This window comes from Capra hircus, chromosome 12, assembly GCF_001704415.2.
Source record: "Capra hircus breed San Clemente chromosome 12, ASM170441v1, whole genome shotgun sequence".
Taxonomy (NCBI): Eukaryota; Metazoa; Chordata; class Mammalia; order Artiodactyla; family Bovidae; genus Capra; species Capra hircus.
The window spans coordinates 61,841,173-62,129,530 of NC_030819.1; the positions used below are offsets into that span (position 1 = coordinate 61,841,173).

At 40.1% G+C, this 288,358-nt stretch overlaps 5 protein-coding genes across 19 annotated transcripts; 2 read left to right on the forward strand and 3 right to left on the reverse strand.

The window, feature by feature from the left end:
- On the forward strand, window positions 28,428-54,896 carry RFXAP (regulatory factor X associated protein). Its single transcript, XM_013968267.2, has 4 exons — window positions 28,428-28,564; window positions 45,897-46,902; window positions 50,966-51,073; window positions 53,402-54,896. Exons 1-4 carry the CDS (start codon window positions 28,428-28,430, stop codon window positions 53,510-53,512), a joined length of 1,362 nt encoding a protein of 453 aa, XP_013823721.2. The 3' UTR covers window positions 53,513-54,896.
- On the reverse strand, window positions 62,158-125,096 carry SMAD9 (SMAD family member 9). 2 transcript variants are annotated; one of them, XM_018056661.1, is made up of 6 exons: window positions 124,992-125,096; window positions 88,041-88,677; window positions 81,616-81,873; window positions 78,371-78,592; window positions 68,025-68,281; window positions 62,158-65,663 (listed from the first exon to the last, which is right to left on the reverse strand). In XM_018056661.1, the coding sequence occupies exons 2-6, from the start codon at window positions 88,450-88,452 to the stop codon at window positions 65,520-65,522; spliced, it is 1,293 nt and encodes a 430-aa protein (XP_017912150.1). In that variant the 5' UTR covers window positions 88,453-88,677; window positions 124,992-125,096; the 3' UTR covers window positions 62,158-65,519. The 2 variants fall into 2 exon arrangements, with proteins under 2 accessions (XP_017912150.1, XP_005687562.1); XM_005687505.3 differs by lacking the exon at window positions 124,992-125,096 and adding an exon at window positions 95,683-95,718.
- ALG5 (ALG5, dolichyl-phosphate beta-glucosyltransferase) lies at window positions 133,723-161,058 on the reverse strand. Of its 2 annotated transcripts, XM_005687612.3 has the most exons (10): window positions 160,923-161,058; window positions 156,813-156,984; window positions 156,367-156,413; window positions 155,963-156,031; window positions 155,329-155,421; window positions 153,652-153,765; window positions 148,378-148,437; window positions 143,104-143,255; window positions 136,045-136,130; window positions 133,723-133,992 (listed from the first exon to the last, which is right to left on the reverse strand). In XM_005687612.3, the coding sequence occupies exons 1-10, from the start codon at window positions 160,986-160,988 to the stop codon at window positions 133,877-133,879; spliced, it is 975 nt and encodes a 324-aa protein (XP_005687669.2). In that variant the 5' UTR covers window positions 160,989-161,058; the 3' UTR covers window positions 133,723-133,876. The 2 variants fall into 2 exon arrangements, with proteins under 2 accessions (XP_005687669.2, XP_017912151.1); XM_018056662.1 differs by lacking the exon at window positions 153,652-153,765 and having other exon boundaries at window positions 133,794-133,992; window positions 160,923-161,040.
- Window positions 162,368-170,190, forward strand: EXOSC8 (exosome component 8). Its single transcript, XM_005687498.3, has 11 exons — window positions 162,368-162,403; window positions 163,692-163,728; window positions 163,956-164,019; window positions 165,007-165,080; window positions 166,855-166,900; window positions 167,601-167,706; window positions 167,793-167,838; window positions 168,596-168,692; window positions 169,271-169,391; window positions 169,599-169,705; window positions 169,977-170,190. Exons 1-11 carry the CDS (start codon window positions 162,387-162,389, stop codon window positions 170,090-170,092), a joined length of 831 nt encoding a protein of 276 aa, XP_005687555.1. The 5' UTR covers window positions 162,368-162,386; the 3' UTR covers window positions 170,093-170,190.
- On the reverse strand, window positions 170,102-206,128 carry SUPT20H (SPT20 homolog, SAGA complex component). Of its 13 annotated transcripts, none has more exons than XM_018056673.1 (26): window positions 206,002-206,128; window positions 203,085-203,181; window positions 199,851-199,886; window positions 199,150-199,208; window positions 198,633-198,699; window positions 196,070-196,196; window positions 194,958-195,061; window positions 193,514-193,630; window positions 193,344-193,397; window positions 191,772-191,911; window positions 190,158-190,314; window positions 190,008-190,064; window positions 188,146-188,217; window positions 187,689-187,846; window positions 185,851-185,877; window positions 185,304-185,336; window positions 184,625-184,742; window positions 183,889-183,991; window positions 183,559-183,717; window positions 181,567-181,636; window positions 180,946-181,100; window positions 178,767-178,822; window positions 176,750-176,878; window positions 172,805-172,910; window positions 171,366-171,469; window positions 170,102-170,612 (listed from the first exon to the last, which is right to left on the reverse strand). In XM_018056673.1, the coding sequence occupies exons 2-26, from the start codon at window positions 203,085-203,087 to the stop codon at window positions 170,475-170,477; spliced, it is 2,349 nt and encodes a 782-aa protein (XP_017912162.1). In that variant the 5' UTR covers window positions 203,088-203,181; window positions 206,002-206,128; the 3' UTR covers window positions 170,102-170,474. The 13 variants fall into 13 exon arrangements, with proteins under 13 accessions (XP_017912162.1, XP_017912155.1, XP_017912156.1 ...); XM_018056666.1 differs by having other exon boundaries at window positions 181,567-181,873; XM_018056667.1 differs by having other exon boundaries at window positions 181,567-181,873; window positions 183,889-183,988; window positions 196,070-196,199.

The window sequence follows — 288,358 nt, forward strand, 5'->3', positions numbered from 1 at the left end:
CCCTCTCCACACACCCTCTGATAGACGACTTTGAAGCGTGGTTTTTTGGGTCAGCCTATTTGGGGGTGTTTCATGTGGCTAAGAAACTGGCCGTCTCTTCATGAAGCAACAGTCGGCACCATAATATCAGACCTTGTGCGACCTCCCATCCGCCTGTGACTCATTTCACTGTCTCTCAGTCCCACTCCCTGAGATTACCCTTCCCAGGATCACATCAGCACTTAATCCTTGCACTGGGTTCTGTATGGAAAAGAACCTGGACTAAGTCCCATTGTACAGCTTTACTCTACCTAAAGAAAACCTCAGGTCCGGCTCCTGCTGACACTTTCTGTCCATTACCTGATGTCCCCTACTCTCATCCCTTGGTAAACCAGCAGAATAACTGACAAGTTTCTGAGCTGCTCCTTTTTTCACAGCATCGTCTGACTACATCTGCTCTTTCCTCTGCCTGAACAGTGCTCCCCTAGCCACTCCCTCTGTGAACTTCCAATCATGCCATGAGTCGAGTCAGATAACAGTCAGTTCAGTACTTCACATAATAACATCAATACAATGAATGAAAATACTTAGAAGCCTCTTTTGAGTACACCTGCTTAATATTGAAAGATGAAAAAGACAGAAAACCATACATGATTGGATAAATACTTACTTCTCCTATCATGGTAAAAATACTTGAAAAACAAGGAAACAAATGTGGAGAGAATCCAAACCACATTCATTTATCAGTAAATATCACTGAAAGATTCTCAACAAACATTGTTGAAAATGTAAAGAAATAAAAAATTAAATCGTACAGTACAGGAAGTTTTTCGTATAGATACAAAACAGTAAAGATATTCTTGACATGTCAATGTATGAGACTTCTAGTCTGGTTCAAAAAAAAATACACAAATAACTCATTTTCTTATGAACAAATAAAGAAAAACATGTACTAAAGAAGATATATTCTCAACAGTAATTTCTTTAATAAAAACAATGATTTATGGAAAAATATGCTTAATGGAATAGCTACTTTAATGGAATAAAAAATATTCTGGGATAAAGTCACAGAGACATTTCCGCATATGAAATTCTGCACTGCTTCATTCATAGTCAAGATGTTACAGCAAAGAAGCTGAAGCCAGAAGTGCGTCAAGTGCTAGAGATGTCAAAAATGTAACTACTTTCTATGAAGACAAGACCTCTAAAATAGAGTAGACTCCCAGTACTTTGCAGTGATGTGGGGAATAACCATGGTCACCTTTTAAATGACACAGAGTTTTAGGGAGCTATTTGTGGCAAAAGACATAAAAGACTTGTTGACTATAAAGGTATTATATTATACATCTCTATTATACAAAACACCATGCTACAGACCTGCTGTCTTTCTCTGGGATGATGAATGCCTATCAGGATATATGCTGTTTGGAAGATATTTTCAAAGACATAAACACCCTTAATCACTCCCTTCAAGGCAGAGCTGCCATTTTGATAATTTCTATTTCAGTGATGAGTGAGAAAATAACTGGTTCTTGAAAGACACATACTCTGCAGAGGATATTTTGAAAAATGGATGTTTGAAATGATTTCACATCATTCATTACATGATAAGACAACTGAAAACACTATGTGCTGCCTATAGCAATTCTCTTATGTGCTCACTTTTAAAAAGTTGAAATAAGTATTTCAAACCTACTTTTAAAAGCATCCACATGTGAGAGTTCAGTGAACCTACACCTGTTTATAAAAATGCAAAATTCAGAAACTTTTGATGACTTTGAACAAAAACCCGACTAATATCAGGGAAAATGGACACCTGGTGGGGGATTTTCAACTAAAATCTTTGCATAATCTGTGAATGGAATTGAGAAACGAGCATAACGACCTAGAAGGCACAACCAACAATGAACATCTCCAATTTGGACATATGTATCTTTGTAAGGTAACTTTTTCACTAGGACCACCATTAGAAGCAACTATGGAAAGAAAATGAATTTAAAACCAGAAGTTAAAACCGTGTTTCTCAGAAACAATGTAGCATATTCAATCACAGGGATATGCAGTGAAAATCATCTAACGTAACTGCTTTTTTCATCTTTGTCTCATCCTTCCAAAATTTCAATTTTCTCCTGTTTGGTACATAAGTCATGTATATAATGAATAAATATACATGACCATTAGGCAACAATTTCTCGGATGTGACACCAAAAGCACAGGAAACAAAAGGAAAAAAAAGAGATAAACTGGACTTTACCAAATAACAAACTTCTGTGCATCAAAAGACAATATCAAGGGAGTGCCCTGGTGGTTCAGTGGTTAAGACTCAGTGCTTTCACTGCCATGGGTCTCGGTTCAATCCCTGGTCAGGGAACTAAAATTTCCCAGGATAGGCAGCATGGCCGAAAAAAAAAAAGACTATATCAAAAGAGTGAAGAGGCAATCTATGGAATGAGAAAGAATATTTGCAAATCATATACAAGGAATGAAGAGCCAGAATATGTTTTTTTAACTCCCGCAACTCAACAACAACAAAAAAAACAAAGAATGCAATTTAAAAATGGGTAAAATATGTGGATAAATATTTCTCCAAAGAAAACATGCAAATGGCCAATAAGCGCATGAAAAGATGCTCAACAGCCCTAGTCATTAGGTAAATCACAACCACAGTGAGATACCACTTCATATCCATTAAGATGATTATTATTAGAAAAAAACAAATAAACAGAAAATAACAGGTGTTTTTGAGAATATAGAGAAACTGGAACCCTCATACATTGTGGATGGGAATGCAAAATAGCACAACCACTGCAAAAAACAGTATGGAAGTTCCTCAGAAAGTTAAATACAGAATTATCATATGACCCAGTAATTCCATTCCTAGATATATACCCAGAGAAGTTGAAAACAGGGACTTGAGCAATACCTGTACACCAATATCCATGGCAGCATTATTCACAATAGCCAAAAGGGAGAAATAACCCAAATGTCCATTGATCGATGAAGAGATAAATATGATATATACAAACAATGTAATATTATTCAGGCTTCAAATAGATATTCTGAGACATGATACAATATGAATGAACCTTGAGGACATTATGCAAAGTGAAATAAGTCAGACACAGAAGCACAAATACTGATGATTCCACTTATCTCAGGTACCTAGAGCAGTCAGATTTATACAGACAGAAAGAAGAACAGTGGTTGTCCAGAGCTGAGGTAGGAGAGAAGGGGAAGTTACTGTTTCAGTTCAGCTTGGAAAGAGTTGGCTGAACAACAGAAACGCTCTTAAAGTCACTGAACTGTACACTTAAAATGATACCTTTTATGCTATTAAAAAAAAAAAAGAGTCCAGAACCAAAATGTATGTACATCTGAAAGACAGACAGACAGTAAGGGTAAATAATGGAGACTACTTCATCCTCAGCACAACACCTGTTCAATTAGTTCTTTTGGAAGGAAGACAGGAGAGAGAGAAGTCTAGCTTGGAAAAAAGACATGGAGGTTTATTTCTTGTGTGTGTCTTTGAAAGAAACGACTACTGGGCGCCCTGGGCGATACCAGTCATATACTCTCCTAGTACATGGAGACTTCTCCATCTATCCTGCCCTTCTCCTCCTTGCCAAATGCTGTCCCCACAGTGTTTTCAACTTCACAGCGGCTGTCAAATTTGCAAATGCTAAGTGGAACTTCTGATAACTGATAAGCACGCAGCAGTGAATGTGGTAGGAGAAATCTGTGCCATCTTTCCTAAGCACACAAAAGGAGCTACATTCAGATAAAAGTCTCCCATGGAACTCATATGTAAAAGAAAAGTCTATCCATGTGCCTAACTGCGTCACAACGACCATCAGGCTCAATGAAGTAAGTCTGCTGAACCAAGACCCAGAGCCTGGCTATGATGAAATACCATGAGCAAATTTGGCTTGCTCAGTTTTCGTCCCCCAAAGCCTATGTTTGGGACTTTCAGTTCAGTTCAGTCGCTCAGTAGTGTCTGACTCTTTGTGATCCCATGGACTGCAACACACCAGGCTTCCTTGTCCATTACCAACTCCCGGAGTTTACTCAAACTTATGTCCATTGAGTCGGTGATGCCATCCAACTATCTCATCCTCTGTCATCCCCTTTTCCCACCTTCAATCTTTCCCAGCATCAGGGTCTTTTCAAATCAGTTAGTTCTTCGCATCAGGTGGCCAAAGTATTGGAGTTTCAGTTTCAACATCAGTCCTTCCAGTGAACACTCAGGACTGATTTCCTTTAGGATGGACTAGTTGGATCTCCTTGCTGTCCAAGGGACTCTCAAGAGTCTTCTCCAACATTACAGTTCAAAAGCATCAATTCTTCGGTACTCAGCTTTTTTTATAGTCCAACTCTCACATCCATACATGACTACTGGAAAAACCAAAGCTTTGACTAGACAGACCTTTGTTTGCAAAGTAATGTCTCTGCTTTTTAACATGCTGTCTAGGTCGGTCATAACTTTTCTTCCAAGGAGCAAGCGTCTTTTAATTTCATGGCTGCAGTCACCATCTGCAGTGATTTTTGGAGCCTCCCCAAAATAAAGTCTGTCACTGTTTCCCCATCTATTTGCAATGAAGTGATGAGACCAGATGCCATGATCTTAGTTTTCTGAATGTTGAGTTTTAAGCCATTTTTTTCTCTCTCCTCTTTCACTTTCATCAAGAGGCTCTTTAGTTCTTCTTCACTTCTGCCATAAGTGTGGTGTCATCTGCATATCTGAGGTTACTGGTATTTCTCCTGGCAATTTTGATTCCAGCCTGTGCTTCATCCAATCCAGCATTTCTCATGATGTACTCTGCATATAAGTTAAATAAGCAGGGTGACAGAATACAGCCTTGATGTACTCCTTTCCTGATTTGGAACCAGTCTGTTGTTCCATGTTCAGTTCTAATTGTTGCTTCTTGACCTGCATACAGATTTCTCAGGAGGCAGGTCAGGTGGTCTGGTATTCCCATCTCTTTAAGAACTTTCCACAGTTTGTTGTGATCCACACAGCCAAGGCGCTGGAGCGAATGTGAGGAGATACCCCATATCTAAGGGCAGAGAAACCCCAGCAAGACAGTAGGAGGGGAAAACTCATGTTTAGAAGCATACCCCATACTCACCAGAGACATTCAGAGGGTTCAAACATATCTTGTGTGTACCAGGACCCAGAGACTCCACCAAGACTGAGACAGAACTCTGTTTGGGTGTCTCCTAAGGAGATATGAGTCAGCAGTGGATTGCTGCAGGGGCAGGGGCTCTGGGTGCAGCAGGCCTGGGTATGGCATAAGCCCTCTTGGAGGAGGTTGCCATTAACTCCACCATAGAGCCACCAGAACTTACACAAGACTGGGAAACAGACTCTGGGAGGGCACAAACAGAACCTTGTGCACACCAGGACCAGGAGAAAGGAGCAATGACCCCACAAGAGACTGACCCAGACTTGCCCGTGAGTGTCCAGGAGTCTCCGGCAGAGATGTGAGTTGGCGGTGGCCTGCTGCAGGGCTGGGGGCACTAAGTGTAGCAGTGAGTGCATGGGACCTTTTGAAGAAAGTCACTATTATCTTCATTACCTCCATCATGGTTTGGCCTCAGGTCAAATAACGGAGGGAACACAGCCCCTGACCATCAAAAGAAAACTGGATTAAAGATATACTGAGCATGGCTCCGCCCATCAGAACAAGACCCAGTTTCCCCCTCAGTCAGTCTCTCCCATCAGGAAGCTTCCATAAGCCTCTTATCCTTCTCCATCAGAGGGCAGACAGACTGAAAACCACAATCACAGGAAACTAACCAGTCTGATTACATGGACCACAGCCTTGTCTAACTCGATGAAACTATGAGCCATGTAGGGCCACCCAAGATGGATGGGTCATGGTGGAGAGTTCTGACAAAATGTGGTCCACTGGAGAAGGGAATGGCAAACCACTTCAGTACTCTTGCCTTGAGAACCCCATGAACAGTTTGGGAACTTACTTTAATGGAAATATTTGGAATTAAATGTTACTAACAGTGTCATATACAATATGGGGTAATTCTTCTACTTTCAGCTTAAAATATCATTCTATGCCTAGGGTAAGAGTCAAAGACAACAGTCTCTTTTTATTAAAGATCATTCAGAACATAGGTAATATTTAGTATGTGTGATGGTAAATCTACCAAAAAAAAAAAAAAAATCAAAAGGCTGCTGTTAGAATCTGTGGTATCCCAGTGTTTAAACACTGAGAAACCAATAAAACATCATTCATCAAAACAGCAAGCTAATCTCCAGATATAGAAGTTAGTAGAATCTTCCTTTTTAAAAAAGGATATCATAACAGTACATTCTTATATAAATATTAATGCCTTTTATTTTACAAAAAAAAAACTGATGTCAGCAGCTCTGCTAGCTAGGATACAAAATTTAATTGCACAGGGAGAAAATAAAATGTCACGGGAATATGGGGTTGAAAAATCCTTGTTTTACCATTATTTTAAAGTTCTCTCATTAGAAAGTAATTCCACAGGGCAGGGATTCTATCATTTTTGCTCATTTCCATATCCTTAGAACCTTTCAACAATGCCTGGCACATGATAGGTGTTCCATCATTATTGTTAAGTGGATAAATAAAAGAACAAAGTTAGGCATCCATTAACTGCATTTCAAAGGAAAATTGCCAAAATAGGCTGCAAAGTTGTTTAGCTGCAGAACTGAAACTTCATCTCACTAGAAGGACACGCTTGGACCATGACTAGTTAGCAGCAGTCTAAACTTAGACTAGTCTCTGCATTCCTCTCCCCTGAAATTGGTGCTAAAGTCACTTAATGAGGGCCAAGTGCAGCCTGATCCTTTATACTGTGACATCAAGCTCTTCAGTAGCAACTGCCCAGCAGCTGAGATAGAAAACTGGAAAGTGGAGGCCCCAGATCTCCTCTCCCACTAGGAAGAATGAAAAAGGGAAAACTTAACAGAAGAGGCAGCAGATCCTGAAACAGCAAGGAAAAAGACGAGGTGGGTACAGGGAGATATCCTTATCTGATCTGGGGATTCACCACCTATTTCACAATTTGTGGTCCCTTTTAGTACTAACTTTTAATACCAAAGAACTGAATATAATCCTAAGTATTTTTTACTGTATCAAATGCATACCATATTATTGAGCCTTAAGCACATGCACTGCTATACACCAAGCCAAAAATAATGCTTCATAAAATTAGGATTTGTCTTCCAATTACAGTTTTTTTTGGTAACATTCTAAGGCTTTCTAAAAAGACTAACCAACTTTTACTTTGTTGCAAAAGAATCAGACATGACTGACCACACACAGACACACACACATACACACACAGACACACACACACACACACAAAGTTTTACTTTACTGAACAGAAAAAAATAAGTTTCCAAAGTTGCTCAAAAACATGGAAGAGGGGGAAAAAACAATTCTAAAACACAAATAAAACTTGGATCCAGAAAAGAGGAAGAATGTGTTTTTAAGTGAATTATAAAAAGCGATGATCTAGTTAGAAAGCTCTGGTAGGTGTACATGGTAGGAAACCTATCTCCGTTCTGCCATCTCTTCAGTGTTTATAGAGCTAATGTTGAGAATTTCAGCAACAGATGGCGAGCTCAGTCACTTAGTCGTGTCCAACTCTTTGTGACACCATAGACTGTAACCCGCCAGGCTCCTCTGTCCATGGAATTTTCCAGTCAAGAATACTGGAGTGGGTTGCTCTTTCCTTCTGCAGGGGATCTTCCAGACCCAGGAACTGAACCCGTGTCTCCTGCAGCTCCTGGATTGCAGGCAGATTCTTTATCATTGAGTCATCTGGGATGCAAGATTTGCCAATTCAGTCATGAAAATAAGCACAGAGTTCAGGCATGAGGAAAGAATACAATGGTACTTTTCTTTTCTTTTATATTGCAAATATTTAGTCTTCACAGTAATCTTTATGCAGGTAGGGAGGGTTGTTAGTGAAAATGAGAACTGATCCCAAGGAAACAAGGGCCTTGCAGCCTATTCGATACAAGATGGGGTGCCCTCCTCCCAACATACACTCAACAAGTGCATTTTGTTATTTTCCTCACCAGGGGTATTTTGTTCAGATTCTCTTTCTATACAGCAGAGGCTGTGGTGCTGGCTGATCCTTCTCAAAGTCTATCTAACAAAGAATGTTAATAGGTACTACAAGCAAAACAAAATCTGTAATTATAAAGTGTGAAAGACCCTGGCTGAAAGAAAATTAGAATGGTTTCTTTGACACCAGTTTTTCAGACTTCCTTAATGTGCTAATGTAAATAGAGAATCTCCACGAAGGGGATCTAAAAAGAAGTGTTTTCCAAAATTTGGGGCATCTTTTCATTTCAAAGTACCATGGGAAGGGGATGTGGGGATGTACTTCCCTCTCCACCTGTGTCAGAAAAGGCAACTCAAGCCCTTCTTAGCTCTAACTCCTTAGTGGAAGGGCCTCCCAGGTGGCTCAGTGGTAAAGAATCCACCCGCCAAAGCAGAAGATGCAGGTTCAATCCCTGGGTGGGGAAGATCCCCTGGAGAAGGAAATGGCAACCTACTCCAGTATTCTTGCCTGGAGAATCCCATGGACAGAGAAGCCTGGAGGCTACAGTCCATAGGGTTGCACAAGAGTGGGACTTAGCAACTAGACAAGAATCACCTTAGTGGAAATCAATTATCATATTACTTCCCTAATCAAAATCTGTCAGAAGTTTTAAAATATTTTAGGGTATTTTAAGGACACAACACCAAATTCTGACTTGGGCTTGTAAAGATGGTTCCTGCCTAAATCTGCAGTTTCTTCCCTTACTTCCCTGGAATTAAGCCCCTAGAAAGTGCCTAGCTCGCACTCTGTGCCTTCACAGTCAAGCATCTGCGGCAGAGCCACTGGCCGGCCTGGGAAAGGGCCCTCTGGGCGCCCTGGCCTGGGTGACGTCACTGCCTGCCCTGGGGTCTGGGTCCTTGGTACTTGTGCTTTGGTGCTTCAGCTCTTCCCACACTTCACTTCTGTCTTTCACAAGGCTTTCTGCATAGTTGGTACCCTATAAATATTTGTTGAAGAAACTGATGGGTGAATGAACAGTTTTCACCTAGCAGAAGCGATACAGAGTGGGAAGGGAGGAGTTTAATGTCAACAAGATGTTAAAGAATACTGCTAATCAACACCTGGTTTTCTATATGATATTTGAATCACCCAGGAACTGGCCAAAACCCTACCCATTTAAGGTACAGAGAAAATTTCACTTTTATTTTTAACTCTATTAGACATATAAACATCACACAGTATGAAATCTACACGCATATTCTTCCACCCACTGGTGAGTCACTCTTTTATGATTCTACTTCTCTATTGCTACTAGATTCTCTTTCTTGACCCTTGAAGACTAATTAGGGGGAAGCTGATGTTTTTTCCAGTATTATTTTTTTAGGGAAAGAAAAAAAATATTGATTTTTAAATAAGTATCAGACCATTGTAGAGTCGGACATACAGATCCAAATGAGTATTCGGGGTTAAGGACTTAGCAGCTGTGATATTGTTCTATGTAAATGAGCTAATATCACCAATGATCAGTGACTCCTCACTCGGCTCTCTCATTGCCCTCAGGCAGCCTCAGAGTGGCGGTCTCACCAGGCTGCTAATACCACTGCAGAACTGCTAACGGCTTTGCCCGCTTCTCTGCTCAAGTACAAAGGAGAGACTAGGCACTAAAACTTCCAATTAGTTAGAGGGAAGGGAAAAAATAAAAGGCACATTAATTTTCTGAAATCATAAACTAAGAGGTTTTCTTCTCACTTTCTCATCCTGTTTTGGTTTCCTTCTTCAGTTTAATATAGTCTCAGAGTCAAATTTAAGACATGTCTTTCTATTTATATGAATTGTGGTCATCAGAAGCAGGGCTGCATTCATGCCTAAAGTAATCATCTATTTATTCAGACCACCTATGGGGTATGCTTCCCTTCTCAAAAGTAATACCACTACCACCTGTTTTGAAAGCCTGAAAAATTGAGAGCTAGAGTCTAAGATAAAGTTTGTCTTTCTGAAGAAGTCTGTCAGTGTGGTCTTATGTAATATAATGCTTTATATTAAAATAACATTTGACTCATATATTTGCCCACTCTGAAGGCACTAAATACCTAAAGGGTCAAACTGTTTTGGAAAAATGAATCTACACCCACAAATACTTTATTTCATAGTTTTGTTTAACATACATAATTCATTTTTGTCTGCCTATTTAATCTTTCATAAATCTAAGCACTCTATAAGTGTTTGTCAAATTGAATAAATCAATATCCTTGACAGTGATAAGAATTAATTTTTTAAAAAACAAAATAAAGCAAAATCAGAACAGCTTTCTGCAAAAGATAGAATTAATTGGTAATAAATGTGTCAGAAATTTTGATTTACTGTGGCTTAGAAAGATGGTTCCAGAGTAATGAGATGAATGTGTCCTGATCCTGCAATGATGCAGACAAACTGCACTGAAAGAAGCAGGCTGGGTTTGAGTCTGCTCTGAACATACAGACAGTACTTGACTTCGTTTATCTGACATCATGTGAAAAGTGAAAGTGTTAGTTGTTTAGTCATGTCCAATTCTTTGGGAACCCATGAACTGTAGCCTGCCAGGCTCCCCTGTCCACGGAATTCTCCAGGCAAGAATACTGGAGTGCATGGCCATTTCCTTCTCCAGGGGATCTTCCCAACCCAGGGATCAAACCCAGGTCTCCTGCATTACAGGCAGATTCTTTACCATCTGAGCCACCAGGGAAGCCCTGTCTGACATCATATCTCTAAATTGTAATAGTTACTGAACAGATCATTGATTAGGTATGGCTTTTGCTTTGTATACGTTGACTTAACACTAGTTCTGTCTATATTACCAATCCTGAGGCAAACCAAAATATTTCTAATTGAAAACACCACTCATGGCTCTTAAGATGATTTCCTCAAAGATGTTACTGGTAGGTTGAAAAATGACTTCCTAAAAGAGATGTTCAAGTCCTCATCCCTAGAATTTATGAAAGTTATCTTATTTAGGAACAAAAGGCCTTTGCAGATGTGATTAAGTTAAGAACTTGGGAAATAGGGAGGTTATCCTGGATTATGTTGTTGGGCACTAACTGATATCACATCCCAGCAAGACTTAAATGTATCCTTAAGAGAGAGAGATTAGAGACAGACACTTGGAGAGAAAAGTAATGTAAAGATGGAGCAGAGACTGGAGTGATGCAGCCATGAGCCAAGGAATGCTGGCTGCTGCTAGAAAAGGCGAGAGAGGGTTCTTCTCTAGTCTCCAGAGGGAGCAGGGCCTTGCCAACACTACGATTTCAGACCTCTAGCCTCCAGAACTTTGAGAGAATAGTAAATTTCTATTGTTTTAAGTCACCAAGTTTGCGGTCATTTGTCACAGCAGCCACAGAAACCCAGAATATAGTTTTCTCTCAAAGAAATTACAGACTTCTAAGAAAGGCAATAAAACAGGTTCTTAAAGGATAGTCCCTGGGGACTATCACAGAATTACTCAGAAGGATTTTCCAAAGATATGGCTTTGTGATTCATTATGCACTGATGCAACCCTTGGGTGTGTGGAAGAGAAACAAGGCAGAGAGGAAATGGTATAGATCCAGCTTTCCAACCAGCATCCCACAGCACTGTGCCTTCAATGGGCTGCAGGTCTGTTGTGAGAAACTGATCCTGCAAGCTTCAGTATGACTGGAAGGCTCTTGAGTGGTCCGAGTTTCTCAGTCACCTCCAGCCATGGGCAGCTTCAGTCTGAAGCTCTAAAGTGAAGTGAGATCTGATGAAGTTCCCTGTAGAACCTGCACTGTTCCATGGTGGCCACCAAGAATTTGAAGAGACTGCCATTTTAAAGTCTTGACTAGGAATTGAATGCAAGCCACTCAAGCATTAAACCTGTTCTAAAGAAGTTATATTCACAGAAGCAAACTCCAGTTTCTCAAAAAAAGTTTCTTAAAAATATTTTTGGAGGTTTTCATTCTATTTTTCTTATCAGACTCATATAATAAAAAGAAATGGTTACGGTTTTTTCCACCAAACCTCCCTTGTGCTTGTCAATGAAAAACTTACCTGCCATAGTATGAGATATAAAGATGCAATAAGAGGCAGTGATTGGGTCCTTAAAGGTGTCATTGCCTCCAAAGCAAATTATTACTAATAAAAAGTCATCCTTCCAGGGTCAAGGTCAGCTGTCAGGGGAAAAGCTTTGAAATTTATATTTGAAGGGAAAATATGGGACCAATTTCTAGTATGATTATTCAAACTCTTTAGTGTCAAACTTGGACTGCAAAGATCAAGACCTTTGAACAACTAACAGCTATTTCCCATTTTGAAAAATCTGAGGAAAGAATGAACCATAAATTTAGGGGTCTTACTAAGCAGAAAGAACTGTTATTGCTTTGAATACTGTGGGTACATTTTGAGTCTGTCTTGTGGGATGTTTAGCACAACATATGAGATGGAAAGTTGTGACTGCACATGTCATATTTTTTGAGACAAAATAGAACTGCCAAGTCCTGAGATAAAGGAACGGAAAATATAAGCACACATAATGAAGACTAGAAATTTGACATAAAAAAGTATTATGTTGTCTGATACATTGTCTCATCAACATGTTCATTATAATGCATTCTGTGTTCTATCCTACTCAGAATTTCTAGCTGTCTGTTTGTGCATTGATTTTACACCTCCCACCACAAAGCTTGGAAACACTGATGAGCATCTTCCCATACTTTAAAACCTTGCAGTATGTGGAGGAGGACATTTCTATTGATGCAGTCTCTATAGATATGCTCACATGGTTCATTTGTTCAGTTCCAAGTCTTTGGTATCTTGTCACTCCTTTTGAATATACTGAATACACTTGTCACTCCTTTTGAATATACATCTAGCCTGAGTTCCCTTTCCCAAAAGGGATCCTTAGTATAGCTTGGATTAGATTGCAAGTGCTACCAGATAAGTTTTGAAGAAGAGGTATGTGTGAAGGAGTATGGACCATGAATCTAGAGGTGTGTCTGTATCATTACAATACACCATTATCAAGACCAAATTACCCACAATCAGTAACTAATTCTCCATTGTGGTAAATTAGTTTGTGGTCACTTACTTTCTCCCCTCATCCCAAAGTCTCTGCTTCTATGTTTAGCATCTCCAAGTTTCTAAATAAAAGCCCAGATTAAAAGCTAGACCCCTTGCTTCGTATGATTCCCAAGCTTCACAGGAATAGACAAGATGAAGTGAAACAAATGGAAGGAGTTAGGACTGGTTCTGGTCTCTGAGCAAGTAGGTGCTGAAGTAATGCAGTAGATGATGAGTGAGAGCTCAGCTGCTGAACAGAGCAGGCGAAGCAGATAGAAGGCAGCTATGGACCAAAAACTGCGCCGTGGGTTAAGGGAAAGATGGCAAGTGCAGGGAACATGTAGGCTGGGGTTGGGGCAATAGAGGTATAGTAGAGACAGTGCAGAGAATTAATGAAAAGGAAGAGAATTAAAGAAAAGAATAGAGAAATATATGAAGAAGTAATACAGTATGGCTTTCTGATTCATTGTTTACAGGAGTGAGATGGAAAGAAAACGGAACAGAGTAATGATTTCCAGGTTTTTAGTTCCATGGATGAGGTATCTGCCAATAACTGAGATACAGAATAAAGAGCAGAAGTGAGTTTGCACGAGAAGATGAAAAATTTAGTTTGGGATATGATTGAGTGGCTGTGGGATATTCATGGAAGGATGTAGATCTGACAGTAGGGTGTATGAGTTTGATATGTGAAGAAAAGGTCTTCCCCAGTGTTCACTGGAGCATTATTTTCAATGGCCAGGACATGGAAGCAACCTAAATGTCCATCAACAGATGAGTGGATAAAGAAGATGTGGTCCATACATACCATGGAATACTACTCATCCATAAAAATGAATGAAATAATGCCATTAGCAGCAACATGGATGGGCCTAGAGATTGTCATACTGAGTGAAATAACCCAAGACAGAGAAAGACAAATATCGTATGATATCACTTATACGTGGAATCTAAAAAACTGGTACAAATGAACTTATTTACAAAGCAGAAATGGAGTCACAGATGTAGAAAACATACTTACAGTTACCAAGGGGAAGGGAGGAGAGGGATAAGCTGGGATATCGAGACTGGCATACATACACACTACTAAACATAAAATAGATAACTAATAAGGACCTGCTCAATAAGGACCTGTACTCAATACTCTGTAATGGCCTACATGAGACAAGAATCTAAAAAAGAGTAGATATACATATATGTTATAACTGATCCATTTTGCTGTATAGGAGAAACAAATACAACACTGTAAATGAAATATACTCCAATGAAAATTAATTTTAAAAATGGTCTAGCTGAGTTGAAGGTATTTGGAGTCACCAGCATCCAAGTGTATACTAGACCTATGAGAGCAGAAAACAGCAACCAGAGAGTATGGACACGAGACAAGAAGAAGGTCATGGGCAGAATTCTGGGGAAGACCATGGAAAGGCCCACAACAGAAATGATAAAGGAGGCCAGAGACATTAGCAAACCAACTAAGTGGTATGAGGGAAAACAGAATTTCAAGAAGAAGAAATTCACATTCCACAGAGAGGACGGATAAGCAGAGGACTTAAAAGAATCCTTTGAACTCAGCAATTAAGAAGTCCTTGGGAAACCAACCCAGGACAGATTGATAGACTGTGTGGAAAGTTAGAACTTAAGATATTTGAAATAGAAAATTCCAATGATGATAAAACCCAGTGGAGAGAGGGTCATGCCTAAGGAGTAGGGTGCTAAAACAGAAAGTCAAGATCAATAGAGTTAAGGTCACAGAACATAAAACTAAATGTGTGGTTGTAATATTCCAGGATAGGTAGTTCCCTGGTGGTTGAGTGGCTAAGACTCTGAGCTCCCAATGCTGGGGTCCTTGGTTCCATCCCTGGTCTGGGAACTAGATCTCACATGCCGCAATTAAATATTCCATGTGCTGCAACTAAAAAACAAAACAAAACAAAAACCTATATGCTGCACCTAAGACCTAGCACAGCCAAATAAATAAACCTATAAATAAACGTAAAAAAAGAAATATCCCCGGATGGCTGTTTATGTCAGTGGGAATCACTGAATGAAGTATCAAAATCTCCAGGGGATGTTGCAGATGCCTGGCCCACCTGTTAATAGTTAGGAGGGAGGGGGACTCCCCTGAGTGGTTAGGACTTTGAGATTCCACTGCAGGGGCAGGGGTCCATCCCTGGTCAGCAAACTAAGATCCCCCATGCCCTGCAGCATGGCCAAAAAAAAAAAAAAAGGAGTTGGGAGAGAGGCATAGAAGGTGGTGTGGTAACATTTTCTAAGCCTTAAAAGAGGACAGCCACTGACTTGAGGGGATGGGTAAGCAAGTGGGGAGCCTGGTTGATGCTGAACAATCCCACTCCCCACCACCAGCAGCAGACCTGAAATACTGGGTGTGGGAGAACAAATCCCCCCAGTTGGAAAGGGCTGAAAGAGATATGGCGTCTGTAGGAAAGTAGGGTGAAGTGAATGCTCTATGAAGGTGTTAAAGCAAAAGAGGGGGTTCCTTAAAATACATTATGATTCCCTAGTACAAAGTCACAAGGACTGTGGGTCAAAAAAGTGTAAGAGTCAGAGGGAAGACACTGAGCTGAAGAATAGAGGGCACCCATGGAGGAGACTCTAGGTGGTGGGGATGAGAGGTAGAGGGCTCAGAGATGGAACTGACTGACCTCAATACCCAGACTCAGGCACAGGCTGTTTGGGTGTCTGAATGGACCTGGCATTCTGGGACCTGGATGCAGTGGGAGGGACGGGCTGTACTCATAGCTTCCTGGCTGAGTGTCTTTGCTTGTTCAGAGAAAATGGTTAGAAGTGAGATTTGGTAATTGAGAGAATTTTGTCCTTAGGACATGATAACTAAAAAATGCTGCTTGCCATCTTGCTCTATAGGGACTGAGTTATAAGACACTGCAGCCACTGACCTTCAATACATCCTGAAAGGAGTTCACGGTGAGGATCAGAATGAGATACTCTGTGCTCTGGGAAAACTGGCAGAACAGAGCTTCAGATAGTTGGATATTTTCAGGAGAATTTTTTTTTTATGAACCTATATGCTTGCATCTCTCCATTTTTAGAAAAGCATTAAAATCATTAACAAAGATCATTGTTCCTCAGTGACTAGCAGCAACCTTCTATTGAGACCTGTAGTTGGGTTGCATGTACCTCCTTCACCAAAATCATATATGTGTGTATACACACACACACACACACATTGACTTCCTTGTTTACCTGCTGAAACAGTTCCTCAGAGTTCTCTCAGAGGCTGCCTCTCAGGCTACAGTCCTTAATCTGACACTGAGTAAACTGGACACATGGCTTTTACATCATGCATGTTTTTAAGTCAACAGATGGTTAGATGAAGAATTCATAGGAGTCCATCTCAGCACTTGCACATCCTTTCTGTCCCCTCAGGGTTACTTTTTCCCTTTCAATCACTATCACGGCTCCTGTTTCATAAAACCAACTTGCCTTTGCCAACTTGGCTTCTTTGAAGATAGATCAAGAGTCCCATCTTGATGCCCCAGAAGCCAAGGAACGGTAATTGATAGGGATGGGGAGAAGAGGAGGTCAGTGGATGCCTAAGAGGGCAGCTTACATGGGGAGGTGTCATCATTAGAGGAGGTGCTTGCTTTTTTCCTTCGTTTCAGTTTCAAAAATTTGCAACAGTGCAACAAGGGTCAAGAAAGAGATCTTACTACTCTTGGTGTCCCATTTGCTCTTTCTTACCAGTCACCTTCTTCCAGAACCATCAAAAGTCTCCTCCACTATCTCCCTTCCTTCATGCACCACTTTCATATTCACTGAGTATATGTGCTTGAGCAAAGCCCTGAGTTTCATGCCAAGGAAGCATATCAAAATGTCGTTCGTGTAAAGGGACAAAGACAGCTGAGGGCAAAGGGGAAAGGGAGCCCTGGAGATGGAGTAAGAAGGCCTGGGTGCGAACCCTAGCTATGCCATTCAGCAATTTTGTGATTTTGGACAATATACCCAACCTGATCACCTATCTAATGGAGATAATAATACCTACTTCAAAAACATTTTATGAAAATTAAACAAGATATGTCAAAGTGCCTTTGAAATGATAAGACTCCATATGATGGAATGTGGTAAGTGGAGCGAGAAAGGTCCCAATAGAGTGGTTTGGATATTCATAGGCAAGAGTACACCCCACCTCATGTTATAGCTGAGACTTTCCTTATGCTTTTACTATTTATAACAGATATAAATCACAGTTCCATGTAAACAGTCCCAGAATTTCTTCTCAGGTAAAGTAGGCCAACAGTCTGCTTGGTGGTATTTTCTAAGCTAAAATTGTAAGTCACAAATGTTGTTGTTGTTGTTGTTCAGCTGCCAAAGTGTCCAACTCTTTGTGACCCATGGACTGCAGCATACCAGGACTCTGTCCCTCACCATCTTTTGGAGTTTGCCCAAGTTCATGTCCATTGAATTGGTGATGCAATCCAGCCATCTTATCCTCTGTTGCTCTCTTCTCCTACTATCTTCAATCTTTCCCAGCACCAGGGTATTTTGCAATGAGTTGGCTATTTACATCAGATGGCCAAAGTATTGGAGCTTCAGTCACAAATATTTATTCCTTATTCTTAGTAAACAGCTTAAACAGGCAAGATTCAAATAATTTATGTATAGAATCATGGGATAGATAAACAGAAAACTTCCCACAGAGATAGGAGAACCTTGTCTATCTTTATCCTCCAAGAACTTTTGATGGTGACCATATAAATGTCATTGTGAGAGCTGAACTTTTTTTCATGTGTTGCTATCTTAAAACCCTCTATACCATTCCTTCCAACCCCCAAATGTGAATACATGAATAATTTTTATTTTTGAATTGCAGCAAGTTTTCACACTTGCCAGCAAAAGCCAACTCCATTACTGTTTTATAAGCTGAACTTTTGTTTCAATTTTTTTTTTATAAAGGAATGCCGATTCCAGTCCAAGAAAGGCATTTTCTCTGAATTGCTTAAGCACTCCTATTCATACTTGTGAATCATGGGTGCAAAAATGCAGGCACAAATCTGTCAGAAAATGTGAATGTCTTTAAAAACACCTTTATGTGAGAAATCATTAACATAAGATGGTGAGATATGAAGTAAAATGAATTGCATCGATAACAGCATAAGCAGACACTACTATTAACTTATGAAGGATCTGCATTTATTTAAAGAAGAAAAATGACTGCTAACATGTATTGAATATTAGCTTTATAGTATGAACAGTGGTTGCCATTATACCCTTTTAATTAATTTAATCCTCACAACAACCCTATGTGTTTGAGGAACCACAATACTGTTTTCCACAGCAACTGCACCATTAAAACAAAACAAAAACAGAAAACTTCCTGTTAATTGAAAGGTCAGGGCAAGGTTGGGCGTGTTGAGGCATGCCTGGGCATGCCCGGGCATGTCGGGACATGTCCCGGCAGAGAGCCGCAGACAAGCCCCGGAGGCGGGCCGACATCCAAGCCGTCCAATCAGGAGCCGACACGGAGCCCTCGCTGTTCAATCAGGAGCCGACACGGAGCCCTTGGACACCAATCACCGCTGAGCCCGCGTTTTCTTCCTTATACGGGAGCCCGGCCCGGGCTATAAAACCCTTCCCCATCCCTCATACCTCGCAGACTCCCTTTGCTTCGCAGACCCCCTTCGCTTCCTTGCTCACCCGCCCCGGGAGTTCTGCCCGAGAGCAACCGCCCAATAAAAGGCCCTGATCAACGGTCCATAGGGGTGGCTCTTTCTTCCCGTGGCGTTTCTTACATTAATGTGTTCAATTTGAATTGTTTATATAATGCATTTTGATATTACAGCATTAACATAGTAGTGCTTGATTAAAGATCAGCACATCTTTGTCATAACACATTAAGTTAAAAAATTACCTCAGAAGGTAAATATGAAATTGCCTAAATTCTAGAAGCAGGCAGTAGAATGGTGGTAGCCAGAGGCTGGAGAAGGGGGAAGGTACTGGATGATAGTAGTCGCAGGCCACAAAGTTCAAGTACCTATAGTTAACCTTAGTGTACTGTATACTGAAAAATGGGCTGACAGGGTAGATTTTATGTTGCTTTCTTATCATGCACATATTAAAACAGTAATAATAAACAAAAGGAGACAGGAGGAACTTTCTGGAGGAGATTGATGTGTTTATGGTGTAGGTTATAGTGCTGGTTTCACGGGTGAATACTTATCTCCAAGCTCCTCAAGCTTATATATCAAATATGTACAGCTTTTTGTGTGTCAGTCATACCTCATTACCATCCCCATGGAAAAGAAATGCAAAAAAGCAAAATGGCTGTCTGGGGAGGCCTTACAAATAGCTGTGAAAAGAAGAGAGGCAAAAAGCAAAGGAGAAAAGGAAAGATATAAGCATCTGAATGCAGAGTTCCAAAGAATAGCAAGAAGAGATAAGAAAGCCTTCTTCAATGCAAAGAAATAGAGGAAAACAACAGAATGGGAAGGACTAGAGATCTCTTCAAGAAAATTAGAGATACCAAGCGAACATTTCATGCAAAGATGGGCTCGATAAAGGACAGAAATGGGATGGACCTAACAGAAGCAGAAGATATTAAGAAGAGGTGGCAAGAATACACAGAAAAACTGTACAAAAAAGATTTTCACGACCCAGATAATCATGATGATGTGATCACTAATCTAGAGCCAGACATCTTGGAATGTGAAGTCAAGTGGGCCTTAGAAAGCATCACTACGAACAAAGCTAGTGGAGGTGATGGAATTCCAGTTGAGCTATTTCAAATCCTGAAAGATGATGCTGTGAAAGTGTTGCACTCAATATGCCAACAAATTTGGAAAACTCAGCAGTGGCCACAGGACTGGAAAAGGCCAGTTTTCATTCCAGTCCCAAAGAAAGGCAACGCCAAAGAATGCTCAAACTACCGCACAATTGCACTCATCTCACATGCTAGTAAAGTAATGCTCAAAATTCTCCAAGCCAGGCTTCAGCAATACGTGAACTGTGAACTCCCTGATGTTCAAGCTGGTTTTAGAAAAGGCCAAGGAAACAGAGATCAAATTGCCAACATCTGCTGGATCATGGAAAAAGCAAGAGAGTTCCAGAAAAACATCTATTTCTGCTTTATTGACTGTGTGGATCACAATAAAGCCTTTGACTGTGTGGATCACAATAAACTGTGGAACATTCTGAAAGAGATGGGAATACCAGACCACCTAACCTGCCTCTTGAGAAATCTGTATGCAGGTCAGGAAGCAACACTTAGAACTGGACATGGAACAACAGACTGGTTCCAAATAGGAAAAGGAGTACGTCAAGGCTGTATACTGTCACCCTGCTTATTTAACTTCTATGCAGAGTACATCATGAGAAACGCTGGACTGGAAGAAACACAAGCTGGAATCAAGATTGCCGGGAGAAATATCAGTAACCTCAGATATGCAGATGACACCACCCTTATGGCAGAAAGTGAAGAGGAACTAAAAAGCCTCTTGATGAAAGTGAAAGAGAGTGAAAAAGTTGGCGTAAAGCTCAACATGCAGAAAACGAAGATCATGGCATCTGGTCCCATCACTTCATGGGAAATAGATGGGGAAACAGTGGAAACAGTGTCAGACTTTATTTTGGGGGGCTCCAAAATCACTGCAGATGGTGACTGCAGCAATGAAATTAAAAGACACTTACTCCTTGGAAGAAAAGTTATGACCAACCTAGACAGTATACTCAAAAGCAGAGACATTACTTTGCCGACTAAGGTCCGTCTAGTCAAGGCTATGGTTTTTCCTCTGGTCATGTATGGATGTGAGAGTTGGACTGTGAAGAAGGCTGAGCGCTGAAGAATTGATGCTTTTGAACTGCGGTGTTGGAGAAGACTCTTGAGAGTCCCTTGGACTGCAAGGAGATCCAACCAGTCCATTCTGAAGGAGATCAGCCCTGGGATTTCTTTGGAAGGACTGATGCTAAAGCTGAAGCTCCAGTACTTTGGCCACCTCATGCGAAGAGTTGACTCATTGGAAAAGACTCTGATGCTGGGAGGGATTGGGGGCAGGAGAAGGGGACGACAGAGGATGAGATGGCTGGATGGCATCACTGACTCGATGGACGCGAGTCTGAGTGAACTCCAGGAGATGGTGATGGACAGGGAGGCCTGGCGTGCTGCAGTTCACGGGGTCGCAAAGAGTCGGACACGACTGAGCGACTGAACTGAACTGAACTGAACTGAACTGTCATACCTCATTATTTTTTTAAAGCAGTTTGTGGGATGATGTTTTGGGACTATGAATATCTTGTTTTCCAACAACTTTTCTCCTGATAGTTTTAGCCTCAAATGATTATTCTTATCTATATCAATTCCAACAATAGTGATTGGAGCAAGGTGATTTTTCAGTTCTGTAATTCTCAATACATCTCAATTTTTAATGTTCAGCAATATACCTGACTTTCAAAAGTAAGAACTCCCTAAGGGCAAGTGGAGGCTTCTCGGTGTGCTGAAAGTATAAATCTCCTAAATCTAATGTCACTCACAGACATGTCTGAATGCTCCACAAGAGAAGGAAGAACCACCTTGTTGTATTCTAGAATAAACATATATGGATAGAAGTTGTTGAGAGACTGTGGCCTTAGTCTGCTATTATAAAAGTTCAAAAGTCTGATGATCTGGCCATTAATATGGATGCTTCTGCCTCTGGAGAAGGTGATCAGAAAACATAATTTTAAAAAAAGGGATATTCATGCTGCTGCAGTTATAAATCATACATTTGCAATCAGGCAGTTCTCTTCTAGACATTTAATTTTGCTTTAGCCTTTTCTTCTCTGCCACATGCGGATCATATTCTAGATGAATTAAAATCTGCTGCAAATGGGTGTGGCATACACAAAGCCCTGTGACTCTTGGGGGATGAACCCTTGGTATGATGTGGGAGCCCGCATCATCCTCCGCTTATACCGTTTTTGTTTTGATGTGTATCATCAAACAGAGATGACTGTTTAATGTTCTTGGGCTTTCTGGTGTTGTACCTCTTGGAGAAAGATTATCACTACAGCGAATAGCCTGAATTTTCAAGCCAGCTCCTTCCCCAACAATAGGTCGCTGCTCTGGAACTTCAGCACCTGAGATGAAAGGAACTGCACTCAGCACATTTCAGCTCTCCCACCTGCAGTTGCCTTGCTCGTTTCTGGAATTTCTATCACAGCCCCCACAGCAGTCGTGCACACCTGACTCAGGTTATAAGGAGGCCCTCAGACTCTTGAAAGTCTAATCTTATTTCTCCTCTAACAGATGTTCTCCTGGAAGGACCAATCAAGCTGTGAAATAAAATGAATTGTTAGGAAACTAGAAGCATCTCTACCCTTCAAAAAAATAAAGCTTGCATAATGCAACTTCCTGACTTTTTTCTAGTTATTTCATATTTTGAATATTTAAATACCTGAAATTATTGTGGTTATTTGCTTCCTGTGGTGCAAACTCATGTTTTAAATACTTTATATTTATAAAAAATAAAAATTAAGACATATCATACTTATATTTTGATATCTTCAACATTTGACCCATTAACTTTTTTAAAAACGGTAATTTTTTTTAAAAGATCTAGTTAAAATGATATAAGTATTAACATGGAGAATTAACCTAAAGAGTGAAGATGGCCTTCCCCTTACAGACAGGTATTGCTGTCACATAGTGTGGGCTTAGGAAATTGAGAAACCTTAGGAAATTGTCAAAGAAATGGAAAAGCCCCCACCAGCTATATTCCCAATTCCCAGGCCCCTGTGTGCATACCATGGGCCTTCACTGAAAAAGACACAATTGACATTAGATAAGAAGTCACGCTATGCATTTGTCAGGATTCCATTGGCATTAACCTAACATACCAGATTTAAAAAAATCAACTTCATTGGCTCACAAAAGTGAAAAGTCAAGAGGCACATGTGGCAGGTTGAAGTCAGAAGTTCAAACAATATTATCTAGACTCTCTCTTTCCTTCCTCAGCCCTGCTTTCCTCTGTGTGTAGCTTCACCCTCAGACAGGCTTTTCTCCAGCACCAAGAATGGTCACCACCTACTCTCCACCTACCTAGTCCTTAGAGGCAGAGATTTCAAAGTAAAAAAAAAAAAAAAACACAAGCTGCTCTCACCTGGCATCTATACTGTTAGTGAAAACAAGTTTTTATACATGATAAACTATAATTTAAAAGGAAACTAAAACAGTCTGCTCATCAACTATTTGTATTTATATTTGCTAACAGGAGAAGACTTTTGAGGAGGTGGCAGTTGATGGCAGAGGGGAGCAAGAAAGGCACACTTTGTTTCATTTTACTTTTTGTCACACCACGCAGCCTGCTGGATCTTGTTCTCCAACCAGAGGCTGAACATGCATGCTGGTGGAGTCTTAACCACTGGACTGCCAGGGAAGTTCCTAAGAAAGGTACACTTTGGATGGTGCATTATTCTCTCTACATTATCTTCACCTTTTGGAGAGTTTGTGATTATCTTGTACTGAATATAGCACAGAAAAATCTCTTTAGTGCAAAATTATGGGTAAACTTAGTAGTGCTTCAAAATGCAAAAATAGTGCACATGTAAAGCAAGATCCTTCCACCTCAATTCTCTTACAGAGAACAGTTTTGAATTCACCAAAAGTGTGAAGTTCACACTTGTTCTTTTGATATCCTCCGACTATGAACTGTTGTGTCAATTGATGAATATGTTTTTGCCTGAAATGGATATAAAATATAACTGTATTTAGTGTGCAATTGGGTAAAAACACATAAGTCAGGAAAAAAAGGGAGTAACTGTCCAAAAAGTGGTAGAATCTTTCAAGATTTATTAACTGAGCAGAAAAATTATGTGGAGTAAGTATATATTTGAAGCATTTATGACTGAGATTCTTCCAGTTGATGGAAGATGTAAATCCTTAGGTTCTAGAAGCACAAAGATCCTTAGGCAAGACAAATCAAGGAAATGCATACTCAGACATTTCACAGGGAAACTGCAGAACACCAAAGACAAGCAGAAAGTTTTAAAAGCAGCCGGAGAGAGAAGACAAACAATTTACAAAAGGACAACAGTTAGGCTGACAACTGACTTCTCAACAGCAATGACAGAATCCAGAAACAGTGGAATAATACCCTCAGAGTTCTGAGAGAAAATAACTGCCAATCTAAAACATATACCCAACTAAATCATACTTTAAGAATGAGAATGAAACAAGAACAGTTGAAACAAACAACTGAGAATGTTTTCAATCTACTCTCACTAAAAAAATACTTTTTTAAAGGGTAAACTTCAAAAAGAGAGAATGCAAGATTCAAGAAGAAGCTATTTGAGGAATACCTGAATTTTAAAATTTACTTGTGCATTTCTTATAAATCAATTAGTACAGTATTTGCCCTCCTTGTTATGCTGTTAGTAACCTATACATGCCCATCTTTCCTTTGCCTTGTTTACTCCACATTAAAGCCTGGCAGTATTTCCTCAGCAGCATAAAAAACTAGTTCACCAGCACTTTTCAGGTTTATGATTGTGTCATGTTTGCTACTGTTTCATTGGAGAGAGCAAGTTGCACAGACGTCAGAGCCCATGTGAGAGAAGACTATCTGAGGGTGTGGACAGAGGGAATCATGAACAATGTGAGGGTCACTGCTGCAACATTCTCCTACCTTGTGCAACACGGACCCCATGATCTTGGCTCAGGTATCTGAGGTTCTACAGGATTTGGACCAAAGACCTTGGTACACAGCTGTATCTAATGTTTTTTCTTTCTTCATTCTAGAAGGATGGAGCCAGCCCACAATACTGAAAACATTTCAGTCTCTACACAGTAGACCCTCACATAGTAATGCCAGAGCCAGTGAGTAGAGGGACTGTGTGTTAAGTCTTCTGAAGCCCTTAAAAAACTGCAAACTGCGTCAGACCTTTGGCACACAGCTTCTCAAACCACTTGTAATTGGGAGTGGAGAGGGCAGAAAGATACATCTCCTAATGTGTGTATGCTAAGTCGTTCTTTGCGGCCCCAAGAACTGTAGCCCACCAGGCTCCTCTGCCCACGGAATTTTCCACGCAAGAATACTGGAGTGGATTGCCATTTCCTCGTCCATGGGATCTCCAGGGATGGAACCCGGGTCTCTTGTGTCTCCTATATTGGCAGGAAGATTCTTTACCTCTAGCACCACCTGGGAAAGTCGATATCACCTAGTAACAACGCTAATTAAATAAAAGTGTTGACCTTTTGAAGACAAGACAGTACAGTGGATGGGTATGCTGGAGATTTTATTCCCTACATTCTCTTCCCTGCCTTGTTCTATGTCAGCACAGGCAACAAGGGACACTTTGCTTGAGATTCACAAGGCAGAAGTGAAGCAGGGGCCATCTTTTTATGCTCAAAAGGTTGGGGCAGAGCACAGGACACTCAAGCACATCATCTCACCTGGCTGATGGGGGCCAGAGTGGGGCCCACAACATTCAGCGCCCATAGGATCCTTCCTCAGCTTCTCCAACTTTCAAGCCAGGTGCAGGTTTTTCCTCCTTGACAAAGGACACCATCACCTCCTACAGGACAGCCTCGTCCTGGGTGGAGGCTTGGAGGCAGGAAGTGACCAATATGCATCCTAGCCCTTCCCTGGGGGCTTCAGTTGAGCCTTGCATGTTTCAGTTCACATCCATCTTCCCTTTCCGGCCCCCTACCCCCTGCTCCCTGCATGCCATGCTCTAGCACCAGGTACAGAAACATCGACTTAGACTTTCTAGTTAGCTACGACAATGATATAAGGGCAATGTATTTGTTATCTATGGCTGAACAACAAACTACCTCAAAACAATAGAAACACTTACAGTTTCACACAGTTTTGGTGGACCAGCAATCTGGCAGTGGTTTAGTTGGTGCTTCTGTCCCATGAGGCTGCAGTTAAAATGGCAGCAGTGGTCTGCAATCTTTTCCTCTGAAGGCCAGGTAACAAATATTGTCAATTTTGTGGGCCGCAGAGTCTGTGTTGCAACTACTCAACTCTGCTGTGAAGGGGCAAGAGCAGCCATGGATAATACATGTACAAATGGTTGTGGCTGTACCCCAGGATAGCTTTATTTACAAAAATAGGTAGCAGGCTGGTTGGTGTGTGAAGTCAGTAGGCCAATGCCTGATCCAAAGGTTTAACTGTGGCAGAGGTATCTGCTCCTAGAATGGTTCATTTGGCAATCTGTTGCTGGCCTCTGGCAGGAGACAGTCCCTCATCTCTCCTGCTCAAATGTCCCCACAAAAGCCTGCTTCCCCCAGTGAGAGACCCAAGAGAATAGGCAGAAGCAGCCATGTCCTTCTGGCCTTGAAAGTCACATGTTATCACTTCCACTACATTCTGTTGCTCATATGGACCAAGATTAGTAGATTGTGGGAGTGGTTTACACAAGGGCACAAATACCAGAGATCATTGAGTGGGCTACCTTGAAGTCTGGCTACTATATAACCAATTCCCTAAGATAAATAATACCCACACTGGTTTTGTTTCTCTGGTCTTATCTCAACTGATATGAGCTATATAACAGTATAAACTTTAGATGCTAACAACAACAACAACAACAACAACAGAACAGTCAATATGAAAACTGACTCATAACAGTCCAAGTGAATTTGAAATTAATTCTAAATGCCTGTACATAGACATGCTTTGTAAAAAAAAATTAATTAATATAAAATCCCGCAAATATCCAAGTAGAAAGCAGGAAAAGCAGCTTTACTTAAAGGAATCAAAATTTAGATGCTTGCCCCAGACTTCCCTGCAACACTGAGTTCCTAAAGATAATGGTGAATTTGTGAAGATTTGGGCTTCCCTAATAGAAAAACATCTATTTCTGCTTTATTGACTATGCCAAAGCCTTTGACTGTGGGGATCAAAATAAACTGGAAAATTCTGAAAGACATGGGAATACCAGACCACTCGACCTGCCTCTTGAGAAACTTATATGCAGGTCAGGAAGCAACAGTTAGAACTGGACATGGAACAACAGACTGGTTCCAAATAGGAAAAGGAGTATGTCAAGGCTGTATATTGTCACCCTGCTTATTTAACTTCTATGCAGAGTACCTCATGAGAAACGCTGGGCTGAAAGAAGCACAAGCTGGAATCAAGATTACTGGGAGAAATATCAATAACCTGAGATATGCAGATGACACCATCCTTATGGCAGAAAGTGAAGAGGAACTAAAAAGTCTCTTGATGAAAGTGAAAGAGGAGAGTGGAAAAGTTGGCTTAAAGCTCAACATGCAGAAAGCTAAGTTCATGGCATCTGGTCCAATCATTTCATGGAAATAGATGGGGAAACAGTGTAAACCGTGTCAGACTTTATTTTTTGGGGCTCCAAAATCACTGCAGATGGTGACTGCAGCCATGAAATTAAAAGACACTTACTCCTTGGAAGGAAAGTTATGACCAACCTAGATAGCATATTAAAAAGCAGAGATATTACTTTGAAAACAAAGGTCCATCTAGTCAAGGCTATGGTTTTTCCAGTGGTCATATATGGATGTGAGAGTTGGACTGTGAAGAAAGCTGAGCGCCGAAGAATTGATGTTTTTGAACTGTGGTGTTGGAGAAGACTCTTGAGAGTCCCTTGGACTGCAAGGAGATCCAACCAGTCTATCCTAAAGAAGAACAGTCCTGGGTGTTCATTGGAAGGACTGATGCTAAAGCTGAAACTCCAATACTTTGGCCACCTCATGCAAAGAGTTGACTCATTGGAAAAGACCCTGATGCTGGGAGGGATTGGGGGCAGGAGGAGAAGGGGATGACAGAGGATGAGATGGCTGGATGGCATGACTGACTCGATGGACATGAGTTTGAGTGAACTCTAGGAGTTGGTGATGGACAGGGAGGCCTGGCGTGCTGCCATTCATGAGGTCGCAAAGAGTCAGACACGACTGAGCGACTGAACTGAACTGAACTGAGTTGCTCAGTGGGTAAAGAATCCACCTGTAGTGCAAGAGACACAGGAGGCTCAGGTTCCATCCGTAGGTTGGAAGATCCCCTGGAGATGGAAATACTGACAACCCACTCCAGTATTCCTGCCTTAAAAATCCCATGGACAGAGAAGCCAGGCAGGCTACAGTCCAAAAGGTTGCCAAGAGTCAGATACTACTAAGCACGATCATGATTGTAACTAAGAATTCTGTTCCTAGCCCAACTGGGAACTAAAGAATAGGAAAACCAAAATCAGTTCTGTACTGGGACTCAGGCATGAATAACTGCTGTAAATATAACCGTGAAACTCATTACAAAAACAAAACTGGTGAAAATAAGGAAACAGTAGGTTAGCAGATGAGTAAGATGAGTCCATTCCTCTGATTAATGATACGAAGCCTGGGGAGTAGGAGAAGAAAAGAATGGAAACAAAGGTGAATGAAGTTCTGCCTCTTGCACGAGGAAGGAACAAACACTGACATCAACACAGAGACCTTGAAAGAAAAGCTGGAGTTGGCCAGAAGAACGGTGGCTGTTCTGGTGGCCACAGCAGAAGGGCACCTACTCGAGCAGAGGTAAACAACGGTTTATGGGAAGGATGTCAGGATTTCACCGAAGCAGTGGAAGGGCAGGAGGGCCAGATTCAGAAAGTGAAACACGCAACCCTGGAGGCTGGTCACCAAGGTCATCCCTGCTGGTGATAGAGCACTGCCCCCGGATGCAGGCGTTCTAATGGGTGTCCACCCTTGTGTCCTTTTGCCCTGGACTCAAGGTCTCCAAGGAGAGAGCCTGCTGCTGGCTGGAGGAAGGCAGGATGTTCCTTGATGGCCCTGAAGAGACAGCTCACCAGCCAGGGGTCTGAAGGCTCAACAGGAAGAGGGAGGATGGCAGCGCTTCCTAAACCATAATTGTTTCCTCCCAAGGGAATGATGCGACCTGAGCTGGTGAGAGGAGTGGAAGCCAGATCACATAGGGCCTCATAAGACATACTGAGCAGTGTGTACATTTTCCAGAGTAAAATGGGTAATCATTAGTTTGGAGCAGGAGAGTAACAAATTCCCAATTCCACTTTAGAAACATGGCTCTGGATGCTGAGAACATGCAAACTCGTGCACGGAACTCTAGCACGGTTTCCAGGAGCCTAAGGTCCACTTTTGAAACAGCCTGGAGTTTTTGCCTAGAAAAGGTCCAGGTTACCAAAAGAACTTAGCCTTTGTTCCAGCCAACAGCTGAGAAAGGTCCTTGACCTCTCTTTAAAGAGAGCATTTATTTAAAAAGCTTATAATTGTGAATCCTTCTTCTGTCCTACAGAAGATTGTCTGTATTTCCTATAGCCCCAAAGTGTTTTTTTTTTGAAGGATCTCCAAGCTGTTCCTCTAAAGTGTAACCCTAAGGACAGGGCCTGGCTCCCACCCTCTGTGGAGGGAGACTAACTTCAGTAGATGTGTTAGCAGGCTCCAGTGGCCTAATCACCAGAACAGGAACCACTCACCTGCTTTTTGTAATTTTTCTTGTTCCTGACTCTGCTCCAGCCCCTACTCACTCCCTCTTCCTTGTTCGCCCTTTAAAACACCCAGTGACCTCAGCAGAGATCAGAGTGGAACTCAGGATATCCTGGGGTCTCCCCTTTATTGCAATAAAATCCATCTTTATCATCTCTGTCTAGCACTGGTTTTGTTGATCTTTGACACGGAGATTTAGAGACAGAACTGGATGAAGGCAGTGATCCCTGCTTAACAGGAGTGGCCCAACCAAGGTACCAGCTATGAGTTTCAGAGAAGCTCAGGAGGGCTCCAGAGAAGAAATCGATTTAGGATGAATGGATTTTGTAACAGACTTTGGGGGACTATCCAAAACAGCCCCCAAAAAATTTATGCTACAAAAACTGTGTTCCCCACCCCTCCAAATAACTGACACGCTCTATGCTATCCCTTAATTAGAAGTGTGTTATTAGCCTCCACTTAAATCTCATTCATAGCAATAATGTGGACTCCTGTCATTTGTGGTTTCCTTGCCCATGATTCTGACCTTTACCATCTTTATATATATACGTATATATATGTATGTATATATACGTATATATATGTATGTGTGTGTATATATATATGTATGTATATATATGGTAAGGTTTCTAAAATACCTTAAAATGACAAAATAACCAAACAAAAACTCATCAGCCCAATACCCTCAACCAAAACCACTCTCCCCTCTTCCTCCCTTACTAGTAGTTCCATCCTTTCTCCCACAAGCAGCTTTCAGATCTCATCAACTAGCAGTGACTCTCCCCTGCCACTTCTCCTAAGTTGCTCATAATCAAATTATCTACACATGAAGAATTTTTTAAGTCAGTTAGTTCCCTACTTTTCATTCACACTTGCTATGAGTTTAATCTTTTCCTCTTGCTTAAAAATTCCATCAGCCTTCTGACCAGTTTCTTCACATCTTCTGACTCTGTATCATTTCCATACTAAATCCTGATTAGTTTTACTTTCCTGCTGTAAAACTCTAATGATGCACCAGAGCTAATAAATTAAGCTCAAACCATTCTAGTGTTAAAGATTTCCTCTCAGAATATTATACTATGAAAAAGTTTTGAACATAGAATCTCCCAAATTGAGTGCATATATGAGTCGGGGGTGAGGGTCTACTTTGCTTCATATTACTTCCCAGGTCACAGATACCCCTGGCTTCTCACTCATGGAGTGAGAGGAGCAGTGAATAATCCAAGTGGTAGATTTGGGAGCTGGAGCTCAGCCTCTTTTCCCCCCAGCCCTCTCCTGGGTCTGCCTGCCTGCTGAAAACATGCACTCCGGGCCTCTCTTAGCCTTGGCATAAGCTTGTTTTAGAGGCCTTGTGCCCGGGGAAGGTAAGAGAAAAGTAGAGTGCTGGGGCTATTCAGGATGGGCAAGCCCAGATCTAGCCCCAGGGTTTGGTATCAGGAATTCTATTGTTGCCACACACCTGAATCAATTTGAAGACCAAAACTAAAACATGTGGAAAGTGAGGCTTCTAAAGGCTGGAGGAATTGATTGGGATAATTTCAGTTTTGAGAGGACTATACCAAGCTCAGGACCTGTGGGGGTTTTAAATCATTGAAAAGTTTTTTCACAGCTAATACTTGGTGCTTAGTTTTTCATGAAGTTGGTTCTTAGTTACTTCAGCCTGTGTGAGTGAGATTAAGCCTCAGCTGCATAAAGATCTTGATCTGGTGACTTTGTATACAGGCAAGGGGCTCTCTCTATATTGCCTGACCTGCAGGTACGGATCACTTCAGGTGATCTTGGTGGCCTATAACATTACCCATATAGGTCTTAACAAGCAAACCTGGGTTGAGGTAAAATTTACTCTCTGGGCAGCTACAGATGACCTTGAACAACACAAGTCCAGGAAGGTCTGTGACCAAAGATAGGGCTTATATGGGGATTAAACCATCAAGAGAGAGCCTTGACTCTTCAAGGCAAGGTGAAGTTTATGCCTTGAAAGAGCCAGTTTCAGCAGCATATTTTCCTGCATCTACTGTGGTTTTCATCCAGGTCAGCAAAGATGTTAATTTCCTCATGAGTCATTGAGCAATAGCATGTAAGATTCTAGCTTTAAATTGTTAACATTAAGCTCAGGTAGGTAGTATCAGATTTTATTGCCCAAATTCTATTCTTTAATCAGAGCAAGAGGGATTAATCTTAAATTCATGTGACATGTCAACAGTCTTGAGTCACCTTCAACTGTGCAAACTCAAGTTGGCTTGAATTTGTTAATTCCATTAATTCAAATCAAGGCTTTAGATTTCAGACTAAAATCATAGATTCAACCATAAAAGGCTGGTAGATTTACAACAAGAATAAATGAGTATCTGTAGTGAAAAAAAAAATCCATCTTCTTAGTTTACACTAGTGAAATAGCTGAAATAAACTATTGCTAACCCAAGGCAAATAAAAAGGCTGATTATTTAAAAATACTGTGTCTAGGGAACAAAACTGCATTGGTCTGCATTTGTAGCTCTATAATCACAGTGATTCTAAGTAAATGTACAGATTTCCTCATTTAGCCCTTCTTTCAAAATGTCAAATATAAATTTTAAATGTCGGCAAATATTCAGTTAAATATTTGAAGCTGGGTTTTACAGGTTTTTGTACAAATGAACAGTCACCAGTGTGCTGACTCTGCCAATGCACTTTTTCTAATTAAGCCAATGAAAACATCAAGATTAAGTGAACATTTTACAAAGGAACATGTTGATCAAATTGGAAATGATACATATATATATTTCCAATATTTAAAGAATACTAAAAACTGCAATACTGTCACTTGACAGTTTGACAGTGTTCTATGCAGAAGGAGATGAGTCTCATTGTTTTGTACAGAACAACATTAATGATCATGAAATATGGCATGCCACACAGTACTCAAGAAAAATGTCTTAGCTATAAAAACGATAACTACAAAAAGGATGAAAAAATCAAATTAAATCATTTCCTTTATTCCATTGTAATGTTGGTTTAAAAACAATACAAAAGACATTGAAATCAACTGCATAATGTAAACAAGTAGATGAAAGCATCTATGATAAAGAAGCTTTACTATTTGCATATAGAAAATTTCCAAGGCCAGAAAAAATAGTAGAAAAAAATGTTATTTTTGAAATGACTGACAATGAATACAAAAGAATTTTCAATATTTGAAATCCTCACCATTGCTTATTTAACAGATGAAGCATCAGTAATGTTAGTTCAGAGCTAATTTAAAAAAGAAGCACCAAATGTTTTTAAAGTCATTTCATTATTCATCAACAATACTTACAATACCAAGAATCTAAGAGAGAGACACCATAGATCAATGAATGTTTAAAAGTAATACCTTCAATGATAGATTACCCATAATTTACCAAATGTCAATGAAGAGTTTGAATGTCTTGTCCAAATAAAATGGTTCAAGATTTTGTTTTGTAAAGATTTGGCTCACATTATGGACTTTTGTGGAATTTTTTATATAATCAATGAAAAAATAAATATCAAATTTGAAATACTGTAAAACAGGTTTATCTTTTAAGCTAAAGAAGATCTTTCTCTTTATTCAATTAATAAATATTTTATATTTTGTATATTACTATGCATATTTTGGGCTTCCCAGGTGGCTCTATGGTAAAGAATCCATCTGCCAAGCAGGAGATGTGAGTTCAATCCCTGGGTCAGAAAGATCTCCTGGAATAGGAAATGGCACTCCAGTATTCTTTCCTGGGAAATCTGATGGACAGCACTAAGAAACTCTCAGTCGTGTCCGACTCTTTGTGACCCTATGGACTGTAGCCTACCAGGCTTCTCTGTTCATGGGATTCTCCAGGCAAGAATACTGAGCCACTGGGGAAGTCCCAGATTAATAGGTCCCTCTTAAAAGAAAGGGAATCAATCTTATTACAGTGCAGGGAATTATCTTGACTTTTTCAACAAGTCAAATATTTTAAAATAACCGTGTTCACTAAGGATTTTAATAGTTTCCAGCTTTGCACCATAGTCAATCTAACATGAAGAGAGATGAAAGGATACTGACTCAGAAATACATTGCTCTCATGTCGAAGCTATGATGATTAAAGATCAGTTAACATTTTACAACACCAGATGGGGTGGTTTTAAGCAGATGTGGAACATGTTAACCAGAATTTTCAAGAAAAATTAATTGAGCTTCAAAAGAACCTTGAGGACAAAGCATGATTTCATCAGTCTAATTAAAAACGTTTGGGATCCAGCTAAGACTTTCACACCCACTTGTTGGAAAAGAATCAAAGTTATGGCAGCATTTCCTACCATATATATAGTTGAGAATGGTTTCAGCCTGTGCACTTATTGTAAAAATCTACAGGACGTTTTAAACTAATAGTACAAAATGATAAAACATAGACATAGGAAACAGACACATCATTGTATTTCAATGAAAGATATTTTTTCAAATATTTCATTTTTTATATAACAAAAAATTTCTAAGTACTTTGATATTTATGTTATGAAACTTACATTTTGAAGCTGTGCATTTATTTTTTGGTTACTTGGTTTTTTTTCCATATATTTCTGATACTCAAGACTCCCCAGAGATCTAGCACAATCTCTCCATAGCCTTTTGATGGCTGTTTCTTTTTCCTATTTTTTATTCTTTGTTACTTATTAGAGGATGGTCTTTCACATTTTTAAATTCTAGAGGCTAGATGCAGCACCCGATAAATTGTAGGATTTTTAGACAGAAGAAATGTAATCTGAGATAATCTTATCAGTATCCTATGTCATAATATAAAAAAATATTTTGCCTTTCATTTATAAATAATGTCCAACTTATTCTTCATTGCTTCCTTCCTTTGGCAGTCCATAATTTGTCTTTGAGTATTTTCCCTACTTCAATTAAATGTTTTCCCCTCTTTCTTATCATATGAAATGATCTGTTTTAACTTATCCTAAATTATTTCTATTCTGGTGTCCTCCAATGCCTCTGCTCTTTCTTTGTCCTGTACCCTTTGAAACAAAAGACTTCTAATGTTCTTTCTCATTTTTAACAAATGAAGACATCTGACTAGATCATTTTATTTTCCAGCCTAACTGCCTGAAAACTAATCTGTTAGATATACACATAATTTGATTATAAACAACCTTTTATGTTTCCTTTATATTACCTTTAGGGCAATGTTGATTTTTTTTTCAAAAAATGTGCTAAAATACACATAAGAAACTTCCACCTTACCCATTTAAAAATATGGCATTGCCCTATCTAAATGTACAGGTTCGGTTCAGTTCAGTTCAGTCGCTCAGTCGTGTCCAACTCTTTGTGACCCCATGGACTGCAGCACACCAGATCTCCCTGTCCACCACCGACTCCTAGAGGTTACTCAAACTCATGTCCATCGAGTCGGTGATGCCATCCAACCATCTCATCCTCTGTTGTCCCCTTCGCCTCCTGCCGTCAATCTTTCCCAGCATCAGGGTCTTTTCCAATGAGTCAGTTCTTTGGATCAGGTGGCCAAAATACTGGAGTTTCAGCTTCAGCATCAGTCCTGCCAATGAATCTCAGGACTGATTTCCTTTAGGATTGACTGGTTTGATTTCCTTGCAGTCCAAGGGACTCTCAAGAGTCTTCTCCAACACCACAGTTCAAAAGCATCAATTCTTTGGTGCTCAGCTTTCTTTATAGTCCAACTCTCACATTCATAGATGACTACTAGAAAAACCATAGCCTTGACTAGATGGAACTTTGCTGACAAAATAATATCTCTGCTTTTTAATATGCTGTCTAGGTTGGTCATAACTTTCCTTCCTAGGAGGAAGTGACTTTTAATTTCATGGCTGCAGTCACCATCTGCAGTGATTTTGGAGCCCCCCAAAATTAAGTCTGTCACACTTTCCACTGTTTCCCCATCTACTTGCCATGAAGTGATGGGACCAGATGCCATGATCTTAGTTTTCTGAATGCTGAGTTTTAAGTCAACTTTTTCAGTCTCCTCTTTCACTTTCATCAAGAGGCTTTTAGCTCCTCTTCACTTTCTGCCATAAGGGTGTTTTCATCTGTATATCTGAGGTTATGGATATTTCTCCTGGCAATCTTGATTCCAGCTTGTGCTTCATCCAGCCCAGTATTTCTCACGATGTATTCTGCATATAAGTTAAATAAGCAGGTTGACAATATACAGCCTTTACGTACTCTTTTCCCAATTTGGAACCAGTCTGTTGTTTCATGTTCAGTTATAACTGTTGCTTCCTGACCTGCATACAGATTTCTCAAGAGGCAGGTCAGGTGGTCTGGTATTCCCATCTCTTCAAGAATTTTCCACAGTTTGTGGTGATCCACACAATCAAAGGCTTTGGCATAGTCAATAAAGCAGAAATAGATGTTTTTCTGGAACTCTCTTGCTTTTTCGATAATCCAACAGATGTTGGCAATTTGATCTCTAGTTCCTCTGCCTTTTCTAAAACCAGCTTGAACATCTGGAAGTTCACAGTTCACGTACTGTTGAAGCCTGCCTTGGAGAATTTTGAACATTACTAGCGTGTGAGATGAGTGCAATTGTGCAGTAGTTTGAGCATTCTTTGGCATTGCCGTTCTTTTGGATTGGGATGAAAACTGACCTTTTCCAGTCCTGTGGCCACTGCTAAGTGTTCAAGATTTGCTGGCATATTGAGTGCAGCACTCTCAAAGCATCATCTTTTAGGATTTGAAATAGCTCAATTGGAATTCCATCACCTCCACTAGCTTTGTTCATAGTGATGTTTCCTAAGGCACACTTGACTTTGCATTCCAGGATATCTGGCTCTAGGTTAGTGATCATACCATCATGATTATCTGGGTCATGAAGATCTTTTTTTATAATTCTTCTGTGTATCCTTGCCACCTCTACTTACTATCTTCTGCTTCTGTTAGGTCCATACCGTTTCTGTCCTTTATTGAGCCCATCTTTACATGAAATGTTCCCTTGCTATCTCCGATTTTCTTGAAGAGATCTCTAGTCTTTTCCATTGTATTATTTTCCTCTATTTCTTTGCACTGATCATTGAGGAAGGCTTTCTTATCTCTCCTTGCTATTCTTTTCAAGTCTGCATTCAAATGGATACATCTTTGCTTTTTGCTTCTCTTCTTTTCACAGCTATTTGTAAGGCCTCCTCAGACAGCCATTTTGCTTTTTTGCATTTTTTTCCCTTGGGGTCATCTTTATCCCTGCCTCCCGTACAATGTCAAGAACCTCCATCCATGATTCTTCAGGCACTCTGTCTAGCAGATCTAACCCCTTGAATCTATTTCTCACTTCTACCGTATAATCCTAAGGGTTTGATTTCGGTCATACCTGAATTGTCTACTGGTTTTCCCTACTTTCTTCAATTTAAGTCTGAATTTGGCAATAAGGAGTTCATGATCTGAGCCACAGTCAGCTCCTGGTCTTGTTTTTGCTGACTGTATAGAGCTTCTCCATCTTTGGCTGCAAAGAATACAATCAATCTGATTTCGGTATTGACCATCGGTTTTAGTAGTGTTAAATACATTCACATTGTTGTCCAACCAATTTCCTGAACATTTCTATCTTCCAAAATTAAAAGTCCATACTCATTAAGCAACAATTCCCCATTCCTCCCTGTCCCCAGCTTCTCAGGACAATGTTGATTCTTAAATTATGTGCATCAGTATATTATATTAAATGTGAACTTCATTTTTGGATAAGGAATTTTATTAAATATTTGATAAAATACATGGGACCTTTGGATCTAACAGGTGATAATTATTTTTATGTGTTAACTGAACTGGGCTAAGAGATGCCCAGATAGTTGGAAAAACATTGTTTCTGGATGTGTCTGTGAGAACGTTTCTGGACGAAATCAGCATTTAAATCAACTGACTAAAGAAGACTGCTTTCACTGATGTGGGTGGGCATCACACCATCTATTGTGGGACTAAATAGCATAGAAAGACTGAGAGAGAGCGAATTTGTCCTCTGCTCAAGCTGGGACATCCATCTTCTTCTGCTCTAGATCAGCGCTCTTGGTTCTCAGGCCTCTGGGTTTGGACTGAATATACCACCTGAATTCTCGACTTTGCAGATGATCATGGGACTTCTCAGCCTCCACAACTGGATGAGCCAATTTCTATAATAAATCTCCTTATATGTATATAAAGTCAACTTATATAGTTATATATATATATATATATATATATATATATATAGTTGACTTAAAGAAGAATGCACACCAGGAGACTTGTGCCTTCAAGTTTTATTCAGGGGCTCAGTGAAGACTCTAACTTGGGAGACAGTTCTCAGGAGCTGCTCCCCAGAGGTGGGGGAGGAGCCAGCATATATCTGAATTGTTTAGCTGGGAAATACGTATAGTCAAACACAGAAGTTGGTAAAAATTATTGCTGATGACAAAGAACAAATATCTCAAGTTAATAATTTCAGTGCTTTTCTGTGTATGAGGAGGGGCAAGAATATGAGGTCACTGAAATTCTTCCTAAGATACATATATATAATTATTCCAAGCACAGAATGCCTCATCCTTTTTATCATCCTGAATTCCCCTCAGGGTGCAGTGTTGGTGGGCAGCAACAGTGGATTGTGACTTACTATTATAGAAATGGATAACGAGTGACACTCTTTATTCTTTTTTGTTCTCACTATATATATATATATATATATATATATATCCCATTAGTTCTGTTTCTCTGGAGAATCCTGACTTAATAACAGTGTCAAGGACCACTTGAAAGAAGAGTGTTTTATTTATTTTGATATTTCCAGGGCCTATAGCACTATGTAATAATAGAAGCTAAACAAATGTTTATTGAAAAAAATGAATGACTAATATGCTAAATGAAATGGATTGGAGAGGAAAAACTCAGAAAAGAACGCATATTTTATGATACTATTTAATGAAATGTCAAAAATATGCAAATGAGTGGACACAGAAAATAGTGGTTGCCAAGGGCTGGGGGAGGGAAAACAAAGAATGGGGGATGATTGTTAATAAGTGTAAGGCTTCTTTTTGAGTTGAATATGCTCTAAAATTATATAATTGTGATGGGTGCACAACTCCATAGATATATTTTAAAACTCTGAATTGTATACTTTAAGTAGGTGAACTTTATGATATGGAACTATCTCAGTTTAGTTCAGTTCAGTCGCTCATTTGTGTACGACTTTTCGAGACCCCATGAACCACAGCATGCCAGGCCTCCCTATCCATCACCAACTCCCGGAGTCCACCCAAACCCATGTCCATTGAGTCGGTGATGCCATCCAACCATCTCATCCTCTGTCGTCCCCTTCTCTTCCTGCCTTCAATCTTTTCCAGCATCTGGGTCTTTTCAAATGAATCAGCTCTTGGCATCAGGTGGCCAAAGTATCGGAATTTCAGCTTCAACATCAGTCCCTCCAGTGAACACCTGGGACTGATCTCCTTTAGGATGGACTGGTTGGATCTCCTTGCAGTCCAAGGGACTCTCAAGAGTCCAACACCACAGTGCAAAAGCATCAATTCTTCAGTGCTCAGCTTTCTTTATAGTCCAACTCTCACATCCATACATGAACTATCTCAATACAGTCAAAAAAAAAAAAAAAGAATGATGGATCGATTGAATAAATCTTCAAACTCACAGTTCCCATCCTTGACAAATCATAGGCCTTTATCAAATGTTCAGCCAATTTTGATTTTATACTTTCCTTTGAAATGCTAGGTATTTTCAGAATATCAGATATACAAATGCATTTTATATCCAAAACAAAATATAAGTTACCATTTTATTTTATTTAACCATCAGGACAAATTTTATTCAAGACACCAACTCAGCTTTGTTATTGTTTGGTTGCTAAATCGTGTCCCACTCTTTGCAACCCCAGGGACTGTGGCCCACCAGGCTCCAAATCAGCAGCATAGTGTAAATTCAAGAGAAGGGAAATACTGACTTATTTCTTCCTATATTGGCAACTCACGTTAAGCTCAATTAAACAAGAAAATGATATCTTAGAGGTAAGGGATAACTTGTCCAAGGTGGATCCCTTGCAGGCAGAGCTTCATATGTCAGCCAACTATATAAGGAATAAACTCTGATCAGTATCAAGGATTGGACCCTGGCACGTGATCTCACCTGGGATATAGCTAGTGCTTCCCTAGCTGAGCTGGCAGATTAGGGCTGCAGTCAAGGTTCTGCTTTTGGATCTTAGTTCCTTACCATGCCAGGGGAGGGGCTGATGCTACCCTATGCTTGCAGTTTAAAGCTCCATAGCCCAAGGGCCTTGGTTGGATTCCTCTCCCAGAACCTAACATTTGATCCTCAGAAGGCAGTAGACAACAGAGGGATGACAGAAATACTGTTGCAACCCATGCCCAGCTCATCACTGTTCTAGAAGGCTTGCTGCCTTTCAAGCTTGGTCCTTTGCTATACTGACATACCATTAGTATACTCTTTATTTGTCCTATACGTATTTCTAAGGCTGGAAGGGGAAAAGATTTTAAATACTGTTCAGTTTTTTAAATCACAGTATTGTGTTAGTTTCAGGTATACAGCAAAATGATCCAGTTATATACATATTTTCAGATTATTTTCCTATTAAGATTATTACAAGATATTATAGTTCCCTGTGCTATACAGTAAATCCTTGTTGGGTATCTATTTTATGTATAGTATTTTGTATATTCAGATAGTTTTTAATATTTAGTTACTTTGTTAAAGAAAAGAAATATCCAAGATAGTCTCTTACTATATTGAGTAAATACAGATGTACTGAGTGTTACGAATGCACTTAGTATGAATGTATGTAGTGTTAAACATCACCTTGGAGTTACTGCTCAGCTAGAGGTTACCTGACAATTACTTTCCCTTTTTTGTTTCCTTTTGGAAATAAACACTTCTGTTATTAATACTTGGTGAATAGGCTTGGCACTTTGACTTAATTTTTCTGCTGAATTTCACTAGCACTTAAAGTTGTATTCTCAACTCAAAAGTATTTTTATTGCTCTCCCAGAGGATACAGCCTTGAATTTAGTATAGTTTTTGTCTTCTAATCTTAAAATGTGACAGAGCAGTTCATTAAAAGCAGTGGTGAGTATACATAATACAGATGGTGTGATATCTAGCTCTTTTTTTTTTTTTACCTTATTTGAAAAAGCACTTCTATCAACAATTCTCCTTGTATTTTTTAACTGTATTTGCATGACTCCTGAATTGATTCAACCTGTTTTTTTTTTTTTTTAAAGATGTCGTGTTCCCTGGGGCTACATTACGAACAGGTCTAGATGGCCCTCCTGAGATAGAAGCTAAGTTAGCCACACAGAAGGGGATACCTATAGAATAAGTAGATTTTCACTGACCATAAATGTCAATCTGGCTCAGACTAGCAAACCTAAAAGAGCCTCATGCAGATAAAACCTTTTTGGCTAGGAATAGAACTAGTGTTCCAAAGTTTAAGAAAAAGTATATTCATAAGTTGTACACTACAGCTTTAGAAATTATTTAAGCACACTGATCTTCAAAGTGTCCATAAAGCACTGGTGATTCTGTTCTAGAAGAAATGGACTACTGTTCTCTGTGTACTGCATTCTGAGCACTTTAAAGGACAAAGTCAGCCCGTAAGATGGGCTGAGGGCACAGATAAGGAGTTGCTGGACATCAAAGAGCCTCTCGCAGTCTGTCAAGGCTCCTGGGATGACCCAGACTTGCCATGTGATGAGTCATTCGCACGCGAAATAGGTGGTTCGTGGGATCACCCGTCACAGCAGTGAGACTGAGGGGTGCCAAAACACACTTTAAGGACAAACACCAAAGACTGCAGGACATGCTTCTGGTCATTGCCATGATCCTCAAATCACTTCTATAAAGTGGGAAACTTCATTTAAATATTTGCTAACAATGATGACATGTTGCACTCTTTCCAACCTTCGTTGGAGCTGTTTGTTCCCAGCTCCCTGACATATTTCTGTAATTGCTCTTCAATCACTTTAGTCTATACAATATTATCCTCTCACACTCAGGTCTCCTGGGAGTCTTCTGAATATTGTATTTCAAACTTTCCTGTGGTTCATGTCTACCTCTATATGCAATCAATTATTTTTAGGCAGTAGGTCCCTGTTCCCAGTTTAACTTGTTCAAACTATGTCTCCAATCCAGCTTCATAGGCTCAGCTTCCCTCTTGGAATCTTCATGTTCACTACCTTCTATGTCTCAGCAGATCTTCCTAACAGGCAGTATATTCCCTCTCAGTGTGAATCCCCTTTAACAGGCAGCCAAAAAGCCCATATATACCAAACACCATGAAAGAAAACCTTCACTTCTTCATCTCAGTTTCCCATTTAAAGGAACTCTCTTGATCACAGATAAGCATTGTTTTCAAAAACACAGAAGAAAGAATGTACATGGTTATGGAGAAACAGTAAAGCAAGCAATAGAGGAAATGAAAAAGCCCCTCAGAATTTATACAATGCCTTGTCTTTAGTAGTAAGTTTTTCAAAGAAGATAAATGGATAGAAATATTGTTAAAATTTTACTTTGACTATAATCTGAGTTTCTACCATTTTAAAAGTACTATATATGCAAAATCTTATTGGTTAGTGACAAATATACTGTTAATGAATCTCATAGCAAGGATATCTGTTTGCATACATAAATCTACTAGATTACATTTTAGCTTTAGCAGATAAATCAGTGGTTCTCACTCTTGACTACTTATTAGAATTACTAGAGAGCTTTCTAAAAGTATACATGCCCAGTCCCACACCAGACCAATAGAATCAGGATCCCAAGCAGTGGGCTTAAGCACTGACCATTACAGTATATTATAATCTAAACTCAGGACACAGCTTACAGATCATTTAGACCAACTTGATCATTTTATAGCTGAGAAACGAAAGCCCAGAGACCCAGAGCCCAGAAAGCCCAGGTCCCCACCTGGTCAGTCGCACTAACACTTAGGGACAGAGCCAGGCCTAGAGCCCAAAAGTCTTGTGTCCATCCAGGTTCCTTCTTTCACCTTGACTCATTCACTTGTTAATATATTCATTCAGGAAATAGTTTGAGAGCCCATTCTAGGCTAAATCTTAGATAAAAAACTTGTTGCTATTATAGAACATTGCTGGAAAGAATCCAAATGTCCTCCAATGGTGAACAGACAAACAAGACAATGAAATAACATTCTGCAATAAAAAGAAACAAACTACTGATACAATTAACAAAGTAGATGAATTTTAAAAACATTTATGCTAAGTCAAAGAAGCCAGGTAGAAAAGACCATGTATTATATGATTAACTTCAGTTCAGTTCAGTCGTTCAGTCATGTCCGACTCTTTGCAACCCCATGAACCGCAGCACACCAGGCCTCCCTGTCCATCACCAACTCCTGGAGTCCACCCAAACCCATGTCCATTGTGTCAGTGATGCCATCCAACCATCTCATCCTCTGTCGTCCCCTTCTCCTCTCGCTCTCAATTTTTCCCAGCATCAGGGTCTTTTCAAACAAGTCAGCTCTCTGCATCAGGTGGCCAAAATATTGGAGTTTCAGCTTCAAAATCAGTCCCTCCAATGAACACCCTGGACTGATCTCCTGTAGGATGGACTGGTTGGATCTCCTTGCAGTCCAAGGGACTCTCAAGAGTCTTTCTTCACCACAGTTCAAAAGCATCAATTCTTCAGCACTCAGCTTTTTTTTATAGTCCAACTCTCTCATCCATACGTGATTACTGGAAAAACCATAGCCTTGACTAGACGGAACTTTGTTGGCAAAGTAATGTCTCTGTTTTTCAACATGCTATTTAGGTTGGTCATAACTTTCCTTCCAAGGAGCAAGCGTCTTTTAATTTCATGGCTGCAATCACCATCCGCAGTGGTTTTGGAGCCCAGAAAAATAAAGTCAGCCACTGTTTCCCCATCTATGTGCCATGAAGTGATGGGACCAGATGCCATGATCTTCGTTTTCTGAATGTTGAGCTTTAAGCCAACTTTTTCACTCTCCTCTTTCACTTATATAAAATGCCCACAAAAGGCAAATCTGTAGTGATGTGAAGTAGATTAATGGCTTCCTGGGGCTGGGAGAAGGAGCAGGGGTTGACAGAGCCTGGACAGGAGGATCTTATACAGGTGATGAAAATGTTCTAAAACTAGAGTGTGGTGATGGTTTCACAACTCTATAAGTTCACCAAAAACCATTAAGTTATTCACTTACAATAGGTTCTTTAATGGTGTGTAAATTATGTCTCAATAAAACTTAAAAAAAAACCAATCTGCTGTCGTTTATTGAATATTATATAAAGGAATTTGAACTAGGATTTAAATAGTACTTCCCTCAGTGATGTGCTAGTATTTTTTTAAATCAGTTAACTGATATAAAGAATGCTTATACATTTTACAATGTAAATGTAAGCATTTACATTGTGTAAATGCTTACACAATTTACAATCAATAATACAATACATGACTCTTAATTGTAAACTCCAAACACTTATACTTCGGTGTGACTTGCCATTTCTTGCAAAATCCACTATCAGTTTTTTTCCCTAACAATAGTGTCACAAATTCAAACAATAAATAAATGCTTGATATCTGGCTAATACAGTAAAGAAGCTGTGCACATTACTGACCAAGAGTGTAGTTCTGACAAGAATGTTGGCTTATATTTTTATTTACTTTCAGGACAAAAGTGAAACAATGAAGATGTATGCCAGAACTTGACATGTTCTTCACTGAGGTACGCAGCTTCTTTGCTGAAATCAATTATGACAGTTGTCAAAGAATGAAAGAATATTTCCTCAATTATGGATGGGTGGTATTGACTATATGACAGCCACAGACATGAAACATTTTAACTTTAATCTTCATTAACATTTTTGCTATCACTTTCTTAAATCTAGAGACAACCAACAATAAATTCAAGCCCTCCTTTGTAGCATTTGACAATTTCCATGGTGTTAATACTCCCACAATGGCTGGTTTCAAGCTACCAACACATCTCTTAATGCAGAGCTGAGAAAAGATAGGCAGTATCACACCAATAAACAGTATTTCCACAGACAGATACAACCAACATAATTTATCTTATCAGCGTGGCTAAGAGTAAAACAATTATGAAGAGATGAGTTTTGAGTTTTGTGATCTTTGTTTTTAACATAAATTAACTGTAAATTTATGTAATTTAATATATTAAATATAATTATGTAATTTAATGTAACAATTAATAGTATAAAGTATAACAACGAACTTCCATCCACTGGCTCTAACATACAACCAACTGCCCATTTTACCAGCAAGAAAACTGAAGCTCACAGAGATTGTCACTAGCCCTGGTCACACAGGACAGTGCCACCCAGGCTGGTCTATTCCAAACCTTCTTCTTCTCCTTAAAATGTAGCTGGTTTTAGCAACTACTACAGGAACTGACCAGTAGCCATCAACACTGGGGCAAGACCTTCCACCAGCCGGCTTTCATCAACTAGCTCTAGTCACATGAAAAGACTAAATTGCTGAAGGCTCAGATGATGGTTAATAATTTTTTTTAGAAATAAAGTGTTAAAAAAAAGTTTTTATTGTAGTTACGACCAAGACATAGCAACATCCAAACACTCTGCTGTGAACATTTGTTGGGTAACCATCGCTTTCCTTTCCAATGGGTGGAATGGGAACTCTGACTAGAGAAGGAGGAAGAAAAAAAAAGGAGAGAGCACATCTACCTGAAAGTTTTGCTCAGGACATGGCAGGATCCGACTTGACTGAGTCCAGATTCAGTGACCAGCAACTGCATAACTCGTAGGAATGACAGATCATTGTCTTTTTAACGTTTGCCATTCGTTAATCCTATTCACACATCCCCGTCACTATAGTTCGTGAAAACTGAAGACTTACCTTAGAGGTCATAGCAAAGGCCATGAGCTGTGCGTCCTCAGTCACCAACGACTCTTTGCGACCCCCTGGACTGTAGCCCATCAGGCTCCTCTGTTCCCTGGATCTTCCAGGCAAGAATACTGGAGTGGGTTGCCATTTCCTCCTCCAGAGGATCTTCCCAACTCAAGTCTCCTTTGTCACCTGCATTGGCAGGCGGATTCTTTACCACCGAGCCGCCTGGGAAACCCAAAGGCCACGTATGATCAACCAATTTCCAAGAAAGAAAAAGGTTTCAAGAGTAAACCATTTAGTTCTCCACCGAAATACATCCCGGCCCGGGTCCGGTTCACTCCTTCTCCTCCATGGTACCATTTTCACATCGGCCGCCTCTGCCTTCACTGACTGCTATCTAGTGGGGCCTGGCCGTGACACGGCCACAGCTCAGCCTCTCAGCTCCCATTCCTGTCAGGGTGGGGTGAAATATTATAATGCGGGTCCTGATGCCGCATAAGAAGGCTCATGAACAATGTGAATTTACACTGTAGAGTTTCAGTTAAAAAAAAAAAAAAAGTGCTTCAAACATTTTAGGCAGAGTCGGTTCCAGTCAAAAAGCTCCGCCAAGCCCAGCTCCTCAAAACCTCAAGGGCACGCATTACCAGACGCGAGACCGCGCGCGCGACGCGGCAATCTCCCGCCACCGCTAAGCGCACATGCGCAGTCAGCACCTCGGGCGACCGCTCAGCCCCACCCTTCAGAGACGCCGGGTTCCCTGAAGGCCACAGAGCGTAGAGACGCTCACGCGCCGGCGGCAGACGCGCAGGCGCAGTGGGGCGCCGTCGCGGAGCCCTGTCGGGTTTTCCTCGCGGTCCGGGGAAGCTGGTTTGCTAGGTGCAGTTGGGCCCGCCAGGTGCTGAAAGACCGGGATCGTGGATCCCCAACACCTAAGTCTCAGCAGTACGGAGGTGCAGGGTGTCACCGAAGGCGCGGGGCCGGGCGCCGTCAGCGGCGCGCTCTGCCCCGGGGCCCCCGCCCCTGCCCGGGCCAGGCCCTGGCTCCAGCCCCCGTCCCGGGCGCCGCGGGCTCGCAGTTCGCGCTGCTGGTGATGCACTCCTGTGGAGGGCAGGACGAAGCCGCGGCCGAGGGCGTTCTGCGGCAGGCTCCGGTCCTGGGGGGCAGCGGCGGGCCCGGTAAGGCCGTTCGGTACCTGTGCGAAGTGGCGGGGGATGGCGAGGAGGAGGCGGGGGAGGACGAGGCCGACCTGTTGGACACCTCGGACCCCCCGGGAGGAGGCGAGAGCACAGCCAGTTTGGAGGATCTGGAGGACGAGGAGACCCACTCGGGGGGCGAGGGCGGCGGCGGGGGAGCCCGGAGACGGGGCAGCGGTGGCGGCGGCGGCGGCGGCCTGAGCAAGACATGCACGTACGAGGGCTGCAGCGAGACCACGAGCCAGGTGGCCAAGCAGCGCAAGCCGTGGATGTGCAAGAAACACCGCAACAAGATGTACAAAGACAAGTACAAGAAGAAGAAAAGCGACCAGGCCCTGAACTGCGGTGGGGCCGCCACGGCTGGCAGCTCAGGAAACGTCAAACTGGAGGTATGGCCTGGGGTCTGGGGGAGTGGGAGGTGGAAAAAGAGACCCAATTCCTGCCGCAGATCGCAGCTCCAGCGCCTGCCCACCGGCTCCCAAAGGGGCCAGGTTTCCGTGGCTGGATTTGTGGCTGAAAGTTAGCGAGGGCTTGCCTTCAACTTTATGCAAACGTAGACAAAGCCTGAACAGTTTTGGTACACCCTTGTAGAGATGAGTAAATCTCAATGAAAATGGTGTGACATGGTAGCAAAGCTGTAATTGCAAAGATCTGGGATATGGGCTGGAAGGTCAGGTAGTAAATTGAGCTGATTCATCACTGGAGGAGCAGGCAAAGAGACTTAGGAACCCAACTGAAATCGGTCCTTTAGAGAAGGTAATATCTTCCTTTTTTCACTACCCTATTCTCGGTATCCTTTTCTTAAATATACCTAATCTGAGTACCCTGTTGGCAGCACCTTTCCACTAAAGTGGAAAAAAGAGTACTTTTGTTAGTATTCTTTGTGTTATATTCTTAATCTTATCTCAGTAGTCTGTTCTTATTAATAGTGCTTAGTTCTGTTCTCAGTGTCTTTCTCTCAGTTAACTTTATTCTTAATACTCCAGTTCTCAGTAAATAAGCATCTCCCTTATTCAAGAATGAAAGTAAGGGTAGTCGTTTGACCCTCTGTTTGTTCCAAAGGTACTCATTCACCTCAGAATTCTTTACAGAATGAGATGATACACTTCTTTTCAGGAAGGAAATGTTTTACCTGTAACCACTTTCTTTTTCTTTTTTTTTAATTGTCAAGCATTTACACCTACAGTTTGCGGAAAATACATAAAAGGCAAGTAGATACCTGAATTAGAATCTCTCCCTTCACCCCCTACAAGAAGAAACTTAAATTTTTTCCTATTCTGAAATAACTTGCATGATTTCTTAGGAAAGAGAACTGCTATACACAACGAATAATAGCCATTTACTTAAAGGATACTATCAGTTTGAGGAATCGGGAGCTCTAAGTCTTTGTTGAACTGAGTGTAAAGAAAAGAACTAACGGGAACAGTCAGGATACAATAAGGGCCAACTATAAGTGCTGCTTTCTTTAGTAGTGGAGAGGATAGATCACTGTAGGCTGAGATATTCTAGAAAGGCTTTGCAGAGAAAATACAACTCAGTATAAGCTAGAATGGATGGCTAATAGTTTGTGTTTAATCAGCTAAGTTTCTTAGATGCCAGGCACAGTGCTCAGCTATAAATGGAGTCTCACCCCTTCAGCAGTGAGATAGATACTTTACTTTCCATAAGTGGAAACTGAGGCAAAGAGAGGTTAAGTAACTTGGCCCAGATCATGCAGCCAGCAGGTACTCAAACCCAAGCAGTCTGGTTCTAGAACCTAAAGTCTTATCCGCATGCTATCCCGCTTCCCTAGAATTTTGGTGGTAAAAAGAAAGAGAAGCACGTCTTAGTAAAGGAAGGAGAAGTGGGAATACAGGAGCTACTTTTCGGAAGACAACAAGGGGACCTTTCTAGCTAAAGTGGAGTATCTGTGTGGAAAATTGACAAAAGATAAATTTGGAAAGAGTTTGAAGCCAGTTTTTTTAATGATACTGAATGCCAGGCAGTGGGATTTGAATTTGGAGGCTTCAAAAGAAAGTTCCTAGTTAGGCAGTAAGAAGGGCTCCTATTGTAATGGTGTGGGTTAAAGTCAAGGGCCTCTAGATGAAGAGATTTTTAGGAGATAGCTATAGAAGGACTGGTAGATGGTGACGGAGTGTGCTGCCATAGTATGAGCAGCAAGATTAGAAATTAAGGTATTTAAAAATCAGTATTCCTTAAAAAAAAAAAAAATCCGTGTTCCTGATACAAATCAAGGTTAAATGAGGAACAGATGTATATAATGTTTAGTCCATGTATCTAAAAATGGTGCTGTGTGAATGACACAGAAAGGAGCCAGGGATTAAAGCAGTGACCTGTGGGATTGAGCATTATCATAAAATGTCTAAGAAGGCTATCATTTGGAAGAAGCAGTAGAGATATTTTGCATAGTTCTGAAGTAACCAGGACTCAGGTGAGTTACAGGGGTTGTGTGTTTCAGCCCAACCTAAGGAAATGCCACCTAAGTGTTAATTACGCAAAACCAAATCAGTTCAGTTCAGTTGCTCAGTCGTGTCTGACTCTGCGACCCCCATGAACTGCAGCACGCCAGGCCTCCCTGTCCATCACCAACTTCCGGAGTTTACTCAAACTCATGTCCATTGAGTCGGTGATGCCATCCAACCATCTCATCCTCTGTTGTTCCCTTCTCCTCCCATCTTCAGTCTTTCCCAGCATCAGGGGCTTTTCCAATGAGTCAGTTCTTTGCATCAGGTGGCCAAAGTATTGGAGTTTCAGCTTCAGCATCAGTCCTTCCAATGAATATTCAGGATGGGTAGCCTCAAAAGATGGTAACTCCTTAGAACAAAAAGTGTTGAAGATTTCTATAATTCCAGCACTTGCAGAAGTTAGGACTGGATGACTGAAGGTTATTTTCACTACAAGCTTCTATGATTTTATGTTACTGACATTCTGAATGTGTTAATGCACAGTGATGTGTGTGAGGTGGTGAGAATAAGGGAACTCCACTGTCAATTTCAGCATCCCATTTCTAGTGTACATAAGGATGAATTAGTCCCATAAGTAGTTAATCTTATGGCGAGAGAGAAAGAAATTATTTTTGTTTTCTCTGAGTATCAGAGTCTTCTTTTTACAGGTGTGTGGGTTTGGTTTTTTTTTTTTTTTTTTGGTGAGGCTTAAAATGTTTATGGATTGAATGTTTTTTAACATTAGATTGATAAACTCATAGTGAAAGAGATAAGGTGAATATTCTAATAAATAACTCAGAAGCCAGTAGAAAGAAAGTCAAAGGACTTCCCTGGTGGTGCAGTGGTTAAGACTCTGCACTCCCAATGCAGGGAGCATGGATTTGATCCCTGGCTGGGGAACTAAGATCCCACATGGCATGGCCAAAAATAAACAAAATTGGAAATGTAAAAAAAAAAAAAAAAGGTCAAGAGAAAAAACAGCTTAACATCTAAATGCTCTTTAGATGAAGAGCAGAATAAGGATAAATTTATAGAAGGCATGGCTTATGTGACTTTATATTTGTCAGAACTTTTGTATGTGGCCAGCGTTTTATAGGAGTCAGAATGTTTCAGTAAACTTAACATTTTGTTGGCCAGGAAAATTGTAAGTATTTAAGGTCCTACCAATGGCACCCCACTCCAGTACTCGTGCCTGGAAAATCCCATGGACGGGGGACCCTGGTGGGCTGCAGTCCATGGGGTCGCTGAGGGTCGGACACTACTGAGCGACTTCACTTCACTTCACCAGGTAACTGGGGGAACATAGTTGGTAGTAAGTGCTGCTGATTTTGAGTAAGGATGCCTCAGGGTATGTTGTGATTTCAGGACTACCTGTTTTGTTTATACCAGTGGCAGGAAATTACTTACACCAGTGCTTCCAAGTCTTTTCAAAGCCAGTTTGTCATTTTTCTCCTGGTGACTTCCAGATTTTGAAATCTTTGCGTATCAGTTGCTTTTCTTTAAGTAATATTTTACTGCCCACCCCATTTTTTTGGTTGGTGGTGTTTGTTGTTTTGTTGGGCAAAAAAAGCAGTAAAGAATGTTTCATTAGCACTACGTAAATGGCCTTTGAGTTCACCTATTCCATCCAAAGGCAGGCAGATGGTTTGACCTGGATAGCTGTATCTAAAGAAAGTGTTCCTTTTCTACTTGGCATTGTTTTGTAATATTGAAAATCGCTCACAGCTATTAAAATAGGTCCCCTTCCTCTACCCGTGCTCCTCTGTTGATTTTTGAGAACTTCTGGAGACTGAAGATCCCAGGTTGGAAATCCTGGAGGGTGAGGGAGTGAGCCGTGTTATATAAAATTAACTGTCAACACGTGGCCTAGTGACTTAAAGAGGGACTTTCCCAAAGGCTCCCAGAAACTGGGCAAGAAGGAAGAGAAGCAAAGCATCATTGAAATGCCTGTCATCATGAATTATTATATCAACTCTTAATCCTATTTGCATTTTATCTTTTATCCCAGGAAAGTGCAGACAACATACTCTCCATTGTAAAACAAAAAACGGGATCTTTTGGAGATCGACCTGCAAGACCTACTCTTTTAGAACAAGTGTTAAATCAAAAAAGACTGGTAAATATCTGTTTGTACAGTAGTTCCAAACCTAACACATTTGTTTGTTATAAATGGAACTGTTCAACTTTTGAGATTTTTAAACTGGTTATCAGTTTAAAATTGTGATTTTAAACTGGTTGTCAGTTTATAATTGTGATACTGTGTTAAACTGGTCCCGAACAGAACTGAGCCGCTGCCAGTATACACTGGAATCTCACAAAGACAAAATTACAGAGAAAATATAATTTCAGTTCAGTTCGTTCAGTTGCTCAGTAGTGTCTGACTCTTTGTGACCCATGAACCGCAGCACACGGTTCATCCCTCCCTGTCCATCACCGACTCCTGGAGTCCACCCAAACCCATGTCCATCGAGTTGGTGATGCCATCCAACCATCTCATCCTCTGTTGTCCCCTTCTCCTCCTGCCCTCAATCTTTCCCAGCATCAGGGTCTTTTCAAATGATTCAGCTCTTCTCATCAGGTGGCCAAACTATTGGAGTTTCAGCTTCAACATCAGTCCTTCCAATGAACACCCAGGACTGCTTTAGGATGTACTGGTTGGATCTCCTTGCAGTCTGTGGGACTCTCAAGAGTTTTCTCCAGCACCACATTTCAAAAGCATCAATTCTTTGGTGCTCAGCCTTTATAGTCCAATTCTCATATCCACACATGACTTTTAGCTACATAAAAATGAATACTGTAGTAAAAAAAACGGCAGCATAAAAATAAAAATGCAAACCTGAAAATAACAGGAAAAAGACTTGCAACAAATATATAAAAAATGATGTTTGATAAGGTTGACATTTTTGTCACACAGATTGATGAAGAAAAATTTTGGCCTCAATACATTGCAAAAAAAATATAAACAGAAAAAAGCAGAAATGCTTCCCTTACATGATACAGAAATGTATTTCATATCAGTAAAAAATCACATAATAAACAGTTCAATAAGTGAAAATTATTTAAATGAAAACACACAGTGATGTTGAGGACTCCCATGAAAGGGACTCTCATTCTGATGGCATCTTACATTAGTACAACATTAATATAATATTATAATATTAATCAAAGAAAGCAGTTGGACATTCTGTATCAAGAGTCCTTAAAATAGTCATTCCTTCACTCAGAAATCATTTTACTGTGAAGACATACGCAGGAATTGAATCCTAAATAGAGATAAAGTTAAGCGTAAGGACATTGCCAGAAATGTATTTATCACAAATAGTAAAATAGTAATTTAAACAAGTTCATGGTTCAGTAGCCTCATAACAGCTAAGTAGACTGTTGTACATTTACTTAATAAAGGTTGGGCAGTCTTTACAAGAGTTGGACACGACTGAAGTGACTTAGTGGGCACGCATGCATTGGAGAAGGAAATGGCAACCCACTCCAGTATTGCTTGGAGAATCCCAGAGACAGAGGAGCCTGGTGGGTCGTCTGTGGGGTCGCACAGCGTCAGACACGACTGAAGCAACTTAGCAGCAGCAGCAGCAGTCTTTACAAATAAATTTTAAACAAAAGCATTTAGTAAGTAGGAAATATACTATGCTGTAATGTTAAATTTTAAAGTCAGTATTTAATGATGGTACTTCCATCTTATTTGGTTTATCTTGTTCAGTATATTAGGCTCAAGGTTTTTCTTCCTTATCAATTTATATAGATACTTTAATAAAAACATATTAGTCTTACATTTGTCATGTGAATATAACTATATTTAGAAATGGTCACTGTATAAAACGTATTAGTTGTTTTAGAGCAGTTGTATTTCTTTTCTGAAGTTTTGGTAGTGTGCTAATATTAGTTTTATTATACCTGTATTTACACACACATACCTATACACACAATCATACATCATTTTTAATTTCTTCCAAATGACTTAGTGAGCTAGTGGGAGGAACTTGAGCTCCAGTACTTGTCAAAAATGTATATGTTTCTAAAGTGGAATTTAACTGCCATATTTACATGGGGTATCTTTTCATGTCTTTTTTTTTTTTTGCCCTTGCTGTAATCTTGGGCCAGCGCTTTTCTTGGCCCTTAGGTTTTATAAAGAGTATACATGCTGGCATATCATAAAAGCATTTCCTTTGTGTGCAAAGTCACCAATAAAATCAGGCTTCCTGCATGAGTTTTAGATTTTAGTATTTGATGCATGATACCAGATTTTATTATTATTAATTTGAAGTTTAACTGCAGTGCATCAAATGAAGAAATGAATTCAGTTCAGGAATTCTTTTTGTAAGTATATTGTATCAGGTATAAGGATATAGCAGAGTAATTTTATAGGATGAATACAATCTCATAAGAATACTGCTACTAATAAACATATTTTCTCTTTTTCCTTTTTAAGTCATTACTAAGAAGTCCAGAAGTGGTGCAGTTTTTACAGAAACAGCAGCAGCTATTAAATCAGCAAGTTTTGGAACAAAGACAACAGCAATTTCCAGGAACATCAGTGTGAGGAAATTTATTAAGAAGATCTACATGTTTTTTATCTTATTGTAGTAGATGGACATATTTTTATACTACAGATAAATGGGGTAAGACATGCCAGCAGATGGTAAACAGTCATTTTCCTGTGAATGTGTGTGTGTATTTGGAGGCAAATAAGCATTGCACATTGTGCATCTAGCCCTTTCAGATCACCGTGGATTGAAGAAATCAGCTTATCTTTCCAGAGTAGCATTTAAATATAAGGTTTTTTTTTTAAAAAAAAACCAAAGTGTTTCTCTTCAGTTATTGTTACTGAGGATAATGCAGTAGTTGCTTTCTGTGGAAGTCATGAAGTTAGTAGATATTAATCTTGGGTCATCTAACTCAGTGGTTCTCATCAAGGGGTAATCCATGGCAGTCCAAGGGCCAACCAGCCATCCAGTTGGAAATGGATGGGTATGTTTTGTCACAGTGACCTTGAAAACTTGCTGTTTTTTACTGAGTGGGCCAGGAATGCTAAGTGTCTGGAATGGTTCCCCACAATTCAGAATTATCTTACACTCAGTGGCAACAACCCTCCTCTTAAGAAACACTGAGAGCTATTTGTGTTGATAAAATGTAGTTAGGGCACCTAGAGTTGGGTTCTCATAATAACCTTTTCTTTCCCTTTAAGACTGGAGCTGTCAAGGTGGTAAGGGTATTTTTTATGTGTAAAGAAAAGGATCATTATTAAATATCTGAGAGAATAGGATGTGCACCTCTTCTCAAAGATGTGCTGGTAAAACCCAGGGGGGATTAACTAAGTACCCTGGAATGAGTGCGCCTCCTAGAGTCGGCCTCTCTGCTTCTATCAGTGTTCTGTTTTAAAGCAAACAACTCTTGTGTACTGAATTTGTGAACAGTACAAACGTATGTCCTCTTACCAGTGTCAGAACAAAACTTTTTTATACTCATTTCTTCTTCAAAAACAGATCCCCAAAATAACACTCCAGAATTTTTGTCAGTGGTTTTCAAAATTGAGCTATTTTAAGATTGTGTTATTCCTAGATAATGTTCAAGAGTGATGGACAATCTGGATAGATACTTTTTTCTTGTACTTTCTCCTAGTAAAACTTTTAAAAGGCAAAGCTTACCAATAAGAGTACCAAATCAAATGTCAAGAAAATATTTCCAATGTCAGAATAATAAGTGCATGTGCCTCAAAGTTAAAACTGTGCAGAAAGTTGTTAAAATCTCTTGAGTTTTAAGCTCTGAAATATATATCAAGTTAAATTTAGTCATGGATGTTCTAAGATGTCCTTAAGGAGAGAAGGAATCTTTTTGTTCACTTTTTATATCTGTTTTTATACCTGCATATCTGTGCAGAAATGCTTTTACCAGAATTACTCATTAAAGTCATAATTGACCATTGAGTTGTCTGATTCACTAATTCTGTTGTTCAGTTGCTCTACACCAGATGCAGAGGAATTCATTTACATTTGTTATCCACTGTTAGCTTGTTTTCTTACTTGTGGAGCTGGGAGCTTTTCTGAACCCCTAGAGTATAAGTTAACTTCTGTAGTTAAAAAGCAGCTTATCCTTCTTCAAGTGAAACGGGAGGATGAGGAAATGATAAAGTAATAGGTCAGTAAGAACTGAATTAAAAGAAAGGAACTTAATATATATCATTAAAAACAATAAGGTTTTTACTTATTTGGGGTAGGTTTATTGCAGTTTGCCCCCAACTTTGTTTTACCCCTCCATGTATGTGTAACTTTTGTAACGTGGCTTCACTGTTCCTCCCACTGAGAGGTTGAGTTTATTTATCCTTTAAATCTGGAGAACTGGCCTTGTGTGTGTATCCTTGGATGGCCTCAGGGAGCAGAGACACCATCCTAGCCTGGGACCCCCTGTTTTGGACTACTGTGTGAAAGAAAGGCAGACTTTCTTGTATCTGCCATGGTTATTCAGGTGTTCTGTGACATGCAGCCAAACCAATATCCTCAATAATCTTAGTATTATCCTCAGTAATACTGTATGTAAGAGGGTTGATGAGCAGCATTAAAGATTTGGTCTGGAAACCGGGAACCAATAATGGCAATCTGCAATCAGGTGACAGTTTCATAGGGCTCCAACAGACATAGAGGAAGAAAGATAAATTGCAAGCTTGAGCTCAACTTCATATAGTGGAAGAAGTGGAGGAAGTTAGGTTGCTTTTGTGAGAGTACTCAGTAATAGAAGCTAGAGTTCTTGCTGAACAGAGAAGAAATGAGGCCAACTGGAGTTCACTATGATATTGAAGAGCAAGTGTAGGAAGAATCCGAGAGCACAAGGTTATTTCATCTAGGAAACTAGCAGTACTCGTTACAATGAGTTAGCAGCTGCCCCAGTCTTTATAACACTCTGTAACAGTGAGTATGTCAATAACTCAAGCTTCTTAATGCCTTGGTTTTAAGACCATTCCTAGACTTCCACTTGAAGAGTGGGATTTGGAGGGATTGAATAAACAAGTCCGTAGGATTTAGTGGCAAGTAAATAACTCGGATGGCTCTCAACTCGGAGAAACCCAGAGGGATTTGCTTCAGCTCATCAACCAGCAGCTCTAGTGCACTGCCAAAACTTGCTGAAAAGCAATCAGAAAAGGAAAGGGAAAGAAAGAAAATGATGAAACAGATGTTTTGCATCAGAAGTAGTTAATCCAAACAAGATGGTCTTCAAAAGAGGTGTCCATCAAAGATTATATTAGCGAAAAATTGTGAGGGGACTACAGTTAATTTTGAATAGGCAAGTACAAAGGATCATAAATAATGTTACCAAAATTATATGTCAGTGTATAATTATATGCTCATGCAAGCTCATATGCAAAATTGGAAGTAGCAAAGGAAAATTGGGGCACTGGTGTCATGGGGTAGAAGAATGGGGGTGTTCAGTGGTTGGGAGATCTTTTATCAAAATAATCCTTTGAATACTTAAATTTTTACCACACACAGATTTCCAAAATGTTTTTGTTTTGACTACAAACTGAAGTCCTATTACAAATTGAAAACAGTAGATAGGCTGTGCTTTTTTCTTGGCTTTCTAGTTCCGTTTATAGAGATATGTTTTTACTGCCGAATCTTTATTTCTGAATACGTAGCACTTATTTATTATGAGAGTCCCCTCTAAGAGTTTCTTAACATCTGTGTGAGATCTTAGTTTCCTGATCAGGGATTGAACTCTGGCCCCCTGCATTGGGAGCATGGAGTCTTACCCAGGGAAGTCCCTGGGAGAATTTATTTTCCTCTCATTTCTACCAGCAATAGGAATTGCTGTTCTTTTTTTTTACCTCTTGCCTTTCTGATAGCCATATTATTACTGACCGTTGGATTTACTAGCGTTTCCATGAATGCTGGTAAATTTGAGAACCTTTTCCTATGCTTGTTGGCTACTTAGATTTGGCTCTTCTCTGAATTAGCTAGTCCTATCTTTTGTCTCTTTGTCTATTTTTTCCATTAGCCTCCTTTTTTCCTAAAATGTGCAAAAAGTCTGGTGACTGTTACAAAAATGAATCCTGTGTCATTTTTATTTCTCTTTTTCATGTCTAACATTGGTTTATTTACCTTTTTATGGTATCTCTTGCCCATGCAAGCTTTCAAGTTTTGAATATTTGGACATATCTGACACTTCTTTTATGGCTTTTGGTTTAAAAGGTCTCAGTTTGGGATCTTTGACATGATTGTTGATTTAAAACTTGTTTTTTTTCCTAGAATTAGAAAATATAATTAGTATGGCTATTGGCACATAGTCCTGAATTCCTTTGTGTAACTAATGAACATGGAAATTTTAGTATTCCTGTCATCATTACCCCCTCAGTTTCTAACTTTATGTAGCTATGAAAATGAGTATTATAATCATGATTACAGATGCTGTTGAATGGTGCATACATAAGACCTGCGTTCAGATAGTCTAGCTTATGATTTGGAGATGGGCTGAACTCTCATTTGTTGAGCAGACTTGTTTCACTATAGGAAAAATTTATGATTAAAATACTAATTAAAATGCTGCTTTTACTGAGTTTAAGCTTAATATTTTCAGAACTTTTTAGTGAAAATACTTGACATGTTTAATAATTAGGTGACTTGATCTCATCTTCTAATCAGGACATGGACTACATTCCCTGTTCTCCTTATGATATATTGCTCCACCCTCCAAATAATCGTTTGTATTATTCTAATGCAGCAAAGGTAAGCTTTTATTATTATAAACTGCAGCAAATTAAATGATGCTTTCTATTCATAGCTTGACTCTGCTGCTGCTGCTAAGTCGCTTCAGTCGTGTCCGACTTTGTGTGACTCCATAGACGGCAGCTCACCAGGCTCCCCCATCCCTGGGATTCTCCAGGCAAGAACACTGGAGTGGGTTGCCATTTCCTTCTCCAATGCGTGAAAGTGAAGTCGCTCAGTCGTGTCCGACTCTTTGCGACCCCATGGACTGCAGCCCGCCAGGCTCCTCCATCCATGGGATTTTCCAGGCAAGAGGACTGGAGTCGGGTGCCATCGCCTTCTCCGAGCTTTACCCTAGTGATATAGAGATATATGCAGCCTTTCTTACAATGTATTCATTGAGCACAGATACTAATTTTCATGAGCTGTTTGTAGTTTGGGCTTAAAAGGGCCCAAGAGTATATTCAGCAGGAAAGCAAAATCAGAGAACTAAGGAAAACAAGCATAAAAGAAGTTACAACTAGTGAGATTTTCTATCTGTTTTCCTCTCTTAAAATTGAAGTCTGGGTCGTTTACTATCTTTGGTTGGAGATCACTGTCCACTGTTAAGATTTTATAGCAGTTGCCTTTGAAAATCTGAGGAGCAGGGTATATTAACATCAGATATTTGCACAAAATTATATATCATATTAAATAAAATACATGTAGTTAGGTGTACTTCACCGTCATGTTGATTAGGATCATCTTTGTGGGTGGCAGGTGATGGTAATTGTGACAGCATTATTTCCTTTCAGAAAATGAGTCTTCAAGAAAGCAGTATTTTTCTAAGATCACCCAAAGTTGTCTGCCAGTATGGAAGCTCCAAGTCGTACTCAGGGACCTTGTTTCCAGGCTCCTGTGATGCTTGGCTTTTTCTTCCTAAAAGACCCTTCAGGGCTCGGACACCCTGCTTTTTGTGCCAGTGAGTGGACCCTCCTGGGGTCAGGGGTCTGCCAGTGTGAGAAAAGCCAAGCCTCCCTCCCTTATCCAGGTACCCTTCTCTCTTCATGCCCAAGTGCCACATGGCCATGTTTCCTGTGTCTTTTCTTTTTCCTGTTCACCCCTTTAGCACCAGCAACCATCAGAATTGCCCTTTGCTCCCTAGTCGCAGACATTCACTATCTTTAAATGGTGTATAAAGTCCATCAAAGACCTTGAACATTTCCTGCTTTGTTAGCAATTGGCAAAATGACCACAGCCCCTGCCCAGGCCAGGCACTGCCTATTCTGAAGGGCAATGAGAATTTAAAACCGAGACTCACCGAGTAACTCACAGGTACCCAGTTTGGAGAGGAGGGCTGGGTGTTTTGGGGCCAGCAGAGCACTGGGCTCTTGCCTCTTTCCAGCCGCAAGATGAAGCCTGGGATCACTGTGGTGCTCCCTACCACGTGGGTCCTCAGAGGCCAGTGCTGCCTAACTGCCTGCACTGTGCCCTCACTAGGCAATGCCAGGGCTCACCTCTGGTGTTAGTAACAGGAGGCAGGAATTGAATGCTTAACCCCTAGCAACCAAACTGGCAAGCCTTCCCACAGAGCCTGAAAAAGAGGAGTATTTTGAACACAGATCTCTTTAAACAGCTGTTGCACGGGCAGAGCAGATGGAGCCAGGGTAGTGTTCAGAACCAAAATAGCAATTGTATCACAAATTACAGGTGCTTCCAAACAGGCTTGCCTGCACTTTGTGACAAGAAGCCACTCCTCCCACCTGAGGGTTCAGGACGAACCAGAGACAGAGCTGCATGAGCATTCCACACATTGATGGCGACTGGGTCAGTTACCTAGCACACCACCCCGAAGCATAGTGGCTTACAATAATCGCCTCCCCCCGCAATAGTGTTAAGCATTAGCTGAGCTTACCAGAGGGCTTCTGGTGGTCAGGCTTAAGGGTATCTCCTTGAGGAGGCATTCAGATGAGAGCACAGCTGTGGTTGGTAACATTCAAGACGCCTTATCCTCAGGTCTCAGCAAACTGGGAGCCCACTCCAGGTGAGATCCAACCCACAGTTCGTTTCTGTACTGCCACAGGCTAAGAATAGTTTTTACATTTTTAAACGGAAAACCAAAAGAAAAATCATCTCATGACATGTGAAAATTACATGAAATTCAGATTTTGACATCTGTAAGATTTCATTGGCACAGAGCCACCCCTGGCCACATACACAGTTTATGGCGGCTTTTGCACTGTGGTGGCAGAATTATGTAGTTACAACAGACATGAAGGTCATATGGCCTGCAAAGCTGAACATTTTTACTGTCTGGCCCTGGATAGAAAGTCTTCTGACCCCTACTCCTAAGCATCTCTCTACAGACAACTTCATTAACCATCAGTGGGTTATTTTGAGAATGTTTAGGTTTTTTTCTTTCTAAATGATGAGGCCAGAGAGAATCCAGCCTGTCACTTGCAAGCATTATCTCCAAATAACATACTGCATGCAGGTGTGAGTAATTTGGGGCTTAAAACAACCGTGAATATAATTTTCATTATATTTACTCCATTTTAACGTCATCTTTCAGATTACTGGAGTAAATCTGAAGCCGCAGTTAACATTTTTATCAGATGTATGCAAATAATAGAACCATCTATGATGATCATAAACGTCCAGAACTATTATCTTCTTTATACTCCATGTCGACTTGTTCTATGAAAATTCTTAATGCTTCTTTACTCAGATCCACATTCTGAAATAAATGCTTAGAACAGAAATGATTTTAACAGTTGTAACTGTCAAAGCTGCCTTTCCTTGCTACTACTGTGCAGCTGAGTATTTGCAAACTAAGTCTTAAGCATGCTTCTCTCTTCCCCAGCAGCTGCAGCATGGTCACCAGACATGCAGTTGGAAACTTGCAATTATTTTTGGGAAGAAATTAAATAATTGCTGATTTTAAAAAAGGAGAATCGGAAACAAATACCATTTCTGCCTTCATAATGGGAACCCCAAATGCCTTTCTAAACAAACAACAGCTGGAAAATGCTGAACACAGATAGATCGAATCCTTGCCTTTAAAAAGTTCCCAGCCTTGTAGAGATGGATAGACAAGAAGACAGTATGGTATAGGGATTGATAGTGGATCGTTGATGAGCACAAATTATGATGTGGGCATAGAGATTAGGCACGTAAGCTGGTCTAGAAATGTCTGGGATCCTTGCTAATGGGAACCAGTGGGAAGGAAGGCAAGGTGGATCAGCCCAGAAACCATCCGGGGTACACACCCAGGCCTGGTGGAGATCTCATTGCTAGGCCCTCCAGCAGCCTGTTGCAGCTGACAGCACACTGACCTTTATCAGTTTACTTGTTCATCTTCCTCCACAGACTTGGAAGTTTCTTTAAGGCAGAAACTGTCATCTGTCATTGTTATCTACAGTGCCTGCCTGGTAGTAGCTGATGCTCAAGAATCATCTAATAAGTGAGTATGTGCAAGTTTCTAGGCTAATGAAAATATTCTGTCTCTTAGATAGGCTAATGTTTAAAGAAAATATTTTATGTCTATACAATGGTATATTTAAAAATATGTACTAGTTTGTGGTTGAAGTGCCAGTACCAAGTTTTGGATGCAAGAACAGGGTCAGGAAAAATAGGAGATGCAAAGACAAGCAAGAAACAATCACTGCTCTCCATAAACTTCCAGCTTAAGTAAGATGAGATGGTTGGATGGCATCATTGACTTGATGGACATGAGTGTGAGCAAGCTCCAGGAGTTGGTGATTGATAGCGATGCCTGGCTTGCTTCAGTCCATGGGGTCACAGAGTCGGACATGTCTAGGCGACTAAACTGACCGAACCCTCCTCTGTGTGGAACCAGAATAGCTTGTCTTTCATCTGTTTACATTGTGGAATTCCACAAAATATTTCTTTTGAATAAAGGGAACTTAGTTAATAAAAGACCAAGTTTTCTCAAAATACTTACATATTCTACCTCCCCCCACCCCCACCCCCCCATTTAGACTGGAAGGAAATTTAATGGCGAGAACAGAAAATTTTCATTTTTAGATATTTTCATATTCCTCCTGGATTCCATCTTCATTTTTCCTGAGTTGCCTTTAACACTTTTCTAACAGGTACTATATAGCAGTGCACAGATGTTTACAGTAATTGTTCATTCCCATATACTGTAATATCACTTAATATTTGCTAATACACAGGAAAAAAAGCTTCTATGCATATCCTTTCTAAAATTACTGCAAAATATCTTCACGGTTCTATATTTTTTTCTACTTTATATACAGTAGTGTGTATGTGTTAATCCCAACCTCCTAATTTATCCCTCCCCCTCCAAGGTTCTATATTTAATACCAGTTATTCTAAGATGTTTAGTTCAAAACTATTACCTAATTTCTCTATAGGATGTTGGATTTCAAAAAATCCCATTTTCAAAACAGGATTGTATAAGATCATCTTAAGGACTCATACAACGAATCCTTCTATGAGGTTTGCAGGGAATAATGGGCCAAAGACATTTAGGTACAGTATTCTTTATTATAAACAATCAGATAACAGTGTAAGTGTGCATTTGAAGGATAATTCAGGCCTAGCTATAATAAAAAACATGACTTAAATAGAAAGAGTTTCTTTTTTGTTAGTTTTACATTAATTTGAACTTAACATATGCCAAGATCATGTAATTTGTCATATAGTTCAGCCATTAAATCCTTAACAAGAGCAGACAAAATTTGGAATGCGTGTAACATTTTATTTGTTGACTATGTATACCAAGTATTCAGGACATACTCAAAGTTAAGCCGGTGCTTGAAGTCTAACAAGCAATACCTAAAATTTGTTTTTGTTCCTGTGACGGGGTATTCACTTCCTAAGCAGACAATGAAAAGGAGATTCTAAATGCTAGGTGGTTGTCCAACTTTTTCTGAATTAAACTGAATGTTAAAAAAAAAATAACATAAAGTAAATGTATTGAAAATTGACATCTTAATAGTTCCAAAGCACTGGTAGGTATTAAAATATCATCTAACTAAAAATTTTTACATCTCAAATTTTTAACAGGAGAAAAAACAAAACCCAGACTTGAACAGCACTATAAATGTTCTGAGTCTTGTCAGCAGGCCAGATGTTACTGTTCTCTATTGCCTTGTCTACGGCAACCTTAAACGTGTTTGGCAATTGCTGATGCAGTTAATGGCTCGGCATGTCCACTTTGCTCATGATCCTATAAAAGAATGTAAAGACATCGTTTGGACTGTCTACCTCAAGGATTGAATGTTAAATAAGCACATTTAGAAGTCAGAAATCAAATCCTGCATTACAATTTTTAACAGTGCTTACAGAAAAAAATTTAAAAGCCTGATCTAAAATGTGACTGTGTTACAATGACTTAAGGGTTAACTTCCCATCACTTCTAAATTCTCTGAATTTCACAGCATTTTGATAAAGGCTTTTGGTGAGATAGACCTGGTAGTGATGCATACGTACCACTTAAATCGTTTATTTTTTGAAGATACAATTCTGATTCACTGGAACCTTCTGTCCTGGTTTCCCAAAGCTGAGTGGAAAGCCAGTGTATTTTTTCATATCATTTATAAGCAACTAGTACCGATCAGTTCTGTAAAGGTGTAAGATTACCAGAGGAGGAGTCTGACCACTGACGGATAAAGCGGTTTGATCCCTGGAGCCCAAACCACGTGTACCTCATGCTGTTTTGTGCAGCAGCACTCGTTTGAGGAAGACTTCACCATACTAACGCCTTTTCCAAGGAAAGGGGACATGACATGGGGAATTACTGGAAAATAGGGAAGAGGAGAAAAATCCAACATTGAGACAAAGAAGAAAAGCCTTATTTATCCAAGGATGTCTTCATCCATGACTTGATTGCTTAGAAGAGAAAGAAAATCAGTTTCAAAATAGAGATAATTAGGAAATCAATTATATTTTTTTCAAGCATAAGAGTGCGTTTTGTTTTAATAGTTCTTGAAACATGAGGATGATTCTACAGATTTCCATGTAGACTCTCAGCTCCAGAGGGCTGGGACGGTTTCTCGTGTACATTGACTCCACAGTACCTAACACTGTGCTGGGCACATACATAGTTGGTGAACCAATAAACTACAGAGTTCTCTAAACACTAAATGGACCACCTAGCTTTAATGTAAAATGTGTTATTTTCTATTGTATATATGAAAGCTTCTACTAGGTAACACTAGTCATTACAAGAGGGGACGGCAGTAGCTCACGCATATATTGTTTTCATATGATCATTCCTACCTTGAATACAATTTAATGAGAAACAGCTACTATACACTAATGCTAGAAAGAGTTGAGACAGAATGTATAAATGAAACCTGGATCACTGAAGTACCGTCTGTTAACAAGCATAATTACCTTCTTAAATTATACATTTTAAAGAGGGTGTGAAATAATTTTCCAAGCAATGCAGTGTTTAGTGGGTGGGAATTATATATATATATGAAAGTACCTAGAAATTTGATAAATGGCCCTCTTTATCATCCAGGGGTAAGTAACAGGTTTTGGTATGTTGTATACATTTTTAAAAAATGTCCTGTTATTCAAGACCACTGTTCTCAGAAATGATAGGGATTATGGAATTACTATCTTATTTGGGAACTTATTTCCAGGTATGAGGCTTTAGTTTTGTAAGAGGCTACCGCCTATGACCAGCAGGTCACTTAATCAGTAGAGACACTTAAGTTAAAGAACTCACATGGATCACAGCAACGTGTCTAGGTTTTCTCAAAGGCTTCAGTGAACACTGTTTGAGCGATCTGTGAAGAGTTAGTATTTACCAGCGTGTGAGGAACATGCAGCAAAAAGTGCCCTCGCCTAGAGGCTGAATGTGGGAATGTGAGGAGGAATAAGTAAACACAGGGTGTTTTTGTCCGATGCTCTTTCTTTACTGCTGCCCCCCCCACCCCACCCCCCCCCCCCCACACACACGGGACTTAAACACAAGGCCAGCAAGCATGCCGTGCAGACTAAGATCTGCAGAGCTGCCTGCCCTGCATCACCAGGAGAACTTACGTGGAACTTCACGTGATTTCCTACGTGGAAGGCAGGCATCTCTGTGGGTGAGGCATGGATTAAGAAAGTGCTGGTCTTATTTTGCAGTTGGGGGATATAGCTCATTTCATGCTATTTTCATATTTATAATATCTTCCCATATAAGAGTCATTTACTTTTTTGTACAGTGGTAAGATAATGAGGCAACCTGGCTCTCAGCTTCACAGTTTCTTTCTTTTCCGATCACAGTTTTAATTTGTTTAAAAGGTACCATTCATATCAGCACAACAGTCTACCTACAGGTATTTCAACTTCAGAAATAAAGCTTAATGACTTGTCTTTAACTGATTTTACAAGCTTGATTTTCTTTTTTTGTCAGCACTTGAAGTGAGGTTATTTAAATATTACAGGTTTGATAGCTTTGTTTTGTCCAAAGTGTTATTTGCCCTAGTGCTGCTAGTACCTGATTTTTGCTACGTAAACAGTTTTAGTATTTTTCTGGACTGGCCACACAATATGCCTTATGTGACACGGCAGACGAAAGCTGCCTTTGTTCTGCCAGCACCCTTCAAACACTGTCCACAGACTTGCCTCTCATTTGTTCTCTCCCACAAAAGAAGCTGCTGCTTATTAGAGCGTAGGCACCAAAAACCTGCTTTTCTCATCGTGTTGTAGTGGCATCAGGTTAACTAGAAAGCACAAACCAAGATGGTGATACAAAATATGAAGAGTATATATTAAATGTATTTACATGTGTACTTAGAAACTTCAGTTAGTCATGAATCTGAAATGATATAAGCCACTGCCTGCAACAGCATCTACCCTATAGAAATGTGCGTTGAGACAGGACTGTTAAGACACCGAAGAAATCGGGTTGTGTGGGGAGCCCATCTGAGTCAGAACTTTGTCCAGCCACTGCAGCGGTCCATGAAGGTGGATCTCAATCCAGCAGGGCGTGCTTGTGACATCCTGGCGATGGTACTCGGCTCCCCAGCCCTGAAAAGCAAAAACGGAGCCACGTGGTTGTGCCAGATTTCCAGGCAGCCTCCAGGGACATGAGACAGGCCTGCTGGATATTATAGCCCACCGACCAGGGCAGCTTCTGGGACCTTAGAACATGAACTCTGCATTCCTGCAAGTACAAGACAACCTTTTCATCAGTCAGACACCCTAAGATGAGTCCCCATCCGAGGTTTCCTCCTGGGCTCGCAACTAAATCCACGGACCTAGAGAGGGCCTGGGTTCAAGCCACGTCAGAGACACTGGGAAATCATGCTGTCTTCCCCAGGAAAGGGAGCTTGAATGCATGTTCACCCCTTAATGCTGAAGTCCGTGTTTTGCATGAAACAGAACAATGGCTGGATCTGAAAGTTGTTAAGTGAGAGCTGAGAATGCTCTCTGTTACTCAGGGTTGATGAAGAAAGCTTGTTTCTCCTCTCCCATGCTGGCTCACTTATGGCAATTTGCCATTGGTGACCATCCACAGGAGAGACCGCAAAAAATAAAGAAGTTTCGTTAACATCCATGACCTCACATGGTTGCAATTTTTTATTGTGGTGAGAACTTATCAATTTCTTTTACACTGATCACCTATAGCTATATTTGCTAGGAATCTTTTTTTTTTTAAGTCTCTGCAATATTAGTAACAGTTTATTTTGTGAATTATGTGGTTTTATGAATTTAAAGGTTGCATATATGAGAAGTACATCTAGTTGAACTTAGGAAAATCAGATTCCTATACAAGTTTATAATACAGTGAAATTATTATGTCTGAGACATTGGCCATTTCATCCCAATTTTTAAAACAGACCTAGAAAAAAGTACATCAAATGGTTGCTTATTATCGCCCTCTGCTGACTCTAAAGCATCAGAGTGTTTGAAAAGACTTTCAGGTATTTGTTAATTGCCTGATGGTGTAAAAATGCGTTTAAAGCTTAACAGTAAACTTGAATAAGGGCTTCCCTGGTGGCTTAGATGGCAAAGAATCTGCCTGCAGTGCAGGAGATCTGGGTTCGATCCCTGGGTCAGAAAGATCCCCTGGAGAATGGCAACCCATTCTTGCCTGGAGAATTCCGTGGACAGAGGAGCATAGGGGGCTACAGTCCAAGTGATCACAAAGAGTCAGACACGACTGAAACGACTTAGCACGCATGCAAATTTGAATGAAACTGTTTTGTCACCATGAAAGAAATGGATTCAAGAAGTTATTTTCTAAACTGGAAACTCTATTCTTGATTCTCACTTTTAAAATAATTACTGAAATTATAAATAAGAGTGTAGAAAAATGGGACACATTTTTCACGGTAATTTTACAGAATAAATAAATAAATTTTTCTTTGAAAAAATCTGGAACAAGCCATACTGATACGGCTTGAATAGATAGGTCACCATGGGAAAACTGTCACATATACTCAGTTTGACAAACAAGCTCAGATTTGGAAATATCAGAATTATTTGCAAGTGCTTTGTGAGGAATGAAATAGACGATAAACTGAGGGCTTAGCTTTAACGTGCAAATCCAGGTTTTCCTTCCTACTAAGTAACTCCCTCCATTCTACAACCTTCACATCAACTTTAATTAAAGAACTAACTGAGAAATTCAACAAATATTCACAAGCAGAACATCTACTGCTGTCTCAGAATTCATCATAAGCCCCATGATGTTTTTCTCCCAACCTGTCTGTACCTTTGTAAACAGCACTTAATTCATACTCTCTTGTATTAGACTCAGTTCTGTTCTGCAGTTTCTTTATAAATATGATCGCCTCTGTTGGCCTGTCTGCTTTGTAAGAGTAAGGAGAGTGTCTTATTCGATTTCAGGTAAATTCACCATTTACTGAGTGACCCTAGTGCTCAGCAATTTGAGGGAAGGAAAAAAAAAATCTCTATAGCATTAAGTGCTATACAACCATCATAGTCACTTTTTCTTCTTTATTTAAAGAAAAATCAGGTAACTGTCTTAACTTAGTTTTCCTCCAAAAGTAATATACTTAAGAATTTTCTTAAAATTGCTAAACAAGAGATGTCATACTCATGGAGGAGCTCTTCTGAAAAACAATTGAGTTTTCCTCCCCAAATGCTGTCTACTTGCCCTGGCTATCCAACTGCCACATCAACCGAAGACTGTTTAAAAATATATATATATATATATTACTTATTTATTTTCTTATTTGGCTGTACTGGGTCTTAGTTGTGGCACACAGGATATTCAGTTGACCCATGTGGGATCTAGTTCCCTGACCAGGGATCAAACCTGGGGCCCCTGCATTGAGAGCAGAGAGTCTTAGCCACTGGACCGCTCTGGAAGTCCTGTGCTTTTGGTCTCTATCTTACAATCAGGAAGCGAGCACTCCTTACCTTGACAAAACTCATCCTGATGGTGCACATCTTGGTCAGCTCATAGACGACTTCAAATCCATGGTGCACAGACTGGGCGAGCAGCTGAGCGAACAGCTGGTTGTTGAAGATCTTGAGGCTACAGCCGCTGGGGATCTTGCAGACGGTGGCTGGGTGGAAGCCGTGCTGATAGTTGCAGTTCCGGCTCTGCACGAAGATGCTGCTGTCACTCACGCACTCGGCATAGACTTCTCCCCCGACGTAGTACAGGTGCACGCCTGTGAGGCAAAAGCAGTCTCCAACACCAGCACTGATTTCCACTTAGACTTACCCCCCTTCCCGTCTCACCCGCCTCTGTCACCTAAGGAGACATGACTATCCACTGTGAGGTTAATTTTAATATCAACAATCATTGACTAGTACCACAAGTGCCCCAAAGGCTGACCTGCTTTAATTATCATCTGTATTTTTTCCATGATTGCATTTAAAAGTACACTGCAACTCAGGTTTGCATAGAAGGAGGCTGTCATGTATTAATACCACTCCTGTCACTTTCAGTCTCATGCTTCATTCTAAAAGGAAGATCTCATACTATTAGAGGCAAATAACAACTAATGCAGAAAACATCAAACAGTCCTTCAGGGACGTATAAAGAACTGGACACAGTAAGTACCATGGTAATGTTACATGCATATACTAAATCCACTACAGAGGACACGATAAACGAAGTTTACATTTTATTTTACTAACAATTATAAATCCATTTCTCTTAGTACCTCAAAGAGACCCGCTAAGTCGCTTCAGTCGTGTCTGACTCTGTGCGACCCCACAGACGTCAGCCCATGAGGCTCCCCCGTCCCTGGGATTCTCCAGGCAAGAACAATGGAGTGGGTTGCCATATCACCTACATTTACAGTCACAGAAATAATGCCTATTTTTGCCTACAGCGAAATTCATGCCACATTTTCAGATAAAATATACTCAATCAAAATGTAGTTTATGCTATTTTATCTCATGTTCTTAGAACTAAAAGGTGAAGAGGTTCTTGAGAATGTTGTTGCTCAAAGTGTATTTTAGTTGATGCTCTTCCTCCAAATTCTGGGTTTAAGACACAGGTGAAGATGCTGTAGTCTAGGGAATATTAAATACCAGAACAATTGTTCCCCAACCTTTTAGCAGAAACAAAATCTCTATCTCCAGGTGTCAACATGGTTGTAAATACAATCTCCATGCAGTGGCAAGGGGACTGTAGAAATGGTCTTGAATTTACTTATAGGAACAGATTTGGGTACTTAAAAAAAAAAAAAAAAAGCACACTTTTAATACACCTGAAAGACTTCCAGGGCTTCTCAGACCTGCATTTAGGAAACATGACTGACACAGCCACTCAGTTTCTTTGCAGGATCTAAGTAGCAATGGAGGCAACTTTTGCACTACTATGTAACTACTTCCTGCCAGCTTTATGGTTTCCTTTTCCCATCTCCTTTCCCTTAATACAATTTTAGAAAAGAATGGCTTTCAGGGTCATGTATTCAAACCACAGACTCCAACACAGTCTGAAGAAACTGATTCAGGGTCACAATGATAAAGCTCTTGATACTCAGGTCAAGGTTCCCCTCTCACTGCCTCAGTCAGACCAGGTCCCCTCCTCTGCTCAGCCTTCCTCTCCCTTTTCTGCCTTGCCTCTATGAGTCTCTCCCCTGAATGCTCTGGGGTCTGATCCCCATGGCCCTGGCCCTGAGGAGTAGGCAGAAGGATGGTCCTAACTGGCTGGGACACAGTGCTGGACCCACATGTGGGAGGTGTGTGTTATTAGTTGCAAAGTCGTGCCTGACTCTTTGCAACCCCATGGACTGTATGTAGCCCATCAGGCTTCTCTGTCCATGAGATTCTCCAGGCAAGAATATTGGAGTGGGTTGCCATCCCCTCCTCCAAGGGAATCTTCCAGACCCAGGGACTAAATAAGGCTCTCCTGCATTGCAGGCAGATTCTTTACCATCTGAGCCACCTGGGAAGCCCAGACTTACTTGGCTGGACCCACATGTTGGGAGATGAGGAAGGGGCAAATCCAAGCAAACTTCTCTAAAAACTCCCAGGGGAAAGCCTGCCTCTGGGGCAGCTGGAAAGCAAGTGGTCAAACTGCCAGAGTATGAGGCTGCTAAGTGTTCAGTATGTCTTTGAGTTGAATGCCCTTCAAATACATAATCCTCCTAGAGCTTACTAAGGAGAACAGATAAGACTTTTTGCTATCTGACTCTGGTCTTTATTTAGGGGATGATTTTCAATCCTGTTAAAAGTCTTGTCTGCAACCACAGACATCCTGGCGGAGCACAGAAAGCAGAGAAGAGCCTGGATGGGGAGGCAGCAGTGCAGCGTCCTGAGTGAGAAGGGGCAGAGTGGATGGGATATGCCCGGGGAAGCCCTGAGCCAGCCCTGGTCACCGGAGCAAGGAGGGATATTCAACCCCATGATGAAGAAGGCTAGAGACAGCCACATCTAAAGAGTCAAGTAAGCTAGGGATTTTATTCGCATCCATTTGACAGGCCAGAAGCCTGGCTTTAAACCACGTCTGCGAGATGCTAAATCACCACAGAGAACAGTGAGTGGATAAACGCCCAAAGAAGGTGCCGCCTGAGACGAGAGAGAAGCCAGGCAACGTGGTCCTCTGGAAGTTCCACCCACCCCTGGGACTACATCTATTCCTGTCTGCGTCTGCCTCCATCTGAGTTTTCCACCTGTTGTACCTGCACCCACCCCCTAGGAGACTAGGGAGTCTGGATTCCTGGTGGTGGTGAATGCTAAGGGCTCTTTGGGCTGGATTTGGATCTGCTGAGTCAGACTGAAGCTTGTTCCCTTCTGGTATCTTCTGAAGCCTTGACTGACAGGGATGATGGAGGGGAGGCTCAGGGAACAGCAGGTTAATTAGGCTGGTGAGTGTGTCCCAATGGTCTTGGAGTCTAGTAACAGGGGGATGTCCCAAAGTGGAAGGAATATGCATGGATTCCCTCCAGAGTGGGATGGGGGGCAGGGAAGGGATATTCCATCCCTGTGGAAATCTCATCACCCCATCACCAGCTCAGATACATACTTAAAAATACCAGAGAAAGAATATGAGGGCTGAAACTTGCTTTAAACTACTCTTCCCTGGTGGCTCAGATGGTAAAGCATCTGCCTGAAGTGCGGGAGACCCAGGTTCAATCCCTGGGTCAGGAAGATCCCCTGGAGAAGGAAAAGGCAACCCACTCCAGTACTCTTGCCTGGAAAATTCCATGGACGGAGGAGCCTGGTAGGCCACAGTCCATGTGGTCACAAAGAGTCGGACAGACTGAGCGACTTCACTTTCACTCTCATAAAAATACTGTGGAGGGGACTTACCTGGTGGTCCAGTGGTAAAGAATCTGCCTGCTAGTGTGGGGACAAGGGTTTGATCCCTAGTCTAAGAAGGTTGCACATGCCTCTGGGTGACTAAGTCCCTGTGCCACACCTCCTGAGCCCACATGCTGCAACTACTGAAGCTCTAGAGCAGGTGCCCTGCAGCAAGAGAAGCCACTTAATGAGTAGCCTGCGCATGGCAACTAGAGGGTAGCCTCTGCTTGCTGCAATTAGAGAAAGCCCGTGCATAGCAACGAGGACTCAGCACAGTTTGACAAGAAAACACAATTAAAGTAAATAATAAATAAATTATACAAATAATATAAAAGTAAAGATTTCCAGATCTACAGCAGGGCTTTGGGCCAGAGGATGGAGGTGGGCCCGCCCAAGACTGTGACTGCAGCTGTGCACTGCACAAACCCAGGGTGTGCCTCAGACTTCCGAGATTTGTATGGTTATTACAAGACTCCTCCAGCAGATGGCAGCAGGGGCTCCTTTCACTTCACACAGAGCTGCCTCCGGGCTGGTACAAAGTCAGTCCCCTCAAGCTATTACTTGAAGACTTTAAGTATCTCTGGACAAATAGGACGAACAAGCAGATTTGGGCCCAAATGAACTACACTACCAGAGGCTTCCCTGGTAGCTCAGCTGGTAAAGAATCCACTTGCAATGCGAGAGACACCGGTTTGATACCTGGGTGGGGAAGATTCCTTGGAGAAGGGACAGGCTACCCACACCAGTATTCTTGGGCTTCCCTGATGACTCAGATGGTAAAGAATCTGCCTGCAATTCCAAAGACCTAGGTTCAATCCCTGGGTTGTGAAGATCCCCAGGGGGAGGAAATGGCAACCCACTCCAGTATGCTTGCCTGGAGAATCCCATGGACAGAGGAGGCTGGCTGGCTATAGTCCATGGGGTCGCAAAGAGTCAGACACAGCTGAGTGACTAAGCACAGCACTGAGCCACACAGAATGCCCCACTGTGCATGCACACACTCAGTGATTCTGCCAAGGTAGCTGCCCCTTGGCACTACTTCCTCTCTATGTTTCACTACCACTCTTGACTGCAGCAACCCCAGCTCACCTGGACATACTGGGTCCCACCCCATCCTTACAGGAGCAGGAAACCCCACTAGAAGAAATGTTGAAAATACTGAGATGCAAAGAGTAAAGATCAGCCACAAATCCATAACCTAGAAATAATCACTACTAACATTTGCCTTATACTTTCAGTCTTTCATGTGCACATTTTAAATAAAATTGGGATCATACTCTAGGCTCTTTTATAACCTTTTTTCACATCTTAAAATACTGTCAACATTTTCTCATGATATTAAGTATTCTTCAGTATCCCGTGTAATTACTGCAACAGTATGATGTTCTGTGTTAAATATTTTTTAGGATTTGCTTTTTCAGGGATGAGAATCTTTACACACATTCAAAGGCAGAATGAAAAGGACATTTTGAGACCAGGAAACTAAATCCACCGGGAAAGAAGGAATCCAAAAATCACCTTAAGGGACTTGCCTGGTGGTCCAGTGGCTAAGACTCCACACTCCCAATGCAGGTGTCCAGGTTCAATCCCTGGTCAGGGAACTAAATCCCACATGCTATAAGACCCAGCATAACCCCCCAAATAATTTTTTTTTAATGAAAAAAAAAATCACCTCGAGGTACAGACTCTGCTTCTAAGGAACTGACAAACTAAACCCTTGTCTCAGGATAATTCCATTCACGAAAAAGAGAAGCATTACTAGATTTCCACAGAACAACTTGAGATGTACAAGAAAATTAAGTTTCATAAAAAAGTGAAAAACTAATTCCCAAAGCAATTCCATGATTTGAAATCTATGATAATTATGTCTGGGAAGGTCCGGGTTTGCCTCATTCAATGTGTGCGTGTGTGTGCTAGGTCAGTTCAGCCATGTCTGACTCTTTTTTTTTTTTCTTTTTTTTTTAGTTTTTTATTTTTTAAATTTTAAAATCTTTAATTCTTACATGCGTTCCCAAACATGAACCCCCCTCCCACCTCCCTCCCCACAACATCTCTCTGGGTCATCCCCATGCACCAGCCCCAAGCATGCTGCACCCTGCGCATGTCTGACTCTTTTCAATCCAATGGACTGTGGCCCGCCAGGCTCCTCCGTCCTTGGGATTCTCCAGCAAGAAAACTGGAGTGGGCTGCCATTCCCTTCTCCAGGGGATCTTCCGGACCCATGGACTGAACCCATGTCTCTCAGGTCTCCTGCACTGGCAGGCGGGTTGTTGACCACTAGCTCCACCTGGGAGGTCCCAGTAGGTTCAATATGTGGGGCGAATGCCTGAGGAACTATCAGTCACTCCTTCCTTCTCCCACGGGAGGAGGAACAGCCAGCAGCCAGGACACACGCAGCTCGTCTGCAGCTGCAAAGAGGAAACGTGGCCGTCCTGCCCAAGTGTCCTTTCGCACCTAGAACCTGGAGCAGGCTCCTTATGTGGGTCAGTGGTGCTGCCTGAAGTGACCGCGCAGCCACAGGTACTCAGAACACACACTGCTATTGATTAGGATTATGTTAAGTTGTGCAGTTCTAAGAAAGATAACCCGACCTCAATGACCTTAAGAGCACACATATGCTCACGCAGTCCTTTCAAAACTGCGGCTCTCCTCATTATTTGGAAATCAGGGCCATCTTAAAAGCCACTCTAAAAAAGCAGGTATCCTGTATACGCCAGTGACCCAAACTGGCTATTCCATCATTCCCCAAACCTCAGGAAATAACCTTGGCTTTATTTTGGGCAGTCAGACAGGTATGACATGTCAGCAGCTCTTCATTTTTTTCCCCTATAAAGATGCTAATAATCCTCCCATGGAGCTCAGAGTAACTCAGTGTGGGACTGCTTTTCTAGAGTATTCTTGGGGTGAAAACACAAAATCTTTTCTGGTTTACATTTTTAAAGTAAATGGGGAGGGGGGTTCAGGATTGGGAACTCACGTACACCCATGGCGGATACATGTTGATGTATGGCAAAACCAATACAGTATTGTAAAGTAAAATAGAGTAAAATAAAAAAAAAATTATAGATACAAAAAAAAAATGATTGTAAAATTTCATCACTGCAGTACTACAAGGGTTATCCACATATTGTAGCTGTGGCATACGACGACCATTTTCATTCGATATCAAAAGATTCAATTCCTCAAGCACTGAACTAAGAGGGGTGCTGAGGTGAAAAAGCAGGAGGGTCCCTCCCCTCCAGCAGAAGGGAGCAACTGGGCCTGACAGACAGAGCCACGGGTGCAAAATCTATCACTTGTGGAACCGTTGGTAAGCTACTGAACTCTTCTGAGCTTCTGCTGCCACCTGTGAAATGGGACTAAGAAATCCTAACTTGTAGGGTGACTATAAAGCAGTAATATGTGTAAGTGCCTGCCAGGGTGCCTCTCAGATCTGGGAATCTGTGGGGGTAGCTAAATCATTCAGAAGAGTTCAGGCAGTTTGCCTGGTTTTTAAGGAAGAGTATGGACAGACCTCAGGTTAGAAGGCAGTGTTCCAGGTTCTTTGAGGTCCTGCCTCTGATACTGAAGCTGCAGCCTCTGAGATTCTAGTGCTAACTTGCTAGTGGCTATTTAAAGCTCTTGGCCAGAGAGGTCAAAGCAATAGATGTGTTAACTGTTGCAAGGTTTTACAGAGAAAGGCTTCGTGCCAACCCCTCTGCCTCACGGTGCATCGCATTAGATGGAGAGCAGGATGAGAGAACACAGGTGAGTCAGCACGTGAACCATCACCACCACAGACAAAAGCTCAAAGGACATGCACTGCTGACGGGGCGGCAGCTCGGATCTCTCTAGGGGACGGCCATCTCCCCTAAGCGGCAACAAACGCGCCAGAAGTGACCGCGAAGCCACTGAAAACTACTGAGGGAGAAATGGCCCGTGATTAACAAAAAGAATCTTTATAGATGTCTCACTTCCCACACCCCACAGGCTCATCTCAATATAATAGCCAGGGGATCCTTTTACAGTGAAAACTCAGATCTATAAACTCCAACTTAGCTCCACCTTCTTGCGTCACACAGGCAAAGCTAAAGCACTCGGCATGGCTCGAGGCCCTGAGACCTGGTCCTGTCCCCTCCTCCTCTATGACTTCCTTGCCCCCTTGCTCACTCTGTTCCACTCGCTCTGGCATTGCTGCTGTTGCTCACACTGCGCCAGGCAGGTTCCAGGCCCCCTGCACATGCTGTTCCCTTTGCTCGGAAAGGTACCTACACTGCCAATTCCCTCTTTAGCTCTCAACTCAGAAGTCACTTCCTTAGCAAGCCTGCCTGCCTAGCTCCCCCATCCTTCCCCATTCTCTTCCCCTCCTTTGTTTTTCCCTAGATATTTATCATTTGACCTTGTGTGTGTGTGTGTGTGTGTGTGTGTCTGTGTGTCTGTGTGTCTGTGTATGCATGCATGTGTACTAAGTCACTTCAGGTCGCGTCCAACTGTTTGTGACCCTGTGGACTATAACCAGCCTGACTCCTCTGTCCACGGGATTCTCCAGGCAAGAATACTGGAGTGGGTTGCCACGCCCTCCTCCAGGGGATCTTCCTGATCCATGGATTGAATGCACGTTTCTTACATCTCCAGCACTGGGTGGCGAGCTCTTCACCACTAGTGCCTCCTGGGAAGCCCCCATGTGTGTATGCGTGTGTGCGTGTGTGTAATTTGTCTTTCTTTAGTAGTAGGTAATCCACGAAGCCAGGAGTTTTTGGTTTTGTTTTGGTTGTTTGCCATTGCTATATTCTGAGTGGCAGAATCGCTTGGCGCAGAGCGGATGCTCAATAAATATTTGTGAGATGAATGTGTATCTCTGAAGTTTGAGCATCTCCTGTAACTAACTCCGCAGTTACGGAATTAGTCAGTTAACAAGCTAACTTGCTCCCTATCCTTGGGGTGTGTTTGGCTGCAAACTCACTCAGGCTGGTGCTCCAGAAAGCCATGGAGCCCCTGCGAGAGGGCCCCCTGACCTCACAGAAGACCAACCATTCCTGCTTTGGAAATATCCCATGCCATGCTTTGCGGTGTGTCTTGCAGCCAGCAGCCCCCCACCCTGCCTTCTTTTTCCCCCACATTAAGGCAATTCCAGAGCAGCTTTCTGAGAAAGCTGTGCCTTTGCCTTGGGTACCCTGTTGAGGGTTGGGGTGTCCTTCCATCCAGGTGAGTGTTTCCTAGGCTCTCTGGATCCTGCTCTAATGTTTTTTTAACCCTGTAGATTATCTCTCAGTTAGTAACATGACACCAGCCCTCCACATCTGTCCGTCCACATCAGCAGCACCTTGAACAAACTGCTTTCAGAAAGCTGCCCAGAAGGTATTCAACACTCTCTGCATATTTTAATTCTATTTTTAGATCAAGTGGCTTAAGTAGAAGTCTCTCCTGCAGACCAATCTGCAAAGCCCTGCAGCAAATGGCTCTACAGCAGCACATTTTAACATTCTATCTTTAGATCACCTGACGATTCTTATAAAAATCATTCCAAAGTAAAACCATCCTGAGAAATTTAAGAAGTCAAAAGTATCACTTCCTGTGAGGACTGACTATGTTTTCCCTTTGGGATAGAAGTTACAGATTAAGTTTCCGTTTTCTGAACTCTCTGGGAGCCTAGGGGAAAATTTTAACCCAGTCATAATCGCAGTGCTAATTCTGAGGGATGACATACTTGTACTCATCTCCTCGACTCACTCCCAGCTTCTGACTTTCTCTTTTTCATTTATCATTTCTCTACAAAGGCTTCTCATAAGCCACCGCAGAGCCACTACGGGAAGACACAGGATAAAATAAAGTAACTGTCACCATTAAGGGTTAACATCAGGGAACAAATTCGGCCTGCCTCTAACTGATGGTCTGTAGGTTAACAACAGGAGACACTTGGGAGATAGATAGGAAAAACACAGATTGCATCACACATGAAATAATGGTTCTTCCCCAAAACTTGAAAGAAAAGGCTTGTGGCTACTTCCCAAGGTGGTGTAAGTGCTGGACGGGGAGAGAAAAGATCAAATAGCCCTGAAGCTTCTTTACACCTGTGATTTCAGTGGACAACCAGGCATCATTCAGACTGCCAACTCTTTGGATAGAAAAGAAAATATGAGGGCTTCCCTGGTGGCATCCTTCCTGACGATGCAGGAGGCACAGGTTCCATCCTTAGTCTGGGAAGATCCCACATGCCAAGGAGCAACTAAGCCCGTGCTCCACAACGACTCAGCCTGTGCTCTAAAGCCCAGGAGCTGCAACTACTCTTGCGCCCTAGGGCCTGTGCTCCACAACCGGAGACTCCCCGGCAACGAGAAGCCTGTGGGCCGAAACTAGAGAGCAGCCCCTGACCAGCACCACCAGAGAAAAGCGCGCAGCGAGGACTCAGCACAGTCAAAACTAAGCAAATAGAAAGAACTTAAGACCCTCACCTAGGCCTCAGGCCAGGCTGAGACAATCACACTGATGAGGTGGGTTCCAAAGGCGTCATTTCCAGACCCGAGTGAGGCCTGTGCTTGTTCAGCTGTTGTGAAAGTGCCTGGACACAAGAAAACCCCAGTCCCCTACCAAAGGCTTCCAAACAAACAAGTCATCGATTTTTTTAAAGGGCTCCCTTCTCAGTCTCTAAAGGTAACTTTACCTGATACAGATTCCTCTTCTTCAGAGGTCATCCTATTTAGCATTTGAGGCAACTCAAAGATAATTCTTGCTACGTCTCTTCAATCATTTCATCCTGTCTTTGTATTTCTCGTCTCGTTCATCTTCCTAACACCCACCCTACGCCATCCCCCAAAAGATGCTGTGTCCACCTCATAGGTGGAGACACTAAAAGACCCCAAAAGTTCTCACGCTCTCCCCAACAAAAATACTCCCCAGCAGTCTCCCAGCTCCCAGCCCTGGGAACATCCCACTAGGCCACGCAGCCAACCCATGGCTCGTTTCTGTTGCCGTGTTTGTTAGCTCAGAAGAATATATGAAGTAGATTACACATTTGCCTTTACCCTTTCCTATGTGTCTTCTGGTATTTTCTATCGTTGAGTTTCTGTTTACGTTAGAAAGAAGTCCGAGACAGAATCTGTTCCTGTTATTTGAAGGATCTGTGAATCCATCGATCAGCACACTTCGGGAGGAAGCCTGGAACGTCTCCCCGACGCGGTTGTTCAGTTCATAGTAGGCAACGGAGCACCAGTGCTGCGGCTCCTCGTAGCAAACGGGCCGAAAATCTGAAACAGAAGTGAATCAGACAGGACATCACTACCACCATGCCCGGGACCTCCCAGCTCACGACTCCACCAGGAACCCGAGGTGACCGCTGTCCCCCAAAGGCTGGCTATGAGAACCAGCGGACTGCTGTGCGTTGTTCTCAAACCTGTGTCTTTCATGGAAGCTTCTTGCAGGCTGCTCATCTGGTCCACGTACCTGGGAACAGGGGCCAGTGTTCTGATGACTCTTCCAAGGCTGGAATCTTTGTAAATAAGTTTTTTTATTTTTGAGGGGCCAGGCAACATTGGTATGAGTGGATCTGTGTAAACTTCATCCCCCTACCCAAAGGAAACACAGCTAAAAGGAAGTTAGAAGGTCATGTCATCTTTACAGCTGAGAGACAGCATTTTACCACCAAAATGAATTCCTATAGTAAAGAGTATCCTTTTCTAAAGAACTAAAGATGAAAAATAATTGTTCGGATATGATAAAAAATCAAAGCAAAACTGCATATGATTTAAAATTGTTAAGAAAGAAAAAAAATTCCATATAGAATCACATTCTTCTTTGTGTATATATGGGATTATTATTTCATGGCACAAATACACTTTAAAGGGAGAGATCTAATTTATTAGGAAATTGATGAATGTTATGTTTTCACCCCAAATTTTTCAAAGTAAGTTGCCAGTAAATTCAGAAACCCAATTTCAGAGTTCTTTCTTTCTTTGCCACTCACGTTCTTTTTCTGCCTTTCTATGGATTATAGTATCTTCCTTTTCTTTGTATATCCTAGTAATTCTTATATCTAGAGTGTGTTCTTACAAGCACTAAAATATAAACTTACAAAACAGATAAATTAGGGGGTTATTATTTGGTTTCCAAATGGACTTTCACTTATGAAAGAATTCCCCCCGAGATATGTTGAACAGTAAAGTCCTTTAGACCTTCCCTTCTTGGTGTGGTTCCTGGGACCACAGCCCCTGCAGCCACCTAGGAATTTCTTAGGAATGCAGATTCTTAGAAGCCACTCCAGATGCAGGGAATCAAAATCTGCATTTATATAAGACAGGCACATGGTCTGTGTGAACGTTGAAGTTGAGCAACATTTATCTAGCTTATTACAAGGGCACAAACTGGAAGGAAATCCACCACAAAACTTCGTTGTTTTTCAGTGGCTCAGTTGTGTAGGCGGATTTTTTACCGTCTAAGCCACCAGGGAAGCCCATGAATACTGGAGTGGGTAGCCTACCCCTTCCCTAGGGGATCTTCCCGACCCAGGAATCGAACTGGGGTCTCCTGCATTGCAGGTGGATTCTTTGTGCTGGACGCACAAAAGAGAAGGCGACTGACCTCTGAGTGGTGGAAAAAGACTGGCAGGAAATGACAAAACACAGTGACAGATGTGACGGTAGAGACACATGGAAAATAGCAGATGCAGGGGCAAAAGGAATGACTGACGGTGTAAGTCAGAAGAGAAGAGGTGGGACAACTCCCTTATCTTCCCACATTTTATAAGTTTTCTGAGGATAAGAACAATTTCAATTAACATTTTAATTCTCCTTTCCGAACCCTAAGGCAGTGCTTGCACACAATAAGAGCTTGACAAATAACTGTCAAATAGTGGGTTGGCCAAAAAGTTTGTTGGGGTTTTTCTGTAACATCTTAAGGAGAAACCTGAACTTTTTGGCCAACCCAGCAAGTGACTATGGGAAGACATGAGAGGCAGGTCGCAGCATCTGGCACCAAATGCATTTGTGCACACCCTTAAAAGGGCTTCCCAGGTGGCTCAGTGGTGAAGAATCCGCCTGACAGTGCAGGAGACCTGGGTTCAATCCCCAGGTCGAGAAGGTCCCCTGGAGAAGGAAATGGCAACCCACTCCAGGATTCTTGCCTGGGAAATCCCATGGGCAGAGGAGCCTGGTGGGCTACAGTCCACGGGGTCACAAAGAGTCGGACACGGCTGAGCAACCAAATAACAACAACTTTAGGAACTTGTGAGCTGGGGATATTCTTTATCTCACTCTCACAAGGTATGTAAATCTCTCCTTCGTTACCTGACTTAGATCCATCTTTTGAAGGAAAGGACTCCCTTGGATTGCTGAGAGAGGCAGTCAGAGAGGAGGCCTACCACTGATTCCACTACACTGCCTGCCCGCAGGCCACATCTTCCTGGTTATGTTAGAGAAGTATTTTATAGTCTTACTTCTAATTCCTTAAATTAAAAAAGAAAAATCCCTGGAAATTCCCAAGGATGATGTTCAAATCCATCTAGTTTCTCAGAGCTCCTGCACCCCAGGCAAGGCTTGCAGATGATAAGAGCTCAAAATATCTGTTAAATACATGAGCATAGGAAGACCTGAATGAGGTGGATGATAGCAGCCAGCACCAAATGCATTCACGCATGTCTGCAGGAACTTGTCAGCTCCTGATATTCCTTATTTTACTAGAAGAAACTGATAACTCATACCAAGTGAAGCAAGTCAGAGAAAGACAAATATCATATGATATTGCTTATATGTGGCATCTAAAAAAAGGCTACAAAGGAACTCATCTATAGAACAGAAATAGAGTTATATATGTAAAAAATAAACCTATGGAAAAAAACTTATGGTTATTGGGGGTAGAGAGGGGAGGGATAAATTGGAAGACTGAGATTGACACATACATACATACATACATACACACTGCTATATATAAAACAGCTAATTAATAAGGACCTACTGTTATAGCACAGGGAACTCAATACACTATAATGACCTATATGGGGAAAGAATCTAAAAAAGAGTGGAATACGTTTATCTTTGCTATACACTTGAAATTAACCAACACTGTAAATCAATTACACCCCAATAAAGTTTTTTAAAAAAGAAAAAAGAAACTGATAGCTGCTCCAAAATGGATTGAGTCCTGATCAAGAGGGTGGGCAGGGTCCAAGGGCCCCTAGAGCCTGCGGTTTGAACTGCAAGTGACAAAGCATGCTCACGATGGCCCCGCCCACACAACCGCGTTGGCTCGCATCCCAGGAGACGGGGCGGGCACTGACCTGAGTGCTGGAAGGGGCTCTCCGGCTCGGAGGGGCTGCCCGGGGAGTGGGGGTAGCCGGCCGTGCAGGGGGACGGCGGGAACGGGGCCCCGGGCGACGGCGGGAAGGCTGGGCACGGAGGCTGCTGGAAGGAGTCGGGGTAGGTGGCGTTGTGCGGCATGAGAGGCTCGCTGTGCAGGGACGCGCTGCGGAACTTGGCCAGGAGGCTGAGCTGCGGGTTGTACTCGCTGTGTCGGGGTACCAGCACGGGCGGCAGCACTGGGGGAGGAAGAACCGATGCGTTAGATCCTCGGCTCGGCGTCCCCAAATACAGAGTGGACGCGGGCTGCTGCGGTCTGTCCACTCGGGCCACAACCTGTCCATCATTCTGTGTGCTCCTCCTGGCACTGTCCAAGATGGTCCCATCTCTTCTCCAAAAGGGAGCTTGGCAATCAAGCTAAAGCAATGGTTTCACTCCTCGCAGCCAATTTAGGAAAAGTTTAGAGGAGAATCCTCCTAATGTTAGTAGTCTGCTGCTGCTGCTGCGTCGCTTCAGTCGTGTCCGACTCTGTGCAACCCCATAGACGGCAGCCCACCAGGCTCCCCCGTCCCTGGGATTCTCCAGGCAAGAACTCTGGAGTGGGTTGCCATTTCCTTCTCCAATGCATCAAAGTGAAAAGTGAAAGGGAAGTCGCTCAGTCTTGTTTGACTCCTAGCAACCCCATGGACTGCAGCCCACCAGGCTCCTCCGTCCATGGGATTTTTCAGGCAAGAGTACTGGAGTGGGTTGCCATTGCCTTCTCCAGTTAGTAGTCTAAGAACTGCCTATTCATTCCCACAGCAGAAATGACTAGAGCTGCCCTGTTGCCTGACCTTCTGGGGATCTAATCATTCACCTCTTCTGATTCTGCCATTAAAGTGTTTTTTCTTTCTTTTCTTTCTTTTTTTTTTTTTTTACTCAAAATCAGTTTCTATTGCTCATGATGAAACCCCAAGTCATGCCCTGGATATTTTTATTTAGATATTAATATCTCAGGAACTGTGTTGAATTATTTAGATGACTAGCCTAAATTTTTAGGCTCCATGGTGCTGGTTAAGTAAAAATATTCTACTTGTCTTTACCAGAAAGATTTAAAGGTAACTAAAAATTATAAAGTAAAAGATAAACAGTGAATAATAATAAAAGTGAATAAGTAGAAGATGAAGCAGTAATAGAGAACTTATCTGTTCATTTTAGTATGTTTCTCTCTGGGTTCCCTACTTTAAAAAGAGCATGAGTGTTTTTGCTCCTGATTCAACACAAAAACAAGGACAGATGCAATTCTCAAGAGCAAGCATTGTCCAGACATCCCTAGTGCCCACTGGCTTCTGAAGTGTCCCCAGGCTTGGCAGAAAGAAGTTATTCCATGGAGTGTTGTTGAGGGGTGAGCTGGGACCAACTTAAGGTGCAGAAGGAGAAGCAGGGGAAACAGACAGAGGAAGTGATCAAAGAAACAACAGGGGAAAATGTCTCGGAGCCTGAAGAAGGGTCTGTGTCATCAGATTGAAAACAGCCACAGAGTATACAGGCCAACGAGGGAAAAAAGATCCATCATAGTCATACCATCTTGAATTTCAGACATCTAAGGACAAAAGCTCCCAGCGGATCACCTCAAAGTCACCACAAGGACATAAGAAACCAATTTATGACTTCCCGTCATCGAAGCTGGACCGCAAAAGGTAACACACTGGACTTCTCCGGTGTCCAGTGGTTAACAATCTGCCTGCCGATGCAGGGGACAGGGGTTCGATCCTTGAGCCAGCAACTAGATCCCACATGATGTGGAACAACTAAGCCCAGGTGCCAAAGCTACTGAAGCCCCAGCTCTAGAACCCATGCTCTGCAACAAGAGAAGCCTCCGCAATAAGAAGCCTTGCACTGCAATGAAGATCTGGGTCAACGAAAAAATAAAATAAATAATTTTTTAAAAGGCAATGGACTAATAATCTTCCAAAGGGAAATAATTTGTACCCCCAAATACCACACTGGAAATTAATATAATAGCAAAAAATAACAATATTATATTAACTTAAATAATAATATAATATAAACCAAAATATAGATTGAGAAAAGGAAGAAAGGATAAAGGTGATATAAATTAACTAAATCTTCACCTTTTATGTTAGAGTCAATGAAATTAGCTAAAAGTGATAAATTTGGAAATAGATGTATAAGCATATTATTTAGAATTATCTATTTTTTTTTTTAGTAATAATGGAGAGAGCTAGCAGAAGAACCAAGCAAGAATGATTAAAAGAAATTGTTCCTGGAGATAGCTGAGGTAGCACTTGTTTCAAATCACTCTATGGATTTCTCATCACCTGCAAGTATCTATAAAAACTTTCATAAAAAGTAACTATTTTGGAGTAAACAGACAATAAGATAATAACTGTTCTTAGACAATAAGAACAGTATGGTAACAATAATATCCATCACAAATTCCACCATTTACCTACTATCATACAGTTATCTCTTCTTAACAAGCAATTATTTTCAGTTCTACAGGTAGAATATAAACTCCAAGAGGCAGATGAACAGTTTTAAGCTGCTGCTAAGTCGCTTCAGTCGTGTCTGACTCTGTGCAATCCCAGAGACGGCAGCCCACCAGGCTCCCCTGTCCCTGGGATTCTCCAGGCAAGAACAGTGGAGTGGGCTGCCATTTCCTTCTCCAATGCATGAAAGTGGAAAGTGAAACGGAAGTCGCTCAGTCGTGTCCGACTCTTAGCGACCCCATGGACTGCAGCCTACCAGGCTCCTCCGTCCATGGGATTTTCCAGGCAAGAGTACTGGAGTCGGGTGTCATTGCCTTCTCTGAGTTAAACCACTACAAATGAGGGTGGCAGGGAAACAGTGATTTCTTCCTCCTTTAAAAGCCAGTATTTGCATATATTGCCTTATGACATTATAGAACAATCCTCAATATCATGATGCAAAAATGACACAGACGATAAGCCATTCAATCTCCTTTTATGTATTCCATGAATACAGAGGAATAAAAAGATGTCTTGCCTCATGAATACTCTGAAAGTGAGGGGCTGACATACTGAATGACATATGGCTTATTTTTCAATGATGCTTCTTGAGCACAGTGTTAACAACGATCAAATAAACACTCACTTTTCTTTTCTGGATGAAGAATTTGAATACTCTGTGACTTCAGTTCTAATATACCTATAGGGTATCCTTAATATTGATAAACAGAATTCCTCATATCTGAATGCAGAGACCTTCATTCCTCCATGGCTTGCAGATCTGAGGCACCAAAAGAGAAGATGAATTTGTCTTTATTGAGACAAACATCTTGATAATGTATTTCTATCATCTGAGTAAACTAAAGGCAGTGGAGATTTGTAAGGAAAACTGATAGTATCATCAGAGTTATAATTCAGCCTGAGAAGATCCATTAACCTTCGGATTGCACTGATCATATTTGTAAATACTTTCACTCAAAGCACAGCTGTCTTAGCCCCTGTGGACTACTAGAATGTATAGACCATAGACTGGGAAGCTTATAAACAACAGAAATCTCTTTCTCACAGTTCCAGAGGCTGGAGAGTCCAAGAAGGGGATGCAGCCTGGTCAGCTTCTGGGCAGAGCCCTCTTCTCGGCTGTAGGCTGCCTTCTCATTGAGTCCTCATACAGGAAAGGACAAAGGTTCTCTCTGGGGACCCGTTTATAAGGACACTAATCCCACTCATGGGGGTCTGGCTTCATGATCTAGCCATCTAAAGGCACTGCCTCTTAATACGATATAATCTTGGGCATGAGGTTCTCAATATATGAATTTGGGGGGACACAGATATTCAATCTAGAGCAATAGCTATTCTTAATCACTCAGTTCTATTCCTGTGTGACAACTGCTGCTTGCAAATAAGACCTAGTGAGCTTACAGACATTGGTCTCAATGTGTGCTCAGTCGCATCTGATTCTTTGTGACTCCATGGACTGTAGCCTGCCAGCCTCCTCTGTCCATGGGATATCCCAGGCGAGAATACTGGAGTGAGTCACCATTTCCTCCTCCAGAGGCTCTTCTCAACCCGGGGATTGAACCTGAGTCTCTGGTATCTCCTCCACTAGCAGGTGGATTCTTTACCACTGAACCACCTGGGAAGCCCCTCAACATGATGCTACCTTTTAAATACCACACTATCTAAGCATGACCTGGGGGCAGATAATGGAAGGAGTTAACTGTCTATAAGGGACTGCAGAGCAAAGCTGAAAAAAGCTTTTGTATCTTTTTCAAAAGTCATGTGGTTTTGATAATGTGTGGGAATTTAACACAGAGGAGAAATTATACTAAAATCACCTCCGGCTGCATGAAGAAAAATCGTTATGAGCCCTGAAAACATTTTTGCAAGGCTTCTACCAGACACAAGCCACACAGAGTGAGGTCTGAGGACTAGTGAGACTTTACCAGCTGTTGGGTGCCAGTCCATCCAGATACAAGTATTCAAACTGAAAGTTTGTGTTTAGAAACTTAATGGCCACTTGACAGAGTAATTTTATATCTGTTGAAATGAACAGTAAGAAAAAATATTGAGGTTGTATTTTTTAAAATCAAGCTTGTATTTTTAAGCCTTTTAAAAATTTCATCTGCCCAGTAATTTATTTGTATTGTAAAAATATTGATATTTGATAGATTGGAAGCTTTTTAAAAACTGGTGCTTCACTGCAGATAGTTTGAAAAGCACTAAAATAGATCATTTTAGTAGGTTGTGAGAAGAAAAAAAAATATCTAGAATGCAGACTTCAAGGTTCCAAGCATGGGTGGTCAAAAGATGAGAGATTTCAAAGGCAAAACTTCAGTTGTTTTATGGTAATTAGGGACCCAGCACATTTGCTGAACATTAGCATCTTTCATTGTTCTCAAAATATTGACTTTAAGCCTGGCCAGAAAGCTAGATATAAAATTTGTCTTTTTATTTAAAAAATCAAAGTTAGGAATAAAAAAAGCTTAAACATCACCTTAAAATTAATACCATATTTAGCCATCTTTCATCTTGGAAACTCAAACCTAAAATACCAAGAAATGAAACCTGCCATATGTAAAAACATTCATATTATTATTCCTGAAAAACCTCACATAATATGAAAAATGAAAACATCAAATAATCCTTTAAAATCAGGGTTTCGAGTGTTCAAAAGGAACGCCTGATACATCTTACAAACACATCTAATAACTACATTACTGAGGAAGAGAAAAATGATTTCCTGATGAACATTTTTCATGGGATGTATTATTCTGAATGCTTACTATAACTCAAATCTTAGAAACCAAAAAGAATCAAGTCTTTTCTGTCATAAACTCCTTAATGACATGTTTTTAAAGTAGATGGAGAAAGCCCAGAGAGAAGCAAGAAAGAGAAGAAAGCAAAGAGGTATATGATGTAGGGGAAACATTGGATTCACCACGAAGGTGGGCCTTTTTCATCATGGTCTCATCCTGTATCCTGAGTGACATGACTGTGAGAAGCGTCCACCCTCAGGCAGGTAACATCCTTGACATCAGTTTAACAGCATGATGGCAAGATTTAGGGGCCTGAAAGGTCACCTCACTAAGACTGCTCTAGGCTGGGCAGGACTTAACAGGGATGGCTACAAGGTTAACTGAATCTGGGAGGGAGCCAGGCGGCTGCTGGACTCCCCCACCACCTGCGTTCCTAGACAGAACCGCCTCCTGATGGCCATGGGCTGCTTCCCAGAGCGCATGAGCCGGCCCCTCCAGGAATGGGGAGAGGAAGCTCCCTCAAAAACTGCATCCCTCTAGCTGCAGAACACTCCACTCCACTCAAAGAGAAAAGCAGTCAAACTGTTACACCAGTGTGAAGGAACAAAGATGAACACCGGACTTACACACACGTGCGTGCCTGAAACGTTTTAGGATTAATACTTTCCTATATTTAAAGTCATATTTAAGAAGAGCTTCCAATCTCCCCTCCCTGCCATTATTTTCAGTCTTGGAAGGGTTTCCAGCAACTCTTCCATCATCTGCTTAGTTTAGAGGACATCTCTGCTTACTTTAGCGTGGGGAGAGTGCAGCTGGTTTAGTTCAGTACAGCTGAGTTCAAGGGGAGGAATTGGGGAGAAAGATTTTTAAAAAAAAAAACAGTTGATCACGTCAAGGCCATATTTAGACCTTTCAAGAACTGGACGATGACTCGAAAATACATCAAAATAAAATGGCATTTTCCAAAATCACACAAAGCTTACATCTATACTGAAATGAAAGATCTTCTAAGTTATTCTGACTACAAAATTTTGGATCGGCCTCTCCAAACAACCTCCCTCTTCCTGTCTCTCTTGCAGTGGTGGTAGGGGGTTCCTTCTCCTGACGGCGGCCCATGGCTCTCCACTAACCGGGAGGCGCCCTCTTACCTGTCACAGTTAAACCATGAGGGAAACCCACCTGGCGTCTCCACGCGGCGGTAGTGGTAGGGGTTGATGCACACCTCTTTCTGCTTGGAGCCGAATGGGAACTCGCAGCACTCCAGCGGCTTCAGCTCGTGGTGAGACTGCAGGTCCGGCCAGCGCCACACCCGGCAGTAGATGACGTGGGGCAGCCCCTTGCGGTGGGACACTTGCAGCCGCCCGTCCAGGGAGCGGGGAATGGTCACGCACTTGCTGGGCTGCCCTGGGCAGCTGAGCGCCCTCTCCAGCTCATCCATGGCTCCTTTCTTCTTCTTTAACTTCTTCACTAAAGAGTCCACCGCTTTCTCCGCCCACTTTTCCTCTTCATCTCCTTGCTTCCAGCCGAGCAGTCTCTTCACTGCCGGGCTGGTGAAGGAGAAGAGGGAGCTGATGGGGGTGCTGGAGTGCATAAGAGGGGGGAACTGCAGGCGTCCGGTGCACACAGGAGCTGGACCCACAGCCCTTCACTGCCTGCAGGGCCCGAGTGAAGTGAGCAGGGACACTCCTTGGGAGGTCATAGGTCCCAAGTCCCCAGGGACGTCATAGGTCTTCCCTTTCTTCTGGAAGTGACTGTGACCAGTGAAGGCTGGGAAGCAGTTGACTTTCTCCAAAGCCCTGGGGTGGGCAGGACAACTCTGGGGGGAGGAAAAAAAAAAAGACTTCAGTGAACCTCATTGGGACAATTTTCAGAAAAGGGTAAAGGTTGGGTGTAAGAGAGAAAATATTTTTCAGATGTTCTATACTTGAAAATACTTAGGATTTCCCTGGCGGTCTGGTGATTAAGAATCCACCTGTCAATGCAGGAGAAATGGGTTCAATCCCTGCCCTGGGAAGATCCCATATACCACAGGGCAAATCAGCCACAGGGCAAATCACGCACCACAGCTGCTGAACCCACACGACAGCCCGAGAGCCACAGCTACAGAGCCTGCGAACTGCAACTACTGAAGCCCGAGTGCCCTAGAACCACGCTCCCCGAAAAGAGACGCCTTCGCAATGAGGGAGCCTGCACGCCACAAGCAGAGTAGCTTGGGCTTGATGCGATTAAGAAAGCCCGTGTGCAGCAACACAGACCCAGGACAGCCAGAAATTAATTGATTAAAAAAAATAAAGGCAGACACCAAAAAAAAAAAGAAAACTCTTATTAGTCATCTTGACTCTTTCTTCTGTTTTATGCCCTATTCCAAGTCTTGGTAACTCTGCCTTCAAAACGTCTTTCAAGTTTGGGAGCTTTCTCTCCATTTCTGCCAACATCTAAGCCGTGCCCCACCTGACCTCTCCCCTTGATCACTGCAACACCTCTGAAGGAGCTCCTCTCTTCCAATTCTAATCCATGGCTAGAGGAGCCTGGTGGACTACAGTCTACAGGGTCGCAAAGAGTTGGACACAATGGAGGGATTAACACAGTAATCTCACCACTCATTTATGCTTCCAAACTACATTATAGGATAGTGGTTCTCAAAATGTGACCCAAGGACCCCTGGAAGTCAGAGAGTCCCCTTCAGGGGACTGTGAGAGCCTCTCTTTTCCAACTAACACATCTGGGTGCACTAAACCTTCCTCCATATACTTCAACCCAAACAACAGATCACAACGGATTGTTTGCAGGAGCAGTTATGAGAATGCAAGTGTCATAGTCAACCAGGCATTAAGGAGACTTGCAAAAATACAAAATAATAACAACTTTTCATTATTGGGGGGGGTAAAAACTGATTTTTAAAAAATAAAAATGTTTATGTTATTAATAATATATAATGAGTTTGTCATTGTCTTTAATAAGTCAGTAAATGTTCTAAGCTTTTCAGTCTTAATTTCTAACATGGTACCAAAAAAAAAAAAAAAAAAAAAGAGCCACATCAACAACGGTTCTTTGGAGTTCTCAATAATTCTTAAAAGTAGAAAGGGGTCATAAGACCAGAACGTTCTAGAAGTTACACACAGTCACACACACAACACGCACACTGTCACTTTTGTTATTCTCCCTCAAAATCAGCTGAACTTTTCTTTGCCGTCTCATCCCAAGGAGACATTCCTCTCCAGTTATTCAACAGTCCCATTTAAACTTCCTGAGGTACCTCTGCATTTCCTCTTCTGTGAAAAAATAGCCGGCTTAAACAAAACCCTCTGCTTCTTCCAGATTTTAGAAACCAGCTCCCTTGTTTCCCTTGTAAAGTGGTTGCTGGTAGGATTTTGGAGAAAGCTGACTCATTTTAGTATCTTGGACTCAATCTAGTTCATCATCTCCAACAACTGCGTGTTTAATACGCATGAGACGTAATTTTCCCCTCTGCCTCCCTGGAGTCGCACCTTTCTGGGTTCAATTACAGACATGTCTTTGGACAGAGGGGCTGTCACAACGCCTGCTCTTACGATGATCAGCAGGCAGCTCTGTGAAGAGGGGTTACTGGTGGCTCAGACAGTAAAGAACCTGCCTGCCAGCGCAGGAGACCCGGGCTCAATCCCTGGGTCAGGAAGATCCCCGGAGAAGAAAGCGGCAACCCGCTCCAGTGTTCTTGCCTGGGAAATCCCATGGACAGAGGAGCCTGGTGGGCTACAGTCCACGGGGTCTCAAAAGACTAGGGCATGACTTAGGAACTAAACAACAATAACAAAACTCTGTGAGGAGGATGGCATTCTGATTACACAAAAATGGGTGACGTTCAGTAAACATGAAGCAGCACGTACATCGCTTCATTCCTTATGTAGACTTCAGTTAGCCCTGGATACAGAGAGGGGGTCAACTAGGGGGAAAGGAGAGTTAAAGACTCCGTAGCTGTTCTTTCTCTCCTGGCAGTTTGACTTACACTCAGTTTTATTTGGAAAGGTTGATTTTGTGGCTTAACAATCATGAATTTATAAAGTATAGTTAAGTCACTGTGTTCGAGCTCTGTTTACTTAATTGAGACAGGCTGCCTTAAAGCAATCGTTGAAGAGGATGAAGGGCTCTGAGGAGGAAAAGCAACATGACACAAAATAACCTGAACCTCAAAAGAGCTCTGAATTCTGCTTAGTTTTACATCGAATTTTTTATTAGTAAATCGTGGCATAACTCTTGAAGCTTAGGCCATCAGTAGAAAACAGCTGCTAATAAAGATGTTCAGTAGAGTTAAACTAAAAGACCCTTTAGAAAAACTTTTGCTCCAGGAAACAAATCACAGTTCTGCAAACCCAGGTTTGCTGCTATTGTTTTAACTGCTCCGATCTACTAATGGCCTGGGAAATCAATTTATTGGAACAAATTGCTTTTGTAAAAAAAAAAAAGACCCTATTGCAGTGCAGCTAAGAAAGAAAGAATAGGTATTATTTCATGTAAAAGCTTTATCCAGAGGTATGTCTTCTGTGTGCGTGTGTGTGGGCACGTACGTGCAAGTATCGAGGGTCACTCTGCAAAATTTGTTTGTTATTGTGGGTTACAGTATAAAAATGTTTGAAAAGCATTACTCCTAAATGATACATTTCCTCAAGCCACGTCTGTTTGAGCTTTACCCTGATGAGTGACTTTCGGGGTCCACCATCCCTCCTTGTCCCCTGGGGAAATTCCAACTAGTCAAGAATCTAGGGTCTGGGAACCCTGGCTCTGCAGTCTGATTTCACTGCCACATTTCAAATCTTTATGAGTCTCACCATGGCTCCAAAACTATGGTTTTATTGCCACAAGACACAGCTCCTGTTCCATCACACAGAGCCCTTGCCTTAGGGGGTAGGCTCCAAAGAGTCAACTTTAGAATCTCTGAGTAACAAACACCAAATTCATAATAGTGACCTCTGGATAGGGAAGGAAAAGAATACAAAATACCAAAAGGTTATAGTTAAGGAATTAAACTTAATATCTTGCAAAAAACTGTAACGGAAAAGAATCTGGAAAAGAATATATAAAAATAGTTGTTGGTTAGTCACTAAGCTGGGTCTGACTTTGTGACCTCATGGATTGTAGCCTGCTAGGCTCTTCCGGCCATGGGATTTCCCAGGCAAGAATACAGGAGTGGGCTGCTATTTCCTTCTCCAGGAGATCTTCCAGACATAGGGATCGAACCTTCGTCTCCTGAACTGGCAGGTGGATTCTTTACTGCTGAGCCATTGGGGAAGCCCATATGTGTACACAGACACACACAGACACACACACACACACACACACACACACGCTGCTGCTGCTGCTGCGTCGCTTCAGTCATGTCCGACTCTGTGTGACCCCATAGACGGCAGCCCACCAGGCTCCCCCGTCCCTGGGATTCTCCAGGCAAGAACTCTGGAGTGGGTTGCCATTTCCTTCTCCAATACATATACACATATATGTGTATAACCGAATCCCTCTGCTATATACCTGAAACTAACACAACATTGTGAATCAAACTTTAAAAATTTTTAACAAAAACACAAAGTAAATTGAAAATACATAAATTTAGGTTCTGTTTAAGAATAGTTAAGGTCTAATAAAGCTGACTGGTGGGTCCACAGATGTTCAAAATATGATGCTCTACACTTGTTTGATGTATATATTTTTAATAGGAAAACTAAGTGCAAAAAAACATATCAAACTTGGGCTCTTAGTAACACTAAGGCTTCAGGTTCCTGTCAATGTTAATAGTTATGATTTGTCCAGGGGTGCAGTTTAGGGTTCCTGAAGGTTATCCCATTCTCATTCCTATAATACTGTCGCCACTAGCAGAACAAAGGGGCCTCACTTATCTCCAGCTGGTCATCACTGACATCCACCATGCAGGCCACCCCCACCCTGCCCAAGTCTGTCCAGGAGTGTCAATCTGACTCAAAACAGCTTTCTACTGTCAGATAATTTAGGTTTGCAAAGACTATATGCTCTAACCTAGAGCAAGCTCTAACCTCCTGAAAATACCACTGGTGAGACTCATAATAATTTTAGTAATTAACACACAGCATCCCGGGGAGCCATTAAAAAACTGTCACACAAATAGGAGGTGGGGGGGGGGGCGTTACTAAAGTTTGTCCATACTCCATCACTATAAAGTACAAAGAAGAATGAAAAGGAATAAACTGTGACGATGAATGTATGCGCAGCATTGATATACAAAAATAACCAGATGACTTCTACAAAATATAACAAGAGCTACAGAGAGAGGCAATAAGTGACGTAGGAAGAGGAACCCTTGGCCCAACTCAGGGGGTTCTGGAAGGTTCCAAAGATGGTCTCTGAGCTGCACCAGGAAGGCTTTAAGTCACAGTTAAAAGATAACCTAGCTAGGCAGGTGAGGACAACTTCCTAATAAGCTTTTCGTGGTTAAACTCTCACTTCTGTAAGGAAGCTGTAACGCTGCCATAGCCTGACTGTGTGATCTTGAATGAGTCTTGTGTTCTCTCCGGGGCCCCTCATTTCCTCATCTGTGGATCAAGAAGGGCTCAGCCTCATGGGGAGGGTCTGTCTGGGCACTGGGTCCACGATCCCATGTGGTGTCACAAGGGATTACACAACCACCACATGTAATCCCCCACATGGACTGTTTTTCTCCCACTTTAAAGTGAAACCAAACGATTTGCTTGTGCTAAAGGAATGGGAACACCACACTTCCACAACACATTTCCAATAGCATGAAGAATATACTTCTTTGTCCACTGCACTTGCTTTTACTGAGTGAAACAAGCCTTCCTCGATGCTAATGGGCCACTTGCCTCTACCCCTCTCTTCTGCCAAGCAATGAAGTATTTTGTAGCCATTATGCCAAGATATTACTACCATGTTCATTTCAAATAGTATTTTGCACCTTTAAATATTTGTTCAAATTCTGTTTCAGGGGAGCGTAAGGATGAGTGACAAGGGGAAACAGTTACTTTTCTCTCAGCTGTTGGTGCTATGCTCCTACCACTGGGGAGTCTGAAAGTAAAGCTTTTCCCCCATGAAGACATATCACATTGGACCGGGGCAAAACAGCTTCTCTCCATGGCTGTCAAACCGATCCTTTTTATGACAAATGTCATCTACCAATTATAGCACAGTGCCCACTTTTCTCTCCAGCTTTCTGTTTCTTCCCAGCATTATTTTTATCAGCCCCAGGGAATAAGAGTGAAAACACAGGCGTGGTGTGATTGGGTCTACCACCATTTTTGGCGCCTGCATCCAGGCATTCACGAGGCCAGACATCCACACACGCCATCTGTTGACCATCAGAGCTTTCCTTCTGTGGGTGGAAGGGAAAAAGCAGCAGGGCCATGCCTTCTCCGGTTCACTCATGGTTCACTTCACACACTCACAGCACAAACCAGTACTGGACGCTCTTTTTCTGGCAACTGAGTTTTACAATAAACCCGAACTGAGTGAGCCAAACAACTTCTCATTTCCAAGTTTTTTAAATAAACAGAACCACTTAAAAGGAAACAGCACTATGGATAGCCAATAAACACAGGAAAAGATGCTCAACATCACTAATTATTAGAGGAATGCAAATCAAAACTACAATGAGGTATCACCTCACACCAGTCAGAATGGACATCATCATAAAATCTAAAAAGGCTGGAGAGGATGTGGAGGAAAGGGAACTAAATCTCCTATGCTGTTGGTGGGAATGTAAACAGATACAGCCATTATGGAGAACAGAATGTAGATTTCTTCAAAAAAAACTAGGAATATATCTACCATATGACCCAGAAATTCCACTACTGGGAACACACTCTGAGAAAGCCACAATTATAAAAGACACATGTACCCGCAATGTTCACTGCAGCACTCTTTACAGTAGCCAGGACATGGAAGCAACCTAGATGTATACCTACAGATAAACGGATAAAAAAGATGTGGTGTGTGGAATAATGAGTAATGGAATATTACTCAGCCATAAAAAAAGAATCAGTCTGAGTCAGCTCTAGTGAGGTGGGTGAACCTAGAGCCTGTTATACAGAGTGAAGTAAGTCAGAGAGAGAAAAACAAATTTCATATATTAATTAATGCATACATACGAAATCTAGAAAAACGGTATTGATGAACCTATTTGCAGGGAAGGAATGGAGACACAGATGTAGAAAACAGACCTGTGGACACAGTGGGGGGAAGGAGAGAATGGGATGAGTGGAGAAAGTAGCATCAATATAGATACACTACCCATGTGTGAAACAGACAGCTGGTGAGAAGCTGCTGTGTAACACAGGCAGCCCAGTCTGGTGCTCTGAGATGACACAGAGGGGTGGAGTCAGGGAAGGAAAGGAAGGCTTAAGAGGGAGTGAACAGGTTTCCCTGGTGGCTAAGACGGTAAAGAATTAGCCTGCAATGCAGGGTTTCAATTCCTGGGTCGGGAAGAACCCCTGAAGAAGGGAATGGCAACCCACTCCAGTATTCTTGCCTGGAGAATCCCAATGGACAGAGGAGCCTGGCGTGAAGTCCAAAGGAACACAAAGAGCCGGGCATGAATGAGCAACTAACATTTTCACATGGCTGACTCTGTTGTTGTACAGTAGAAATCAACACAACATTGTAAAGCAATTTTCCTCCAATTAAAAATGGAAGGGTGGGGGAAAAGAAAGCAGAACTAACCATGGGCACTCACCATGATTTAACTGTACATTATTCTATACTCAGATCTAATTTGGCTGGATAAAAGTGTGAGAGAAATGAGACTTTAAGTTGTTGGTTTAAACTGAACTTCTGTTACCAGTTACTCAATCTTATTTCTACTTACTTGGTCTCCCTGGAAGATCCAACTGGTGAATTCAATCCTGAAGAAAATAAAAATAAAAAATTACCACTTAAGGTGAATTCCTTGGTTGTCTGCTCTGGAGCATATGGAACCACTGAACAGTCCCTCAAGGGCATTGCCTCTTGGTCAACCCAGACAAGAAAAGTTCTACATCACCAACCAGGCTGTACACTCCTGTGTCCATGCTGCATGGGCCACTCCAGAAACATCCAGGACAGAACACTGTAACTTCATTATTTTTTTTGTTTTTAAATTTCTCAACCTCATCAATTTTTAGGGGTTTTGAAGAAGCCTCTTTTTATTTTCTAAAAATTGAGGTATAATTGCTTTACAATTCTTGTGTTCGTTTCTGCTGTACAATGCAGTGAGTCAGCTAAATGTATGCATATATCCCCTCTCTCTTGGACCTCCCTCCCATCCTCACCATCCTACCCATCCAGGTCATGACAGAGTACTGAGCAACCTTGTCAATTCTGACCCTCTAATCCATAGCCAGCATGAAGTACACCTTGGTATCCCCTCCAAAAAACAGTTTACTATAGAAATTTAGAATCTGAACACACTTTCCAAAAGAACATTTAACCCCCTTGAAGGAACAGACTGTTTTCTTGACTACTTCTGTATCACTTTTTTGTATATCAGTAATTAATATGGCTTTGAAAGGGTAAAAAGAGACCCCAAAGAACACCTATCTAGAAAATAGTTGGCTGTTATTATTACTATTGGAACATATATATCATGTCGTATTATTGAAGAGAAACCAGACTTAAAACACACACATACACAAATACACAGATGTATTCAGATCGGTCCTCACTTAAACTAGCCTGTCATCCCTACATGTTCCAAATGAATGGCAGTCACAAGTTTGTCTTGTAAGGTATAAGTAACTACCTCATACACATACCAGTTTAATGTCATTGGATAAACATGCCAATTGGTGGATAAACATGGAAACGGTGTCATGATTTCACACTCTGGGAAAGAGGTTTTTCTAACCATTTTCAGAGACTTCCTACAAATCTGTGAGAGGGAAGTTTCCATTCACCAGTCCCTTAGTGAGCATCCTGAGCCACGGGGAGAATCCCTCCTGCCCAGAGTGTCAAGTTGACAGACATGCATTGTTATAACAAGGGCTCCCATGGTGGGATTTCAGGGCACCTCTGAAGGCCTTCCCTGGTGGCTCAGCAGTAAAGAATCTGCCTGCCAATGCAGGAGATAAGGGTTTGATCTCTAGGTTGGGAAGATCCCCTGGAAACCAGTATTGTTGCCAGGGAAATCCCATGGACAGGGGACCCTGATGGGCTACAGTCCACGGGGTTGGAACGAGTCAGACATGACTTAGCGACTAAACAATAACAATAATGGACCTCTGAGGAGCCTCCAGTTGGCGCAGTGGTAAACAATCCATCTACCAATGCAGGAGATACAGGTTCAATCCCTGGGTCAGGAAGATCCCCTGGAGAAGAAAATAGCAACCCATTCCAGTATTTTTGCCTAAGTTTGATGAATGGAAAAGCCTGGTAGGCTACAGTCCATGGGGTCTCGATAGAATCAGACATGACTGAGCAACTAAACAATAACAACAATGGGTCTCAACTATTGGCTCTTACTGGGAGATATATGGATTTTTCTAGGCAGACAATCCACAGGTAATTTTCTTCAAATTCTTAAAAGAACTTGTGACCACCAAAAGATTTTCTTAAAAAAAAAAAAAAAAGACCCACTGAATTAGAAGAAAGAGAAGGATAAAGTATGAGAGAGAAGGAGAAAAAGCTGAAGAAACTAAAGAGAATAGCTGACTGTTCAAACTGAATTAGGTGCTGGCGGCGGAGGCCTTGGGGACAGTCTTTAAAAAGACTAGAGGAAGAGGATTCTAAGAAGATGGCAGAGTATGAAGCACCAGGAAACTGTCTCCTCACCCAGACAACTATTACACTAGCAGAATCTGTCTCGTAATTATTTCGGAACTCTGGTCAATTGAAGGCTTGCAACTTCAGGTGAAGTCAGTTGAAAGCTATGGTTTTTCCAGTAGTCCCGTATGGATGCAAGAGTTGGACTATAAAAAAGGCTGAGCCCTGAAGAACTGATGCTTTCAAACTGTAGTGCTGGAGAAGACTCTCGAGTCCCTTGGACAGAAAGGAGACCAAACCAGTTAATACTAAAGAAAATCAACACTGAATAGTTACTGGAAAGGACTAATGCTGAAAATGAAGCTCCAATACTTTGGCCACAAGATGCAAAGAACCAGCTCATTGGGAAAGACCCTGAAGCTGGGAAACATTGAGGGCAAGAGGAGAAGGGGACGACAGAGGATGAGATGGTTGGATGACATCATCGACTTAAGGGACATGAGTTTGAGCAAACTCCAGAAGATAGTTAAGGACAGGGAAGCCTGGCGTGCTGCAGTCCATGGGGAACCAAGAGTTGGACAGACTGAGTGATTGAACAACAACAACAACTCACAGGACCAAATAGGGTTGCAACAAAGTAGACTTTGTGTTACTCAGAGACTAGTCTTAATTTAGACCCAATTCTAACATGCTTTACTGTATGTATTAGAATGCTTTGACTAAAATTTCATATAGGCACAAATGTATAGTGCATATTACTGAGAGTGCAATTCTTTATTTCCTCTCTTCTATATTTGTAACTCTTGGTGTGTTTATAAAACATTCCACATTCTTAAGTAAAACAGAATCCAGGTCAACTATTTCAACGTGGATGATTTATTACTTACAAATTGAAGACCCTTAGAAATCTATTTTTACTTAACTGTTTATAAACTGGTGAATAACTATTGCCCTTAAAAAAAAGTCAAACTTTCTGTACCTTAGCAACCTCAAAAGAATAAACAAGACCTTACACAACACAAGGCATCTTAAAGAAGCCCTTACTCCAAGCAATTCTGATCTATGAAAATTTGGGTTTGATGCAAATATAAATTTGGGAGATTCCTTTTCTTACAAAATGAATCATAGTAAATGTAAAATTATGATGCAATGGACAAAAATCTGATTCATATACAGCTTTTTCAGGAAAAATATCCTTTCAGTCAATAAATACTTATCAAGTTGTCTGTGTTGCAGTTCCTTGAATCAACTGTTAAACTTTACTTTTGTAAGTGTATCTGCTAGTAACAATCTAGACACCTTCGTAAAATTAAGAGATCTCACATTACATAGCTACTTTTAAAATACAAGTCTAACTTTAAAAATGTACTCTGGCCATCTCATCATCGAAACACTTTGGTTAGGCACTAAAGAACACCATTGTTAGCAAACTGCGGAACAAATCAAATTAGCTTCGGGGACGCTTTATCTTCTAAACACTTCGCCCATCGAAACACCAAACATCTTTAAAACTTTAAGAATTTTACAACTGTGCCAGCTTTTGGGGTAAGTAATATGGTATTATTTTACTGATGCAGTCAATAAACCACTTTTAAAAAATGTTCCCAGTGTGTCCTTCAGAAAACTCTGTTATTCTAACTATCAGATGATATCCATGTAGAATAGCTTAGTTCAAATTCAGAAAACAGATATTTCCCTTTTTCTAAATAGATGTTTTGAAATTGGTTTTGTAGGTAAGGTAAATATTTCTACCTTCTCATTGTTATAAAGTCATTCCAGGACACCCCGGATAGCATTCATTTTTTAACCCTGATGAGTGTTTAGGAATAGAAATCCAACACATGCATCCTCTTTTTCTCCCTCCCTCCCTCTCTCTTTCTTTTATCGTTTCTCAATAAAAGCAGTTTGGTCCCAATACAGGGAATGTGGTGTGGTGAAACAGCAGGAACAATGCATGACAGCCACTCTGCGCACAGCACAGAAACATGGTTTTCCAAAACTTTCCCTATTTTTCATTCAGAAGGTTGCATATGTCAACACAGAAGTAATGCGCAAGGAGCTTAATCGAAAAAAGATTTTTAAGTTCACTTCCAAAACTCCAGCCTGTAATTACGGTAAACACACAAGTCACCTTCCCCTTTTCCTCTTCCCACTCTGTTCCTCTGAGAAACGCAAATCGCAAATCACCGAATAAATGGCCCTTTGCCCTGTACGACCAAAAGCAACTTACTACCCTCCCTTGTGCTGAGGTGCATTGCTAGAAGTGGGGATTATTTCCAAAAAGCCCTCTAAAATATATGTGTGAAGCCATCCTGAAATAATTCTCAACATTGTCTTTCTCTCTTCCTTCCTTCCTTCCTATGAGGTACAGGTGACTTACGATACTATATTAGTTTCAGGTGTGCAATAATGATCCAATATTTTTACAGATTATACACTATACAAAATTGTTATAATTACCAGTGACTACATTCCCTGTGCTGTATATTATATCCATGTGATTTATTTATTTTATGAATGGTAGGTAGTTTGTACACATTTTCATTCATTCTTTGAATCAGTCAATGCATCTTTATTGAGTCTCTACTGTGTGATGGGTGCTGTGCTGTGCTAAAACCATGTAACAGCTCCCCAGATTTAAAGTCTTCATTACCTAAGGAATTATAAGAATCTACGTCAGGAAACCATCCCATTAAACTATTTCAAAATATTTAGAGTCTTAAAAATACAAGGAGGAGAAGGGGATATTTTTGGCTTTGCCAAATGGTTTATGGGAAGGTTTTGCTTTATTTTTATTTTAAACATAGGTGGCAAAAGAGTGATTTTATCATAAAGAGTCTAAAACTCTGGGTCAGCCCAGAAGTAATCAATTTGCTTCAGTGAACCAGGGCCAGGGAGACCCACCATCTGTAACTGGCACCCCCGGGGCAGTTTCCCTATCCCAAGACCTGTGGATGGACTGTGAGGCGTGAACTTGAACTGCTCCAACCTGTTACACTTTCCTCCAGGTGGAATCTCTGAAAAGGTAGATATGATGTAACCAAGGAAACACCACCACTTGGAGTCCTAACATTTCTGCGCTGTCAATTTCTCTACTCCTTCCATTCCATCGGGCGTCTGTAAACTGCTACTGCCCCACCTTGCAAGCAAGGGCGTCTTTAAATTTACAGCTTGGATCCTCGCCATTGAGGAATAATTCCAGAAACTAAAAACAAAACAAAAAATGGAATCTGTGCTGGAGTCAAAGTGAGCTCACCCATTGTAACGAGCTCTGTTCATTTTCAAGCTAGAAAAACTCACACCCAGAAGAATGAGAAGGTGCAAGGCAGTGTTGGGAAAGATTCTGTCAACGATAATGACAGTATCACTGAAATATATACAACATGGCATTATTGGGTGATTAGGCTTAACTGTACCGCTGACTTGAAAGATTAAACTGGAGGGAAGTTTACCTCCTGTTGGGGTCACCTAGGCCAGACAGACATAAGGAAGGTGCCTTACAAGATGACAGGTGATGGGCCATTAACCAAGAGGATAGCTGTGAATAATGAAGTCAATCACAGTGCAGAGCAAAAATTCTCCATTTGTAGATTCAGTCACTGAATCTAGACTAACAAGTAGATTTTTATGTGCCAAGGAGTCATGAAACACATCAGGAGCCAAGGGGAACTGCCCCAGCGAAAAGAGGCAGTGTAAAAACAGCAGGAAAGAGATTCTCAACCTGACAAGTGATGACAAGACCCACAAACTAGCTAAACTAGGTTCCTAACAGAAGCCTTAGATGTCAGGTTGGTTCTACAAAAGGACACATTTTGACATAATCAACCAAAACTTCTGATCAAACAGCCTGCTTTATTCTCATCAAACAGCCTGCTTTTATTTAACTGAGCCTCTCAGCTTTAAACTGGTATCAAAACTACTGATAAAAATTCGTCTTTTTCAAATGAAGCGTGTCATACTATATCAAGGACAACGTATCTGTTTTCTCAGTCAGTTAAACTGTTACTTAGCAGATAATATCTCAAGGATGCTTAACCTTAAAATAATCAAGCATTGAGGCCACAACTGAGAGAGATTACCATTTGCATACTTGAGTAGCAAAGCTAACAGAGTAACAAGCAAGATGTACTTTCAAGCAAAGAATATGTGAAGCATTTGCCAAGCAAGATCTCAAAAAGAATACAGAACAACTCAGTGTAGTCCAGTCTTCTAGAAATTCTGGCACTTCATTTGGCTAGAAATTTGTAGTCATAAGATTAGAACATAAGTCAAAATTATTAACATGTTCTCACTTGTTCATTAAGTTAATAGACTTCTTGTTGAAAACCTAATTTTATTTGAAATACCAAGTGTTGATAAGAATGTGATTAACACGTTAACTGGCTGTACCCTAATACAAAATAAAAAGTTAAAAAAGAAACGTGATTAACAAAAATTGATAGGAATAGGTTGATCAGCACTTTGGGAACAATTTGCTATCATCTTTGAAACTGAAAGTTGCATATCTTTAGACCTAGCAACTCCACATCCTGGTATATGTCCTAGACTAGTTTTCAAACCTCAGATAGAAATGGTTAATAAAATCAGTTCACTGGATTTCTATCAGGATTCTAAAAAATATACTGGATTTTTTATCAGAACCATTGCTCAGAGTAGGGAAAAATATTATATCTAGAAGTTTGAAGTGATAGTTAGGTACATAGATACACAGAGAGAAAGAAGAGGGGGAGAGAGCTATCTGTGTGTATTTCCTATTGAGTTACAGTGAAAACCATTTGGAAGGCACCACACTAAGTAACGGGCTTTCCAGGTGCTGCTAGTGGTAAAGAATCTGCTTGCAATGCAGGAGACATAAGATGCAGGTTCGATCCCTGGGTCAGGAAGATCCCCTGGAGGAGGGCATGGCAACCCACTCCAGTATTCTTGCCTGGAGAATCCCATGGACAGGGGAGGCTGGCGAGCTACAATCCGTGGGGTTGCAAAGAACTGGAAATGACTGACGCGATTTAGCACGCACACAGCACGCACATCCTAAGTGACACTATTGCATACACTATAATATTTATAGTAGCACTATTCAAAATAGCACAAATCTGTAAACAATGCATCCATCAGCTAGGGAACAAACAGATAAACAATGGAATAATCTCACAGTGAAATATCATATAGTCATAAAAATATACTAACTATATTGACAAAGATTACTCTTCCATGTTAAATGGAAAAACAAATTAGATCCTAAAAGACTACACAGAGGGTTAAATCACTTTTATGAAGTTGAAAAACAAATGAACAAAATTAAATATCATGGAGATACACACATGTTGTCAAATTGTATTTTAAACATCAAAGCAGTGAAAACACAAGATTCATGACACTCATACTTGAGGCAGCGGACCAGCAAAAGAATTTCCCATTTGCTCTGCCTTGCCCTGCCCTGTGTCTCCTCCTTTCTTCTTTCTTCCTTCCTTTTGATTTTAATTAAGATAGAGAGGGCATTTTGATTTTAAAAACATTTTATGTTCATGAAAAAGAAAAAGAAAAACAAACAACCACCTAAAAAAAACACACAAAAAATTTCCTAAAAAGAAAACCCCCAAAACCCTTGCTCATTCACAGAGAAATGCTGATCACTTGCAAACATTTTTAAGAATTTAAAAATCTCTGTTCTAAATAAACATATTTTAAAATAGGATTAGTTCACAGATATGTCTTATATTTTGCCTATTTCAATGAATGAAATATTGTAAGCATTTTCATGTTGGTAAATATTTTGTTTTTAAAGTTTTGTGGTAGTCAGAGTAATACTAAGCTTTCAATTTTAATTCTAAGTTGCATGTTTATTTCACTTACAATACTTTCCTGTTCCATAGTTTGAAATAAAAGAGGAAAAAAAACAGATTTTGAGCACTCCCTGTACAGATTTTTACAGCTGGTTGTCAACAGTTTTAGAGTAATTGCTAAAACGAAAGCAAAATAAACCCAGAGGCATTTTATTTCTAGTCATACATAAACAAGTCAAGGCACTTTACAACTCTAATTACATAAGTTCCTCATTAAGGTATTATTCTTACAAAAGTTAAAACACAGACAAGGTTAAATTTCATTTGGTCATCAACTACAATTTCCAAATCCTCATGCCTTTCCTGGTATAACTACTATTACCCCTGCGGGCTTATTTTTTAATATTTTCCTCTGCATGTGCATATACAGACAAATCCTCACCAAAAAATACAGTATTTGTTTTAATTTTAAAAACATTTAATCATTCTGCAACTCGCAGGTATTTTCTACGTTGCTGTTCTTGTTTAGTCACTAAGGCATGTTTGACTCTGCGACCCCATGGACTGCAGCCTGCTGGTCTCCTCTGTCCGTGGAATTTCCCAGACAAGAATACTGGAGTGGGTTGCCACCACCCTCTCCAGGGGATATTCCCAACCCAGGGATCGAAGCCACGTCTCCTGCACTGGCAGGTGGATTCTTTACCTTTGAACCACCAGGGAAGCCCATTTTCTAGGTGAGCATTATGTAAATCTACTTCATTCTTTTAAAGTGCTGCATGCAGTATTCCATATTACAACAAAGCCTTTTCCTGCTTAGGTTCAACCTCCCATTCAAAACAATCTACCACAGTGTGGGCAATCTAAAATATATTCATGTTTATCCGCTCGAAAACTGGCATCAACTTAAAGAATGAGAGGACGTGAAGTGTTGTCTCACTGTGGTTTGACTGGCATTTCCCTAGCAACTAATGATGCTGAGCATCTTTTCACATGCTTGATGGCCATCTATATATTTTCTTTGGGGAAAAGCTTGCTCAAGGCCTTCTCCCACTTTAAAACTGCACTGTGAGTCTTTTTGTGTAGCACTGTAAGAATTCTTTATATAACCTGGATATACAGATACCGAGATACATGATTTGCAAACATCTCTCCCTTTCTGCATATTGTCTTCTTACTTTCATGATAATGCTCTTTGCCGCACAGAAGTTTGTTTTATTTTGATGACATCCGCTTCATTTACTTTTTCTTTTGTTACTTGTGCTTCTGGTGTCCTATCTAAGAACTTGTTGCCAAATTCAAGGTCACAATTATTTACCCCTACATTTTTTTCCTAAGGGTTTTGTGGTGTTAGCTTTTTAATTCAGGTCTTTGATCACTTTCAGTTAATTCTGTGTAATTTGGATCATTGATCGTTTTCAGTTAATTCTGTGTAGTGTGGGACAAGAGTCTAACTTCATTCTTATGCATGCATATACCCAGTTATCTCGGCACCACTTGTTGAAGAGATTATTCTTTCCCCATGGAGTGGTCTGTTAACACCGTTGTCAAAAACTCAGCCAGCCACACGTCCACAGATGGTCGGTTTTATTTCAGGGCTTTCAATTTCTATTCCATTGTACTTTGGCCACCTCATACGAAGAGCTGACTCATTGGAAAAGACTCTGATGCTGGGAGGGATTGGGAGCAAGAGAAGAAGGGGACGACAGAGGATGAGATGGCTGGATGACATCACGGACTCGATGGACGTGAGTCTGAATGAACTCTGGGAGTTGGTGATGGACAGGGAGGCCTGGCGTGCTGCGATTCACGGGGTTGCAAAGAGTCGGACATGACTGAGCAACTGAACTGAACTGAACTATCCTTATGCTAATGCCACACTATTTTGATTTCTGCAGCTTTGTAATAAGTTTGAAACTGAAGTGTGAGTCCTCCAACTTCGTTGTCCTCTTTCAAGATTGTTTTGTATATTATTGATTTTTGTTGTTTATTGTCTCTTTTCTCCCACCATGACACAGGCTATATTAGGATGTGGATTTTTATCCATTTTGTTCACAACTGTACCCCTGCTCCTAGAATAGGGCTTAGCATGTAGCAGGCGCTAGATGCTGCTGCTAAGTCCTTCAGTTGTATCTGACTCCTTGCTACCCTATGGACTGTAGCCCACCAGGGCTCCTTTGTCCAGGGATTCTTCAGGCAAGGATACTGGAGTGGGTTGCCATGCCCCTCTCCAGGGGATCTTCCCCACCCAGGAATCGAACCCAGGTTTTCCTCATTGCAGGCAGATTCTTTGCCCCTGAGCCACCAGGGAAGCCCATAGCAGGCACTTAATATGTGCTAAATGGATGACTGGGGTCTTGAGAAGACAGAGTGATCCACTGCTCAGAGAAAATGGTGTGGGTGCAAGGAGAAGAAGAGAAGAGAGGAAGAAAATATGGTTGAACAAGCCCTGTCAGACTTGAAACGGCAGGAAGGTGGGTGGTTGAAGCTTGGGATCCAGTGATAAGGAACCCTTTCAAAACCATATTGCCGGGGTCGCAAGGAGCTGCAGCCACTGTGGTGTGTGTGTCAGTCTTTAGTAACTCAAGTGTCCTGAAGCTAAAAATCATCTTGTTACTATCACATTAACATTTTATATTTTTCAAAAACAAAACATCAGATAAGATGAAGTAGAATAACCATGAACTGCTCTCTCTGAACTGAGAGGACAAAGAGCTTTTGCATCTTATCTCAGCTGTCTCCATAGCTTTTAGTGTAAATAATTATTTTTGATAAGTTAATGTAATTTTACAATCATATCAGAAAACATACACCGCAATGCAAAAGGACCATACTGACCTTTAAAAAAAAATTCCGAACAAAATCTTTCGTAAACACATTTATCACATTTAGTTAAATTAAATAAGTGGGCAGTGACATCAGCAAGTCTGAACACTATTGTGACTAATGGGACAGAAGCCAGTGAAGAAAAAGCAGAGCTGGAATACGCAGTGCAGTTTAAGATAAATGCTTTGGCAATTTTCTTTGATGCTCATTGCTCCCTTTCGCTGTGTAAAATTTTTTAAATGTAAATGATTAAGGAAGTATGAAGAGCCACCACGACTGTTGAATATATATTATGTAAATTGCCACTGAATAATTGCATCTTTCCTACCTAACAGCAAATACTGCTGCTATGAGATGAAGCAACATACTGTCATTCTAAAAAATTAAGCCATACAGCCCCATCTGTTTCCAGGTTCCAAGACAGCACACCTACCAGGTAATAAAGGACCTATTAACCAGAGGATGCGAACATGCCTCTTATTTAACTTTTTCAAAATCAACAAGGTGTTGTTGATATAATTTGACAGTGTGTCTGATTTATGAAGGGAGTGAGATATACACCTCTTTATCTGATAATGATTTAAAACAATATGTGAAGTATATAAACTGTCACTAAAATGGCACAGCTCTGGGATTCGCCAGGTGCTAATTGCTCTATTCAAAGCCTCAGAGAAAGTGTACAATAGCCCTGGGCAGTCATCCCAGGTTTAATTATGTTCCGGGAGCTTTATTCCCTGGACAGAGGTAACAGTCTAGAGAGAGCTTTGCGTCCACTTGGTCTTCAACTTAGCAACTAAAAGACCACAGGCAATTCACTGCCTCATTTGCAAAACCCACTCTAGGAGGCAATACTGCTATTCATCCCTCAAATTCAGCTCACATGACTTCCCTGAAAGAATTCTTTCTCAGTTGCTTGTACACATTACTATTTTCACTTGGGATTGTAATGTATTTGTTCATCTGTCTCTATTAAAGAAGTCTTTTAAGGACAGTAACTATCTTCTTGCTCTTTGTAGTTCCAATCCCTTGCATAAAATCTGCATTGAATACACACTTTATTATTATTTGTGTTAAACGACTGTGTCACCTAGTGCTGATGCCTGGGAAATAGTAGCTGCTTAATAAATATTAATTACCGGAAACTTTGTTTACTAAAAATTCCATTTGTTTTCTTCTTTTTATCACATCCTGCTGTTAGAACTCAACTCAGGCTCTTACTATCCTAGACTAGTAGTTCTCAAGGAGGGGGTGGGGGAATGTTGCCACCACAGGACCTCTGGAAACATCTGGAGGCATTTTTGGTTGTCATGACCAGACAGGAGGTAGGTAGGGGCCAAGGGTGATCTTAACATCCTATAAGCAGAGGACAGCACCCCATAAACAAAGAATTATCCAAGCTCAAAAGGCAGTAGAGAGAAGGTCGAGAAATGCTGACCTAGACTTTCATTTCTTGACAATGACTCCTGATCATTCAACTTATTCCTACCCCTTTCTCTCCTCTATTCCTCCAAAAATTTTCTTTTTTTTTCCTAATTGAAGTATAACTGACATATAACATTATATTAGTTTTGGAGGTGCAATATAATGATTTTGTATTTGTCCATATTTCAAAATAATCAACACAGTAAGTCCAGTTACCATATAGTCACATAATTTTTTTCATGCGATGAAAACTTCAACTCTCTTGCAAATATGTAGTAAAATACAGTATGATCATGTGTCACCATGCGATACATCACATCCCATGACATTTATTTTGTAACTTATACCTTTTGACCCCCTTCACCTATTTTGCCCCTCACCCCACTTCTGGCAACCATCAGTCTGTTCTCTGTATCTATGAGCTTGCCTTTTTGTTTTGGGGTTGTTTTTTCTTTTCCTTTGATTCCCCATATAAGTGAGACTAAAACGATTGTCCCTATCCTGTTCAAAAGGTCTTACATATTTTAAAAATCTTTATTGTTCAATTAAGAGTTGTTGCTGGATTTTCAATAACTTGGTTTAAAATAATTGTCAACATATAATTACGTCAAAAGCAGAACTAGAACCAAGTTTTTGAAATTCTTATTTCTAACGCACCTGCTTGACAGCTCTCTCGCCTCAGTTGAAAGCTTTTGAGAACACTGAGGGGGAAAAAAACAGGCTCTAGAGGGTGGCAGCTAGTTTTTCTTCAGTGATCCAAATTTCTAGAGCTACAAAGACCAAATGGCCCTTCAAATTTCATTTGCAGGACAAATGCTGTGTCACTGAATGTCAATCACACCTCAAACCGTTATCCCGCACACTTGCTAGATACTAATTACAGTTCATTTAAAATTAAGATCTAAGACTAGTGGGTTTTAGAAACAAAGAATTTTTAAAATATCTGATTTCTGTTACTTCTATGACTGTATGTTATGAAACTCCACAGAATTTTAAATATGAAAAGTATATACACAAATAAGTTACATATATGTAGTTCTTTAGACTCTTTCCATTAAAAATCACATTCCATGAAAATCATATATCTGATTAGGAATTCATATCCAGAATATATAAAGAATGCAACAATAAAAAACCAAACAACTCAATTCAAAGTGGGAAATGCACTCAAAAAGACCTTTCTCCAGAGAAAATATAGAAGTGGCCAATAAGGCGCTATTAATGAGCACCATGATAAGATGTTCAACATCATTTGTCACTAAGGAAATTCAAATCTAAAAAGCAATGAGATAGCACTTCATACCCTTTAGGATAGACATTACCACCAAAACAGAAACTAACAGGCATTGGCAAGAATGTGGAAAAAATAGAAACTTTGTGCACTGTTGATGGGAATGGAAAATGGCTCAGCTGCTACAGAAAACAGTTTGGCAGCTCCTCAAAAATTAAATGTAGAATTACCATATGACCCAGTAATTGCAATCCAGGTACATACACCAAGGAACTGAAAACAGGTACTCAGACACTTACTGGTACTCAAACTATTGCTCACAGCAGCATTATTAACAGTATTCAAAAGGTGGAAAGAACCTAAGTGTCCATCAACAGACGAATGGATAAACAAACTGTGGTGTGTGTGTGTGTGTGTGTGTGTGTGTGTGTGTGTGTGTGTGATGGAATATTATTCGACCTTTAAAAAGAAGGGAATTGTGACATGCACAACCACATGAATGAAACTTACAGACGTTATGCTAATAAAATGAGCCAGGCACAAACAGTAAATTCTGTGATTCCACTTACAGGAGGTAGATAAAATAGGCAAGCTCACAGAAGTTACAAGGACTGAGAGGAAGGGGAAAGGGGAGTTTCTGTTTAATGGGAAGAGTGCTGAACAAATTCCAGTCTGGAAGGATGGCAAAGTCCTGGAGATGGAGGGTGGTGGAGATGGAGGGTGGTGGCGACGGCACAATGTGGAAGTACTTAACGCCACTGAACTGCATACTTAGAAATGGTTAGAATGGTAAATTTTATGTATATTTTATCACAAGAAAAATCGTATTCAAAATGTTATGATAATTTGCTTCATCGCTACCTTCAAGGGATTTTACGAACAAAGCCCAAAATTAGACGGTTTCTTAAAACTCTAATTTTGAGATGAAAAATAACGTGCCATTGGTATGTAGAAGCCTTAAAAGAAACTAGAGTTCCTGGTAACATAAAATGCTGGAAAATATTCATACACAGCCCAGGCCCAACTATGGAGGTTCCCCACCTTTCGACAGCCACGCTCACTGCAGGACAGCTGTAGTTTTGTGCAGTCCTGGCATTCTGCCTGCCTTTCAGATCCTTTCTTCCACTTAATGCTGAATCATATAAACATATCAATTTTCTCTGACAGTGGCAGTTGGGCCGGGGGAGAGGGAAGTACTGTTTTAAAAATAACATTTCCTTCTATTCTAAGAACAAGAGGAAAATATGAAACTATCTCTTGAGAGATTATTTTTTAAAACAAGATCTACCTTCTCAAAACCAACCAAGGGCAAGTTTACATACCATTAATTGATATTGTGTGTGTGTGTGCTAAGTCACTTCCATCGTGTCTGACTCTGCGGCCCTATGGATTGCAGTCTGTCAGACTCCTCTGTCCATGAGATTCTCCAAGCAAGAAAGCTGGAGTGGGTTCCTATGCCCTCTTCCAAGGGATCTTCCTGACCCAGGGATTGAACCCATGTCTCTTATGTCTCCTGCATTGGTAGGTTGGTTCTTTACAGCTAGAGACACCTGGGAATCCCCTAATTGATATTACTGAGCTTTATTTTCTTGGAATCAGTTATTCTCGTAGTGAAAACTATAAAACTTCTTCACTCATAATAATACAAGCATTCACATATTCAACAACTGTGAGCATTTTGAAAGAAAGCAGAAATATGAATTCCTTTTCATGCACTATCATATCTGATATTTAAAGTTGTATTAAAACCTACTAATATTCCAGAATCTCTATGACTTCAAATCTATGGGGAGGTTCACACGATTTGAAATTCATTCTTCCATAAATTGACTTTATAATCCTTCCTGGAATAGAACTATACTAGAATCTACTGCATGGGAAGGTTATTGGGTTAAACAAATTTATCTCATACTACACACCTAAGTGGGCTTCCCTGGTGGCTCAATGGTAAAGAATCTACCTGTCACGTGGGTTTGATCCCTGGGTTGGGAAGGTCCCCTGGAAAAGGAAATGGCTACCCATTCCAGCATTCTTGCCTGGAGAATACCGTGGACAGAGGACCCTGGTGGACTACAGTCCTTGGGGTCGCAAAAGAGCCTGACGTGACTTGGTGACTAAACCACAACAAACAACATACCTAAGAACAAGAATATTTGAAGTTAACTTAAATATACGTATTTTTAATCATCACCAGGTATAGTGTGGCTCAGAGGAAGTGACATAATGATTGCTTGAGCGTCATCTGATAAAAGCCCACAAATATATGGAAACCTCATAATGCATAAAGCATACATACAATCTCACTTTAAAATAGAACTCCAACAGCAGCTTGGTTTCTTTTGATATTAATACTGAACTTCACACAAAACAAAGGTCCTAACAAAAAGTGATATATCTCGCTTAAACCAAGATGTGGTTATACCTACCAGGCAGCCTTGCAGTCATGATACGAAGTACTAAGGTAAGCTGATGTCATTTGAATCTAAGCTTAATAAGCCTTTGAGAAGTCTTGATCTATGTTCACTTAAATCCCTGAGACACAGCTTTCTTGGTATTCAAAGTCTGATTTTTCATCTAGAACGTCAATGTTGGTTAGACATCATTTCCTAAATTTCAGACTCAGAATTATTTTGGAATTAGAATTGTTGGAGATTTAAAATTATATATTTTTTAAAGGGACAAGATACATTTTTATTGATGCTCACTGTCATTTCCTTTGGAGATGGAATTATTATTCCATGACCTATTTGGTATTTTATTGATGCCAAATAAAATAAAAGGGAAGTGGAATAGGCATTAGAGCATCAAAGAGGCATGAAAATGAGTAAAAGAAAACCTCATTCACAATGCAGTCAGGAAGTCTGAGCAGCTTACTTTATACATATTAGCAAGAAGCTTAGTTTATATATGCCAGCAGGAAGAAAGAAGATTTTCTCTTTGCCCAGCAACAAACCAATGAGAAACTGCTGTAACTCAGCCAATGAGAAGTTGCCACAACCCCAAACTCTTGCTCTCCTCCAATGGGCTGTTTCATTCAAAACAGCCCCTCCCAACTTCCTCATTTCTTCTATAAAAGAATGCCCCCTCTCTTTAGGTCTCCAGACTTGCCTACAGTTTTCTATAGTTAGTTTGTCCTTAATTGCAATTCTTCTGCTATTCCTGAACAAACTTGATTTTTCTGGCTAAGTTACTTACTACCTTTTTGTTTTAAAGGTTAACAGAAGGAATCTAAAGAACATACCTAAAGGCTAGGTCACTTTTAAGGTAGAGTTAGAATGCTATCTGTTTTTCTAGGTAGTATTCTGAATATTAAGAGCAATATCAAACACTTTTAAGAGCAAGCAATTCTCAACATTTATAAGAGAATGTCAACACTACTTTGGGAAGATGATGGCATAAGTTTCTAGCATTCCAACCTATATCCTTTACACTGTCCACATATGGTTGGAAATAAAGTACACCATCCCACCAGTGTAATACCTTATTATTTAAGTTTGAAAGGGCCCACAATTTAACCAGTGGTTCCATGAACAAGAGGCTACATGATGTAAGCAACTGAAAACACAGGAATTAGTGGGAGAACCCTTGAATCTGAATGCTAGCTCCACCGCTAGCTAACTGAGGCCTTTAAATAATTAACCACTTTGATCTCATTTTTCTCCTCTGTAAAACTGAAATAAGCCTTACCTTTCATACCAAGAGGATGTGTGAACAAAAGCAATTTGAAAACTGCAAACTATATAAGGACACTCTTTTTATTATTATATTACCAGTTATACCTCTGCTCATTTTTTCTGCATACCTCATTGTAGAAATAAAAGGTGTCCAAAAGATGGGGGGAAAGGAAAGAAAAACAATCTAAAAGATGGATCTGAGACAAAGAAATGGAAAAAAGTCGAAAGGAAGATAAATGTTCACATAAAAAAAAAAACCATCTCTACTATCTCATATCAGGATTTCATTATGAATTAAATTTACGGCATTTAGACTTCTTTGGTTATCCAGTGGTTAAGACTTCGTGCTCCCAATGAAGAGGGCCCAGGTTTGATCCTCTGATCAGGGAACTAGATCCTACATGCTGCAACTAAAGATTCCACAGGCAGTGACTAAGACCCAACACAGCCCCCACCCAAAAAATTATGACATCATTTCCTTCCTAAACAGCTTCAACTGCTACTATTCACCCAGCAAAGTTGGTGTCTAGAAATTCTTGAGCCCATAATATATACTTTTTATATAATTCCAGGATCAGATGGAGGGGGAAGGCGAGAAGACAGACGAACCCTTACAAAGACAGTGAAATCTGCACAAAATCTGACTATCCAGTAATTGCTTTTGTACAAAACATAACTGAGAAGCAGCAACAAGCAATAAAGAGGCCTGCCTGCCAAAACAAATGTGTCATCAAGCCTGCACAAAAAAAGATCATGCAGGATCTATTCACCACTATTCTCGACCCGGTTAAAACGAGCATGTTTCTAGGACTCGCAAGCTTCAGTGAATCAGAACTGCAAATGGACAAGAGGAGGTGCCACCAGCAGGGAGGACAGCAAAGTGACATCAAAGCTGGCAGTGTGACCCCGAGGAAAGGGACCAAAGCAAACAATTGGAAACTAAACAAAAAACAAAGCAAAAAAATCTATCAAGAAACAGACACCAGATCCCTAAAAGCCCAAGAGTTTGGGATCAGTGCATCTGGGAATGACCAGCCCCTCCTGTGAGCTGCAGAGCTGCTTACATGCAGTTTCCAAGAGGGGTTCCTCAGGATTCTGGAGACTGGAAGGAGCCTCAGGCACAGCAACAAGGGGATAGGGGGAGTGGAAGGAGCTGGACACCGGGGGAAGGAGGGAGGCATGCAGGATTCTCTGTCCCCCCCCGTCCCCGCCCCTGGTGGATGCCACCTTCCACCAGAGCAGGGCTGCTCCACTCGCCTTTACTTCCTGAGGCTTCCATGATGAAAGGGCCTGCTGACTCAAAAACGAGTTTAAAAAAATTAATACATGACTACCACTAACTCTCTGGTGGCTCAGAAGGTAAAGAATCTGCCTGCAATGCAAGAGACCTAGGTTTGATCTCTGGGTTGGGAAGATCCCCTGGAGAAGGGAATGGCAACTGGCTCCGGTATTCGGTATTCTTGCCTGGAGAATCCCACGGACAGAGGAGCCTGGCAGGTAGAGTCCGCAGGGGCGCAAAGAGTCGGACACGACTGAACCGCTTTCACACACACACACCGCTAATTCCAGAATCCCCTGAGCAGTATATCCGAATGCAGAAATGGGACCTATTCCAGGTGCTGGAGAGAGGAAGTGACAAGCAGAACACAGAGGATTTTTAGGGCAGTGAGACTGTTCAGTAGGGTAGGACAGTGGTGGAGGCAGGTCATTACACTTTTGTCTAAACACACAGAATACACAACACTAAGCGTGAAGCCGGATGTAAACTATGGTCTTGGTGTGATAATGTACCCACTCCAGTGCAGGATATCAGCAGCGTGGAGGCTGTGCAAGCAGATATACATGGTAAATCTCTGCAATTTTCACTCAGTTTTTCTGTGAACCTAAAACTGCTCCTGGGCTACCTTGATAGCTCAGTTAGTAAAGAATCCACCTGCAATGCAGGTGACCCTGGTTCAATTCCTGGGTTGGGAAGATCCCCTGGAGAAGGAAATAGCAACTCATTCCAGTATTCTTGCCTGGGAAATCCCATGGACAGAGGAGCTTGGTGGGCTACAGTCCATGGCATCGCAAGAATCAGACACGAGTTAGCGACTAAATATAAAACTGCTCTAAAAATAATGTTTAAAAAAAAGAGAGAGAGAGAATTAGACCCTCTTAGGTCACTTAACGGAGAAGGCAATGGCAGTCCACTCCAGTACTCTTGCCTGAAAAATCCCATGGACGGAGGAGCCTGGTGGGCTGCAGTCCATGGGGAGGCTAGGAGTCGGACACGACTGAGCGACTTCACTTTCACTTTGATGCATTGGAGAAGGAAATGGCAACCCACTCCAGTGTTCTTGGCTGGAGAATCCCGGGGACAGGGGAGCCTGGTGGGCTGCCATCTATGGGGTCGCACAGAGTCGGACACGACTGAAGTGACTTAGCAGCAGCAGCAGCAGCAGGTCTCTTAAAGCGCTGTTTTTCTCCCTGCTGGGAGCACCACTTTGTAACCACTAGTCCAGACTAGGAACCAGGAGCCACCCTTGACCCTGAATGGTCCTACAGAAATTCTATCCCTTCCTCTTGCTGGATCCACAGGTCACCAGATCCTGCGCTGGGCCCTGCCACGCCTTACTGAGTATGTCCCATCCTAGACGTCCTCAGTGAGTCCGAATCACTCCAGGCAGCTGTCATGGACTGTGCCTCTTCACCCCAGCAACCCACCCCCCTGACAGCCTCCTCCCCGTGGGGCTCTCATGGGATGTCCTTCCCAGTCCTGAGCGACACCCTGCTGTGAGTCTGCAGCCAAATGGCCAGGAACTGTTTACAGCAGTGGGGATTAAAACTGCTTTGTTTGTGCTTTAAAATTTCTTGTTCAGTCGCTCAGTCGTGCCTGACTCTGCAACCCCATGGACTGCAGCATGGCTGAAGGACAGGCTATCTCCTCCTGAAGTGTGCTGAAACTCATGTCCATTGAGTTGGTGATGCCATCCAATCATCTCATCCTCTGTTGACCTCTTCTCCTCCTGCCCTCAATCTTTCCCAGCATCAGTCTTTTCAATGAGTTGGCTCTTAAAAGAGTTTTATCCAAATTTCTCCTCTCAGTACGTATTATTTTATATAAAAACATAAATTAACACAGTAAACACTACTGTGGGGTGGGGTATGATTTGATGCTTTTGGCATTCTGTTTCAAATCAGGCTCGTCACAATCTGGCCTCCCCAACTACGTTCCAGCCTCAACAATCCTCGTGCCCTTTGCCCTTGACTCCCTCCCCTCTCCCCAGGAGGCCTGTATGCAGCCACCTTCTGCTCCTCACTAAAGATGGAGCTGGAAGATTTCCTGGAAACGATCTCTGAGGCCGGGGCACTAGCATGGATCAGCCTCCACAGCACCCCTGGGCTTCCCCCTCACCTGGCACTGACCTTCACTCCTGACACCTTATTTGCTACTTGTTTTCCCCAGAGATGCCAAGCTCCTTCTAAAGGGCACAGGCTGTGGTCTGGACAGCTTCACACCAGGTCTGTACTACAATAAATGCTGCACGAGTGAAGGTAAATTCCAGTTTTATCACTAATAGTAACTATTTTATTATTAGGCCATATGCTATTAGTCTAACTGCTGAAAGTGAAAGTGAAGTCGCTCAGTGTCTGACTCTTTGTGACCCCATGGACTGTAGCCAACCAGGCTCCTCCATCCATGGGATTTTCCAGGCATGAGTACTGGAGTGGGTTGCGATTTCTTTCTCCAACTGCTGACCTGATGCCTATTGCTTTGTTGATGTGATACAATAAATTCTTCCAAAAGGCAGAGTTATAGAATGCATTCTCTCCTTCCTGTTCTGGTTAATCATCTGTCTACTTAAGGTGACATTACAGAGAACATCAACCTGTACTTGAATACTCACAAAGTGTTCACTGTCTGTGAAGATCATTTCAAGTGTTTTTAATAATGATGCGTGGGAAATTTAAAACGTTTTATTGATGTGTGTGTATTATGGGAGGTTGAGTTTCCTGGCCACAGGCTGCCTGAAAGATGAGATTAAAAACCAATAGAGGAGAATTGCTAATGAGGTGTGTTATGCATTGAAGTTTGGGGAAAGGCAGATTTTTAATGGCCCAAGGCATTCATGGTGTATCAGCCAACTCAGCAGCTTCACCGGGTCCTAATGTGGACTAATTCACATGCACCATGCCTCTACAACTGGTCTTCACCTTCCTTCAAACCCCTTTGAGTATGTGATTCTCCTGTTCAAACATTTAAGTACCTCTCTTTTGACCAAAGTTTAAAATGGAATTGTTTTCTTGTGCCTAGAGATTAAAATCCAAATGCTTTCTTCCCTTACTCTACAAAACACTGACATATCTTAGGGGAAAAGAAAAGAACAAGGTCAAAGGAAGAACTAAATTCATCAAATAGTGATGAGGAACCAGACATGGTGCCAGGCGCTGAGTATCTCAAGATAAAAACGTGGTACCTTTCCTCTACAATTACAGTCTTCAGAGGGAGAGACAGAAATCTAAACAGACTGTCATCAGACAGGTGACAGGTGCATTTTTATAACTGTTATTAAAAGGGCTGAGGAAGGTTTCCTATAGAAGGGGCCATGCAATCTCCCTCTTGAGACAGCAGAGGATAACGGGGGAAATCAGAGCGGTAAAGTGTCCTTTTCCTGAAAGACACGGGGTGAAATTCCAGGCCCAGGGATGCCCTCAGCATCCATAGATTTTCACAGGGGACTTGCTGACAGCATCACTTCCCCATGATGCCTTCCATTTCATCTCTGCTTACAGTCCTTTGTTGCTGTTCAGTTGCTCAGTCATGTCTGACTCTTTGTGACCCCATGGACTGCAGCACGCCAGGTTTCCCTGTTCTTCACCATCTCCCAGAGCTTGCTGAAACTCATGTCCATGGAGTCGGTGATGCCATCCAACCATCTCGTTCTCTGTCATCCCCTTCTCCTCCTGCCTTCAATCTTTGCCAGCATCAGGGTCTTTTCCAACAAGTCAGTTCGTCGCATCAGGTGGCCAAACGACTGGAGTTTCAGCTTCAGCATCAGTCCTTCCAATGAATCTTCAGGATTGATTTCCTTTAGGATGGATTGGTTAGATTTCCTTGCAGTCCAAGGGACTCCCAAGAGTCTTCTCCAACACCACAGTTCAAAAGCATCAATTCTTTGGCACTCAGCCTTCTTTATTTATATGGGGCTTTGGACTGTAAGGACCACAATATGGTCCTAATTATCCTGTCAAGAATGACTCAAAATTCACACACAGTTAAAATGGAATTTTAGCCAGAAAAAAAGGAGAGAATCAGAATACAAAAATCAGATGACAATTTTTGGTATAAAAAATCTTAGGTAAACATTTTGATATTTGCTTTCCTGACCTCTCTCTGTCTTAATTAGGCTAAGAAATCCTGGAGACCAGAGTTTTACTTTATTATGCTACTTTATGTGGTTACCTTTTTATATGGTCCCGAGGGCATGGTTCGGGGCCTCACAGGCAGTATAGGTACAACAGGCATCGAGTAAATAACATTGAACAAATGACCAAATGTGTCAGTCCCCCTTTCCAGAGCAACTTTTACAGCCACAAAATCACATTTTCAGAAGACCCCGAAACATAATCAACACAGTATTAAAAAAATTTTTTTAAATGACTGTTTGCAGTCAATTTAGTTCAATTATCACACAAAGAAGGTAACACTCCTTTGAAATAACACCCAGGCACCAATCTGTCACTGTTTGCAAGCATCCAACACCTAACAACTGCCTTGGGAAACACATAATAAATAATAAATCCAGGGAAAGCATACATGTTCACAAGGGTTTGTCTTTGACAAATATCACATCCAACTTTTGCTCCTAAAAATGAAATCCAACTACCCCTAGGAAATAGAAATGGATTCTTCCCTGGTAGCTTAGCTGATAAAGAATCCGCTTGCAATGCAGAAGACCCCAGTCTGAATCCTGGGTGGGGAAGATCCCCTGGAGAAGGGAAAAGGTATCCATTCCAGTATTCTGGCCTGGAGAATTCCATGGACTGTGTAGTCCATGGGGGTCACAAAGAGTTGGACACAACTAAACGACTTTCACTTCACTTCACTAGGAGATAGGGCAAGAATGATATAAAGGTATCAACAAGGGAAAGAAAAGCACTTGGGGCCGCATATCTTTTCAACTTAACACATTTTCTCATTTTTCACAATCACTGGCTTCTAATAATCACTCATATCATTAATAATAATCACTCACATCTTTAACCCCTGGCGGTCCCACTTTACAAACAAGTCATATTCATTTCTGTGTGGTCATCGGAAAACTAGAATTCCTTTTCCCAGAGAAACGATGTCCTGAGAGATGATAAATTCACTGGCCGGCCCACCAAGAGGCTCTCCACTCCTGGTACAATTCAGTTCAGTCGCTCAGTTGTGTCTGACTCTTTGCGACCCCAGGGACTGCAGCACACCAGGCTTCCCTGTCCATCACCCAATTCCGCAGCTTGCTCAAACTCATGTCCATCAAGTCGGTGATGCCATCCAACTATCTCGTCCTCTGTTGTCCTCTTCTCTTCCTGTCTTCAATCTTGCCCAGCATCAGGGTCTTTTCCAATGAATCAGTTCTTTGCATCAGGTGGCCAAAGTATTGGAGTTTCAGCTTCAGCATCAGTCCTTCCAATGAATATTCACCTGTACTCCTGGTACAGGTGGCCTCTAATATTGCTAAAACTAACCCAAATAGGTGATGCCCACCTTTGGCATCTGCCGACCTGCTTTCTGCCGCACCCTTTCAAGCTCAGGTGCCTCCAACCCTTGCATCTGTCCTAATGCACCAACTTTTAAATGACCTACTCTTTCTCCTTCCTCTTCCTACAGAACTCCAATTCTGTCAAGTGTGAGTCTTAGTAAATAAAAAGGCAAGATGAATGAATGGATTTATAATGAAGTGTGATTAATAGGAGATATTAAATATTCTACCAAGAGATGGAGAATTCTGATGGAATTTGTCATCTTTTTCCGAGTTGTTTTCTGAACTGTGGTACCACCAAGTCAATTAAATTAGATACAAGTACTCAGAAAGCAGGGCTTCCCTGGTGGCTCAGCAGTGAAGAATCTGCCAGCCAGCCAGCCAATACAGGAGACACGGGTTGGATCCCTGGGTCAGGAAGATCCCCTGAAGAAGGAAATGGCAACCCACTCCAGTATTCTTGCCTGGGAAAACCTATGGACAGAAGAGTCTGGCAGGCTATAGTCCATGGGGTCACAAAGAGTGGGACATGACTTAGCAACTAAACAACTCAGAAAGCAACCGGTACCACTTTAGATGAACTCTGCTATCCATCACCTTCTCCTTAAGAAAAAAAATCTGCAAATCTGCTCTAAACCTTCCAAAGCCCGTAAGTGCTTGGGACAAAATCCTTCCAGGCTTCTGATAAACTGCTTCAAATACCTATTGCAAAATGGACTGCAGTTTCTAAAAACAAACTCACACACACACATTAACTAGAGCAAATCTACAATTGATCAGCTTCCAAGCAGTTTAACAGATTAAAAAATGAAAAATATTCAGCTACATGGAAGAAGATGTCTCATGGGTTAAGAAGGGTTTGTGGAGGTAGGAGCCCCGCACTGCCCGCCCGGCTGGGGAGGTGCTCTCAGAATCGATCAGGTGAAGCCATTGTTCCTTCAGAGTGTCGACACCTCCACCACTTCCAAACCCTCTCATTTGCTTCAGGACGAATCCCCAAGGCCATCAACACATCTGGGTGGCCCCTAGAGCACATGTGAACTCTTATGTGTCTAGTGCGAAGGAAACTAGATGGCCATCCCCGATAACCCCAGTGTTTGTAAACAGAGACAGCTTTGCATAACTGTAGCCCTAAACCCACTGCGTGATTGAGGAACACATGTTTCCTATGTACAGTTCCTCAAAGGTAAATGTGACAAAGGGGGAAAAAGGAAGTCATCGGATATGAAATATTAAATTTCCCTAAGAGAAATTTCATATATAGAAATAATCCCCACCAGTGTTATCAGATAATCAGAAGGGAGAGAGAGAATGATTTTGATAGCTAGTATTTAGCCCCCACCAAAAAAGAAAATAAAAGCTGTATTTTTGGAAAACTCAGGACTTTGGAGAACTCCTTTACACTGATTTCATAGATTAAAGTTTTGTCTTTCAATTAAAACTGGTTTAGGGAATGAAGCGTGAGAACCAACAGCTCTTCAGTGGTTAGGCCTTCTGACATGATACAGCTCTGCACATATACATTTATCATCTGTATCTTAAGATTCATGCATTTTCACTTTAAATTTTGCATTTAAACTTTATTTCAGAGTCTCTTGAGTTTAGAAAACTGGTTTTGAGTTCATTAGACTTCCCAATTAAAAGTGTATAATCAACTATATTATATAGACATGATATTTATATACAAATTATATTTTTTACATTATGTTAACTCTATTAATTCTGAACCACTAAACAGAACATGATGCATGCTAAGACAGGGTATACTATCTTTTGGTAACGTAATAAGTAATACACAGAAGGGGGACTAAGGTCTTCTGACAAGACAGACGAGACCACTTCTACATCCAACCTGACCAAAACAGAAGCTCATCTCAGCAGCAGTCAGCTCATTTTGTGAGCAGAGTTTGAAACACATACACTAAAAACAGTTTTTCTGTGGCTACTGCTGGCGGGGGAAGGGGGTCGACATATTGTGTTAGCAATTTTCTATGGAATCGAATTAGGGTTTCATTGTGGTAGCCGTATCACATTAAAAATCTGGGTTTTTCTTTGCTAAATGGTTTCCATTGTGTATGTAGTGAATCTGATATGGAAAATTGCTAATGCAATAAGAGTATCATAGAAGCTTTCCTGACTCTAACGCTCAACCACAATATTCAGGAGAAAGAGGCTCCACTGGGCAGGGGTGGGGGGTGGGGTCACTTTCCACAGCCTCTCCACGGGTCCTCAGTCCTCAGCTCCAGCTCAACACTGGCTTTGTGAAAGATGGACCATTAACACCTATCATTTAGGGGAAACTCCTTTACAGATTTTATTTCAGACCATGAATTCAGTGAAAGACGTGCCATTGAATTAATATTTATTGACAAAGCACTAGACAGGGCACTGTAGTTGGCATGAAACAAACGGAAAAGATAGATAAAACAAGGTCTCTTCCTTCATAGAGTTTTGACAGGACTGAAGAGAAGAAGGAAATTGGCAAATGAGGAATTCACCAAGAGGCAAGATACAAGGGTGCAAAATGCCAAGGGCCATTAGGTGTCAAAGGAGGACACACCTGGACAGGACTGTAAAAGATGAGGAAGGTGCTGGCAGGTCTGTGGCTCTGGTGAGAGGTGGGGAGGCAGGGGCCTTGGCGTCAGGACACGTGCAGAGGAGAGGAAAGCCAGGGCAATGAGCAGGGGAAATCACAATTCTTTAGTTTAACTGCAGCATAAAATATGGAAGGAGTGAGAAGATAAGCCTGGAAATTGGTCTGGGGTCAGCTCAAGGCCAACAGAGGGAGTAGTGGGTGTTGTTCAGATGGTTTGGGGTGGCAAGTGTCAGGCTGTGGGCCATTGGCAAGAACACTCAGCTTCTATGGGTCTGATGGTTTCTAATGCTAACAAGCATCTTGAAATCTTAACTCTAGTTAGCCCATGTTTCTTGAGAGACATAATTTTATAGGAATATTTATTTTTAAAGGTTAGTTTATATCCAAAAGATATTTATTTTTTCCTTGTTGTTATGCCCCTACTCTTGTCATGAACAGTTCACCAGGTCAATGTTCTAACGTGCTCATACTATTAAATTCACTCACAAATTTAGTTTGCTTTTTTCCCCCTTTTAGAATAACTTTTCAACTCACTGGCAACAGTAACCAAGGAAATATAAATCCAACAGCCTAGAATTACAACTATTTGAAGAGACTCATGCTTTCGATGTACTGTTAAACATTTATAGTTTCATTCCAGACTATTCCCTGCTTCTGAATTTCTCACTAAATGTTAGACGTGATGGGCAGAAAATCTGCACTATGCCTCGTTAGAGCTTTAAAATTCAAGGTAGTATGTTTTCCAAATTTAAGAAAAACCACTTCTTCATTTTCGTAACTTTTAGCTTTCCTTGTATCGGAGTACATTTTGTGTATAAATATTATTTCCAACACACTTAAGCCAAACATGATGAAATTGCTGTTTTATTTATTGCAGAGGGGATGTCAGATATAAACTAGTTAGTTGCCTAAGTGCTATGGTGATCACTTATTAAATACCAACTCTTCAAATACGGCAAAGGATATTGTGCTCTCATTGAAAAGAATGAAACTGTTTGTAAAACTGAAATTGACTATTTTAATCTTTATGAAATAGTTTCTGGACAGATTTTTTCCCTCCAACTGACCACATGATTAGAAAGGATAAACAGATTTACCAGTTGTTTATTACTTCTAGAATCCTTAGCAATGTTTCATTAACAACAAAAACCTTTCTGTCTCATCCCATGGTCTTGGGCAATCAGAGAGTAGTAGTTGACATTTGTGAATATTTTCTGATTACTCATTAAGTGGAAATATATTAAAAAAGAAGAAAATTTTAAAAGAAGCAAAGTCAAATAGCTCATGCTGACTTTAATAAATAACAAAGATGTGAGAATTGCAAAATATTTAGAAGTTTAGCCTAAAATTTGTTTGTATCTTTGATTTTTAGCAAACACTGTACTGATAAAAATGAGTTTCCTCAGATCAAGGGTATGTTGGCATTCTCTTAAAACATAGCTTGAAACCACAGAGCCCAAGCAAAAAAACAGCTCTGACAAAGATGGCCAGTCAAGCATAAAAATGGGAGTTGGTTGTGTCAGAATAGATTAACAGGCTGAAGGCTGTCCGCTAAAGACAGTTGTCTTGCCATCAATGAAGGCAATCATTACCACTAAAAGTTACTTTTCTGATATGTTATTTGCAACTTCTATCATATTTTAAACGCTCCTTATTTATAAATGATTACATCATTTTCTTATCTGCAGCGTCCTTCTTGGATAACCACAACTTGAAAGCGGTCCAAAATCTTGCTCATGGTTTCCTACAAACATAAGGGCACTTACTAATTGAACTGTCTATCTGGAGTTAGGGGAATGTGTTTGGGTTTTACTTTTACTTCCTTTTTAAATATAGATCACTATTTCTACAATGTAAACATCCAATGGCATTCCCTCACAGCGACAGGAATCCCAAGGCAGAAGATACGCTGTAGGATTAATTTATCACTCACCCAGAAGGGTGCCTCAAATGCCTGGCTCAGTTATGGCCAAGGAGCTAGCATTATTAAATGCCTTATGACTTTACAGCTATCCTCTATCATTCCTGTTCAGCAACACTTCCAAAAGATCATCCGAGAAATCTGGCAAGCCACTGAAAATGGTACTTGTAAACTGGATCCGTTCAAAGCCATCCACAGTGACCTGTGGGTGTGTATCCGACTGTGACTGGGTAAAGAATTTACGTGCAATTTCATTCCCAAACTCGATTCTACCTCATTTGTAGGTTATTTCTCACGAGTACCCAGTTCCCGCCCAGAAACAAGTCAACAGAGTATTTCTAAACCATCATTTCAAATTTCCAGTGTCAAGGGTCGGAGGAGGAAGGAATAGTAACGGGAAGACTTGTCAGCGATTAGCCATCCATAAAAACGCACCCCCCTCTTTCCCAGCACAATGCTGGCGTCACTTCGTCTCCTGTATCTGTTCCCCACCTCGCCCCCCTCCCCTCTGCTGAGACTTGGCACCGAATGGCAGGCGAAGGAAAAAGACAAACACCCCGGCTCCCAACACAATCCAAGCGTTAGCCTAGAGACACTTGAACAACATTCCTAACTTTTTTTTTCCTGCTCATTTCGCCTGCCTCAAAGGTAAGCAGAGTAAAAACGGTATGAGGCAGGGGGCCAGGGAAGGCCAGCTGAGTCACATTCGCTGCCCTGCATGCACCCCGATTTCTCCAGTGTCCTCCCCAAGCCCTCCGGCCACAGCAAACGGTTACTCAGCTGCGAGTCTGGGTCTCCACGGAGCCTGTCCTCGGTGCGGACCCAGCCCCGGGCCGGGGGCGGGAAGGGGTGTGGGGAACGGACGGCTAGCGCGCACCCCTGCCCCCTCGCCGGGCCACAGCCCCGCACGCCGGCGGGCCGAGCCTTCGCTGACAGGTCCCAGGTGCCCGCGGCCCGCGCGGCCGTCTCCCCGGAGCCGCCCCTCCCGCTCCACCTCAGACAGGCCCCACCAAGGAGGTACAGGGACGGGAGCACAAAGAGCCCCGGCCACACGCCAGACCCTTCCCTATGGAAGAAAAACTTCGCTGCACACGCGTCCAGACACGCACACGCCCGGCGCGCGCCGGGGAGGGCATCTCTTACCTGTCCCCGCGCTGCTACTCATGGCCCCCCCCAATCCACCCACCCATGGAGGTCTGGCCGCCCCCCGCCCCGAGGTGGGTCCCCCGGCCGCCCGCTCGGAGCGGCTGCACTCACTGCCTGACTGCGCGCGCCCAGCGCCTGCAGGGCCCGGCGGCGGCGGCGGCGGCGGGGACCGAGACAGCGGCTGCAGCGGCGGCGGCGGCGGCGGCCCCAGCCGGCGTCAGTCAGACTGGAGCCGCGAAGCCTCATCGCCCGTATTAGTGCGCCGACCTGGAAAGCCGCCAGGAGTCCTGCTCGCGGGTCCGCCCCCGCCCGCCGCCGCCGCGCGCCCGGAGCCGCTCGGGGAGCCCGCCAGGAGGGGGAGCGCGGCCCGCCCCGCGGCCACGTGCGCGGAAGCCCGCGGCGGGGGCGCCTCGGGGACGCCCCGGCGCGGGGTCTCCCGGGCCCCCGGGCGGCGTCCGCGTCCTCCCGTGAGACCCGACTCCCCTCGTCCGCGGCTCGGCCCCCTCGGCTGGGCGGCGGGGGCACCTCGCGTCTCTCTCCCCGAACGTCCTGCCTCTCCACCTAGAGCCCGAGGCCGGAGGACCGTTTCCAGAACTCGAGGTGTGGGACCGACAAATCGGTTTGGAAACCGCCACCCCCAACAAGTGGCTCTTCCCGACGTGTTTCTGAGTCCCGAGGGTGGGTGTTCCTTGCAGTTTGTCTCTTACTTGCTTTGCAAGAGTAAAGGGGGTCATTACCCGCAACCGACAGCGCCAGAGTAACTGGTTTGCCCCTGCATAAGCGGATGAAAATCGACTCACTCAGAGTGGTGAGTGGTGGTTAAAACTAGGCATGTAATTTTGTGGGTTGTCGTTTCCTTACCCGTATTTATTTGCTTAACAGCCTAGCCTATAATATATACTGTTATCTAATCTAATAAAGGTACAACCTTATGGGCACTGAGCAACGTTAATGGGTTAATGGACAACCTTCCTTGCTCACTGCCCGGCTATCCCCCCTGGATAGCCTGTCTTTGGAGGTCGCTGTGGGCCCCTCGAACCCGCTCAGAACATGTGTAAAAAATGCCACCAGCTTACTGATGGCCTTTGACCCCCATCAGCCAGCGGTTCTTCATAGAAAAGGCATTTACTGCAGGGATGAAAGAATACTAGAAAAGAAAAGAGAATAAAGCCACAAGGGACAGCATTCAGTTTGCTCCTGTATGTAGGAAAATCAGTCCTCCAGAAGGTCCTGATAACCTGTGAAGCGCAAGGCCGTGGATTGAACTGCCTTTTCTTGTCCTCAGAGCACTGCCCTTTCTTCCTGTGGCAGATGCCATGCTTGCATTATCACACTGTTGTCCACTGAGCAACGACCCTGTGTAAAACAGCATTTGTGTTAACACTTGAATCATCTTTATACACCTGTGCTCCAGGCTAGGTGTAAAGTTTGAGATTGCTCTGGGTGTGAAAGTCCAGGAAACCTTTGGACTGCTACCAATCGCACTTCCTGGGCATTTTATTGCAGGTAAAATAATTAGATCCTCAGAAATTGATACCCTGTAGCTTGTTTTTTTTAATGTTGTTAAGAAATGACCCAGCCACTGTTTCCTTCCCTTAGGTGCATTAGACAATGCAGAGGACTCAAGGCAGAGCAAGAAATGATAACCTCTGCAGTGCTGGCTCTGGCTTCCAGCAGTCTTTATAGGTTCTCCGAGTTCTCTGTGCTCTTGGCAGGCCTTGCTTCTGCAGATTCTTTGAGTGTGTGTAGTCTGTGTTTTCTGTATATTCTCTTTTACATGCCAAGAAATTTTGGCATCCAGAAGTTAGCCTATCACTTATTCCATGCCTGTCATGCCTAAGAGAGCAGGTTAATAATCCTTTAGACCCCCTGAAGAATCAGATCTGATTTCCAAGGAGAAAATGCTGACTCTGGGAAGGAAGGCTCAGAGTTGACATCCCATTTTTCAGAAGCTGAATATTCTTGCAACAGGAAATCTAAACACTATTTTTCCCCTCTTGATTTTTTGATTGGCTGCAATTGTAATGCTGGTTAGAGCAGGTGACACAGGAGGCGCAGATTCGATCCCTGGTTTGGGAAGATCCCCTGGAGGAGAGCATGGCAGCCCACTCCAGTATTCTTGCCTGGAAAATTCCACAGACAGAGGAGCTTGATGGGCTACAGTCCATGGGATCAGAAGGAGTCGGATGCGACTGGGTGAGCACGCACACACGTTACAACTTCCGCCAAAAAACTACACTACAGGATTCATGGGTTATTCAGTCATGGGTTGTGATTTGGTAGAAATGCCAGTAAGATTTTGGTTCGAAACCTGAAAACCATGGCAAAATGAAGCCCCCCTCCCTTTTCTGAATTACAAGAACTTGGCAGAATGTGAGCTTCAAGCAGCCCATAAACCGGTGGTAGGAAGGGCAGCCCCCTCACCCATGAGAAGGTTCATTCTTTTCACTTGTCATATGCCCAGCACAGTGCAAGGTTGTAACAAAGTCTGCAGTAAACCATAGATGCAAAGATCCTGCTTTGTACATCTGTTGTACCAATGCCTGCCTCTGGTCTTCTTTGTGAAAATCTAATAATAATTGCGTGTTTGTGTGTGTTGAGGGGTGAAGTTAGGGGTGATTCATGGTCATTTTGGGGAAGCAGTGGGCACGTTGAAGGACTTGGAAAGAGAGTCATACAGTTCACAAAACTTACCTTTACAGTGAGGATAAGGCTTATTCTTATTTTTATGTAGAAGTTAATTATTTGATGGTATATTTTGCATACACTCCAAACCAGTTATAATGACTTTTTCATTTAAATATCATCTGTTTATTTCAGTATCATTTTTGTGGGTTGTGGGAGGTGGTGCTTGATTTTGTGGCATCTGATCCCTCCAGAACTCTACGGGGTCCCATTCTTTCTGAATAGCAGGAGTTTAAGATGAAGATAAATTTAGTTTTGATTTGGGAACTTTGTGACTATGTTCTGAAATAGAAGGCAATATCCTAAGGCATCACAGAATTATGGTTGACTTTTGCTACTAAGCACGGGTGTCTTAACCAACTGAAATTTCTCACAGCACAGGTCTAGAAGTCCAAGATCAAGGTGTCAGCAGATTCGGTGGTGAGAACCCTTTTTCCTTGTTTGCACATGGTTGTCTGCGTTATAGCCTCAAGCGCCCAAGAGAGCAAGCTCTCCTCTCTTTCTCTTTTGTAAGGACACTGTCATGGGGGCTTCCCATGTGACCTCAGGTTCCCTCGTGACCTTATCTAAACCTAATCATCCCCAAAGGCCCCACCTCCTAATACCATCCCTTTAACCAAACCCTTCAAGTCAAGTTTTTGCCTTTAACTCAAATTGATGAGGAAAAGCCTCTCTCTTTCTATTTTAAAGGACAGGCTGAGCCCACTAGACCAGCAAGTTGCCTGGTTGGAAGATGCAAGTTTCTCCTTGGTGTTTATTAACAGGTTGACTTTTTGCCATGCTCTGTGACATTTTCTTTTTTATAAGAGGTTGATAAAGTTGATACTGTTTGACCCACACACTGCTCTTTATTTTTAATTTATAGATGACTTCTGACAGAATGAATCCTAGGAGAGATAGAAGAGATATTCAAAACTCTTTAAGTGAGAATAAAAGAACATCTCTGAAAGCATTTTCTGTACAAATATGTTTCATGTTCATATAGAATTTAAGATTAATAAAGGATCTTAATCGTGTCTGTGCTTCTATCATACTGCATATTGTTTGGCGAGCCTTAGTCTACTTTTAAGACCTCTATTGAAAATAGTTAAGCATAGAAGAAAACAGATTCATTACTTCTGGCTTTCCTCTTTAAGAGAGAAGTTTGGGTGGAGGGAAAAAAAACGTCATATTACCTTAGAACAAAGGTCATAATAAAATATGAGATATTATTCTGCATCGGTTATTGTTTAGTCACTAAGTCGTGTCTGAATCTTTGCGACCCCATGAACTGTAGTGCACCAGGCTCCTCTGTCCATAGGTTTTTCCAGGCAAGAATACTGGAGTGGGTTGCCATTTCATTTTTGAGGGGATCTTCTCCACCCAGGGATAGAACCTGCATCTCCTGCATTGGTAGGCAGATTCTTCACCACTGAGCCATTCTGCATTTTCCAAGTACAAAAATATTCTTTCTGATGTGTGCATATGTATTATCTTACATTTCCATAAAACTTTTCCTTTTAAAGCTTAGGCTTGCATTATTTCATTTAATTCAGAAGTAACCCTATAGGGAGGCAGCTCATGTACTGTCTCTGTCTTATCACTTCATAGATGAGAAAATTGTGATGCACACAGCTTTCATCACTGGAAAAATGTCTCGTGATTAACCTAAACAGTATCCATCCAAATCTGTTGTCTATCCAGAGGGAAGAACGATGTGCAAGAAACCACTTTTTGAATGAAATTTCAATTTCTGACATATATTTCCTATAAGAAATGTAAATAAGTTTCAGTTTTTTGGAAGTATGTTTTCTGAAATGGTCATTTTAAAAAAGTGAATGTGATGTAATTGCAGCTAAAACTCAGCTGTTGTGCACTGACTTAATCATCTGCAATGGTGAACGCACAGGTATTTGAGAAAAAAAAACTCTATGGGACTTGACTAAACAGGATTTTAAATTTTACAATCTCGAGTCATTTCTTTATATAATCTTGATTCTCTCTTCTCTTTAATGCAAAGAGAATAGTAATCACAGTGGAAAATATTAATGGGTCAAATGCTTACCCTACCTTCTTCCGTATGAGAACCTGTCACCTTCTGCTAATACTTTTTATCTTAAAAAAGACAGATTCGGCTGTAATTGCACACTTAGCTTACTGATTCTCCAGCAGTGGGTCATAGCTCCCCAGCTGTGATGTCAGAAGATTGCCTAGGGAATTGCAACGCCTGTAACCTCTGTTTTTGCCCCTCATCTATACTAAACTGTCTTATAAATTCTGCTGTATATATTTAGAACCACATCAGACTTTTATAGTGTTTGCTTCCACCATCAAACATAATATAAAACTCTTGAAGAAAAGGAAAGTCTTTTGTATTCATCAGTATTCTTCTTACCATGTATTTTCTTCCTTCCTAGGGTTCCAAGTTTCCTTCCTTTGATATTTTCTTTCTGTTTAGCCATTGTTTTAGGGTAGGTCTGTGGGTGTCCAATTCTCTTAAGCATCTGAGATTGTCTTGAAGGTTATTATTTTTTTTTCTGAGTATGAGATTCGGCATTGACAGTTTCTTATTTTTAGTACTTTAAAAATAGCGTGCCACATCCTTCTGACCAGCTTAGTTTCTGATGGTAAATCCAGTCATTCTGGTTGTTTCCCTATTATAGGGACGCTGTCTTCTTTTTATTTTTGGTGGCTTTCAAGATTTGTTCTGTCTTTAGTTTTCCAAAGTTTAATTATGATGTGTCTTGGTATATATTTCTTTGGGTTTATCCTGTAAGGAATCTGATTCTATGATTCTATGCCTTTTGCCAAGTTTGAGGAGTTTTCAGTTAGCATTTTGTTTTTGATAATACTAATGTTAGATCTTATTAGTTTCACTGAGCTGCTTTTTATTATTATTCCGTTTTCTCTCTCTTGATCAGACTGAATAATTTCTATTGTGCTATCTTGAGTTTACTGATTCTTTTCTTTGCCACTCCCATTCTACTGTTGAGCTTATCCACCAAGCTTTTTATTCCGTTCTAAAATTTCTGGTTGCTTCTTCTCAATCTCTTCTTTTTCTTTGCTGAGTTTGCTTCTCTGCTGAAGCTTTCTAATTGTTTCATTAATTTCAAGCATGTTTGTAATTACGTGGAAGCATTTTTATCATGGCTGCTGTAGAATCCTCAGAGAATCCTAACATCTGTGTCAGCATCTCGTCTTTTTTCATTCAAGTTGAAGTTTTTCTGGTTCCTGCTTTGACGAGTGATTTTCTTTTGAAACATGGACATTTTTTATGAAGTTGTGAGACTCCGGATCTTATTCAGACCGTTTGTTTTAGCTGACGCTACTCTGGTTGAGAAGGAGAAGCACCATCTTGTTACACTGCTGGGGGAGGTGTACATATGGGCTCCCCACTTGGCCCCCACTGACACTCAAAGGAAGGGGGACGGTTTATTACACTTGGGTATGGGTAGGAGTTCTGGCTCACTACGTGGTCTTCATTGTCACCGAGGTGGGGTGGCTTTATTGCTGCTCAGCCACGGGAGGAAGCGCCTCCTCTGACCCCATCCCAGGAGGGAGGGAGCACAAGTCCAGGCACCCCCAGTGAAGACCCAGGGTTGGCTATTGGGGGTGAAAGTCCTGCTCGCCGCTGGGCCTTCTGTGACATCACCCAGGTCAGGGTGTCCAGGTGCCTGATTCCAGCCTTATGAGGGTGTGCATCTAGGCTCCTCACTCAGCCTTTGCTGTCGTCAGCAGGTGTGAGGCCACCATTCTTTTCTGTAGTGTTTGGTTGTAGAACAGCAGTTATTGTCTAAAGGATCAAATCTGTAAGGTATTGCTTTTTGAGATCATCAAAATACTAATGAGTTTTAATTCAAAATCAGAGAATTGTGAATGAGTCCTATATAGGATGGACATGTTAAAATCATTAGTTTGTAGATTTGGTCCTTTTGAGTTTGCACAAAAACAAAGCAACCCATTAGACTACTTCAGGGGATTTAGCTGTTGATAAAATGGATAACTTCATTCATGTAATTCTTTTCTTCAGCAAATGAATTGTAATGGTGGCATTATCTAACCATTTGGGAAACCTTTACTGAACAATCACAATTTAGGATGCTGTGGAGACAAATAAAATAAAAGGCAAGGCTATTGTAACTGAATGAAAAAAAATGGAAAACAGAACTGAGGAATCAACTATGAATAGTGGAAATACACATGACACAGATACAGCATTATAGATGGCAAGAAACATGTTATCATTCAGACAGAATCTTGAGTCAAACTCCATGTACACATACATATTCTGTAAGAACAAGGTTGAAAGTAAATGATAATGTTGTTTGATTATAATGAGACTGTACTTCAGTTTTAATCACACCCATATATGTTTCCGGACTGACTGACTGACTGACTGAAGTCGCTCAGTCGTGTCCGACTCTTTGCAACCCCATAGACTGTAGCCTACCAGGCTCCTGTTTTATTTTAGTAGAAGCAGGACACTAGTTATGTGTGATCACGGGCCAATCACTGGTCTAAGCCTGAAATGTGGTCTATTTCTGAAATGTGGGTAACCATACCTATATATGATACATGTTTTCTCTTACAGAGTGCCTCCGAGTCTGTACCACACTGTTAGCTTAGGTGAACCTGTGCTTCCTATCAAGCATATCAGAAGCCTGCAACAGTGCTCAAGGGTGAGCTGCAAAAAAAAGTACTGACACTTTTCCTGAAATTTCCACTATGCTTCAAACACATTTTTATCACTAGCTTGCAAACAGCAATAAATTATTTTATTGTTTTATTATAGTTTCATTAAGGATCTTATTTTTGGCTCAAGGCTTGTAACTTTAAATTCTTATAAATGCTCAAGGTCATTCTGTTTGTTTTCTCTCATTTCTACTTGCATAAGCCTTGTTCTGTTCAAGTGACTTGTTCAAGTGACTCATTCAAGTGACTTGTTCTGTTCTTGTTCTGTTTAAGTGACTTAAAGGTTCTCGAAACCTGGTAGTGAATAATTTGTTTATTCATTTGAGCAATAATTAAGTGTTTATGCTAAGCACTGTACTGGGAATACTGTTTTTTTTAAAAAATTTATTTTTATTTATCTATTTTTTGGCTATGCTGAGTGACACGCGGGATCTAAGTTCCTCGACCAGGCCACTGCAATGGAAGTATGGATTCTTAACCCCTGGACCGGCTGGGAAGTCCATGAGAATACGAATTTGAATAAGAAATGGTTTCTGTTTTAAGAGAGCTTATAGTCTAATGCAGATGTGACAGTATCACTGTTGTTGAAACTACTGGAGTCATTTTTAGCTTATTTACTTTTCCACATAACTTATAATGTTGTATTTAATGTGCTTCTGAAGCTTTCTACACGTCCCCAGATATCATACCTTCAGAAACTGAAGTAGCACGGTCATGAAAGAGCGTAGGCCCCGGATCCAGGCTTTGTGGGCTGAAATCATGCTCCTCCGTCTCCTAGCCCTGTGAGCTGGGCAGGTGACTGCTCTGTGCCTCAGTTTCGTCTCCTGTTGTAAAAGTTAGGTGAGTGATTATGTACTAAGTGCTTACAACAGTGGTCAGCAGAGAGTCAACATTCAATAAATGGTAGGTACTATCATTACTTTCTCTAAAACATCAGAAACAATCAAATTCTGAGTTTCAGGGGATCATTATAATGGCTGTTTTTTAGTCGTTAGCTTCTCAAAAACACATTAGGCTTCTGATGTTAAGTAAATATTTACTAATATCATAACACTTTCTTTTTAATAGAGAATTTCTAATATTTATTAACAAAAACTCAAGAGGGAAAGGCTGATGGGAGGTAAGAAAGTATGGTATATTTAAGAGAAATTAGGAAGGAGATAAATAAGACTAATGTATAAGAATGTGGATACCTTTGTGAACAAGCCTATATCCTTTCTTTAAAATAAATTTCCTATACTTTTTAATAGGATGAACTATGAGTTTAATATAAATTTATATACATTTAAATATTTATTTTTAAATCCCTGAACACTGTTACATGATTGTTTATATTTAAATTCATGAGAATTGTATAGGCATTTTAGAATAACAATGCTTATGTCTTCTGTTTATACTTCTCAGAATCATGATAATTGACCTACTAATAAATAAACAAAATTGCTAAAGCAAAAGGAAATCTGGATACCTTAAAAATTTTTGTCAAAAAGAGGTATAAAGATTTTTACTTCTGACAGTAAATTCTTCAAAATTATTAAAAGGCAGACAATACACAGGTTTATTCCAGCTTTAAAATTTTAATTTCAAATGAAATAATGTGACACTGATACATAAGAGTACAATCAAAGATGGCAGATAACCTAATTCACTTTTCTGGTTTGTTCAAGCCTCCAGGCACCAGTCAAATACCGAAGTCGTATAAAAAGTAGATCCTTTCCCATCTGTAGCCAGCTCCAAAAGGGAACTAATTTAGAACCTGTAAATTAAAAATAATTAAAAATAAAAATATTTTCAGAGGAAAATATAACAGTTAAAACTGTATTTTAGAAGTCAATCTACACCATCTTTGTGAGTCACCATAATTTGTATTATCTGTATGTAAACCACAATTTGTACATGTAAAAATGATTTTTTGGGGTAAGTCTTCATGTTGTACACACTGCTTTTCAGTTTCAGGCACTACAGAAAATTGGGCACACCTCTGTACATAATACAAGTATAGATTAATAATCTGAGATAAGAAAGCCAAGACAGAAATCCAAATTTTACTCTATTTCTACTAAAGATTCTAAATCAGATAAAAGAAATACATCTTAGCTAGGCCGCCTTCTTGTCCAGTGGTTGTCAAATGGCAATATGTCAAGCCCAGTTGACTCCATGAGATTTGCCTCCTTGAGCATGTTTTAAAGCTTAGATTCCTTTGTTTTACCCCTTGGAATTATTTTTTTAAGTAAGTCAGCAGTAGGGCCTCCCTTCCCTCCAGTTTCAGTTAACTGGGGTGCTGGGTGGTAAAGTGACCTGGTCAGGACCATAGGACAGTCACTGACAGTTTCCAGATTTAAGGCCAAATGCTCTGGCTTTCTCTTTTTCTCCTCCCCCCCAGCCCCAACCTTACTGAAGTATAATTGACAAATAAAACTGAAATGTATTTAAGGTGCACAGTGTGATGATCTGATACCCAGATACACTGTGAAATGATTACCACAATCAAGTTAATGCATCCACTGTAATTTTATTTAAATCGTGGACAAACAGTTAAACATCTTTAAAACCAAAGGGAATGGTTTCTCTAAAAACAATAAAAACAAAACACCTTGATGTGAAATAAAACTTGGGAGGATCTAAACTGAGAATTTCAGATGGCCCCTGCTCAAGCAGGGAGTCTTGAGCAGAGGGTCTGGGGATGATGAACACAAAACCTGCTCACTGAGTGAAATGGTTAATGTGATTTAATACTCAGCTACCTGAGAAATGCAAAGTGAGCAAATGATCTGAACTGAAATGTAGTTGTACTTTCCCCCACTTCAGTTTCCCATAGAGTCTATGCTGGGCACAGAGCAACACAGAAACTTCGATGGAGCCGAGCACAATGGGTCAGAGCATCCCCTCACCTGCTTCCCTTCCCAGGTGGTCTGCGCTGCTAGCATGGCGATGAGTCAAACTGCTGTAAACTCAGGATGATTCAGCAAGACTCCCCGAGGCGTGCATAGTTTGTATGGCTTCTAGACTGGGTCTTAAGCTTTTTCTGTCCCTAAACATCTCAGGTTGCTTAATACCACACTGACTTTTCAAGAGGAGGCCATGCTCACCTGGAGGAGAGGTAACTAAAAGTCTCCAGTAATGCTCCTCCCACACAGTGAATTAATCTGGGATCATTCTAAGGTAAGCAAAGGAGAACACTAGAATATATTTTGAATTCTAAACAGTGAGATCTGTTTAAGCACTTCTGAATAGAAATTATCAGGAATTATGATAGATTTCACATTATTTTAAACCTTAGAGATCTTCACATTTTTGGATGTATATACAGACACTAGCTAAAAACCAGCTGTGAATGGATTATGGATATTTGGAGTAAAAGCAGCTATAATTCTTCATTTAGCTTTGCAAAGTGGTTTGTAGGTATTCTAAACTCACTGAGCAATGATATAATACAATACTAAAAAAAAAGGTATTATAAAAAGTAAAGTTTACTTCAAGACTATTCACCTGGCTTGTAGCCCGAAGTCATCACGATCCTGTCTACTATACAAGTCTTTACTGAATTTCTTAGGCAAGCTAGGAGGTCTCATGAAGACCCTAAGAAGAGACTAAAAAAATCCAGAAGGCAGTAAGCCAGCTGGAAGCAGGTAGCGGGGATCAGTAGGCAATACTGTCTATGAAACTGCCTCTCTGAGTCAGGACAGCTGAGTGGGCCCTGAAGGGGGGCGAGGGGTGACAGGAAAGCCAGCTGATGTCACTGGGCAACTGTATGGTCTGAGGTCTTCCCCCGACTTAAGATCAGCTGTAACATAAACAATATGCTCACCTTCAATTTCAGTCCAGTTGACAGCAATTTCTGCTATTGGGATTTTAAAGAACTGTGCAATGTAAAGCAGTTCTACATCAAATGCCCTGAAATTAAAAATATATGGCTATTTATTTTTAAAAAGACAAACAGAGTGTAACTAAATCTCTACCTTGGCATGTTTTAAAGAAGCTTACACGGCAGATTATAAAAGCTTATATTGTAAAAGTGAAGGTCAGATAAATGTTAAGGTCAAATAAAAGTCAAGGAGTGGAGGAGTTTCAAGGCAAATAAAAATGTTGTGTGTCACTGCGTACATTTAAATGAGAAATATGGCGTCTCTCACAATGCAGACACGTGCAGAGGTAAAAATGTTCTCTTGGTGTCCAAGAGAAAATTTAATCCAAGAGAAATTTTTAAGATTGATGGTTTTCACATCCAGCTTTAGCTAGCTCAAGATACAGAACTGATAGCATTTTAACCTGATTAAGAGAGCTGATAAAACACCCATTGAGAAGCACTAGGACAGAATGTCCTCAATCACTTTAGAGCTGCTTGATTATGTTCTTCTACCATCCAAGAACCAAGGTTTCGTTTCGAAGCACAGGGTCCCTGTGGCCTACCTTCCGCCTTCCCCTTCCCAGCGCTGTCCTGGGCTGCACAGTAGAGGCAGCTGGCGAAAGTGAAAAGCCAGTTTCGGCTGGTGTGAAAGGCCAGGGGTGTATGTATAACTACATGCGTACAGAGAAATCATCTCCAGTTTCAATTCCCAGCTCAGCCTTTCTTCTACCTGTGAAAGGTTCTTTCTTAAAGATCTTCTGCAGTCAGTCCTTTGATTTAGGTCAAATCTGCTTCCCTTAACATTTCTGAACCCTGATAGGCTGGATTCTTACATTATTCTCCACCAGCTGCTTCCTTTCACCGGCGTTGGTACCACACCCTGCGCTGCACTTCTCCATGCTTCTGCCTGTCTCTAAAGGCACTGAAGTCTTTCACTGTTTTGCTTTCATTCTTGAGACATTAACACCCCCTTCTCACTCCACTTTCTTGACTGCACAGAACATACTTCAAACTTTCCAAGCTTGGTTTAAAAATATTAGCACAAATAGCAAAACGCCTCTAATCCACTTCCATTTGATTTCCCTGATCCCAAGCAATCTGAATTTGGAGTTTTGTTGTCTTGGGTACAATACTACCAATGTCCATTATGCAACTAGTTTAAATCCCAAGTGTTTGGATAATTCAATATAAAAACTTTTTTTTTTTAAACATGTAATGCCTTTTCTTATCCTAATAAAATATTTACTTAAGATGATAAAACCATCTACAAAAGTGTTCTTTGTGTTTCTAAAAGGACTATGTAAAACTTCTGTTAAAAAGAATTGTGATATTCATGAAAGAAGGGAACAATTTGAATATTAAGCCCTGTGCTTAATCCTTCACTCTCTCAACACAAAACCCAAAAATTACCTAATGGGCTTCTGGGTTAGTTCTAATGATATCTAAGCATATCAGTATAGAATCACTGACTCATCAAAGGCACAACACAAGAATGATGAATGAAAAGGAGTGGGGTGAAAAAGCAGCTGAATAACTGAATTTATATAAAAAAAAACTGAAAGGGCTATTCATCTTCTAAACTATTATTTTTATTATAGCCTTCACCCCTTAAACATTTTAGATGTGAGGTGTTTATTAAACAAAACACATTACCGTATTATAAATAAAAGACCAATCTGGTACCAAAGCAAATATTATAATTAAAATACCAAGTCCTTCTGGCTGGATAATAAAGAGAAGGGTCATTCTCCAACTAAGTGACTTCTTGAGCTTTTTAAGTGTGGAGAGGGCAAAGCCGCTGTGTTTTCTTTTGTGACTTAGTTCCTGATATATCTGTTCCCTTATGAACAGATCTATTTCTGGAGAATGAAGAGTGTGCTGACTCTGTTAAACGGCAGATACACACATACCCTTCTGCTCCCTCCTGAAAGACCACTAAAATTAAAATGACAATGAAAGGATAGTAAGACAAGAACAAAAGATGATGAGAGTAGCAAAAAAAAAAAAAAAAAAAAAAAAATCTGAATGTTGGAAAGCAGCTGGACAAGTAACCAGGCAGAGTGAACAGTGGTAGAGGGGGAAGCGCAGAGCAGCTAATGGTCACAGAGGCCCCTAAGGTTCAGGCATCAGGGGCCTCGAGGGACCTCTGTTAAGTGGAGGTGCAGTGGGCTGCAAACTGGAGGACTCACTGAAAATCTATGGGATTCTCCTTTCTTCCAATTGGTTCTGTAAATGCTGGTAGCCAGGCTCATGTGTCCTAGGCAGGAGATTGAAGGATCTCACTTTAGTGAAAATGACCAGCCCCCAAACACAGTTACAGCTGGGAGTTACCCATACAAAGTGGCCCCACTCGTTTAGTCCACAGTGACATCTACCAGTTGGTCAGAGTTCTTTGACCATGCACACAGCTGCTGATGAGCTTTACAGGGTCTTACTAAAGACACCTGAAGGTAAACTTTAATGATGGAATTAAACATAAAAAAACTGGAGCAAAAGAAACAGGCAAGGAAAGAAGAAAATCTCGAAGTGTTAAATGAGACATTAAGAGACGTAGTGGAAGATACTATAGTCGTAAAACAGAAAAATGAATACTGAAATACAAGAGTTGTAGGAAATTGCAGTTTTGATAGCAGAGATAAAAATTCAAAAGGAAGGTTAGATGGCAAAATCGAGGAAACCTCAATAGAAAAATAGGAAGGAGAAAATAAAATTAGAGGATCAACAGGGAAGTTCTACATGTGTTTTACAAATGAGAAGAGAGAGGGAATTGTTGAAGAAAGGATTAAAGGACATTTCTGAGAAACAAAGGACATGGGTTTCCAGAGTTAGAGGCCTAATGTGTTCTCAACAAAATGCATGGAAAAGAGCCATATTAAGTCGCTGAATCATGACATTTCAAAACACTCTGGAGGAAAATAAGGCTTCCAAAGGAGGGGGGTGGAAACAATATGCCACAGAAGAGAATCAAGATTAGATTATCGACAGAACTGAACTTTTCCAGAGAAACACTGAGTGCCAAAGAAAACAGGGCAATGCTTTCCAAATCCTGAGGAAAGTGATTTCCAACCTGTAACCCTCTCCAGCTAACCGGTAAACGAGCGTGAGGGTGGAGTAAAGGCATGCCTCCACACGCGGGCTCTTGCAGTGCCTGTTTCACGCTTTCAGGAAGTTCCATAAAGGATGTGCTCTACTAAAACGGGGGAAGCCAGGGAGAACGAGATGGAGGACAGGAGCTGCAGCAGGCCAGGAAACAACTAGAAAGGAAGAGCCGACAAGATGTCTCAGAAAAAGATGGAGCTGAGGCATAATCTGATGCCTCTGGGAACTCACGCTCCTGTCAGAGTGAGCATGAGGAAGTGTCAGATCCACAGTCAAGAAATGCCAACAAAAAGCTCCAGGCAGTTATTACCTTCAGGAAAAACAAAAAGTACTACAATTATATGCGTCTATAATCTCATTGCATGCTACAGATCAAATCTGAATTCTCCTTACCCAGCTAGAATGATCAACGCTGAGCTGAGCAAAATTATTTTAAAACTTCAGTAACATAAGTGTGGAAGGTAAACAGGAGTTTAAGAGAATACGTAAACATTCATTTCCTACTTTGGAAAGTAATATCTAAAAATGAAAAACTGAGACACAGCTATGCAGACACTTTGCTCTGAGTATGCAGCAAACGCCACAAGCCAGCAGTAAAGAAATGACAGTGGCTACAGTGAGGGAGCAGGAATGGGGGCGGCGGGTGGGGGAGTCAGAGGCGGTGGGGCGAGAGACAACAGGCTTCTTATAAACCCCATGGAATGGTTTCATATTATAAACATGAATAACACTGATTAAAAATAAAAATATTATCTACTAGAATAAGGTACAGTTCAAAGAATCCGTTTTAAAAATTACTCATAAACGGGGTCAAATTATACCTTAACATTCAATGGGAAGACTTTAGGTGAGGCAGAGTTCAGAGGATAGAGATTATATATATTTATATTTAACAATGTTACTCATACTCAAGCAATTCTGAATCAAAGAGATGGCTGTAGTCTTTCAACTTGGGCAATACAGTGTGCATTATACCTTGATGTTTTCTACAACCTAGAAACTCTACTTGACTTGAATTTCATGAAAGTTACGAGAAAAATTTCAGTGACTCTTTAGAATAAGTCCTCTTAAGAAAACTGTCTAAGGTGACAACTACATGGAAATGAGTAGATGCACAATTTGATTTCTAAAACTTACACTGCATAAGAAAAAACCCACATCAGCTCTAAAGTGTTTCTTGATTGAAGTGTAAGATCAGAAATGTTTAAATAAAAACAGTGAGACATTACTGCCTATCAGGCTGATACATGCTTATTTGATGGTTCTCCTTTATGGGTACAGAAGAAACATTATTGGATCCTAAAGAGAGATGTGAGAGGTTAAAATTTTAAGTCAATCAAATCTCAAATAAATAGTTAGAAAGGTGTGCACATGAACATAAAATTTACAGAAGAAAGAAAAACAAAACACATTCTTTAACTTAAAAAAACACATAAAACCTGGGAAAGGTGCTGGCCAATAGGGCAGCCATTGTCCACATGTGGCTGGTCTGAACCGACAGGTACCATACTCTCAAGACATAGTACAGAGAAAAGAATGTAAAATAATTCAATATCTTTTTCATACTGAATGCATGCCAAAATGACTATGCTTATATTGTGTTAAAGACAGTATTAAATTTCATCTTTCTACTTCTTAACGTGGCTACTACAAAGTTTAAAATTACACATATGGCTTGCATTTGTGTCTTCTACTGTATTTCTGTTGGACAGTGCTGCCTTAGAACAATCCTGACGAGGAAATTTCATGATTTTAAAGTTATCAAGCCTAAAACTGTACTGCTCTCCATTTTTAAGTCTTTCCTTTCAAACTACAAAGAACCTAGCTCTTTGACCCTAGATTTGCACATAACCGCTAAATGAAAAATACCTACTGCAGAGGTGTGTTTCTGGAGTGGCTTCTTAGAGTCTCTGATTTTAGAGTCCATTAACTATCAGTATATTTTCTTCAACAACATAACAGAAACGTGCATTTAAATTTAAAGACCAAATATAAGTACTTAAAATTTAACCTAGGGAAAAGGATTTAAAAACAGGTTGATCGGGGACTTCCCTGGTGGTCCAGTGGCTAAGACTCAGAGCTCCCAATGCAGAGGGGCCTGGGTTCAACCCCTGGTCAGGAAACTAGATCCCACATGCTGTGATTAAGACCCGGCACAGTCAAATAAATAAACATTGAAAAAAAAATGTTGATCATTTTAATTCTGAAATTCCAGTTTCTTTAAAGTTATTTGGGAAGATTAGATGACATCTATTTCTAGGGGGTAACAAATATTTGCAAACACATGCATGAAAGTTATACAGACTACATGAATGAATATCTACTGGAATAATTACGCAGACTCCTGCCACAGACAGAATTCACACAGAACCCAGAACTAGCACTGAGTATTAATTCTTACAACAATATTTACTGAGTAGCTATGATGGGTCAGGCACTCTCTTAGCCAATGAACTATACCATATGTTAATATTTTATATTCTGTCATAAATGTTATGACATTTAATCATCTCAAATCCATTTACTTTTTGTTTTTAAAGTATGCAACTGACTAGGATTTTCTGCTCTTGTGGAGCTTATGTTTTAATAGAGTAAAAGAAACATGACACAAATAAAATACTACAGATGTGACAGGTGCTACAAGAAAGGTTTATGGTGCTCCAACAGCATACAGTCGGGGCATCTGGTCTACTACAGAGAGTGAGGGCAGGTTGTCCTAAGGAAGGTCTGAAGGATAAGCCGATGCTGACAGAGAGGCAGTGAGTGGTGAGAAGGGAAGAAACTGCATGTGGAGACTCAGGTGGGCAAAATCATAAAATCAACATTGATGCTGATATCATTATCACTCTCAAGGCCCAGGGAAGGCACTCAAAGGCAATGGGAAGCAAAGAGGTACGTCTGATCATTTCTAATTTCTGAAGAGATCCCCCTGGCTGCAGCATAGGAACTGATGTCCTATGGAGTTTTTAATTCTGAAACTGGAGTTTCAGAATTAAAATGATCAAACTGACGGTGGTGAAGAGGAATAGAAATGAAGGGACAGTTAGAATGACTCCAGGTTTCAGGCTTCTGTGTCACACTGTTAGTCCCTCAACAGGCTGAGAGCTGATGCGAGGTCTGGGATGAAGAGAGGCTGAGAGAACAGTATATTTTAAGACAGAGTGCTCTGAAGTATTGAACGTCGCTGATGGATGCATCAAGATGGTAAGTAATCACATTAAACAAGACAACTGGATTTAATGATAGGAGGGTAACGAGATGTTCAGATGGGAGGACGGGTGAGGAGTGGCAAGTAGGAAGATGGAGACAATGAATACAGACCATTTTTCCAGGAAAAAGTTGGCTGTGGAAGGAAAGAGGGCTAGGGCTGGAGGGGTGCTGGTGGCTGGTGTCAATGGAGACCATGCTTTTTTAATGGCAAGGGAAATTTAAACTTGAAAAAACTGATGAGAAAAACACGGTTGAGAGAAAGGGCTAAACACACAAGAGAGAAAGTAAGTGAACAGGACTGGGTTCTTAGAAGGTGGAAGGGAATGCAGAGATCCAAGAACTGGCTTCAGGCAGGAGAGGGAACTCATTCCCATAAAAGAAAAAAGAGAAACTGGATACCCTTTTCTGCTTTGATATTTCTGAATTTTTCATCGAAGGAAAAAAGGAAGCTTAAGGAAATAGGATGTTTTCAGGCCTCTTGATTGATACTGTCCATAATTAAGGTGAATATATAACTTCATACCCTACATTTGGTTTGAGATTTTAAAAATAAGAACCAAACCAGTATAGGCACAGATTAAATTTACAGATATAAGTATGAATTTTGTTTAAACCTGGAGGTTCATTATGAGAATACAAGGTTGCTTCCCATTACCTGGAGTAACTGCTGCATAAGAAGACGTACCAGACACACACCGGTTAGGAACCTACCATCGTTCAATGTGGAGAGATGAAAACGTCCGTGACGCTGCTTCTCGAGTTAATAATTTGAACCCACACTGTGTGTCCCTGATTCCTTTGACACAAAGGAACCACACCAGAAAGTGGAACCCATACATGAGAAGAGTACGGAAGTAAGAACGCTGCAACAAAGACAAAATATAAATGACATTTCCATTTATCTATAAAGGAGACGTTGAAAACAATCTGGCTGCAGAGAACTGCACTTTAATATTTAACTGACTGGGCAGCTCTCACACATGAACACCATCATCCCATTAGCTGCCCTGGTGAAGTCTATTCTAGACACCGAGGATGCCTACCGCTTGGAGCTGGGCGGGGGCTAGAGAAGTAGTTACTTCCTTCCTGGAGGTTTAGTCAGACAAGAAGAATCACAGTGACTGTGAGAGCCGAGGCTTCAGTTGGCCAGAAACCTGCACAGCAGCTGGGGGGGCTGCTATGAGCAAGAGGAACATCTCTACCGTCTTTCATGCCTCTGTGCCCCAAACATATTTTGGTTTCAGAAAAGGTGAGTTACCAGATTATCTTGTAAAAATGAAACATGATTTCAGCCTGAAGTTTGATACCTGGCTAACGAGAATACAACAGCAGGGGTCAGCAAGAGTGTCACAGAAGCCACAGACCATCAAGGAGTTTGAAACAAATACCCAGTCTCCCTAATTAAGTATGGCAGATATTTCTGATAAAATATACTTTAACAGGCTAAGTTCTTTTTTGGAAATTAAATTTAAATAGTCTTTTATCTGCTGCTAAGTCACTTCAGTCGTGTCTGACTCTGTGCAACCCCATAGATGGCAGCCCACCAGGCTCCCCTGTCCCTGGGATTCTCCAGGCAAGAACACTGGAGTGGGTTGCCATTTCCTTCTCCAATATGTGAAAAGTGAAAGTGAAGTCACTCAGTCGTGTCCGACCCTCAGCGACTCCATGGACTGCAGCCTTCCAGGCTCCTCCATCCATGGGATTTTCCAGGCAAGAGTACTGGAGTGGGGTGCCATTGCCTTCTATTCCTTATTGTTAGCCGTCATTAATTTTATTATTAGTAGTAACACAACATATTTTATTCATAAAACAATGAAAACTTAAAAGCATAAGAAAAACAGATCAGTAATTATGGAAGTCAAGACTTTCGTATTTAGGATTAAAAAAAGATAAGATTTCTTAAAATTTTCTATAATTGTGGTAGTAGAAACCGATGGAATGATATATTACATATACACATAAGAAACCCAGTAAAAGTCTATGCAGAATAATATCTCATGTTAGTAAATCAAGGTCCTTCCCTCCTTTTGGCTTTTCTTTTTCATTACTGTAATCTTTGGGATCGTTCTTCATTCACATGACTTTTTCTATCACCAAGGAACAAAATCATGACTCAACAGTCATATAAGATGATGGAAGAGAAAAGCCACTGCACTGAGCAGGCCTGTATTTGAATCCTGGCTCCATTAGTAATTAGGCTGACCTTGAGCATGTTCCTTCCACTCTCTAAATCCCACTTCCCTCATTTAGAATGAAAATGCCTGCCTCACAAAGGTAAGGATTAAATGGTATATTAAAGTCTTTAGCCTGGTGTTTGGTACAGGAAGTAACAGACACTTAATAAATGCTTTTAATAAGGCAAGGAAAGCTTCCCTTTGAAAGCTCACTTTAACCTCCTGACCAAATTTCACTTGTGTATTAAACAGGACAAGAAGGGAAGGAAAAATAAAATATCAAACTTATCTAGATGGTACTGAAACAAAGTCTTTGGAAAGCTCTAACACTTCTCACTGATCACCTAGAATCATGAGTTCTGTTTTGATGTAAGTGTGTCCTACCTCACTAAGCAGATAGGGCAGAAACCTCATCTTAACATACTCTGGGGATCTCACAACAGCTTGCTCACTGCCTTCCATTTAAAATAGTTCCAATAAATACTGGTTGGCTGATTAAACCTCCAAAAGATCATTTATGCTTAGGAAAGGAACAAACAGAAATTGAAAGACAGAAAAATAAAAATTAAAAGGTAGAAAAACAATACCTATAAACTAGTTCTCGAATGATTTTTAATGCGATTGAGATGAGCTTACTAGTAACCAAATAAAAATATTCATGACTGCTTTTGCTTGGATGTTAATAGAAGATTTTTGTTTGTTTTAGGATAATGGCTATCTGAAAAAAAACAAAACAAAACACAAACATGTCGCATTCACATGAGGACTTTAACCTATTTGGTTTCTGACATATTGAAAAGTGTAACAATATAAACAGGATCTTTAATTTTTAAAACTTGAAAAAGTCTCTTAAAGTTTAGAAGACATATAAAAACACAGACCTATTTAGTTAAATGAAGGTAACAAAGTCATAGGAGAGCATTATATGAACTTCTGAAGTAGATACTTTAAAATATTTACTATTTTAACATTAACAATAATTTCTAATATTTATGAAACATAAACAAGGAATTCAGGTGAAATTTAAAGCTGACTGGTAATTTTATTATCTTAAAAAGAGGAGTTAAAGAAGTATCAAGATTTAAGCGAAGACTCTTCAAAAATATAACCTAAAGAGATCAAACAAGCAGTAATGGATTCTATTTTGAATCCTTTAAAAATGATAAATTTGAGAATACCCAGACAATATAAACACAACTGTTTTAACTGTTACACAGAATATATGGGCATATGAACACATTTAAGGATGCTTAAATGACCCCACTGGTGCTGTATCATGCACGTCTGTCTTCCAAGAGGGCAACAGAACAGACGGTAGGATTAACTGAGAATAGGTATAAAGGTGTTTAGGAAAGGTAAATCTGAAAACTACACACTTTAGCTACCAAAGTTGCTGTTTACTTTGTTAATTAATACTCCTGTAATTTCTCACTGTCCACAGATCGATCATCATGGAGGATTTGCATCGCCTGTAGCATGTTAAAAGAACCCGAGTGTCCAAGAAGTGGATGTCCATGCCGCAGTTTCCTGGACGTGTGGCCAGTGGATGTGTTGCCCCTTGGAGATGACCTTCTCTATGACAGACATAGTTCTATGAGAATCACCTGACTTGAACTACAAGCCTACTCAGCAGGAGTTATACACAGTGGCTCCAGTGGATAACTGCTGGTCAGTTTACCTTTTCTCTCTGGAGCAGCTGCCAATTCTACAGAGCCCCAAAGCACTATGTCAGTCACTAAGTTTTAGAGATGGAGGAATGGATGCACAGATGACAGGAAAAAGAGATCCTGGGGTAGATCCCTTGATGACTGGTTAAAAGCCTCACCAAGTAAAAGAAGGTCCAGATCATAGCACAGTCTCATTCTAAATACTACTTTGAAAAAATTCAGAGTTTTCAACTAATGGAAGTTCTAAGTGAAAAGAATTTACATCGTTAAAAACAAAACCAAAAACCACAATTCCCTTCTATTGCCAACAAACAATAACAGGTCCCAAGCATTTCTTTTCTAGATTACTTTAACTGCTTCCTATTTCTCCAATCTTTTTCCTTTCCAAGTTTATTACAATTTTTTTTCCCATTTATACATTTTTTTATAAAAGGAAAAAATTTACTCACAAAACCCTTGATCTGTTTTCATGTTTTCGTTTGAATAGATTTTTTACACAAACAGTATACTGCATTTATAGTATCATACTATTTTCCATACCACCTAAAATTTTAGTATTTCCCTGCATTATTATACAGTCTCCATTGTGAAGTGAAGTGAAAGTCACTTAGTTGTGTCTGACTCTTTGCAACCCCATGGACTACACAGTCCATGGAATTCTCCAGGCCAGAATATTGGAGTGGGTAGCCTTTCCTTTCTCCAGGGGATCTTCCCAACCCAGGGTTTGAACCCAGGTCTTCCGCATTGCAGGTGGATTCTTTACCAGCTGAGCCACAAAGGAAGCCCACTAGCATCTATTTTATTGCTGTATGCCATTTCATCCAGGGGAAACATGTACAGTTTCTAGCGTCGGGATATAGTATTTTATAGTTTCTAGTATTTCACAATTAAAAATCATGTTCTAAACATCTTACACATACACTTTTCCTTTCCTTATCTCTTGTGTATCAGTGAACTGATGAAGGTGGACTAGCTAGCCTCTAAATTCTTTCAGCACTAAACTTCTCGGAGTTTGATATTCTCCTGTGGTTAAGAGATTAACCTTTTCCAAATACCAGTAAGATTTCATAGGGTTACAGAGTTACATTTGGACTAGATGCTGAAGAAGATATAATAATTTATTTCTTAAATTAAAAAAAAAAAAAGGTGTGTTCAAGTTTTCACATTAGAGCAAGATCCTTAAGGGATTTAATGGTTCTGCTATCAGTATATCTTGGGGAAAAAAATTATAATTTTTTCATGTCCTATTTCAGAATCACTGAGGGGAAGGGTCAATCTTATATACCATTGGTTCTCAAACTCTGGTTGCATAGGGTGACTTGGGAAACTTAAAAATGCAGACTCCTGATCCCATGGCTAGAATCTGATTTAGTGTCTGAGACTGGCCTAGGAATGTGCGTTACAGAAAAACACAAACAAAGAAAACAAGCCCCAGATGATTTTGACCTTCCTCTGAAAACTATAGCTTTTTGCTCAATCTACGTGACCACTCTAGCAGATGAACATAAAAGAATATCATGGACAATTACTGAGCCTGATACGTTAGGTCTACATTTTTACATGAAAAGAATTAAAATAACACTGCATAGAATGATTCCTTGTCATACTTTTTCCTTGCAGTCACTCCAGCTTCTTAGCCTAATCTGTAAATCACCACCTCAAGAAGTTAATGTCTTCACTGATTCTTCCATATACTGAAAGGGGCAGCACAGCTTTACTCATGTGAAGTTATGTTGCTTTTCTAAGGGAAACAGGTTTTAAAAATTTAAACTTTGAATAAAATTTCAAATATAGTATTTCAGTGTGCTGACATGAGAAAAACTACAGGCAAGTTGATTGGTTCAAAAAGGCATCATTTGGAGAAATCTGCCTTATACGGTAACTGAATGGGGACGCTCTTTGTGTCTTCGAAACAGAGCTGCTTGCACCCTAAACCAAAGCGAAGTCTACAGTCTCCCTCTACACTCATGAAAAGGAGAAAAAAGCAAAAATCGATTCCTGCGCGTGCCAATATTTCCTTTTGAAAGGAACCTCATGTTTATGAGATTAATTATGAAAGTATAAGCTTATTTCATGCTAATGTATATGTAAAACAGAAAGAAAGAAAGAAAAAAGGATGCATGCATCTTTGATGAAAGCCTCACCTGAGCAATTGATTCTTTTTCCAAATGAGCTCGAGATCCACAAGCGATAGCCATTTGATCCTGAAAAAAGAAGCAATGAAATCAGTATCACTATTAAAAACATTTGCTTTCAATGTAAATATCTTATTTTTTAGAAACTTTTTTTTTAAAGTAATGTTAAATATCTTTAAAGGTTTACTGAGGAGTTCAGAATCTTAAAGAAGTCTAATTGTATTTACTGAGATGACAGTTTTCCCTGCTAAATATAAGAGGCATGGATTATTTCAGAATTCATATATTTAAGTGATTTTTCTAACTGAAAACACTTTGTCAATATAATTATAATAAAAATTAGTAGTATTAGAAAGAAAAGGGTTATCTGTAGATAGCATGATTTTATATGTAATCACTGCATTATGGAAAACCTAAGAATATCAACTGAAAACTGATTACAAATAAGAGAATGTAAAAGATGAGTGGGCACAAGATGAATATATATATATATATAATATTTTAGTCTTATATGTAGATACAATGATCAGATAATCATAATGGAAGCAAAAACAATATTAATAACATGAATAAAAAGGAAAAATTTATAATCTTTACAAGAAATGTAGCAAGATCTAAATAAAGGAAACATACAAATGCAACCAAAGGAAAGAAAAATATCCAATCAAAGAGGGCAGACCATGACCATGGATGAGAGGATGTGATTACAGCATAAAAAGGCAACTCCCTAACCTTTAAATTTAAAGCCATACCAATAGAAATATAAGAATATTTTTTCACTGATTTAGAGAAGCTAATTTGGAAGTTAATACTGAAAAATAAAGAACCAAGAAGAGCCAAGAATATTCTAAGAGTGAGAAAGGACTAGTCCAGAGGATTTAAAGTTAAATTATAAAGCTAAAAATAATTAAAACTAAAGTTGTTGTTTAGTCGCTAAGTGTGTCTGACTCTTTCACAACCTCATGGACTGTAGTCCCCACAGGCCCCTTTGTCCATGGGATCTCCCAGGCAAGAATGCTGGAGTGCCATTTCCTTCTTCAGATCTTCCCAACCCAGGGATTGAACCCTTGTCTTCTGCACTGCAGGGGACTCTTTACCACTGAGCCACCAGGGAAGCTAGAAAAACTAAGGTGCTATGCTGTGCTTAGTCGCTTATTCATGTCCGACTGCGACCCCATGGACTATAGCCTGCCAGGCTCCTCTGTCTACGGGATTCTCCAGGCAAGAATACTGGAGTGGGCTGCCATACCTTTCTCCAGGGGATCTTTCCAACCCAGGGATTGAACCCAGGTTTCCCACATTGCAGGCAGATTCTTTACTGTCTGAGCCACCAGAAAGCCCAAGAATATTGGAGTGGGTAGCTTTCCCCTTCTCCAGGGAACATCCTGACCCAGGAATCAAGCAGGGTCTCCTGCATTGCAGGCAGATTCTTTACCAGCTGAGCTACCAGGGAAGCCCGAAAAACTAAGGTGTGTGTGTTAGTCACTCAGTTGTGTCCGACGCTTTGTGACTCCAGGGACTGCAGCCCACCAGGCTCTTCTGTCCATGGAATTTCTCAGGCAGGAATACTGGAGTGGGTTGCCATTTCCTTCTCCAAATGATCCCAAGGAAGGCACAAATACACAAACCCCAGAAGAATTTATCAACTTGACAAGAAAATCTTAAAGATTATTGTGTGGCAAAACAAGAAAAATCCAACCACATTAAAAATTAAAAGACAAATAAACTGGGGCAAAACACAGCAATAATTTATATTATAGACAAAAGGTTAATTTCCAAAATATATAAAGTGCTCCTACAAATTATTAAGAAAAGTACTCAACGATTGATTTGGAAAGAGGTGAAGGTTATAAACACAAATTCACAAAAACAGGAAGTGGAAATACCTTTTAAATCACTGAAGAGATTCCTACCGCAATCATACCAAGAGCAATGTAAATAAGATCTATTAATTTTTTACCTTATTGTACACACACATTCTATATAGACAGCAATTTGAAAACTGTTATCCCAATTACAAATATACACATAATTTGATGCAGCAATTTTACAGCTAGAGATTCTTCCCATAATAAACTTGCATATGTGTAAAATGACATCTATATAAGGTTGAACACTTCAGTATTGTTTGAAGAAGCAAACCTGTACATCAATCCAAAGGGACTGGCTATGGAGCTGTGAAAGAATAAGGATTCTGATGTACACAGACAGCTCAATCTCCCAGATATGTTGTGAAATGCAAACAACAGGAATAATGCATAGTGTGTATTTAAAAAATAAAGAATACAACATACATCTTCTAGGTGGACATGCGGAAATGGATGACAGTAACTTCTGAGAGTGACTGGGTGACTGAGAAATGCGGAGCTAGGTTCTGCATACCTTCTTTTACTATTTGAACTTTGAACCATTAATCAAAATAAACTAAAAAAGTGTTCACTGTAAAGAAATTGGTAAGCATATAAATTTACATGCATATGGAAAAAAAGTTATTATAAAAACTCATGCATAATCTCACTACCTAAAAGCAGCCACTGCTAACATTTTGTATTATTTCCTTGTTTTTTCTTTTTTTTTTGCTTTTGCTCTCCTTTCTCAAGTACTATTTACCCCAGTCTGGGGGAAAAAACCCAAAAAACTGGCCTAAGAAATTACTCCCTGCATGCTAGTTCCAGTTGATTCTATTCTGAATAGCTAAACTACTCAACAGTTCAGTTCAGTTCAGTCGCTCAGTCGTGTCCGACTCTTTGTGACCCCATGAACTGCAGCATGCCAGGGCTCCCTGTCCATCACCAACTCCCGGGGTTCACTCAAACCCATGTCCATTGAGTCAGTGATGCCATCCAACCATCTCATCCTCTGTCCATCCCCTTCTCCTCCTGCCCTCAATCTTTCCCAGCATCAGGGTCTTTTCCAGTGAGTCAGCTCTTCACATTAGGTGGTCAAACTACTAAACAAGTGATCATCATATACTTTGCTCAAAAAATTATTTTATAAAATCAAACATATTTTTACTGAGGTAGGACACTACTGGAGAAGGCAATGGCACCCCACTCCGGTACTCTTGCCTGGAAAATCCCATGGACGGAGGAGCCTGGTAGGCTGCAGTCCATGGGGTCGCTAAGAGTTGGACATGACTGAACGACTTCACTTTCACTTTTCACTTTCATGCACTGGAGAAGGAAATGGCAACCCACTCCAGAGTTCTTGCCTGGAGAATCCCAGGGATGGGGGAGCCTGGTGGGCTGCTGTCTATGGGGAAGCACAGAGTCGGACACGACTGAGGCGAGTCAGCAGCAGCAGCAGCAGGTCACTACAGGTTAGGAAACTAAAAAGCTGGGAGAAAAGCTTTACATTAAAAAAAAAAGATCAACTATTTGGAACTGTAGATCCCTATTTCATTTGTTTGTCATATAAAGCTCTACTTGAATTATATACATTTAGTTCACAACCTTAAAAGAATAATCATCTTCAGAGAAGGGACTGCAGGAAACTTTTTAAAGTTCACCAGGTAGGAATAATTAGCCTAGAATACGTGACCTGGTTACTCTAAGAGGATACACAAGAAAGAGGTACAGCTGACCCTTGAACAACACAGGGTTGACCCGGGCCTGTGGAGGGAGGTGGAGTGTAGGCACTCCTACACCCCTTTTGTTGGTCAAGGGTCAGCTGGAGCAGCACATTTCTTATTGCTGCCATTAAAAATAAAACCAGCCAAGAAGAAAGAGAACAGTGGAAGCCACTGAAGAACATGCTGGCGATCCTGTCAAACCAATGCTGTAAAAGACATTTCAGTTAACTTCTGCCATCCAGTGAGTTGGTTGTGCACTCATTAGAGAACTCACGTTCCTGCTTCATTATTTTCAGAACTATTCTAGTCAGTTTTCATGAGGGTTTAAGGAGATACATGTGAGGCATGCTTATGGGCTTTGTGGCTCAAACGGATTGAAAAGGGAGTACCAATTACATTAAAGATAGAACAAGAGCCTGTATCCTGAGAAACTGAAATTGAACATGCTGATGCGTAATAAATTCAGAGCCACATTTCCATTTCTTAACAAAGCCAAAGAAATACAGAAACAGAAGTGACACCTCTTAAGAGGTACAGAGGCACCAGTATAAGGATGGGAGTCAAGGTCCAGTGGCGGTATCTACTAGGTAACAGCGCCATGTCGTAACTGGATCCTCACCAACTTTGGTAGAAAATGACCAGGATGATAAGAAAAAGAAATCTGCTATTTAAAAACTGAAATAACTATTGATAGGCCAAAGTCGAGAAGACACATGGAAAACAGATAAAGTTCTATGCAGCTTTGTTGGGTTACCTGGGTTCCTTGCTGTTGTGAGATTTTTGTCATTCTTGTACAAGGGTGCACGGCTCTGAGGAATGGATCCATACCCAGCTTGAAGCCCTGACAATGGGGAGCCCTAGAAACTTCTGCTAAATCCCGGGATACAGTGTGTCAGTGAATGCTGTCCATAGGCACTAACTCATCCTCAAAGTCTGAATCTTTCTAGATCAGGAGTATTTCGTAAAAAGCTCAGAATATAGTAAAGTTATCTTCTTTCTCTAAATGGCTTTTAAAGGCTAGAAATGGCACCAGGATTTTCTTTCTTTCCTCAACCTTTACTTTTTTTTTTTCTTTTAAAACAAATGTTGATACTGCCTTTATTCACAATTGCCAAATGCTGGAAAACTGTCCAAATGTCCTCCAGCAGCTGAATGGATAAACAAGCTGTGGTACACCCACACAATGGAATACCACTTAGCAGTTAAAAGGCACAAATCACTGATACACAGCAACTGGGATGAATCTCAGATGCATTATGCTGAGTGAAAGTCAACCTCCACTTTTTGAAATTGTGGCACAAACAGACACGTAATCTTTTTCGAGTGGTTGTTGCTTGTGTTTTGTTTTTGTTTCATAAAAATAAGATTCTGTGATCCAGTTTCATTTCATATCTCTACCTAGAAGTGTCAGTCTGTGCTTTTACATTAAAGATTTAGCTGAATATGCATGATAAATATTAAAACTCTGGTGGGAGTAAAGCAATTTAAAATTGAGAGAGATGGACAGAATATTAAATAAGTAATTGTGAAGTGAATCTCAGAAAATCAGTGAATGTTAGTAATTAGCTCTTTTGTGGGACTGCATATAGGAATTTCACACCCCCGCACAAAAAAAATTCCCCAACTGTTTAACTTAAAAACACCATTTTGATTTTACTTTAGGCCCCCTCTGTTCTTTACTGAATATCATTTAAACTATACTCTATACTCACTGGCCACGGCTGTAGATCATTCAGTCCTTTTTCTAATTTTTCAATATCTGGAAACTTGGTGGCTCCGTCAGCATCTGCCATAAGGATCTTTTTACCTCGAGAACTGAATACACCCTGTATGTCAAAATTTCAATTAAAAGAAAGTTGCTTAAAATCAAAGTTAAATTTGGTGGCATAGCAATTTGTTCTGCTTTACTTAAAATATCCAAGAGAGAAATATTAGGTAGGACATGGCAGGAGGCCAAAGTCCCCTGAAAACAATTGATAAGATCATTCCAGAAGTATCCAGTGTCTACTTCATGATTTTAAAAACTTTGTGAGGTCATACTACTAATACCTTGGAAAATATCGAGATGAGAAAATAGATTTGGATAAAGATACGCTGCATCAGTAAGAATAACAATGTAAAATACCTACTATAAATATTATACCTGTATTATGTAAGTACAGTGGCACTTACCAGGGACCAGGGCCTCCTTAGAGGAGTATATGGAGAAGATATTTGTGGAGATATTGAACAAATAAAACACAGACAGCTTTGCTGTGAAATGCATCATAACATGACAGAGCTTTGGTATTTTTTACTATGGGATCTAAAATACTTAGAATTAATTGTTCAATAAAGAAATGTAGAATGCCACTAAAATTTAGAGAGTGTGGATATATTCAAATATTACTTTAGGCATCTGACATTTAGCAAACTTATGCCACTCAATTGTGAACTGATCAATCTTTGGGCAGAATACAGCCCCACCAGTGCATATTTCACACAGAAACTATGCATCAACTCTTAATTTCATGGTGCATTTGAGTGAACACATTGTTTCTTAAGTGTAAATATACTGTCACTTAACAGTGTGCCTACAGATAAGACACACATATACAAATCTAGGGGGCTTCCTCAGTAGCTCAGCTGGAAGAACTGCCTGTAATGCAGGAGATCCCAGTTTGGTTCCTGGGTTGGGAAGATACCCTGGAGAAGGGCATGGCAATCCACTTCAGTATTCTTGCCTGAAGAATTCCATGGACAGGGGAGGCTGGTGGGCTACAATCCATGGGTTTGCAAAGAGCTGGAACATGACTAAGTGACTAAGCACAGCACAGCACAGCACATACAAATCTCGTCAGAAATTTGATCATCTATTCTACACCATAAGCCACTTATTAGTAAATGTGATGTCTTTTTATCATACTCATTAGAATATGGGTGAAAAAGCAGAAACAAAAAGCTGTATTTAACATCTGAACACCATATATTAAGTTTTCGAAAAGAGAAACACTACAAGGCACAAAATCTGTAGCTATACGTTTGAGATTAAAAAAAAAATAATAATAATAATAAAGGAGTGACTCAGTGATACACGATAGGGGGTTTCTTGAATGTGGGCGACCTTTCTGATTCTACCACTGAGGGCCTCCACCTCACTGCTAGATCAAGATGAATACTTCCTTCCGAATCACCCAGCACATCATAGCTATGGCATGATATTTCTTTTTATTATGATCACATTATATATACATATATATAAGAAGTTATTAAAAGCAATTTACCAGCCTTATTTGAAAGGGTGGTATTTAACCACCAAGTTGCAGAATATATATGTGCTGTAATCGACAAAAGAGGCTATTCAAAATAGCTTCATATTTCAGATAAAAATGTTGAAATTAGGTTATTACCATCCTAATCGCTCCGCCCTTTCCACGGTTCTTCACCAGCGTTATCACTCGCACTTTGTCACTTCCGTATTTCTGGCAGTATTTAAAAGCTACCTGTCAAATTACATAAAAGTCAGAATTAAAATGAATTAAAATTCCAAGACAGTAACAGAAACTGGGTTTCTGATTTTGGCTTAAACACTTGATATTCTAGTTGCTGCCTCTTTGTGACTGGGTGACACCCACAGCGGGTTCTGGTGGCCTAGAGAAGCTGCCGAATTCCTGGGGCCAAGATCCGAGCCTGACTGCTGAGGTCACAGCTCCCTTTCCTGCAGAGGAGACACCAGAACAGGCGGTGGCTGTCTCTTTTTTTCTCGACTCCTCTGCCTAAGCTACAGAGCTTCTAGAGAAAATAAAAATAAAAGCCACATGCTCCTTGACTGTTACACATTTGTGACTGCGTTCCCAGAACTGCTTAAAGACCTGTTTACTTGTCAGCAGCCAACCTTACTCCCCAGAGAAGCTGTCTGTATCCTACACCATTTCCCCCAAATCTTCTCCTCGAATTCCTCACTCTCAGCAAAGAATCCCACCAGACTTGTCCTCTTCTGAGTTTTCAACCTCTTTCTCTCTGCTGGCTCCTCAGCAGACTTACCTTTGAAGTCTGGTCTTTGCTGCCATCGTCAACTATTATCACCTCATAAGTGAAGGTGGGATCTTGTTTCTGCAAAAAGCAAAAATAAAATACCACTATTCGGCATGGCCAACATTAAGAATTCTAATCAAGTTGTAAGGAAGCTAAAAAAGCAACTAGTGTTTTTTTTTACTGTTTATGTGTATAAATATGAATATAAATTTAAGCGTACAAAGCACAGTTACAGAATGTAACTGTACAAAGTGCATAATGTGTAAAAAGGCCAAGGCAACAGGCTGAGCACAGAGGCCAGGGCCGTGACAGCCCGAGAATGGCCGGCACCGCCTCTCATCAAGCATCCAGCCTGGGGTCCACAGCTTGGTGACCCATTCTAGGATAATTAGACGTCAGAGAAAACATGATACCTGTCTGTCTTCCAGATAACCCAGAGCTTCATCCATCATTACAGGCACTTAAAGAAAATAATAATAATAAATATATATATACACACATACACACACACACATATATAAATTGCTTTTGAAAATTATTCTGTCCCAGCACACAGTTTATATATCAAAGAAGCCTGACTAACTAAGCCCTCCCGGGCTGTCCCCCTCAGAGGCTATTTCTGTCTGGAACATCTGTCTTCTGCTCCCCTCTCGCTCATCACTTCTCTTCAACACTTCAGCCTCAGACTGGATGCTCCTTTCTCGTCTAATCCACACTCATCCTTTCTCGTCTAACCCACAACCACCAACCGTGCACACACTCTACAGCCCACAAGTATCAAGGCTCTGGCCAAATCCAGACTTTCAATTTCCTTTTCTTCCCAAACTACCCCTTACCAGAAGAATCAAGGAGGGCTTACACCGTTTTTCTTCGTTGTAGGAAGGCACGACCACAGAAAGCTGTTTGGTAGGTGAGTCCTGAATGCTGGGTAAGGCTTCCCTCTGGCCCCTGGCATTTAAGAAGAACTTCTCTTCTTCATGTCGCTGAAGGTGTGGCATCTCTGTAGCAGTTATAAACGCAACAAAGGAAATCTAAAAGAAGATATGTTAATAAGAGATTATACTGTGGTGACCTTTTAAAACATGTGTTATGTTAGAAGAGGGGCTTCCCCTGGTGGCTTGGATGAGTAAAGAATCTGGCTGCAACGCACGAGACCTGAGTTTGACCCCTGGGCCGGGAAGATCCCCTGGAGGAGGGCATGGCAACCCACTCCAGTATTCTTGCCTGGAGAATCCCACGGACAGAGGAGCCTGGTGGGCCACAGTCTATGGGGTCGCAAAGAGTTGGACACGACTGAGAGACTAACAGTTACATCAGAATTCATCATTTACATGAGGTGAAACATTTACTGTTTTTAGTCCAGTAACAATGGTCTGGAGGTGACTTCAAAACTCCAACCCTTCACCTCTTCTTGGAAACTGATTACTATTGCCCTTTCTTCCCTTACTAAGGTACTAATGCCCCAGGGGGCTCTCTGTGTCCTGTCATGCCCCAGGCTTCTGTCACCTCAGATCTAAGAAGGAACAGTCGCTACGGAGGTGACACCTACCCCGAGATACCCTGAACTCCGATCCCTTGCCCCACTTCCCCCAGAGCCTCCGTGGCAAAGGGACAGCCTGTGGGCGAGGGCAGACCTCACTCAGGACCAGGCTGATCCAGGGTTGCAAGGAAAGCGTTTGCCAGCCCCAGAATAAGGACAAAAAAGCTGAAGAATATATACTCTTCCCAGATTTCAGTTCAGAACACAGAATTTTTTGGAGTCAAGTATCAAATTTGGAGCCTGTAGGCACTATGAACTGCTAACATTATATAGCCCTCTTCCAGATTCACTAGGGAGCTGGCTTTGGAAATAACCATTCTTTGAAGCACTGTTTCTACTGATATACTTTCTGCTTTCAAAACAATCAACCTACCAACTTTTGGAATGCAATTCATTTGTAATTCAATGGCCATTTATAACATCCCACTGGAAACGCACTGAAATTGAATGTGCTTCTGATTAGCATGAGTATGAAGGCAGTGTTTAGTCAAGGCTATGGTTTTTCCAGTGATCATGTATGGATGCGAGAGTTGGACTGTGAAGAAAGCTGAGCGCCGAACAATTGATGCTTTTGAACTGTGGTGTTGGAGAAGACTCTTGAGAGTCCCCTGGACTGCAAGGAGATCCAACCAGTCCATTCTAAAGGAGATCAGCCTTGGGTATTCTTTGGAAGGAATGATGCTAAAGCTGAAACTCCAGTACTTTGGACACCTCATGTGAAGAGTTGACTCATTGGAAAAGACTCTGATGCTAGGAGGGATTGGGGGCAGGAGGAGAAGGGGACGACAGAGGATGAGATGGCTGGATGGCATCACCGACTTAATGGACATGAGTCTGAGTGAACTCCAGGAGATGGTGATGGACAGGGAGCCCTGGCGTGCTGCAATTCATGGGGTCGCAAAGAGTGTGACACAACTGAGCGACTGAACTGAACTGAACTGAAGGCAGTGTGCCGCCTAGTGGTTAAAGAGTTCCTGCTCTGTACTCCAAGTGACCAGACTCTGGTTACTAAACTCAATTTCCTACTAAAAGTAACCAGTGCTCTTAAGAGAAATGGCTGATTCAAGTGGGGTAGCAGTCAGGCTAGGAAGCTACAAACATTAATGACAAAGTAGCCAGCTTGACTGGGTCCGACTTGACAGGGAAGAATTGAAGCTTCAAAAAGAATAACTAGTGCAGTGTATCAAAACACAGGGAAAACTGTATATCATGGGTTCATAATGATACTGAAAATAAAAAATTAATTAATCACCTTTGAAAGAAGCCAGGGAACCATCTCATTATTTTCAAAACTTGCCTTTTATCTTTACCTTTTAAAATATGAAAAGTATTTCAGGGAAACTGAATAGCTGCGGATGAATTTTTTTCATTACAAAATTCGAGGTAACACGAGAAGCAACGATACAATTACAATATTCCATTCGGCAACCCCCAGTGAAACAGTGGATTTAGGCAGTGATCACCAATGGCTGCTAAAACCATTAGGTTAATGACAAACTTAATGATTGGTGGGTCAAGCTAGTAACTCCTGAAGCTGTGAATCCCACTAGACACCACAGAAAATCAGTCATCACATGCTTCTTGATACGACACAAAAGGAGTAATCAGCACCATCCACACACTTCTCTTGATTAAAACTCAAACATGGATTTCATCAAATTGCAGCTGTAACCAGCAGTTCACAGGAAATTCAGGGGACAGAGCAAAATGTTAAAAGTTACCTAAGGGATGCAGTTAGTAAAATCCAGATTGTGAGAAATTCTACAGAACAAATGACTGCTTAAGAAACACAAGAAAAAAAAAAAAGGAGGAGAAATTGTTTAAGACACTTGAGACAAACTGATCTAGTGCTAAGTGTGTGTGGATACTGAATGAAACAAACCAGTTATACAAATACAAACCAGTTACACTAATACAAAGGCATTTGAACCAACAGTGTATTTTAAATCACTTAACAATGTTAAACTTAAAACTGCGATAACCTTATTGTGATTATGTTTTTAGAAGGGGGTCCTAACTTCAGAGAAAAATGCTTAACATTTACAGATTAAATGTGATGTCTTGGATTTGCTTCAAAATTAATTCAGAAAAGAAGTGGTAAAGAGACAGTGCGGAGATTATATATGAAACAAGACTGATGTGTTCTGTGCTCCTGCTCTGGCATCTAAAAAAACCCAAGTTCCACTAGTTGGGTGACATTTGCCTCCATGAATCCATGTTTCCAACATCAGCTTCCTCACCAGTCAAGGAAAACAAATGATAACATTTCTGTCAGTTGCTGTTTTAAAGATTAAAAGAGAGAATCCTGGTTGAAAGCTGAATACACTATCCAACATAATGGAAGTATTCAATAAACGGAAGCTCTTATAACCACTTTGAGCTACTAGGATCAAAAACTTTTAGTACAACCTCATGAAGTGCACATTTAACAGAGTCTACACAAGACAGATTCAACTTAGGATTCTGTCAAACTCTGCCCCACCAAAACCCTGAAAAAACAAACAAACAAATCTCCATATCCGACTAAGAGAAAAACAGACCTCGTCACTCACGCAGACACAAACACTAAACATGTCAGGATACATTGCTTGTTCTCTATCTAAACTACCTCTAAGCTGTAAATTCTGAGAAGCTGGCCCAGTGGCCTCCCTGGCAAGGCTACTTAGGCTGTTAACCTCAACCTCAAGGAAGCGGAAATCTCCCTCTTTACTAACTAGATGGCGGGCCCATCCCAAATTATATGGGAGAAAGTTCACTCGGCTAGTTTTCTACTATTTGGATCAAGAAGTGTTACACTGTTTCTGTGTTTCCACAGAAGTGGCAAAGAAAATCTGAGTTTGAATACCGCTGTACAGTTTCGTGCAGATGCAGTGAACTTAGGGTGCTGAATTCTGGCACATAACGACCCCCAACCATACGGTAACACCCTGGACCAGCTTGGTCTTCCTGGTCCGCTGATTTATCTGCTCTGCTAATAGCTGGCTTTGGTCAGTGCGGTCACCACTTTCCATTTGCTTAACTATACCAGGAAACAGAGTGTCTAGAAAGCACACACTTTCTGGGGAGGTGCTCAGGATCTCCCTGGGTAGGGCCAGAACTGCAGACCCGGGAGGAAGTCTTGGAGAGGTCAGGGCTGAGAGGGCGGATGGGCAGAAGGTCCGGGAACCAGGGGACTAAAAGAAGACGGGGTGGGCATGTCCCGGTGAACGCAAGTGCTAGGTTCTGGGCACGCAGGGGCAAGGAGCTCCAAAATAAAAATAAGGAACTGAAGGAAAGGGGGTGTGAAATTCTGGGGTCTAGGCTTGGGGAAGCGTGGTGGAAGGACATGTCAAAGAGCGGACAGCTAGGAGGAGAGCATGCCTGGGGGGCCACGCCTCCAGGAGCGCAGTGAGGCCCAGGTCCGCGTCTGTCCCCAACCCCTCTCCTCACCAGAATCAGGGCCCCGGCGGCCAGCGCCACGCCGAGCACCGCCAGCTGCAGCAAGAGCGGAGCCATCCTCCATGCCGGGCCGCCAGCCGCCCTATCCCGCGTTTACACACACGCGGAAATGCGGCCGCGCAGCCCCGCCTCCTGCCCGCAGAGAGGCCACGCCAGCTGGGCGCCCGCCGCCCACAGCGCCACCTCGCGGCCAGACCCGGTCACGCCCGGGGACCCGCGCTGCCCACAGCGCCACCGCGTGACGAGACGAAGACTATGTTGTGTGCGAGCGGCTCTGTTCAAACGCAGTAGGGTTGTCAAAATCAGCAAGGAGAAATAAACGGATGTCCACTTAAATTGAATTTCAGATAGCAATGGATCGGTTTTCAACAGCACTATTAAAATATAACACACACTCAAAGTTCGCCCATTTAAGAGCTTTTTGTTATATTAACTTTGAAAAACTGATAAAATTTCCCATTTTAACCAGTTTATGTGTCTACTACAGGGACACTGACTGCACTCACAGCTTCCTGCAACCATCACTACCGTCTATTTCTAAAACCTTCCCAGTTCTCCCCCAGCTTCTGGTAACAACTAATAACATGAACAATTTTGCGTGTACTCTTTGTTCACCTGACATTCAAATTGAATCGGATGCCCTGCGTTTTATCAGCAACCCTTTCTAGGAAGGAGGTGGAGTGGAGGTTTTGAGCCACGACACAGTCTACAACGAAAGTTGTTTCTTTGGAGCCCACTCTTGGCAGCTGCTTAATGTAACCTGATGTGGATAACCAGCGCACAGAATTTTTAAATTTTCGGTGCTCTAGCAGGAGGCTTTTACCTGGAAGAAGGCAAGCCCAGGGCTCAGCCTAAGGAGGAGGGGGAAAGAACGCGGAAACATTGGAATAATGCTCCACGCTCAACACTTGATTTTTTGCTATACCGTCGGTTATCTCTGAAACTTTTGAATGGTGGGCTTCCCTGGTGGTTCAGCGATAAAGAATCCGCCTTCAATGCAGAAGACGCAGGAGACATGGGTTCCATTCCTGGTTTGGGAAGATCTTCGCAGTTTAGTATTCTTGCCTGGAGAATTCCAAGGACAGAAGAGGCTGGTGGGTTATAGTCCATCGGGTCGCGAAAAGTCTGATTCTACAGAAGAGACTAAGCACGCACGCTTGAACTATCAAACTGTTTCTAAACAAACACTCATAACTTTCGTAAAAGCCGATTCGCCAAAAACGTCAAGGTCAAGAAAACCTAAAGGGGCGACTGGCTAGGGGTGGTCGAAGCGAAGCCATGCGGGAAACCACCCTCACCTCTTCTACCTCTACTCTGGTCCATACAACCCTGCCTTCTACATATCAGGTAGTACAATCAGTGTTGAAAGTGCTGAAGCGAAACAGCAGCGCGGGCCGGAGGGGCGGTGATACGCGGGCGCAGGCGCGGGCGCAGGCGCAGATCCGCGGGCGGAAGATGGCGGCTGGGTTCAAGTGAGTGCGGTAGGCTGGCGGGCGCGAGTTTGTAGCCTGGCGGTCGGCAGCTACTCTACCCTTGGGATTTTCTCATCGGGAGGCCACCCCACCTGGTTCCCATTTGTTTCCACCGCAGAAGGAGACGTTGGGCGGGAGAACTGAAGGTGGTCGTAGTGAAGGGAAAGGGTGCATCTCCCCAGTGATAGGAAGTACTGTGTTGAGCCGGTACCCGCCGCGAGCGCTAGGCTTTGTGTGTAGTGGACTTTGCTGCCCAGGAGAGACACTTGTAATCTTGTAAAAAGCGTTGCTTCAAAACCTCAGGGCGCCCTGTTTTCTCTGCCCAGTAGTTTATGTGTAAAAGCATTCTGCCTCGTTAGAAAGGTTTTCCTTAAGCGTTTTCGGTGCTGCTCTCTGGGGAAGGCTATAGCTTTTCGTTCTGAGTCCAGTTTTAAATGGATGCAATACATAGGATTCCAAAGGAAACCAGTTATATTTGAAACGACCGTGTATTTGTATAAACTCCGGGTTTTTGACACAGTGAAATATATGTTTTGAAATTAACTTTCTTAGATAAGGCCTAGTGGGAAGTCTAAAGTAACTCCTGAAATTCGAAGTAACGATACGTCTTACACTTACCATAAAGTCAGGTCGCTCAGTCGTGTCCGACTCTGCGGGTCCCATGGACTGTAGCCTATCAGGCTCCTCCATCCATGGGATTTTCCAGGCAAGAGCGCTGGAGTGGATTGCCATTTCCTTCTTCAGGGGATCTTCCCGACCCAGGAATCGAACCTGGGTCTCCCGCATTGCGGGGATACGCTTTACCGACCTTAGGCAACTATAAAGTAAAAACGAAAACATCTTAATCTGTGGTTGTTAAAGTCTCAGGTACGGCTAATATTATAGTGGTTTATTGCCTATGCTCGTAATTGAAGAATATGCTAAATTTAAGTCGGGGTAGTGAAAATAAATGCGTAATTTTTTTTTTTCCTACTAACGAAGTATTCCTGCTTCAAAGTATGAGTGATGCACACCTGGATTCCTTCTGTTTTTAAAGAGGCCTAGGGTTTTGGTCTCGATCCTTATACTTGTTTAAAGCAGAATTAAAATCAGTCTTCGAGTGTGATTATTATTGCAAAAGTAGCTACTTTTTATAATTAGCAACATGTGGCAACATAAACTAGAATTCATAACAGAAACTTAGTTACAAATTTTGGAGATTTCTGCTCCATCACCCCACTATTAAGATTGTTGTGTTTCTGGATTTATATTGATTTATAATTTATCTCATTTTTCTCATGTCTTTCAGAACTGTGGAACCTCTGGAGTATTACAGGAGATTTCTGGTAAGTAAAGGTGATTATGTGATGCCTTTTGATAATGGTATCATATGCTTTTTTCATAAATACAAGTATTAATCATGTTATTCACCTAATGTTCTAAGTATACTTCAGTTTTTAAAAGACAATTTTAAAGTAATACAGATTATTTGAATTAATGAGGTTCAGTGTGTTTTCCCTGGTCTGTGTAAGATATACATGTAGCTGTAATCTACTTTCATATATTTACTTAGAAAGAGAATTGCCGTCCTGATGGAAGAGAACTTGGTGAATTCAGAACCACAACTGTCAACGTAGGTGAGAGTACTTTGAGTTCTAAAAGAATGTTGAAGTTGCTTCAGTTCTGAAAATAGAATTTTTTTTCTTAATAGCAACTTTTTATTTGTAGAGTTTTTTTTAACTCACTCTCCTCTCACTAGTGGGCTTCCCAAATGTCTCAGTGCATAAAGAATCTACCTGCAATGCAGGAGACAGGTTTGATCCTTGGGTGGGGAAGATCCCCAGGGGAAGGAAATAGCAACCCACTCCAATATTCTTGCCTGGAAAATCCCATAGACAGAGGAACCTGGCAGGCTACAGTTCATGGGGTCACAAAAGAGTCACATACGACTGAGCAGCTAAGCACATTCTTTCAGTTTTTATGTTCATATTAAATTTTAAAGTAACTCTGAAGTGTTTTCCCCCTTCAAAAGTTGTAAGGTTTGGTTTCCTTCTATATCTTACATTATTAAATCTTCTGTTGCAAACATGGAATTTTCCAATACCCATATGACATTCCCAGGTTTTAGCCTCTGAGCCATTTAAACTGTGTTTCAGACAAATTCTACCAGGTCTAAGGGATTACAGTGATTTTTGTCAAGAGATTTTAATTTTTATAACAGCCCTGTGATTAAATGACAAATGATTCACTCAAAATCAAGAAAATGAATAATTCCTAAAACAATTTGGTTGACCCTTGAACAGTGAGGGGGTTAGGAGCACTGACCTTCACAGAGTTGAAAATCCAAGTATAATCTTACCGTTATGGATTGGCACTCCATATCCAAGGTTCAGCATCCTTAGATTCAACCAACTGTGGATCATGTAGTACTGTGGAAGTATGTATTGAAAATAATCTTTGTATAAGTGGACCAGTATAGTTCAAGCCTATGTTGTTTAAGGGTCAACTGTAATTTTACAAAGACTCAAGCAAGGAGTAAATTTTCACAGACATCTTAGAAATTTAGAGATAAAAATCATACATAAAAGAAGAAAACTTTTTCATTTTTAAAAAATACTTTTCAGGTTCGATTGGTACCGCAGATGGTTCTTCTTTAGTGAAGCTGGGAAATACTACAGTAATTTGTGGAATTAAAGCGGTAGGTTTAATATACTTATTACCAAGATTTGAGTTACTAAGTTAGCTTCATATACTTATTAGATTATAATATACATCTATAATTCTACTGTTGATTGGGCAGTCAGGTGTTTTAGTATTTGTTTTCATTTTCCAAGTTTTAACCTTTGAGTTTTGGAAAATACAACCCAAGTTTAATGACTTAATTATAATTTGTGAACATTTGCAAATCTGCTGAAACAATTTTTTAAAAAATCCTCACTGCCTTTAATTTTTAAAGAATTTGGCTGTAATTTGAGAAATTTTGAGATATTTTTTGGTGACATATTTTTATCCAGTGATGGCATTTAATCTATGCAAATGTGTAGAAAATTGCTCAAAAGTTTGAGGGAGTAATAGCTACCATTTACTGAGTACTTGCTGTTTCTAGCAACTTATGTTGGGTACTTTCAGAATTGCCCAGTTTAATCATGAGAAACGCTGGGCTGGAAGAAGCACAAGCTGGAATCAAGATTGCCAGAAGTATCAATAACCTCAGATATGCAGATGACACCACCCTTATGGCAGAAAGTGGAGAGGAACGAAAAAGCCTCTTGATGAAAGTGAAAGAGGAGAGTGAAAAAGTTGGCTTAAAGCTCAACATTCAGAAAACAAAGATCATGGCATCTGGCCCCATCACTTCATGGGAAATAGATGGGGAAACAGTGTCAGACTTTATTTTTTGGGTCTCCAAAATCACTGCAGATGGTGATTGCAGCCATGAAATTAAAAGACACTTACTCCTTGGAAGGAAAGTTATGACAAACCTAAATAGCATATTAAAAAAGCAGAGACATTACTTTGCCAACAAAGGTCCATCTAGTCAAAGCTATGGTTTTTCCAGTGGTCACGTATGGATGTGAGTTGGACTGTGAAGAAAGCTGAGAGCTGAAGAATTGATGCTTTTGAACTGTGGTGTTGGAGAAGACTCTTGAGAGTCCCTAGGACTGCAAGGAGATCCACCCAGTCCATCCTAAAGGAGATTAGTCCTGGGTATTCATTGGAAGGACTGATGCTGAAGCTGAAACTCCCAATACTTTGGCCACCTCAAGCGAAGAGTTGACTTCTTGGAAAAGACCCTGATGCTGGGAGGGATTGGGGGCAGGAGGAGAAGGGGACGACAGGGGATGAGATGCTGGATGGCATCACCGACTTGATGGACATTAGTTTGGGTAAACTCTGGGAGTTGGTGATGGACAGGGAGGCCTGGCATGCTGCAGTTCGTGGGGTCGCAGAGTCAGACACGACTGAGCAACTAACTGCACTGAATCCTCTGGAGAGTCACTGGAAATTTTTCTCCAAATACTTGAGTATAAGCTGACTCCAAAGTCTCTGCTTTGACTACGCTGAGCTCTGAGTTAGTCTAAATTGAGATTCTTCCTCAATAAAGGTGGGGTGACATTTTGTAAGACTTGCCAGTTTAGGGGCTTAATATTGTCTCATTTGAGGTTGGGGTTTAAATTCAGATTCTTGGCTACTGAGTAAGGAGAAGAGAGGTGGGGCAGAACTTTTAAGAACCTCCGGTCATTTTGCTGAGGTGCACTAGTCAGCTTTGCCATACTGCCTTCTTGCCTTGCAGAGCTAGTACGAGTGGTGCTGATGTCTCCAGAGCCCCTGACCCACCTTCCCAGGCACAGTGGATGCTCATGATGTTGCTAACTAGCTAAGATGGTCTTTGGTAGAGCCTTCCTTGACTGATTGCTGCCTTCACAATTCTCTAGTAGCTTCTTTCATAGGAAACGTTTGTATGCTTCTAGGAATTTGGAGCACCACCAACAGATGCCCCTGATAAAGGATATGTTGGTAAGTTAAACGGTTTTGTAATTTTTTAATAAATAATATTATAGTTAAATCTTAGTGGGTGAATTGAAAATTATTCAGAAGCTTCAGACAGTCCTGAGAAGTTTGATGTATCTTAGAAGATAGTGTAAATTAAGTTAAATAATCCTGTTAAATATTGAAATTGTTAAGATAGTATAACAGCAAGGTACAGAATTTTTTAAATACCTTTATCAAACTTGTTTGACCAGTTTATACAGGTGTCATCAACCATCAACCTTTGACTCTTAGGCAAAGGGCTGTAATTGCAAACTTCTATTTCCATAAACACTTCCTTTATACCACTGATTTTCTTGTTCTTAATTTGGACCATCCTTTCTTTACAGTGGGAACTAACATTTTAAAAATGCAGAACAGCTGGTATGATTAGTGAGGCTATATACTGTTACAGACTGGGGTACTTGGAAAGAAACCTAAAAACTTTTGTGAATAATTTACAATTGAAGGAAGTCTTAAATGCTTGGGGTGCTGTGTAGTGCTGTATTTTTTGTGCAGAGAAAGTCAGAAAATACAAATTTTATCTAAGCCTAAGATTTTCATGAAAAATGGAAAAGAATGTAATTGATGTGTTATATAATGCTTTCCACTTGCCTTTGTAGTGGATAATGCCTTTAAAACTAAACCAGAGGTGAAATTTGGTTCACAGCTGCAGTGTTTCTTTCAGTTCCTAATGTGGATCTATCACCTCTGTGTTCGTGGAGATTTCGGTCTGGCCCTCCTGGAGAAGAGGCCCAAGTGGCCAGCCAGTTCATTGCAGATGTCATTGAAAAGTAAGATTATCATGATGAAGTCTGACTGTCATTCATTTTAGAGTTTTTGAACATTTGTTTACTGTGCTCTTTGTCTTTAAATCAAGTTCACAGATAATTCAGAAAGAAGACTTATGCATCTCTTCAGGAAAGGTAAGAGGGAGTAAAGAAACTGTGAGTTTTTATTAATTCTGAAGTGTTTTTTGGGGTGGGGAAAATTTAAAAAACACACTAGCCTTAAATACAGATATCTTGTTTCTAGATGGAGTTGAAAAAAAAAATCACTCCTATTCTGTAACTATCTAAACTGTAGTTCACCCAAAAAAACCAGTAAATTTTGATTACATCTTTTTTTAAGCTGATGTAATCTTTTTGCAACTAATAATGCAGTCATTTAAAATTTTTTTCCAGCAGAAAGTTAATATCTGATCAGCTAACATGTGTTTAAGGTGAATCCACATTATAAATTTCAAGTCTGTTTGAAAACTTTGAACTACATTGATAAGTACCTAGAGGCTTTTCATGTTTGATTATATTGATTTATTAAGCAGTATAAGACCTAAAAATTTCATGTATTAAGGTTTCTGTGGTAAAATACATTTTGAGTCTCATTTGGGCTTTTCAGAAGCAATTCCCTCATCTGCTAACTTAGCAGTAAGAATGGAAATTCCTCCTACATCTGTAGCTCCCTTGAGGGGAAATGGAGATGTTTACTTGTCAGCTTTTACCCAACTTTCAGAAGCCAGCTTTTACCCAACTTGCTCAGTTTTTTACTCTATAAAGGTGAATTTTTTCTTAAGTTTTTGCCTCAAAAGTTGATTGTTTAACCAAGGATGTGGTTTGTGAGTAGAAACAAATACCACTTTATACCCATCAGAAAGCTTTCATTTCTTTGTCAACTCTGTTTTAGCTTGCTTGGGTTTTGTACTGTGATCTCATTTGCCTCAACCACGATGGAAACATTTTGGATGCTTGTACCTTTGCTCTGTTAGCAGCTTTAAAAAATGGTAAGCAACTTTAATAAAAGGGAATATTCCTACTAACATGCTAGTGTTGGTTTTGGTAAAATTTTCTAAAGGTTTTTGTGAAGATTTACCTATCCACATGTTTCTAAATTAAAGAAAAACAATGTTTATATACACCATATTTGCTTTAATTGTTCTGTTTTTTTAAGTAATACTTCTGCTACTGAACAGCATATGGAACTCTGCTTAGTGTTAATGTGGAAGCCTGGCTGGGAGGGGGACTTGGGGGAGAATGGATACATGTGTATGTATGGCCAAGTCCCTTCCCTTTCACCTGAAACTGTGCCAACATTGTTTGTTAACTGACTATGTGTGCATGAGTGCTAAGTCTCTTCAGTTGTGTCTGACTCTGTGCAGCCCACCAGGCTTCTCTGGGATTCTCCAGGCAAGAATACTGGAGAGGGTTGCCATGCCCTCCTATACCCCAATACAAAATAAAGTTTAAAACAAAAAAATACTTCTGGACAAGTTTAAACAGAGGGAAAAGTAAATTAACCAAGCATAGAATGCCCTGTTTAACTGGAGTGAGAAACTGACTTTACATATTTGCCTTTTTGTAGTACAGTTGCCTGAAGTTACTATAAATGAAGAAACTGCTTTAGCAGAAGTTAATTTAAAGAAGAAAAGTTATTTGAATATTAGAACTCATCCAGTTGCAACTTCCTTTGCTGTGTTTGATGAGTAAGTTAATCAAAAGGTTGTGTATTTAACTGAAGAGCAAAGATTCTTACAAGTAGAATATTCAGTTTGCTATTAGCTTTTCTGGTTTCTACTGGTTCTGTCTAGCGCCCACCTAAGCTAAAATGCAGGTAGTAAGTTTAATTTACTTTTCTAAAATAAAATGTGTCTCATGGGTTGATAATGTATGCCTTTTTATTTTTCAAATAGCACTCTGCTTATAGTTGATCCCACTGAAGAGGAGGAACATCTGGCAACGGGAACCCTAACAGTTGTAATGGACGAGGAAGGCAAGCTCTGTTGTCTTCACAAACCAGGCACGCACTTTCCTTCCGTCTCAGTATTGAACATGTAGATGAAAACGCAGAGCTTCTTTACATTAGGGAGGACCAAATGGAATGTGGGAGGTTTTATTTACTTAAGATGCCTTGCATCTTATATGTCAGTGGTTCTTAAACTTCAGGAGGTCTTGTTAACACATACCTACAAATCTTGAGACCATATCACTGGTTTATATTATTCAAATTTTGTTTTATAACTTGACATGATGTAGGTCATGTAATAGTAAGTGTTGGCACAATTTTTCAGGTGGAAGTGGACTGACTGGAGCTAAACTTCAAGACTGTATGAGCCGAGCAGTTACAAGACACAAAGAAGTAAAAAAACTGATGGATGAAGTATTTAAGAGTATGAAACCCAAATAAGCAACCACATTTTCAAAACAGATTTGTAAAAACTGTATTTGTTATACTGTGCACAAACCTTTTATACTAAATAAATACCAAACTACATTCTTTTGAAAGATGTTTCTAGTATTTCTCAGGTCACTTCTGTATTATGTACAGTGAAACCATTTTTAAGAAACAGTGACTTAGGCAAACCAACCCTAATGGTTTGTTAAACCATCTCCCTGTTTTTATTTAAAAATTATTTGTTTTTATTTAAAAATCAAACTTCTGTATAAAGTTTGTATGTCTAGTAATGTAAAATACTGACAAATTTTAAAAAACAAATGAAGTAGAAACTCCGAATCCTTTTGATTCAATGCTCGTAACTTTTTAAAAAGAGAGAAAAACTATTCAAGACTCAGAATTTTGGAGTGGTTGGCGTGCCTCTCTTCATTTTACTTTTTGACTGGCTGCCTGTATGCCGATGACGATGTAGCTGAGCTGTTTGTGCTGCTGCTGCTGCCATAGCCATTTGATGCTGCAAGAATCGTAACTGCTGCAAACAGGGAAAAAAAAATCTAGTTAGGTTAAACGTAGGTAGGCATGGAAAGATGATTTTCCTGAGAGTGATGAGAACAACAAAACTGAAAGGGAGAGAGCACCAAGATAACAAAAAGGGACTATACCACATCGAGACAATGCACAGTCAAACAGCACCAGTGGTACAGAAGCCTGCTGAGGGCTTTAAAGACAGGGCTTTTTAAACTTTAGAAGAAGCTCTGTTACTTTGCCTGGCCAGTCTATATTGCAGTAACTCAGCAACTTCAGTTACCATTGTGTTGTATGATAATTTATAGCAGTATAAAACCACCCTGCAAATTAAAGATAGTCAAGTATACTATTCTGACTTCCTAAGAATGGAATAACACTTTTCTAAAACAGGACAATTTACAAATAGGAACACTGGTATACTTGCCTTTTTCTGCAGTATAGTATTAAGAAGTTAACCATTGGCACTTACAACTATTTCAAAATATAAAGTAATCTAAAAATGTATATTAATGTGCCATCAGCACTTCATGAAAGATTTTAAATTAGGCAGAGAATATGACTTAAATGTACAAAATATATGCAGTGCTCCAAGTTGACTCGCTAAAGTTGTCAGATTTTTAAATAAATTTGCTAAATTATTTACCAATTACTGTATAATCTCAAAAGACAGTAACATAAAACTGAAGTAAGGTATTTTGAAGTACTTTTGGAGCAAAGTATCTTTAAAAATGTAAGCAGAGTGAAGTTGCTGGATTACTTGGATCTGTTGCTGCTGCTGTTGAAAGGCAGAGGAGAGCTGGAGTCTCTGCTGAGGAAGGCTTTGCTCAGGTCTGTTCTCGGCAGAGCCAAGCTGAGACAACACTACAGAGAGGAGAAGGGGAAAGCAGGCCAGTCAGAAAGTTTGAAGGCTACCAGGGTTAGAAAAGGACAACACAGAAAATGAAATAGAAAAGTATCAGTATGATTAATCTTAAGTATCAAATCACAGACATTTCAGAATAAATTTAGTACAGTATCCTGTTAGTTGAGGGGAACCACTGCCTGCAGGACTTCCTGGACATGAAGAGGGGAGAGCATGTGGCCAGAGCACTGTGCCCTCTCTCTTCCTGCATCTCAGTGCCGTTTCCCTGAGAAGGCTTTCTAGCAAAATGCTGACTATGCCATGTTTAAAAGACAACCAGTAGGAAATGGAGCGGGAGAAACCCAAACTACCGTAAGGACAAAACTGGTAGACATATGCCAAAAGACGGTGCAATGACTATCAGACCGCACTATTAGCAACAAAGGTGGTGAACCTTTTAGAGCTGAGTGGGATCAGGGGTTAAGTTTACCTCTGTACAGATGAGGAAACTGCAGGCCTCAGTGGTCTGAGGGACTCACTACAAGATAATTTAGTGGCAAGTCTGGAGCTAAAGTTCTTTCCATTAAAATTATACTACTGCTATTTTAGGATATTTACAGTTTGTAGGGTAAAGGCTTATTAATAATAAATTTCCATTTGGAAATTCACTAGCTCTAAATTAGAACCTTATGTAGCTATTCCAGACACTGGAAATTGTACTGAATTCATAGTAAGCCCAGTGATAATTCAAAGTATTCACAAGTTCACTCATTAGTCTTGACACATTATCTCAGTTTCCACAGACATGTGACTTACTGATTTTAATTAAATATGAACTTAGAACTGCTGTCTTAAATTGATGAAATAATCTTCACTAAAGATAAATCTTTGGTTCACCATTTATTACTAGAAATAGTGAGCAGTCATTTAGTATATCTTTTTTTTTTCACAATTGTCTTAAGCTTTGCTACTTGACTATTAAGTCCTAATTCACGCACTATAAGCTACTAGAATGAGACAAAAAACTGCAATCTAGAAAAGTGCAGTCTAGATAACCATGATAAACTAGAGTCAACTGCTTTAGAAGCATCCTACTAAGCTGGATAATTGTACAAAATCTTGCTAACAAAATTTAGCATGAGGTAAACAACTGCTGTTAATATATTTAGGTCAAAGCACTTTATCAAAATAATGAGAAATATCTCAGTGTCTCAATCAAACAGTTCACACATTAAATATAACTGAAATTTTCTCTTGTTTTTGCTTGCAAAAAGGAAAAAGTTTCAGTGGTGAGATCCCAAGAGATACTTTTAATAAATTCAAATTCAACATTATTTAGTTATGAAGATACCAACCAGCTGCCTGTGAATGCATAAAGCTTCCTACTCCGGCAAGGTTAATAACTGCAGCATGCTGAGCAGATAAGGCTTGTTCTTGACTGGTCAAACTTTGTTCAGAACCCTGAATTAAAAAAAAAAAAAAAAAATGACATGTATACAAAGAAAAAACAATTTTGGGTTGGTGGGAAGGATTGGTATTTTTTCCTGTATTAAAAATCAACATTAGACTAGGTCTTATAAAAAGAGTAACAAGGAAAGCCTTCAAAGGTATTTAGAATTAGCAAGAATAACCAGTATTTCAAAAGCAAGAAACCTAATTTTCAGAATTGATTCTGTATTGGTTTGTTATTTGATGCTGTATTAATAATTACTAAGGCATCTAGAAAGCATCAGAACTATCTTTTTTGAGGTATTGATGATTTGCAATACTGTGTTAGCTTCAGGTGTGCAGCAAAGTAACTCCTTAGTGGCTGCACCAATTTACATTCCCACCAACAGTGCACAAAGGCTCCCTTTTCTCCATACCCTCTCCAGCATTTATTATTTGTAGACTTTTTGATGGTGAACATTCTGACCAATGTAAAGTGATACCTCATTGTGGTTTTGATTTGCATTTCTCTAATCATTAGCAATGTTGAGAGCATCTTTTCATGTGCCTATTGGTCATCGTCGTAGATATGTCTATTTAGGTCTGCCCATTTTTTGATAGGGTTGCTTGTTTTTTGATATTGCTTCTATAAAGCTTCATCAAAACATTTTTTAAAAAGCTCAAAACACTTTGCAGCACAATATTAGTTTCTAGTGAGCACATTAGATCAAGAAAAGGAAACAGACAGACAGATTATAAAGGAAAAAAACCCATTCTTATTTGCAAATGGCAGGACTATTACAGGAAAAAAAAGAAAAATCCCTAAGGAATCTACAAAAAAAGAGTGAGGTCAGTAAGATCACAGAACACAAGATCAACACCAATTGTGCCTACTAATGATAAACAGGTAGAAAATGAAAAACAGTACCATTAACAATTCCCCCCCCCGCCAAATGGATAAAGGACAAAAACAAAACTTAGGTGTAAGTCTGTAATACACAAACAGGACTTGCATGCTGAAAACTAGCTGATTTTAGCCTAGAGACATACCATATTCATGGACTAGAAAACTCACATAAACATGGTAAACCTTTTCCAAAATGACCTATAGGTTCAAACTCAATTCCTTTAAAAATCCCAGCAAGGTTTTTTTTGTAGATATAGACAAGGTGATTCTAAAATTTACAAGGAAAAGCAAAGGATCTAGAATAGCTAAACAATTTTGAAAAAGAAGAACACAAGAGGATTTTCCCTTTGATTTAAAGACTTACTATGAAAAAAATAAATAAATAAATAAGATTTACTATGACCTCTAGACAAAGGTCCAAAAGTAATTCAACTGAGAAGGATGGCTTTTATAACAAATGGCACTGGAGCAAATGGCCAACAGTTTCCCCTCATAAACGAACCTGGACCAACGTCTCATACCTTCTACAAAATTAACTGAAAATGGATCATAGATTTAAAATGGAAAGTATAAAAAATTCTTTTGGGCAGAGAAGCTGGAGAGGAGTTCTTAACACTTCATCCCTAAAGCAAAATTCACTAAAAAAGAAAAGTAACTCAGACTTCCACCAAAAGTGGAAGCAACCCAAATGTCCATCAATGGATGAATGGATAAACAATGTGATATATAAATCAAGCAAATACTATTCAGTCTTAGAAAGGAACTTCAGACACACACTATAACATGGATGAACCTTTTGGATATTATGCTAAATGAAATAGGTCAGTCGTAAAATTTCACCTATATGAGGTGCCTGGAGTAGTCAAACCCACAGGAACAAAAAGTACACTAGGAGGAGGGGCAAACAGGGAATTCCTTAATGGCTATACAGTTTTAGTTTTGCAAGATGAGAGAGTTGTGGAGATTAGTTGCACAACAATAAGAATATATCTAACACTAGCAAAGTGCACACTTAGAAATGGGTAGGATGGTGAATTTTGTATTACATGTATTTTACCACAATTTTGTAAAGAAAAGTACAAATCACGAATTTTTTATCAAGCTAAGTAATCCTTCATGTGTTAATAAAACCAGTTTTTTTCCTTCTTTTGACTTAGTTCTCTTTTTTAAAGAACTTTTTATTTTGTATTGGGGTACAGCCAATGAACAATGCTGTGATACTTCCAAGTGAACAGGAATGGGACTCAGCCATACATATACATGTGTCCAAAAAATAGTTTTAAGTACACCATTCTTGAGAAATCTAATAGAGGATGAGCATTATCCAACCAAGACTTGACTGGGCAATCTTTGGCAGAAGGACTGATGGTGAACATTTCATATATTTAATAGTGAGCTAATCTGACCTGCCTCTTGAGAAACCTGTGTGCAGGTCAGGAAGCAACAGTTAGAACTGGACATGGAACAACAGACTGGTTCCAAATAGGAAAAGGAGTACATCAAGGCTGTATATTGTCATCCTGCTTATTCAACTTATATGCACAGCACATCATGAGAAACACTGGGCTGGAAGAAGCACAATCTGGAATCAAGATTGCTGGGAGAAATATCAATAACCTCAGATATGCAGATGACACCACCCTTATGGCAGAAACTGAAGAACTAAGAAGTCTCTTGATGAAAGTGGAAGACGAGAGTGAAGAAGTTGGCTTAAAGCTCAACATTCAGAAAATGAAGTTCATGGCATCCGGTCCCATCACTTCATGGGAAATAGATGGGGAAACAGTGGTTGACTTTATTCTTCTGGGCTCCAAAATCACTGCAGATGGTGACTGCAGCCATGAAATTAAAAGACGCTTACTCCTTGGAAGGAAAGTTATGACCAACCGAGACAGCATATTCAAAAGCAGAGACATTACTTTACCACCAAAGGTCCGTCTAGTCAAGGCTACGGTTTTTCCAGTGGTCATGTATGGATGTGAGAGTTGGACTATAAAGAAAGCTGAGCGCTGAATAATTGATGCTTTTGAACTGTGGTGTTGGAGAAGACTCTTGAGAGTACCTTGGACTGCAAGGAGATCCAACCAGTCCATCCTAAAGGAGATCAATCCTGGGTGTTCATTGGAGGGACTCATGTTGAAGCTGAAGCTCCAATCCTTTGGCCACCTGATGCAGAGAGCTGACTCATTTGAAAAGACCCTGATGCTGGGAAAGATTGAAGGCCAGAGAAGGGGACGACAGAGGATGAGATGGCTGGATGGCATCACTGACACAATGGACATGGGTTTGGGTGGACTCTAGCAGTTGGTGATAGACAGGGAGGCCTGGCGTGCTGCAGTTCATGGGGTTGCAAAGAGGCAGACATGACTGAGCAACTGAACTGAACTGAAAGGAAATGTTGGAGGTGGGACTCAGGAACCAGTATTTTTTTAGCTTCCCAGATGATTCCAAAGTGCAGCAAATGTTCAGAAAACCCTGAACATTTTAAAAGTAAAGTTCCTTTTACTACTTAACTGCAGTTCTTATTCAATTTCTCTTTGGCAATATACAGAGTATTTGTTTTTGTCTATTTTCTGTTTTAAGCTTCACAATAAAAAGAATTTCTCTATTCAAATGGAAACAAAATACTAAAAACAGAAAGATGATGAGGTAGAAAGTACATGGCCTACAGAGGCAGAAAGACCTGGACCTGAATCCCTGCTCTGCCACTCTCTGTATGGTTGTGAGCAAGTTGGTCATTTGAATCTATTTATGACTATGCAAGATGGAAGTGACATCACCTGTTCAGTATGGCTGTTGTGAGAATGAGAAATAGGCCTTGATTACTGATAGCTACTACTGTTAATAAAGAAAGGACAGCATATGAAAAGTTTGTTCAAACAGTCTAAAAACACTTGAAATAGGCCTGGAATATACCAAAAAAAGATACAATTCTATGGCATCATATGGAAGGTAAAGGACATACCTGCTCCCCAGGCTGTTGAGGACTAGAAGTTGTGGGTTGCTGGGGCTGAGGCTGCTGTGGTGTAAACTGGGAGAGCTGCTGCTGCTGCTGTTGCTGCAGAGTGTTAAAAATGAGCGAGCCACCTGGAAGCTATTAAGAATTTGAGCAAGAAATAATTAGGCAATTTCAGATTATTTAAATTTCCTTATTCTACAAATGTTTCTGGGGCATTCCCTATGCATCAGGTATTCTTCCAGGGATGAGGAAAACGTCAACAAAACTGAAAACAAAACAAACTCCCTGCTCTTTAAAAAAAAAAGGGGGGGGGGACAATCTCTTTAAACACAATTTTCTAGTGCTATTACTCTGGCTCTCAAATACGTTAGTAGTCTCCAACATAAATCTTTCTGCTTCAAGTTAATACTTAGCTGTCTAAATAAACATACTGCTTTTGCTTAACTGTATATACATCAACACAAAACAGCAGTAAATGCATGTGCAAGTATAAAAAAAAAGCTAGTGATAATGAGGGATATATGTTAAAAAAGCTCATTTCCCTAAATCTGGTCTAGCTTTGCCCAAATCCAGAGGTTTTTATATAACATAGCCAGGAAGTCCAAAGCTGAAAAGAAAATGCATTAGATGTGCATATTTAGTTTGGAGACATTACAAGCTCTTTCATTATGAATCTGAATTAATAATAAAAAAGCATTTTTACAAGAAGCATCCAGAAAATTCCACATTAAACACTAAAACTATGCATTCCAAATGCATCAGAAAACAAATGTTTTTCCATTTTATTCTATAGGGGTTTAAGTTAAAAACACTTTGAAGTTTTGGGGCAAAGTCCAAGCAAATACCAAGTGAGAAACTCTGAGATCTGTACAGTCAAAAAAGAGGTGTCTAGGGTCAAAAGCTCTACACTCAGCATAGTTCATTGTTAGGTAAATCTGGACAAAGCACAGGTCAAGTGTTTCCTTCTCAATTAGTTAGACAATAAAAATGTAGCAGAATGTAATTTGTAAGGTGGTTTCTGCCCTTATCATCAGTGCTATTAAGGAATGCCACTACTCTTAACACTGAGCTTGATCCCTACAGAAATTCCTACAGCAAAATGCAGGAAAGTGGGCTAAACAAGCTAACCCAATGTGTCCATATTATAATTGGATTATTCTGCAATGCATATGTAAATACTGACACTGTCTGCATACTGTACAGGAAGTAAGTTTTAGTTCTAAATGTGTTTCCTAATTTATTATTTCTGAATATCAGGTTGGATGGATGTGATTATTATTTTCCAGTAATCCCTAGCTCTGCCATTCTGTGTCTCCAAATCTTTATTTTCATGTCTACCTTTTCTAACAATTCTCTGTAGACAATCTCATCCATTTCCAACCTACTAGGCTTAACACTGAATGTAATCCTTAAAGGACCAAGCACAGCCCAGAATACTGTAAGTTCACAACAGGTACTAAAAATTCTCTACCTACTTTTTCTCTTTATATATGTTAATACTGAGAAAACGAATAAGAAAAGTCTCATCACTCGACACAAACTGTAACCTAATGGACATTTACTGCATGACTATTTAATAGTGATTGAATAGTCACCTGCCTGGCACTGTGCTATTGAGTCATATTCTCCTCAGGAAAAGAACACACATATCTAATCTAAAAAGCTTCTATTCATATATAAAATCTATTGTAAGCAAACAGCAATACTTATGTATATACATAAAAAGTCTGTTACAGAACAATTAATTTCTAAGTATATTTGCTGCCACTACTGTAGGCAAGTTATTCTTGGCAGCTGTGAACTCTCCCCTCTGGAACTAGTTCTTAATTTGGCAGGGCTGTGTGGTACATGGGTACCAATTTTCTCCCGCTTATCCACTTAATCATACTTTTAGATGATTCTCAACAACCTCAGAACTTCAAATGCTAAAATGTGCAAACATACATGGTTAAAGAACAAAAAGCACTATAAAAAACTTAAAAAAAAAAAAAACAAACTATCAAAAGCAGTGTTTCAGGTTTACCTGGAGTAGATTTAAGGGCCTGAGACTTGAAGTATTTTTTAAACCAAATGGAACACCTATTAAATAAAACTCATGGTTAAAACAGGAAATTAAAACTTTATTATGCTTGGAGGTACTTTATACTTTAGCATATAAAAATACAACATTTTAAGTACTCTCTGCACAGATGTGCTTATTTCCTATACTTTAAAATTTTCTTAAAACCGGCCCCCCAATTTCATCACTATTTGTTGATAATGAGATCTTATTCAAACATGTGAAGCACAAGATGTACCTTATATTCTGCATTTCAGAAACTGAGACTTCTTTATAACTACTGAAACTACTGGCTGGAAAAGTAATCTAGCAGCATGCAGACAATACAGGTATGATAAAACCATCACTACTGTGCAAATACATTTCACATATTGGTATCTACTTATATTTCTCAGTGCTAAACAGTATGTGATAACAATCCCATCTCTGAGAACCAGTGTGGTTTGTGCTATTTCTTAAAGTGCAAATGCTAATATTAATAATGCTGACGAACACCGAATTTTGTGTGTAAGGATCAAGCTGAAAGTCATGAAACAATACTTTGTTAATTCTGAACTTATTCCCCCAAATTTGTGAACCAATACAGAGCAAATCCTAAAGCAGGCGTTGGCAACCTTTTCCAGTAGGCTTTGAGGGCCACAGAATCTGTCCCTTATTGTTCCTTGTATCTTTTTTTTTAAAAAAAACAAACCTTAAAAAATGTAAAACTATTCTTAGCTTGAACTGTGTGTTACAGTTTGCTGATGGCAGTCTTCAAGTATGTATATATCTTCCTCAGTAAATATACCAATTTGAACTCTAGTTTAAAAGGTAACTAGTCCTCTAAGCAGGTAATTGTATTTAAAAAAGATAAAGGGTAGATAATGCTCAAAAGACAATATGAAAGGCTTGTCTGAAAAATGGAAAAAGCGTAATCAGACAAAAATGTGACAATATGGATAGCCCCTCCAGGAATTCTCATTAAAAAAAAAAAAAGAGAGATAACTCCCTTTAAGGGTGGATGACATCTGGGTAATGCTTTATAGCTTACTAATGGCACTTCCATATCACTTCATTTATTTTCTTGTAAATAGCAACTTAAGTTAGCTACTTTTACTCCGGCTTTAGAACAGATGAAACTGAGGTTGAGGGGGAACAATTAAGTGACTTCTTCCAGGCCCTACAGTAAGCATTTGGAGCTACCAGTGATTAGAAGGATTACATGTAAATATAATATCCAAAATTTAACACTGCTTCCATTTTCCAGGGCTCCTACCACTAAAGCATACTTATACACAGTAAAATAAGAATATCAGCTAGAATTAGAAAACTACAGCAATATATTAAACACATATAAATTATATTCTTTGGATTCTCTTTCCCCTACTCATAGCAAGTTTCTCCTAACTCATAGTAAGTTTTTCTTACTATGCTGAATTTGTTTTTCTGTTAATCTTTTTTTTCTGAGTAAGAAATGACACTGTTCTACGATACATTCTCTTAAAGAACTTTAAAAGTAGCACACGTTGTTAAAACATTTTCCCAGTACATGTAATTACAGTACTACAACTACCACAAGAAACTATTACTAATGATGGGACAGCAGTTATTTTTGAGTGTTTATCACATCTCAGGCATAAACACCTCATCTGTATTTATTCATTTAATCTTCACAACTGTGAGGTAAAGTATTGTTATTATCCTTATTTTATTTATGAGGAAAATGAGGCCCAAAGGTAACTTTGCTATGATTATGCAGTTATGGTAAGTTGAACAAGAAGGATTCAATCCAGGCAGTTCAGCTTCAGAACTGAGGCTTTTAAATGTCATGCTATATTGCTTTTCTTGCTTACATATGTTTTCAAAATATGGTTCTTTTACCTGGAGCAGGACTACACTGGTAACCATCAAAGTTACTTTTATAATGTTTGGAAGTCAAAGATAAAATCTGCAGAGACTTACAGGCTTACCAAATTTCTTCAGAGGATTTGATAGCCAGATGGTTTTTAATTCAAATATCAGAATTTTAAAAGCTTTTGAAAGGAAATATTTTCAACATAATATTTCATTAAAAAAGGATGTTAAATGTTTATCACTTAACTGACATTTTAACATAAGCATGGAGTGTAATTTTGTTAGAGATTATTATTTCCAATATTCTGACCTGCTTGAGAGGCTGTCTGCATTGCACCCGGCAATGCATTTGGTAGCAGACCCCCTGAGGGTAGAAGGCCACTCAGGTTTATTCCTGCAGGAGTTATGGCACCAGTGTTACAGCCCAGCATAGGGTTTGAACCACTCATCAAAGCTTGAGCTCCACTGCAGGAGAATAAGACAAAGCATTAGGCAGGCTAGTGCTGTAAAAGAAAAATCAGCTACATAAATCCTTGGATTAAAAAACAAACTGCTTCACAAACACAGATATTTCTGTCTTAAATATCAACAGGGAGGTTGGCAAAAATTAAGTACTATGTATCTACCAAGGCTTAAAATATAATCTGGTAGAGTAACGAACTCATCAATGGATTAAAAGATGGTAACAAAGGATAAACAGGAAAAATCTAAGCTGCTGTCAATGTGAAATCAGTAAGTAGTACCACCTTAGTGCCTATAATAGATGTATTACTATCTGAAATTCAAACATACTTGCTGAGATAAATTCTAGTCACGCAGAAACCATTTTTTTTTCAGTTTCAACAATATACAATGTTTTTAATTTCACAAATAATTTTAGATTGAGATTATCTTAAAAAAAAAAAAAATCAGGGCTTTGATGCAAACTTACCAAACAGAGCCCACTACATTGATGAAGTTAAGTCCAGCAGAGTTTGCCATGACCTGGGTGGCTGTGGTTCCTGTAGTTATAGATGTTACCATGGTGGAAAGAGGAATGGTCGTTACAGGCATTGCCTGGCTCAGAGACTTTTGCTGCTGAGCAAACTGAGTTAACAAAGTGGGCTGAGGGGTGAAGCCTGAATCTTGGGGAGTAGGGGTAGCTGAAGGGGTAATAGGAGTTGAGCTCTGAGCATCAGGAGGGTGTGGGGTCGATGAAGGGGTTGGTGTAGGAGTAGATGGCTTAGGAGTTCCAGATCCTGCTCATTGAGAAAAATAAAAATTGCTAGTTTGTTATAAATGGCCAGTCCTTTTTCAAATAAGGTTAATGGAATCTTATTTAGCACTGACAGTCTGTTCCAGTTTTTTTTTTTTAAAGCAGTTAACTGCAAGTGTTAATTTCTACACATGATACATGAGTGTTGCTACACTCAATTACAATTAAGGATGCAGTATATCACCTACAAATGCCATCAGAGATGCTATTACAGTAACAGTAAAAATATACATTTGTATTCTATCACGAAACCCATTTAAAAGTTAGTTTCCTACCATGCTATCTTTGGCCTAAAAACTTTAAAAGGAATTCAAATTAATTTTTGTTATTTACGATTTCACTAATTTAGGACATCACTTAGAAATATTGCTTATTTTCTGTTAACAGTCTGAGATAAAACTCTGAACATATTTAATAAATTACATACAGTTAACCATCGTATTTGGCACCTAAATATACATATTTAATTCCTAACACAGCAAGTTTACCCTGACAGACAAATTTTACAAAACACAGTAATAAAGCAAGTATTTGATAGATAATACTGCATCTTTAACAGTAACTGTGTACTTCGGTTTAAATGTAGAATGTATAGAAAATCTGTTGTGAATGAAGTATGCACAGTTTATCAACTTTAAAAAAAAAAACAAAAAATAAAAAAACAAAAACCAGAAAAATAAAACCAAAAGCTCTTGAGGTGTTTTCTTTTTTAGCTTTCATGTCCTGCAGAAAGAAAGGAAAGAAATGTGAATGTCCAGAAGCTGTCACTCAACCCTTACTTAAAGTAACAACTGTGTGCAGTAGATTAACATAATAATCAATACCCACAACATAAGAAGTGTGAATAAGACTTTCAGGAAATTTATAAATTTTTTCTTTGTGCAAAACAAGAAGGCAGAAAAATTACACCTTTTGAGCTATCAAGATGAAGATGTTTACATCTAATGCAAAGACCACCCTGTCACTGTGCAGTGTACTAAAACTTTCAGCACATTAGTCATTTATTAAAAAAATCTAAAAAACTGGAATGCTTTTTTTATTTGCAAGTTGGTACCTAAATATCTCAGATATTTGTTAATTTGAAGAAATTCAAACTAATGCCTAAATTCTTGAGCAATTATTCTTGATGTTTAAAAAAAAGTATTCAGTAGTAAAAATTACATTATCTTCAGAATGCTTTATGATCATCCCACATTTTCGTAACTGACAGCAATTAAGGAGAGTGTACGGGTATTATTAAAAAACTACCTTTCAGTTTACTTCTTACATTTACAAAGGTAGGACTGCAGCAACAACTCACATGACATTTTTTTTCCATATCAGCTGCATAGTTTACATAAAATGTAAAATGTCCTAAGGTACACTGGTATAAAAAATAATTTGGAATCTTACTGCTACATTTAGCTATCAGATTATTTTTTTCAGGAGATGTGTAGGTTGCAAATCTATAAGAAAGGTATACACAAGCTGCATACATAAATACAGAAAAACAAATACAATTACAATAAACACATAATACATACAGCCAACAAGAGATCTGCCTGAAGCTTCTTAAAACTTGTACATTTTGGGTAGACGGTACATTCAGATTTCACTATTTCACTGGAAGAACTATCTTAAGAAACACTAATGCAAAAGCTTATGAAGAATTTTTAAGTTACAACTTACTCTGTGATGAACTGGCAGGTGACAGCGCAGCTGGAGAAAGCATGCTAACTTGATTAAGATCCACGGATGACTTCCGAGAAAGACTTGGTGGCTTAGAAGCAGGAGGAGGAGTTGGAGATTTAAGAAAGCTGCTGGCCTGTTGTGGTGTAAAATAGTTACCTAGGGAAAAAAATATAGACGTTATTTGCTAGGTTTACAATTTCAGATTTGATGAATTCTGCTATTTCTTAGATTTACAATTAAAAATTCTGAGCAAATCAAAATATGATTAAATGGATTATGATCATCTGTTTCTTACTCTAGATTACAGAAAATTAAGGAATGCAATACCTGAGGAACTATTTCCTGAGGTTGAGGGAAGTTTGATGGGTGGAGGTCGATGTTTCACTCCCTTCCCCAGTACTGAAGACTGAACTGACACGGTCTCAGGCTGCTGAGAGACAATGATATTAAGCATACTCAATAAAATGAAGTCAAATCAGAAATTCACAAATTCACAACACTGTAACTTCTGGATGAAAACAGAGTTTAAAAAGATTAGGTATTACATGTTTCAAAAGACTGCAACTTCACAAAGGGAGAACTATTTCCGAGTAAAAAGGTAAAGAAAGAGTTTGAAGGAGAAGAGCAGAGTAAGATGAGAGCAAAGCTTCACCCTTAAATCTTCCCCAGAAAAATGATAGCTGTAGAGGAAGCACATACTTCTACAGCTGTTAAGACATATACATACATGCAGGTGGTCAGTATACATAGATGTTCATTACACTTTTTGTTTTATACCTCTGTGTATGTTTGAAAATTTCCATTATATAAAGTTAAATAATGAAAAGAACATTAAAGTTAAAAGTAAATACAAAACTATGGACATGAGTTTGAACACATTCCAGGAGATGGTAAAGGACAGGGAAGCCTGGTGTGTTGCAGTCCATGGGGTGGGTTGTAGATAGACATGACTTAGCGACTAGATGGCAACAATCCCTCAAAAACTAGTCCTTAATATTTCTCAGATCCTTGAGAACAATCAGGCAGGAAAAAGTAATAGCACAAAAAAGTTAACCAAACACACTTCTGTTTCTTTCCCTGGAGAAAGCTGACTCAAGCTGGCTGAGCCACTGGAGCTATGTGACATCTTCACTGGACATTTGGCTTCATTCTGGACCAATTCCTGGTACTGATTGACTACTCTGAAATATTAGCGGGAAAACAAGTAATGATTAGCTAACTCTATTTTAAACATAAATTTATTACATAGGAAATGAATAACTTAATGAAAAAAGTTCTATGAAAAATACCACAAAAATGAAAATTTAGACAATTTATCTTTGATAAAAGCACAGTCTTTTAATATTTTCAGTAACAAGCTAAAGCTGAAAACATTTTGCTAATTAACGATTTAAAGATCCTTTCAGTATCTTGTCTCTAAAATAAAATTACAGGTTTCTAAAATAAAATCCACCAATAAGCAGCCAAAAGAATTACACTGACTCTGACTTATATTCTGATTAAAGCACTATCGAAAACTCATTTTCCTTAACTACTATAGATACATCTAAGTTTTATTTAAAATAAAGCTGTATTTTAAACATTAACCTTTTGTTACTTTCTTAATTCTATTTAAAAATCCTAGGAGTACCTAAGATATAATTAAAATCAAAGCTTTGACTCCTAACAGAGTATTCTCTATCCTACAAGAGTAAAGTTTATCATACCCATCCAATCAAAAATAAAGATGCAAATATTTTTACCTCTCAGCATCAGTCTTTGATCCAATAATGAACCTAAATTTTTTTTAAGAAAAGAGAAAAGTATTAAATAGACTTGTTTTAAGGAGCCCCGCGATTACTTTTGAAGTCTTTTAGTAATTTTAAATATAGAATTAAAATCTATCAAGATATGAAAAAAAATACTGAAAACACATTAAAAAATATTAAATGATGACCAAGTCTTGCATGCATTACAAAATAATTCTGTGAATAAATTGGCTGATTTAATTTAAGGGAGATTTATTTGGGGCTGAAAGTTGCCAAGTGCTACACACCCTTACAAGCGTCTGTCCTATAGCAAAATTCACTGAACTACCCTGTGCAAGGCCTGTGGCCTTCCTCTTGCTTTAAACTTTTGATTTTGGAAGTCATTATTAATGTTTACATAGCAGGACCTTAGAGTACATTTTGACAAAGAAGCGTTTATCACCAATTCAAATAAAGTCTTTACCAACTCTTTTAAAAGGATTTGACATTTATATGATTTCTTAACAGATTAAAATAGTGAGTTTGTTTATTTTTTAATTACCAATTTGAATGATCATCTGTGGAGAAGCTGAAATATAAAATGTAAAAAAAAAAAAAAGAAAAAACTTGTTAATGCAGCTCAAACTTTAACTTCATAGCTATTAAATCAAGTAATTTATGAATATGGGAGAATGACTGGAAGGTAATAAGCCATGGAGCATTTCTGCAGCAATGTCCTGAAGTAAAAGGCAAAAAATTCAATTCTCTAATTGTCAAACAAATATAATCAGTTGGCTTTCTGAACCAATTTTTTTTAAATGAGAAATCATATGTCATTCCACTGTTTCAGAAAATTTAGTAACTAATTAAAATGACCAGCATGTGTTTCTAAAGGGAAGACTAAAAAAATATGGCTAATCAAAATATCTGGTCTTTCTACTAAGTATAAGTAAAATAGTAGCTGAGGATCCCCTGACTGCTACTGTTTTCTCCTAGTGACTTTTACTTAGGTATTGGTGAAGTTATTCTTTAAAATCCATCTTTCTGCTATAATTTCAACTCGTATTTTGTTATGATTTAACATAGAGCTGGCTCTTGCTTTTTTTTCTGCTCAGGTTCTCTTTTTCCTTCTTTTCTAAACAGCATCAACTTGACTAAAAGAAGAGAACTAATAATAAAACATTAAAACAAAACTAAATACTGGGTACCTTGTAGTAAACATATGTGACCCATAAGTTTAGGAAGTTCAACTACAGCTGGCCCTTTATATCTGCGGATTCTGTATTCTCAGATTCAATCACCATGGAGTGAAAATATTTGGGGGGGGTGGGGGTAGGAGGGAAATATTCCAGAAAGTTCTGAAAAGAAAAACCTGAAGTTGCTATGGGCTGGCAACTATTTATACAACATTTAAGTTGTATTTACTACTTATTTACATGGCATTTACAATGTATTAGGTACTGTAACCTAGAGTATATGGGAGGATGTGCATAAGTTGCAAATATGTACTATTTCGATGTAAGAGACATGACCATCTGCAGATTTTGGTACCCAAGGGGTCAAGGGACCAGTGCCCTGCAGATAATGAGGAACAACTTTATACTTATTGCTTTCTATTGTTTTTGGCCACACCGCACAGCATGCAGGATCCAGGTTCCATCACCAGGGATCAAATCTCTGACCCTGCAGTGGTAGCGTGTAGTCCTATCCACTGGACTGCAGGGAAGTCCCATGTAAATATATTTCTAGAGCCAGTAACTACATGAAGCACTGAGTCTGTGTCCTTACAGGCAATGCTAGAATATCAAGCATTGTGAACAGTTACAGTAACCTTGCTTCCCACTTAAACGATTTATTGCCAGAAGCACTTTATGCTCACAAAGGTTAAAGTTATAAGTGAAAGTGAAAGTGTTAGTCACTCCATCGTGTCTCTTTGCAACCCCATGCACTGTAGCCCCCCAGGCTCCTCTGTCCATGGAATTCTCTAGGCAGGAAAACTGGCATGGGTTGCTATTCCCTTCTCCAGGGAATCTTCCCTACTCGGGTTGAACCCAGGTCTCCTGCATTGCAGGTGGGTTCTTTACTGTCTGAGTTACCAGGGAAGTCCCCCAAAGTCATAAGTGGCAGCATATAAATATACCAAAAGAACAGCACAGGCATAGATTTTATAGCAAATATAAAAATAATTAAGCATAGTTTTTAAAAAATAAATTACTATTTTAAAGAACTCTTGGGACAATATGGTAACTACAATTTAAGTTTACTGAGGTCTGCTGCCAAATCTGACTGAAGTTAACTAACAAAAAAGGAAAACTTTTATTCATCAAAAGCTCGTCTGTAGTCACTGAATAAACTCTTGATGGTTTATTTGGTCAAATACATGTATTTAACAGAACTCACTGGGACGGTGACATCGGACTGTCACTCTCCTCATCTTCTTTACATGGCTGGATTTTACCATAGTAAAGTGGATCACCAAGTGACTGCAAAATGGTCAGCTTTGTTTTCTGATACTGATTACCAGCTTCACATTCAAATATATAATCATCTTTTACATCCTGAAAAAAAGCATCCCAAATAAATATTCTCTTCCGAAAATACATAATCAGAATTAACAAAAACCAGGAAAAAATGACACACTAACTTATATCTAGCAATTAAGACACACAGTCTGTAGACCTATGTAAAACTGTCTAAGAGGGCCTCCCTGGTGGCTCAGTGGCTAAAAATCCACCTGCCATTCTTTAAAAACAGAAGGAGATCCCAAAGTAAAGGCTATTGTACTTTACGTTTAAAAAATTCAGATCCCAGATTAGAAACGGCATCAAAAGAAATGGAGCCTGCAGTGGTTACTTACATGGGCTGGCCAGACTGTTGGTTGTGAGTCATCAGACTTGATAGATTTTTCTACTTTGGCATATTTTTCCACCTAAGCAACCAAACCAAGAGACATCAGATATAATGAAACCAGTATTATGACCACAGACAAAAACCTAAGTAACTTAATACAATACGCTTTTTAGCACAAGAATTCTTGAATCACTAATAACACCAACTATTTATGCTTAAGTCGTTTAAAATTCTCCTGATATAGATTCAATTAGACCAACTAGTTTTACAATAAAACAAAATTAGGATCTCTTTTGCCGTTAAACAAATGTAATGAACACAAATGCCTCTTCCTTTTACTCTGTAATTAGGTATCCTATTTGTCTTTTAGGAAAACTGGGATGTCAGAGGTGATTAGGACCAGGATCTTTTCTTTTGGCTGGGTCTTTACTGGAATTGTCATGTAACAGTGTGGACAAAACCAGAAAGAGAATAGGGAAGTTATATTAAAATTGGTAAAATTTTTGTAAATCTCCATTTTCTCGTCAAACTCAAACCATATTTTCCATGTATTTTCTACCAGACTCCGTGAACTGAAAGTTCTCATCTTTCTGGTAACCTACGATTTTTAAGAATAATAGACTCACTTGGGCATCTGGTAAAAATTCAGATTCCCATGTCCCTCCCCTGGAGACCTGACTCAGTAAGCTGGACTGAAGCGGGGCTTTAACTGGTATCCTAGGTGTTTCAACTGATCAGTCAGACTGAGAAACTTTGTATTAGGGCTTTTCAACTCAAAGCAATGTCTGTGGAACCTAGTACCATGCAACCTAAAAGCTTGTCAAGTAATACAGGAGATCAGGCGCTTAGTCCAGACTTGCTGAATTGGAATCTGCATTTTAATAAGCAGCCCATGTGATTCTTACGTACATAAAAGTTTGGGAAGCGCTGCTTTATATACCCAGATTGCCCTCTGAAGTCAATTCCTCCCTTTGGTATTCGCACCAAAAATCTCTTCTCAGGCCATGTTTCTTGAGGGGTGAATAGACAGATACACACTGAAAGATAATGTGGCTTAGTATCTTGAGTTGTATATACAGTCTACTTCTAATGCTTTTGGCTTTGTGCTTTTGAAACTTTTTTTTAAATCACAGATAGTAAGATTTACACATGTGCTAGCCTGGAAAGTATGCACAGAACAAACATCTGTTAAAATAACCAACCACTTCTAGAGTTTAATGAATAATAAAAACAGGAGAAATAGGAAAATAAAAGAAATATGGGCCCTCCTATCAAAAGATCTCTTTCCTATCTTTGCTCATTTATAGTTCATGTACATTACGGACCAGCAAAGACTACTACTCAAGGATGAGAACCTTGGCCACTGCTCCAATATTGTTAATTTTTAAATTTAACCAATGAGAAGTATTACCAGGAAATTATGATGAAATATTATGAAAAAAAAAATCAGAGGCATTTTATGCATATTATGTAATATGTACCATTTTCTTACACATTTGGAAATACCTTGCTTATTTTTCCTGCTCTAAATACAAATCTATATTAAGAAGTTACATACTTAGACAAGTAATATGAAAGAACAGCTTCTGAAGATGAGCAGTTGACTTAAGAAGTGTTTTTGCATAAACATGGAGAATGAACTAGTGGTTAAAACTAGGGAAAAGGGGGGAGTTATTACGGGATTATATAAAATCATGTGTGTGAAAATGTTGAAAACTTATAAAGCACTATATAATTTAAAGAATCTTTCATTCAATAAAATTAAAAGAGAAAAGTAGCAGTAATAAGAATCTTCATTTTCCCTAAGTATAAGAGTGAGATTTAGGAATCTTATATATGAAAATAAGTGCAATTTATGAACTGACTTACATCCACCTCAGAAGGTACAGCCAAATTACAGGGACTCCGTTTCCACATATCTACACACTAAAAAAAATTAAAAGCAGTATAAATAAGTATACTTAAAATGCAAAATAAGGCATTTGGTATAATGAGCTTCATTTAAAAACATATACTTACATTTCCTGCTTTAGAAATTTTGAGGTCATAATGCTGACCTGCTTTTCTTTCCTTTCTTTTTTGTAAGAAATCAAGTAATTTTAGCTGAGGAGGAGGTGGACCATGAGACATATCCTGTTGCCGATTCAGAGAGGACCTGGAATATCTCTTGAAACATCTGGAACATTCAGAGATTAGAAGTATTGATACACCAAACTAATAAAAGAAACTCGGAATAAGTACGGTTTTAAAAATGTGTAATTAAATCAAAAATATTTATAGAACACTGTCACTTGCCAAGCAATGTTCCAGGCACTGGTGAAATAAAAATGAACACGACGAACACAATTCCTGCTCCCATGGAGCTGACAGTCAAGAAGGGAAGACACATATACATTCACAAAGGAACAGGTGAGATCACTCCAGATAACAACAGTAGAGCACGAGTGAAGACCAGGGTCCTGGGAGGAATAAGTGATACGGAGGGCAACACTAGGGGAGGGCAGGAAGGACTCTGAGGAAAACGTGTGAGCCAAGACATGACAAGAAGAAACAAACTGTGGAGAGATCAGGGAATGAAGCAGAGAATTTTAAATATTTGAAGCAGAGAATTTTAAAAGTTTCTGAGGCAGGAACAAAGCTGGCTTGTTTTCAAAAATGAAAAATACAGGTGGGACTACAGCACCAGCAGGAAATGAGGTCAAAGAGCAAGGCAAGGGCCTTGTAGATGAATGATAACATAAAGTACAATGGGATGGTTTTAGAGGAATTTAAGCAAGTGGTGGCATGATCTGCTTTGAGGTTTTTAAAACATTACTTTGGTTTGTCTGCATGGCAAACAGACCAAAAGGGAGCAAAGGTGAAGCAGTCAGACCAGGTAGGAAGGTATTTATCACAGAAGTCAAGATGAAGATGACAGTGGCTTGGTTTAAGGTACTGGCAGTGGGTGTGGAGAGATGTGGAAAGAGGTTCTAGGACACTTATGGGACTGCTGACAGATTCTCTATGTACTTAGTTCACTGTTTCCAAAGCTGTACCTTTTCCTCAGCATATATTACTTCAACAGTAAAACAGAATTTAGAAAATGGGTAGGTTTTTTCAGCCCCTTGAAACTTGAAGAAGATCCAAAGTGGACAACTGAAACAATTACTCAAAGAGAACTTAATGATGAGCCAATTATAATTGCAATCTAAATTAATATGCATTCTTTTACTTTATTGAGATGGCTAAAATATTCAAAGACAAGTTACCATGTTATAAAAAGGCATTTAGTTATAAATTGACTTCTGAAACTATTATCACTTTTCCCCAGATCTGTAAAAGAAATTATAAATTGATTTTTTTAAAGGTAACATTAACAAAAATTACACTGGTATTAGGAAGGGCTAAATTATTCTTTATTCTCATGCTCATCTCTGCTCAGAATTTCTTTTTGGTGAACAGACTCTGAATTTATAGGCAGTTTGTTCTTCAAAAGAATGCACAGAATGCATCACTTCAAAATAAAGCAGAGTATTAAAAAAAATCCTAATTCTTACATTTTTACTCTATAGAGGGAAAAGATACCATAAATGTCAAAATTCAGAGCTCTCTCTCTAGCTCTCTCTTGGTTTATCCTTCCACAAAGGTGATTACCGTTTCATTGGGCGTGTGTTCATCTTTTGCCTGTTATAGAGCAGTCTGTTTGCAGTGCAGGTGACAGCTACGGAAGGATCAAGACACAGTGGCTCCGCTGTAGCCAGAATCAATTGGCTCTCAAGCAAAAGTTTGTCTTCCTGAAATAGGTAAGAGTAAATATCAATACTAGCTTTAAGATTTTCAAATCATACGTATCACTTAATCTAGAAATATTCCTGAGAGTATTTCTGCTAAGGAATAGAGTAAAATGTAGTATTTCAAGTACCAACTTAAGTGTGTAAACATTACAAACTGGACAGCATGACACCACTAATGGAATTTCAGTAATTTGGACAAAGTGGTCAAGCTGTCAGAATGCCTATCTGTTAGCCCAACAAATATTTACTAAGCGCCTATAATATGTGAGGCACTGTTCTAGATGACAGGGAGTTTTTGTTTAGACTACAGGTTTTTCACATCTAAGAAATACAGCTGTCTAGATTCATTAATATTTTCAGGTTGATGACATTTTCAAATGAAAAAGATATTTTTCTGAAGAATTTTCCTTGAAAAGGTACAATAAAGGATAGAGCCTCTCCTTTTATTTACCAATTGCCAGAGTTAGAAATCAATACCCTTGGAACCTCCAGATGACCAATGATTTCGTTTTTGAATATTCTTTTAAGAGCTTTTAACCTTATAAATGAAAAGATCACAGCCCAAACTACAACACAATGCTTGACAGTTACTGATGAACTGAATCTTATTTTATAATCCTATTTCACAGCTACAATGATTTTCACTACTGACATTTTCTTTAGTAACTATTTCTCTTTACAGTAACAGAGAAATAAGTGAATACCCTTGTGAATGGGCACCTCACTGAATCAGCACTGGAGGACTAACTGGCTATTCTCTGAGTAAGAGAGGTTGGTCCCTAGGGCTCTACCCAGTGCAGATGACAAAAAGACAGGTTAAGTGTGCTTTAGAACCCAAGATGACAGAGTATCAGCATCTACTTGTATCCACTGAGCAAACAAAACATTCTATTTCCTGCTGCTAAGTCGCTTCAGTCGTGTCCAACTCTGTGCGATCCCATAGATGGCAGCCGACCAGGCTTCCCTGTCCCTGGGATTCTCCAGGCAAGAACACTGGAGTGGGTTGCCATTTCCTTCTCCAATGCATGAAAGTGAAAAGTGAAAGTGAAGTCACTCAGTCATGTCCGACTCTTAGCGACCCCATGGACTGCAGCCTATCAGGCTCCTCCATCCATGGGATTTTCCAGGCAAAAGTACTGGAGTGGGGTGCCACTGCCTTTTCTGATTCTACTTGAGAGAGGATAAAAAACTAAGTTTCACACTGGGTAGATTAGGTCAACCTCACCCTAGTTTACCATGTCCTAGAGCAACTGGAACTGAACTGGTTTAGTTTCTTGCAGGATTAATACATCTTTGTAGAGCTCATAATGAACCATATACTTTACTCATAAATCAAATTATGAGCAGGCAATATCTTTTGCTTAACTTAGTAAGCACTGCTTCATCCTATATATTACCTGTTTTGGATTAAAAAAACAACAGAACAACTAACCTGGGTCCACTTATGGTTATCACTTGTTATTGAATGTACATCACAGATTAAAGTCTAAAAGAAACAACAATTGAAAAATATTAATATATAGGCATACAAACACATGAAAACATCGAATAGGTAAAACTCAAAATGAAATCTGAAACGTTTCTTAATTAAACATTCCTTACCTGCATTGTTGGACGTAACAGAATGTGCCTACTTTGGTAACCAGGAGATTTCATGTTACTGGACTGCCTATAGTCACGTATTTCTGCTATGACGCATCCACAATGAAAAATATTAACCTGTTTTGAGTGAAAATATTTAAGTAAACGCCATTTTTTCAAAAGCCTAAGTATGTAGGTTTATATTAAGTGTTTCAGGTTCTTAGCATTCTCATGCAATGTTTGACTATTCACATACTCAAAATTCCTTGGTGAATTAACCACTACATAAACTCTTTGAAAAGGAACTGTTTTATGTTCATCACTGTGACTCAGGAAGCAGTCTAACACTGTTTCCTAGTCACAGACTGACATTTGGCATTTATTTACTGTTAATGTTACAGATCACTGGAACTGCTGTTCTTGACACTCACTGGGTCACTGCTGTATTCCGCTAACACTGTCACTGCTATCAATTTGTTAATAAACCATGCCAGAATTGCAGCTTACAGATACAACTGCTGTATCGCTCTGCTAAAACTTCCAGGAGACAGGTTTCACTAATAAGAGGAAGAAAGCTAACACTAATTCAAATAGTAATCTGCTGCTAATGATATTATTTTCTAGTTCTAAGTCCAAAGATAAGGAACTGGATCACTCAAGTCTTGCAAATTATCACTTGCTACAGTTGCTTATGGTCTTTTGTGTTTCTTTCATCATTCAGAACTCGAGTGAGTACTGTGACTTCCATGTTATCAGTCATTTTTCTGCTCATGCTTTTTAACCAATATTTACTGAGCTACTACAATGTGAACTGTTATGCACTAACCAAATATCCAAGAAGCTTCACATATAAAGTGGTGAGATAACTTGCTCTCAGTGTGGAAAGACAGGCAATAAACATGTAAACAAAAACGAGATAACTTGAGAGAGTGAATGCTACAGAGGAAATAAAATAGGGAGTGACTAACTTAGACTGTGTGCTCAGGTAGAACTCTCTTGTGGAGTAATTTTCAGCTGAGACTTGAATCACAGCAAAGGGCCAGACACCAGGGAGAGATCACTCCAGACAGAAGAGCAGATGAATAAGACAGGAATAAGCTTGGTGTGTTTTAATCTAGAAAAATGGCATGGATGGCTGGAGAGTAGTGAGTGGGGATGAGAACCAGGAGGTGAATACAAAGACAGGGGTTTTGTACAGTGAGAGGACACTGGAGAACTCTAAGCAGGGAACTTTGTTGTTGTTTTCTGTTTTTGTTTTGGAAGCTTAATCAACTACATCTATACATTTCAGTATATAGCCTAAAGGATAAATATCCCACAATATATCAATTTTCATACAGGCATATATGTATTAGGTCTCACTTCCCTTTCCAAGAACTAATGAGAATAACACAAAACATTCTTTATCACAAAACAACATGTATCTGGCAAGTCTAAGGACATTTTATGCAGAAAAATTTTGTACCTGAGATTTTTCTAGGAGATCAACCAAAATTGGAGGTAATTCTTCTGCATCCAAGTATTCAAGCAATTCTCCCTCTTCATAAGGCAGTCGAATGGTCTCAGAATCTTAATTTTAAAACATAAAAGTTTCTGAAAGTGATCAGGCTCACCAAAAAGCTTAGGTAATAATTTAAGTAACTTTTCATAAAAATAAAGAGAATAAAACTAAAAGCTCTCCTGAAGTCCTTAAGTCTAAAACATAAATCACCTCATAAAAATCTTGATAAACTGTATATAAACAGTTTTAGACTGGAAGAGAGAAAAATACCTAACATCCTATGGAGAAACATCTGGCACAACAATCACAAAACAAATCCCAGCCAGCAGTACAATAATCAGAGTGTGATAAAATTCTGACTGTTAACTAAAACTTCCTTGCAGATTCCTTAATCTAATCTGGAAGTCAGACTGATAATCTGGTATAGCTTCTGAAAAATGACTACTGACAGGCCAAACTTCTCTTGATGTTACGTTTTACAATTAACGACCAATACAAGAAAAAAAATCCTTAAAAATCTTTAACTGGATAAGTTCCTTACAGAACTTATACTATCATCACTGAATCAAAATTTAAATGCTTCTTTGATGAAATCTCAGAGTGTTAATACTTTAAAATTCTATTCTGACATTCACATTAATCAGAATAAGATGTTGAAGACTATTCAAAAAGTAGTGAGTCTGCTTAACTTTGAAAGTTTCACACTCAAAATATATTCAAAGCATAGAAGAAAAACAGATTAAAACATCTTACACTATCTTAAATACACTAACAGCAACAGAATGGAAGTAAATTTTGATACATTTTAAAATTACATCTTTTATGGTTTAATTTCAAAGACCTTTCTCAATCAGAATATTTCTCAAATTCAGCAAGGCTAATCACAGGAGAGTTAACTTCTCATATTGTAACAAAACATCATAAAGAAGAAAATTTGAAATCAAAGTTTTCTGTTGTCAAGGCATCACTGATGTAAAGGATAGATCATTCAGCAGGATGAGAAGCTCCTTCTAAAAGACAACACACGCTGCCCAACAGACGCAGTTTCGTGGCTGCTGCCCTCTGGAGGGTCTTACCTGATCCATTTTTTCCCCTGAGCATCAGAGAATATCCCTCATTTCCCGGGTACAGGTTGACCACTAAACATGACAATGTCTCTTGCATAACAAGCTTCTCTAATAAGTTCACATTTCTTCTTAATTTCTGCTTTAGAAAGAGGCAGAGGTCGTGAAAATAATCCAGCATAATTTCAAATAATGCAATCACTTAACGAAACTAGACCTGAGTTAGTTAATCTTTGATGCTTCTTCCACATCTATATAAAATTAATGTTGATCTATTACTGTTTTATGCAAATGAACATCACCAAGAAAAAGTGATCCATGAAATAAAACCACCTAAATACAAATATATGTACCTGAATACACAAGTAGCAAATATTAAAAATATTTAGAAAGGAAAACCATTAAATGTAAATTTCTTTTAAAGAGGCTATAATGTATAGTTAGTTTCTATTAAGTTTAAATGTACATAAACAATATGAGGCATTCTCTTTGGTTGTACTGTTACAGAGCACATTTCTTAAACATTTTATGGCCGAAATTAGATCCAAATAAGCTCAACTGCTCTAATTAGCTTAAATGTTAAATTCAAAGATATCCAACTGGTTAAGAGGATGAAAGTGATTTAAGTAATTTTCTGTAAATTGAATTGAACAGCTTCCTAGAAACCACTTTGCTAAAAAAAAAAACAAAACCAAAAAACAGAAAACTATCAGGAAACATATATACATCAAAATCCATTCTTTAGAAATTCATACAATTTAAAGTGAAACCCACTTATGGATATAATAATTTCTTTCATCAAATCTTATTTGTGAAAGGTATCAGTTAATAGAATATTTTTCACGACCTCAAAAAACAAGCCTGTTTAGAGTACCTTATTTTCAACATGTATATATAGTCATATGCAAAAAATTATGAATTCTTTTTTAATCTATAGTCAACATAGAAACAAAAAACTGTATTTTGAAAATAATAAATATATATTTAAAAAGCAAAGCAACTTTTAACCACTGTGATGGAAAGCTGGAAAATATCTTTATTCTTAAAGGACCACATAGCACTTTAGCCTGTGGGCCATAAGGTCTGCATTGCAACTATTCAACTATGCTACTATCTCAAAATCAGCCATTGACAAGACATAAAAAAAGGGGTGTTGCTGGATTCCAGTAAAAGTTCATTTACAAAAACATGCCGTGAGCCGGATCCAGCTGGTAGACAGTGGCTGTCAACACCAATCTGGAATCTTTCACGTACCTCTCCTACGTTAGTTCTATGTATGCTCACTGTACAGACTGTGGTGATAGCTGATGGGGGTATAATGTGAAAATTAATAAAAGGAAACCTCAACTAAAACTGGAGTGGGGAAGGCCTGCAGAGGGAACTCTCCTGCTCCTCCACTCATCATCCATTGCCGCACCAGGAAGAGAATTACCTTGCACTCCTCAACAGGAAATGCAACTATTTTCCTTCCCCAACTGGGGGAAGACTTTCTTCTTGCCCAGCAACAAGCTCTGTGAGTGGGAAAGGACTTCAGCCAATGGAAAACACCTGTAGCTCAGCCAACAAAAAGCCAGCATCTCCTCAAGTTTTACTTTCCCCCAGTGAACTCAGGTTTTCCTTGCTGATGACTTTCTTTCCTTGTCCTGCCCTCCTTAACAATATACCTCTTCCATGTTGTGTAACTCCTCAGAGTATCTCTGTCTGATGAGATACTGTTCAATTCATGAGTCTTTTAATAAGGCCAATTCAATCTTCAAATTTACTCAATTTTTTTTAAAACAATGCATGTCAAAACTTACAAAATGTGTTACATACTTCAAACATACACAAATTATTGTAGGTCAATTATTCCCCAATAAAATGTATGGAAAACATGCCATAAAGCTTGCGGTTTCACAATCATGTTTTTCCTAAATATTTTAAAACAGATATTATTAGAATTCCACTAATTTTTTGCCTGAGGTATTTATTTTTAAATTAAAGACACACAACAGAAGCTCACTAGAGCCTTTAAGGCCCTTACAACCCAAGGGTCCAAAAAGTATCAAGAAATCAATTTCTATTATATTTCTACTGCCCATATGTTCATGCTCAATAAAAATAAATTTTACTTGGCCATGAACTAATTTTTGTGACCAAATTCACCTTTTATTATCGTCTATCTAAATTTCCTACATGTCCTGCAATAGTTTTAACTTTCCAGTGCAAATTACCATGAGGAGATAGGTTACTTTTCTCCTGATCTTTGGTCCACAGATAACTTCTCAGGAAGAAAAAGAAGCAAAAGACAATATACATGGTGGTTTTGCTTCTTCTAACTTCCTAATGAGACAGTCTGCTCCTCAGTAAACATGTTGAGTTTGCTCACCTCTCCACCCAAGTAGGCTATCTGCCTGGTACCAGATTAGCCAGAGCTCTGGTTTAGCTGCAGAACCAGGTAGTCTGGTTAGAAAGTAGTATATTTGTTCACTAACAAAAATACAAACCGCTACCTGCTTCAAATCTAATTCCTTCAAACTTCCCTTCTTCCACTTCATTTCAAAAGCCATAATAATATAAAAAAAATTATACTTACCTTAACCTCAGGCTCTTTTTCACATTCTTCAATATATAAGTCATAAAGTTTTTGAAATATAGATTTTCTAAAATAAAATAAAGACAACACACAAAGTACTGTGAATACAATACTCATAAAATAAAGATTTTGAATTTTCCTGTCATTTCCCCCACAATTTCCCAAAAACTGGGTGGTGAAGAGAGGCTGGACCTGGCAACTAACATCAATTTAGAAATTACTAATACAGTTGACCCCTGCACAACATGGAGGTTAATCCTCATGTAACTTATAGCTGGCCCTCTGTATCTGTGGTTCCTCTGCATCCACAGATTCAACCATGAAGTACAGTAGTGTTTACTGTAAACATCTGCAAATAAATGGACCTGCACAGTTCAAACCCACACTGTTTACGGGTCAACTGTATCTGCAAAGTACCCAAGATACAACATTCCTAGCTCAGTGTCTAGTAAGAACTAAATGGAGGCTATCATCACATTTCAGCATATCTATGATACCATCAATTAAGTATTCATACCTTCCACTAGATAGGTATTTCCTTTTAGGAGGTCTCTGCCGGGCACTTTCAATGACATACTAAAAAAGAAAAGTTTAAGAAAACAGCTGGCCTTTTGCTTACTGCATGAACAACTGCATTAAGTATATTTAAATCATGTGTAAGGCTAAAGAATATTCAGTCATTTGAGTCTTGCATGCATATTAAATCATACCTTTTAGGGAAACCTACTAAACTTCTAAATATACGTAATAAACAAGCGAAATTAAAACTGCAGTAAAATTTAGCTCAATATTTACTTGCATTTATAAGCAAAATCATACCATTTCACCACTGTGATTTCACAGTCAATGTTTATAGTTGTTCAGAATATATATAGCATACCCAATTACAAAGACTCTATATATTTGAGCTACTTCCCCTTTAATTAAGCAAACAGAAAATTTGTTAAAACAGAAAACAGTTTCAGAAACTCTACGTCCTTGTTCAAATATTTAACTCACAATACTGTTCAGTTTTTACTTCACAGCATTACTATCTGAGCAGTCCAAGTAACAGATGATTCAAACATCATCTGGTATTCTTATATATATATTTACAGACAGTATACTCATCCTAATATTAATGTATGCCCTGGACAGTCACATACAAAAATCTCTTAAAACTGAGTTTTGTCAATTAAAGACAACACTATTTCAATATGTAACTTAGTCATGCCTCACCTCTGCACGATCCAAAGCTAGTTCTAAAGCTTGTTGCTGTAAAAAGTAAATGGTGTATTTTATTATATTAGTTATTTTCACATAAAAATAACAATATACATATAACATTTTCTAATTAAGTGTTTAAATGTGTTTTATTTTTTAAAATAGGTCTAACATTTTCCTTTCTTTCCCTCCTCCACCCACCCCACTGCATGCTCAAGACATGCAGGAAAAAATATGGTCATCTCAGACACCTGATTCTGACCACAAATTAGTTAAGAAATGTTACAATGATTTTCTCTGGTCATGCTTGTACAGCTGATATAGGGCTGAAGGTTAGATATGGTAACTAACTATTACCATTTTATAAACTTCAGCATTTTAAGAGCATCATTTAGGAAAATATACTGGCCATCAGGTATGCAATTAAAGTGAAGCAAAAACTGAAATCCCTTAAGCTGCTAGGAATCCTAAAAACTGAGGGGGCTATTATGTTGGTGCCTAATATCAACTTAGACATTCTTAACATTATGAACAGAAACTAGGCCAGTGCCTAGTAGAAACAGAATAAATGATGGTTACCCTTACCAATTTTTAATGAATTTAAAATGAATGTCCAACTGTTTGCGACCCCATGGACTGTAGCCTACCAGGCTCCTCCATCCATGGGATTTTCCAGAAAAGAACACTGGAGTGGGTTGTCATTTCCTTCTCCAGGGGAACTTCCCAACCCAGGGATCGAACCTGTGTCTCCCACATTGTAGGTAGACGCTTTTTTTTTTTTTTACTGTCTGAGCCACAAGGAAAGCCCTAATGAATTTAAGATACCATCAGTTACATGCCTGAATTAACTTCCCTGGTGGCTCAGATGGTAAAGTGTCTTGCTTACAATGCGGGAGACCTGGGTTTGATCCCTGGGTCGGGAAGATCCTCTGGAGAAGGAAATGGCAACCCACTCCAGTACTCCTGCCTGGAAAATCCCATGGACGAAGAAGCGTGGTGGACTACAGTCCATGGGGTCGCAAAGAGTGGGACACGACTGAGCGACTTCACTTCACTTCAGGGAAGAAGAGTATGCTGCCAATAATAAGTTTAAGATGTCACTGACTGTATCATAGATACATTATCAATTCAGTAATTAAAATGTAAAAGCAAAAAGCAGATGTACCTTAGAACTGATGAAAATACAGTATTATTATTACATGTAGTTTGAGATCTACTAGTAAATCCCCATCCTTCTTTGATTTCTTAGAGACCTGTCTTATAGGGCAAGAGAGATTAATAAGAAGGCTAAACTCTGTCTTCTTTATTTGTATAGTATCTTTTGTAATGATATCCAAAAATAAAAAATACTAGATTTAAAAAAATTTAAGCCAATATACCACCAATAATTTCTTTCTAGTTTTGTGGTTTGGGTATCACACAGAGATATACCATTTTTCACTCACAATGACAATCACTTTTAATTTCACTGAGAGGCAAAGAAAATTTTCATTTTTTAAGAACCTATATTTTTCCGTTATTTTGGACTCTCCAACAATTCAATCTACCAAGTTCCATGGAGTAAAAACTCCTGCTGCTGCTGCTGCTAAGTGGCTTCAGTTGTGTCCGACTCTGTGCGACCCCATAGACGGCAGCCCACCAGGCTCCCCCGTCCCTGGGATTCTCCAGACAAGAACACTGGAGTGGGTTGCCATTTCCTTCTCCAATGCATAAAAGTAAAAAGTGAAAGGGAAGTCGCTCAGTCGTGTCCGACTCTTAGTGACCCCATGGACTGCAGCCTGCCAAGCTCCTCCGTCCATGGGATTTTCCAGGCAAGAGTACTGGAGTGGGGTGCCATTGCCTTCTCCGGTAAAAACTCCTAGTACCCATCAAAATCCCAAGAGGGCAGGAGTAAGAATATATATTGCCAGGTTTCAGAAATCATGAAGGTTGAAGTGACCCTGTCATCCTAGTTATAAGGATGGAGAATTAATATTACAAAGACAGCCAGCCTTTTAGAAGAGCAATAGAACCTGTACATTATCAAGCATCTAAATGGAGCAGGTAAAAGAAAGTCTGAAATATGTCATACTTCAAAAGGTTGTTAAATTTATATATATCAAATTTAATTTATTTAAAAAATTTCATGGGCAGAATTCAGTGAAACTGTTTCCCAGGGACTCAAAATTAAAGTCTTGAGCATAAACTATTTTCCAATATATACTCTTGACAAAAACACAAGGTTCTTTTATTTTGGCCATAAAACCTTATAGAGTAAGTTTATAACTTATCAAAAAATTATAAAACACAATCAAATGTATATTCCAAGACCATTTCAAACAGCCACTATTCTCAAATATTTAATCTTCTGATATCAAAACTATAAAGGTTCTAGTGAGATATACCTGCATATATAAATGCTAGTATCATTTATTCACTACTGCATTCAAATACTTAAGACAATATCAAAGCAAAATATAAGGTAAGAACCTCACTGTGATAGCTCCACTTTTCTCTAAAAAGGCAAGAGTACATAGGGAAGATCCCAACACAAGAAGACACATGTTTTCTGAAGTTTATTCTGTCAAATGCTGTTTATAACAGTAGAAAGTCATCTTTTTCTTCTGTTTTTAATTTTTTAATGTTTAAAGTTAAATGCCCAGCCCTACGTATGTTTAGTGACTGTAAGTGGTAAGCAGAAATGTGCCATTAGAAGGCTAATCCTAATGCTGCTTAAATGTTAATTGCAGTAAGCAGGTTATACTTCTTAATTTTTTTAAAAAATCTGTACTAACAAGAACTTCAAAATATGAGAAACCTGTACCCCCAAAACTATTTATACTTGTACCCAAGGTTCTTGCCAGTGATTTGGACTATGGTAACGTAACTAGAGGACTTCCCTGGTGGCTCAGATTGTAAAGAATCTGCCTGCAATGCAGGAGACCAGGATTCGATCTGTAGGTTGGTAAGATCCCCTGGAGAAGCGAATGACTACCCACTCCATTATTCTTGCCTGGAAAATGCTATGGAAGAAATTTTTTTTTTACTACTTCACAAAAATAAGGACAGATAGATTATCTGTGCAACCTGGATATGATTATAATACTGAATTGAGAGATGAGCTTCATATTTTAAGATTTTGCATGCAATTGCTAAGTAATTTCCCAGTTAGAGTAACAAGGGTAGCTAATAAGAATATTTGTTTCATATTGATTTTTTTTGAGGGAAGAGAATTTTCTAAGAATATTAACATACTGATTTGTAGCTCACCATTGTGATATAAAACAGGAGTCCAAAAAGGAGAAAATTTATGTGCGTTGATGAAGCTGGATGAAAACCATATCCTTAGAAATCAATCTTAAGAGTACTGAAAAACAAAAATGACAAAACCCCTAAATTAACATAAATCAACATATATGAGATTACTTAGTAATTAACAAGGAAAACTAAAGTATATATATTTGTAAGACACTTTAACCAGTCACAAATTCACACACTGACAGTCTATTCTCTCATTCTGAAAAATACAGTTTTAACTAGGTAGAGCAAAAAAAAGGTTGCAAGTTAAAATCATTACTCAATTTCTTAAAAATATTTAACATCCAGGAGAGAATGTTTGTTTAATTTCTCCTATCTTCACAGTCACTGCTCTGTTACTCAGGATTTTAACAGCCTGCGCTTTAGCCTTCGTCACTGCACAGTTCATTTTACAAATCAAAACATTTCATCACACCTGCAGATAAAAGTCCTCTTTAACATTCTCCCAAATGCCCCAGGCTACACTGTCCAATGTAGCTCCAGTCCTTCCAGCTTGTCCCCTCCTCAAGCAAACAAGACACACTCTAGAAGAACCTCATTCCTCTAATACACAAGCTCTCATCCTGGCTGCACAACAGAGTAACCCTGGAAACTTTTAACAAGTGGGATACCCATGCTCCTCCAGAAATTCTCATTAATTGGTCTGGATTAGGGCCCAGGGGTCAGCATTTTTGACTCTCCCTAAGCAATTCAAAAGTGCTGCCAATGTTTAAGTCTACTGCTAGATCTTCTCTGCCTCTCACAGAGATGTCTCTCACAGATGTTTGCTCTGAAAGTGACGCTAAATAAAGCTTATGTGTAATCTAATTCTTTACTTAACTCCTTGTAATCACCCGGTGTGTCTATACACAACTGAGCACACCTTTAAGCAACCGAAAACAGTATTTTCCATGTAAAATTGTTTTGGTTTGTTTTCAGTGAACCCAAAGCTTAAGTTTTGTCGGTTCAGTCTTGAAAAAGTAGAAGGTAGAAGACAGGAAAAAATTCACAAACCCACCAAAAATGACAAGCACCATACAGGTTCCAGGAATATCATTTCACAAATGAATAAGACGTTAATCCTATTCTACAAAAGTTCATGCGAGATTTAACATGAACTTAAGGTGGAATTTTTCTGACCACTGAATCTAAAGATGAAGATACACTGCTGCTGCTGCTAAGTCGCTTCAGTCGTGTCCGACTCTGTGCGACCCCACAGACGGCAGCCCACCAGGCTCCCCCGTCCCTGGGATTCTCCAGGCAAGAACACTGGAGTGGGTTGCCATTTCCTTCTCCAATGCAGGAAAGTGAAAAGTGAAAGTGAAGTCCCTCAGTCGTGTCCGACTCTTAGCGACCCCGTGGACTGCAGCCTGCCAGGCTCCTCCGTCCATGGGATCTTCCAGGCAAGAGTACTGGAGTGGGGTGCCATCGCCTTCTCAGGAAGATACGCCACAGGCAAAATGTGATGACTTTAAAATCAGATCTCTTGTCACTAAACTGGGGGATGGAGGAAAGGTGGGCTTAGTGACTTTAAATATTTAAGTACTACAAAACCCCATCAGTTCAGTGCAATCGCTCAGTCGTGTCCGACTCTTTGCGACCCCATGAATCGCAGTGTGCCAGGACTCCCTGCCCATCACCAACTCCCGGAGTTCACTCAGACTCACGTCCATCGAGTCAGTGATACCATCCAGCCATCTCATCCTTTGTCGTTCCCTTCTCCTCCTGCCCCCAATCCCTCCCAGCATCAGAGTCTTTTCCAATGAATCAACTCTTCGCATGAGGTGGCCAAAGTACTGGAGTTTCAGCTTTAGCATCATTTCTTCCAAAGAAATGCCAGGGCTGATCTCCTTCAGAATGGACTGGTTGGATCTCCTTGCAGTCCAAGGGACTCACAAAACCCCATAACCACTTACAAATCCAAACATTCTGACCGTAATACAGAATCTACTAGAACTGTGAGAATACCACTGTAATTATCATCGTAGCCATTTTATAGAATAAGGCTCTCAGAACTAGTGATTTTCTCAGGATCACACAACTAGACCGGAATTCAGACTTCTCTTTTTAATCCTGAGATTTTTACTATTAAATCTTAACAACCTTCAGACCACTCAACCCAGCACTCGTTTTTGAATTCTTAAAAGCATTTAAAATAAGGACTTGATTCTGCTCAGACTAATACTGTCTTAATTTTGATCTATTTCCACATCATGGTTATCAACCATTTTTCACTGTACTCAATCTAACTCGGAAAACCGCGCTAATCACTTTCTACCCCGAGTCCTAACAGAGACTATTTACGATACGCGCGGCCCCTCCCCGGTGGCGGTTATCGGAGATGGCTTCCAGGGGCGGCCATTCGCCAAGTTTATTTCTGAACTCCCAGGACCCACGGCGGGGATCGGTGATCAATCCAATTCTAAATACCGCCATAAATCCCACTGACTTCCCTGATGGACGCTAGTCTCCTGCATCTGCTCGAGCTTTGTTAACAACTTAGACTTTGCCTGAAAAACGCCCCAACTCCACAGCCCAGCTGACAGCCTTATTCAATATGGACACCAAAAACCCCGCCCCCGCCACCCTCCCCACAAAAAGCGCTACGCTAAATTCTAGCGAATTTCCGGAAATACCTGTAACTGCAAACCAAATGTCAACACTAAGATAAAAGACGGGAGAGGAGAAGAAGGCGACCGCCCAGGGGGCTGCTGGCTCAGCCCGGCCCGCCGCGTCTCCAAGAACACCGTCTACCTCGCGCGGGCGCCGGGCCCCGGAAGCGGCGAAAAGCCACTCGGGAAGCCGTTCGTTCCCCTCTGACCCCGCCCCTAGTCTCGCGCGCCTACCCAACCCGTCGCGGGCGCGCCCCTGCCCTCCGGCCGCGGCCCACCTGTGCAGGCGGCCGACTCTCGACGGCGCCCTCCGCTCGGCCCGAGCGCGACGCGCCGACCTCGGCCCACGCTAGCTGCTGCGCGCTATCCCCGCACGCCCCGCCCCCGTTCTGGCCCGCGCGGCGCGGCAGCCCCGCCGACCGCCTGTTCCGGCGCGCACACTTCCGACTGGCGCGCTGGGCGGTGCGGGCGGCCGGCCGCGGGCGGAAGTGGTGGAGGTTGGGAAGGCTGGGCCGAGGCCAGCGGGCCCGACGCTGGGATGCTCCCGCCTGGGTCCGCCCCCGCGAGCCCCGTAGTGACTCGAGCCCGGTGACCAGGCTAGGTCCACGGGCGTCTTCGCCGACCCGGCGTCCAGGTCCGTAAAAGGCGATGTAGCCTGTGACTATTTGTGAGGTGGGAAGCCCGGTTGAAATACTACAGTGAAAGAAGCTTGTAACGAACTTTTCCTTGTTGCTCAGTCCATCCTAGGGAACCACACCATTGCTGCCTATACTGGTGCCGGCCTTGCAGTCTATGATGGTGTACCAGTCAAGTGCCAAAGAATGTAATGTTAAAAAACAAAGCACAGCACTGAAGAGTTCTAAAACTTCAGAAGCGGAATAATCAGCGCGTATTGCAGTGTCTGGTTGTAATTCTGCACTTTCGAACAACTTCAGCTGTTGGGTTATAAACTTAAAAAATTATTACTGAAGTGAAACTCAAAAAACGTAAAATGAAACATCTTTAAATACACAATTCGGTGTATGTAGTATAATCGCAATGCTGTGAAACCACTAACAATGTCTAGTTGAAAACCATTTTCTTCACTCCTATTAAGAATTACATTCTATTCTTCTCGCTCCTGGCAGGAACAACTACTTTCAGACTCTAAAGAAAGAAAGTGAAGTTGCTCAGTCGTGCCAGACTCTTTGAGGCTCCGTGGACTGAAGCCCAGACTCTAAGGGTTTACCTAATCCGAGTATTTCACGTAAATGGATTTATATGATCATTTTGTGCTGTCTGCTTTCACATAAAGGTGATTTCCAGGTTCATCCACCTTATATCAGCAAATATTAGTATTTCATTATTTTTTATAGTTAATACTCCATCTTATTTGCATGTATATACCACAATTTACCCATCCATCCAGCGATGGACGTTTGGGTTCTTTACACCTTTGAGCTATTGTGAATAGTGCTGCTATGAATATGTGTGTGGACGTATTTGTTTTAACCCTGGTTTCAACGCTTTGGGATATATACTGTTGAAGAAAATCAGAATCTGACAGCAATTCAATCAGCGAATAAAAACGAAACAGTTCAGTTCAGTTCACTCGTTCAGTCGTGTCTGGCTCTTTGCGACCCCATGAATCGCAGCATGCCAGACCTCCCTGTCCATCACCACCTCCTGGACTTCTCTCAGACTCATGTCCATTGAGTTAGTGATACCATCCAGCCATCTCATCCTCTGTCGTCCCCTTCTTCTCCTGCCCCCAATCCCTCCCAGCATCAGAGTCTTTTCCAATGACTCAACTCTTCGCGTGAGGTGGCCAAAGTACTGGAGTTTCAGCTTTAGCATCATTCCCTCCAAAGAAATGCCAGGGCTGATCTCCTTCAGAATGGACTGGTTGGATCTCCTTGCAGTCCAGGGGACTCTCAAGAGTCTTTTCCAACACCACGTCAAAAGCATCAATTCTTTGGCGCTCAGCTTTCTTCAGAGTCCAACTCTCACATCCATACGTGACCACAGGAAAAACCATAGCCTTGACTAGATGGACCTTTGTTGGCAAAGTAATGTCTCTGCTTTTGAATATGCTATCTAGGTTGGTCATAACTTTCCTTCCAAGGAGTAAGCGTCTTTTAATTTCATGGCTACAATCACCATCTGCAGTGATTTTGGAGCCCCAAAATATAAAGTCTGACACTGTTTCCCCATCTATTTGCCGTAAAGTGATGGGACCAGATGCCATGATCTTTGTTTTCTGAATGTTGAGCTTTAAGTCAACTTTTTCACTCTCCTCTTTCACTTTCATCAAGAGGCTTTTTAGTTCCTTTTCACTTTCTGCCATAAGGGTGGTGTCATCTGCATATCTGAGGTTACTGATATTTCTCCCGGCAATCTTGATTCCAGCTTGTGTTTCTTCTAGCCCAGCGTTTCTCATGATGTACTCTGCATAGAAGTTATATAAGCAGGGTGACAATATACAGCCTTGACGTACTCCTTTTCGTATTTGAAACCAGTCTGTTGTTCCATGTCCAGTTCTAACTGTTGCTTCCTGACCTGCATATAGGTTTCTCAAGAGGCAGGTCAGGTGGTCTGGTATTCCCATCTCTTTCAGAATGTTCCACAGTTGATTGTGATCCACACAGTCAAAGGCTTTGGCATAGTCAATAAAGCAGAAATAGATGTTTTTCTGGAACTCTCTTGCTTTTTCCATGATCCAGCGAATGTTCACAATCTGATCTCTGGTTCCTCTGCCTTCTCTAAATCTAGCTTGAACATCTGGAAGTTCACGGTTCACATATTGCTGAAGCCTGGCTTGGAGAATTTTGAGTATCACTTTGCTAGCATGTGAGATGAGTGCAATTGTGCAGTAGTTTGAGCATTCTTTGGCATTGCCTTTCTTTGGGATTGGAATGAAAACTGACCTTTTCCAGTCCTGTGGCCACTGCTGAGTTTTCCAAATTTGCTGGCATATTGAGTGCAGCACTTTCACAGCATCATCTTTCAGGATTTGAAATAGCTCAACTGGAATTCCATCACCTCCACTAGCTTTGTAGTGATGCTTCCTAAGGCCCACTTGACTTCACATTCCAGGATGTCTGGCTCTAGATGAGTGATCACACGATCGTGATTATCTTGGTCATGAAGATCTTTTTTGTACAGGTCTTCTGTGTATTCTTGCCACCTCTTCTTAAATATCTTCTGCTTCTGTTAGGTCCATACCATTTCAAAACAAAACAAAGCAGATTTTATTTAGGAATTATTGCAATAGAGAAAAGAGACCTTAGTATAGAACTGGAGTCAGTTAAACAAATACATCATAAACAAGTGAGACCCTGTAGCCAGCGGGTGGAAATTTCCTAAAATGAAACACCATATATAAGGGCTAAATTCTGGCCATACAATTTTAACAGGTTTCTTAATTGAAGGCAGAGCAGGTTGATGTAATATTGAAGGTAGGGGATGAAGAATTTGATGAGATATTGAGGATGATAAGATATCCCAGTAGGGGTTCTCTCTAAACTGACATGACTGGATTCTTATGACAACTAGTTGATGCAGGCCCCACAAGACCAGTACTAAAATAGAGGCTGAGAGGGCTTAGAGGACCCTGACTAAAGTCAAGGAAACACTCCTTGTCAATATCCAGGAATGGAACTGCTGGGTCATGTGGTAATTCCATGCTTAAATATTTGCAGAATCAATAAACTGTTTTCCACAGTGGAGGAGATGTTTTATATACTGATAGCAAAGTATGACAGTTTCAATTTCTTCACATCCTCACTAACAGTTTTGTCTTGTTTTGATAGCCATCCTTGGGTCTTCCCAGGTGGCTCAGTGTTAAAGACTCTGCCTGCCAATGCAGGAGATGCAGGAGACTTGGGTTGTTGGATCCCTGGGTCAGGAAGGTCCCTGGAGGAGGAAATGGCAACCAACTCCAGGATTGCCTGGAATTTCCATGGACAGAAGAGCCTGACCGGCTGTAGTCTATGCAGTTGCAAAGAGTTGGACACCACTGAGCACACATGAATAACCAACCAGCCTAGTGGGTATGAAATTGTGGTCTCATTGTGGTCTTGAATGGTTTGCCTTGGAAATGAACAGAGAGCATTCTGTCGTTTTTGAGATTGCATCCGAGTACTGCACTTTGGACTCTTTCGTTGACTGTGATGGCTACTCCATTTTTTCTAAGGGATTCTTGCCCACAGTGATAGATATAATGGTCATCTGAGTTAAATTCACCCATTCCAGTCGATTTTAGTTCGCTGACTCCTAAAATGCTGATGTTCAACTCTTGCCATCTCCTGTTTGACCACTTCCAATTTGCCTTGATTCATGGACCTAACATTCCAGGTTCCTATTCAATATTGCTCTTCATAGCATTGGACTTTACCTCCATCACCAGTCACATCCACAACTGGCTGGTGTTTTTGCTTTGGCTTCATCTCTTCATTTTTTCTGGAGTTATTTCTCCACTGATCTCCAGTAGCATATTGGGCACCTATCCTGGGGAGTTCATCTTTCAGTGTCCTATCTTTTTACCTTTTCATACTGTTCATGGGGTTCTCAAGGCAAGAATACTGAATGGAAGCTTCCTGATGGGAGAGACTGATTGAGGGGGAAACTGAGTCTTGTTCTGATGGGTGGGGCCATGTTCAGTAAATCTTTAATCCAGTTTTCTGTTGATGGGCAGGGCTGTGTTCCCTCCTTGTTACTTGACCTCAGGCCAAACTATGGTGGAGGTAATGAAGATAATGGAAACCTCCTTCAAAAGGTCCCATGCACACATGCTACACTCAGTGCCCCCAACCCTGCAGCAGGCCGCGCCAAACCACGCCTCCGCCGGAGACTCCTGGACACTCATGGGCAAGTCTGGGTCAGTCTCGTGTGGGGTCACTGCTCCTATAGCCTGGGTCCTGGTGTGCACGAGGTTCAGTTCATGATCTGAGCGACAGTCAACTCCCAGTCTTGTTTTTGCTGACTGTATAGAGCTTCTCCATCTTTGGCTGCAAAGAATATAATCAATCTGATTTTGATGTTGACCATCTGGTGATGTCCATGTGTAGTCTTCTCTTGTGTTTCTGGAAGAGGGTGTTTGCTATGACCAGTGCGTTCTCTTGGCAAAACTCTATTGGCCTTTGCCCTGCTTCATTCTGTACTCCAAGGCCAAATTTGCCTGTTACTCCAGGTATCTCTTGATTTCCTACTCTTGCATCCCAGCCCCTTATAATGAAAAGGACATCTCTTTGGGGTGTTAGTTCTAGAAGTTCTTGTAGGTCTTCATAGAACTGTTCAACTTCAGCTTCTTCAGCATTACTGGTCAGGGCATAGATTCAGAAGGTTTTGATTATCACACCAGATAATCACAATGGTGGGATCACTCACCTAGAACCAGACATACTTGAATGCAAAGTCAAGTGGGCCTTAGGAAGCATCACTACGAACAAAGCTAGTGGAGGTGATGGAATTTCAGTTGAGCTCTTTCAAATCCTAAAAGATGATGCTGTGAAAGTGCTGCCAATATGCCAGCAAATTTGGAAAACTCAGCAGTGGCCACAGGACTGGAAAAGGTCCGTTTTCATTCCAATCCCAAAGAAAGGCAATGCCAAAGAATGCTCAAACTACCGCACAATTGCACTCATCTCACACGCTAGCAAAGTGATACTCAAAATTCTCCAAGCCAGGCTTCAGCAGTATGTGAACCATGAACCTCCAGATGTTCAAGCTGGATTTAGAAAAGGTGGAGGAACAAGAGATCAAATTGCCATCAATTTTTTGATGTTGAATCATTGAAAAAGCAAGAGAGTTCCAGAAAGACATCAATTTCTGCTTTATTGACTATGCCAAAGCCATTGATTGTGTGGATGACAAGAAACTGTGGAAAATTCTGAAAGAGATGAGAATACCAGATTACCTGACCTGTCTCCTGAGAAACCTGTATGCAGGTCAAGAAGCAACAGTTAGAACTGGACATGGAACAACAGACTGGTTCCAAATAGGGAAAGGAGTACATCAAGGCTGTATATGGTTACTGTGCTTATTTAACTTCTATGCAGAGCACATCAGGAGAAAGGCTGGGCTGGATGAAGCACAAGCTGGAATCAAGATTGCCAGGAGAAATGTCAATAACCTCAAATATGCAGACAACACCACCCTTATGGCAGAAAGCGAAGAACTAAAGAGACTCTTGATGAAAGTGAAAGAGGAGAGTGAAAAAGTTGGCTTAAAACTCAGCATTCAGAAAACAAAGATCATGGCATCTGGTCCCATCACTTCATGGCAAATAGATAGGGAAACAATGGAAAGTGTGACAGACTTTATTTTCTTGGGCTCCAAAATCACTGCAGGTGGTGACTGCAGCCATGAAATTAAAAGACACTTGCTCCTTGGAAGAAAAGTTATGACCAACCTAGACAGCATATTAAAAAGCAGAGAGATTACTTTGTCAACAAAGGTCCATCTAGTCAAAGCTATCATTTGTCCAGTAGTCATGTATGAATGTGAGAGTTGGACTATAAAGAAAGCTGAATGTGGAAGAATTGATGCTTTTGAACTGTGGTATTGGAGAAGACTCTTGAGGCTCCCTTGGACTGCAAGGAGATCCAACCAGTCCATCCTAAAGGAAATCAGTCCTGAATATTCATTGGAAGGACTGATGCTGAAGCTGAAACTCTAATACTTTGGCCAACTGATGCAAAGAACTGACTCATTGGAAAAGGCCCTGATGCTGGGAAAGATTGAAGGTGGGAGGAGAAGGGGATGACAGAGTATGAGATGGTGGATGGCATCACTGACTCGGTGGACATGAGTTTGAGTAAACTCTGGGAGTTGGTGATGGACAGGGAGGCCTGGTGTGCTGCAGTCCATGGGGTCACAAAGAGTTGAACACGACTGAGAGACTGAATTGAACTGAACTGTGGTCTTGATTTGCAGTTCTCTGATGGCCAGTAATATTGATTGAGAGTCTTTTCATGTTCTAATTGGCCATTTGTCTATATTCTTTGCAGAAATGTCTATTCAAGTCATTTGCCCATCATTATACTGGGTTGTTTGTCTTTTTGTTGTCTAAATTATGAGTTCCTTATATATTCTAGATACTAGACCCTTATCAGATATATGATTTACAAGTATTTTCTCTAGTTCTGTAGACTGTCTTTTTACTTTTCTGATATTTTTTGATATACAAACTTAAATTTTTGATGAAGTCCAATTTATGTGTTTTTTTTTCCTGTTGTGAATTGTGATTTTGGTGTCATTTTTAAGAATCTATTACCAAATCCAAGGTCATAAGGATTGTTGAAAACCATGTCTGTATTTTGTTTTCACAAAGCAGAAAGTGAGTTTATCCCAAGGATTTCAACCTGCAAGCCAAGAAACTCCAGGCTATGAGAGTTCACAGACTAAATGGTGTATATAGGGTATATGCAGAAGTAATTTGACTTTTTCAGCTGATCTTTATTTGGATCAGGGTAGTTTTGTCAGGGGAACAAGGAAGTCTAAAGATAGCATGAACGGACTTGGTCTTTGAGAATGACTAGCATGCTCTGCTGATTTCTGAGAAGGGTGTAAATTCTTGCAAATTACATTAGATAATGTTTTGTTTTTCTTTAATGCACCTTTGTTGTCCTCCATTTTGTCCCCAGTATAAGTGACATCACTTCAGTTTCGCTTCTGCAGGATTTACCCCTATTTTTTTCCAAGAGTTTTATAGTTTTACCTCTTATATTAAGTTATTAATCCATTTTGAGTTTATTTCTGTATCTGTTCTGTGGTAGGCATTCCATTTCATTCTTTTGCATGTTGTCCCTGAACCATTTGTTGAAGAGAATGTTCTTATCCTCAATGAATGAACTTGACATCCTTGTCAAAAATCAGTTTGCCATAGATATATGTGTTTGTTTCTGGACTGTTAATTCTACTCCATCGTTCTATATGGCTGTCCTATGCCAGTACCACACTGTAGCTTTGTACTAAGTTTTGAAATTGGGAAGTGTAAGTGCTCCAGTTTTGTTCTTTTCCAATATTGTTTTGTATATTCAGGCCTTTTGCAATTTTATATGAGTTTGAGATCAGCTTTTTCATTTGCGCAAAAAAAAAAAAAAAGCAACTGGGATTTTGATAGGGATTGAATGAGGCATCAAAGTAGTAGGTCTCCTTGACAAGTGTTGTTATCTTAAAACATTAAGTCCTCAAATCTGTGAACATGATGTCGTTCCATTTATTTAGATCCTTTTTAATTTTCTTTTTACAATTTTATAGTTTCCAGGGTACAAGTCTTTCATCTCTTTAGATAATTTATTCCTAGATATTTCTTTTCATTTTTGAATGCTATCTTAGTCTGCTCAGGGTCGCTATAGCAAAATGCCACAGACTGGGTGCCTTAAACAACAGAAATTTCTTTCTCACAGTTCTGCTTGGGAAGGCCACATATCAAGATGCTGACAGACTTGGTTTCTGGTGAGAGTCCTCTTCCTGGCTTGTGGAAAGCTGTCTTTTCTCAAGTGATGGTGAAGGAGAGCAAGGGATCCTTGGTAACTCTTCTTGTAAGGATACTAGGCCCTCTCTCCAAAAACAATCCCACTGCAGAATAGGGCTTCAACATCTGAACTTTGGGGGACACAGCTTAGTCTATAGTTGTTGTTTTGGCACTCAGTCATGTCTGACTCTTCGTGATCCCATGGGCTGCAGCACGCCAGGCTTCCCTCTCCTTCATCATCTCCCAGAGTTTGCTCAAACTCATGTCCATTGAGTTGATGATGCCATCCAACCATCTCATCCTCTGTTGCCCCCTTCTCCTGCCCTCAATATTTTCCAGTGAGTTGGCTCTTTGTATCAGGTCACCAAACTATAGTAAATTCAGTTATAAATAAAATCATTATTGAATTTTCTTTTCAGATTATTCATTGTTGATGTATTAAAAAAGAATGGATTTTTGAATATTGATCTTGCACTCTGAAAACTTGCCACATTTTTTTATTAGTGCTAATAGTTGTATGCGGTGTGTGTGTATGTGTTCTTTAATAGTTCTAATATATGGAATCATGTCATGTGTTAAAAATTGAGCAAGTTTTACTTATTCCTTACAATTGGGGTGCCTTTTATTTCCTTGCCTTGCCTAATTGCTCTGGCTAGTCATCCCTTCATTTTAAAGAATTGGTTTGTGCAATTGTAGAGGCTGCAGGTGTGAAATCTATAAGGCAAGCTGGTAGGATGAAAATATCAGATCTCTTTGTTGTTTTAACAAGAGCTGCCCTCAGGGGAAACTAGTTAACGAGAGCCTGATCTGCTGGAGTTTTATCCCCTGGAGAAGGGAATGGCAACCCACTCCAGTATTCTTGCCTGGAAAATCCCATGGACAGAGGAGCCTGGCGGGCTGCAGTCATGGGGTCAAAAAAGATTCAGACATGACTTAGTGACTAAACAAGAAGCTGACCTGAGAGAAAGGAAATACCTGAATCCAGTCTATGGTAGCTGTCTTCTCTCACCTACGGGCAGGGGAGTCTGAGAAACACTTGGGAAGTCTGAAAAACACTTCAGGGACACAGACTCACTAAACGACTGGGACCTAATCAAAGGGCTGTAGACTGCTTCCCCTCCCCACACCTCACCACCACATAAGTGCTAAGTGAAGTCTCTCAGTCACGTCCGACTCTTTGTGACCCCATGGACTGTGGCCTACCAGGCTCCTCCGTCTATGGGATTTTCCAGGTGAGAATACTCAAGTGGGTTGCCATTTCCTTCTCCAGGAGACCTTCCCAACCCAAGGATTGAACCCGGGTCTCCCGCATTGTAGGCAGATGCTTTACCGTCTGAGCCACTAGGGAAGTCCCATCACCACATAACTAACGGCTTATTTACAGTAGTTCCTTTTATCCACTACATCATTTCTGACTATCAAGAAAAATTACAAGGCATACTGAAAGGCCAAAAATACAGTTTAAAGAAATAGAACAAGTATCACAACCAGATGTGGCATGGATGTTGGGATTATCAGACTGGCAATGTAAAACTATGATTAATGAGGTACAAACTGTTATGGACAAAATAAGCTACAAGAACATTTTGTACAACACTGGGGATGTAGCCAATATTTTATAATAACTATAAATGAAGTATAACCTTTAAAAATAGTGAATCACTCTATTGTACACCTGTGACTAATATAATGGACAACACATAAACTATACTTCATAAATAAAATTATGATTTATATGCTAAGAACTGTAAGGGATAGACAACATGCAAGATCTGATAGGCAATGTGTGCAGAGAGATGAAAATCCTAAGAAAGAACTAAAAAGAAATGGTAGAGATAAAAACAAAATGCAACAGAGATGAAGCATTCCTTTGATGGATGTATTAATAGACTGGATATGACCAAGGAAATAATAACTAATGGTTTCCATTAGTGGAAGTGTGAAAGGGAACTTTATAAGGAATGGATCAGGCTGACAACACTTGATCAATCTTTGCAATACAAAAAGTGAGATGGTCAAGTATTATATGCCTCTTGACGTAGGGTACTTCATACTATTACTGTTTATGAAGTGTCTTTACAAAAAGAGCAATTGAAACTGAACTGAATCAATCCCCTAGGTCTAATTATCAGTATACTAGAAAAAAGGGTCACAGGGTAACAGCTTAAAGTGACAGCATGATAATACAATCTGCCCAATGCATCATGTAGTAAACTGTAGGAAAATTGGATGTGAATTGGCTATGTAATATTAATACTAAGGGATTACTGTTAACTGTTACAGGCTGAATTATGCCATCCCCCAAATTAATATATCGAAGCTCTAATGCCTGGTACCTCACAATCACATTGTGAAGATAGGGCCTTTAAATTAAATGAGGTTGTTAGGGCGGTCCCCAGTCCAGTATGACTGCCAGCACACAGAGAATAGACCTTCTGAGGGGTACATCAATAAGGGGCTATTTGCAAGCCAATCAGAGAGGCCAGAGAGGAAGCCAGACCTGCTCTCCCCTTGATCTTGGATTTCAGCCTCCAAATGCTGAAAAAATTAACTCCTGTTGTTTAAATCACCTAGCCTGCAGTATGTTGTTGTGGCAGCTGTGGCAAACTAACACAGTGGCATTAGGTGAAACAGGGGTTTTTTCGTTATGAGAATAAGAAAAAATGGATTTTATTTATTAGAGATACAAAATGTAGCATTTACAAGTAAGTAAGTAAATAAAAGAAAAGGAGAAAATAAAGTTCTGTTGGAATTTTAAATCCTTTTTGCATTAATAAGCCAAGTATAATCTGTTTATACACAAACCCAATTATCTGTATATTTTATATTTCTTGAAAAAAAAGGAGGCAACTTCAAACCTATACTAAATGTTTAATATGTCCAAAAAATGTATTTCAGAGTTTAAGCTTGGTAGATAAATGGTTGTCTAGAACAGTGCCTTAAAATTATTATTAATCTTTTAGGCTTAATTAAATAAAAACATTAATAAGGTAGGGAAGTAATAAAACAAGATTTGTCACATAAAAAATTTGGTACTATAAGATTTTTATTTAACCTCTAGCTCCTAGATCTGATAGCCTTTTTCTCACACTGAAAATATTGGTCCCCAACTGCATCAAAATCATGATTGTTTTATCCCATGCAACATTTGCTGCCAGCTCAGAATGACAACAGAAATGCTTACCATCAACAGTATGATCTCTGGGACATTTAAAGATTTTTATTGAAGGGTTTTTGACCTTAGATTGTATACTACTAGGAATATATATACAAATAATGTATTTTTAAAGTTGTTTAAAATAATTTCTCTCTGGTTGTCTCTATCAGCAACTTGATACACAGAGGTATTTATTTTTGCTTTCAGAAATTGAAAGCTTTTTGGTTCTCAGGAATTATTTTAGAGTTTATTTTTTATAAGTATTTAAAATAATCATATAGTTTCAAATCAAATCTACAAAATAAAATTAAAGTCAGAAATTTCAGTTTCCATTCCAGTTTTTCGTTTTGTTTGTCCTTCCCTCAATTGGTAACCATTATGTTTTAGTTTTTTGCTTAATTCTGGTATTTAACATATACAATATAATAGATATAGGGGACTTCCCTGGCGGTGCAGTGGTTGAGACTTCACTTTCCAGTGTAGAGGGTGCGCTTTCGATCCCTGGTCACAGAGCTGAGATCCCACATGCCTTGTGACCAAAAAAACCCAAAAAAACATACCACAGAAGGAATATTGTAACAAACTCAATAAAGACTTTAAAAATTGTCGACATCAAAAAAAAAGTAATAAATATAGAGAAATGCTTATATCTCCTGTTACTAATACTAATGAAAACTGGTAAATAAATAGAATTAAGCATTTATCCTATTTTTATAATTCGTTGTACCTCAAGGGATCTGATTAATTTATGAGCGGACATTTCCTTTTAAAGAAGTATGAAGGCTAATAAATGCAGAAGGACGGGTAGGATCAGATTTTCACCATGTTAAGATTATTGGGGTGCATGTATCTTTTTGAATTAGAGTTTTCATCTTTTCTGAATATATGCTCAGAAGTGGGATTGCTGGATCATATGGTGACTCTATTTTATAAGGAACCTGCAAAGATACACATTTTAAAAAAGGCTTTAACCTCCTCACTCCCTCAGCCATCCATTTGAAATACAGTCATCAAGGAAGATACGATCCCATCTCGCATTGTTAGCTGGGAGAGTAGGATGGTGGCTGCTGGGAGAGTTAGCAAGGCTGCCTAGCTCCAGGTTGTAAAATAAGATAAAAGAAGATGTTCTCTTCCTTTGGGTAAGGCCAGTTAACACAAGTGACCAACAAAGTCCTCACCCCACTCTTGAAACCTTTCCTGCTATACACTTCCATATTTCAAAGCACTGAAAAGAATCAACAGTCAATAGAGTGAAAAGGCGATCATGGACTGGAAGAAACTATTGCAGATCACATATCTGATGCGGTGTTAATATCTGGAACATGTTACGAACTACAACTTAACAACAAAAACCCCCAAACAATTTAATTGCAAAATGGCCAAAGGAGGAGCTTCTGGTTTTGGTGAACGCATCCACGTTCCAGGAGGGTGTGGCCACCTTGATTCCTTGGGGACAGAAGCTCCTGGGCCTAAAACCCTTCTGCCCTCCATCCTGTGTACCTCTTCATCTGGCTATTCTGTATCCTTTACAATATCCTTCACAGTAAACGGGTAAAGGATCTTTCTTTTGATCCCTATACTCTTGTTCTTCTGGATCGTCATTTGTGTCATTTTAACAAGTAAGAGATTGTTTCAAAGGGCATTTGGAATTATGAGAGCTTATAAACTATGTAAGGGATTTTTTTTTTTTTTTTTTTGGTCTGTGTGTGGGGGAAATACAAGAGAATGCTGTTTGGAGAGAATGAGAAAATAAAAGGAAGGCGATGGCAGGACTAGTGCCTAAGATGAGTTTGCAATAGTTTCTTAAATTGCCTTTGAAGATATCTGCACTTTATTTCTGTTTTTATAAAAACTGAAAGTCAAATGCAGAAAAAATCGTGTGATTGAAATATTTTTTCATTACTTAAGAACATGCACTATTGTTTTCCCCTGTATGTTTAGCTATTTTGGCCTTGCACCTTTGTACTTCCATCAGTGTAATATTGAAGGAAGCCCGTCTTATGTTGTATTGAAGACTCAGCCATGTTTACTCTTTTATTGACTGTACTGGAACTAAGCACATCTTGGCAGAGAAATCATACTGCCTCCCACCATGTGAGGTACCTGCTGCCCATGGACGTAATTGTCTGTCGACCCTATAGAGATCTGTACATTTGTCTGAAAGACCTGCTAATGATAAAGAAGAAACTGGAGGAAACACTGAAAACAAATATACTTCTGTTATCACTGACCTCAGCATCTACTGTGGCTAGTTCCATGATCGAAAACAAAGGAAAACATTTTATGACAAGTGGCAACATTTCTGACTGATTTTTAGCTATATCCTTAAGAGGGAATAGATGTGTGTAACCTGTAATTATTCAGCTGTTACTCTGAATGTGTATGTTACTCAATAGTTCATATCCTGATATACTACATTTTAAAGTTTTCAATGATGTCATAAAGACTATATTGGTATATACCCCTACAGAGCCAACACTCATGTCGTAAATACTGCTGTGAGCTCTAATAACCAGCTACATGTTAGGTAAATTCATTTAGGTTTAGAAAATAGCAAATTATTGGCCATTTGCTATACAAATATATATATATATAGAGAGAGAGGGAATTTATAAACACTCCAAACTCATACTTGCTATGGAAAAATTTTATTTATCATTGAATTATTACTTGACCTTTTGAAATCATTATTTGGCTCCTTTAAACAGTTTACCTAATATGGACAAGTACTTTCCTCCCAAGAGGGAGTAGTTTTACTAGCGTGTGCCTCAGAGGATCAGAAATATATTGTTAATTGTTTCTTTAGTGTTGATGGCTTCTTTCAACTGTTAAGAGGATCAATCATCTTATGTAAATACCAATCCAGTGAAATAATATGATATTTGTATTCAAAGCAATTAGATAGCCACTTCAATTTCTGTTCTATGACTCAAATTGCAATAAGAAACTTGAAAAAAAAAATGGGCAAAGGACTTGAATAGATATTTCTCCAAAGATATTCAGCAGATGTTCAACATCACTAATCATTAGGGAAATACCACCTTCACATTCCTTGGGATGGCTATCACCTCCCCCTCCCCAAATCAAAATTATTATAATAATGTAAAGAAATGTAAAGGATGTAAAGAAATCAGAAGCCCTGGACTTTGAGAGTGGGCATGTGAAATGGTGCAGATGTGCTGGAAAACAATATTGCAAGCTCAGTTGCGTCTGACTATTTGCAACCCTATGGACTGTAGGCCTCCAGGCTCCTCTGTCCATTGGAATTTCCAGGCAAGAATACTGGAGTGAGTTGCCATTTCTTCCTCCAAGGGGATCTTCCCGACCCAGGGATTGAACCTGTGTCTCCTGCATCTCCTCCACCGCAGGTTGATTCTTTACTGCTGAACCATCAGGGAAGCCCAAAAAACAGTATTGTGGTTCCTAAAAGAGTTCAACATAGAATCATGTGATCCAGCAATTTCACTTCTAGGTATATTCCCCAAAGAACTGAAAGCAGAGCCTGGAAGAGATACTTGTACACAAGTGTTTATAGTAATATTATTCACAGCATTCAAAAGGTGAAAACAACCCAATGTCCATCAACAGATAAATTCATAAACCGTGGTGTATATATTCAACAGAATATTTTTCAGCTTTGGAAAGGAATAAAATTTTGACACACACTATAAGGTGGATGAACCTTGATAACATTATACAAAGTGAAATAAGCCAAACACAAAATGACAATAATTGTATGATTCCTTCTAATGAGATACCTAAAGTAGTTAAATTCTTTTTAACTATGTATAGAGACAGAAAATAAAACAGTTTATTAGGGACTGCGGGATGGAAGGAATGAAAAATTATTGTTTAATGGGTATTGAGTTTCATTCTGGAGGATGAAAATGTTCTAGAAATAGATAATTCTGATGCGCAATAGCTGTGAATGTACTCAGTGCCACTGAATTATGTATTTAAAATAGGTTACAGTAGTAAATGTTATGTGTATTTTACTATAACGAAAAATGTTTAAAAACCACCAAAATAACTCTGATTCTTTGTTACAGTAGAGATGAGTTCAGACTGTGTTCTGATCTCTTGTAACTATTTAGACAGCCTTGAGTAAAGTCTTCCTAACCTTCTAAACTTTGTTGCGGGCAGTTTTTGCTTTGACAGTTTGTAGTTCTGGCATTGCCTTGTATGTTCCATGCATTATGTATAGTTGTTTGAGCACACATCTGTTTCTATGTGGCATTTGAAGCCCCTTGAGATCAGGAACCATGCTGTGTTTATATTTTCATCATCCAGAATGCACATTCTGGTGTCCTTACAAATTAGAGCCTCAAAATATTTTTCTGAATACAATTTAAATTGTTTCTGTTGTACATGGAGAGTTTTCTTGTATACAGATGACATCTTGTGGCACCAAATGGAATTGCTAATACTCTATCAGTATTTTTCTCAAACAAAACAAATTGTTCTCTTTTAAAAAATCTGGATCTTATATATCTTTTTAAAAGTTTACCTCAAATAAGCATTGTGCATTTGGGGTAAAAGGATAATGGTATTGCTAAAGGATGCTTTTGTTCCATGGCTGGAGCCTACCTAGGACAGTTTCACAGCCCCAACCAGGTCGGGAAAGTCATCACATTTTTAAGAGTCCCTAAGTAATAATGATTAATTTATTAATAACTGACATAAAGGTGATAGTTGAAACCAAGGAAAAAGAGAAGTATGTGTGTTGGCTGCAGAGGCACAAGGCTTGCTAACTGTCTTGAGGGAAGATTTTGTGCTTGAAAAAGCGATTTATAGTTGCCAATGTTTTAATGAATATTCAACTTAGATCTTTTAGGCCTTTAAACTCAAGGTATTTATTTTATTATAAACTTGGTAAATTTTGTTTTGATTAAAAGTAGTCTCCTTTTCTAACTCCTCAGTGGATTCTTACATGCCATGAAACTTAGGAAGCGTTAGAACGGTTTCTAAATTGCAATGAATGACTCTCACTCTTGAATTATTATCTCAGTGAGGCCACAAAGACTACACTTTATAGATTTTGCATGAAGATTGCATAGCATGTTCAGTTCTCATTGGCGCAGGAAAAGCCATAGTTTTTTTTACCTGTCACTGAGAAGAGTGTGTCTGACTTTCTCCCAAGGATGACCCTGATAAGGAAAGAAAGCAAAGGGGGTGGGGGGAAGCAAGAATGGAAAGAAGAGTTATACAGCAGTCCCCACTGTAGAATTTGACTTTCTGTCTCTGCCCCTCTCTTCCTTTCCTCAGGCAAGCATATTTGAACCAGTCTAACTCTGAACATCTCAAGGACTTGATGTGGTTCATACTTGCAACTCTAATGCCTCTTGAAATCTGAGTGCTTACTGGTCATTCATTCAAGAAGTATTTACCGAGAGCCGGTAATCTACCAGGCAAGGTTCTAGCGGCTGCCGATGTTGTGTGTGTGTGCTGGTCATTCAGTCATGTCTGACTCTTTGTAATCCCATTGACTGCAGCTCTCTATGCTCCTCAGTCCGTGGAATTCTCCAGGCTAGAATACTGGAGTGGGTTGCCATGCCTTCCTCCAGGGGATGTTCCCTACCCAGGGATCAAACCCATGTCTCATAAGTCTCCTGCATTGGCAGGTGGATTCTTTACCACTACCACCACCTGAAAAACCCAGTATGTCTCTTCAGTTCAGTTCAGTTCAGTCGCTCAGGCGTGTCCAACTCTGCGACCCCGTGAATCGCAACACGCCAGGCCTCCCTGTCCATCACCAACTCCCGGAGTTCACTCAGACTCATGTCCATTGAGTCAGTGATGCCATCCAGCCATCTCATCCTCTGTCGTCCCCTTCTCCTCTTGCCCCCAATCCCTCCCAGCATCAGAGTCTTTTCCAATGAGTCAACTCTTTGCATGAGGTGGCCAAAGTACTGGAGTTTCAGCTTTAGCATCATTCCTTCCAAAGAAATGCCAGGGCTGATCTCCTTCAGAATGGACTGGTTGGATCTCCTTGCAGTCCAAGGGACTCTCAAGAGTCTTCTCCAACACCACAGTTCAAAAGCATCAATTTTTTGGCGCTAAGCCTTCTTCACAGTCCAACTCTCACATCCATACATGACTACTGGAAAAACCATAGCCTTGACTAGATGGACCTTAGTTGGCAAAGTAATGTCTCTGCTTTTGAATGTGCTATCTAGGTTGGTCATAACTTTTCTTCCAAGGAGTAAGCGTCTTTTAATTTCATGGCTGCAGTCACCATCTGCAGTGATTTTGGAGCCCCCCAAAATAAAAGTCTGACACTGTTTCCACTGTTTCCCCATCTATTTCCCGTGAAGTGACGGGACCAGATGCCATGATCTTTGTTTTCTGAACGTTGAGCTTTAAGCCAACTTTTTCACTGTCCTCTTTCACTTTCATCAAGAGGCTTTTTAAAAGTTCTTCTTCACTTTCTGCCATAAGGGTGGTGTCATCTGCATATCTGAGGTTATTGATATTTCTCCCGGCAATCTTGATTCCAGCTTGTGTTTCTTTCAGTCCAGCATTTCTCATGATGTACTCTGCATAGAAGTTAAATAAGCAGGGTGACAATATACAGCCTTGACGTACTCCTTTTCCTATTTGCAACCAGTCTGTGTTCCATGTCCAGTTCTAACTGTTGCTTCCTGACCTGCATACAGATTTCTCAAGAGGCAGGTCAGGTGGTCTGGTATTCCCATCTCTCTCAGAATCTTCCACAGTTATTGTGATCCACACATTCAAAGGCTTTGGCATAGTCAATAAAGCAGAAATAGATGTTTTTCTGGAACTCTCTTGCTTTTTTGATGATCCAGCGGATGTTGGCAATTTGATCTCTGGTTTCTCTGCCTTTTCTAAAACCAGCTTGAACATCAGGAACTTCATGGTTCACATATTGCTAAAGCCTGGCTTGGAGAATTTTGAGCATTACTTTACTAGCATGTGAGATGAGTGCAATTGTGTGGTAGTTTGAGCATTCTTTGGCATTGCCTTTCCTTGGGACTGGAATGAAAACTGACCTTTTCCAGTCCTGTGGCCACTGCTGAGTTTTCCAAATGTGCTGGCATATTGAGTGCAGCACTTTCACAGCATCATCTTTCAGGATTTGAAAGAGCTCAACTGGAATTCCATCACCTCCATTAGCTTTGTCTGTAGTGATGCTTCCTAAAGCCCATTTGACTTCACATTCCAGGATGTCTGGCTCTAGACGAGTGATCACACCATTGTGATTATCCAGGTCATGAAGATCTTTTTTGTACAGTTCTTCTGTGTATTCTTGCCACCTCTTCTTAATATCTTCTGCTTCTATTAGGTCCATCCCATTTCTGTCCTTTATCGAGCCCATCTTTGCATGAAATGTTCCCTTGGTATCTCTAATTTTCTTAAACAGATCTCTAGTCTTTCCCATTCTGTTGTTTTCCTCTATTTCTTTGCCTTGATCGCTGAAGAAGGCTTTCTTATCTCTTCTTGCTATTCTTTGGAACTCTGCATTCAGATGCTTATATCTTTCCTTTTCTCCTTTGCTTTTCGCTTCTCTTCTTTTCACAGCTATTAGTAAGGCCTCCCAGATAGCCATTTTGCTTTTTTGCATTTCTTTTCCATGGGGATGGTCTTGATCCCTGTCTCCTATACAGTGTCACAAACCTCATTCCATAGTTCATCAGGCACTGTATCTATCAGATCTAGGCCCTTAAATCTATTTCTCACTTCCACTGTATAATCATAAGGGATTTGATTTAGGTCATACCTGAATGGTCTAGCGGTTTTCCCTACTTTCTTCAATTTGAGTCTGAATTTGGTAATAAGAAGTTCATGATCTGAGCCACAGTCAGCCCCTGGTCTTATTTTTGTTGACTGTATAGAGCTTCTCCATCTTTGGCTGCAAAGAATATAATCAGTCTGATTTTGGTATTGACCATCTGGTGATGTCCATGTGTAGAGTCTTGTGTTGTTGGAAGAGGGTGTTTGCTATGACCAGTGCATTTTCTTGGCAAAACTCTAATATTAGTCTTTGCCCTGCTTCATTCCGTACTCCAAGGCCAAATTTGCCTGTTACTCCAGGTGTTTCTTGACTTCCTACTTTTGCATTCCAGTCCCCTCTTATGAAAAGGAGATCTTTTTTGGGTGTTAGTTCTAAATGGTCTTGTAGGTCTTCATAGAACCGTTCAACTTCAGCTTCTTCTGCGTTACTGGTTGGGGCATACACTTGTATTACTGTGATATTGAATGGTTTGCCTTGGAGATGAACAGAGATCATTCTGTCATTTTTGAGATTGCATGCAAGTACTGCATTTTGGACTCTTTTGTTGACCATGATGGCTACTCCATTTCTTCTGAGGGATTCCTGCCCACAGTAGTAGATATAATGGTCATCTGAGTTAAATTCACCCATTCTAGTCCATTTTAGTTCGCTGATTCCTAGAATGTCAGCGTTCACTCTTGCCATCTCTTGTTTGACCACTTCCAATTATGTCTCTTAAGATACTTTTAATCTATGAAGTTCTGTCTCTGTTTTTTAATGTTCTTTGTTTTTTAAAAAAGAAAACAGATCGGGCCTTTTGTGAGGTAGAATTATATTGTTTAACCTGTTTATCTTCTGTTTATTTCCCCTAGCCTGGCAATTAGATTAGATCTGAGTCTAGATCAAAGTCAAGTTTGAGTTTTTTCACCATTTCATGGATGTGTTTGTATTTTGCCTATTACATTACATTAATGAGAGGGTCCGGCTGTCTCTCTTCCTGATGTCAAGATTGTTCAGGAGATTTGGATATTGAATTAATTCAGTTTAGCCACTAGAGGTCAGGACTTTATTTTAAAAATAAGTGCTTCACGAAGTATCTAGACTTAAGTTTTATAAAAGAGTGAAAAAAATTATGTTTATAAGGTGTCATCTTTAGGAATTTATGGGTAGATTTTTTTGACTGAAATATAAATGTCACTTTGAAAGGTTGAATACATTTTTTTTGCAATATGATTTTTCTATGTTTAACCATTATTACTACGCTAAAATTTTGTTTCTTAGATTTAAATACTCCTTTACCCTAGAAGTTCAAGTCACTTTATATGCTGCTTTAACTCAATATAGTACTCTGGGTAAGATGGAAAAACAGGAAATATAGGACAGAAGGGAAAATACTGGTGAAACCAAACGTGGGATAGAAAGCACTGAGCAGTGAAGGAGAGGAAGAAGTAAATTTATGTCATCCGTGGCTGCAGTGGCAGCCCAAGGCTGCTTCCTCTCTGGGACAGGCTGCTTCCCGGTGCTATCCCCAGCACTATGTATCAAACATGCCCTGCTATGGGTAGCCTTGTGGGTCCAAAGAAGTTCCTCAGTTTAATCATTTTAAGAGTTTAGTTTGGGGTTGCTGCTCTGCATTATCTGTGTTCTTCACGAGTGGGAGAAATTTAACTCAGCGGTGGAGCTGTTATGATAAATTACTGGCCCCAAATCTTACACCAAAACAATAGATGAGTATGATAATAGCAGTACATTGTTAGAATCACATCTTTTCTCCAATGAGCAATCTTACAGGGGTAGAAAAGCATGGACTAACCTGGAGAGCTCAGGGTTTAGATTCTGGCTCTTCTTCATTATGTCATCTTGTACCGCCACCACGTGGAGCTTCTGTTTACCTGTATGTAAAGCAGGACCGATGAGACCTAGAGCTGCCTGGGTGGTTGCAAGGACTGGGTTTTCGTCTTATTTCATTGGTTGCTTCTGTTCAATTTCCCTTGCCTCATTTCTTTCTTTTTTGTGGTCACGCCGCATGGGGGATCTTAGTGCTTCCTGCAGTGGAAGCGCAGAGTCTTAATCACTGGACTGCCGGGGAAGATCCCTCGTTTCTTTTTATTGTTAAATATTCCATCTCATGGATCTATTACATTTATTTATTAACCAGTTCAGGGTAATTTGGTTTGTTTTCATGTTTTGGTTATTCTGATAAATGTTGTTATAAACACTTCTGTATAAGTTTTATTGTGCACATGTTTTTATTTTCCCCCCTTTGGGAATTTATCCCATGATAGGATTATTAAGTCATTTGATAACTCTGTATTTCACCTCTTTAACTGAGTAAGTGTTAGTCACTCAGTCGTGTTGACTCATCAAGACCGAAGGAACTGTAGCCCACCAGGCTCCCCTGTCTATGGAGTTCTCCAGGCAAGAATACTGGAGTGGGTTGCCATTCCCTTCTCCAAGGGATCTTCCTCACCCAGGAATCAAACCTAGGTCTGCCACATTGTGGGCAGATTCTTTAGGGAATGCCAGATTCATATGTTGAAGCCCCCTCATCGTGGCTAGATTTGGAGTGAGGCAGTAATTAAGGTTAAGTGAGGCTGTGGTGGAGCCCTGATCTGATAGGAATTATGTTCTTATAATAGCAATCACCACGGAGCTCTCCCTTCATCTTTCCTCTTACCTATGAAGACCCAGGGAGAAGTTGTCCATCTGTAAGTCAGAGCAGAGCTGTAACCAGAAGCTGAGTCGGCTGTACCTTTATCTTGGACTTCCTAGCATCCAGAACTGTGAGAAAATAGACTTCTGTTGCCTTTTAAAAGTCTGTTTTTAATTTCTATTGTTTAAACCACTAAATCTGTGGTATTTTTATGGCATCCCAAGGTGACTAATGCTTCCCTTGTGGCTCAGCTGGTAAAGAATCCGCCTGCAATGCCAGAGACCTGGGTTTGATCCCTGGGTTGGGAAGATCCCCTGGAGAAGGGAAAGGCTACCCACTCCAGTATTCTGGCCTGGAGAATTCCATGGACTGTATGGTCCATGGGGTTGCAAAGAGCTGGACACAACTGAGCAACCTCCACTTCACAAGGTGACTAAGACAAGTGATGCTCTTACCGTGAAGCAGTCTTTTTTGTCTTCGAATTTGTGATAGCAGTGATATAATTTAGTTAGGTGTTGTGTAATGCATGAAATAATGAGTAGGAAAAGCTATTTTTCTGAAAAATAAATAGATCTTTGGAAAGACATGCTGAAGGCATATCTCTAAAGAAAAAGCATTGAATTAGGTATCTGTTTCTGAAAATACTTTGTTAACAGTAAAGTTCTCAGAAAATATGTTATTGTCAGTTCTGGAAGGAATCATACTGAGTTCTCTTAACTAACCTAAATTTGCATTCTACTCCCATAGAGCAATTTCAACCACAGCACGGTACATGGCTCCACCAGATTAGAAGCAGGGGGTGGCTCAGATGGTAAAGACCCTGCCTGCAGTGCGGGAGACTTGGGTTCGATCCCTGGGTTGGGGAGAGCCCCTGGGGTGGGGCATGGCAACCCACTCCAGTGTTCTTGCCTGGAGAATCCCCGTGGACAGAGGAACCTGGCAGACCACAGACAGTCCATGGTGTTGAAAAGAGTTAGACACCACTGAGGGACTGAGCAGAGCACACATAATGAACTAAAATAGACAATAATCTGGGTGGCAGAAACCTAAGTTACTGAGTGTACCTAACTCCTAGGAAAATAATGAAATGAACCTGAGTCAGGAACTGTGGATCCAGTGCAGGAGTTGTAAATGCTGGGAAGAAAATAGCATTTCTAGAGTTGGCTTCTAGAAGTAGGAAGGATTAGCAGCACAGAAAACTGCCCTGTGGCTCCTCTGTTTAAAAATTTTTTCTTAATTTAAATTTATTCATTTTTAGTTGGAGGGTGGTTGCTTTATAGTATTGTGTTGGTTTTTGTCATATATTAACATGATTCAGCCATAGGAATATATATGTCCCCTCCCTCTTGAAACTCCCTCCCACCTCCCACCCATCCGACCCTTCTAGGTTGTCACAGAGCACAGGATTCGAGTTCGCTGCGTCACACAGCACATTCCTAATGGCTATCCATTTTACACATGATGACGTGTATGTTTCCGGGCTACTCTCTCTTATCGTCCCACCCCCTCCTCCCCCTACTGTGGCCGCAAGCCCGTTCTGTATGTCTCATCTCCATTGTTGCCCTGCAGACAGATTCGTCAGTACCATCCTTCTTGCCAGGTCTCTTGGGAAAGCAGCTCTGCCCCAAAACATCTTATCCATACTCCTTAGCACATTTTTTTTTTAAGCTTTAATTTTTCTTTTTTTTTTTAATAAATATAATTTATTGGTTTTGCCATACATTGACACGAATCCACCACGGGTGTACATGCGTTCCCAAACATGAACCCTCCTCCCACCTCCCTCTCCATAACATCTCTCTGGGTCATCACCGTGCACCAGCCCCAAGCATGCTGTATCCTGCGTCGGACATAGACTGGCGATTCAATTCTTACATGATAGTATACATGTTTCAATGCCATTCTCCCAAATCATCCCACCCTCTCCCTCTCCCTCTGAGTCCAAAAGTCCGTTATACACATCTGTGTCTTTTTTGCTGTCTTGCATACAGGGTCGTCATTGCCATCTTTCTAAATTCCATATATATGTGTTAGTATACTGTATTGGTGTTTTTCTTTCTGGCTTACTTCACTGTGTATAATCGGCTCCAGTTTCATCCATCTCATCAGAACTGATTCAACTGTATTATTTTTAACGGCTGAGTAATACTCCATTATGTATATGTACCACAGCTTTCTTATCCATTCATCTGCTGATGTACATCTAGATGGTTTCCATGTCCTGGCTATTATAAACAGTGCTGCGATGAACATTGGGGTACATGTGTCTCTTTCAATTCTGGTTTCCTCGGTGTGTATGCCCAGCAGTGGGATTGCTGGGTCATAAGGCAGTTCTATTTGCAATTTTTTAAGGAATCTCCACACTGTTCTCCATAGTGGCTGTACTAGTTTGCATTCCCACCAACAGTGTAGGAGGGTTCCCTTTTCTCCACACCCTCTCCAGCATTTATTGCTTGCAGATTTTTGGATCGCAGACATTCTGACTGGTGTGAAGTGGTACCTCATTGTGGTTTTGATTTGCATTTCACTAATAATGAGTGATGATGAGCATCTTTTCATGTGTTTGTTAGCCATCTGTATGTCTTCTTTGGAGAAATGTCTATTTAGTTCTTTGGCCCATTTTTTGATTGGGTCGTTTATTTTTCTGGAATTGAGCTGCATAAGCTGCTTGTATATTTTTGAGATTAGTTGTTTGTCAGTTGCTTCATTTGCTATTATTTTCTCCCATTCAGAAGGCTATCTTTTCACCTTGCTTATATTTTCCTTTGTTGTGCAGAAGCTTTTAATTTTAATTAGATCCCATTTGTTTATTTTTGCTTTTATTTCCAGAATTCTGGGAGGTAGATCATAGAGGATCCTGCTGTGATTTGTGTCTGAGAGTGTTTTGCCTATGTTCTCCTCTAGGAGTTTTATAGTTTCTGGTCTTACATTTAGATCTTTAATCCATTTTGAGTTTATTTTTGTGTGTGGTGTTAGAAAGTGATCTAGTTTCATTCTTTTACAAGTGGTTGACCAGTTTTCCCAGCACCACTTGTTAAAGAAATTGTCTTTACTCCATTGTATATTCTTGCCTCCTTTGTCAAAGATAAGGTGTCCATATGTGTGTGGATTTATCTCTGGGCTTTCTATTTTGTTCCATTGATCTATATTTCTGTCTTTGTGCCAGTACCATACTGTCTTGATGACTGTGGCTTTGTAGTAGAGCCTGAAGTCAGGCAAGTTGATTCCTCCAGTTCCATTCTTCTTTCTCAAGATTGCTTTGGCTATTAGAGGTTTTTTGTATTTCCATACAAATCTTGAAATTATTTGTTCTAGTTCTGTGAAAAATATGGCTGGTAGCTTGATAGGGATTGCATTGAATTTGTAAATTGCTTTGGGTAGTATACTCATTTTCACTATATTGATTCTTCTGATCCATGAACATGGTATATTTCTCCATCTATTAGTGTCCTCTTTGATTTCTTTCATCAGTGTTTTATAGTTTTCTATATATAGGTCTTTAGTTTCTTTAGGTAGATATATTCCTAAGTATTTTATTCTTTTTGTTGCAATGGTGAATGGAATTGTCTCCTTAATTTCTTTTTCTACTTTCTCATTATTAGTGTTTAGGAATGCAAGGGATTTCTGAATGTTGATTTCATATCCTGCAACTTTACTATATTCATTGATTAGCTCTAGTAATTTTCTGGTGGAGTCTTTAGGGTTTTCTATGTAGAGGATCATGTCATCTGCAAACAGTGAAAGTTTTACTTCTTCTTTTCCAATTTGGATTCCTTTTATTTCTTTTTCTGCTCTGATTGCTGTGGCCAAAACTTCCAGAACTATGTTGAATAGTAGTGGTGAAAGTGGGCACCCTTGTCTTGTTCCTGACTTTAGGGGAAATGCTTTCAATTTTTCACCATTGAGGATAATGTTTGCTGTGGGTTTGTCATAGATAGCTTTTATTATGTTGAGGTATGTTCCTTCTATTCCTGCTTTCTGGAGAGTTTTTATCATAAATGGATGTTGAATTTTGTCAAAGGCCTTCTCTGCATCTATTGAGATAATCATATGGCTTTTATTTTTCAATTTGTTAATGTGGTGAATTACATTGATTGATTTGCGGATATTGAAGAATCCTTGCATCCCTGGGATAAAGCCCACTTGATCATGGTGTATGATGTGTTATTGGATTCTGATTGCTAGAATTTTGTTGAGGATTTTTGCATCTATGTTCATCAGTGATATTGGCCTGTAGTTTTCTTTTTTGGTAGTATCTTTGTCAGGTTTTGGTATTAGGGTGATGGTGGCCTCATAGAATGAGTTTGGAAGTTTACCTTCCTCTGCAATTTTCTGGAAGAGTTTCAGTAGGATAGGTGTTAGCTCTTCTCGAAATTTTTCGTAGAATTCAGCTGGTGAAGCCATCTGGACCTGGGCTTTTGTTTGCTGGAAGATTTCTGATTACAGTTTCAATTTCCATGCTTGTGATGGGTCTGTTAAGATTTTCTATTTCTTCCTGGTTCAGTTTTGGAAAATTGTACTTTTCTAAGAATTTGTCCATTTCTTCCACGTTGTCCATTTTATTGGCATATAATTGCTGATAGTCTTTTATGATCCTTTGTATTTCTGTGTTGTCTGTTGTGATCTCTCCATTTTCATTTCTAATTTTATTGATTTGATTTTTCTCTCTTTGCTTCTTGATGAGTCTGGCTAATGGTTTGTCAATTTTATTTATCCTTTCAAAGAACCAGCTTTTGGCTTTGTTGATTTTTGCTATGGTCTCTTTTGTTTCTTTTGCATTTATTTCTGCCCTAATTTTTAAGATTTCTTTCCTTCTACTAACTCTGGGGTTCTCCAATTCTTCCTTTTCTAGTTGCTTTAGGTGTAGAGTTAGGTTATTTATTTGACTTTTTTCTTATTTCTTGAGGTATGCCTGTATTGCTATGAACTTTCCTCTTAGCACTGCTTTTATAGTGTTTTGGGTTGTTGTGTTTTCATTTTCGTTAGTTTCTATGCATATTTTGATTTCTTTTTTGATTTCTTCTGTAATTTGTTGGCTATTCAGAAGTGTGTTGTTCAGCCTCCATATGTTGGAATTTTTAATAGTTTTTCTCCTGAAATTGAGATCTAATCTTAATGCATTATGGTCAGAAAAGATGCTTGGAATGATTTCGATTTTTTTGAATTTATCAAGGTTAGATTTATGGCCCAGGATGTGATCTATCCTGGAGAAGGTTCCATGAGCACTTGAGAAAAAGGTGAAATTCATTGTTTTGGGGTGAAATGTCCTATAGATATCAATTAGGTCTAACTGGTCTAATGTATCATTTAAAGTTTGAGTTTCTTTGTTAATTTTCTGTTTAGTTGATCTGCCCATAGGTGCGAGTGGGGTATTAAAGTCTCCCGCTATTATTGTTAATTTCCCCTTTCATACTTGTTAGCGTTTGTCTTGCATATTGCGGTGCTCCCATATTGGGTGCATATATATTTATAATTGTTATATCTTCTTCTTGGATTGATCCTTTGATCATTATGTAGTGGCCTTCTTTGTCTCTTTTCACAGCCTTTGTTTTAAAGTCTATTTTATCGGATATGAGTATTGCCACTCCTGCTTTCTTTTGGTCTCTATTTGCGTGGTATATCTTTTTCCAGCCCTTCATTTTCAGTCTGTATGTGTCCCTTGTTTTGAGGTGGGTCTCTTGTAAGCAGCATATAGAGGGGTCTTGTTTTTGTATCCATTCGGCCCGTCTTTGCCTTTTGGTTGGGGCATTCAACCCATTTACGTTTAAGGTAATTATTGATAAGTATGATCCCGTTACTATTTACTTTATTGTTTTGGGTTCTGGTCTATACACCCTTTTTGTGTTTCCTGTCTAGAGAATATCCTTTAGAATTTGTTGGAGAGCTGGTTTGGTGGTGCTGAATTCTCTCAGCTTTTGCTTGTCTGTAAAGCTTTTGATTTCTCCTTCATATCTGAATGAGATCCTTGCTGGGTACAGTAATCTGGGATGTAGGTTATTTTCTTTCATCACTTTAAGTATGCCTTGCCATTCCCTCCTGGCCTGAAGAGTTTCTATTGAAAGGTCAGCTGTTATCCTTATGGGAATCCCCTTGTGTGTTATTTGTTGTTTTTCCCTTGCTGCTTTTAATATTTGTTCTTTGTGTTTGATCTTTGTTAATTTGATTAATATGTGTCTTGGGGTGTTTCGCCTTGGGTTTATCCTATTTGGAACTCTCTGTGTTTCTTGGACTTGGGTGATTATTTCCTTCCCCATTTTAGGGAAGTTTTCAACTATTATCTCCTCAAGGATTTTCTCATGGTCTTTCTTTTTGTGTTCTTCTTCTGGGACTCCTATAATTCGAATGTTGGAGCATTTCATATTGTCCTGGAGACTCTGAGATTGTCCTCATTTCTTTAAATTCATGTTTCTTTTTTCCTCTCTGATTCATTTATTTCTACCATTCTATCTTCTATTTCACTAATCCTATCTTCTGCCTCCGTTATTCTACTATTTGTTGCCTCCTGAGTGTTTCTGATCTCATTTATTGCGTTATTCATTATATATTGACTCTTTTTTATTTCTTCTAGGTCCTTGTTAAACCTTTCTTGCATCTTCTCAATCCTTGTCTCTAGGCTATTTATCTGTGATTCCATTTTGATTTCAAGATTTTGGATCATTTTCACTATCAATATTCAGAATTCTTTCTCAGGTAGATTCCCTACCTCTTCCTCTTTTGTTTGGTTTGGTGGGCAACTCTCCTGTTCCTTTACCTGCTGTGTATTCCTCTGTCTCTTCATCTTGGTTATATTGCCGCGTTTGGGGTGGCCTTTTTATATTCTGGTAATTTGTGGAGTTCTCTTTATTATGGAGCTTCCTCTCTGTGGGTGGGGTTGTATCAATGGCTTGTCAAGGTTTCCTGGTTAGGGAGGCTTGTGTTGGAGTTCTGGTGGGTGGAGCTGGGTTTCTTCTCTCTGGAGTGCAGTGGAGTGACCAGTAATGGGTTATGAGATGTCAAAGGTTTTGGAGTAACTTTGAGCTGCCTGTATATTGAAGCTCAGGGGTGTGTTCGTGTGTTGCTGGAGAATTTGCGTGGTATGTTTTGTTCTGGAACTTGTTGGCCCTTGGGTGGAGCTTGGTTTCAGTGTAGGTATGGAGGCATTTGATGAGCTCCTATTGCTTAATGTTCCCTGAATTCAGGAGTTCTCTGATGTTTTCAGGCTTTGGACTTAAGCCTCCTGCTTCTGGTTTTCAGTTTTAATTTTACAGTAGCCTCTAGACTTCTCCATCTATACAGCACTGATGATAAAACATCTAGGTTAAAGATGAAAAGTTTCTCCACATTGAGGGACAGCCAGAGAGGTTCACTGAGTTACAAGGAGAAGAGAAGAGGGAGGGGGTAGTTAGAGGTGACTGGAATGAGATGCGGTGAGATCAAAAGAGGAGAGAGCAAGCTAGCCAGTAGTCACTTCCTTATGTGTGCTCCATAGTCTGGACCGCTCAGAGGTATTTATGGAGTTATACAGGGAAGAGGAGAGGGAGGAAGTAGACAGAGGTGGCCAGGAGGATAAGAGAGAGGAATGAGAAGGAGAGAGACAAATCCTGCCAGTAACCAGTTCCTTAGGTGTTCTCCACTGTCTGGAACACACAGAGATTCACAGAGTTGGATAGAGAAGAGATGGGGGAGGAAAGAGACAGAGGCCACCTGGTGGAAAAAAAGGAGAGTCCAAAGGAGGAGAGAGTGGTCAAGCCAGTAATCTCGCTCTCAGGTAAACTTGGGTAGTGAAGTTTGGGTTTTTAAATGTACAAAATTGACAACAAAAAACAAAAAGCAAGGATTAAAAATCTAGAGTAGAGGTTGGATTTTCAAAAGTACAATATTAAAGAAAAAAAGCAGAAGGAAAAAGGAAAAAAGAAAAAAAAGAAGAAAAAAGCCACAAGAATTATTAAAAAAAAAACACCAACACCAACCACCCAAAGACTATATATGGTGTTTGCCTTAAAAAAATATATATATAAAATAAAGAGTCTTTTTTTTTGGAATAGTAATAGTAGGTTATAGAAATAAAAATTAGAGGAGAAATAGAAGACTTAACAATTAAAAAAAAGTTAGAAAAAAAAAAAGGAATGATTGTAAAAATAGTAAAAATATACCTGGCCCTTCTCTGATATTGTGGGCAGTGTGGGGTCACTTCTAAGGCGATTCCCTCTGTTTAACTTCTTCTGTTTGCTGGTTTTTTAGGCTCACTAGTTCAGTCACGCTGTGGGGACGGGGGGATGCTGCAAACAAATAGCACTGTCATGTGCACAGTGTCTCAGCCCCGCTGGACCTGTCCCTTCTCGCGGCGCACAAACCGCTCCGGCTCTACGGTGCTCAGCCAGGAACCGCCTGAGGCCGGCCCTAAGCTGCGTGCACTTCCCCGGTCTAAGCCGCTCAGGTTCGGCACTCAGGTAGCCCTCAGAGGCACAGGTTCGGTTGGGACTGCATTTTGTGCCCTTCCCAGGTCCGAGTAGCTCAGGAGTTTGGCGAGCGCGATCGCTGCGACTTGTCGCCTTTTCTGCCGCTGCTGCTCAGTTCTCTGGGTGGACTGCTGGCGCCCCTTGTGAGGCAGACTGTGACTGTCCAGCACCCCCAGAAGTCTTAGCAAAGAAGCCTGCTTGCAGTTTGGTAAGTAAAGTCTCTCTGGGTCTGCAATTGCCCCTTTCCAGCCCTTACGTCTCTGGCTGCCTGTCCCCGGCGGGGGATGGTCTGCAGCCAGCTTTTTCCGTTCCGTCCTTTGTTCTGTGCTCGGTCCTGGCGGTGTCTTATGTTCGAGCTTTTCGTGCGGTAGCTATCTCGCAGTCTGGTTTGCTAGCCCAAGTTAGATCGTTCTGGTTGCGCGTGGGGCGTTCCTGCCCGATTCTTACAAAGCTCTGCAGCCCGCGCCTCCCGCGCGTCCCTGCCCTGCCCCCGCTTCCCAATGGCGGATGCAGGCGTCTGTGCTGCTTTTCCGCTGGGGGAGTTACTGTTGGGCTTGTAATCTGTTGGTTTTAATTATTTATTTATTTTTCCTTCCTGGTATGTTGCCCTCTGTGTTTCCAAGGCTCACCACAGACTCAGCAGGGAGAGTGTTTCCTGGTGTTTGGAAACCTCTCTTCTTAAAATTCCCTTCCCGGGATGGGCTTCCCTTCCCGGGACGGAGCTCCCTCCCCACCTCCTTTGTCTCCTTTTTCGTCTTTTATATTTTTTCCTACCTGTTCTTGAAGACAATGGTCTGCTTTTCTGGTTGCCTGATGTCCTCTGCCAGCCTACAGAAGTTGTTTTGTGGAGTTTGCTCAGCGTTGAAATATTCTTTTGAGGAATTTGTGAGGGAGAAAGTGGTCTTCCCGTCCTATTCCTCCGCCATCTTAGGACCGCCCCTCCTTGGCACATTTTGATTAGTGACAGATGAGCTAATAGTTATAAATTTGTCAAAAAAGTTATTTGGTTTTAAGATAAAAACAGCTCCTGGAACACTGAAGGTAGGGAGATACCAGATCACTCAACGTGCACAAATAGACTCCCCCCGCCCCCCACCCCCAGCCATTTCTGCAGGGTTCCTAGTTCCCAGAAAGTAAAACTAAACTGGTATTTTCTCTTTCAAGTAACTTTTTCACAAAAAAAGCTCAAAATTCTAGATATAGTTTATTTTGTTAATGATTTTGAAATTTATCAAATATTAAGCCTTTAATATTTGCACCATAGGTTTAAAATAGTGTTACACATAACAATGTAAATTCATTAATTTCTATTTAGACAGCACTATTATGTACCAGAAGTTGTGCTGTAAGCATAATAATGAAAAGGGGATCTTCTGTTTTGAAGAATCAACTGTGATAAAATTCTAAATATATATGGTAGAATGGATCCATTCATATGGGGATGTGAACAAAAAAGAAGATGTTTTCTTTGGAAAATATGGGAATGTTCTTTCTCTGAGTACATGAAAACCAGGAGTGTGATTACTGTAAGAAAATTGGGGGCTCATGGACCAAGTATTAAAAAAAAATACACCAAGTCTATTAAGAAGATGGTTGGGGGAGGTTGACTCTTAAGCAATAAGATTATCTTAAAATTTAAAGGGATTTGTGTATGTTTGTAGTCTATCAATGGAAAGAGAGAGATTCCATCTACCAGAAAGAGAAAAATCTTTGTTATTGTTTAGTGGGGTGTCTGAGTATGTTCAGAAGGGATTACAAAGAGTAAACTAAAGTGGGACATAAAATAGCCTGTGAAGAGTGCTTGGAATGATTGGTGGATAAACAACTCCTCTGGCTGTTTATATTTGCACTGGGGAGTATGTAAGCACCTGAATTTTAGTTAATCCTATTTCCCAAAGCAGTAATGTTCTCCATATTTGTATAGCAGCCCATGGAAGCCAAACAAAGGTAGATTTCCAGCATTTTGACGCTAAATCAAATATTTTTCTGTATTAGAGTCACAGACTTAATGTTGCCTGTCTTGGGCTTTAAGCAATATATCTTTCCGCTTAACTGTCCCATATAGAAAAGGTTACTGTGAATGGGATACACATAAACCAGGAGTTATAAAATACTCCAGGTTGAGCTGTATCAGAGGAGAGGTGTCAACATGGTGAGCAAAAAGAATTTTCTAAGCAAGAATATTGTAAGGCTATAGAATGCTAGAATGGGTTATCAAAAGAAGTTGCAGAATTTTTGTGTTTTTAGAGCTTTAAACTTACAACATAGATCCATTTAAGTTAAGAAAGTTTTAGAACAGCCTCTGACTTTGCACATGTGGTTATCCTAGTATATTTTCTATGACCCAATTCAATCAGTACCATCACTAAGAAGCCTTTCCTTAGCCATCTACAAAGATTTGATTATTTATTTCTGTGCATGGTCATGTCACACTATCATAACGAATGTATAAAATTTTAGGATGAATTTTTTATGTAGATTTTTCTATATTATAGCTCTTCTAGAGCATAGACACTGTCTTATTTATCAGTTGTATGTCAAGTTTCTAGTTGAGCACTGGCAAAAAAAAAAAAAATAGAAAGAAAAGTATTAAATAAATCCCCTATCTCTTCCATTCTACCTAAATTGGTCATCTCATTGTTCTCAGAACTGGCCCTGCACATTCCAATTTCTTGTGTTTATACCATTTCTTATTTTGGAATGCACTTTCTCTTTTCCATTTGAGTAATTCTTATGTATCCTTCCAGTTCCAGCATGAATCTCACTTCTTTCATAGAGTCCCCAGGAGATTAAAGGCTTGAGTGACCATTTTTTCCTTGGAAATCCTAAAGAATTTACTTACAGATTTGATGGATTAAAAAAAAATGCATATCCCACAACTCTTACAACTAGTTTGTAAGCATCTGGGATCATGCCTTTTCCCTCTTTGTTACCTCAGTGCCTGGAACAGTGCTCTTTTTAGAGAAGCTGGTCAGTAATAAATAATATTTGGTTAATAAGTGAGGTGAGAAAATGGCTAATCTCATCACTTAAGGAATTTTCTGTTGAAGATACTGATGTTAAATCTAGTTTCTAAACTCTACACACAATGGAGAAACAGGATCAACTTTTCCAGTATTTCAGAATAAAGGGATAGGTCCCCATTCCTCTTCCAGAACCCTTGGAGCCAGATTGTTTTACAACTTAGAATCTTTCCTCTTCACTGAGGTAGTACTCCCCACTAATATTTCACAATAAGTGGGTAAATAAAAACAAAAAGACTGTAAATATCCTCATGTTCAGATCTGGTTTGAGTTAATAAAATGAACCTCAATAATCTTAACTGTGTAGACTGTGAAATCAAATTATTTGCTTGGTGATTACCTTGCAAGTCATATTGTTGACCTTGTAAATTGTTCACAGTCTGAAATTTAGCCTTTGCAGTTAATTCAGTATTCTTTTTTGGTTTCAATGGGGAGATGCCATTTAAAATAAGTTCGTAAGAAGACTGTAAAATCAGAATCTCATTATTCAGCAAATAACTATTCTTAGAGTTTGGTGGCTCATACATGTAAGGTAATTTATGTATCTTAACTATTTTTTGGTGAGACTTCTGGCAAGAGTTTTTAAGGATATCTGTTCAAAACAACTACTTCTTCAGATAGAATGAACTTGAAGGGCAATGAACTTCAAAACGTGGGAAAATCACCTTTCATTTGATTGACTCTCTCAGGAGCACGCTCCTGTTTTTTCTATTTTTTAACTGTTTAAAGAGGATTTAGAAATAATAAACCACATTTATATTTGAACTATATACAGTATTTTATATTCTCAGCATCTAGTCTTCTTGGCTAGAGTTTCATTATATTTTGTGATCCAACATTCATGGACTAGTTGAGCAAGCTCTCTTGGCATGTATTTAGGTCAGTTTATTTGTTCACAGAAATGAGGTCATTGTCATATGGAAGCACTTAGTGTATTATTTAACTAATACATTGGAACAGTGAAACCTAGAAAGCATTTTTTTATCAAGTTAAAATATCAAACCACACAGTTTTTTCCTTTTCACTCAGTGTAAAATTGCTCTTAGGAATTGTGTAGTTAATATAACATCTGCATTTTCTAAACACGATTTTCTTTTTGAAAAATTAAAACACAGATTTTGACAGGGAAGACCCCACATCGAGTAGTGATATAAATGGATATTTTAAAAATAGAAGAGGATCAAAAAAGAGAATGGAGGCGAGAGATTGGGAAGTAGGTGAGAGGAGGAGGGAGTGCTGAGTGGTGAGGAGCCTGGATGGAACACAGTGGATTCGGGAACACATTGTAACACATTCCCAGGACCCATGCGATGAAGGGTGACTGAGGGTGCTTATAACCAGACCCTAAAAGGATGTGATTGTGAATATAAAAAGATAGCATCACACCTGAGAGGCCTCATGAAAAAAGAAGCAACAAACCATAGTAGATCATAGGTAGCTGGCAAAGGAGAAAGGGTAACTTTGATAGGAATGAGGAAACTGGGAAGGGATGATTATTAGTTGAGATTGGTGGCCTGTTGTTTTCCTCTAAGTTTCAGGCCGCTAATACCCAGGTTTTGTGCGCATGTCACGGCCTGACCATGAAAGAGTGAGAATGGCCGTGCTGACAGATAGAAGGTGGGCTTACCTCTGTGCTGGGAACAAGCCAGTCGCTCTGCACCTCTGTGACCACACCTCCCCACAGATACTTGAAGGCAGTGTAGGTTTAAAAATAAAATAGGCCTATTAAATATTGACTAATTGGGAAGCTTGTCACAGTTATTTAGCTGAGTTATTTATTCTGAGGTTCAGAAAGAAAGAACATAGTTTCTGTGACACTGTAAAATACATGGTGGTGTGTGCGCTCAGTCGTGTCTGACTCTTTGTGACCCTGTGGACTGTAGCCCACCAGGCTTCTTTGTCTAGGGGATTTTCCAGGCAAGGAGACTGGAGTGGGTTGCCACTTCCTCCTCCAGGAGATCTTCCCAACCTAGGGATCAAACTCGCATGTCCCACGTTTCCTACATTAGCAGGCAGATTCTTTTACCACTGAGCCACGTAATGGCGATAAAGTATTTTCGCTTCCCTAAAAGTGACTGTGGAGTTGCTCTTTGGAAATGGAGATAAATTGGTTCAGTTGTTTTTCTTACAAGTGACAGAAATCTAACTTGAACCATCTTAGGGAAAAGAAGATAATTTATTGGTTCTTATAACTTGAAAAGTTCAGGGATTCACTTCTTCAGACATGACAGTCCCCAGTTGCTTAAATAATGTTGTCAGGCGTCTGTTTATTTTTTACATTTCTTGGCTCTATTTTCTTTCTGTTGGCTGTATTTCTGTTTCAGGTTCTCTTTCAAATGATAGGAAAGATGGTTTCACATATATTTGGATCAAAATAGCCCTTATAACTCTACCCTGGAGTATTCTACTTTGTATGAGTCCATTTGACCACCTGATGGAAGAACCGACTCATTCCCTCAGGCTGGGAAAGATTGAAGCCCAAAGGAGAAGAGGGTGGCAGAGGATGAGATGGTTAGATAGCATCACCAACTCAGTGGACATGAGAAAATTCTGGGAGATAGTGAGGACAGGGAAGCCTGGTGTGCTACAGTCCATGGGGTCACAGAGTCGGACATGACTGAGTGAACAACAACAAATCAGTCCCTTAAAGATAAAGAAGGCCCCAAGTGATCTTCCCTGAAGTTAAGTACACTAGTCACTGAGTCTTAGGGAGCAGGACTGTCTCTGATTGACAGGTCTGGATCTTGTCCATGTTCCTGGGATGAAAGAGGTGATGTCTGATGATTAGCAGCCCCATGACATCCCATGGAATGGAAGAAGTGGGGCTCCTGAGAGGAAATGATGAGAGGCTGAAAGCAACCTCAGGTGGGCTTAAAGTTATTGGTATGATAGAAACATTAAAGCAAAAAAAAAAAAAAAAAGGTGTCTGGGAGATGGGGGGAGGAGAGACACCCAATAAATGCTCATCAATCACAGAGGAATTTAAGAAAAACTCAACACCTTAATTTCAGCCCTTGGAGAGTTCTGAAGCCAGAGAAAGCCCAGACTCCTGACCCTCAGAAACTATAAAATTAAAAGCTATTGTCTGTGTGGCAATAAATAGTCAGTATGCTGGGCAAGCAACACATCAACCCCAGGCAGCGGGACTAATGGGAAGCCCAGTGGAGTTGATAGGCCAGGTCATGCAAGGAGCAGCTGTGGGATAACTGGGAAGGAGCAAGCACTAGAGAGTCTAGTAACGGCCTCAATGGACCCCCCAAGGAGGTGCATAAGATGAAGATGATGAATTTGCCAAGTTCCCCATTCTTAGAGGCTTTACAACATGGTGAAGGCCCAATAGACCCCATGGTCAGAAAGAAGTTCAAAGCCCAACTTTGTTAAGAGTTACTGAAGTTGTCTTAACCTTACTTTTCTTCCCTGTGAAGTAGGACGACCTCTTATTTGGAGGATTGGCTGAGGTGCACATGTCCCACTGTGCCTAACACATAGGGACTCACAACACATGGTCTTTATTTGTAGCTTGGACATTTTTTTCTCCTTGTCCAAACTTTCTAGTACGTACTTGTCTGATTTACATTTCTGAGACACCACTCTCATTTCCCGGTTTATCTTTCTGGCTGCCCCTTAACTTTGCTGCTTCTCTATTCTTTATTTTCCCTGAGATTCCATCATGGGTTTCCTCTTCCCATTCGCCGTACTCTGCCTGAGAAATATTATCACCAGAAAAACTATTCTTTCCTTTCCCAAAGTTCCTTTGGGTCATAAACAGAAACTTCCACCCACACTTTCACACACATAGAAGCACTCATTTGGAAGCAAGCTTCCATCTTCTCCATACCTCCAATCTACTTTTATGCCTAGAAGTGGAAATGACTTTACTTTTTGATGACATTGGGAAAAGGGGACTCTGTGTGTAAACGTAGCTTTTGGATTGCTAGAGTTCTCCCTCTTTCTGTTTCTCTGTCTCTTTCCTTCGTACCCATTCCTCTTCTTTTCACCTTCTGTTTCCAAGTCTTCTGTGATATTCTTTTCTTTAGAGTAAGCATATTAGACAAGCCTGAGATGGTCCAAATTGAGCGGGTAAATTCAACTTTGTTTACTATGGAAGAAACAGCATCAGAATAAACATTGTTGACATAAGTGCTCTAAGAATTCACTTAAAATGTTTACTGTTTCATTTCAGATAAGAATGATTAAGGAAGGACAGAATTTTATTGTTGATCTCATGTTGAATCTATAATGTTAAGACCATGTTAATCTCAAAGCTTATTCAAATGTTTGCTATAGGAAATTGTGTTCGCTCACTAAAGTTGTAAGCTATGTTTGTCCTAGGAAATTGAATTCGCTCACCAGCTTTGTGATAATTAACCCACTGACTGTGACCTCATTGATCTTAATAAAATTGACCCTCTCCATATTTAAACTTTGTAAATTCTCTTTAGATAGGACTATATTTGAGACTCTTTGCCTAGATATTTGTTCCTGCTGGTTGTTGAGTTAAAATAAAATGTCAAACCTCATTCTTACACAGTACTGCTTGAGGTCCTAATCTTGTTTTTCCAATAATAATAAAGACTATATTTTGATTTCTATATTTTTTCTATATTTCTTGATCAATTTTGAATCTGGAGAGGATGGTTAAATTCACCTGGGGACTTGTTTTCATTGTAACATGCTACCTGGTAGTAAGGTTGAGGAGGCGGGAATGAATAATCCTACTTAATCCTAACTTGGGCAACTACCAACATTTTAGAAAAGACATCACCACGATGGCAACGTAGGAGGATTCTGAATTTTCGTTCCTTCTGCATTCCCATGTGCATTGCAGCCTTATTCACAATAGCTGCTAAGTCACTTCAGTCATGTCCGACTCTGTGCAATCCCATAGATGGAAGCCAACCTGGCTCCTCCGTCCTTGGGATTCTCCAGGCAAGAGTACTGGAGTGGGTTGCCGTTTCCTTCTCCAAAGCATGAAAGTGAAAAGTGAAAATGAAGTCGCTCAGCCATGTCTGACTCTTAGCGACCCCATGGACTGCAGCCTGCCAGGCTCCTCTGTCCATGGGATTTTCCAGGCAAGAGTACTGGAGTGGGGTGCCATCGCCTTCTCCGATTCACAATAGCAAAGGCATGTAAACAGGCTGAGTGTCCATTGATGAATGAATGAATAAGAAAATGTGATATATGTAAACACAATGGAAATATATTCCAATGTGGTATACATTTGACCTTAAAAAAGAAGGAAATCCTGCCATTTGGGACAACACAGTTGAATCTGGAAGGCATTATGTTAAGTAAAATAAGCTAGGCACACAAAGACAAGAAGAACCTTTCTGAGTCAGTTTATAGCCTTTGATATATGATCTCCCTGGCTTGCCTTCAGCAAGAATCCTGTTATATAGATTTAACAAGAATCCCCCTACTCTTGATGTTTGTTTCCTCATAGTGGCTTTCATTGACTGACCTCTTCATCTTGTTCTTTGGCTATAAATTACTGCATATGCTTCTTCTACCATACTGAAGTCTCCTTTTCCTCGATTATAATAGTTTCTGAATAAAATCCTACTTCACCAACTTGATCAGTATTTGGCTTCAGGTCTCTTTGACAGTTTTAAGAATCTTCATTTATAGTCCTCTCCAGACTCCACAGATCTTGTTGCTCAGTCAGGTTTGCATGCCAGGTTTCCCTGTCCTTGACTATGTCCCAGAGTTTGCTCAAGTTCATGTCCATTGAAGTCAGTGATGCCATCCAACCATCTCATCCTCTGTCTCCCTATTCTCCTTTTGCCTTCTGTCTTTTCCAGCATCAGAGTCTTTTCCAGTAAGTTGGCTCTTCATCAGGTGGCCAAAGTATTGGAGCTTCAGCTTCAACATCAGTCCTTCCAATGAATATTCAGAGTTGATTTCCTTTAGGATGGACTGGTTTGATCTCCTTGAAATCCAAGGGATTCTCAAGAGTGTTCTCCAGCACCACAATTTGAAGCATCAATTCTTTAGCACTCAGCCTTCTTTATGGTCTAACTCTCACATCCACAGATATTAGGGGTGGGCTTTTTACCAAGCATTTATTTGCCTGTCACAGTGCCAAGTGTCATTTATCATATGATCCACCTACTAGCCAATTGATAGGTCCTATTGCTGACCTCCCTGGTGGCTCAGATGGTAAAGCGTCTGTCTACAATGTGAGAGACCTGGGTTCTAACCCTGGGTTGGGAAGATTCCCTGGAGAAGGAAATGGCAACCCACTCCAGTACTTCTTGCCTTGAAAATCCCATGGACAGAGGAGCTTGGTGCAGGCTACTATCCATGGGGTTGCAAAGAGTTGGGCACGACTGAGTGACTTCACTTTATTGCTGACCTCAGTTTACACACAATAAAACTTGAAACACAGAGATGTTAAGTAAGTTTGTCAAATGTCTCCTAGCTCAGAAGAGTCAGAGCTGGGCCTGGAATGGGGCTACTGCCTCAGAGATTGAAATCTTAGCTTCTGTAGAGCTATTAAAATGGCAATTGTGATCCACATTTATTTTGAAGTGAATAAAACAGACTCATTAACCAAAAGTAGTGAGGTTGTCTGGAGATAATAATCGTCTGGGAATCTGCAACAAATTGCTCAGACTCCAAGATTTGCCTTTTCAGACATGAGGCTAATTGTAAAAACTGCTTACATTAACCTGTAATTAGTTCTGTCTTAAGTAATATAGCTGCACAATGGAAAGAGTGAGTAATCTTGTTCAGATGGGAGTTTCTTCAAATAAACGAGCAAAGGAATGGAAAGAATCTACTTGAAACCTGAATGGAAGTAGCTCTGTATCACTTACTGAGAAGTGTTAATAGGTATGGGAAAGGTAGACTTTTGCTTATCTTGAGACAGAATGACAGTGCTCAAGAATTCTCTCTCTATATATATTGCTATATATGATATATGTGTTATACATATGATATATATTATATGTGATATACATGTTATATATCAATTCTAAAGGAAATCAACCCTGAATATTCATTGGAAGGACTGATGCTAAAGCTGAAGCTCCAATACTTCAGCCACCTGATATAAAGAGCTGACTCATTGGAAAAGATCCTGATGCTGGAAAAGATTGAAGGCAGGAGGAGAAGGGGACGATAGAGGATGAGATAGTTGGATGGCATCATCGATTCAATGGACATGAGTTTGAGCAAACTCCGGGAGATTGTGAAGGACAGAGAAGCCTGGTGTGCTGCCGTCTGTGTGGTCGCAAAGGGTCAGATACAACTGAGTGACTGAACAACAAAATATATATTATATAAGACATATATACTTACATATGTCTTTACTCTTAAGATTTAGAATGTACTCTACTAGCAGGCAGGGTTCACACTGTGTATCTTTTTTTTTCTATTAAATTTTTAAAAATTTTGTATTGGAATATAGTCAGTTAACAATGGCACACTGTGTCTTTAAATACTCAGTGTTAGAACAAATCTTTACCCACTCAAATATTAGAATTGTCATCTAATTTAGACCATCACCCCTGTTGGAACTTGGCCCTAGTGGAAAGTTTACAGATCTGCAGCAAACCTGTGTTTGTAGTTTGCTTCTTTGCTCATCATATTTATGTTTGTTCCTATTAAGATCAGTTTTTAATTTGAGAAATGTCATGTTTTTTGGCTCTTCATACAACCATGAATTTTCCAAGCTCCTGGTGATTTGTAAACCACAGGACACAGCAGCTGAAATGCATTAATTTAATAATAAAGGCAGGGTAAAGTTTGATCTTATAAAGTATCAGTTATGCAAATATCTCACACTGAACAGTGGCCTTAATGGTTGCCATGTTTCAGCCATAGCTTGTTTCTCAATATACTTTTAGGTTTTTTTTTTTTTTTTCTTACATGTGATTATAGAATTCTGACTTATTTCCGGGATAATTGAGTCTCTTCAAGATTTTCCTGCTTGTCCCTTACTGTGTTTTATCTTTCACAGTATTGCCTAAGCAAAGCATAAAGGAAATCTTGACTCACGGATGGAATCAGCAATGAAAAATTCTGTGCTGTCTCAATCCCCTAAGTGAGAAAATGTAAAAGTATTTAGAGAGACCATCAAGGACCCCTGGAGGTAGAAAAGCTACATCGTTGTAGAGGAAGAGTCAGCCATATTGACTGCTGCCTGTTAGGTATCCCCGTAGGTATTAGCAGTCGGCAGCCTTCATTAGGTATCTATATCTCACAGTGATCTCAAACATATACAACACACAAAACTGAATTCCCGATCTTGCCCTGACCCTAATACACCCTGCAAGGTCTTCTCTATCTTAGTTTACAGTAACTGTCTTCTGCTAGTTACTCAGTCCAAACATCAGTAAGTCATCTTTGTCTTTTTTTCCCCCATATGGATAAAGAACACCATTGGCTCTACTTTTCAAGTACCTCCAGTATCCAATAACTTCTTATTCTTTCTCAGCCTGATCCTAACCATGGTCACCTGAGTACCTAGATTTTGTGGTAGAAACTGAATGGGATTTCTGATTCCAAGCTTGTCATCCTTCCTTCAAGCTCTTTTCCACACACCAAACTGATTCCATTAACCCTTCATCAGGTCATGCCACTCCTCTGCCTAAAACCCTGCAACCTGCTTCTCATTCTTCACCTCGTCTCCTCTACTTCCAGTTCTCTGACCTCATCCCTTGTTGCTCTACCTTCTGGTCTTAGTGGCCTTCTTGTGCTCAGTTGCTCTGCTGTGTTTGACTCTGTGGCCTATGGACTGTAGCCTGCCAGGCTCCTCTGCCCATGGAATTTTCCAGACAAGAATATTGGAGTGCGGTGCCTATTCCAGGGGATCTTCCCAACCTGGGGATCCAACCTGTGTCTCTTGCGTCCCCTGCATTGGCAGGTGGATTCTTTACCACTAACACCACCTGGGAGGCCCTGCCATTTCGCAGATACTGTTAGCCTGTGCTTGCTTCAGAAATTTCGTGCTTATTGAAATGCTCCTTCAGCTCCATGTCTTTGCTCAAATGGAATTTTCTAACTGAGGTATTCATGACTGCCCTATTTATGTCTGTAACTGTGTACAATACTCCTTATCCCCTCCACTATGTTATTTTTCATCACAATTATAAGTAATTTACTTGTTTCTTTTATTTATTTGCCACTAGAGTACAGATTCTGTGACAGTAGGGGATTTTGTCTTTTTGTTCACTGATACAACCCCAGCAACCAGAACATTATTTGGCCTGTGGTGGATACTCAATAAATGAATACTGAATGAATAAATGAAGATGTGAATGAACTGTGCTGGAACATGACTGTGTCCTCTTCTCTCCACTGTTTAATTCTGGAACTATTTCCCTGACCATGGAGAACAACACTCATGCCCAGATAGGTGTTTGTCTATCAGAATATGTCTAAGGTTAAATGTTAATAGGGGCAGAGGAAAACTATTTTGTCTGAATTGATAGATTCTTCTGTGTGCATTCTCCTTTCTGTGACAGGGATTAATGAGACTGACCATAAGGGATTTGAGGGGTAAATATGAGACTTACAGTATAAATTAATTTTATCTACAATTTTCAAGTCAGATATCAGACTAAGAGTCAACAAATGGGTTCAAAGAAATGCAACAGGAAGCCTTTGGGATTTTTTCCCCAGGGTTTATATGAACAAGTCCTTATGTGTACAACTGTTGTGGGTAGTCATGCTTGTACTGTAGGATTGGGGTGAAAAATGTGTATTTTCAAACTTCTGTGATCAACTTGGGTTGGAAATGTAGCACCATTCTTGGCTGTTCCATCTTCATAGTAGGTGGCATAATGGCCCTTGGCAATCACTGGTGAAGAAGATGCCTCAAGAACAGGAAGAGGGTGAAGGGTTTAGGAAGATTCCATTCAACTTGTTGTTTAGTCACTAAGTCGTGTCCAACTCTTTTACGGTCCCCTGGACTGTAGCCTGCCAGTCTCCTTTGTTCATGGGATTTCTCAGGCAAGCATATTGGAGTGGGTTGCCATTTCCTACTCCAGAGAATCTTCCCAACCCAGGGATTGAACTAATGTCTCCTCCATTAGCAGGTGAGTTCTTTACCACTGAGCCACCTGGGAAGCCCTCCATTCAACTTACACATGAATAAAACAGCTATTCTTCCTTTCCCCCTCTTTTTTTAGTTTAAAAAGTTCCCCCTAGCATTTTGCAAATTTTTTGTTTGTTTCTGAATTTCTTTATGATAATTTATGACTTTTCTGGGTTTTTCATTAAAATTTTACTTGTTGAGGGACACTTCTAAATTCCATGATTCTCCTGTGCCTACGCCAAGTTTCTAAATTATGTCATACTTGGGAACTATAGCCAGGAGTTAAAAACCTGGCAGTTAAAAACTTGGATTCAGTATAGGTTTTCTGCTGTTCCTTGGAATCACTCAGTATGACCTCTTGATGGGTGGGGGCTCCTTCTCTCGCTTTTCTAGTTCCTGGGGATTTCAGAGATGAAAGTCAAATAAACAGACAACTGATGATATGCCTTTGGAAAATGTGTAATTTTATTTCTACGTATTTTGGATAAGTGCTTTTTTGGTGACCCATGTAAAGGTATCAATATGTTAAGAAATATATCTACATATAAATGTGTGCATACTTAAAAAAATGCTGTGAACTTTAAAACATGAAATGTTTCATTATCATCCATCTTTTTGTGGTAGATTAAAGTCATTTTTACTACTCTGTTGGAGAAGGGAAAGGCTACCCACTCCAGTATTCTGGCCGGGAGAATTCCATGGACTATATAGTCCATGGGATCGCAAAGAGTTGGACACGACTGAACAACTTTTGCTTAGTACTCTATAAGAGATTCCCAACCTGGGCATGAAAGTACTTGCACATGGATTGTTGAAGATTGATTCAGGGTATGGAGAGAAGAGTTAATGTCAAAGAGCCAAGAATGGGAATTTTTTGAGAAGCTGTTACTATTTAAATGCTCTTTTAGTGCTCCACTCATCTTAATCCATTTATTACTTAACAGCAATCTTATCCGGTAACTCTTATTTCCCTTCAGTTCAGTTCAGTTCAGTCGCTCAGTCGTGTCCAACTCTTTGCGACCCCATGAATCGCAGCACGCCGGGCCTCCCTGTCCATCACCAACTCCCGGAGTTCACTCAAGACTCACGTCCATAGAGTCAGTGATGCCATCCAGCCATCTCATCCTCTGTCATCCCCTTCTCCTCCTGTCCCCAATCCCTCCCAGCATCAGAGTCTTTTCCAATGAGTCAACTCTTCCCATGAGGTGGCCAAAATACTGGAGTTTCAGCTTTAGCATCATTCCTTCCAAAGAAATCCCAGGGCTGATCTCCTTCAGAATGGACTGGTTGGATCTCCTTGCAGTCCAAGGGACTCTCAAGAGTCTTCTCCAACACCACAGTTCTAAAGCATCAATTTTTTGGCGCTCAGCCTTCTTCATAGTCCAACTCTCACATCCATACATGACCACTGGAAAAACCATAGCCTTGACTGGATGGACTTTAATTGGCAAAGTAATGTCTCTGCTTTTGAATGTGCTATCTAGGTTGGTCATAACTTTTCTTCCAAGGAGTAAGCGTCTTTTAATTTCATGGCTGCAATCACCGTCTGCAGTGATTTTGGAGCCCCCCAAAATAAAAGTCTGACACTGTTTCCCCATATATTTCCCATGAAGTGATGGGACCGGATGCCATGATCTTCGTTTTCTGAATGTTGAGCTTTAAGCCAACTTTTTCACTCTCCTCTTTCACTTTCATCAAGAGGCTTTTTAGTTCCTCTTCACTTTCTGCCATAAGGGTGATGTCATCTGCATATCTGAGGTTATTGATATTTCTCCTGGCAATCTTGATTCCAGCTTGTGTTTCTTCCAGTCCAGCATTTCTCATGATGTACTCTGCATAGAAGTTAAATAAGGAGGGTGACAATATACAGCCTTGACGTACTCCTTCTCCTATTTGAAACCACTCTGTTGTTCCATGTCCAGTTCTAACTGTTGCTTCCTGACCTGCATACAGATTTCTCAAGAGGCAGGTCAGGTGGTCTTGTATTCCCATCTCTTTCAGAATTTTCCACTGTTTATTGTGATCCACACAGTCAAAGGCTTTGGCATAGTCAATAAAGCAGAAATAGATGTTTTTTCTGGAACTCTCTTGCTTTTTCCATGATCCAGCGGATGTTGGCAATTTGATCTCTCGTTCCTCTGCCTTTTCTAAAATCAGCTTGAACATCAGGAAGTTCACGGTTCATGTATTGCTGAAGCCTGGCTTGGAGAATTTTGAGCATTACTTTACTAGCATGTGAAATGAGGTAGTTTGAGCATTCTTTGGCATTGCCTTTCTTTGGGATTGGAATGAAAACTGACCTTTTCCAGTCCTGTGGCCACTGCTGAGTTTTCCAAATTTGCTGGCATATTGAGTGCAGCACTTTCACGGCATCATCTTTCAGGATTTGAAATAGCTCAACTGGAGTTCCATCACCTCCACTAGCTTTGTTCGTGGTGATGCTTTCTAAGGCCCACTTGACTTCACATTCCAGGATGTCTGGCTCTAGATGAGTGATTACACCATCGTGATTATCTGGGTCTGGATAAGGAGGGTAAGTCTCAAATTGCATAAGCCTAAGGTTGTACAGAGCTTGTGACTGAGCTGGTATTCAAAACTCCAAGGCTTGTGTAACTCTGAACTTTGTGTTCTTTCAACTTCCTCACACAGAAATGGGAGTCCCAGGGGCTTGGGGAAAAAAAAAAAGATTTTCTTGTTTTCTTGCGCAGTCATGAACTCACCTGCTTCCCTAGCCCTCAGCTTTTCCTGGTTTATTGAGAATCATGGTACCATCTCTTGGGTTTTTCCTCTGTCATCTCTTTTATTATTCCTTATTGAATTTACTCAAAGGTTTTTTTTTTTTTTTTAATGCTGGTTAACTTGAAATTGAAATGTCTTTTTTTAAAAAAGCTGTCTTTTAAATGCCTCCCCTGCCCGCCCGCGACACTCCCCCCATGGGATCCTTCAAGTTAAATAGGGTTCCATAGAGAAGTTCTGATAAAACTCTGGCTAAACAAGGAAATGAGTAAGATTTCACCAAAATTCAAAGGGAAACCAGACTTCAGTGATTCTGAACATTTTCTCAGAAGAATTGGGGCAAGCACTAGCATGAAAGGCTATATCATTTGAAAGATATCCCTGCTTTATTATTCTCATGGGAATTCACATCAAAACTAACTAAAAATCCCCCCAAGATTCTTTTGTTTTATGAGGTATGCTAAGCAGATGGGACAGGATTTGAGTATACTGCTAATGGGACAGTAGCATTGAATTTGAGGAGGCAGTGGCAGACAGGCAGGAGAGGGAGGTGCAGCTTTGACAGCTGGTGTTCCATTCTTCCTCATTCTGTCACATCACAAGTTTCTAATCTGCAACAACCTGAGCGGAGAGAAGGAGATAGTTTGAGGTATGAGTGGGCATAGAAAGTTACAAGGTGCTTTAAAATATATTATTTTATTCAATCTTGATAACACGTGTATGAAGTGGGTAGCACAGCATATTACTTGGCTTACCCTCAAATCTGAGTGACTTACAGCAACAAAGTTGATTTAACATTTACATTTAGCATAGGCTATAGATCAGCTGCATCTCTGCTTCCCATGTCCTCGTCATTTTAGAATTCCAGCTGAAAGAGCAGCTTCCTTATAGGCACACTGTTATAATAACAAAGAGATGGGACAAGCGTCACATTCCAGCGGACACACCATATGATCAGATCCAAAGACAGTGGGTTGAAAGTGACAGAAAGTGAAAGTGAAAGTCATTAAGTCATGTCTGACTCTCTGCGACCCCACAGACTACACACAGTCCATGGTGTTCTCCAGGCCAGAATACTGGAGTGGGTAGCTGTTTCCTTCTCCAGGGGATCTTCCCAACCCAGGGATTGAACCTAGGTCTCCCACATTGCAGGCAGATTCTTTACCAGCTGAGCCACAAGGGAAGCCCAAGAATACTGGAGTGGATGGCCTGTTCCTTCTCCAGCAGATCTTTCCGACCCAGGAATTGAAACAGGGTCTGGCATTACAGGCAGATTCTTTGCCAACTGAGCTATCAGGAAAGCCCACGTTGAAAGTGTACAATAATAATGCCGCACACCAATGGAAAGTTTTATTATTGTGATTGTGCTTCTTATTTTACAGAGGTGGAAACCAGTGCTTAGAGAGGTTAAACTGCCCAAGTTCACACCACTGACAACTGGCAGAAGCCAACTTGGAACTCAAGTTTTGACCCAAGGCCATTACTTTATTTGTATTACACCAACAAAAATGGCAGCTTCATTACTCATCCGTCTTTGTTGCTGTTTGAGAATAGTTTTCCTCTTAATGACTTCCTAGGAAAGTTGTTAACCCAGTGCCCATAACGCTTCCTTCCCTTTCAATTCTCCAATAAACGGCTTTAAAATGGCTTTGAAATGCAGATGTGTTCCATGTGAGAGAAGTATTTTGTAAGTTACCCACAGTCCATTCTTGGATGAAAGCTTAAATTAAAAAATAAAATCCCTTTTCAACACTGAAACTAGATTAACTTAATTTTCCTTTAGCAATCCTAAATCTCAAATTTCTTTGCATCAATTAAAGACATTGTATCAGTTAAAGCCAAATATAATTTATAGTGATGGTTGTGTGGATTTTTAGTGAATAGGAATTTTGTAAGCATCTCCAGACTGAGGTGCTTTGTTAATGAAAGTGGTGATATGACCCTGAATTGTTTCCAGCCTCCCATGAGTTATCTAAACCTTAAGGCATCAGGGCTGCTGACTTATCCCAGAAGCCTTACATTCTGCATTTCCTTGTCTCTGTGTCTTGGCTTAGTTTATGGTTCCCTCAGCCTGAAATGCTTCCAGCCTGCTCCACCTTCTCCATCACCCAGGTCTAATCTTGATAATTTTTCAGGCTCTCTCCTTAAATGCTTTCTGCTCCAGGCAGGACTTTCCTGATCTCATCAAATACAAGTACACATCCCAGTTTAAAAAAATCCAAAAAATGCTTTGCGTAAACTCCAGTATTCCTTCTTACTAAACTATGACAAACCTAGACAGCATATTAAAAAGCAGAGATATTACTTTGCCAACGAAGTTCTGTCTAGTTAAATCTATGGTTTTTCCAGTAGTCATGTATGGATGTCAGAGTTGGACTATAAAGAAAGCTAAGCACCATAGAATTGATGCTTTTGAACTGTGGTGTTGGAGAAGACTCTTGAGAATCCCTTGGATTGCAAGGAGATCAAACCAGTCCATCCTAAAGGAAATCACTCCTAAATATTCATTGGAAGGACTGATGCTGCAGCTGAAATTCCAATACTTTGGCCACCTGATGCAAAGAATGGAAAAGACCCTGATTCTGGGAAAGATTACAGGCAGGAGAAAAGGGGGATGACAGAGGATGAGATGGTTGGATGGCATCACCGACTCGATGGACGTGAGTTTGAGCAAGCTCTGGGAGTTGATGATGGACAGGACATCTTGATGTTCTGCAGTCCATGGGGTTCGCAAAGAGTCAGTTCAGTTCAGTTCAGTTCAGTCGCTCAACGACTAAATAACTGAACTGAACTGAACTGAACTGACTCTTCTGCCCAATACCTTTCCTCTAAAAGATGTGTAACAGATAGTTTTAAAAATTGTTACATTTGCTAAATTGAAAGTCTTCTGAACAGTGTATGGAGTTGATGTGTGTTCTTGTTTCTTCAACAAGTAATTCAATGCCTTTCATTGAAAGACACAATTGACTCGCCAAAGGTGACATGGCTATATAGACCGACTGATTCGGGGTTGAAATCCAGAACTGCCTGACTCTACAACTAGTACACTTAATCATTATATGGATATCAATAGCTAGAGGTTCCTGAATGCTAGGTGACTTCACTGTTGCACAGCTATTAATTTTATTTCTTTTCCTTAAAAAATTGTATGAAGTGTTTGACCAATGCCTTTTTAAACTCCTATTAGTCTTAGTTTAAAAATTGTCATTAAAACCTTTTTTTTTTTTTTGTCCATAAGAATCCAAGATGATCCCATTAAAAGTGAAATAACATATTCTGGGTGGACTGTATTGAATAAATTGCACTGCCTAGGGTAGATTCAGGTTTTTGGGTCCTGAGCTTACAGAACTTCTTGGCTTTCTTTAAGGAAATGAAGATTAAAGTATAATCATAAAAATAAGCATGACATATTTAGTGTAGGAAAAGAAATCACGATAATTTACTTGAGTGTTGGAGGTTCAACTTCCTGTTTTTCTAATCTATCTGAGGCAGTGTACCAGAAATGCTTACAACATGCTTCCTTATTGCCACCTGATCACTGGGCTTCTCCTCCCCACTCACCCAGGGTGCTTCATAGCTCCTGGCCTCACCCAACACTCACGGTGACCCTACACACGAGGCTTTGTTCGTTTCCCGTAAGTCCACTTCTGGTCCTGGCAATTCAAAAACTGCAGTCAAATGCAATTGATTTTAGTCTCATATGAGTTTTTGAGTTAATTTTTAGACTTCTTGGTACTTTTTCTCAACAAATGGAAATATTTTACTGGGGAATAGCCTTTTCAAAAACAAAGATTTCTTTAAAATTATAAAAAAAATTTTTTTGGCCATAGCATTGATTAGACTACTGTCTTCATGGAAGCCATTTGGCATGAACATAATTTTATTTTGGAGATGTTTAAATAGAATAGAAAAGAAGTAATGAAAATCGGTTCTTAAGTAAATAATGTTGTCACTAAGGGATTTAGCTGAGGTTTATGTGGCTGACACTATGTTCAGAATAGCATTACCTAGAATTGTCACTTTCATTTTAAAAAATCTTGGGAATGATTAAGCTTTGCTGAAGAATTTAAGTCATTTTTTCCTTCAAGCTTTGTTGAAGTGTTGGCTCCTGCGAAGACAATGAGATACCACTGGAAATTAGGCTTTTTAGTGTAGTATTAAAAAAATGGCAGCAGAGGGCCTCATTGCAATGTGCTAGATTTTTCTTTCTTCATGAAAGAATTTTTCTCTCCATTGCTCTGCATCTGTTCTCATTTTGAAACTTGCAGTATGTTTATGTGAAAAAAAATTTTTTAATACCAGTTTTACTATATTGGGAATGTAGGGTACAATTTAAGCCCTGAAAACCATTATGTTTCTTCTTGGTTCCTGTGAAGAGGTTGAAATTTTGACATCTTTCTTCACTTCCATCCACAAGCTGTGAAGAATTGTATACTCTCTTTTGCTTTTTCTTTAAGGCTGTTACTGTTTTTATTAAGACCATTCAATTTGTTGGCAGATTATTATGAAAACACATTCAGGCAACTTATTTTACTTTATTCACAGATGAGAAAAATTGCATGGCAAGAGTTCATAATATAATATCACACATATCTTTCAGTTGCCTTTCAGCTAATTGTGCTCAAGTTCTAACAAAGTTATTTCCCATAATTAAAAGAGAAGAAAAGTTGTAGATGATAGCTATGTCAGATGTTCAAAAGGTATGGGGTTGAGTACAGGTGACGTTAATTAAGCCTGCCTTAATTGTTCTATGGATTCATCTTGCTATTGGTTTGACTATGGTCAGGAAGGATAATGGCACAGAAAATAAGAGAACTGGTCAAACTATAGTTCTGTTAACACTTGTTTAGGGGAGTGTCTCTTGCAGACCACAAGTACCTTTGATATTTATGGGTTCTGTAGTCAAGTATACCTGTTTTTGGAGTCTCAACCTGGTTATTATAATGTAATAATATCATTATGTTAACAGAGACTTTTCATCTTACCCACTCTCACTTAAAGTACATTTCTAAAATCCTCCTTAAAAAACAGATTCTAATCATCCTTTAGAAAGGACTTGTCTTTAGATGAAAGAGAATTTCAGAAAAATGGACTATTGTTCATTTCCAGCTTTTAGAATCCTTGCTTTTTGAAGAGCTGAAATAATTTAACTATTAGGGAATATAAATATTATATAAGAAAGGGCTAATTTTTTACTTGAGATTAGATGAACATTAACATTTTATTGAATCATAAAGATAATATGGAGACATAAAAATATAGGTATTAAATAGAAATATTATATAGACATGGGCCCTCATATACTTTCTATAGAAAAAATATAAACATTATAAACTTTATATAAAAAAGGGCAAATATTTTATTGAGATTAGATGAACATTTTATTTTCAATATATTTTTTGTGATCCCCAAAACAAAATGCGAATAATGATTGTTACCAGCTAGACAATTTAGGTCACTCCCTGCTATTTACTTTTTGTGATAAAACAAGGTATATTCTGATTGTGTTTTCTGATAAAGCATTATACAACAATAAAACTGGACAAAATGATAAAAAATCACCATTTCGGGGCTCTTGAAATTGACCGAAGGCATACAACAAATTGAGATGCAATTTATTCATGACAAAAATACCATATGTCAGCTATGAATGGTGGGAGTCTCTGGCGTTCTTGCATGGGGCTTCTCTCGTTGACTCTACCCACAAGGTGAATCTCAGCAGAAATGAAGAGGGCTCTGCAGAACCAGAACACCAGAAGCTTCTTTGCCAGAGGGGGCTCACTTGGCTTGGAGCTGGAGGTGGGAAACCTCACATACAGGAGTGTTGTCAGTAAAGTCTTAATTTCGGAGGCAAAGGAATCGGGGAGACCAATGGCTCAGGCAGACTAAGGCTGTAGCACAGCTTGGAACAAATTGGTGGACTGGCGGACTAGCCTGGAATTTAACTGGGAGATCTGGGAAATGAGATAGCCACAGAGGGTCTTGAAAACCTCTCCACGTATCCACTCAGGAGAGACTGGAGAAGCCCCCTAGATCCATATATCCCTGGCTACATGTGAGACCATACACCTGTGCAGAAGGCCTGAGTGGGTGTGAGTGATGGTCAACTCAGTCCCGTCCGACTCTGCGACCTCATGGGCTGTAACCTGTCAGGTTCCTCTGTTTGTGGACTTGTCCAGGCAAGAATACTGGAGTGCGCTGTCATTTCCTTCTCCAGTGCAGAAGGCATGGCGGGAGGTAAAAGCCAGGGAGGTCTTGAAAACTGATTGATTAATCCAGTGGCAAAACTTTCTTTAGGTTATTTAATGAGGGTTAAAGGCCAAGATAGGATTATATAATGTCTTCTATGTCTGTAAATTCTGTAATTTCTAAATATTTAACCTAGAAATACACTAGACTAGGGAAGAGTTTTTTTAATCTGAGTTATGAATCTCTGATATCTCTTTCCCCACCTACAAATAGAATTCTTAATTACCTTTAGTGTTTCTGTCAGTTTTAGATATCATTAATATCAATAGAGAACTTTGGAATGTTAATAATAGGTAATTGAGCACCTATTATCAGCTCGATGCTGTGCCAACTCGGTACTTTTTAATGTCGTTTAATTCTGCAATCACCCATGGTAGTATTATCCCCATTTCTGAATGGGGAGATTGGAATTTAAGTAGAATACATTCCTTTTCCAAGGTTACAACAGCTAAGCAGCAGAACAGGTGGAATGCACCTGAAGACAATCTCATTTCTGGATTCATATCCTTAAACACTAGGCTAAATTTCCAAATGTTGATGCTATATAATATAAAATATTTTTTCTGCAACTATAATAATGCAATCTGATAGCAATCAAATGGCCCTATGTAGAGTTATTGGTCCATTAAGCAGGTATATATTTTAACTTTCTAGTTGAACCTTTACAAAAACACTTTATATTAAGGCGACTTTCAGACAGATACAAAAGTAGATAATAATATCATGATCCTTCATGTATGTCCCCATCACATGGCTTTGAGTGTTTTCTATGAATGCTAAAATTTCTGCTTGCCATGCTCATCTTCACTACAAGAGGGACATAATTATAGACTGACTTTGGTAGGGTAAATACTGATAAGTTTTAAATTGGTAATTAAACTTTTTCAATAATGGCTTTTACTAACTTGTTAATATTTCCTTTTGAAATGAAAACACACTGATGGTATGTTTTCAAAAACAAATAACGCAGTGCAAATAGCGTGAGGAGTAGAAGGAGCAGGCAGGTGGAGTATTCCACTATTTTGGCATAACAGAACAGACAACTCCAGCGCAGTAGGGAGGAGCTGCAGAATTTGGTTCATCCTCCTTTTTCTTTAAGGTGTTGTCTACGGACTCTGTGCGCTTAAATTTTTTTAAGGCTAATTTTTGTAGCAGTTTTAGATTCATTGCAGAAAAGCTGAGTCGCAAGTATAGAGAGTTCCCATATATTGAATTGGCCAAGAAGTTCTTTTGGTTTTTTCCCATATCTTATGGAAAAACCTGAATGAACTTTTTGGCCAACTCAATATAACCCCTGCTCCTACATTGTGCGCACAACCTCACCCACTAGGGACATCCTCCACCAGACTGGTTCACTTGTTACAACTGATGAACCTGCAAAGTTGTATGAGCTTCACCCCATCCCCCTCTGATGGCTCACCAGGTAAAGAATCCCCCTGCCGTTGCAGGAAACACAGGAGACTCAGGTTTGATCCCCAGGTCGGGAAGATCCCCTGGAAGAGGAAATGGCAACCCTCTCCATTATTCTTGCCTGCCTGAAAAACCCTACAGAGGAGCCTGTGCACTGCGGTCCAAGTGTCGCGAAGACTTGGACATGGCTGAGTGACTGAGCAACAACTTAGTGCTGTATATTATATGGGTTTTGACAAATGTATAATGACATGCATGCCCCATGATAGTTTCATACAGAATAGCTCCACTGTTCTAAAGATCTGGGCTCATCTTTCATATATAACGTTTTCTCTCATATATCAGCACTTGTTAAAAAATTGTGTTTCTAATCATCTCATGGTTTTCAGTGACTCTGGGGGGTAGGTAGATAACTGAAAAGCAGTTGTAATTACTGTGGCCTCTGTCTGGTGGTTTGCAATAGAGGTGGAGTAGCTTATGGAACTGGAAGGAATTAGTAATATAATCATACCTCATTCTTTTACTCCACCTACAGAAATATTTTGTATTGCACAGAGCATTGAACTGCTTTATTTATTTCTATTTCCCTTGAATAGCATGTGGTATTATAAGCCATATGTTTCTGTAATAGCCTTTTAATTCTCTGTTTCAAATCTATTTACAATAACTCTGGCTCCTGACAGAAACCATTTAATAGTTCTGTCTCTTCTTTGGCCTCGTACTTCTGTCCCATATTTCAGTAGTGAATATCATTGCTAAAGCTTTGATTTATTTCTGGGAAAGTCTTCCTGGCTTTCTCTCTCTGGTTTCCTCAAGAGATTGTAAGCTATGCACAGCTAGACTATTTTCACTTTATTTGACAAATCGTTTGCATTAAATGAATTTAGAATAATGTTGATTACTAATGTTTGACTTGCTTATTTTCCTAAGCCTCTGGACTCTGGTATGTTTGGAAAATGTGCATTTTGATTATTATCACAACTTCTTTAGCAGTTATGATTCTTGGCCCCTTAAACTATTACTCTCTTTTGCTCTTCAAGGAAACTCAAAATTATAGTCAATGAGGTTATCTCCTTTGACTCCTTAGTAGGCAAGCCCACTCTAGGGTAAAGTTTCAGACACAGTCCCTCTCCTCTATAGCACAAGTTGCCATATACATAGTACATTGTAAGAATCCTCCAATTCTTTTCAGCTAGAGTTATTGCTGCTATGCTAGATGAGGTTTGTTCCATTTTCATAGTTCATAGATTAGTTTTTGTACAATTTGTGAAGCTGTCAGATAACTTCCAATGGAATGTTTTTCATTTTACAGATCTTAGAAAAAGCAGGTCAAGCATCATTTAAGAGTTAAGATTCTGGGTCTAGAAGCTCAAGTACTGGCTATGACACCTAAAAGCCAAGTGATCCTAAAAAAATGAATTTCACTTTTTTCATTTGCATAGAGGAGGTAATACTACCAGACAAAATTTCAGCTAGGATAATTGAAATAATGCCTGCAAAGCCCTTAACTTGGCTTAAACTGTAGCAATGTATACTTTGACTATAAATATACACTTGGATTATAAAACTTCTTCCTCCTCTCTGGATATACTACTAACCACCGTCTGTACCCCAAAAGCACCCCATATAGTTTTCATTTGTTTGTTTTACTCATAGAGTTTATAGCACCTTGTTACACTCACGTCCAGAGACTGTAACTAGCTTGGCGTAGAGTGGACATTGAGACAGTACATGCTGAATGAATTAGTCCACTTCAGCTGAGAGTGCCTGCTCCAAATCCCACCAGTGGGTTTTGTCATTATATCATCACCACCATCACCCTATTAATGACCTAAGGGCATATAGAGACAATTTACAGACAAGGAGACACAAACAAATCTATTAAAACTGTAAGAATAGTGAGATTATCTTTCACATCCTCTAGAATGGTAAGTGGCTTCTTGGGGGTGGTGCTAGTGGTAAAGAACCAACCTGCCAATGCAGGAGACATAAGAGATGCAGGTTCTATCCCTGGATTGGGAAGCTCCCCTGGAGGAGGCATGGCAACCCACTCCAGTATTCTTGCTTGGAGAATCCCATGGACAGAGGAGCCTGGCAGGCTGCAGTCCACGGGGTCGCAAAGAGACATGACTGAAGCGACATCATGCATGGCCACAGATTAATTTGGACTATACCATTGTTTCAAAGGACATAATTTGAAGCTAGAGAAAGATGTTATTGCCTCTCTTCAGAGTGCAGTCCAATGCTTTGACCATTCTGGGGCTGTAATGTAACTCTCAAGATGACTGTGGCCTTTGCCAGCCTTTGTTCAACTGTCTTTCTACCATGCAGTGTTAAGTTCCAACAACCCAAAGGGCTAGTCTTTTCTTTGTCCAACGTGGAGGATGCTATGATAGAGTCTATATGCTAACTTTTAATTTCAGAAATATTTTGTACAAAGCTTCCCTCATCTGCTATTGTAATGTTCTTATGAACATCCAAAATTTTGTTGCAAGACCTCTGGCTTTGGTCCTGGCAGTCTGGAGGCTGTGAATGTGTGCTGCCAGGTATGTCATAGGACATGCCTATACAACTGGGCAGAAAAGCAGGCTCTCGTGTGGAACCAAATGAAATAATAAAGGACTCCTATAAGTCTCAAAGATCCCATCAAAATTCTTGGAAGGAATTACTTATACCTGGCAAGTAGAAACACAGCTGCATTTTCAATGATTAAAAAAAAACTCATTAAAATACTGGCAATAGCAGAGCAAATTAAAAAGTTAATATAATTTTTGGTTAAGATAATTTTGGTTTGCTTTTTATGAAAACCCATAGTTCTTTCTCATAATTAGCACAGTGGAAGAAACCTTTGTTGTAAGTTGAGAACTGAGAAAAACGCAGTTCAAGCACTAGATCATTGATTGGATGAATATATGACCTTGGGCCAAATAATATTTCTGAACCTCAGTTTCTTCTTCTGTAAAATGGAGCTGATACTCTCCCTACTTTATCTGGTTTTTGTGCTTGAATGAAGTAATATACAAGCTGTAGAATACTCTACATACAAATTATATTAGCTGTATGATTTCTAATGTGCAAAACTTGGAAGATAAAATTATGTATAGACAACATCCACTCAATGCACCTTTTCTGTAGCATTTAAAAATAATTGTCCCATTTTTGGACATTTCCAGCAATGGGCCCATATTCTTTAGGAAGCAGGTCATTCTGTTTTGGCATGTATGGCAGGTCAGGTTCCTCACGAGCAAACTCAGAGAAGGAATTAGACGGTCAAACTCAGATGGTCATTTATCAGAGGGTGCTCTTCACACCAGTACCTGAGGGAGGAAGGAGGCGAGGCAGGACTGGGCAGAGGGAGAAGTCAAGCTGTCACGCAGTCCCCGTGACAGCTTCACAGCAACCCAGGGCCAGCTCGGGCTGCAGTGGGCCACCAGAGTGGTCACGAGTTTGGGCCAGAGAGCTGGACTTTTATGTTCTTGTACTGACCAATCACTGGATCTTGGGTGAGGCAGTTTTTTTAGACTGAGGCAGTCCTCAAAAAGAGTTAAAAACTGAAGGTTATCTACTCCTGCAACTAAGGGTAGTCTTTCCTTCACCAAGGGGCACCTGGGCATCACTGCTTCTATCAGATGAGCCCTATAGGTAAAACATTCAGCCCTCTATTGGGTGGAAACCTTTCTCACTGTGACTTTCGTGTAAGTTACTCTCCTCAGAGTCAATGCCAAGTCTTACCAATATTTTCTTACATAATTTTTTACTATATTCTGGAAGCACTTGTTCTGTAATACTGATGCATATATTATATATATATAAGCTATTTATAAATGTGTTATACATTAATATATCAATCATTATATTACTAACACACTAATATTATACGATAAGTTATAACCATCAATATATTGATATATTTACAGTATTAATGTATTATTAACCACGGTTTTTCCAATGGTCATGTAGGGATGTGAGAGTTGGACTGTGAAGAAAGCTGAGTGCCAAAGAATTCATGCCTTTGAACTGTGGTGTTGGAGAAGACTCTTGAGAGTCCCTTGGACTGCAAGGAGATCCAACCAGTCCATCCTAAAGGAGATCAGTCCTGGGTGTTCATTGGAAGGACTGATGCTAAAGCTGAAACTCCAGTACTTTGGCCACCTCATGGGAAGAGTTGACTCATTGGAAAAGACCCTGATGCTGGGAGGGATTGAGGGCAGGAGGAGAAGGGGACAACAGAGGATGAGATGGCTGGATGGCATCACCAACTCAATGGACATGAGTTTGAGTGAACTCCGGGAGTTGGTGATGGACAGGGAGGCCTGGCGTGCTGTTCATGGGGTCGCAAAGAGTCGGACACGACTCAGGGACTGAACTGAACTGAACTGAATATACCATTAATTATCAATATATTAATATAATCATTAATATAAATGTTAATACATTGATAATTAATAACATACATGCAAGGCTCAAATTTATATTTATGCACATATTCATGTACATATATAATATATAGATATATTCTGAAAAACATATACTTTGAGTGATCTGAGAATATGTTGTTAACAATTGACTCAATGATGTCCCACTGTACTCAGCATCTAGCTTTTAGTAACCATAATGATGCCAATTATTGTCGAGGGTAAAACGAGTCTGCTGTTCAAGAGAACTGCACTGGGAGATCATGAATTCTGTTTTGGACGTGTTGTGTATGAAAACCTTTTGAGACATCTAGAAGAAAACAGTCGGTATGTGTTTGAATGTATATATCTAGAGTTTTGTGGAGAAGGAAATGGCAACCCACTCCAGTATTCTTGCTGGGAAGTTCCATGGACAAAGCAGCCTGGCGGGCTACAGCCCGTGGGATTGCAAAGAGTTGGGCAAGACTGAGTGACTATCTCTGGTGCTAGAGTTTGGAAAGGAAGTCTACACTAGTGATAAGTAATTAGGAGTTGATGTTTATATAGTAACTGAAGCTAGAAAGCCACATTTCCATCACATTCCTGCAAGTCTATGATAAACTGGGGCTGGGTTTCCCTTTCAGATGGTAGAGTTTTCCTTCACTGGAGGGCTTTTCCTGGTCTGTTTCTCTGGATTCCGTTACCTGCCTCACTCTTGAGGCATCTGGGAATGCAGTCACTGGCGTAGGGTGGGAGGAGGAAGGGACATATGGCTAAAAACTGGAGGAAGTCCAACATGTAAAGGCTGGTAGATGGGAACTCTGGAGCTGAGGTAGGAAAGAAGTGTCTGGGGAGGAAAAAGGGTGGAGTCATACAAGCAGGAGAGAGAGAAGGGGTCAGCGTGGGTCAGCATTCTAAAATTCTTCAGAGAAATGATGTCATCAGAGATGGAGATAATTGATGATCTTTGGGAGGGTGGTTTTGGTAGGAGAAACTGAACTGGAGAGGGTTGAGGAGTGAATGAAGGGTGAGGAAATGAAGGCGATAATGTTCACAATGCTTTCAAGAATTGTAGCTTTGAAGGTGAGGCCAGATATACGGACTAGCTGGAGTGGAGCAAGGTTGTATTGAAACGGTGGGCCTGAGTGTGAGAAAGAGAACTAGACATAGCACCCCCACATCAATGCTTTAAATATCCCCCTTCACCTTTAAGTGGTGTGAACTATATTCTGAAACATTAGAGAAATGACAAATGAATGTTAGTCCTTTATTAAAAGCAAACATAACCAAAAGAGTTGGCTTGTGGACAACTTATATCAGATTATAAAACTGAAATTGAAAAGGAGATAAATATAAGATAACTTTCCTCTTGAATTATTCAGACCTGTGAGTCATAGGTTCATCTTGTTTTTAACTAAGAAAATCTTGTCTGACATGCTACTTTACATTTTACTTGAAAAGTCTTTTATTTGTCTTATTTATTATCCAGATGAAAAATGTCTTTTATAAAAAGGAGAGGAGCTATTTTTGCATGATCCTAATGCAAAGATGGGTTATGTATCTGACTCTGATATACTACTTCTTTAAAAACTGTTATTTTCTTATGTATGGGATAGGAGTAAAAGTAAGGACTTTCTTCAGAGAAATATTTCACATAGTCTTTTCTTGAGCATGTATATAATTTATCACTCCAGTCATATCCCCTCTCTGCTCAGAAGAGGTACTCAAGCCCCAGGACAGTCCTCCTAAGCCTTCTGTGACTCCCCAGGGAGTGTTTCCAGGAGCTGGCCAACATTTTACAACCTTGTGCCACTCCACTGCGTACCTAAATCTGTCCTTGGTGAATGTGGTGGCTGCTGGGGCTGCTCCCCAAACCCCACTGACTTGGCAGTGATTTCCTCACTCCAGGTAGAATGTGCTCCTGGGTCTAGTTTTTTCCATAGACCATGGCCCAGAGCTCTAGGGGTGAGATGATTCATGCTGAAATAGGCAATGAGACTGAAGGACTCTCTCTCCTTTTGTATTAGGATCTGTTGGAGGGCTCATAGAGCTGATTTTCTTAGGCCCCCAATATACAAGACCTTCTAGAACTAACACCCAAAAAAGATGTCCTTTTCATTATAGGGGCCTGGATGCAAAAGTAGGAAGTCAGGAAACACCTAGGGTAACAGGCAAATTTGGCCTTGGAGTACAGAATGAAGCAGGGAAAAGGCTAATAGAGTTTTGCCAAGAGAACACACTGGTCATAGCAAACACTCTCTTCCAACAACACAAGAGAAGACTCTACACATGGACATCACCAGATGGTCAATATCGAAATCAGATTGATTGTATTCTTTGCAGCCAAAGATGGAGAAGCTCTATACAATTAGCAGAAACAAGACCAGGAGCTGACTGTGGCTCAGATCATGAACTCCTTATTGCCAAATTCAGACTTAAATTGAAGAAAGTAGGGAAAACCAGTAGACCATTCAGATATGACCTAAATCAAATCCCTTATGATTATACAGTGGAAGTGAGAAATAGATTTAAGGGAATAGATCTGATAGACAGAGTGAATGATGAACTATGGATGGAGATTCGTGACATTGTACAGGAGAAAAGGAGCAAGACCATCCCCAAGAAAAAGAAATGCAAATAAAAAGCAAAATGGCTGTCTGAGGAGGCCTTACAAATAGTTATAAAAAGAAGAGAAGTGAAAAGCAAAGGAGAAAAGGAAAGGTATACCCATTTGAATGCAGAGTTCCAAAGAATACGAGACATAAGAAAGCCTTCCTCAGTAATCAGTGCAAAGAAATAGAGGAAAACAATAGAATGGGAAAGAATAGAGATCTCTTCAAGAAAATGAGTGATACCAAGTGATCTCACACACTAGTAAAGTAATGCTCAAAATTCTCCAAGACAGGCTTCATCAATACATGAACCGTGAACTTCCAGATGTTCAAGCTGGTTTTAGAAAAGGCAGAGGAACCAGAAATCAAATTGCCAACATCCACTGGATCATGGAAAAAGCAAGAGTTCCAGAACAACATCTATTTTTGCCTTATTGACTATGCCAAAGCCTTTGACTGTGTGAATCACCACAAACTGTGGCAAATTCTGAAAGAAATGGGAATACCAGACCACCTAACCTGCCTCTTGAGAAATCTGTATGCAGATCAGGAAGCAACGGTTAGAACTGCAATGGAACAATAGATTGATTCCAAATTGGAAAAGGAGTTTGTCAAGGCTGTGTATTGTCACCCTGCTTATTTAACTTACATGCAGAGTATATCATGAGAAACGCTGGGCTGGATTAAGCACAAGCTGGAGTCAAGATTTCTGGGAGAAATATCAATAACCTCAGATATGCAGATGATACCATCCTTATGGCAGAAAGTGAAGAAGAACTAAAGAGCCTCTTGATGAAAGTGAAAGAGGAGAGTGAAAAAGTTGGCTTAAAGCTCAGCATTCAGAAAACTAAGATCATGGCATCTGATCCCATCACTTCATGGCAAATAGATGGGGAAATAGTGGAAAGAGTGTCAGACTTTATTTTTGGGGGCTCCAAAATCACTGCAGATGGTGACTGCAGCCATGAAATTAAAAGATGCTTGCTTCTTGGGAGAAAAGCTATGACCAACCTAGACAGCATATTAAAAGCAGAGAGATTACTTTGCCAACAAAGTTCTGTCTAATCAAGGATATGGTTTTTCCAATAGTCATGCATGGATGTGAGAGTTTCACTATAAAGAAAGCTGAGCGCTGAAGAATTGATGCTTTTGAACTATGGTGTTGGAGGAGACTCTTGAGAGTCCCTTGGATTGCAAAGAGATCCAACCAGTCCATCCTAAAGGAAATCAGTCCTGAATATTCATTGGAAGGACTGATGTTGAAGCTGAAACTCCAATACTTTGGCCAACTGATCAGAAGAACTGACTCATTTGAAAAGCCCCTGATGCTGGGAGAGATTGAAGGCAGGAGAATGGGATGACAGAGGATGAGATGGTTGGGTTGCTTCACTGACTCAATGGACATGAGTTTGAGTAAACTCTGGGAGTTGGTGATGGACAGGGAGGCCTGGTGTGCTGCAGTCCATGGGGTCGCAAAGAGTTGGACACGACTGAGAGACTGAACAGAACTGAACTGAACTGAATGTATTCTGTGGGAAGCCACTTTTTCTTACTGCTTATGGTTCTTTTGGGGCTTCCCCAATAGCTCAGTTGGTAAAGAATCCACCTGCAATGCAGGAGACCCTGGTTCAATTCATGGGTCTGGAAGGTCTGCTGGAGAAGGGATCAGCTACCCACTCCAGTATTCTTGGGCTTCCCTCATGGCTCAGCTAGTAAAGAATCTGCCTGCAATGTGGGAGACCTGGGTTCGATCCCTGGGTTGGGAAGATCCCCTGGAGAAGGGAAAGGCTACCCACTCCAGTATTCTGGCCTGGAGAATTCCATGGACTATATAGTCCACGGAGTCATAAAGAGTCGGACACGACCAAGTGACTTTCACTTTCATGGTTCTTTTGCCCTTAAAGTTAAATGTGTGTGTTCAGAGACTTTACCAAAGAGAGTGGTTCCCTCCCTATATCTATTTATCTTTGACCAGAAGGGTCATCAGAGTCAGTGGATTCTCAAGTTCACCTACCTAATCACTATTTCCATAAGTTTGTCCCAGGCATTTGGATTTTTAGCAAATCCTATCTACCTACCTATCATCTGTTATGTAGCTCTTTGTCTGTCTAATTAATCTGTCTACCTTAGATCAAAAGTTTGTGTCCCCCCTAGCCCACCCCGAATTCATATGTTGAAATCCTAACCCAAGAAGGTGATGGTATTGGGTAGGGGCCTTTGGAAGTTGATACAGTCATGAAAGCAGAGCCCTCAAGAATGGAATTAGTGCTCTTAAAATCGGCCTTAGGAAGCTTCACTGTCCCTTTCCTGTTCTGTAAGTTTATTGCAAAAAGATGATCATCTAGGAAATGAGCTCTGAGCAGATGCTAAATCTGCAGGCACCATGACTTTGGGCGTTTCAGTTTCCACAACCATAAGAAAAAAATGTTTGTTGTTCATAAGCTACCCAGCTTATAGTATTTTGTTGTAGCTGCCAAACAGACAAAGACACACACACACACACACACACTCTCTCTCTCTCTAATTTATTAATCTGTTCATGACATGTTTATTCATATTTATTGAGCAACTGCTATTAACATACAGTGACACATTAATTCTTTGAATAATTCCTCCAGGGTTTTTTAAAAGAATAGTACAAAGTTGCACCAGAGGTTGGGAACAGTGTGTTTCAGTGTCCGTTTTTCAAAATCATCTGTTACCAAAAACATGGGAAAAGCTGTGATCTATAGGAGAAAAAAGTGTGCAGTTATATTTCCTCCATGGGTTTCTACTAGCCCACTGACTGAAACTCAAAAGTTATTTATTACAATGGGTGAAAATTAGGAGAGGATCAATCATTCTGCCTAATCAATCTGCACAATATTGCATCAGAGGCAACAGCACACTGAACTACGGACAAAGCCAGACTTTATGGTTTGAGGGGGAAAAAAAGAAAAATTACTAGAAGTGGGACTTCTGGACAAAATTTCCAAACATGGAATAAATATATATTTAAAGAAAATTTTAAAATGCTTTTGCCCCTAGTCTTTCTGAAAAATGATTTATCATGGCTTGGGGGATATTAGGGAAATGAAACATATAAAGAAATAGATTAGATATTGGCAGTTACTATGAAGAAAGGAAAATGGTTCCTAGCAGAGAAAATATCTTGGAAGCTTGTGCAGATTTAGGAAAGAAGGTGATCAAGACTCAGGTGATGCCCTGAATTAACACAGAGTCATGTAAGAAAAGTAGGAAAGAGCAATCAATTTGAGAATACAGTTCTGAAAGCTGAAATGTAGTCTGATGGTCAAGAATTCTCATAAAAATCCTCATGAAGCTGAGTTTCCCTGTATTTATCTTGTGACATCAAAGTGTATTTGTGAGACTTCCCTGGTGGTAGAGTGGGTAAGACTCTGCCTGCGCTGCAGGGAACATGGGTTTTATCCCTGATCGAGGAACTAAGGTCCCGCATGCCTGGGGGTGTGGCCAAGAAATAACTAAAAATAAAGATTGATGCAAAAAAGTTCATGATGAACAACAACAACAAAAATCAATGTGTATTTGTGTATCCATATGTGTATGTCTGATTCTTTCATCTCCAGAGAACTGGAAAGATTTAAAAACTTTGCACTTTAGAACATTACACGCCTTGGGTGCGGCACCTTTGTTCTATATAGTGTGGATTGGATGCTTTTTCCTCAGTACACATCATTTTTAAACTTTTTCTCTTTTTTCACTCAGTTGTCTTCCCTATAATTTAAAGCTATAAAACCGAATTTGTTTTCATTTTTCAGTGCATTAAGCCCTCAAAGAGAGAGACTCTCTTATTGTCTTGCATGTGGAAATTTCTTGCTGTCATATTTTGCCTTTCTTCCACACAATAAGCAGTTGTGCTGCACTGGCAAACATCCATAAATCTAGTTCCAAAGGAATGAACCCTTCACTGTGTATCTCCCATTTCCTCTTGACCTGACCTTTCTCTTTGACCTCATTTGACTTTATTTAATCCTGACTGTTCTGCCTGTATGTGTGTCCCACCGCACACACATGCACACAAATCCCTGGGAAAAGTTACTATGTTGACTCTTAGTTGGGGAGGGGGGTGGTTATAAAGGTAGAATAAAGAAGTTGGAGAGGAACTGTATAGGACTTCAGGAGATGTTGCTGAACAAACTGATTCAAATGAGGAGCTCCTCTCATTATATCATCATACGTATTCTGAGTGGGCGTCATAACGTATCCATTTCTTTCCTTTTCATGCAGCAAGTGGCTACTTTTGTGCACAAGGGAGAACAAACAGTCCACGTCTGTTTTGTTTCCTGTCTGTTTTGATTCAGGCTTATTTTATATTGCCAGGAACCAGAAAAGCCTGGAGCCATTGTGCGCTGACACAGTCCACGGAGTTCCGGAGTTCTGTTGGGAACAGTTGCAGCCAAATGCTTCCACAAATGGAGGTAGGGCGGTTTCCGCTGGCCCACCATGTCCGCCTACTTTCCTTGAAAACTTAGTTACCTTCCCCAAACTGCAAACGGAACACAGAACCCTGTCCAGCTTGTGTCATCGTCACCATCTTAACATCGTTTCTTTCAGTGATCCAGCACGGCATTGATTTTTTGCCAGAAAGAACACTCTGTATCCTTCTGTGAAGGTCCTTTTTCCTCTCCAGTCAATCCATATGCAGATCAGGAAGCAACAGTTAGAACTGGACATGGAACAACAGACTGGTTCCAAATAGGAAAAGGAGTCCGTCAAGGCTGTATACTGTCACCCTCCTTATTTAACTTATATGCAGAGTACATCATGAGAAATGCTGGGCTGGAAGAAGCACAAGCTGGAATCAAGATTGCCGGGAGAAATATCAATAACTTGAGATATGCAGATAACACCACCCTTATGGCAGAAACTGAGGAAGAACTAAAGAGCCTCTTGATGAAAGTGAAAGAGGAGAGTGAAGAAGTTGGCTTAAAGCTCAACATTCAGAAAATGAAGATCATGGCATCTGGTCCCATCACTTCATGGCAAATAGATGGGGAAACAGTGGAAACAGTGTCAGACTTTATGTTTTTGGGCTCCAAAATCACTGCAGATGGTGATTGCAGCCATGAAATTAAAAGACACTTTCTCCTTGGAAGGAAAGTTATGACCAACCTAGATAGCATATTAAAAAGCAGAGACATTACTTTGCCGACTAAAGTCCGTCTAGTCAAGGCTATGGTTTTTCCAGTAGTCGTGTATGGATGTGAGAGTTGGACTCTAAAGAAAGCTGAGAGCCGAAGAATTGATGCTTTCAAACTGGTGTTGGAGAAGACTCTTGAGGGTCCCTTGGATTGCAAGGAGATCCAACCAGTCCATCCTAAAGGAGATCAGTCCTGGGTGTTCATTGGAAGAACTGATGTTGAAGCTGAAACTCCAATACTTTGGCCACCTGATGCAAAGAGCTGACTCATTGGGAAAAACCCTGATCCTGGGAAAGATTGAGGGCAGGAAGAAAAGAGGACAACAGAGGATGAGATGGTTGGATGGCATCACCGACTCAACGGACATGGGTTTGGGTGGACTCTGGGAGTTGGTGATGGACAGGGAGACTTGGCATGCTGTGGTTCATGGGGTCGCAAAGAGTCAGACACGATGACTGAGTGACTGAACTGAACTGAGTCAACCCATAGATTCCTTTTTCTACAGTTCTACCAGAAATGTCACTGATTTATGGTGAATTTCATTATAACCATCACGTCTTCTTCCTTTCCTTCGTTTGTTCTTTCTTACTTGTTCTCTCCCTCTCTTTCTTTTTTCTTTTATTCAACACATATTTAAGGTCTATTTGCTTAACACACATCAGGTGCCAAGGATACTGTGGTGAAAACACCACACAAGGAAGCTCTAGTCTAGAAGGGAGGAAAGATTTTAAAATTAGTGAACTGTAGTTGTAGCAAGCACTGCAAAGTGGATAATATATGTGTAAATAACAGGATGAGGTACCCTGCCTGTGGAAGTGATGCCTTCCTTCCCTTTTAAACCCTGCCGTTTAAAAGGAGATCTGGAGAGTGAGTAGAAATTATGGAGACAGAGGGTGTGAGGTGATGACTCCATGGGAATTTTTTCAGGCAGAGAGAATGGAATGTACAAAGGCCCTAAGACCGAAAGGAATGGGATTGGCTTTTTTTTTTTTTTAGTTTTTTATTTTTTAAATTTTAAAATCTTTAATTCTTACATGCGTTCCCAAACATGAACCCCCCTCCCACCTCCCTCCCCATAACATCTCTCTGGGTCATCCCCATGCACCAGCCCAAGCATGCTGTATCCTGCGTCAGACATAGACTGGCGATTTAATTCTTACATGATAGTATACATGTTAGAATGCCATTCTCCCAAATCATCCCACCCTCTCCCTCTCCCTCTGAGTCCAAAAGTCCATTATACACATCTGCGTCTTTTTTCCTGTCTTGCATACAGGGTCGTCATTGCCATCTTCCTAAATTCCATATATATGTGTTAGTATACTGTATTGGTGTTTTTCTTTCTGGCTTACTTCACTCTATATAATCGGCTCCAGTTTCATCCATCTCATCAGAACTGATTCAAATGAATTCTTTTTTACGGCTGAGTAATACTCCATTGTGTATATGTACCACAGCTTTCTTACCCATTCATCTGCTGATGGACATCTAGGTTGTTTCCATGTCCTGGCTATTATAAACAGTGCTGCGGGATTGGCTTTTAAAGAGGCTAATGAGGCCTGAATTCAGAGCGGATGGACTGGGTTGTCATACTTAGGTTAAGAGTTTAACCTTTACCCTGTCCTAAGAGGATGCCTGTGAGGTGGAACTGAAGAAATCAGACAATGCATACAGAGATTTAAGAAGGATAAACTGTGCTAATATTGTCAGAATTTTTATTTTTAAAGGTGGAACTATGAGTTCATCTTCTTCATTCTGGGAAGAACTGTTTTAGTGTCTCAATCACGATCATAGAAGACACACTGAAACCTGCTGTTCCAAGGGATGTGTGATGGAAAATATGTTTCCAGGGGAATCACCTCATTCTTGCTCTGCTGCTCCTGCCTAGAGATCTCAGGTCCATGGATTTAGACAGGAGGATGAGGATTGACCCACTTTTATAGGGGTCATGGGAATTTCTGGGTGGAAGAGTGTTATGATTGTTCCTGGAGTTCAGTGTGATTATACCCCATCTGATACATTAGGACAATGAGACAATGAAGGGCTTCCTCCCTTCTAATTCCAAAGAATGTATCAGTGATGGAGTCTGGGTCTGGTCAGAACACAGAGTCATTATATGTGTTCTGAATAGGAAGGGTTTCAATACAGGGAAATAGAAGCTTATGTAACTGTTGAAGCACTGTGAGGGCAAAGGGCAGGAAAGCTGTACAGATGATCTCATCCCACAGAAGTGATTTCCATGATTCTGAAAGAAGCTCGAGTGACTTTGATCCTCATGTCAGCTCACGTGTCTATCTGTAGCTGCCTCCAGAGGGTAACAGCCTCTCCATCTCATCTGTCCCCTAGAGCGCATGCTAATGCCCGTCTCTGGTAGACTCTTAACTTGTAATTATACAAGGAAGTGGATTCTGGAAATGGATTATGTTCCAGTTCCCAGTTTCTCTTCTGTGGATGCAGAAGAGACTTCCGGAGAGGATGGCTGTGATGTCAAGTTGACAAAGGGACAGTCCAGCCTAGATGGTGACTATGCATCAGCAGCACAGCCCCAGCTGCTGTCAGGGAGGCAGGGTTCCTAGAGAACAGAAGCAGGCTCCCACTTTGAGAGTGTGGGTGTGCCTCCTTGAGACTTTTTGTGGTAGCCAGGGTTCTCTGGAGAGACAGAACCAATAGGGGTATGCGTGTATGTGTGCATGCAGAAATGGAGATAGATTTATTTTAAGGAATTGGCCTGTGTGATCATGGAGGCTGGCAAGTCTAAAATCTGCAGGGTGGGCTGTTGGGCTAGAGACCCAGGGGAGAGCTGGCAGAATTCCCTCTTGCTCAGGGGAGGTCAGATATTGTTCTATTCATATCTGCATCTAATTGGATGAAACCCACCCACATTGTGGAGGGCAATCTCCTTTACTCATAGTCCACTGATGCGAATGTCAAGCTCATCAGAAACACCCTTGACCAAATATCTGGGCAGTGTGGCCCAGCCAAGTTGACACAAAAAGTTAACATCACATGTCCCCTTCTTCATTTATACCTGAGAAGTTCCACTACTGTTAGATGCTGTTCTGAAATAAACAAAAATATGCCCCAAGTTAAAAATTCATGATCTGTTTTTATATAGGTATAAACAGTCCAGTCCAACTCTTTTAAAACAAAGAGTGTGATAATTCTTTTCCCCCTCTCCTTTAGATTTAGGAAAGCGTAGAGAGATCTCTTTATGCTGTGCCCTCTCAGTATTCATTCATTCCTTCAGTCAGTCTTTCAACAAGCAGTGATATTGATACAAGATTAGTTCCAGACCAAAAAAAATGTGTTAAGCTAGGGAGCAACACAAGCACTTTGCTGTAACTTGTGAAAATATGTAAAGGAAATTGCAAGTGCAAAAGATACTAGATTTATAAGATTACAAGTGTTGATTTTAAAAACTTTATAAAAGCATAAAATTTTATAAGCAAATTAAACCAACCAAAGTTTACAGATCTTAGCAAATCATGATGTATGCAGACTTGTTCCCTGAATAATCAAAGATGAGTCAGAACAACTGTTTATATAAACACCTTAATGTCAACTAACATAGTTTGTTTAGGAAGCAAATGCCTTAATAAAGAATACACTGACCCTAACACACTTAATGACTTTTTCATAGTTCCCCCAATCTCCTTTCTTTTGTAAGATCCTGATTTTACCAGCTGACGTCTTGCCAGCTACTGTGTTTTCAGGACAATTACTGCCATGTTTGATGGAGGATTATTATGTTGAGGCGTTTCTGAGAGGCTAGTTTTTGGCCATATGACAGTGCATGTGTTATGACGGCATCACCAACTCTGTAGCGTGAATAAAATTAAAACAAAACTGGTAGGTAGATTTCTAAGATTATTCCCAATGACCCTCACCCATATGTAATACCCTCCCCTGGGGGTAAGGGTGCACCTGTGAACATGATGAGGTGAGTATACATATGGCAAAAGAAAGATGATCTTGGGTGGGCCTGGACTAATCAGGGAAGCCCTTTAAGAGCAGAGAGTTTTCTCCAGCTGGTTTCAGAACACAGAGTTTCAAAGCAATAGAGACATACTTCTGCTGGTCTTAAATAAACCAGTGCCTTGCTACAGAAAGGGCCACTTGCCAGGGAATAGTGAGAGGCCTCTACAAGTTACAGACGCCCTGGTCTGTAGCCAACAAGGAAACAGGGATTTCAGTCATAAAACCTTCAGGAACTAAATTCTATCAACAATAGAATGAGCTTAGAAGTGGATTTTCTTTTTTCAGAACCTCCAAATGAAAACTCAGCTCAGCTGACACCTTCATTTCTGCCTCATGATGCGCTGAGTTGAGGACCCAGTCATACCACGCTGGGTGTCAGAATTACGGAATCGTGAGTGAATTTAGAATTTTTGTTTTTTGTGGTACTTTGTGGTAAATTTGTGGTACTTTGTTGTGCAACAAACAGAGAAAAGGAAACTAAGACTAAAAGGAAAACAAAACAACTTTTATCCAATTTTTGTTTCTTTGTTTGTTTTGGATGTGATATTGTGCTGAAATTGGTCTTGTGGTGCCATTGCTCTATTCAGGTCACATACAGAAAGGTGAGCTCTCAATGGTGAGGCGACACAGCTGGAAGAAGACCTCTCAAAATGGAAAGGTGGTTTCTTCTGGAGAGTCCACTTCAATCCTTGTAAAGTCTAGGAACAAGTTTAAAAGTGTATTTTCCCCATAAACTTTCTGAAGGTGTATAGGTATATTTGGGTCACCATTTTTTATCATCGATATATCTATGAACATGGAGTTTAGAATAGTCATCTGATTTGTTTGTTCAGAATTTGATAATATTTCAAACTCAAGTATGTGGCTCAGATGATCACATTGTAATCTTCAGTTTAGAGTGGCTGCAGGCTAATTCTTTTTTGGAGAAATAATTCACTTTCTAACTGGTAAGCCATACATCATCTTCAGAAGCTTTTCACAAGTTTAATATAATAGTTTGAATAATCAGAATTATATTTATTTCAAGAGAGTTAGACTGAATAAAGAATCCAAAGGTGTGAAGTTAAAACTTCTTGAGAAAAATATAAAAATGCAAATCTAACATTATGCATTGTTCTTTACTTCTTTCCCTAGTATAAAATGTTTGAGTATTTAATTCCTTGAAATTCTAACACTGATCTCTTCAGAAACTTTTTCAGCTCTACTATCATGCATTATATGAAAGTGAAAGTGTTAGTCACTCAGTCATGCCTGACTCTTTGCGACCCCATGGACTGTAGTCCGCCAGGCTCCTCTGTCCATGGAATTCTCCAGGCAAGAATACTGGAGTGGGTTGCCATTCCCTTCTCCAGGGGAAACTAAGTAGCTGGCAATCCAGAGATCAAACCCAGGTCTCCTGCATTGCAGGTAGATTCTTTACCCTCTGAGCTACCAGAGAAGTCCATCATGCATTATATTTTTAGGATAATTGCATATTGTATTAAGGTAAAATAGATCAATGATCTTTTAAAATTACTTATTAGCTAGAAGATTAGAGCCACAGCCGTGGTTCTTCTTTTTCTTCTCTCTGTAACTCAGATTCCTTATCTCAGAACCTCTTCTCACGCTCCAAACTCAGACCCTTCTCTTCATGTCCAGTCATCTTTTCCCTTTAAATTCTCATCCTTGACCTTTCCTCATCCGAATTTTCCATGGGAATCTTGCTTCCTCCTTTTAACCATTAGTTTACCTACTTTTCAACCTCTTCTGTCATAGACCATTTTTTTTTCCATCACTACTGCCCACCTCCCCCACCCCCAATTAATCTCTTTCCTCGCCTCTCTCTCTCTCTTTTTTTTTTTTATGAAATAATTGCTTAACTCTAGAAATGTATGAATTCCACACAGAAACTGGGCCAGGATGTGACTTACACAAGTAAAGCCTCTTTCCTCTCACTCCGTCAACATAAATGATAAATACATCCTGTTTATCAGCCTACCTTTATTTTCTCTCTCAACTTCTAGTTTCTGCTTCATCACTATAAATTGCTGAATATCTGTGCATAATACCAAAGCTAGGCTATGCAAAAGTTGGGACATTCAGAATGTTACTTAGGGATTTTACCTGCATTTTCCATGGTCCTGTCAGAGATCTGCTAAAAAAGAACAAGAGAACATATGTTCTGCTGGATCAGTTGATGCCTTTGTGCACATTGGCATAATTAACCACATAGGTGCAAAGCTTCATGAGCAGAAGAGAATTTCATGCAATTTAGAATAAAGCTGATCTTTCTTCTGGAAGGATATAGCGTTGTGTCAAGGTTTATGGCTAGAAAAGGGGTGTGTGGGTTGCGTCCAGCCTCAGCTCATCCCCATTGCTGGGCCCTTTTGTGTAGTGAGCAACATGTACAACTGTATGTGGCCTGCCTGGTAAGTGTGCCGCCAGTAAATGTAGAACAAGCAGGGGATGAAGAGTAGGGCTTATGTTTTATGAAAGGTGACAGCAATTCTTATTTCCTTGGAAAGAAATAAATTTTACTACAAGTGTTTTTCAAGCCAAATACTGAAAGTATGATGAATGATCCTTAAGGTTTATAGTAAATTAGGAATTAGAAATGTGTATTTCAGTTGGAAAGAGAGTAAAATTGGGAAAGTAAAGATAGGTAGATGGAGGTAATGAGCACTGTTCAGAAAACGTTTTGATAAAATGCCATTTTTGTTAGAATACCACAAAATTCAGGCTTTGTGGACCATACAGACTCTCTGCTTCAACTTTTAAACTCTGCTCAAAAGCAGCCATGGAAAAATATGTAAATGAATAAGCATGGCTGTGTTCCAATAAAACTTTATTTACAAAAGTGGGCTGGAGAGGGGGGTCAAAATTTGTGAACACCTAGTGTAGAATATTGAGAAAAAAAAGTTCACAGAGGCATTTGGTTGTTGTAAATCTGCTGTTGATTCAGAAAGAAACTTAACATCCAAGTAACAAGTGTTCATAAATTATCAGACAGATAAATTCTACATAGGTTGATGGACGTGAGTCTGAGTGAACTCTGGGAGATGGTGATGGACAGGGAGGCCTGGCGTGCTGCGATTCATGGGGTTGCAAAGAGTCGGACACAACTGAGAGACTGAACTGAACTGAACTGAACTGAAAAAGAAACTTTTGATAACCAGTTTTAATTTATAGATCTATAAATGCCAGGAATGGAAATTTTATTTGTCAGTTGTTTATTTCTCCATTGAATCTCCTGTAATATATATGCTTCAGAAGATTAAAAAGTGGACTAACAGACTATATTTCTCATAAAATGTTACTCTTTAAACTTCTCTTGCAGTGCTCAATTTAAACAATATGTAATGGATGTATATTATGTTTTGGTGGGTGATGGTGAATTTTATTCCCTTTGCTTCATAGCAACTCACTGATATCAGAACTGATCTTTGCTGGGGCTGGCCTGACTCATGGAATTCAGATGCTTTGCTTAGATAAGTAATTCTTTGGGGAAAACTCATTGTAAGCAAAATGCTTGAAAAGATATGAGAAAGGGCAACAGTTGGGCTATAAAAACAGACTTTATATTTTTCCACGGGAAAAAAATTATGTTCCTAGCATTTTATTCATTCCCTAATTATCTAAATATGTTATTCCATAGCATAAATACAAAGATGTTTTTGCTCTTTGGGCAAATTGCCCTTAGTTATCAAGCTCTCAAATCTTGAAAAGGATCAGTCTTGGAAAGATCCTTCTCCTCCCTTCTTCTTCCCCTTCCATTTATCCTTCTTTCTTTTTCTCATGTGTTTGTTGTCAAGATGGATATAGACTGTAACAGCAAAGTCTTTGTAAAAACTGGGAATACGTGAGAGCTTACAGGTTATGGGCAACTGAGCATCTGGGCCTGGGTGTTTCCTGCATGGAGCAGAATTCCTCTGGCCACCCAGCACCCCTCCATTGTTTATTGTAGCCTGTAACCTCTCCTTTCACTGAAGGGGCAAATTTATGAAGGGGTTCACACAGCTGTTCTGGTTTTTAAGGTGACCAAGGCCAGCTGGAATACACTTTATTCACTGTAATATATATTCCAGTGAAAACTGGCCATTAAGAGGCCTCAGAGGCAGGGTTTAGAGTTTGATTGTCACTTACCACTGCTGGAAGAAATTAAATTCTAGTGAGGAAATAACTCAGTGAAAAGCAACCTTCTCTTACATAGCACAGTGATGAAAAGAGCCCACAGTTACAAGGATTTTCTGAATTCCATTGACTCTTTACTGCTAATTAGTAACATGACTTAAGAGTGAAGTTTTTGATACTTGCTTTGACTTGCCTTTAATAGCACTTTAATTTCTCATGGTACCTTTTGTTCTCAACTTGCTGCAGATAAACATAAAAACTGGACAGGATCAGTCTTGTTTATTTGTGAAACAAAGTTTTGTTTTTATGATGTTTGGAGTTTATTTCCAGGCAGTTAAAGGAAGGAAGTAATTGGTACCTTCCTTCTAAGGCCGTTTTGGAATTTTATGAAAGAAAACTTATGTGATAGAAAATCGATCTGGAAATGCAGTGAGTGAAATGGTTCTAGAGCTACTCAATGTATGATGCTAGATGTAATTTCTAGCATCATACACCTAATAGGGGGGTGGGTAGGGACAATGTATTTCTGTGGATTGGAGTCTACTTATAGCTTATTTGCTTTTCCTGCCAGTGTGCTCTCTGGGGCAAGTAATCTAGAGAGAGTGTGCCACTGAGAGGGCTGGCTGGGATGAAGCTAATTGAATATTTGACAACGTGGCTCTACTTACCTCCTCAATGTGATTCAAACGTAATGGGAGAAAAGGGTGAATGCAGGGTGATCCTGAGAGAACTACAATTCCATCCAGTCCTTGAAAAAGGATATTTCCAGCAGCGTAGAGATTTGTCAGTGACACCTCAGAACATTAGTTCAAGTCTGTGCATTTATTAAACTGTCCCTTTTTGAAGAACCACTCCAACAGCTGCTAGACCTAGAACTCTGCTGCTGCAACTAAATCACTGGAGTGGGTTGCCTTTTTCCTCTCCAGGGGATCTTCCTGACCCAGGGATCAAACCCATGTCTCCTGCATTGAGGGCAGACGCTTTACCCTCTGAGCCACCAGGGAAGCTCAACTAAATCACCACTTTACACCAGATCTTGACATTTACAGACCATTTGATGCTATAAATATAGGTTTCTATTATTTACTTTATAATAAAAATACTCAATGTATGATGAATTCATACTTGTTAAGAATTGGGGAGCCTTTTGGTTAAGATTTTTTCAGCATGTTTGCTGCTACTGATTTTTTTTTTCCTTTTGGTTCAGCGAAGGTGAATTCCTTTAGGCCCTGTGACTAATTTCCCTAGATTCAGAGATTACCTAATGAGTTCCGTAGAAAACCTTGGAACTAAATTGATTCAAGGTTTACTGAGTGACTAATGTAATCATATCTCTGGGGAAATAAGCTGGCCTCTAGTTTAATGGTTAGTTGCAAAAAATTCTGGCAATAAATAAGAATAAACATCTATTATTAAAAAAATCATCAGGGGCCCTTGATGTCCATATAAGTAATAGATAGCCTCAGTTTTAAATTTTCATCCCAAATAATGACAGTTCTTCCTTTGCCATTATAATTTATCTGTTGATAAAATTTAATATGTGTATGCATGAATATGATTTATAAAGTTAAGATGTAGACTGGATCTTTATAATGTAAAAGTTTCGAATGGATTGTTTTTGGAAGAGTAACTGTGAAAAGGAATGTTTGCTTAGAGCTCAAGTTGGGAAACATATATAACCTTGGAGCATGTTATTAAAGGAAAAGTATTATCAGCAGGTTCATCTGTTTTAATCTATGATGCATCAGAAAAATCAGTCTGTGCTCCAGAAGGCATTTTGAATAGTCAAAGGCTGTTTTTTTTTTTTTTCCATCAGACATTTCATATTTGTGCTTAGATAATGCTTCAGATTTTTAGAAAAAACAGAGAGATGCTATGGAAAAAACAACTCTGTTTCTAAATCCTAAGTGATCATAACTCATAGTACTGGCCAGAATTTTATTTTCTTAAGACTGTTCGCTACACATATATTGGTGATTGATATAATGGTTCTTAGTCTCATATATGGTCTTCCCTAGTGGATCAGATGGTAAAGTGTCTGTCCACAATGCGGGAGACCTGGGTTCGATCTCTGGGTCGGGAAGATTCCCTGGAGAAGAAAATGGCAACCCACTCCAGTATGCTCTGTGTGTGTGTATATGTGTGTGACTTGCATGTATAAATCTTTTTGTACTTTATAAGTTTAATTTGGAATCTAATTCTAGGTGTTTATCTTTAAGACCTAGAATAACAGAATTTGTGAAAATTAGAACATTACTCATTGATTAACACAGGCCCTGGGGCAAGATATGAAGTAGGTGAAGTTATCTTCACTGAGAGTCCATCCCTTCTGTAAAGACTTTACTCTTTGAAGTTCCTCCTCAGACTGGGGAAACCATGTTAGACTATCAGAAGAGAACTGTCCTGGGGTATATATAGTTTGGAGAGTGATTTCTGAACCAGTTCCCAACTTCCTGTACTTTCTCTTGCCTGTACTTTTCTGTATTTTCTCTTGCCATTCTGAAATTTTTCTCTCTCTCCTTATTGTGTGCTAATTTCTTTTAATGTATACATTTTATTTTAAAATTTTTATTTAAATTTTTGATTAGATATAATTGACAAATAATATTAGTGTCAGTTATATAACATAATTTTTTTTCTTGTGATGACAACTTTTGAGATTTACTCTCTTAGCAACTTTTAAATGTATACTACAGTGTCATTAACTATTGTCACCATGTTGTACATTTAAACCCCAGACTTGCTTATAACTGGAAGTTATTTGTAACTTTTGACCACCTTCACCCTTTCACCCAAACCTCACCCCTTGCTCTGGCAACCCCCATTCTATTCTCTGTATCTGTGAGTTTTTTTCTTTTTTTAAGATTCCATATAAAAATGAGATCATATGGTATTTGACTTCTCTGTCTGACTTGTTTCACTTAGCATGTCATTTAACATATGAAGAAAGGAAGAAAACCACACACTCAAACTAGACAGTCATGAACCATGGGAACTGTGTGAAAGCCAGACAATCACTTTGACAATATTTGCGGAAGCTCCAGTCTTCTAAAGGTGGAGGACAGGTTGTGTTGAAAATTAAGTCCAGTATCTGGTTGTGAGAGTAGCAGAATTACAAAAAAGGCTGAATAACAGCTCTGGCAAGTCTCCTAAAAATTAGGGAACTAAAAAGAGTGGGATCCTGCTATCTAGAATGGATTGACTTGAGAATCTTAAACTCTTTCAAGAGCTCTGTGAACTCTTGAACTTATAAAGGTAACCTACTGAATTCCCCCTGAATCTCCTTAAATTCCTGGGCCTACAGAAATTGCCTAGTCCTTTACCTTTCTCAGTCCTTCTTTGCCTGGACATCACTGAGAGACAGTCCTTACCTGACACAGATGGGTTGCTGGATAACATGCTTACAAGTATCTTCCTAAGTGGGCCCAGTGGTAAAGAATCCACTTGCCAATGCAGGAGACAAGGAGATTCAGGTTTGATTCCTGAGCTGGGAAGATCCCCTGAAGAAGGAAATGGCAACCCACTCCGATATTCTTGCCTGGGAAATCCCATGCACAGAGGAGCCTGGTGGGCTACAGTCCATGGGGTCACAAAAGAGTCAGACATGACTTAGTGACTAAACAACAGCAACAACAATGCTTGCAAGTATACTTACCTCTAGATTTGCTCCAACTGCCCCTATGATATCTAAGATCAACCTCAGCATAACCTTGGGGGAAGTACTATCTCTGCTTTGGGAGGAAAGGAATCATTCACCAGATAAGTTGCAGGACCAGGCTAAAATGTATTGTCAGGAACCAGAAAAATGTGCCTAGAAATAAATTTTGAGAGTGCTGTATGAGAAATTACAAAATAAGGCCAGGTAAAGGAGAGTTGACTGATAGGAATACTCTCACTTGACTCAGAATTTAGTATCCTGATGAGGACACCAGGATTCAGTTATAATATTCTGCTTGAATGGTGGAGATGCTGAAACTATCATGGCAGAGATTGAAGGAGTCAAAAGGCTCAGAGAGGTGAGCCTGTTAGAATAGATTTGCAGTCCTTTCTTTGCATGGTTCTGGTATACATGGGTTTTAGTTGCTGCAGTTCAGTTAAAAACTACCAGTGCTCCAACAACATAGTTCAAATTGCAGTTACTATATCTTAGTAACTGCATAAGTAATTGCATAAAGAATAAACTTTGCTGCTAGCTCTTCAATGCAGAAATTACTATGTGAATAACAGAGGCACATTATGATCAGTGACCAGTTGTGTCACTTTTTTCGAAGTGGGTGGGTAATTGATCACTGCACATCTGTTACTCAGTTCCCACACGGATGGAAGAGTGGAGCTGCATTGTCTGTTTATCACCCAGGGACAAAGCCATGTAACCTTTTACTGAAATGGATAATTGAAAGAAGGAATTGGCTATCAAAAATCAATTAGAGAAAAGAAAATGACAATGCTAGAGCTGATCAAATATAAATGAGGTTAAAGAAGAAATAGCTGACCATGGAAATGTGGACACTGCCTCTAAGAGATGCCAGACATGTGATCAGAGGAACTCAGTGAGGGCAGCCTTATCAGCATAAATGAGAAAAATTGTCATGACAGGTTGAAGATATCTCAGAGAAAGGGATGCCAGTGAAAAACTTCACATTCATGGAATGCTCAGAGATATTTCACCACACTGAAAGTGGGAAGGATAAAATACTGGAAGCAGATTCAAACGTTGTATGACAATTTGCCAAGGCATGAAAAGATCCTTGATTTGTATCCTAAGTTATAGACAGAAAGATAAAGGCAAGCACTGTTCAAGCTATTTTTGATAGGTTATTTTTTTAATCTTTTTTTTTTTTGGTGAGATCTTCCTGGATCAGGGATGGAATCCCTGTCTTCTGCATTGGCAGGCTGAGATTCTTTACCACTGAGCCACCAGGGAAGCCCAGTAGGGATTATTTTTTTTAAAACAAAGGAATAAAACACTTCAATTCCCAGTGTTTTTATTAAGACAGAGAAGTAGAGGGGCACCTAGTGAGAGTTTTGTTGTACCTCTGCAAGTGCAAAGGTCAAGAACAGGTATTGAAGTCAGGTGCCAACAACAACAAACAAAAATCATGATCCCTTATCCAGTGTCCAGATCTGAAGCAGTTCTCAGACCCAGAATTGATCCAAGAGAAAGACGGGCCATCCCGAGAGGAACTTTGCAGCCTCAGCAAGCACAGGCAGTAGTAATGTCCACAATCTTTTCCTGAAGAGATATATGGCCGCTTGCCAGGGTAACTATACACTAATATTAAGTAGTTATACTAATTAAGTAATTATATCCAAGTAGTGTTCTTCTTTTTGGAGAAGGCAATGGCAACCCACTCCAGTACTCTTGCCTGGAAAATCCCATGGACGGAGGAGCCTGGTAGGCTGCAATCCATGGGGTCGCTAAGAGTCAGACATGACTGAGCGACTTCACTTTCACTTTTCACTTGATACATTGGAGAAGGAAATGGCAACCCACTCCAGTATTCTTGCCTGGAGAATCCCAGGGATGGAGGAGCCTGGTGGGCTGCCATCTCTGGGGTCGCACAGAGTTGGAAATGACTGAAGCGACTTAGCAGCAGCAGCAGTTTTCTTTTTTAATCAAAATTGTGACTGGCTACCAGAAACAGTAACTAGATGAAGTGAAATTATCATAAAAAATCTTTTGTGACTATAATATTAATATGTATGGTGATGACTGTTAGCTAGACTTATGAGGGTGATCATTTTGCAATATATGTAAATATTGAAGCATTATGCTGTACACCTGAAACTAACATAATGTTATATGTTAATTATTTGTTTTTGTTTAGTCACTAAATCATGTCTGACTCTTTTGCGACCCCATAGACTGTAAGCCATGGATTGAAACCAGAGATCAAACCCAAGTCTCCTGCATTGGCCTTTACTACTAAGCCACCAGGGAAGCATGTCAGTTTTACCTCAATTAAAAAAAAAGATACAGGTTAGTATGGGGACAGAATTGGTGCAAGGGATAAACTGGTGAATACGGTCAGTTCCCTATTCATAACTGTGGGAAATCCTGCTCATTGACAACTGCTGGTGTCTGCATCTGTCACTAGGGCTCTTTTTCCTGCAACTATGGAGAACTGCCTGTACACATGACAGACTGAAAATACCAGCGAACCCACAGTCCCTGGAGGGCAACCCTCAGTCAATGACCCTTGTAAGCAGGTGTTGGACAATTCTGAGATATATATTTTGCATGCATCCACAAAATTCCTCTGTGGGATTAAACTTTATTTATTTATTTTTAATTTTTTTTAACTTTACAATATTGTATTGGTTCTGCCACTCATCAGCATGAATCTGCCATGGGCGTACGCATGTTCCCCATCCTGAACCCCCCTCCCACCTCCCTCTCTGTACCATCCCTCCAAGTCATCCCAGTGCACCAGCCCCAAGCATCCTTTATTGAACCTGGACTGGCGATTCATTTCTTATGTGATAATATACATGTTTCTTATATGATAATATGATATATATTAATTTCTTATATGATAATATACATGTTTCATTCCCCCAAATTGTCCCATCCTCTCCCTCTCCCATAAAGTCCAAAAGACTGTTCAATACATCTGTGTCTCTCTTGCTGTCTCACATACAGGGTTATTGTTACCATCTTTCTGAATTCCATATATATGCGTTAGTATACTGTATTGGTGTTTTTCTTTCTGGCTTACTTCACTCTGTATAATAGGCTCCAGTTTCACCCACCTCATTAGAACTGATTCAACTGTATTCTTTTTAATGGCCGAGTAATACTCCATTGTGTATATGTACCACAGCTTTCTTATCCATTCATCTGCTGATGGACATCTAGGTTGTTTCCATGTCCTGGATATTATAAACAGTGCTGTGATGAACACTGGGGTACACGTGTCTCTTTCAATTCTGGTTTCCTCGGTGTGTGTGCCCAGAAGTGGGATTGCTGGGTCATATGGCAGTTCTATTTCCAGTTTTTTAACGAATATCCACACTGTTCTCCATAGTGGCTGTACTAGTTTGCATTTCCACCAACAGTGTAAGAAGGTTCCCTTTTCTCCACACCTACTCCAGCATTTATTGCTTATAGACTTTTGGATCGCAGCCATTCTGACTGGCGTGAAATGGTACCTCATTGTGGTTTTGATTTGCATTTCTCTAATAATGAGTGATGTTGAGCATCTTTTCATGTGTTTGTTAGCCATCTGTATGTCTTCTTTGGAGAAATGTCTGTTTAGTTCTTTGGCTCATTTTTTGATTGGGTCATTTATTTTTCTGGAATTGAGCTCTAGGAGTTGCTTGTATATTTTTGAGATTAGTTGTTTGTCAGTTGGTTCATTTGCTATTATTTTCTCCCATTCTGAAGGCTGTCTTTTCACCTTGCTTATATTTTCCTTTGTTGTGCAGAAGCTTTAATTTTAATTAGATCCCATTTGTTTATTTTTGCTTTTATTTCGAGTATTCTGGGAGGTGGGCCATAGAGGATCCTGCTGTGATTTATGTTAGAGAGTGTTTTGCCTATGTTCTCTTCTAAGAGTTTCATAGTTTCTGGTCTTATGTTTAGATTTTTAAGTAAAACTCTCACTGTTTGCAGATGCCATGATCCTCTACATAGAAAACCCTAAAGACTCCACCAGAAAATTACTAGAGCTAATCAATGAATATAGTAAAGTTGCAGGATATAAAATCAACACACAGAAATCCCTTGCATTCCTATACACTAATAATGAGAAAATAGAAAGAGAAATTAAGGAGACAATTCCATTCACCATTGCAACGAAAAGAATAAAATACTTAGGAATATATCTATCTAAAGAAACTAAAGACCTATATATAGAAAACTATAAAACACTGGTGAAAGAAATCAAAGAGGACACTAATAGATGGAGAAATATACCATGTTCATGGGTTGGAAGAATCAATATAGTGAAAATGAGTATACAACCCAAAGCAATCTATAGATTCAATGCAATCCCTATCAAGTTACCAATGGTATTTTTCACAGAGCTAGAACAAATAATTTCACAATTTGTATGGAAACACAAAAAAACCTTGAAAAGCCAAAGCAATCTTGAGAAAGAAGAATGGAACTGGAGGAATCAACATGCCTGACTTCAGGCTCTACTATAAAGCCACAGTCATCAAGACAGTATGGTACTGGCACAAAGACAGAAATATAGATCAATGGAACAAAATAGAAAGCCCAGAGACAAATCCATGCACCTATGGACACCTTATCTTTGCCAAAGGAGGCAAGAATATACAATGGAGAAAAGACAATCTCTTTAACAAGTGGTGCTGGGAAAACTGGTCAACCACTTGTAAAAGAATGAAACTAGAACACTTTCTAACACGATACACAAAAATAAACTCAAAATGGATTAAAGCTCTTAACGTAATACCAGAAACTATAAAACTCTTAGGGGATTAAACTTTAGTTGCTTACTGTTGTAGGTG

Coding starts and splice junctions, on each gene's coding strand:
- RFXAP (XM_013968267.2), top strand. CDS start 28,428: ATGAAGTTCTGCCTCTTGCACGAGGAAGGAACAAACACTGACATCAAC. Junction 28,565..45,896: donor GGGCACCTACTCGAGCAGAG/GTAAACAACGGT, acceptor CAAACATTTTAG/GCAGAGTCGGTTCCAGTCAA. Junction 46,903..50,965: donor CAGGAAACGTCAAACTGGAG/GTATGGCCTGGG, acceptor CTTTTATCCCAG/GAAAGTGCAGACAACATACT.
- SMAD9 (XM_018056661.1), bottom strand. CDS start 88,452: ATGCACTCCAGCACCCCCATCAGCTCCCTCTTCTCCTTCACCAGCCCG. Junction 68,282..78,370: donor CAGAAGACACATAGGAAAGG/GTAAAGGCAAAT, acceptor TTTGCCTCACAG/GCGTGCACCTGTACTACGTC. Junction 65,664..68,024: donor TCAGGATGAGTTTTGTCAAG/GTAAGGAGTGCT, acceptor TTTGCTTTTCAG/GGCTGGGGAGCCGAGTACCA.
- EXOSC8 (XM_005687498.3), top strand. Junction 163,729..163,955: donor AGTATTACAGGAGATTTCTG/GTAAGTAAAGGT, acceptor ATATTTACTTAG/AAAGAGAATTGCCGTCCTGA. Junction 169,392..169,598: donor TCCTTTGCTGTGTTTGATGA/GTAAGTTAATCA, acceptor TTTTTCAAATAG/CACTCTGCTTATAGTTGATC.
- ALG5 (XM_005687612.3), bottom strand. CDS start 160,988: ATGGCTCCGCTCTTGCTGCAGCTGGCGGTGCTCGGCGTGGCGCTGGCC. Junction 156,985..160,922: donor CCGCCGGGGCCCTGATTCTG/GTGAGGAGAGGG, acceptor ATCTTCTTTTAG/ATTTCCTTTGTTGCGTTTAT. Junction 156,032..156,366: donor GTTATCTGGAAGACAGACAG/GTATCATGTTTT, acceptor TGCTTTTTGCAG/AAACAAGATCCCACCTTCAC.
- SUPT20H (XM_018056664.1), bottom strand. Junction 191,912..193,343: donor ATAACCATAAGTGGACCCAG/GTTAGTTGTTCT, acceptor TACCTATTTCAG/GAAGACAAACTTTTGCTTGA. Junction 183,718..183,888: donor CTCAGGAAATAGTTCCTCAG/GTATTGCATTCC, acceptor TTTTTTCCCTAG/GTAACTATTTTACACCACAA.